Source organism: Schistocerca piceifrons, chromosome 3, assembly GCF_021461385.2.
Source record: "Schistocerca piceifrons isolate TAMUIC-IGC-003096 chromosome 3, iqSchPice1.1, whole genome shotgun sequence".
NCBI classification, from domain to species: Eukaryota; Metazoa; Arthropoda; class Insecta; order Orthoptera; family Acrididae; genus Schistocerca; species Schistocerca piceifrons.
In genome coordinates, this window is record NC_060140.1 from 205,605,017 (window position 1) to 205,892,273 (window position 287,257).

The 287,257-nt window shown below is 41.1% G+C and overlaps 2 protein-coding genes across 6 annotated transcripts; one reads left to right on the forward strand and one right to left on the reverse strand.

Annotated features, from left to right (window-relative positions):
* Positions 1 to 5,136: 5,136 nt before the first annotated feature.
* Positions 5,137 to 16,655, forward strand: LOC124789930 (AN1-type zinc finger protein 1-like). Its single transcript, XM_047257454.1, has 3 exons — positions 5,137 to 5,276; positions 8,514 to 8,892; positions 16,092 to 16,655. Exons 2-3 carry the CDS (start codon positions 8,530 to 8,532, stop codon positions 16,551 to 16,553), a joined length of 825 nt encoding a protein of 274 aa, XP_047113410.1. The 5' UTR covers positions 5,137 to 5,276; positions 8,514 to 8,529; the 3' UTR covers positions 16,554 to 16,655.
* A 30,577-nt stretch (positions 16,656 to 47,232) lies between these two features.
* LOC124788020 (dynactin subunit 1) lies at positions 47,233 to 209,890 on the reverse strand. 5 transcript variants are annotated; one of them, XM_047255077.1, is made up of 27 exons: positions 209,754 to 209,890; positions 209,384 to 209,562; positions 205,499 to 205,650; positions 173,887 to 173,943; positions 172,231 to 172,254; positions 161,287 to 161,419; positions 141,313 to 141,423; positions 135,494 to 135,677; positions 135,144 to 135,388; positions 131,638 to 131,819; positions 126,164 to 126,323; positions 106,264 to 106,470; positions 105,691 to 105,864; positions 96,334 to 96,466; positions 87,386 to 87,576; positions 87,148 to 87,285; positions 86,729 to 86,917; positions 86,287 to 86,530; positions 78,211 to 78,410; positions 78,018 to 78,119; positions 77,753 to 77,878; positions 76,218 to 76,392; positions 74,598 to 74,791; positions 74,358 to 74,474; positions 59,621 to 59,776; positions 59,096 to 59,185; positions 47,233 to 47,807 (listed from the first exon to the last, which is right to left on the reverse strand). In XM_047255077.1, the coding sequence occupies exons 2-27, from the start codon at positions 209,558 to 209,560 to the stop codon at positions 47,649 to 47,651; spliced, it is 4,020 nt and encodes a 1,339-aa protein (XP_047111033.1). In that variant the 5' UTR covers positions 209,561 to 209,562; positions 209,754 to 209,890; the 3' UTR covers positions 47,233 to 47,648. The 5 variants fall into 5 exon arrangements, with proteins under 5 accessions (XP_047111033.1, XP_047111034.1, XP_047111035.1 ...); XM_047255078.1 differs by having other exon boundaries at positions 209,806 to 209,824; XM_047255079.1 differs by lacking the exon at positions 172,231 to 172,254.
* Positions 209,891 to 287,257: the final 77,367 nt, after the last annotated feature.

Sequence of the window (287,257 nt, forward strand, 5' to 3'; positions counted from 1 at the left end):
GCTAAGTGATTTGTTGTTGCAGGGAATGTGACAATAGTTCTCAAGTGCCCTTTTCACATTTTCTCCCACTCAGTAACGAATGTAACCCTTTACAGATGGCTTGTTAGCTTCAGTTTCTTGCCATATATTTGCAGCACTTTTCTCCATATCAGACAGGAACTCTGCAACAAATGGGAGCAGATTTTATCAGTACAGTTCTTGTAAGATTGAATATGTAATCAAATAATCCATCTTAGCATACAAAATTGGACATATATCAGTTTTATGTATGCACTTACCAACTTCCATGTTCTGCAACACTTGGGCAGCCATAGCCACATAGTATTTGTCTCACATGTGCAGATTTTTACAGCAATGGGCCAGACCCTATATAGGAAGTCCATGGGTTTTACTGTGGTTTTCACATACCAGCAAGTTATAGTTGCATCCAGTTTGGTAAAGGAATGGACCACTAAGCACATCGAAAAACTTATAAAATTGTACCACAAAAGACCTTGCTTGAGAATAAAGACCCAGGAATATTACACAAACAAGAATATAAAAAACTGGGCGCACAAAGAAATGGCTGAAACATTTCTAGACTACATTCCAACTGTGGACCAATGTGTAATAAAACCTTAGCTACAAAATTTGAATTCAAGATTCAGAAAAGAGCTCAGAAATGTGGAGGCCTTAGAAAGAAGCAGAGACAGGAAAGAATGAATCGTGTAAACCAATCTATAGTTTCTTGTACTTTGTTCATTGTTTTGTTATGTATTATTGTGTTACATCCACTATTTTCCATTACGAGTTGTTTCTCTTTACAAAAGATCAAAAACGCGCTCTCCTATGATGTCAAACCTTCACGATTCTCAAAGGAGTGCTGACGATTCAGAAAGCAAATTTGCCCTTGTGTTGTCTCTCATTCCTGCCTTCCCAGTGCTGCCTGTTTCCCTGTTGCACCAAACCCTGTTAATGCTCAGGTATGGCCGGATACTCGAATGAGCCATTGGCCTCAGCAGTGCTTTGCAGCTCATGCTCTCAGTACGCAGTACAGTTGAGCTTGACTACCTACAGTGCAGAATGGAGCAGTCGGCTACAGGCAGACTTAGGTGGGTAAATGTGGTGGAATGCACAGTTCTGGTAACGGTACCAAATCTCGAGTTTCATTCTTCTTCAAAGCTGCCATTATTTTCTTCCATTGTTTGCTTCCATTTTGATGATACTTGTAACAGCATTACTTCCAAAAAAGTTGAGGTTGAAAGATAATGTCAGAGTGAGCTCTATCTAGGTGTTGAAAATGTACAGGTGCTTACAGATTAGATCGATCATTCAAGTTCATCCTTGACCTGTTTACCATTATCACACTCTTCAGTTTCCTCTTGAACTTCTACAATGCCCTGATCACCCAAGTAAAAGTCAGTGTATTTATGTTTCAAGTTTAAGGCATGGGTTTCTTCTTCATTGAAAGAAGCATTGAAGGAGATCGTAATTTTGTTTGATTCAGGATTGTACTCATAGAACTGATAATTGTTATTACACAAATCACAGCCAACCATTATTGACTTCTTTAATTTACTATCTCATTTTGATCTAAATTGTCCATGAATGTGTACATATGCTCTTATCCAAACTTCCTCATGTCTTTTAAAGGTGGAGGTATTCCAAATCATTTTTCATACAGTGTAAAATTTTGTGTGTTTTACACAATCGTTCATATATGCAGTACAGTTTGCTGCCTCCGCCCACAATTCATGAGACAAGCCTGTAGTCAACAACATGCTGCATGCATACTCAATAATACACCCATTCTGTCTCTCAGTATGGCCTTTTGCTGTGGTGTATAGGGTTCGTTTTCTCAGGTATTATTCCATTTTACTTGAAATAATCTTCAAATATTTGATTCATGATTATTACTAGTATCAGCAACCTACATTGATCTTTAAATCGTTTTTATTTTATAAATCATTCACGATGACTCCATTTTGTCATATTGCCACTATCATGTGCTCTGTCAACACATAAGTATGTGATGGTTTTAATATAAAGGTTTGTGACTACAATCAAAAATGTTATAACACATCGTTAGGCATTTTTGCCTTGCATGTAATATCTGTCGTTTTTAGTATTATTAGTTTCTTTTTCTTTTGACAGCTTGGATGATAGTGGATCAGCGATATTACATGTTTAAGTAGTTACCATTATAAAAAAGTGATGTGTGGAAATTCGGTTGTTTTTTATTATTTGGTTCTAATTATGTTTTGATCTGGACTTCGTTTTAGTTTTCTTTGAGATTTTTATGTTATAATTTCATTTTCTCGTAATAATTTTGTTATTGTCTATGATTTATGATATTTTCTTGGTGTTACGTCTTTGTTTTATACTCTTCGTGTTTCTATCGCTGTTACTATGGATATGTGTTATGTAGTGTCTCTCATTTATTAAATTACCCATTTTCTTGATTTATAGGGTGAATAAAGTTTTCTATGTATTTTTTGTGCTTTAATTCAGTTTGTTCATTCTCTGCTTTCAGACTTGATCAAAGTATTCGACTTTGTGTCACACAGAGCTATGTTAATAAAATTAGCTTACTATGACATAAGAGATAAATTATTGAGTATATTTAGGACCTGTCTAGTGACAGGCTAGAGGAGGTATATACAAATAATCAGGCATCACAGTTGTTGAAAATAAAATGTGGAATACCACAGAAGGATCAGTTCTCTGACTTTTTCCCTTTGTTGTTTATATAAATGATTTCTCAAGCCATGTACCATATGTGAATGTGCTCTGTGCTGACACCACACTGATAGCAACAGGTGAAAACTTACAAAATGTTCTAAACCTCAACAAAGAAGACATCGAGATGCCCGATCACTGGCGTTTGACCAACCAGTTATCCATTAACAAAATAAAAACAGACGAACTATATTTCAGTCTCAGAGCAATGAAGTCTGAGAGTAGGAATGTGAAATCAATTGGACTCATGAATAATAAAAGACTATCATGGGATGGATGCATAAATTACTTAAGGAGTAAATTAGTAAGAGTATTATTTTTGTTATATAAATTAAGACAAAATGTCAGTAAGAATCTACCACCATACTTTTATTATGCATTCTTCCATTCACGCAAGCAATATGGAATACTGTTGTTGGGAAATTCACAAGAATCGACCTATATTCTTCAATGACAAATGAAAGCCATTAGATATATACTAGCTTTGCCTCTCAGAGAAACTTGTAGAAGTCAATTCACATCACTTAAGATTTACATTTATAGTTCTCTTATTTATGCCAAAGAAAATTCAAACAATCTGAGACTACGAAATAATATTCATTTGCAAAGTACAAGAAAAAGCTGCACGATAAATTTAACATGCTCAAGACTTTCTCACATAAACCATAGCCGTAAACACATGAGCCTGAAATTCTTCAACAAACTACCAAAAACAGCTCATTTAACACCCTTACACAAGTTTAAAGAAGTTTTAGAAGCTTTACTAAAAGAGTGACATTTTTGTACAAAATGGCCGGCCAAAGTGGCCGTGCGGCTCTAGGCGCTGCAGTCTGGAACCGCGTGACCGCTACGGTCGCAGGTTCGAATCCTGCCTCGGGTGTGGATGAGTGTGATGTCCTTAGGTTAGTTAGGTTTAACTAGTTCTAAGTTCTAGGGGACTAATGACCTCAGAAGTTGAGTCCCATAGTGCTCAGAGCCACTTGAACCATTTTTTTTTTTTTTTGTACAAAATGGTTCATATGGCTCTGAGCACTATGGGACTTAACTTCTGAGGTCATCAGTCTCCTAGAACTTAGAACTACTTAAACCTAACTAATCTAAGGACATCACACACACCCATACCCAAGGCAGGATTCGAACCTGCGAGCGTAGCAGTTGCGTGGGTCCAGACTGTAGCACCTACAACCGCTCGGTCACTCCGGCCAGCAGATTTTTGTACAGTTGATGACTTCATGGAAACTGATTTTCAAGAATTGTGCTTTGAGTAAGTGTACTTTTAAAGAAAATTGTATCTAATAAGTATACAATTAGAATCATTCATTTATATACCTGTGGCTGAGCGTACCATTGTCTTTGCTCCAGTAGCCATTGATAATTATAAATTGTAAATGTAGGTAATTAATATGTAAATGTACGTAATTAATATACAAACGTAATTAAGCATTTATATGTGTGAGCAAACAAGTATTTCTGTAACTACACATCGGTGTTAATAAGTGTTCTGTTGTATTAATTATATTAATTGTACCTCGCATATTGACAAGGCCAATTGTATCAAAATGTGTTGAACGGCTGATAATAAAGTTCTAAACGATTCGCTTACTCTTTCGCAAGATCTCGCCAAACTCAACACTATCACTTGCTGGCAGCTTGTAGCACTGCTGTTGCAGTGGGTAACAAAGAGAGGACAGATTGTCGCGACTGTTATTTTAGATTGTGAGAATAACATTCATTACAACAAGCTTATTTTTACAATATGTGTTTCTTTAATGTTATTCAGTGGTGAAAGGAAATTGTTGCAGGCTGGAATGAGATTCCCATTTCAGTGTTTCAGAATATTTACCGCTTTACAAAGTATTTATTTTCACAGCTGAAAACAAAGCTCAATTTCTGCGTTGACGTTAACTATTCCCTTACAAAACAAACGTCTCAAGGCCTGTACTGTTGAACGTACGATTGCAGAGTAAGAGCAGCTGCTTAAGTTCTTGGACGCTGATAGAGGAAAGTGTATCAGACCTGTACGTTAAACAGCGTTTTGGGGATAGGCATATGCTTGTTTTCTTTGTGTGTGGAAACCAAGGAAGTCAGAATCTCCTTGGTGGGTGGAGGTGGGAGTACAGCTTACATGGAAGTGGTAGCTTCACTCAAATCCATGGAGGTTTTACCTCCATGCTCAAATCACTACACTAATGACTAAAGTCACCTTTGATGGCATAGAGAATCTTTGGACAGTATGTTTATTATTTTCCTTCGAAATTGTGGGGTAATAACAGCTGTTAATATTGTGTTCCCGTACATATGATAAAATTACAGTTACATTTGCCGTGTAATTATGGATAGTCAGGTATCAATTGAAGGAAGATTTTTGGATATTGTTGATGATGCATGGCGTGAAGACAAACTTCCATGTGATGACATAGAAGTTCCGCCGTTTGAATTACCTGATCCCGAAGCAGACAACGGTGATTCACATCTTACACTGAAAGAACAAGAACAGAAGTGGACCGACCTCGGACTAACTGTACCAACCGAACATAGCCAAGGATTTCCAAATTAAAGTAAGTTTTGTACAATGTAGTAGTCTTATGCAGATGAGACGTAGCAATAATATTTTGATCATCTTCTGGTCAGTTGAGTGAGTTGTTTTTAATGTATACTGCGATTTCCGTAGCCCATGGATCAATTCGTGACTGGCTGATGTGCACAAATTTCATAAACGTTTACATAAAGCGAATGTCTTTCTGTCTGTTGTTTGCAGAAACGTCTTAGTACCCAGAATACACGTCTTTGTATCTTACTGTTGTTACATACCTGCAGAGTGCTCTCCATTATGCAACAATAGTTTGATTTGTGTCAAATAACTAAATGAAAACCACATAGAACCTGTCACAGCAAGTGCCAACTGCAATAGAAATTAATGTTATGTAACCTTGACTAAAACTTAAGAATGAGGGAAGTTGTGTCAGCACATACAAGACAGGAGTGTAATAAAATGAAGCCTAAACACTCGTTAGAATAATTCCTTTGAAAATAACACCCCTGATTTCCTTGCCCATTCTGATCCTTTGCCCCCCGCTGAATGAAATTGTGCTCAGTAGCATGTTAAATTCTTTATTTGTCATCTTTGGCAGATTGCAATTAAGAGAAATTAAAGAATGTTATGAGCTGCATATCTTGTCCATCATAAAATATCATCCTCAAAAGAGACTATAAGAGCAGCCCTCCAGATAGATTCAGATCAGAACTGAAAACACTTAACAATAACAGGACATGACAGGGTACGTTATTCAGAATGTTTGTTAGCATAAGAAGGGAGGGATGGAATTTAAAAAGTTGTATCTTTATTTACTGAACAAGCAACTGACAGTTTAAAATGTAATAAACTGTGTATAATGCTTATTGAAACATTTTCACCTTATTACTGCTCCATGGATCACTGGAAAATTTAACTGAAGGTAGTGTTAATGGCTAAGCATTTGGCAGTTGTTTCATAAGCACTGTAGCAGGTGTTGGGATGGCTTAGGTGCTAATAATCTTGTTGTAGGTTGCAGTGCTGATGCAGAATGTTTGGTGGGGCAGCAGGTATGTAAAGTTAGGGGAACTGTTGTCATAAAGCCACAAAAACCGTGAGAAGACAATTGCCCAGTTATTCATTACACACAGTGCAGCAGTTGGGATGACACCTTGCACGGTCAGCACCCACCGATGCATTCTGGCTCCAGCCAGTGGTGTGTACTTTGCTCAATACATCGCCTCATGTTTCAGCTGGCTCATGGAGTTTCTATGCTGGATATGCATACTGAAATGAAGTTGTGATGCCAGCACCTTGGCAAGTGTAGATCTGTGTCATGCATGTGCAGACAACAGGCATACAGTGACAAGTCAGTCATGCACAGATGCAGATCAACCTGTGCTGGGCTCAGTGCAGAGAGTACGTGTACATGCTGGGAGCCAAAAATCACAGCATAGGATACAGTTACCTGTGGACACCAATATGTGGTGTAGGCAAGGTAGATAGCAGCAAGGCAGGTTCAGGTGCAAACCCTGGACCCCTGTTTGGCCCCCCATAGTCAGCCGAAGTGAGCTGGCAGATGACCCACAGCTGGAAGGCTCCAGTTTGGCTTCTAGTAGCTGTAGGCTGGATGACCAATATCGGTTCTACAACTGTCATTGTGAACCTCATGGAGCTGGCTGCAAAGAATGACAGGTACTGTTGTGGCTGGAGCGAGTGTTATTTATGGTTGCTCGAACCTGCCCTGTTTTAGCAGAACATCATTTTCGGTCACATAGGGGCCAGAAGTAGTGCAGTGCCAGGCTTGGTCACCACTGTGACAGTCTGGTTCCTGTACAGCACTGTGTCAGCACCAGTTTGGGTTGGACATGTGGTAACTAGCCTTGCTCTAGGGGCAGGGACGTGGCTTCTGTCATGTCAGCATGGCCTGTCTTTAGCTTGTTTCTCAAAACGCAGTGACTACTTTGTTTGCTTGGTCACAGGTTACAGCTGCCAAGTTGAAAGGCAGTGGTGTAACATGATGTTTATCATACCTCCTGGCTAAGAGTGCCAGCCTTCATAGTTAAGTGTATTTTGCAAGTACTCAAATAAAACTGATATAACAACCTATGTAAACAAGAATAGTTGGGAGTCAAGAGGAATGTTCGATATGAGTCATTGGATTTGGTGAGTGGCGTAATTATAATGGCTGCTGTCACATCAACCTCTGATGGGTTTATTTACAGTTTTGTTGTTTCTTGGACAAGCAAACAAATGTAGGAAAAAAGGAAGAACAACTGGTTGTTGTAACACATTGATCTGTAGCTTAGCCCAAGGTGTAGGTTAGGTTGGAAGGTAACAGTTTTGTTGTGAATATGTGTGTGTGTGTGTGGCGGGGGGGGGGGGGGGGGGGGACGGGGGGGGGACAAACTGATAAGTAACCTTAGCTCATGAAAAAATCACCAGTAGTATCACATTATAGTCGCCGTACAGTTTACGCGTTTACCTCAAGTTTCCTATGTCATTGGTCAAAGCAGATAACACATATTGAACATTCCTCTACATCTGAATATTTATAGTCTAAGCTAATTGCAGTCTTTGCCACAGATATATGACTGAGTGAGGTGGCGCAGTGGCTAGCACACTGAACTCGCATTCGGGAGGACGACAGTTCAATCCCACGTCCGGCCATCCTGATTTAGGTTTTCCGTGATTTCCCTAAATCGCTCCAGGCAAATGCTGGGATGGTTCCTGTGAAAGGGCACGGCCGACTTCCTTCCCCGTCCTTCCCTAATCCGATGGGACCTATGACCTAGCTGTCTGGTCTCCTTCCCCACACAACTAAACAACAGATATGTGTCTATGAAACTGTTGATTTTCTGCTACTTCATTCAGTTGTTGAGTAACTAGGGATGCTAAGCAGTGTACTCCAGTGTACATTTTTTGTAGTATCTGTGCGTAGTGTGTCAAAAGAAAGTGTAAGAAATGAACAAAGATAACAATTTGTGAGCTTTTAAGATCCAAGAATGCCCTTTTTATGACAGCTGAAAAGTTTAAAATACGGTGTGAGTTCGTTTGAAAATTCTCAGTTTTTAGTGACTTACAATTTTCCCTAGGACTGGTGCAGAGCAAATAAAGGCCCTCAGTGTTTGAGGTGGCAATTTGAAACTCTTCAAAATTCAGTTATAATCGTATATGTATGTAAATATTGTCATTGGGAAAACATGTGAAATGGACCTCGGAATAGTGTCTACACTATTCTGGGATGTAGTAATTTTACTTATGCAGACTTTGTTTGTTTTAGGTAACTGCTGTACACTATGGAGTTGCCACACGTAGGGAAGCAATGTGCTCATACAGACTGCAAACAGCTTGATTTTCTTCCATTCCAGTGTGAGCACTGCAAGCAGATATTTTGCAATGATCATTACCTGCCAGATAGACACAACTGCACTGAGCAGCGTGGCACTGAAATTTCAGCAGTGCCTGTTATCTCATACAAGTGCTCTATATGTGGCAATTCCAGTGCTGTCCAGATGAACTGCCCAGTGTGTTGCCAACATTTCTGCCTGCAGCATCGTCATCACGGTTGTTTGGATGATGATGATGGAAAGTTAAGACAGAGGGATGTAAACATATGCAAAAAACAATATGAAATGGCAAAACAAGAAGCAGACATACAGGTACTGCAAGATTTCATGTATTATATATGTTTTTAGTTTTTACTGTGAAAAGTACTTGTGTTTCTCATTTTTCTTCCTCTGTTTTTTCATGTGTTACTCCTTAATTTCAGCATTACATGAAACTGTATGAATAACACAGAAACCTGTATCAGAATAATAAAGTGATTGGCAGATAATTGTTTACAGGACAGCTAAAACCACAACTCAAAGAATGAACTTGATCACATCCTTGGTTCTTTTCAACTTGGTTGTATTGTTTGCTGTTGCCACTGCGAGTTGCAAATGACAGTTGCAGCCACCAGTGTACCTATTGAGATTCATTTACATTTTTCCTTTGTTTATATGTCGAACATGATATCTGTGAAAGCAAACAAACAAAAGGTTATTTCAATCCTGCAAATCATACTCTATACTGCACTTTCCAGGATAATTGTTTTAACATATTCAGCATGATGTCACATATCTCTTATTAGTACACTGGTACTGTGCCTATGGCTCTTCGTGAATGTCCTTCAGTCACTTTATTATTGTGATCAGTCAAAAATGAAGTTTAAAAGTAACAGTAAACAATCAGCGATACTTACTGAAAACTTTGCTCTTCGTTTCATTTAGCATCAAACCTCTAGCGTAAAAGAGCAGAGGCTCCTTCACTGAGAGTAGAAGGGGAAAGGGAGAGAGAAAGACTCTCTTTCATAGAGAATGTAAGGAAAAGGAAAGAAGGTGTAACAAAAGACAAGGTGTCTCTGACAGCACTGAATCTGGAAAAGTGTTAGGCACAGTAAGAGAGGATGGAAGAAAGGAAGACATACAGGTTAGAGGTCAATATCCTGCTGATCTGAGTTCATGTATAGAGCTGTTCGCTCAGTTGGATAAGAGAATGAAAGTACTGTGGTCTTCAAAATTAGTCATCATAACATTTAATTGAAATGATTCATGAAGTCTTAATCTGCATAGCTCAGCAGGGATCAGAATTACACTGCCCTCAGTTATTATTAATTTCTGTTCCACTTCATTAGGCTCACCACAGAGAGAAATTCAGTTCAGATAGTGCATTGCAACAGAGGAGATTAAAACCCACATATTCCACAACGGAAAACAGTTGATTGGTTGAGAGATGGGAAGGAACACATCTATTCATTAGAGTGTTCGTTACAGTCATAAGAAGAAATGGTGCTCTGCAGAGACAAGAAATTTGGATCAAGGAGGAAGTGGAGGGAGGAAAAAGCAGAGTAAACAAAGAGTAAAGTGAGGTGTAGGGAATTAAATAGTAATTGAATATTTTGATGAGAGGGCATGAAAACAGTTGTAAAGGGATATGTATCCCAAAGTGAGAAAGTCACGTTCTGTCCAGATTCTGAATAATTAAAAACCTAGTGCAGACCAAGGGCCAGTAAAGTCTTTCCAGTTTTGTGAGGAAGCATTACTAACTGGTTGTATCTGTGTGTTGTATTGTTGGTGATGCAGGTAGCAGAGTTTAATTAGTAAGTATAGTGTAATGTAGGCCTTCACTAATTGTGTGTTCATTCCATTTGAGTATATTGTAGTTATCATGGCAAATCAGAATGATTTTGTCTTGTTGGTCTCATGTTTTCCTGTATCTATAGAGATTACATGTTCGCAGCAGTGTTTCTTCTTTGGGTCATATTGAAGGGTATTGAACTATTTAAGCAAATCCAAAGAGTGTAGTACTACACTTCAGCTTTGACCTGTAACATCATCAAGTTGGCGACTACCCAAATTAAAATGTGTACAGTATGGCAACCGTGACATCACACATTAAGCACGCACACCAGCACAAGCAACATGAAAAATATTTAATTGCAGAAATAACATTAAACTCACAGGACAAGTGCATGGAATTAGGGGTTATGAATGGAGACAAACTCAATGCTCGACAACTCTAATAATGACGACACATCAAAACAAATATTAATGTAAAAATCAATCATACTAAACCTTGGCAATCAAAAAAACGACAATAACAAAAAGTGGGTATTGGAAATTTTGCGTGACCTAAACAATTCAAATGATGCCACTATAAATTTTAAATATGAATTTCAACAACCGAGCCAAACTACAAAATCATAAAAAAAATTACTCCAACACAACTTTCGATTGCTTTTGATGAAAATCGTATACATTATAAACAAACCCAATACACTTGGTACATTAGAAAAGCAAATAAATAAATAAATAAAAATGTACTAACCACCCAAAGTCAGCTGACAGATAAATCTGCACTGACACACGCCTGATTGCCCCCCCCCCCCCCCACCCACACACGCGCACACACACACACTAGAAAACAAATCACACAGGCTATGTAACTGGAGACAGCCTGGGGGATGTTTCCAGAATGAGATTTTCACTCTGCAGCGGAGTGTGCGCTGATATGAAACTTCCTGGCAGCTTAGCTCTGCAGACACAAGAAATTTGGATCAAGGAGGAAGTGGAGGGAGGAAAAAGCAGAGTAAACAAAGAGTAAAGTGAGGTGTAGGGAATTAAATAGTAATTGAATATTTTGACGAGAGGGCATGAAAACAGTTGTAAAGGGATATGTATCCCAAAGTGAGAAAGTCACATTCTGTCGAGACAAAACTGCCAGGAAGTTTCATATCAGCGCACACTCCGCTGCAGAGTGAAAATCTCATTCTGGAAACATCCCCCAGGCTGTGGCTAAGCCATGTCTCCGCAATATCCTTTCTTTCAGGAGTGCTAGTTCTGCAAGGTTCGCAGGAGAGCTTCTGTAAAGTTTGGAAGGTAGGAGACGAGGTACTGGCAGAAGTAAAGCTGTGAGTACCGGGCGTGAGCCGTGCTTCGGTAGCTCCGTTGGTAGAGCACTTGCCCGCGAAAGGTAAAGGTCCCGAGTTCGAGTCTCGGTCAGGCACACAGTTTTAATCTGCCAGGAAGTTTCATATCAGCGCACACTCCGCTGCAGAGTGAAAATCTCATTCTGAGAAGAGGTTATGTTTGCAATTCTTTGTTTCAAACAAATGACTCTGTATGTCCCTAACATTGCCGATTTGACCCATAAAAAGTTTTACCTAATAATATTCAGTAATTTTCTGCTAACACAGTCTGTCTCCTAAAAGTATTAAATTTGTTCACAATCCACTTTGGTATACTTGAATTTAGTTGTTAATCTACGGGGCACAGGATTGCAGAGAGCACTTAATAGTATGGAAAAAATTAGCCTGGTTTACATGACATGATCATTTGTTTGTAAATATTTCCACATCTTTTCTTGAAGGACACTGAATAACATGGATACAAAATTCTTACTGGCCATTGTTTCTATTAAAGTGAGAGTATTTTAATACTTTCCTAAGACAGAAAAACACTCATTCCTTATTTTCACCACCTACTGAAAAGTGGCAAAGCGTTGATTGGGTTTTGTCATGTAATATTGCCAACCATCCCTTTTCAAGGAAGACAATATGAACTTCAGCAGAGAGAGAAACTATTACTTTTAAACTATCTTTTGGCTGAGAGGGTTACTTTCCTGGTGGATGATTACTGATGTGGCTTCTTTGTAGATTTTGGTGTCGTTGGCAGTTACTAGAGGGTGTGTGAGCAACTGTATGTCAGTGTCTACTGTAGCAGAAGGATAATTCTCTCCATGCTGTGGTATTTGGTGAGCCACACGTCTGTTCGATCATGGTGTATGGTGATTTCCAGGGGAACTGGGCCAGTCTTGAGTAGATATGAGTTTGATGAACCTTAGATTGCCTGAACTGAAGGCTGATTTACACCAAGATTACTGGACAGAAGATTGGGCCAGTGTGTTTAGTAGCGGGCAAGCATTTTTACATATCGTCAGTGTCAGGAAGCAATGATAGTGCAAGACATATTATCTCCTTGGTGTATTACACTACTGTACTTAAAAAGTCATTAATTTATGAGGTCTGTAGGTCAGTATAATAAATTATGACTACAACATAAATGTACGTATATTGGGATAGAATGTTACTACTTACCCGATGTACTTGAAACTCACTCCCCAGTAATGACATGATTGAAACTAAACTTTACAAGCCTTCTTAGCACATATGATGCATTATGTAGTATATGACACATCCTCTGGCTGCAGCATAACTCTTTCCAATTATTTTTGTGATTGTATGTAATGTTTTTGTCTTTTATTTTTCTTATCAGGTATTCTTTATTGGCAATTAGATGCTCTCTTGAACAATTTTATTGATGCCACCATCTCAATTTCCAGCTGTACTGATATGTGTTGTTGAAATAAGTAAATAATGTAAAGATTGAGTATGAAAACTCTAGGTTTGATGTTTGGTGACAAATCCTCTGAATCTTTCCAATGCCAGAGATTCATACCCACCACTATGGCTTGTAATGGTATACCCACCAACGGCAAATATCAGTCAGCATCACATGAAACAGGACTCTATGTAAATTGTCTTCAAAATGCGTTAACTTTCAGTGTGTACATCCCGGTTGGAGCAGAGAAGGACTGTGTATATGCTGAGAAGTAGAAGATTCAGCAGCTTAAAGTAACTTACAGCGAAGGAAATCATTGTTCAAGACTATGCAGCCACCAAGTTTTATGATTTTCTTTGCTACAGCTCTGAAGCAACCTGTAATTAAACTAATTCTGTTACTAAACATAGTACTGAGGATGCCATAAATATCCATCCCTGAGAATTCATATGCAAGTACTTAAATGTTACGCTGCCCATACTTGTTTCCATACTACGGCATGTGCAACATATTCTAAGCAAGATGATATGACAGGATTATAGGTAAGTAGTGGAAAAACATCCAGTTCAACTCACACAGCAACTCATAGGAGTACAGTGAAACACACAGAAAAAATCAAGGAAAAGTAAAGATAGAAAGTTTAAAACTGCCATACTGCTGAGTGCTCTTGTTTCCCAAAGTGAAGATAACTTTGTAGAGATCAGTGATATAATGGACAGCTCCTTCTTCTCCCTCTAGTAGCTGCTGTACTTCATTTAGGCAATGAGAAAGAGGGGAAAGAAAATGCTCATCAAAAATTATATCTAATTCTTCAGTTGAACACAAATAAATACAGAACGCAAATGGAAGAACAATCAATTCCTATTTCAGGAAATACATTTCAAATGTTCTGATACTCCTGTGATAAGAGTCTATGCCCTCTACAGAAATCATGTACTTAGTAGTGAGAGATCACAAGTTGATGTGGCTGTGTTCATTACCAAACATACCATTGTATCCCACTGTCACTCTATTCACCAACTTACAAGCAGTGGTGTTGCTATTCATGTGTCATTGAAGTTTTTGTGTATCATCCACCCATGGCTCGCGTGACAATCTCTCAGTATGTTAATTTAGGCACATCTTAGGCAGTTTCTATTTTAATGCCTAATATATTCTTTGGGTGGCCACAAACACGTACTCCAAGGACCGAGAACTCAAAGGGCTCATTTTGTCAGAGGGAATTTTGAATGAAGATCAAGTGAAGCACCAAAATAGACAATGCTGTGATAAGAAAGTAGATTTGTGTTTTGGAGAACAGCAGTTCAAATTCGGATTTAGGTTTTTTTGTGCTAAATTGCCTAGGGTAAATGCCAGCTTGGTTCCTTTTGGAAAAGCCCAGCCCTTTCCCTTCCCCAGTCTAAGTACATCTAATGACCTTGCTGATGAGACATTAAGCTCTCTGAGATTCCTTTTGCCAAATGACACACTTTGGTTCAGTAACATGGCCTTTCTCTGCCTTTTTGAAATGGTATGCCTCATCTGGCATGCATGAGGGTGTGTTAGGGATCTGGTGAAATGAAGTTAAGTTTCAGAAAGTAAATGCATTGATGACTCCTGCATGAAGGTGAGGTATGATTTGGATTCAGAAAACAGAGCAGAGCGATATTGTGGATGAACTGAAATGTGGATAAGAATTAAGAATAATCATGGACAAAAAATCCTAACTTTGAAAAAAAAGAAAAAAAAAACTATGGAAAGGGTTTGTATTGTTTTGCTGCAGATGGCCTTGACATGAACCTCAGTTTTTTTTTCCATAAGGAGAGGATCTGCATAGTAGAATTTTCGTTTGCTCTAGATCACTCATTGTCAAAAGTGCACTTTTAATAAACACTAACTCCTACAGATAAATACTGTAAAGAGCTCTCATTAAGGTAGATACTGGGCATTGACTGTCTGTGTCAAGTGACTATTGTTGTCTATGATGTGACACGGGGAGTCCATCAACATCTGATTAAGAAGCTTTCAGACTACAATAACAGAAGTAATGGTATGGGTAGCAATTTTACTGCTCATTACATCTACATACACACTCCGCAAGTCACCATACAGTGCATGGAAAAAGGTACACTGTGCCACTACTAGTCATTCCCCTTCATATTCCACTCACATAGAAAGAGAAAAGCAACAGTCTATATGCCTCTGTACGATCCCTAATTTATCATATCTTTGTGTTTCCTACATGAAATGTATGTTGGTGGCATTAGAATCGTTATGCAGTTAGCTTCAAATGCCATTTCTCTAAATTTTCTCAGAAGCATTCCTTGAAAAAGAATGTCACCTTTGCCCATTTAGGTTCCCAAAGCATCTCTATAATACTTGATGAGAAGTTATACAGTGAAATCATTCCAGAGAACTTAGATTAAGACTCTGAAAGCATTACAGGAAATATTAGGAACTGGTGCAGTTGGATGGGAAAGTGACCACATATAAGGGCAGGAGACATATAACATCTGTGAGCTTATGAGATCATATCTCAAACTGGAGAATCAGCACCCACCCTATGGCACCAGTAATGAGTACTGAGTAAGTCGGTCAGTACTGAAAATTTGAGTTACATGTCTAAAGCACCAAAAATCTGTATATTATGTACCTACCAACCTCATGGAACACACATTTGATACTGCTGTGATATTTCAGTTTGTTGTAGCCATTTCTCTCAGATGTATTGAAGTATCATTGTGTGGGATATTTTGATGCATGCTGCTTATTCATGAGCTGTGTTATGACAACTATCAAAATACTGTCACATCAGAACTTAACTATAACTAGCTGAAACCAGTTAATGTGCATATTGCACTGTTTGGTGGTGACAAAATAAAAATATTTGTAACTGTACAGACTTGTCCATGTGCTTGAATTTTGATGAGTTCATCTTTTCACATTGCTTAGTAAATTCTTTATGATGTACAACAGTTACATGTTATCTTTATTTGCAGGTTGAGCGGAGACTTTCACTTGCAAAGAAAAAGAACAACAAGACAGCATTTAAAGTTCAGCTAATGAAATTGAAGAATAAAGCAGCGGGCAACAAAGGGATTCCATCTGCAGACAGAGTTTATTTCATGATATTTCCACCACTGACTCTCTCAAAACAATCTGTTCCTGTTTTTGTTTCCAGACATTGGACTGTTGGAAGAGCTATTGACTCCATTTCTGATTTGTGTGGTGTTCTTAATCGAAATAATGATGCTACAGCACCAAAGTTGAGGTTGTTTCATTATGAGGGTGGACAGCTGCTTTGCATGCAGGTGGATAAGAAACTTAATGATTTAATACAAGAAAATGATCTAGTGGATGGTGAATCTTTAATTTTGGAATATGTGGACGATGTGAGTGATCCACATAAACATTTGGAAAATACAAAACATTATAAAGTTTCATATGCTCTCGAAAAGTAATACTGTTATATTTTACACAGATGTATGAAGAAATGCATTCGCCATTTTCTAGCATTGTAAAAGTCCTGTACTCATTAGTAATAAATTTATAATTGCTTGCAGGATGATGTCTAGTGCTTTTGTGCCACACCCAAGACTGTTAAATTACTTACCACAGACACTTGAAAGAAAATTTGATCAAGACTTTCCCAGAGTATTGAGTAAAATGATACTCTCTGTAGAAGGCACTTCATCTAGTGCTATACTGCTCTTAGAATTCGGATCTATTATTATATTTACTGTACAGAATATCTTAGTGGTGTATGTATAAGCACATTGTAGGATGGTGTGTTTAACTTAGCAGTAATATGTGCATCATGGAATTGGGATATGGCCTGGCACAGCAGAGAATTCTCTCTCTCTTTGTCTAATCAGGAATAATAATCGTATTTCCAGGGCTCTCATGATCAAATATCATGGCAAGGGAATTTCCAGACTCATACCCTTGTTAACAATATATCCGACAAGTATTAACGACAGTTTCAGAGAGTGAGAGATCTAGATATCTAAATGAATTGTACGCCCAAAGCATTTAGGCCTCAGTTATAAATTGTTCTCAACTGCAAGTGAATTTTTGGGGAGCTGTAATGTATATATTAGCCATTTTACATCACTGCTTGATGGACGAATCTTTTTTTGAGATACATGATGTTTTTTGCGATGCTTATCCCTCTGCTTTTCTTAAAAAATGTCAGATATCCACTTTCCAAAAGAATGACATTACTTGGTCCATCTACTACCTGTTTGAATGGATGAATGTCTAATCTACCTCCATTTCATTCCATCACATTCATAATTGTCTCCTGCTCCAGTGTATTTATTTTGTTTTCCTGTCTCTCGTAATAATTGCCAACAGGCATGTTACCATTGCTAGCTGAGAAGCACTTCAGTTTTTAAAAAATTTTTTTCACATTAAACATCCACCTCTCCCTTCTGTTATGTTGTAAATGGTAATACAGCCTGACTGTAAACTGGCTGTTCTAGACACACTGGAAACTTAGTTTTGGAAGCCTTAATTAGTTCAACAAAAGTGCTCTATCTTTACTCTTATGTGTATGTCTTGTGTTGTCCATCCTATTCTTTCCATCAACTGCTCCATACACAAAAATCTATCAACTTAATTCTTTGACTACATTATTGCTAATTTCTTTTTGATCTGTTGATTATACATTTTTTTGTCAGTTTATGATTGATTTTCAGGTCTGTGTGATATGTCAGTTGTTAAATGTATATTATTCAGCATATCAACATCAGTAGAATCAAGGGCCACTACTTAGTTGGTATGTGTGATCTGCTACTGCACAGTGTGCTACAGCAGTCAGACAAAATGTGTTATGTTTTTGGTGATTTTAGTATTTGGCATTAGGCTATGGTTCAAGGTATATTTCTCTGCCAAATGTTTCATCTTCCAGTACTAGAGGTATCATTTAAACATTGTCTAACATTAACTTATTTTCAGTGGGCCACAATTCATGAGTGAACTGATGGCTAGGCTATGGCAAACCTACTCGTGCAGTTGTAGCGAATTTTTAGTAGAAAAAATTTGAAGATGGGAAAGAAGAAACTCTCTTGTTGGTTTTGGTATGTTGCTGATACAAGGTTCACTATGAAAAAAGAGATAGGAGGTCGAATTTCATTTCTGAGCATACAGGTAATTATAAAACATGGCCCAACTTTAGGGCATGAAGTCTACAGAAAGCTCACTCACACAGATAGATAACTTTACAGAAATTATAATCAATGTCCCAAGCAGAAAAGAGGAGTGATCAAAATGCTGGTGCACAGTACTAGAAGGATGAGCTCAGTCATTTAAAAACTGCCTTCAGAAGAAATTGCTACTCTAGAAGGAGATTAACAGGACACTATACCATAAAAGATCAGGAGCTTCTAACAAAAAAGAACCAAACACAAAGGGAAGTTTTCCTCTCATTCATAAAAACTGTCAGAAATCACAGCAGCAGGGTATTTGGAAGACACAGTATTGATACAGTGTTTAAACAAGAAAGGTGCACAAATTTTTGAACAGTGCAAAGACATATGATCACTGCGTGCCACAGCAGGAGCACGTAAAATCATTTGCATGTGCTGTCGAGTGTACATAGGAACTAAATCGGCAGTAGCAGATCATCCATTTGGACCACAAGACAACCAAATTTGTTTCTTAAACACTATGGTTTTGTGAAGATCTATCATCTAGGATATTGAAAGGCCATAGAAATTCAAAAGCACAAAAATAACTTTTACAGGAAAGGAGGAGGACTGAGAGTAGACAAGTTGTTGGTCTTGCTGCTAAATAACACAAACAGTGCCAACTGTTACTTACTACAAGCTCCTTAACATGTAGGTGTGACTCTGCAATTTTAGGGAGCGGTTTGATGATGTCACAAACTTACTGTTGCTTAGATACATATAAACACTTTGGCTTGCTGACCTTGTTTCACATTGTAACTGTTTTATGAGCCCGTATAGCCTCTGATGGTGCCTCCAGCATTGGAAAGATGAAATGGTAAGCAGAGAAATATGTGATGGCCTAATGCCCACAAAATTGAAATCACTAAATATGTAAATTCCAGCCATGAAAGCCTGCATTGTAAAACATGCTACATGTGGTACATAATGGTTAATAGAACACTGCAACAGATTTAAATTACATTTACTTCACTGAATAGTTCATGTGTTGCACTTCAATCATAACCAGCACATTTACTGTCCAAGGTATTCTTTTACAGAGAAAATAAGATATCATGGCTTCACAAAACTGTGTATTGTCTTCAACAGACTTTATTCTTTTAAGGTGCTTGTGAACAACTGAACACCCATGTGGAATGCTACCATTCTACAAAGTTCTGTATTAGCATGTAACACGTACTGCTTAAATTTTTTCTAGTGTAACATTTGTGACTTTCACTTTTTGTCTGCATTCGGTTGGCACTATCTTATTTTTTAAGAATTTCACAGTCCCAAGAATATATAATGCAGGCAGTATTGGGATGTGGAGCTTTCTGAAAATGGGTTCGCAAGACTCAAATTTAGCTTCCATTAATGATCCTCATGGCTCTCTTCTGGGTTCTAAAAGTGCTAAGAGCAGCTGGAGAATCACCAGAGAATGTAACACCCTATCTTAGGTGAGCTTGTATGTATACTTGATATGCACTTTTTAACGGTTTTCTGCTTAGTGTGTGCTTGCAACTTTCGTAAGGCATAGCAACCAGTACTTACCATATGTAGGTGAATAATAGGTGCAGCCTACTTTTAAGACAGGAAAGACAATATTGGCTTTATTTTGCGTTTTATTTACAAAATAAATAAATAAAAATATTCTAATGTAATGATTCAATTCATCATCTCTATTTTTTGTCGTCACTAGCGGAAAAACCATTGTTGTTGTTGTCATCTTCCAAAGAGCATTGGCCTCGGTCCTGTCCAATGAATTTGTAATACCGCATATTTTGAAAAATTTTTCCATCAGTGGTAGGGGAATGGAGTCCTAGGCACATTTCACTCACTCACAAATCTAGCCACTTGATTTCTCCACTCCGAGTAAACTTAAATGCTTTCGTCAGCCATTCATTGCGTATATCACTGTTTAAGTGCAGCTTTGAATGTTTTTCTGGGAAATGAAGAAACTGCATGACAGTTCCTTAATCCACAATTTTTTATTGTGTATACGATGCTTGCAGCAAACTCGAGGTATTGTGTATACAATAAAAAACAGTGGATTAAGCAACTGCCCTGTGGTATCTTTGTTTTTCAAAATAGACTTGTACAGTTGCAGCTGCCCTGTTAGAAGTCTTTGTCCAGCTTCAAATGGCAGATTTATACACATGTCTAGTGGGTGCAGGATGGATGTTAGGTCTCCAGGGATAATGATCAAGTCAGTTTTTCCTTTTTAACTTGTCTCACACTTCCTCAGTTGAATGCCCACAGAACCCGTCCAGGACCAGCATGTCAGGTAAATTCAGTGCTGCCACTTTGCATCACGACACTTGATTCCCCTTTCCAGTTCACGGTATTGTCGAGTGGCCTCTCACAATAGACTTGTATTTGATCCCTGTTACCAATTTGCGATAATATGCAGGAATGCTCATGGAGCAAATTTATCATGTAGCGACGAAAATTCACTACTTTTTCCTTGTAGCTGCCTGGAAGTCGTTGAGCAGTGATAATTTTCCTCCTGGAAGCCTAAACCACTTTCATTGAAAAATCATGATAGTCAGCCCTGGCTAGCTTTGAAACTGGTGATGCCTAGTTCTTTGGCTAAAGCCAATGCTTTGAGTCAGCACATTTAATTCATCACTGTGAATTCATAATGTTGCTTCTCATCCACATAATCACAGAGCTTTTTTCTGAGGTCTGGATGCTTCGTTTTTGGACCGTAAAATGCCTTGTGTTTACCATTCGTTTCTTAAAGCCGCATTTTTGTTTTTTCGCTAGTCATGAATTCAACCCTCACTCACATTTTATTGCACGATTTTCTGTGTTCTCTGCTTCTTCAGTAATTTTAAGTTTTTCTTTAGCTGTGTACAAATGATAATGAGAACTTGTGGCTCTAATTAAGAAGTTAAGACGTGGTTAATTCTTCAATTTTGATATGCTGCTGACGCATCACAGACTGAGGTTGCAATGATGCTACAGTACAATGGAATTTATAATTGAAGGTATAGCAGTACCAACCTTATTACAACTAATCCGTGTATCCCAGTTGTTTGTTCTTAAATTCGAGATAATATATGTGCAGATTTTCCCATATACGAGGTTGTTTAGCGTTTACCTGATCAATATGTTTATTCCATTTCAGGTTATCTTGTGCTGTAAGCACAGACACAGGAATTTAAATTCATTGTTTATTTCAATTCGTTGCTTGTTTACTATTATAAGTGGTTGAGAGGGATTAGTGTTCTGTGTTGTGTGAGAGTTCATGGAAAAAGTCTGAAAGTACTGATTAGTCTGTTTGTAGCCCAGTTGCTGAGTTGTTCAGAAGCCATGTTCATAGCTTGGTATGACAGCTCTGGGAGCATCTACATTCAGATTAAAGTCATTGGAGAAATAGCAGAGGTCTGAGTTCTGATGCACACCTTTTTTGACTGTTTTGCTTCCAGGTAGAAATTAAGTTACTGGACTGAGTTGCTTGTCTGTGTACAGCATGCTGACCCTCTGTAAGCAGTAATTTAGAAATGATGCAAGCCATTTCTTTCCCAGTCTTCTTATACCATATTTTTCTATTCTTGTCAACAATATTTTGAGATTCACTCTACAAAGCCTTTTAACAGATGTAGAAATATGCCTGTAGTAGGTTGCTTTGTACCCAAAAGATATAGTCTCGAACGAATGCACTCATACACAGCTACTGTTGATATTGAGTCAAAAGCTTTTAGAGAATTAGTGAAGATAGTGTACATTATGGAGAGGAGGACTGTGAGCTATATTTTGTAAGGTTGTATCTGCCTACTTCCTTGTGAACTACAACAGATACAATGTTTGGAGAGTTTTCTTCTGCAGACATTCTGTGATTTTCTTTTCTGTCATTTTGCATCCAGCTACAACCATTTCTATTGAAGTACCATCACTTGCAGATCACTCACATTACTTCTGAAATGTCATCTCTTCACGATGGGAAAGTCAGCTAATTCTTTCAGAGGTATTTGTAACAAGATTATACTTCATTTTCTGGCTCATCCTTCAAACTACTGTTGTTTTTATTTACTAGCAAACCCCGGAGTTGCATTTGCCAGATACTATGGGAACTGGATGTACACTCATGTTCAGAAGAAACAGAAGATCTTGAACGACTAGAGAGAGGACATTCAGCTTCACAGGGCATGTACATTAGTATGTTCTGCAGATATGGTTAGCATTTGAACTATATTTTTCCTCAGCTTCAAGGTTTACATTGATATCACAGTGCAACACCACCTACCAATAAAATGTACCTGTTGCTCTCATCACTATAAACTGAGGATAATGGATCATTGTCACTGGAGGAGACGTGCAGGATGCCTCACAGATGTATCTGCGAACCGTACCGTCAAATTAGCGAGTTTGAAAGAGGCAGCATTATTGGCATGCGATTAGTGTTCTGTGGAAGGAACTTGCCCCCCTTCTTGCAGCGGTGTACCGTAGGTCTCTAGAAGAGCGTAGCATTCCAAAGGATTGGAAAATGGCACAGGTCATCCCCGTTTTCAAGAAGGGACGTCAAACAGATGTGCAGAACTATAGACCTATATCCCTAACGTCGATCAGTTGTAGAACTTTGGAACACGTATTATGTTCGAGTATAATGACTTTTCTGGAGACTAGAAATCTACTCTGTGGGAATCAGCATGGGTTTCGAAAAAGACGGTTGTGTGAAACCCAGCTCGCGCTATTCGTCCACGAGACTCAGAGGGCCATAGACACGGGTTCACAGGTAGATGCCATGTTTCTTGACTTCCACAAGGCGTTCGATACAGTTCCTCACAGTCGTTTAATGAACAAAGGAAGAGCATATGGACTATCAGACCAATTGTGTGATTGGATTGAGGAGTTCCTAGATAACAGAACGCAGCATGTCATTCTCAATGGAGAGAAGTCTTCCGAAGTAAGAGTGATTTCAGGTGTGCCGCAGGGGAGTGTCATAGGACCTATGCTATTCACAATATACATAAATGACCTGGTGGATGACATCGGAAGTTCACTGAGGCTTTTTGCAGACGATTCTGTGGTGTGTCGAGAGGTTGTAACAATGGAAAATTGTACTGAAATGCAGGAGGATCTGCAGCGAATTGACACATGGTGCAGGGAATGGCAATTGAATCTCAATGTAGACAAGTGTAATGCGCTGCGAATACATAGAAAGGTAGATCCCTTATCATTTAGCTACAAAATAGCAGGTCAGCAACTGGAAGCAGTTAATTCCATAAATTATCTGGGAGTACGCATTAGGAATGATTTAAAATGGAATGATCATATTAAGTTGATCGTCGGTAATGCAGATGCCAGACTGTGAGATTCATTGGGAGAATCCTAAGGAAATGCAATCCGAAAACAAAGGAAGTAGGTTACAGTACGCTTGTTCGCCCACTGCTTGAATACTGCTCAGCAGTGTGGGATCCGTACCAGATAGGGTTGATAGAAGAGATAGAGAAGATCCAACGGAGAGCAGTGCGCTTCGTTACAGGATCATTTAGTAATCGTGAAAGCGTTACGGAGATGATAGATAAACTCCAGTGGAAGATTCTGCAGGAGAGACGCTCGGTACGGGCTTTTGTTAAAGTTTCGAGAACATACCTTCACCGAAGAGTCAAGCAGTATATTGCTCCCTCCTACGTATATCTCGCAAAGAGACCATGAGGATAAAATCAGAGAGATTAGAGCCCACACAGAAGCATACCGACAATCCTCCTTTCCACGAACAATACGAGACTGGAATAGAAGGGAGAACCGATAGAGGTACTCAGGGTACCCTCCGCCACACACCGTCAGGTGGCTTGCGGAGTATGGATGTAGATGTAGATGTGATGCAGCCATCTGGGAAATTGCTGCTCGTGAGGGACGAAGTTCAAATGGCTCTGAGCACTATGGGACTCAACTGCTGTGGTTATCAGTCCCCTAGAACTTAGAACTACTTAAACCTAACTAACCTAAGGACATCACACACATCCATGCCCGAGGCAGGATTCGAACCTGCGACAGTAGCAGTCCCACGGTTCCGGACTGCGCGCCTAGAACCGCGAGACCACCGCGGCCGGCGAGGGACGAAGTGCAATGGGTTTGTGCAGAATGGTTCACGGCAACATGGGTCAGGTCGCACCATCCAATGACCCCCTGAGAAGACTGTCACCTCATCTGAATGGCATTACTCAACAGATCTGCGTCCTCCTGTGGCGCAACAGTGTAACACAGCACACACTATCAGGGTGAGAGTCTGTCACTGTTTATTACAGTACGAGGTAAGTGCGCTTCGTCCACTTCTCCGTCTACTTTTGACAAATGTTCAGAAACAGCTAGACGGCAATGGTGTATGGAACATCATCACTGGGGACAGTAATGGTATTTAATAGCGTTTTTGGATGTATCCATGTTCTGTTTGAAAACGATGGCCACATTTTGGTTTGCCGCAGACAAGGGGAGCAGCATCACAGTGACTGCATTTGCATAAGACACAGTGCCAGCTCAAGGCCTTATGGTGTGGGGTGCTATTGAGTATCACAATTGGTGTGTGTCCAGGGCGTTGTGAGCAGTATGACATATGTGAATGATATCCTGTGACCTGTAGCTGTACTCTTTCTGCACAATACCCCAATGCCATTTTTCAGCAAGACAATGCACGATCACATGCCACGGCATTAACACATGCCTTCTTAGTTTCACAGGACGTCAGCCTTTTGCCCTCGCCTGCCAGATCACCAGACTTGTTGCCAATTGAAAATGTGTGGAATATGGTAAAATGACGGGCGCAGCGTTGTGACCCTATGCCAACCACCACAGATGGACTTTGGTACCAAGTGAATGCAGCATGGATGGCTATACAACAGGATGGAATTTGCACCTTATACCTGTTGATGCCATGAAGCACGGAACAAGTTATCAGGGTCCATGGCAAACCCTGTGCTTACTAGGCAACAGGACACATGCTGAACTGAGATGACTGCAATGCTAATCATTTTTGTGAGAAAATACTAATGACCCTGTCCTGTGAATATGAACATCTTATCTCTAGACATTCAAGGTGTTCTGGTTTTTTTATTTTTTTAACATTATATTACATCCTAAAAATCTCCCCCTGCCTCCCTCCCTCTGACCATGAAATTTGTTTATTGTTACTCCCTAGTAAACCTTAAAAGGGAATTGAAGTCACTGAAAATGAATAGGTAAATGTGTTGGGATCTTTCATTGGTAGTGGGATGAGAGACAGACACCTCCAGCTTCTGGATCTGTGACGATGGTAGTATACTTTTCATCTGCGAACAGGTAGCATTAAAAAGTTTTGGATGATTCAGATTCTGTAGTAGTATTCTAATCATAAGCCAGTAAGTCATAAACACGCCATTCCTGTTTTCTGTAAAACTGACAGCAAGGAAGGAAATGAAATAGCACATTTTCTATGTAAAATTTTTGTTTAGAATTATATGTAAGGAGAAAGAACATAAATGCGAGGAACAGCTTGTCTAATGATTTACATGCTTTGCTATCGTAGTTCAAACTGATAGCAAGAAAGAAATCGAAACCACACATCTTCACAGATCAGCGCAGAACAGCATTTTCTTCCTTGTAGTCAGTTTTAACAGAATACCTGTACATTGTCATGTGAAAAACTATGTAGCTTCTTTCAGTCTGAATGTGTATTACTGTCAATGTAAAAATTTGAAGTACAGCAGGGTCCCGCCGCTCCGGTTCGCTTAATCCAAACATGAAAAATGTTAGTCTAAGTATGGAAAACTGTGCAGTTAACTGCTGTACATACACACTATTTTAATTTACACAATACAGTAAACATGTATTAGAAAAATTGGCAAGGAAATATTAGGTTTAAACAATACATAACAATGAAAGAAAAGCTGTCAGTCTTTCTAAAATACAGCGGACATTTTATCCCTACTTTTTAGATGACAAAAACTAAGTCATTGTTTTTTGGCATATTGAAGACAGTCTGTTATATGATGCATAGTTGTGCCATCGTCTCATAAACATCAAATCAGCAGGTGTAGCAAAGAGCTGTTGCTCCAAATAACATAGCGCAAGGTCAAGGGCTTCTGGTGTGTCACTGTGTGGCACCATCTCTCCTTTGTCACTTTCAGACTCATTGTCACTTCCATCACAGCCATCCACTTCTTCCTGGTCCTGAGTCACAGTAGCAACTAAATCAACATCAGTAAGGTTCTCCACACATGCCCCATCCACTGCCATCCACTCATCTACGTCTCCTCCACTAACTTCTTCACATCCAGGGATTGCCTGTATCATCTGTAATAGATTTTCCTCTTCAGTTTCAACTAGGTTGTCCTGAAATTCAAGAGATGTTCACAGTTTTCTCCATGATTTTCTCAGAGTATTTTCTGAAGTATTCTGCCATGCCTCAGCAGCCCAATAAACAACATCCTTCACATTGGTCTTTTTTATTTTGTCCACTAAAGGTATGCTATCATCTTGGATCAGCATTCTTAAAAATTGTTTTCTGTAAATCAGTTTTAATGTTTGCAGTACGTCCTGGTCCATCGGCTGTATAAGTGGTGTAACATTCGGCTGCAAAAAGTTTGCCACAATTTCTCCAACACATAATTCCTCCACCACATAATTCATCAGTGCTGGGATGAGATGGTGCTTTATCAATCCAAAGGTTTGCACAGGGAGACAAGTTATTTTTCTTAGAAAATTGTCAAACAGGGGGACAAACTGGCCAGGAAACAGCTTACCATCTATCCATCCACACCTTTTCCTGGTTCCGATAATGTGTGGGCAGGGACTTCATGTTGCAGTTTTTAAAAGCTCTGGGCCTAGCAGATTTGTCGATCAGCATTAAAGGCAGCTTGTGATTACCAGCAGCATTGCTGCACGCGAATAAAGTCACACGATCTTTGCACATTCTGCTTTTGATGCCAGGCTTTGTGTTGGCCATGCCCTAAAATTAAGGCCAGTCTCACCAGTGTTATAAATTTGTTGGGGAGAATACTTTCCCTCTCTTATTGTTTTTTCAAACTCATCCAAGTATTCCTTTGCTGCATCATGGACAGAAGAAAGCTTCTCTCCAGTAATTGTTAGCTGACAGATTCCATGATGTTTTTTGAATCTGTCCAACCAACCCGCACTCGCACTAAAAGACTTGTCACCATTCATTAACTTGTTCAGGTAAACAACCTTCTCCTGAACCACTGCTCCACTCAAAGGAGTTCACCTTTCTCTATCCTGTGTAAACCAAAGAAAAAGAGCTCCATCCACTTTATCGTACTGGGACTGTTTCAAAGTCTGCTGAATTTCAAGTGTTTTTCCCGAAGACATTGCACAGGACTATTCAAATTCACTCAGTTCTTCTTCCAATCACAAATGGTTGCTTTACCAACACCCAGTTCCATTGCCAGTTTGGATACATTCTCACCATTGTCTATCTGCTTCAAAGCATTCAGTTTTTCTTTGAGAGTTATATGTTGCCGTTTACTCATGACGAAAATACGAACATCACTACACCTGAATGAATACAATACAACTGTTACGTATGCCAGCGATTGATAACATAACCAAATGCTTTGACCCAACTGGCAGTACACTGACCTCAGACCCTACATAGGTCTCAACAAGGGCAGGGAGTGAGAGTGAGTCATTGTTCCCACACTTGTTCCCTTGGTGTACCTACTCATCTGCTTGGTATACTTTATCCTAGAAACTCGTCACCGTAATTCCGACTAATTTGACTAATCCGAACAAATCGGTAATCCGAACAAGGTCCAGTCCCAATTAGTTCGATTTAACGGGACTCTGCTGTAAATCGGTTAACAACTTTTCCAGGTTTTTGGTAACACTTAACAAATACCTGTAATGTAAATGTAGATGAACTGTATTCACTTTTCCTATTGAGAATGTACTCTGAAAGTTCCACATGTAATAGATGTACAGTTGTAATATTTGAAGGTACACTACTGGCCATTAAAATTGCTACACCACGAAGATGATGTGCTACAGACGCGAAATTTAACACACAGGAAGAAGATGCTGTGATATGCAAATGATTAGCTTTTCAGAGCATTCACACAAGGTTGGTGCCAGTGGCGACACCTACAACGTGCTGACATGAGGAAAGTTTCCAACCAATTTCTCAGACACAAACAGCAGTTGCCCGGCGTTGCTTGGTGAAATGTTGTGATGCCTTGTGTAAGGAGGAGAAATGTGTACCATCACGTTTCCGACTTTAATAAAGGTCAGATTGTAGCCTATCGCGACTGCGGTTTATCGTATCGCGACATTGCTGCTTGCGTTCGTCGAGATCCAATGACTGTTAGCAGAATATGGAATCGGTGGGTTCAGGAGGGTAATACGGAACGCCGTGCTGGATCCCAACGGCCTCGTATCACTAGCAGTCGAGATGACATGCATCTTATCCGCATTGCTGTAATGGATCGTACAGCCACGTCTCAATCCCCGAGTCAACAGATGGGGACATTTGCAAGACAACAACCATCTGCACGAACAGTTCGACGATGTTTGCAGCAGCATGGACTATCAACTTAGAGACCATGGCTGTGGTTACCCTTGAAGCTGCGTCACAGACAGGAGCACCTGCGATGGTGTACTCGACAACAAACCTGGGTGGACGAATGGCAAAACATTTTTTTGGATGAATCCAGGTTCTGTTTACAGCATCATGATGGTCGCACCTGTGTTTGGCGACATCGCGGTGAACGCACATTGGAAGCGTGTATTCTTCATTGCCATACTGGCGTATCACCCGGCGTGATGGTATTGGGTGCCATTGGTTACACGTCTCAGTCACCTCTTGTTCACATTGATGGCACTTTGAACAGTGGACGTTACATTTCAGATGTGTTACGACCCATGGCTCTACCCTTCATTCGATCCCTGCGAAACCCTACATTTCAGCAGGATAATGCACGACTGCATGTTGCATGTCCTGTACGGGCCTTCCTGGATACAGAAAATGTGCTACTGCTGCCATGGCCAGCACATTCTCCAGATCTCTCACCAATTGAAAACATCTGGTCAATGGTGGCCGAGCAACTGGCTCGTCACAATATGCCAGTCACTACTCTTGATAAACTGTGGTATTGTGTTGAATCTGCATGGGCAGCTGTACCTGTACACGCCATCCAAGGTCTGTTTGACTCAATGCCCAGGCGTATCAAGGCCGTTATTACGGCCAGAGGTGGTTTTTCTGGGTACTGATTTCTCAGGATCTATGCACCCAAATTGCATGAAAATGTAATCACATGTCAGTTCTAGTATAATATATTTGTCCAATGAATACCCATTTATCATCTGCATTTCTTCTTGGTGTAGCAATTTTAGTGGCCAGTGGTGTAATATTTGAAGTCAAGAAGCTGAACTATGCTGTTGGCTGGAAACTGACCTACCTTCCTGAGTTTTTTCTTGTTTCATGTTTTAGAAATGCCTGGAATGGTAGAGGAATGTAATTTTGAACTTTTTTTTTTTTTTTGTTTTCTTGTCTGGATAACGTGCTAGACTGCACAGAAGAAAAATTTTATACACCTGATTACTTGACATTTGTAACAGCAACAGCAAAATATCATTAGTGAAATGTTTATCAGAATCTAATTAAGAAGACACAATGACTTAAATGAATTAAGACAGATTACTATTTTTACTGATTCCATTATAGAAAACATTTGTGGCCTAACAAATGTCTGTATCACACAAAGACACAAAATGATGGATCACAATGAGAGAGAATCATTGCTGGTCACAACTTGATGGTAACACCTGTTTTACCTGATCCAAGATAAACTAGTCCCTTTTTATGTGTTAGTGCTGTAATAAGAGTTCATATCAAAGACATGATTCATTTGCATTACAGCAATAATACAGAATCTGTCTCAAGAAGCACAGTTAACTTACAGACACACCTAATGGATTTGCTGATTATGTGAATTGAAAGTGGAGGGGGAGAAAGGAAAGGAAATGGAAGAAACTGATGATATCAGCTGCATTGAGATTTTTATGCAGAATTGGTGGCGATGAGTGAAAATGTCTGCAAGACCGGGAATCTAACCCAGGGTCTCCTGCTTACTAGGCAGTTGGATTAACCACTGTGCCATCCAGTCACAGCGTTAATCGCAAATGCAAGTGCTATCTTGGCATGCTCCCCACCTGACGCCATGTATGCTAATTCCCATCCATGTCCTGCAAGCTTGCTAATTTTAGATTCCGAAAAGGTCGAATGATGTTGAATACCCGCACTGAAGGTGGTAGTTTCATTGCCCATTGAGATGAATCAATTATCTGAATGTGTGGTGTCTGTTCTTTCAGACATGTCCAAAACAACAGACACCATGCATTCATATAACAGATGAGTTGATTATTAGTCGGACTGTTAACAAGCCAGTGAAGTAGCCTGTTCCAGCTCCATGCCCAGCACCAGGCAAGCGGGTGCCCGAAGGCACAGGTAGGCAGGGGTGGAAAAATGGCTAGTGTTTTCACAGGCAGGCAGGCAGGAACCAATGTGATGATTCTGCAGTGGCTGAGCATATGCAGGCAGGGTTGGCCACAAGGTTGGTGCTTGTGCAGAGTGCGTGTAATAGGGCCACTGGGCGAGTAGCCTTTCCTAGCTGTGCATGTCCACGAGCGAGCTGAGGGACACTCGGCAGTGCCCACACCCTATGGGACAGTGTTTAAACAGCCTGTGGTGAAGGGCACCTACATGTAAAATTTTGTTTCTCATTTTGATATTCACACCAGGAAAATTAGAGAACAATATGATAACTTACTTTATATATATTGATCAGAGTGTTTGCTAAGATTCTGGGGGACGTAAGTGAAGTCACGCCACCTTGTTGCCCGTGACAGTTTCCTCAATTTTTGCCAGCCAGTGCTGTCTTCTGTAAGAATTTGGGTTTTACACAGTGTGCAGTCAGGCTGAATAAAATGTGACTATTTATACTACTATATAAAGAAAGGATGTTGTTTAACTTTGTTACCAAAAATCCCTAAGTTCTTGTCCAGTTTAATTCAGACATTTACATAATGCTGTAATAAATATTTAGGCAGACATAAGCTGTATATTCTTTAATACATATTATCTACACATTTATACAGGGTATTCCAAAAATATTTGTTCAAATTAATACAGCAACGGAGGACATGAAAACAAATACGTATTTAGTTATGGTACATATGGTCGCTGACCGCAATGTCTGATGCTAGGGATGATTTACACAGAAAATAGTTAACATGCTAATTACAGCAGTGGCATTCACATGAACTGCTCAAATGTGTGATCATTGGCCTGTATGCACACATTACATCATTGGCCCACCGTGGCGATAACATATTAGACCTTCTGGTGACAAACAGTCCCGAACTATTTGAAACAGTTAACGCAGAACAGGAAATCAGCGATCATAAAGCGGTTACGGCATCGATGACTTCAGCTGTAAATAGAAATATTAAAAAAGGTAGGAAGATTTTTCTGTTTAGCAAAAGTGACAAAAAGCAGATTACAGAGTACCTGACGGCTCAACACAAAAGTTTTGTCTCAAGTACAGATAGTGTTGAGGATCAGTGGACAAAGTTCAAAACCATCGTACAATATGCGTTAGATGAGTATGTGCCAAGCAAGATCGTAAGAGATGGAAAAGAGCGACCGTGGTACAACAACCGAGTTAGAAAACTGCTGCGGAAGCAAAGGGAACTTCACAGCAAACATAAACATAGCCAATACGCGAGACGAAATGTAGTGTGAGGAGGGCTATGCGAGAGGCATTCAATGAATTCGAAAGTAAAGTTCTATGTACTGACTTGGCAGAAAATCCTAACAAATTTTGGTCCTATGTCAAAGCGGTAGGTGGATCAAAACAAAATGTCCAGACACTCTGTGACCAAAATGGTACTGAAACAGAGGATGACAGACTAAAGGCCGAAATACTAAATGTCTTTTTCCAAAGCTGTTTCACAGAGGAAGACTGCACTGTAGTTCCTTCTCTAGATTGTCACACAGATGACAAAATGGTAGATATCGAAATAGACGACAGAGGGATAGAGAAACAATTAAAATCGCTCAAAAGAGGAAAGGCCGCTGGACCTGATGGGATACCAGTTCGATTTTACACAGAGTACGCGAAGGAACTTGTCCCCCTTCTTGCAGCGGTGTACCGTAGGTCCCTAGAAGAGCATAGCATTCCAAAGGATTGGAAAAAGGCACAGGTCATCCCCGTTTTCAAGAAGGGACGTCGAACAGATGTGCAGAACTATAGACCTATACCTCTAACGTCGATCAGTTGTAGAATTTTGGAACACGTATTATGTTCGAGTATAATGACTTTTCTGGAGACTAAAAATCTACTCTGTAGGAATCAGCATGGGTTTCGAAAAAGACGGTCATGTGAAACCCAGCTCGCGCTATTCGTCCACGAGACTCAGAGGGCCATAGACACCGGTTCACAGGTAGATGCCATGTTTCTTGACTTCCGCAAGGCGTTCGATACAGTTCTCCACAAACGTTTAATGAACAAAGTAAGAGCATATGGACTATCAGACCAATTGTGTGATTGGATTGAGGAGTTCCTAGATAACAGAACACAGCATGTCATTCTCAATGGAGAGAAATCTTCCGAAGTAAGAGTGATTTCAGGTGTGCCGCAGGGGAGTGTCATAGGACCGTTGCTATTCACAATATACATAAATGACTTGGTGGATGACATCGGAAGTTCACTGAGGCTTTTTGCAGATGATGCTGTGGTGTATCGAGAGGTTGTAACAATGGAAAATTGTACTGAAATGCAGGAGGATCTGCGGCGAATTGACCCATGCTGCGAATACATGGAAAGATAGATCCATTATCATTTAGCTACAAAATAGCAGGTCAGGAACTGGAAGCAGTTAATTCCATAAATTATCTGGGAGTACGCATAAAGTTGATCGTCGGTAAAGCAGATGCCAGACTGAGATTCATTGGAAGAATCCTAAGGAAATGCAATCCGAAAACAAAGGAAGTAGGTTACAGTACGCTCATTCGCCCACTGCTTGAATACTGCTCAGCAGTGTGGGATCCGTACCAGATAGGGTTGATAGAAGAGATAGAGAAGATCCAACGGAGAGCAGCGCGCTTCGTTACAGGATCATTTAGTAATCGCGAAAGCGTTACGGAGATGATAGATAAACTCCAGTGGAAGACTCTGCAGGAGAGACGCTCAGTAGCTCGGTACGGGCTTTTGTTAAAGTTTCGAGAACATACCTTCACTGAAGAGTCAAGCAGTATATTGCTCCCTCCTACGTATATCTCGCGAAGAGACCGTGAGGATAAAATCAGAGAGATTAGAGCCTACACAGAAGCATACCGACAATCCTTCTTTCCACGAACAATACGAGACTGGAATAGAAGGGAGAACCGATAGAGGTACTCAGGGTACCCTCCGCCACGCACCGTCAGGTGGCTTGCGGAGTATGGATGTAGATGTAGATGTAGAACTGTCATGTCCATTCGAAGATTCCTGGCACGTTCTCAATGGTACCAACAGCAACAGCAATTCTAGTAACGAGGTCTTCTTGCGTTTCCACAACAGTTTCATAAACCACCTGCTTCATATTCCCTTACAGGTAGAAATCCATACACGTTAAGTCAGGTGACCTTTATAACCAGGCCACAGGGCCATCTAGGCTGATCAATCAATTACTTCAGGTGGCTCACAATCATTCTTCACAGCAATGCTGAAATGGGCTGGTGCCCCATTGTGCTGCAAGTACCCGTACATCCTTTGTCTAACATTCAGGGATACATTCTCCATCAGTTCTGGCCACACTTTCGACAAAGATGTGATAAATCTGTCCGTTGAGGCAGAATGGAATCATGTATGGTTCAAGCAGTCTATCACTGAGCATGCAGGACTACACCAAACTGCTGTTCATGAGCATGAGGTTGAATATCTTGTGGATTAACATGTGCCCAAACATGTGAATTGTGGGTATTAAAAACAACCTTCACAGGAAAAAAAGAAGGGTTGGTGTACAGGACCTTGGCCTGAAATAAGGGGTGCAGGGCATCTGTCTGCAATGGCCTGAAGATGCAAATGAAGAAGTTTTTGTGCTTGTAAATGGAGTGCCTTCAAAGTCTCACAGAATGTTGTCTTTCATTTCAGGAGTCCACACTGTTTGATTCTGACCTACAACACACATACTTGCAAGGTAAGTGCCCATTTCACATAGCAGACAACACACAAATCTGAATGTTGGGTGTTGTGAAACCTGTTGGTTGGAAAAGCTCTGTAGATACTCTGTCACTGCACTTTGTCCATTTCCGTTCACAGAACCGCATGACAGGTGCATGTAAGCCATTTCAGCATAACTAAACTAAATAAACTGCTCCATGTTCACTGTTGCTGTCACAAGGCAGTAACGATTGTGACTGAATCGGTGTGTTTACAAGGAAGTCGCCATTGTTGTCACAGGGCGGTGATGCTTGTAATGAATCAGTGCATTTCCAAGAAGACCTCCGAGCCAACCATCTGTACACAGAGCAGTTTTGAAAGTCAGTACACATTGTCAGTCAGTGACACCAATAATAGCTATGTCGGAACCACTAACGAAATGTTCCCCAGCATTACAAGATGACTACGGAGATCCAATGTTCCTTACTGAGATATATTTGTTTTGGTGTTCTCTACCTCCTGTATTAATTTGAACAAATAGTTCTGTAACACCTTGCATATAAAGCAGAAATGTTGTTAGTAAAAATCTTGGAGAGTTCTTAACGTGTTTATTAGATTACTGTGTAAAAATCTAAAGTTAACATTCAGATGAAAGTAGGTTACACAATGTAGACGTTTTTTCTTAAAATCAACTGTGAGACAGATAAATGTATGCTCTGCTGTGTGTTTCCATTTTCTTTCTCACAGTCAGTTTTAACTGTGATAGTAGGGCATAAACCATTAGACAAATTCTTTCTCCGATATATATTCTTTCTTTTTTTAAAATGAAAAATTGTATACGCAACTTTGCTGTTTTGTTTTATTCCCCGCATTCAGTTTTAATAGAAAACTGGAAAGTTGTATTTTTGGCTTATCAACAGACGATTAGAGTACAACAGTGGAATCTGAACCATGTGAAATTTGGTAATACTATCTGTTTGCAGATTAAAACTATGCAAAGTACTGTCATTGAAGCTACTATGCTCACAGATCCAGGAGCTGGAGAGGTCTCCCATATCCCGTGTGCCAATGAGCCCAACTGATTTACCAATTTGTTTTAATGGACTTTCTGTTCCCTGTGAATGTTTCATAAGAGAGAGAGAGGGGTGGCAGAGAAGGATCTGTTAGTCTTCTTACAAATGCCATGTGTACCATTTTATGAGAAGCTAAAAAAAACCATTGATAGGGAGAAGGAAAAATGAGTATTTTGTAGCCAAATTCAGAGTTATTTTCTACCGATTTTGAAATTATTTACTGCAGAGTTTGGTACTGTATTCGTTTCTGAGGGATTATTTTTAACGCACTGTGTGTTGCTATTTTTTTGGCTTGCTGTATTATGGTGAAAATCTATCTAGCAATTACTTTATAGCATGGCTATCCCCGTTGTAGGTTCGAGTCCTCCCTCAGACACGTGTGTGTGTGTGTGTGTGTGGGGGGGGGGGGGGGGGGGGGGTCATTAGCATAAGTTAGGTTAAGTAGTGTGTAAGCCTAGGGACCGATGACCTTAGCAGTTTGGTCCCATAGGAACTTAGCACAAATTTCCAAAAATTACTTTATATTTATTTACATCACAGATCAGATTTACATTAATAACAAAATCATTTATATTGAACCCATTAAACCTAATTAAAGCAAAATAACTTTACAACTGTACACTGCTGAAAGTTTTTCAAAGGAAAGTATTATCGTGACTCCAAAATTGTCTTCTGGGACTTTGTGCCACTCATCTTTCAATACTTCACTGTAGTGCAGTAGGGCCCAGAGACTAAATTTGAATACCAAACTGCCTTCAGCACACCTCCATACATTTAATGTCCTCATATCCTCCTGAGAGGGAAAGTTGCATTTCAACTAAATTATCAAAGGATTTGCATCCCTTCAGAATAATTTTGTATACCTGAAGATGAGATTTTAAAATCTTGAAAGCATTCAAGGTTTGAATAAGTATTAATACAACTGAAGTGGATCCCTCCAAATTAATTTTTCATGTCTCTCAGTTGTGGATATCCTACATACCAAATCTTGCAGTATAGGCCAGACCTGTGTTGGTTTATGGATCTGTCACTTGTCGCATCTTTTGCCTTTTGTCAATGGTTTTATAATATGAAGGAAAACAAATACCAAGTTTCTTAATGATTCAGAGTCCATGTTAAGCTGTAGGTTCCCTCAGGACTGGCCAAGGAGCCCCCTTGGCAATATGATGTGTGTGTATGTGTCACTCTACTGAAGCATATCACTGTAGCTTTCAAAAGTTCTTGAGGAAAATCACTTAAGTTTATCAGGATCTTTAATACTCTAAAGCATGTTCTATTTTTTGGACAGGCAGTGTGGATCTGTGGAAAAATGCTCGCCTGCAATGTTGGGAGCCTGGATTTGATTCTTGGGTGACAAATTTCTTAAACAAAGGTGCCTATTCTACAAACATTTCCATGAAATGGAAAATACAGGTGGGAGAGGGAGTAGGAAATCCGTGGCTGTAAATTTGTAACCAAAGGACTGCTGATTTGAGTCTCCATTTGGTTTCTTTTTTCATATTTTTCTATTCATGTATTTCATTTAAAGGAATGTACACAGTCCACCTAATAAATGCAAGAGACACCGAGACGCGATGTTGTGTGGCCCCTCATGGGAACAAAAGTTACATCATTTAAATTTAAAATTCATTAAATATGTGCTAATTAACACATACTAAGTTGTCATTTTTAAGAAAAATGCTCGACCTCTTATTTATGATTAAATATTGCACACAAAAATCCAGTTTTCATTGGAAATATAAATTTGATTTCACTGATCTTAAAAGATTATTAACAAAGATCAATTGTTTTCATTTTTATGTTTTACCATCCATGGAAATGCCCATTCAACATGCACCTTCATTTAAAAATTTACCATGGATGGAAATCGAACTTGGGCAACTCGTGTAGAAGGTGATCATCTACCACAAAGTCACACTTATTTTAGTGTATTAAAAATGTGTGGAAAACTACAAAGTTAATTTTCTCAGAATGTTTTTAGTTTGATGAAACTGCTTCAAGAGCTCTGAATTGGAGTTCTGAACTTCACGCGGCATAAATATATAAAAATATACAAAATTCTGATTTCTGTGTGACGATCTTAAATTCAGTCAGGTCAAAACAGTGAGGAAGGCAAAAGTACATACAACCTCCAATAGGACCAAGCCTAGTAAAGCTCTCTAGTGTTCAAACCAACCTTTGTGTTGAAGGCAACTTTACTTAAAGTATGGAACAAACAGAACACAAAATATTGTTTCTCTCCATTTGAAGTTGAAAATGCTGACACCTATGGCAATATTCCAATTTTTTTCTCTTTCTGTTCCACAAAAGACTTTCTGAATGTGCAATGTGTGTGTTGCATAGAGTGAATATAAAATATGAATCACCATTTGGAATATATTTAACTGATGCAAATGATCAGCATATTGTTGTATTTTTCACTGATTAAGTATATTATAACTCTAAAATAAAAGTCTCGTTCTACATCAAAGCTCTAGAAATTGTAATTCAGATCCATGGAACAAGCAAATAACCCATTAACTGAACACACTTGAAATGTCACATTAGTTTAATTACACACCATGCATTAATATTTTTTGTGTCACATGTAATTTGGTTGCTATTCAAGTCTTGAACCTTCTAAACCACACCTTAGTTTATTAAGACACTAAAGACATCCGTTAAAGCCACCTTTAAAAACCTGTAATAGTAATTCACTACTACTACTACTACTACTACTGCAATATTAAGGGCTTAATATGTCCTTTTTCAAAATGGACTCTTAAATCTTTGTGTGGTCAAAACCTGTTCACAATAGCTGAAAACTAACAGCATGTAGTACCTTACACCGATAACAAAGATTTACCTCACTCCATGCATAGGAGTGCGTTTCTTCTGCTTTTATGCACAGACTTGAATAACCTTTTGAAGTTCACCAGCATTAAGTAAAGCAGTCTTGGGAAGAGGGGGTGGGGGATATCTTCATTAGGATAGCAGCACCTTGTATACCTTTTTTTCTCACAGAACTAAAAAAAACTTTGATACATACAATTTTTACTTGTTACAAGTCACATCAACAAAAGCAAAACGAGGATAATGGAATGTAGTCAAATTAAATCGGGGGATGCTGAGGGAATTAGATTAGGAAATGAGACACTTAAAGTAGTAAAGGAGTTTTGCTATTTGGGGAGCAAAATAACTGATGATGGTCGAAGTACAGAGGATATAAAATGTAGACTGGCAATGGCAAGGAAATCGTTTCTGAAGAAGAGAAATTTGTTAGCATCGAGTGTAGATTTAAGTGTCAGGAAGTCGTTTCTGAAAGTATTTGTATGGAGTGTAGCCATGTATGGAAGTGAAACATGGACGATAACTAGTTTGGACAAGAAGAGAATAGAAGCTTTCGAAATGTGGTGCTACAGAAGAATGCTGAAGATAAGGTGGGTAGATCACGTAACTAATGAGGAGGTATTGAATAGGATTGGGGAGAAGAGAAGTTTGTGGCACATCTTGACTAGAAGAAGGGATCGGTTGGTAGGACATGTTTTGAGGCATCAAGGGATCACAAATTTAGCATTGAGGGGCAGCGTGGAGGGTAAAAATTGTAGAGGGAGACCAAGAGATGAATACACTAAGCAGATTCAGAAGGATGTAGGTTGTAGTAGGTACTGGGAGATGAAGAAGCTTGCACAGGATAGAGTAGCATGGAGAGCTGCATCAAACCAGTCTCAGGACTGAAGACCACAACAACAACAAGTCATATTACTGTGAAGATATGTTGACTCATAATCTAAAGTAACAGTATCTGCTGCACATTATCTTCAAATTTTATGTTAATTATTACATTAATAAAATACAAGGTTCTACTTTTGTCACAATCTTATTTGTCTAAAAAATCTGTAATGAAAGATGCAAACACATTCGCACCTAGATCTCCTTTTCCTTCTCACCAAAAAATATATCACTAAATAGTGAAATTGTAACGTTCCAGAATCTGTTTAAAATGAGGAAAACTGGCCTAGGTTGCAGTCACTAACTGCACTTCTTGCATACCCACGGTAAATAAACAATACTTTTCCTGCATCAGTTGCCACTGCATAATTTGACATGGTGCATTGTCATCCACAAAAATTCTATCATTGTTTGGGAAGATGATGTTCATTAATGGCTGCGAATGATCTCCAAGTAGCAGATCATAAACAAGCCCGTCCCATGCTAAAATAGCGCACACCATTCAGAAGCTTGCATGGCGTCTTTGGTCCACAGTTTTGTGGTTTTAGCATTCACAAAATTTTCAGTGGTGCTAACAGAACGGAGCATACAAATACACAAACGAATTTAACTTGAATTTAAAGCCTTTTCACACAAAAATAAAAGTCATAAAGAGTTCTGTGTTCTTCTGTAATTTGTTTGACATTCTTTATAAAGAAAACTCCATAAAAAGGATGATAATCTCTTGGAATAACTGATTTTACAGGCAGTAAATCATATTCTTTTGTGCAGAAATTGCAACTGGTCCAGTGTACAGATATTTTTATAATCCTTACGACTGCATTGGGGCACCATCAAAGTCACATTTGTCTTTCTTTGGACAGACTAAAGCAATGTTACACTCTTACTTCTTTTACATGTGAGTCTTTTCCAGCTATTTGTTCAGTATTATGGCTAATGCAGTCGGTTTTTAAAAAACTGTACAGTCTATTAAATTGTGAAAAATTTGGTTTGGACTAAAGCTTGGAAGCAGATGCTTGGCAAAAATGGGATGGAAACTTGGGAGTTTGATCTAAACATTTCATGAACATTTTCTCGCAGTTCATTACTTTCTTCTCTCCATTCGCTTCCTGCTTTGAAATATTATTGGCCTCTTCACTCTGTTTAATCCAACTGCTGTTTAACCAGTCGCCTAAAGTTGAAAGGAAATGTCTTTACACATGTGTAACACACGGATTGTACTTTTAAATTGTACTAAAGACTACATTTTTTCCTCGATTCTCCTACTTCCCCCCTCCCCCTCCCCCTCCCCTTTCCAGTGAACTAGAGTAACAGCATACATTTTCTGTTCCTAATTCTTATTTGTCTATAGTTCTTCTCAGATACTGATGAACAAATTCTCCTGTTCCTTGATTTGCAACAGAATTTCAGGGAGCATTGTGGACCCACTTTCCTAGGTTCTCTTTATACTTCAATTTGTTCTCCTCTTCTCATACCCACAGTATTGTTATATTCTTTGCCTTTCATTCTAGAAAATTTGGCTCCATTTCTTTTCCATATGGAAGGATCTGCCGTACCTTTCTTAGCTTGTTATTTAGTTCTCTTCATTCATAGGTTCTGGCTCCCCAACATTATTCGAGATGTTTACTTGTACAGCTTGCCTTTTCCTTTGATTCTGATTATTTAATACCACTTTATTTTCAACAGCTGCAGCTGACTGTAAATTTTCATTTTTTCTATTTTCTAGTTTCTTATGTATTTCTTCCCTTCCCCTGTTTTCTTGTTGGTTTTGGATCACCTACTTCTGTCTCTTCATATTTCTGTGCTGTAGTACATTCGTAACTTTCCTAAAATTCTCCCAAGAAACCAAAGTCTACCATTCGCCTTCCCTATGAGAATCCTTATATGCTCATTCCATTTCATATCGCTTTGTAATGTTATACTCAGATATTTAAATGGTGTGACTGTTCCATTCTGAACATTACAAGTTTGTTTTTGCTACTCATCCTCATTAACTTTTATTTTTCTACATTTATAGCCAGCCACCATTCATGACAACAAGAAGTTTTGTCCAATTCATCTTGTACCATCCTGCAGTAAATCATCTGCAACTTCTTCCCATGCATGACAGCATCAACAGCAAAGAACTGCATGTTGCTGCCCACCTTTTCTGCCAGATCATATATGTATACAGGAAACAGCAATGGTCCTATCACACTTTCCTGGAGCCATCCTGTTGTTACCCTGTCTCCAATGAACACTTGCCGACGAGGACAACATACTGGTTTCTGTTAATTAAAGAAGTCTTTGAGCCACACTCGTATCTGGGAACTCGCAATGTTACCAGTCTACATTGGGGTAACATGTCAAACGCTTTCCAGCAATCTAGAAATATGGAATCTGCCTGTTGCCCTTCACATACAATTCGCAATATATCATGTGTGAACAGGACAAGCTGAGTTTCACATGAGCGATGCTTTCTGCCAGATTTGTGAACATAAACTTTTTGGTCTCTAGGAAATTTATTATGTTTAAACTCAGAATATGTTACAGAATTTTGCAGCAAACCAATGGTAGGGATTTTGTTCTGTACATTAGCAAGTCTGTTGTTTTACCTTTCTTATATACAAGAGTCACATGCACTTTTTTCCAGTCATTTGGGACTTTGTACTGGGCCCCTATTCAGACCTGGTGACTTATTTATTTTCAACTCTTTCATTTGTTTCTCTATGCCAGGGACACTTATTACTATGTCATCCATATGGGACTCTGTGCAATGGTCAAATGACAGCATGTTTGTACAATTCATCTGCATGAAAATTTTCTCAAACACAAAATTTAAATCTTCACCTTTCATTTTGATATCTTCAACTGCTACACCATACTGGTCAACAAGTGCGTGGACAGAAGCTATAGACCCACTTAGTGGTTTTACATGTTGTTGTTGTGGTCTTCAGTCCAGAGACTGGTTTGATGCAGTATTTTCATAGGACCAGAATTTTCTCAGGTTCTTTGCCAAGGTATGACAGTGGTAGTTATTTTATGCTTCGCACAGGGATATTGTCACAGGCGCACTAATCTCTAGTAGCTTTTGCCTGTCATTGCTATGAAATTAGAGTGCAACTGCCTTTCCTTCCTCAGCATTTTCCAGATTTCATTGCTAAACCACAATGGTACTTATCCAGCCTTAGTCCACTTGCTTGGTACATAATTGTCCACAGCATGACTTTCAACCTGTTTAAATTTTGCCCAAAATTTCTACATGTCCATCACAATGCAACTAAGTGATTGCAATTCATTGTCTAAGTGAGATGCTGACGACTGCTTATATGGTCTTTGCTGTAAATACACTCCTACCCATCCTGACTGATTATTAACTTTCATAACCACAGCCACTATGATACCATGATCACTATTCAATGTTTGAAGCTACAAAGTTTGAGATACTTTCATTGAGTGTGGGCTGTGAAACTACCTGCTCAAGACAGTTTTCATAAAATGTGTTCAAAACAACTTCACAAGACTTTCTGTCTGTAGCTCCTGCAATGAATCCATAAACATCCCAGTCTGTATTCAGTAGATTGAAGTAAGTAGTATTGCATCACCTGGGTATCGTCCGCCCCCGGTAGCTGAGTGGCCAGCGCGACAGAATGTCACTACTAAGGGCCCAGGTTCGATTCCCGGCTGGGTCGGAGATTTTCTCTGGTCAGGGACTGGGTGTTGTGTTGTCCTAATCATCATCATCATCATCATCCCCATCATCATCATCATCATCCCCATCATCCCCATCATCATCATCATCATCATCATCATCCCCATCATCATCATCATCCCCATCATCATCATCATCATCCCCATCATCATCATCATCCCCATCATCATCATCATCCCCATCATCATCATCATCCCCATCATCATCATCATCCCCATCAACGTGCAAGTCCCTGAAGCGGCATCAAATCGAAAGACTTGCACCAGGCGAACGGTCTACCTGACGGGAGGCCCTAGTCACACAACATTTTATTTTTATCTGTGTGTTTATGCAATACTGACTGCAAACTTACTTTAAATGACTTTAGTACTGTCACAGTGGAATCAGGCAGTCAGTGAAAACATCCAAAAATTAACATGGTTTGATCTAGATCTGTCATATGTGACCAGACAACTTCACTGACACACAGTCTCAACCTCAATAGACAAAACTGTAATGAACACACTCCCTCCAATGGCATCTAACTGTGTTTCTGATAAACATTCCATAACTCGCTAAACATTTCAAAGCTTTCTACTTTGTGTTTTAGCCAGCTCTCACTTCCAAAAATAATCTGACTGTCAGAACTTTCCTGGAGAGCAGTAAATTTGGGAACTTTGTTACGAATACTTCGACAATTTACTGATAAAATTTTGTCAGTTGAAGTGTTCTTACTCTTAAAGCATTCTCGTTCCCCTAACTGTGTATGAACTGTCGAGTGTTCATCAGTGCACTTCAAACTACCACCTGGCCTAAAAAACCCAATGTGTACCCCAGGAAATACTCTGCTACCTGAGTAGCTGGGCCGATGACCTACCAAGGTGAGTTCTATATCTCCCCACCTGAAAACGCAGGTCCACAAATCTGCAACCAAGACCATAGTCCTATAGTAGTATCATGCTGTCTTCATACACAGGTACGCTAGTGTCTGCAAAACTGAAGTTAAGCTTTGTTGCAGAAACAATACCACAAATGGAATCTAAGCTAAGCTTACTTTTGTTGGTGAATTTTGCTTTACAATAGGCCTACACTTGATTGTTCTCTTACTGAAAATAACATACTTCATTTTTGTGTACTTACCATTTTTTGGATAGTGTTTTTAATCTTCTCCACACATTAACTAATCTCTAAAACACTTAATAACTTGTTGGATATAAATGCCTACACTATTCCACAGTTAAATTACACAAAGAGTGTTACCTATGTCACCAAAAAAACTAAATAATTGTTACATTGCAAAACTCTATGCATGTCACACAGTCAAACAGAAAGGTTTTCACCAGGCAGCCAAACAACCTCAATGGGATCTCCCAGCCAATAATGCCATACAATCTTTTTCAAAAGCACAACAATGAAAAAGTGCAGTTAATTTCCAAACGGAAACATTCTTTTGAGATACTAGATTTTACTCCTTAAGATTTGAATGCTACAAGGTTGTGACACTTTTCTGTACAAGAACTAAGCACACCTGTATTGAGATATGGAGGTTTTACATCTTATGTGGGACATGCTTTTTAACATGTGCACACATATAACTCAAAACTCACAATTTTTGAGTTACAAGATTTTGCTTTCTTAACAACGATATGCAGAAACTAAGTGCAGCAATGAACTGCTGAGGGGTGTGAGTGTAGTGTGCTGATTATATAATGATAAAATTGTGTTGCAAAATATTTGTTTTATTATTTGACTACAGCTTAAAGCTTTTTATACAATTGTCATGATATCCATTTAATAATAAACAATCATTAGTCACGCATATATTTATTTGACTGTATTAATACTGTGGGAAAAATCATATAAGCACATGTATACATCTAACAGTCTGAGGCACCTTTTCTTATTTTACAGAATTTACAACAGCTCTATCAGTTCCATATGACTGAAGAGAGAGGTGAATTATTGTTCAATAAATAACCAGTTTTCCCAAAGCTGGGAATAATCAAAATATTATAAGAGGAAGCTTTAAATGTTAGTGGTCGGCACAAAAGTTCTAAATAAATTCTCTGTTACCAACCACATTTTTTATATAAAATCTTCTATTATACAAGCAATACTGCAGAATATAAAAATATAACAGAAACACATGTTATCACATACCAGTAGAGTTTTCTTTTCTGTCCAACCTATACCTTAAACAATCAGTGTTTTGTATAATTATGAAATCTAGTCAACTGATTCTTGTTGGTACAGTTTCAGTGAGCCTCCTACGTTACTCATAGAGCACTCATGTGACCAGTTGCCCAAGTTCCAATTTATCACTGTCACACAGTGCCCATCAAGTAACTTCCACAACCAAGGAAACTACATGTAAAATTATGTGGCCTGTTTCCTGCAAAAGACTGTTACAAATAGCTATCTTATTTATCCCATGCATCAAGTTGTCAATATTATTGTGTGTAAAAATGTGGTGAACATTGCAGAAGCTCACCTCCACCTGCAAGAATTGCATTCCATTCTGGAATTATTTGAGATACAATATGAGCAGTGTGACAAAATGAAAATATGAGAGAAAAGAGAACAAGTAAGAATACTGACTGACTGGTCCTACTTTGTATTACCCTCTGAAGCACCAAATATCACATTTCTAAGCAAAAACTTACTGTGAGCTATAGTATATTGATGGTGGTCTGCAAACAACTGTGTACCACCAATGTTGCTCAAATATCATTTACAATTTTCTTTCTACTGGCATTAACATAAGTACCCAAAAATGCTACTTCTCCTCTTACATGCATTTCACAAAAATCTAGTGTTGACAAATACCAAATTCTATACTTGCACTGTAGAGATTGTTCTACACCAGAAAAAAAATTATGAAACCTATTTACCAATTTGCATTCAGTTCTTTATTTATTTCACTAGTCTTTCCTTCATGATTTATCAGTTTTTAGCATGAAACAGGTATCTGATTTATACACAAATATGTACTTGAACAGAGTAATTAATAATAATAAAAATAATATCACCTGTTGCATCTTAAATGCAACTGTTTAGAAATTCTAAGTTTCTAGTTATGATCACACACAAAATTCTTCATAGTTTGACCTCTGTTTTTCATGAGGAACCAGAAGTACTTCATGTCTGACGAAAACAAACCAAATAAATTAATTTCTCAATGAGTCAAAGACAGATACCCCCCCTCCTGAAAAATCAAGTCAACTATTGAAATATACATTAAATGTGAAATCCATCCTGGATTTTCCATTGTTTGATTAAATGTGAAACATTAATATTGCTCAATACTGACATATTTCACTTCTCAAAATTTCTCTATAAAAGTGGAAAACAGTTTAAAATATTTACACTTCTGTTGATCAATGTGTTTTTTTGCAGTTTTCCTCCAATGTGCTTCCCTTGGTGAAAAACACTATTTTATAAAGACATCTTTAAAAATATTCATATATAGATTTTGACACAGAAGATTAGGTATTACGTTCTTAAATTCTGAAACCATAAATATTCATAGTCTGCAGTTCAATTAAACAACAAGTAATACAAATTTGTAAAAATATTTTACTAATTTTTCTGCCTGTGAAAGACTTCAGTTACGAGCAGAGGTAATGATCTTCACAAAATATGTAGCATAGTAAGCAAATAAAAGATGTAATAAAATTAATTTTTTGCTATGTACTATAATCTTTACCATCACAGTAATTGCTAAGTGGAATCAATTCCTGAAATTCTCTTCCCATCCTCAGCCCTGAATGAAAATATCTCCAATTAATTCTTTGTACACTACTACATAATCTTCAAACATTTGATTTCACTTATAAAAACAACAGACAAAAATTAATGTGTCACATCCAAATAATGTTAAAAACCTACAGTTAAAAATACAGTTTACACAGTCCTGAGTTTTCACAATGAAAAATAGGAATATAAGGAGTTAAGTAAATGAAACCACTCAGAACAACAATACGTAAAGGACAGATTACTACTCACCATATAGAGGAGTCATTCACTCACAGACAGGCACAATGAAAGAGACTGCTAAGTATCTAAGCTTTCAAACAAAAAAGTCATTCTTTCAAAATAGGACACACACACACACACACACACACACACACACACACACACACACACACACACTCACACACACCCTTGGCACTTGTGCCCGGAGACAGTGGCCATGTGTGTGTGAGTTGTGGCCGTATGTCTGTGTCCTTTTTCAGAAGGAGGACTTCTCACTCCAAAAGCTTAAATATTAACAGGATTTTCATTATGTCCATATGCGACTCAATAGCTTCTCCATATGGTGAGCAGCAATCTGTCCTCCTCATAGTGTTGTTATTGCTTTCTGGACTTCATATTTTTTTTTAAACCATTCTGAACAGTTTCACGAAGAGAAGAAAAAATTGTAGTCATTGAAACACAAAGTAGAAAGATACTGTACCACAGGCAACAGTGTTAAATATGTATTCTAGCTGACCTTTTCTCCCACTACAACCTTTCCACCTGCCAACTTCCCGCAACATGTTCTCTCATTCTACTACTGAAATGCAGTACTCTTGAGTTTTCTGGTATCCTTGTCACAACTCACTTTAGTAGATTAATCTATTTTCAATAAAGTTTCATACTTTATGCTTCCACTTGTTGAACTTTTGCAATAAATGCTATTTTAAATAAATAAGTTAAGTTATTAAATTGATAGAGGCCACAATCAATTTAAAAATCTTATTTACAGAAAGCAATAAAGCTCAGTTTACTTCCATGTAAGTACTTTTTGCTTATTGCGCTAACAAACACCTAATGGAATTAGCAACTTCTTGTGCAGAAGCTTCAATTGATCATCACTTAAGAAAAGTGAGATCTTATCTGGGACATCTTTATCAAGCTGTTTGTCTCTGGGTAGTTTCAGTTTTCCAATTACTACTGGCTGCGTCTCCTCGAGAGCCTAAGGAAAAAAATTAAAAGATAGTTACATAGTGACAACAATGAGTTGAACAGAAAAAGCTTTTATTTGTACTATAAGTGTTATAATGGTTGTAAATAATGTAAATAACCTTCCTTATTTACTGAAAAAGCTGATGCTTGACAAGCAAAAAAAGAGAGATATTATTTGGCCATTATTTAACAACCATCATAGTCTTCACAATCACATCACTGTACTGACTGGATGGACCACAGTTACCCTACTTGGAAAGTTTGGATGCTAATTTTACCGTGTACATTATACCTTATAGTAACAACATTAATTTATAGGCTCATAATTCAGGCACTCAAACAGTTTATGAAATAAGAAATTTTTCATTTATTTCCACTTTACAAGAATTTTCCCATTCATCTCTCCATGATTGTGAGAAAGAAGAACGCATTAAAACCCCACTTTTAACAGTGGGCAATGATGCAAAATTAATGCAAAAATAATGTGTGTATTTTTGCTAGGTATATAACAGTTCATCTGAAACCACTACTTTATTATAATCATATTTACAGTCTACGCTGCTCTCTGCTTCTAGCAGGTTACACCTACTTTGCATGGCATCTGAAACTGACTATAATACTGGCAATAAATATAAAGAACAAATACACCTGAATGTGAGAGTAAGAACTCCAGGGCTCTCAAAGAAGCCAACTGAAGTAACAAAGTTATCAAATTTATGCATTATGCTTATGAATATAAAATAAACTACCACACTTACAGTTAACCTCCTTAACAATTTTTTTTCCAAATCAAGTTCCAAAAAAATTTTTTATCAATTAATTTCCTGCAATTAATGACATTTCATATAGACATATAAAGGTAGCTTTTAAAGCTCAAAATTATGAGTTACAAAAATTTTTAAGATCACCAACAATAAAATCCTGCGTATACTCCTGCACCATCTTTGACTTAAATATCTTGGAACTGAAAGTCATTTTTTAGTTTCTGTGTAGCTATGAAGTCTAACATGTATTTCACAACGGTTTCCTTTGAACATACATCTTGGAGGATCTGGCTGGAGCACAGTATGTACTTATCTCGTACCACTGGCGAACACTGGTCGCTCAAATGATGAACTGTTGGTACTTTCAGTCTCTAAAGAGGCAACATCACATTCCTCTGCACTTTGTGAGCTGCTAAATTCAATGTCAAATTCAGGATCACTATAGTATTACTTTTTTGAAAGCACTGCCTAAACAACAGTATAGGAGATAGTCTAAAAGTGTGCATTTTGTTTTCAAGTATTCAAAGCTGCACACAGTAAAGACAATATTTAGTGACAACAATCTCAACCAAAACACAACAGCAAGGCTACCAGATGCTCTCTAGCGGCCAAATGTGCACTGATCAGCCAAACATTAGGACCACCGACCTATTGACATAAAAACCGTCCAGGAGGTAGCAGCCTCACCGGGTGAGGAATGACTGCTAGTCTCCCTCTCCCTCTCCCTCTCCCTCTCTCTCTCTCACAACACACACACACACACACACACACACACACACACACACACACACACACACACACAGCTTGCTGTCCACATGTAGAATGGGGAAGACCCACGATCTATCCAAGTTTAAACGAGGGTAGATTGTGATGGCCCAGAAGCTTGGTGTGAGCATTTCAGAAACTGTACAAACTGTCGGGTGTTGAAGGAGTGCTGTGGTAGTGTCTTCAACATGTGGCGAAACCAAGGCAAAACCACATCCAGACGACATGGGGTTGGGTGGACACCCCTCATTAACGATGACAAATATCATAGGCTGAGCGGACAGGTAAAACAGTTTAGTCAGCAAACTGTGGCCAAACTAACATCATACGAACACATGGTGCACCGAACACTCCCAACAACGGGCCTCAGCAGCTGTCAACCCATGTATGTGCCAATGTTAATGCCATGACATCGACAACTACAACTGATATGGGCATGTGACCGTCAGCACTGGATGTTGGCACAGTGGCAGAGTGTTGCATGGTCTGATGAATCCTGATACCATCTTCATCATGCAGATGGGAAGGTGCGAATCCATGGCCTTCCAGGGGAACAAATCCTTGGTACACGTACTGGGGGATGGAGACAAGCTGGTGGCGTCTTCCATTATATTCTGGGCAACATTCACCTTGGCATCCATGGGTCCAGTGTAGCTCGTGCAAGGCACAATGATGACCAACGAATATCGTACACTGCCTGCAGGTCATGTATACCCCTTCACGACAATCATGTTTCCTGATGGCAATAACATGTTTTTCAACAAGATAATGCACAATGTCACACGACCAGGAGTGTGGCGGTGTGGTTCAAGAAACACAGTGACGAGTTCCAGTTGATGTGCTGGCCTCCCACTTCACCAGATCTGAACCTGATCGAATTCATCTGGGATGTGATCAAATGTGGCATCAGAGCTTATTCGCTGTGTGTAACTGTCAGTGCTGAAATGGATATAAACGGAGGTTTTTTTTTTTTTAAAAAGGTCTCTCCTTATGTCACCCAAGTATAATCAGGAGTATTAGTTTCTGTCAGAATAATAAAAATGAGATAACTCATTCAGTAACTTTATGAAAATATTCAAGCAGCTTGCAGAAACACAGAATGTGCCATAAAATGCTTATATACTTCAGCCTATTCACTGACAAGGGCATCCATACCTGGTGTCACGCAACCCCAGTCCCACCAGCTTTCAGGGAAAGGGAAAAAAATTTAGTATAGTCCAGTGTTCCCCTTTCAAGAAAATTATTTAAAAGTCTATACTACACAGGTTTTAACAGGGTCAGAACTGACACGTTTTTATGGCTACTTAGAAGTTGCCATTTGTATATAGTGGAAGACTAAACTCCATGCCGTCAACAAAGCACTGTCTGTTGATTACCTACTAGTGGATGGGAGCATAATAAATACCTCCATACACGTGATATAACCAGGTCTTGACAGTTCTTAGAAACTGCACCACTTACAGCAGTCACTTGTCACTAGTACACCATGTGGCATGGCAGGACGGGACATTCCGAATACATGTATATCATGATCATTTTGTGTTAACTGAAGTTTATCACCCCCATATCATATTGTATTTGCTGATAGTAGAAGACTCTCCTTCATAAACATAGGTATTTGTTACAGTACTACCAATCTTGATAACTCTTATTGAACTATTTTTCAGTGAAAATGTTAAAATATTCATGAAATGACACAACTGCAAGACATTTCATATTAGTTGGTAAAAAAATAAAAAAAAACACAGTATCAAGTTCTGTAAAAAGTGCTCTGCGTAAAATTACTAAAACATATTATCATGTTAATTAACTGTAAAGTTATATTAACTCTTTTTATAGATGTCATTATTAACAAAATTAACTTTACTTTCTACTGTTATTACCTAGTGCAAACCTTTGCAACACATCAGTAAATGAATATTTCCTAAACTGCTAACAAAATTTTTAATCTCATTTCACAAAAAAAACATATAATGAGAGGATGTGCTACACATTATTGCGAATCTATTCACGGCATGTAGCTGAAGCCATGTCACGGCACTCTTGAGTGAAGAGAAACCAATGCCCATCTGATTTACATCTTTTAACTCTTGTGAGTATATGAAAAAGTCTTATAAAATCATTGTGCTGCATATATTATTTTAGGCAGAGTGCCAATACATTGTTTTCAGCCTATTCCAGCTCAAGTTCAAGCTGAAATTGTCAGCAGGTGTAAAGCAGTTGATGGGAGTCCATATTTTTTAAAACTTTTCCTGAAGGTTGTTCAGCATTTTCAATACAAAGAATCAACAGTAACTAAAATACACAACACAGTGATTTTATAAAACTTTTTCATACATTCATAGAAGTTGTATATATCAGGCTGACATAAGCTTCTCACAGCAAAAGTATGCTTCAGCCAATTACATTAAATGTATTCACAATAATATATGTATTTTCTCAATGCCAATTACATGCCTTTTACGCAGAGTACTTTTTACAGAAGTAATGGTTCTTATTCTAAAAATTTGCACAGTCTTACTACTGGGATTGTATATAAACTGACAATGACTAAGTGTTTTGTAGTTTTATAATTTTGTGAATATTCGAACAGTTCAGCCAAAAAAAAATAGTTAAATATGAGTTATCAAGAATATAGGTTTGAGTACTGTAACAAATATTTAGGCACATAAAGCTGAAAGTCATCTATGATGAGCGAATAGAATACATAGTATAGGTACTGTAAACTTCTGTTGACCTGAAATATTGTGATATTGATATATCCAGAATGTGTAGTCTCATTCTTCCATGCAACAAAGACATGAAAATTCACTGATCGCAGTTTGTTCAATGTCAAGTTAAACCAGTGTAAAGTGTAATCTGAGCCAGGAGATACAGATGAAATGAATACAACTCGGCAAGCCAAACCGTAATATTTCACAATTCATTGTCTTATTTTAATATTCATATTCATGATAGTTCTAGATCCACTACTGTTACATTTGTTCTTCGTAAGTAAAAATGGTGAAAAATCTTACAGAAATTATGTCCAAGTTGAAAGACAGTGGATGGTGCCACCTGTCTGACACTACTGTAATGCAGGAGGTTAAGACAGCACGTATCTCGGCAGATCAAGACGTTTTAGATTTTCCTTCATCACTTTAATGACAGACACAGTAGAAGTGACCATTTAAAAAATTTTATATGTCTAGAACTATATTTTTTTTTATAAAACTTTTGAATTTTGTGGCTTCTATTTCCTTTTAACATTGTTGACTGGAACACTCTCTCAAATCCTAAAGGTGGCAGAGGTAAAATACAGAGAATAAAAGGCTATTTACAATTTGTACAGAAACCAGATGGCAGTTATAAGAATTGAGGGGGCATGAAAGGGAAGCAGTGGTTGAGAAGGGACTGAGACAGGGTTGTAGCCTATGTTATTCAATCTGTATACTGAGCAAGCAGCAAAGGAAACAAAACAAAAATTTGGAGTAGCTGTAATGTCTCTTGCAGCGGTCTCTCCACGATATTTTCAGAAATTTTATAAATTATATAACTCAGTACATATCTCGAAATATCTCTTCCTATCTTACCGATTATCAATGCAAAGTAGTTTCAAGCCCAATTATTCCTTGGAGCATTCATTTATTCCATGAAATAGCTTCTCTGCTATCTATGTTTTTTCTTAGGAAAAAGAATAGGGGACTTCTTGCCGATTAGTCGTGAAAGAAGGATGTATATGTATGTACTGTTGAGCTAGTCGCCATCTTGATGAGATTCTGTATGAGAAGGAATTTAATACATGAACTAAACTAAAGTAAGTGTGTTCGCGTATTATTTAACTGATTATTATTGACAGTGTCTGCTTACTACGCTGTGTTGTACGGGATCAGTGGGGAACGTCTGATTTACACTGGATGAACCTGCCGTTTTGTATGCTCAAGATATGCATTTACTTCAAATAAATAGGCTAACATGGTCTTACCAGCAGATCTCCAGTCTTCCCCATGTGATCACCGAAAGTTAATAATTATTACAAATGTTTTCAGGAGATCAACTGACAATTTTCGTCGCACCGAGACTTCGAAATGGCTTCACTGCCTTATGGAATTTAAGTTAAGCTCAATTTAATCAGGATAGAACAGTATTGAACTGTGTGAATGTGATAAGCCTGCCTTGTGAATGAAAATTCCCTTAACATACGCATGTTTTTATTATCCTGATCAGTGAAGCTAAATCAGGCAGGTGTGAGAGAGGTTTTAAAATTTTAGATCCCACACAAAATATATTAAATAGCAATTAAAGTCCAGGGAGAAGAAATAAGAGCTTTGAGGTTTGCCGACAACACTGTAATTCAATCAGATAGAGCAAAGGACTCTGAAGAACAGTTGAACAGAATGGCCAGTATTTTTAATGGAGGCTATAAGACTAACACGAGCAAAGCAAAAAGAGGATAAAGGAATGAAGTTGAATTAAATCAGGTGACTGAGGGGATCAGATTAGGAAATGAGACACTTAAAGTAGTAGATGAGTTTTGTTATTTGGGAAGTAAAATAGCTGATGATGGTTGAAGTAGGAAGAATATAAAACGTAGACTGACAATGGCACAAAAATCATTTCCGAAGAAATAGATTTAAGTGTCAGGAAGTACTCTCTGAAAGTGTTTGTATGGAGTGTAGCCATGTATGGAAGTGAAACATAGAAGAGAATGGAAGCTTTTCAGACGTGGTGCTACAGAAGAATGCTGAAGATTAGATGGGTAGATCACATAACTAATGAGGAGGTACTGAAAAGAATTGGGGAGACGAGAAATTTATGGTACAACCTGACTAGAAGAAGGGATTGGTTGGCAGTACACATTCTGAGGCATCAAGGGAACTGGAGGGAAGCATGGGCGGTAAAAAATCAGAGGGCGACGAAGAGATGAATACAGTTACACAGATTCAGAAGGATGTAGGTTGCAGTTGTTACTCAGAGATGAAGAGGCCTGCACAGGATAGAGTACCACGGAGAGCTGCATCAAACCAGTCTGCACTGAAGACCACCACCACCACCACCACATTATTTCTCACTGCACACCTAGCACAAAGCAGTGGTCATTTTGACTGCTCAATGTTTCTTTATGCATCTATGTCACCTAAGAAATGGCAAATGAGCTGCACCCGATTGTGAAAATGTTGGAGAGTATGCTGAAGCCTTACTAGACCTAAAAAGATTGGTTGGGTATAAGTCGTGAAACAAATATTGAAAATGACTTAAGTTATCAGATCAGGAAGTGATAGAATATTTAGAATATCTGCAGCAAGTTTCAGAGCATGAGTCCAAAGGCACTGAAACAAAGACAAGAAGAAATAAGAGGTGATGATTATACTCTTATTCCCGACATTGCTGAATCAAGTAAAAGTTATGTTAATTAATGAGGTTACCCCCACAGGATAAACTCTTCTATCAAAACTAGTATTTCATTCACAAACAGATGACATTCGATATAGAGGAAGAGGCAGGTGTGGGTTATCTTCTTCATTTTATGTGAGACATTCACAATTTGAAAAATACATGAAATAATGGGAAATTTCAGATCATATCTTGAAGGGAGATGGATGACTACACAAGCAAAATGTTTCACACAAGACAGGACCATCAACGCTATCTGTAAAGAGAAACACAAATATTCGTAGCACTGTCTGTGGATGATGCAATGCTAATTAATGCTGTGCAAAGAGGCAGAAGCACACTGACAACTTTGAAACAACAGTTCCGAGTTACTGTTGATATTTGTTTTAGGGGCTTTAGACTGTGGGCCAAGGCATAATTGTATGCCTAACATTTCACATTCCAAAGCTGGAGACACTGCAGAGACTTTAGTGACTCCAAGTTACAATCTGAAACAAGATCAGCAACCTGAATTATTTATACACGTCCATGCAACCGTCAGTACATGACTTCATCACACCAATGCCTAAGATCGCAGAGTCACGCTGACGTATATTACGGAGCTCATCATGGGGAAGAGTTGGCGAAGTTTGTTTTACTTCTCTCCTGCTACAAGCTCCAAAACATCCATTGGTGCGACTCAGCAATCTTAGGCAGCGGTCTGATGACGTCACAAACCTACTGTTGCAAAAAATTTCATAGTTTGCCTGAGTCTTGGAGAGGGAAAAAAAATCATACAAAACTGCATTGAATGCATCTAGTTCAGAAAGATAAGCACTGAAAACTGTTCATCTAATGCTGGCATTTATGGCTAATATTTATATTACTGCTGGTACTTGTTTTGCGTGGTTTGGCTTGTTGATACTGTTTAAGACACCAGCTGCTTTCTGTGTCATTAAAGCCTCTGACGAGGTTTCCAGCACTGAAAGATGAAATGTTAGGTGGAGAATTATACCTTTGATCATGGGCCAATGCCATAAAACAAGTACCAGCAGTAACACAAATATTAGCCGTAAATGCCCGTATTAGATGAACAGTTTTCAGTGCTTATCTTTCTGAATTAGATGCATTCAATGCAGTTTTGTATGATTTTTTCCCTCTCCAAGACTCCGACAAACTATGAAATTTTTTGCACTTTGATATCAGGTGATGTAGGTCAATAACAGATAAATCTGATTTAGTGTCAGAATTTCTTGAATGGTTGACTGAAAATTGTTCCTTGCTTTACAAGCTGGGATAAGTAATCATAAGTGATTGATAGCTCTTTCCCACTACATCCAGATGGAGATTTACACAATACATGGCTGGTAAGGTAGATAAATTCTGAATCAAATTTGGGTTAAAAGTAGGTACATCAAATATTCATTCAGCATACCATAAAAAGGTTAAGCATCCACCAGAGAATCAAAACTTCTCCACATATGTTGTCCTGAAGCTTTTGGCATCATTTCTTAGAAGCAGAAGAATGTAGTATGTTAAGAGGGGTGTTCAATATGTAATGCAACACTTTTTTTGGCCAATTTCAGTTAAAAAATGTAGAACCTGTTGTGGGGCATTGTGGATTCAGCCCTACAGTTTCATGAAGTTCTGATAGCCTTTGAAATGGCATCTGTAGTGAAGATGTGTTCCAAGCAGAGAGCTGTCATTTGAGTTTCTTTTGGCAGAAAACCAGAGCATCATAGGTGCTTGAAAATGTCTATGAAGACCTGGCAGTGAACAAAAGCACAGTGAGTCAAGGGTGAGGCATCTGTCATTGTCACAACAAAGTTGTGCAAACCCATCTGATCTCCTGCATGCTGGTCAGCTGCGCACAGTTGCCATTCCTGCAATGTTGCCACAAAAATGCAAACGAGCTTCTCCTTCCCCATGACAATGTAGAGCCTCACATAAGTATGGTCATCTGAGATGAACTCACAAAGCTCCTTATTCACACTACAGTCCAGGTCTCACACCTTCCAACTTCCATCTGTTTGGTCCAATGAAGGATGCACTCTGCGGGAAGCAGTACATGAATAAGGGGAGGTTATTGATGCAGCAAGATGTTGGGTCCAATGTCAACCACAATAGTGGTACCATGCAGGTGCCTTTCACTTGCGGAGTCCTAATAGAAAAGAATGAACCACTAACATAACTGGAAACATGAATGCTGCAGATAGATGTCCCATCAGTGTCAAGGCCAAGAGAAATGCAGCAGAAGCTCTGACAACCAAGATTACACATATTAACAATAACTTTGTTAAAGAATCAATAGGACATCCTGGATGAAAGCAGGCCTTTCACATAAATATGATCCCTGTAGCAAGAATAGTTGCTTCCTTAACTTCTCCAACAGAAAGTGCAGTTCAACCATTCTAGTCCAGAGTGTTTAGTAAGAGTATAATAATGGAGAGACAAGCACTTACCTATAGTCAACTTGTGATTGGAGTATAGAAACACACAACAGGAAACACTATTCATACTAAATTTTGGGTTATTTTTCTTTTTCTAGAGAAAGTACACACACAACTACACAGACACCCAAATGCACACTCCCATAGCCACAGTGAGACTTTATTGATTATCAGTTACTGAAAGCAATTTTCTGGGCTCAAGAATGTGGGGGGAGGGTAGGAAAGGCTCCCAGGAGGGGGTACAGGAAAGAGACGAATTTCAGCAGAAGACTCTGCAGCTCTACAAGACAAAAGGAGTACGGAGGGTACACCATAAAAGAAATATAGAAAGAGGGAGGTTAGTGGAAAAGGGAGAGAGAGAGAGAGAGAAGGAATCAAGATTTTGTTTTTTTTTTTTGGGGGGGGGGGGGGGGGGAGCAGAGAGAAAGCAGTACATGACGTGGATGGGGCAAGAGTGGTGTGGACGGAAGAGAGAAAGTACAATGAGGCACTGTGAAACAGGTTGATGGATGTTTAGACCAGGAAAATTGCAAGAGAGCAGGATATGCCGAAAAGAGTTCCCACTTGCACAGTTCAGAGAAACTTGTGCTTGAAGGAAGTATCCATATGGCCCATGTAGTGAAGCAACAACATTTTCTTATCTTCCCTCTAACTTCCTACGTAGCTCTTTATATAGTACCTACAACTTTGATCATAAGTTTTCTCCTTCCATTTCACAACACAAATGAGTTCAACAGTTGCTTCACTATGCAGCCCATTTCGATGCTTTTCCAGTACAAGTTTCTCTGAACCACACAGGGGGGAATTGTCTTTCCAGCACACCCTGTGCTCACGCACTCACCCTCTCCCAAACCTCCATGAACCTGTCTGCCACCGCCTCACTTACCTTTTCCCATCTCTCTTCTGTCCACATCACTCCTTGCCTGCCCCCCATATCATGTATTGCCTTTTCCAACCAGTCCTCCCCCCCCCCCCCTCCCCAACCACATCATTTTGGCACTCTCCCCCCCCCCCTCCCTCCAACTCTTTTTATAGTTTTTTATACTCTACCCATTCTACCCCTTTCGTCTTGTTGATAATCAATTATCAATCTCACCATGGCCATGGGAGTATGCATTTGGGTACCTGTCTGGTTGTGTGCATAAATGTTTGAAAGACAAAGTGAACAGTTTAATGTTTAATGTGAACAGTGTTTCCTGTTACATGTTTCTCAGACCTACACATCAGTCTGCTACAGATGAGTGGTTTTCTTTCACTTATTTTATGTATTGCTCCAACCAAGAAATTCCATCATTGTGTAATAAGAGTACTGTTTTGTGGTTGTTTATCAAGCATGGTTTCACTACCAAGAGGATATGATGGTCTTTATTTTTGAGGGTAGTAAGAGGCCTTCTGTAGGTTAGGATGCACTTTGGTTGGCAAGACTGACGACTCTCCCATGCACAATGGGGTGACAACTGCATAAGATGATGTATTATTGACATATAGTAGGCTAACTATGCATAGGGGATCTTAAGGAGCCATCAGAAGGGTAGATGTCAAGGTCTACGAAGGTGACTTGCTGGGGACAGAATATGCCACAGTTATTGACAAACGACTTCTATGCAGGATTGAGATAAATCTGAAAACACATGAAAAACTTAACTACATATAATCCGCACACTTTTTATTTGTGCCTTTCAGAGATACGTGACTGAATGTATTAAAAAAGAAGAAGAAGAAGAAGGAAAGAAAGAAAGAAAGAAAGAAAGAAAGAAAAAAACAAAACAATATGCAGTGCTACAAGCAAAATTAGTCATTTAATAGCAACACTGCACTGTCTGATTACAGATTCTGGCAATTAAAGCATTTATGTAAGTCATTTGATTTTTGCCATTTGAGGATTAGAGAGCTAGGAGGTAAAGAAAGTCCAAGGACAGTAATTCAGAATTGTGCAATGATAAATATGTAGGAAAACAGTAACTCACTTTCTTCATTTCAACTGTTGGAAACACCGCGAAATCTGCTTCTATTTTGCCACCTGTCTTACGCTTCACAAGGAACTTTGCAGCTTCAGACTGCAAAATAAATAAATACATGTATTTAAAAAGTGTAGGATAATGATTATCACTTAAATTATGATGAAATGATGAAGAATGTAACTAACAATAGAACAAATCATTTGTTTTACTGTGTGTAAATTTAATACTGTTACTTTGATTGCTCTTTAACAACACAGGTATATTTTTGTGGAATATTTACTTGGCTAATACCACAAGAACTGAAAGAAAAGGTTTATTGCATTAAAAATAGTGTTTAACACTTAACAGTATGCCATCATTATGTACAAACAATTTTCTAATGTTGCATTGTCCCTCCCGCAAGCATTATGCAAGCTTCAGTCATAGGTTTGATTATTTTAAACATGTTTTTACATACTTAATGTAACGGTCTATCCAGTAACTTTTGACACTTTCTTACCATATTTTACAAATAGAATTATTAATATGTACCTCCAACTGTGCGACTTTTTCACGAAGATGTTTCAAACGGGCAGCTTCGTTTGCCAAATGTTTAGCAGGAGCATTATGATCCAACCATTCTTTGCTGCCTGGAAATCTTTTACTGATATCCACTACTTTTGGTGTCGCTAAAGCAGTATATATCTCCTGCAAAAAATAAATTAAGTAAAATGCACAATGAGCAGTACAATAAATTACAACAAATATGTATTTCAATTGAATACACATTTTTTATCTTTTGTGGTATGTAAACTAAAATAATTATCTTGCCGAAAAGTTTATCACCTCTGAATGGCATTATCTGAAGAATTATTAACAGTGGCAACACTGTGACAAATCGAGCAACCTGGTAATGAACGAGGTCTGTAGGGAAAAGAGAAATGAAATCTGCCTCTGCACCACATCCATAAGATCCTTATCTGCATCTACATATATTAAAATTTTGTAAAGAACCATTTTAACTTATTTGTTATGCCAGAGTTATAACAATATGATTGTCCCTAGCCTAGATTTTCGTTTCCTGAATTCTGATCTCACAATTTACATTCCACTGATTAAGAACAAAGAAGCCAATTGTGAGCATATTTCAGTACAACATAGCCTTTAAAATTCGTGATATGTTTTCTCAGCTAAAACTTTGTCATTAATTAATGAAATGGATTTTGTGAAATTTTATATGGAATATTTCTGATGTTGGGAAGTCTCATTAAAACTGTCATACTGTTTGAAGTTAGTTATGTAGTTCATTTATCAAATGTATATTAGGTCACCATAATGTTCCATCATACTGAACATTATCTGTGAGGCGTGTAATGCATAGACCATAAAGTGAGGATTCCAGTGAACTGCCCTAGAAAAACCTTCAAGTCGCATTGTGGTAGCTTTCAGTAATTGCACAAGTGACCTCTATTATTGTCAACTAAACAGAAATGACTGACGTAAGGCAGCTGTTGGTATGATTGAAACAAGATGCACATTTAATTGTATGGAAAACCAGGAAGATATGTCTTGTAGATGTCAACTATGCATGTATCCAACATTGTGCATTCGAGCCAATACAGTGCAGGTCCATCCCCAATGAGTACAAATAGCAACTTAAAATAGATACCAATACTAATACTAATACTATTTTCATTACTACAATACTATTTTCATTACTACAATACTATTTTCATTACTATTTTCAATAATATTTTCATTACTATTTTCAATAATATTTTCATTACTATTTTCAATAATATTTTCATTACTATTTTCAATAATATTTTCATTACTATTTTCAATAATATTTTCATTACTATTTTCAATAATATTTTCATTACTATTTTCAATACTATTTTCATTACTATTTCAATACTAATACTATTTTCATTTTGATTTCAGCCTCATGTTACACTTTCCAACTTCTAATACCATGTCACCCTCGCAACACCCCCACAACGACCCCATTAAGTTTTATTTACATTCCCTCCGCAAACATGCCTTCGCCCTAGCCAGATTACGCTCCCATATTCTATTTTCTCAGGCTTGTCTGACATTTGGCATTACCCCCAAAGGCCTCACACTTAAAGTTCCCATCTCTGGCTGCAACCCTTCTTTCCATCAGTCCCTATACCAATTCCAAACTGAACAATCCATTGCCCTCACCCACCTAATCCTTCACCTACACATCAACTCAGCCAATGAACACACCCATCAACTCCTATCCTTAATAAAAGTCCTTAATCTTTCCTCTCCCACATCCACACAGGCTGTTCAGAGCATCCTCCTACAGGCCAACCGTAAATTAGAACAGCATGCCACCCTCCACCTCAAAAAACTATCCAATCTCCTGGTTTCCCACCTCCGGAAAGGCAACTCACTCACCCTTCACAACCTTTCCAGCAAACCTCAACCTCCTCTCATTGCACACAAACCCAGTCTCTCCCATCTGCTCAATCTCCCACTTCCAGCTCCACTCCCTCCAAAACCTCAAAATTCCAATCAACACAATCTGGAACCACAACACCCTAATTCAGTAGTTAACCTTTCCTCAAAACCTTCAGCCCCACTCCCAGATTCAACCAAACAGCCCTCGTCAAAGATTTACTGTCCTACACTCTTACTCTCTGCTGGAAATATCACTTTGCCACGAAGAAAAATGATCCTAATCCTACTCCTAATGATCCAACTCCCCAAGACATTATCCAAATTGAACCCTGCCTGGAACAGTTCCGTCCTCCGTCGCAACGGGACCCACCCCCTCTTCCTCAAAATCACCCTCTCCAAACCTTCCAGGAATTTCTGACTTCCAGCCTTGCATCTCAGTCCTTCTTAAAAAACCTTAATCCTACTCCCAACATCACAACTGCTGAAGCCCAGGCTATCCGTGATCTGAAGGCTGACCGATCCATCGTCATTCTTCCGGCGGACAAGGGTTCCACGACCGTGGTGCTTGATCGTCGAGAGTATGTGGCTGAGGGACTGCGTCAGCTTTCAGACAACACCACATACAAAGTTTGCCAAGGTAACCCCATTCCCGATGTCCAGGCGGAGCTTCAAGGAATCCTCAGAACCTTAGGCCCCCTGCCCTTTCACCTGACTCCATCAACCTCCTGACCCCACCGACACCCCGCACCCCTACCTTCTACCTAAAATCCACAAACCCAATCATCCCGGCCGCCCCATTGTAGCTGGTTACCAAGCCCCCACAGAACGTATCTCTGCCTACGTAGATCAACACCTTCAACCCATTACATGCAGTCTCCCATCCTTCATCAAAGAGACCAACCACTTTCTCGAATGCCTGGAATCCTTACCCAATGTGTTACTCCTGGAAACCATCCTTGTAACCATTGATGCCACTTCCTTATACACAAATATTCCGCACGTTCAGGGCCTCGCTGCGATGGAGCATTTCCCTTCACGCCGATCACCTGCCACCCTACCTAAAACCTCTTTCCTCATCACCTTAGCCAGCTTCATCCTGACCCCCAACTTCTTCACTTTTGAAGGCCACATACCAACAATTAAAGGGAACAGCCATGGGTACCAGGATGGCCCCCTCGTACGCCAACCTATTCATGGGTCGCTTAGAGGAAGCCTTCTTGGTTACCCAGGCCTGCCAACCCAAAGTTTGGTACAGATTTATTGATGACATCTTCATGATCTGGACTCACAGTGAAGAAGAACTCCAGAATTTCCTCTCCAACCTCAACTCCTTTGGTTCCATCAGATTCACCTGGTCCTACTCCAAATCCCATGCGACTTTCCTTGACGTTGACCTCCACCTGTCCAATGGCCAGCTTCACACGTCCGTCCACATCGAACCCACCAACAAGCAACAGTACCTCCATTATGACAGCTGCCACCCATTCCACATCAAACGGTCCCTTCCCTACAGCCTAGGTCTTCGTGGCAAACGAATCTGCTCCAGTCCGGAATTCCTGAACCATTACACCAACAACCTGACAACAGCTTTCGCATCCCGCAACTACCCTCCCGACCTGGTACAGAAGCAAATAACCAGAGCCACTTCCTTATCCCCTCAAACCCAGAATCCCCCACAGAAGAACCACAAGAGTGTCCCAGGATACTTTCCAGGACTGGACCAGACTCTGAATGTGGCTCTCCAGCAGGGATACGACTTCCTCAAATCCTGCCCTGAAATGAGATCCATCCTTCATGAAATCCTCCCCACTCCACCAAGAGTATCTTTCCGCCGTCCACCTAACCTTCGTAACCTGTTAGTTCACCCATATGAAATCCCCAAACCACCTTTTCTACCCTCTGGCTCCTATCCTTGTAACCGCCCCCGGTGTAAAACCTGTCCCATGCACCCTCCTACCACCACCTACTCCAGTCCTGTAACCCGGAAGGTGTACACGATCAAAGGCAGAGCCACATGTGGAAGCACCCGCGTGATTTACCAACTGACCTGCCTACACTGTGATCATTCTATGTGGGAATGACCAGCAACAAACTGTCCATTCGCATGAATGGAAACAGGCAGACAGTGTTTGTTGGTAATGAGGATCACCCTGTGGCTAAACATGCCTTGGTGCACGGCCAGCACATCTTGGCACAGTGTTACGCCGTCCGGGTTATCTGGATACTTCCCACCAACACCAACCTATCCCAACTCCGGAGATGGGAACTTGCTCTTCAATATATCCTCTCTTCCCGTTACCCACCAGGCCTCAATCTCCGCTAATTTCAAGTTGCCGCCACTCATACCTCACCTGTCATTCAACATCATCTTTGCCTCTGCACTTCCGCCTCGACTGACATCTCTGCCCAAACTCTTTGTCTTTAAATATGTCTGCTTGTGTCTGTATATGTGTGGATGGATGTGTGTGTGTGTGCGCGAGTGTATACCCATCCTTTTTTCCCCCAAGGTAAGTCTTTCCGCTACCGGGATTGGAATGACTCCTTACCCTCTCCCTTAAAACCCACTTCCTTTCGTCTTTACCTCTCCTTCCCTCTTTCCTGATGAGGCAACAGTTTGTTGCGAAAGCTTGAATTTTGTGTGTATGTATGTGTCTGTTTGTGTTTCTATCGACCTGCCAGCGCTTTCGTATGGTAAGTCACATCATCTTTGTTTTTAAATATATAATGCTAATAGTGACTAAATTTTTTCTTTGCTATAGATGAGCTCTTTGCATTCCATGCTGATGCTCCATTTGTTATAGCTGTGTTGCTGACCAAATGCTGGTGCCTATGCTGAGTTCCGGCTGACATGAAATACTTGTCATCCAATTTTTAGAAAACTATTAGATGAAAATATTTAATTTTTGCGTATCTTACAGTCTGATATCTTCACTCGATAAAGAATTGAATTTGTTTTCATTATTCATCATACTTAACTGTAACTGCATCAAATTAAGTAAAACATAACACGAAACTTTAGAGTTGGAAAAGTTAAAAATGCACTGCATATACTTTGGATACAGTTGATTTTAGCTCATACATTACAGTGAAAGAAATGCAGGTAAGATATCAAAATTTTATTTAAAATTGAGAGCAGATAGATATCTTATTTCATTCTTGAGTTATTGGGTTTTATATACGAAGGATAGTCGTGTGTGACACTCCAGTTCACATCCTTGCACACGAATCATGTTGTCATAATGATAGTCATATACCACAAATGATTTAAGATAATGAAACAAGGTTTTCTGTAAACAACAGCACACAATGAGCCACATGTTGTATGATAAATACTAAAACTCTTTTATTCATCAAGATATGGAAGTAACTCATCTGTAGCACAGAGGTCAGTCACTCAGGAAGCATTCAGACATCCATAGTACCATAGGAAAACCCAAGCAGCATGCATGTACATGTCCACAACACCTGGGGAATGGGGTAGCAGGTCAAGTCTACACACCCACAGCAGATAAAGTGTTAATACTGATACTGTCCTCCAATTGTTAATCACACATAAGTTATTACTGTGGATATCCACAGATATACTTGTAGATATCCGCATCAACACAGGCTTTTATCCGCAAAGTAGTTATTGCTGTCGATATCCACAGATATATTCACAAATACAATAAAACTCACTCAAAATGGAATCACATGGGACTAGAATAATTTTCCAAATTGGGCAAGTTTTCGGATTATGCAAAACTCAATAGGCTACATAAAATTTGAGGTATCATGCACAAAATATAAATTTGTAACTATGCACTTGTTTACATACCTTCACTCCCATACTGTAGCAGTTAATTTACTGTATACTGTACAACAGAACAGACTATTACACTAACTGATAAATAATACAGCATTTCTGTATTTTTACTCTAACTTTAAATTCATTTATTTTTGCATGTACATACAATAATTCCCATGTTTATTTGCTTTACATTTCACATTTTTCCGCCACATATCAAAGAGGGTTACCCGTTTGAATTTCCTGTTCAAAATGGTTTAACCTATGCAATTTTTTACACTATACAATAGTTCCAACACCTTGGGGAATTTGTGTATGCTGAAAATTGCATAACGTCTATTATGCACGCAATGGCTTCTTCAGGCATATTAATTTTTCTACAGACATCATTTTGCACCTTTTTGTCTTCCTTTATTTCTTCCTAATTATCATCTGTGTTGCAGATTCCTATTACATCTATTGCTGAAGTAACAGTGGACCAAGTTGACAAAGTCATCACTTTGAATATGGTCATCTGCACAACATAAAATGTTTCTGCATTTTAATTAATTCAGCAATTGCTGCTACATTTTCTTGAGCTTTGATTGCCACAGAAGCGTTTTATTATTGAGCTCCAAATCCTACTTCAACAAAGCAGGATTTCAAGGTCAAGAGTGCTTTGCAAAGAGAAAGCTTTATTGAAGCAACCCTTATTGCCAAGCCAATCCAAATTAATGCACCCAGGAAGAAACTGAACATGGAAGAGCAAATGCTTCTTCTGCACTAATACATGCCTATAATGGGACTTAAAAGTGTACATAACCTCCTGATCCATGTGTAGTGTGAGGCTGGCTGAACCTGGCAGGAGCCAAGCCAGTTTCACATTTTATAACTTGACATTTGGATGGCAAGTTTCATAGTCTAGGAAATAGAGAACTTGGGGATTTCATTTTTTTCATTCTGACATTGAAAGGGGCCAGCTATTCTTTCCTCAGACCAATCATCACCCACACCTCTTTACTGCTTCACCCTGGAACTGGAAGCTTACTAACATTATGTTTTTGGAACAATACAGTCTTGCAACCTTTACAGTCATGAGTGGCTTCCCCATTTCACCTAACATTTTTCTACACAGCACTAAAGCGAGTCCTTCCTTGGACATTTTTCCTCCTGTTCACTTTCCACCTCTAATTCCTACAGATTTTAAAGGCTGTGCATGATAAAACAGTCCTGTTTCATTGGCACTGAATTTGTCTTATCGGTCAAAACTGATAATCGAGTTTTGTAGCACAGTCTTCAATTCTGTTGCTAAACTTCCCTCCACATTCTTAGCTTCCCCACACCCCTTTTTCCACATGATGTTGTGATTATCTTGAAACTGTCAAGTCATCCTGTGGATGTCTTAATCACTGTATTTCCAAGCTCTTTAGAGACTTTCTGAGCTTCACTCTACAACATGGATCCAGACAAGGTAAGTTTTTTTCTCATGCACTTACAGATCACTCAGACAACATCTCGTTAGTTTCTTCATTTCCCATCTTCTTCATCTTTCTTTTCATTTGCCCGTTTCCCTTTCACCCGTCCACCCTTTATCATAACCTTGTTTCTTAAAGTATCATAAATTTGTGTTTTACCGCATTTAAAAAGCAACATTATTTCCCACACAGAGTTTGCTTTCTCACTCACCTTGATTACCTTAATCTTTTCGTTAAGCGTTAGCGATGCACACTTTTTGTTCAACAGCATGTTATTACTTAAAGTGGTTCTAGTAAACAAACTGGCAGAAAATAATGCAGGTAGTGCATTTCATTGGAAAGCTTGACATTGCTGGGTAAAACCACTGTTTAACGAAACAATGCCCACCTCTTTCACTGCAGAGGGTTCATATGTGCGCAACAATGTTCCAGAGTGCATTGTGTGCATCAGTAATAATGGAAAATGAGAAACACCAACAAACAGAGCATTCATGAAGGTGCCATTTCCTCTGATGTACTGACACTGTAGATTTCTTATTCATTGTCGCATAGAGCAGCGTGGTTTGATGTCCACATATGCCGACCGAACCTTTTTTCTTGGTTTTATGCCCTTAACAGCATTTTCTGGGCTGTAAAGTCTTTTAGAGTTATGAATAATTTACTACGGCAATGCAGCAGTACTCTGTTTCTAGTTCACAAACAGTTCCTTTCACCTATTAAACAACCATTTCAGCTAGTTCTAATAACTTTTGCTTTATTTCCATTTCCGTTTTTTTACACATCACTGATCATTTTTAGTCGCTTCCCACAGGTTTTAACGTCATTATTTCTTCGTCAGACAATTGTTAGCCTCATTCTCATAATCTGCCACCACAAAACCACTCCTTTTAATACATTTACACGTAATTTTTTCGAAATTTTCCCGAATTTCTCCACCCTTTAACGTGTTTTGGCGGCAACACAACCACCTAACCTTTATGCACATCGTTGTCTACTAACCCAAGTTCACCACAGGATCAACACAGCCCAGCTTTAACCAACACTTTTTTGCCTTTTTTCACACCAGATCTCCAGTTGCTTTCTAGTTCACCTTTATCTCTCCCCATATATATATATATATTTTTTTTTCATTTTCATTTCAGCCTCATGTTACACTTTCCACCTTCTAATACCATGTCACCCTCATAACACCCCCACAATGACCCCATTAAGTTTTGTTTGTTTTCTATCGACCTGCCAGCGCTTTCGTATGGTAAGCTGCCAGCGCTTTCGTATGGTAAGTCACATCATCTTTGTTTTTAAATATATTTTTCCCGTGTGGAATGTTTCCCTCTATTATATTCATACTTTATAGTAACATAGAATTTATATTCCTAAGTCCAAATCTTCTGATAAGTTGTACGAGTAGCTAAAGAGCTAATCCTTTACTTCATTTTCGAATCTGTTGGAGTTATCAATTTGTTGCGTGATGTGTACCAGCAACCTATTACTGACTTTTGCATCAAACGATAAAATTACATTCTGAGTCATTGTTTATAAATGATTCATTAACAAACTTCTGGGACTGGTGTTATTCCTAGCATATAAGCAATGTCAGTGCAATAACTACAATGATAGCTTGAACTACAACTGTAAACAACAGAATAAAACTACAATGAAATCCAGACCTTTAGCTGCTTACAGGCACTGATAAATATCAATGGGGACAGTTGAAAATGTGTGCCTCAATCAGGACTCGAACCCGGGATCTCCCGCTTACATGAGGGACACTATCCGTCTGAGCCACCGAGGACACAGAGGATAGTGCGACTGCGGGAACTTATCTCTGGCACGTTCCCCGTGAGACCCACATTCTTCGAGAGCTGCAAAATCGCCAAGGGTATCTGTTCTTTCAGATATGTCCGAAAGAACAGATATCATCTTCATATATGTAAACAACAGATGTGCATTCTACCAGCAGGTAGTAGTATGCAGTGATCGTGTAAGCACAGTATTCAGTTTTGTGACACAAATCACAATGGAGCAACACCTCAGATGTTCAAGACACTCTCCAGAATGTTTTGAGGAAGAGAGAGGTATGTGCAGAGTTTGCCCTGCAGACCTCAACCCCAGACAAAAATAACACACAGACAATACTCTTCTGGAAAAAGACATGTTGGTAACAAGACTTGGTCTTATCTACATGAACCTACCACAAAATGACAAAGTGCAGAATGGTTTGTCAAGCCCATAGAAAGTATGAATATGACATGTACGGTCAACACGATTCCAAAGAGAGATTTTTCTGGCAGATTCACATGGTTGTACGTGTGTTCTGTGTGTTGTACTCAAGCATAGGGCAGGGGGGAGAGGGGAGGGGAGGGGGGAGACTAAGTATAACACATCGACCATTAAAATCACCACCTTAAACTTATATCTATTTTTTTTTTTTTTTTTAATCTGGCCTGGAAAAGTTTTAGACTTGTGGGGCATGTAAAGAATTTTTACTTCTTGTATTGTAGTTGTGAAGTGCAGTGTTCATTTTCATTTCATTCTTGCTATTAACCACAAATACCATTAGGGGATATACATATTGGCATGTAAGTGTAAGAATCTCCAGGCTCCCAAAGTGGGTTATGCAACATGTCTGGTCATCAACTCTGCACATTGTACTTAATGCTTGCTTCTGTAGAATAAGTATTTTTTTCACTCTAGTTGCACTGACCTGGAAGATTACGTCAAATGACAACACTGATGGAAAGTATGCTAACAATCCTGTCAACACAATGGGAAAGCTTTATGTGATGTGGAAAACAGGCAGAACTGAGCTTTTTGGTTAACTTGATCATGTGAGGATGACCCTCAGTTTATTATCTATCTGGATGTCTAGCAACTTTACACACATTGCCTCATAAAGAGTATGCCTGGACGAGCTCTACTGCTGGTACTTTTAAGTAATTATTTTTGTTTAGAATTTCATGATGCGAGTTTGTGAGTTTACGTATGATTACGAGTTAAGCTGTTGGTTGTGGATCCGTTGTAATCTGTCCCACTATTCTCCTCATTGTATCTGATATGGGCATGTTTGCACAATTCATCCATATCTGTGTCATAAGAACACACAATTTTTGATTTCATGTACTTGATACTAAGTATATAAGCCTTTTTATATATAACCCAAGGTTATTCTTAGATATGTAATAATTGATGCTAATGACTTACAAACAAATGATATGTATGCCCATTACTTACCTATTGTCAACATGAATTCAAATCCCCCAACCTCTCCAACTGCGACATCATTCCTATTTTAATAGGCAACAGTTCTTTCACTCTTTGGTAGTAAAAATCTTACATAACTAGTTACAAGTTTACAAAGTCTGTTTGCATATGCTTCTGTTTGTGTATCTACAAATTAACACCTATCACATCACAGGTCTAACAACATTATCTCTGCAATAAAGAATAATGTAAGTAACCATCTTCTATCTCACAGAATTTTTTCTGCAAAACAACAATTTGATATAAACATGTAAAACAGATTGCCGGACTGAGACTTTAATATGAGACCTTTGTCTTTCATGATTGAGTGGTCTACTATTCAAGCACTACTCATGACCCACCCACACAGCTTCGGTCCCATCTGTATGTCCCTCATAAATTCCAAATTTTAAGCTGCAATGTATTTCAAAATGGATACTACCACATTTTTGCACTGTCGCACTGGCCTAGTGCTCCTGGTATCTGGCAGACCTTAACTAGGCTGTAGCCTCCAAATCTCCTAAGTCCAATGCTTCCTTCAAAATTATTGACTGATCTGCAATATTTTACACTTATTTTACAGTTTATGGCACTGAAGCTGCCTGTATAACTGCGGGAAGAATGAACAGTGAGTAACCAGTCTTCTTCTTGTGTCCTTTGGTTGGCATGTCAAGAGAAAAACTTGGGAATCCACAGAAGATGTAAATCCTGGTACTTCTCAATGTCTATCACTCACCCAAATGTAAATCAATGCGTGTCTGTTATGCGATCTTCACTTATGCTTGTTTATATAATTCTTTATGGTGATTCACTAATTCTCATTTTTTTCTTTGTAGGGAATCTCCAGTTCTCTTGTGGATATCTTCTCTGCTACTTTTTTATTTAACTTGCGCTACAGTGATTTCTCCTGTACGTACGATGTATACTGTTCCATTCCATATTTCAGCTCTTCAAAATATGTAATATGTCTGAAATGAATACAGCAATGAACAAGAAAAATGTGGTCTGGCATTCCAATTTCTGCGGAATCACAGATACCAGTAGGCTGCCAAACTATTCTGTTCAAATGAATTGGGTGAAGTTGACTGGGAAATAATAATAATAATAATAATAATAATAATAAAAAGTGATCATATCCCTCAAGGCTAGAACACACGATGGAATGCAGAATAGTACTGCCCCCAAATTTTTTATGTGAAACTCTTAAAGCTTTTTTAATAAAACAATGGTTACTGACATTCTGCATATTTGTTCTTCTTGTCTACATATTTGCAAACCTCTGCCACTAGAGGGATGTGGATTATAGCATGTAACACGCCAGTGCTTAACGTAACTATGGCAGCATGTGAGTAACAGCATGTTGTAATCAAATTTTGAATTTCAAGGTTTGTCCACACGCGGAGCACTCTCTCCTTCAGCATGACAATGCCAGACTGCACATGCTGCAACATCGACAACAATCCAACACCTTGGGTGCACTGTCATTGATCACCCTCCATACAGTTCCAACCTAACGTCATCCAATCTTCAATCTGCTCCAAAATTTCAAGAACACCTTTGAGGACTTCACTTTGATACTGATGAAACAGCGCAAGCAGGCCTGAAGTGGCTCCATCAACAAAGTTAAACACTTTACAGAGATGGTATCAACAAACCAGTCTCTCGTTGGAAGAAATGTGTTCACTGCCAGGGTGACAAAGTTAAGGAATAAATATGTTAGTATGGAGAATAAAGATGTAGAATGTTGATAAAAACACAGGCACTGCATTAGCAAATTAGTAACACTTCTTTTATTTAAAAAGCTTTATGAGTTTTCATATTAAAAATTTGAAGGCATTAATTTTCAGAACACCTCTATATCTTATTTGAAGTTTTTCCTTCACAGTGGGAAAAAATTCCTTAACACATTGTCCTCCTGTACCTCCTGTCCAGTTGTCCTGCCGTTCTTGCATTGTGCAGATAATGTTTTCTTCTTTAGAGTTTGTTTTTTCCTCTAACACCTGTACCACACTTTTTCTATGTCTTTATTTCATAACTAGTATTTAGTTCTCTTCTTTCTAATTATCAGGTCTTAAGGATAATTTTCTTATGTTGTGAGATCTTCTGCAGACGTGCTCTCTGTAGTATGCTCCCCTCCAACTCTGTGAATGACTTGTTTAGTTTTAACCTGTCTCGCCCCATGTGTTCACACACTTTCTGTGTAATGTATTATGGAGGCAAATATAACATTGTTATACAATATGATGGTACCTAGAAGTAGGGGGAACTTATTTTGACTATTCACTGCAATTTTGTTCATGAGACTAAAAGCTCACTGGTAGATAATTTCAATATGTTCATGAAAATTTTACTTCTTTTCAATATAAAACCTAAAGTATCTTGTTACTCGCCGTCTCTTGGTCGTATTCTCATTTTTCCTTATAGCGGATTTCTTGTCCATGACAATTTCCCCTTAAGCACCAAACATAATGTTTTCTTTGTAGTTATTACATGTTTCTTTTCTGAACCCTGATGTCTGCAAGGTCTGTTACTATTATCATCAAATTACTGCTGCATGTTTCCTTTTGATTAGGGTAGTTCACCTATTTTCTGTATGAGACATTCCAGGAGGGCTTCTCAGAACTGTAGTTACGTTATTTTATCACTGTTTTTGACAAATCAATTGTCTTCCTTTCTCTACATTATTCTTAGCGACTTAACTACGGGTTTCTTGGGCATCTTATTTGTCTCAGTCATGAAACAGGCCACCATAGCTGGTCAAAAGCTCAGCCAATATTTATTGTAATGCCAAATGTATAGTTCTCCTCTAATGTGTTAATAATTTTTCAAACTTTATTTGCAATATCACCTGTGGATTCCCCTTTCCTGAATCCAGGCTTAGAGTAATTCACACTGGCTAAGTTACTATCTTATTTCAGCTTACTAAACAGTAGTTTCTCTCTTATTCTCTTTGAAGCATTGAAGAAATAAATCAGCCTTTAAGAGAGTGTTTCCTTGGTGATCTCTGTCTTCTGCTTTGAGGGTAACTACCTCTGCTGTTGCCTCGCAGTGGGCATTCATTTAGCACCACCATAAAGTAAGGAACACTACTTGCTCAGTACTAGCAGTATCTCTGCATTTACTGAATCTAGATAAGCTGCATTCTGGTTTATTTATTTATTTTATTAGAGCTGAACTATTTCAGCAAAGTGGATTACCGATCTGTTGTTTCTGTAGACAACTTTTGTTTCTTTATGTAGCTGGCACTACTTCCCTCTATCTCCTGCTTTGCTGTTATTGGGGAGATATGCATTTTGCAACTCAGTCTCAGATTTCACTCACCAAAGTACCACGCACAGCGCTCTATGATTTCCCATAGCAAACACAGACCTACTATCTTAACAGGTGGGAATGTCTGTATCTATTGTTTGATCACATCCTATGTGAATGGACCAGGAAGAAACCCTACTAACTGATACACTGGAATGTACACTCACAGTGGTTTGCAGAGTATAGATGTAGATGCAGATATATATGTAGAACTATGATGGGCACCTGTTCTCTTGATATTCAATCGTAATTTGATATCGCTTTTGGTTTGCGGGTTTTTTGCATTCCTGGAAACTGATACAAGGTATTTAGCAAAGTCATTCAAATTAAACGAGTTTTTGAGTTTTGGTTGCAGGATTTGGTAACTCTAGTTTCCTAATGATAGAGAAGGCTTTCCTTCTAGGGTGGGTATAATCTAAGGATTATACCATTCCATGCTAGATCTGTGTTTGACACTCGTCCAATGACTGGAAAAATCTGTTGCACTGTCGAGAGTTAGGATGTTCCTCACATTCCCTTAAAAATTTCTCATTCCTTTTCTCTCCAACCAGGAATGTACTCTTTATGATACTCTATAATGAAAGCAGAACTTTGGTTTACAAACCTATACTTCTAATTCGCTCAGCAATTTTCAGTGGCTAATAGAGTGCATTAGTGGTGATATCACTGAACAGGTCAGATAACATCTCTGGCAGACAACAAATCCTAAAGTCCAGGGTTCACCACACACTTAGTGCAGTGATTTTTTTCTGTCATTGCTTCTGGAAATAATGTCAAGCTCCATGACGGTTTGGAGTTTATGACAAAACGTAGTGATGGGGTAGAACTGCTGAAAGTCTGGAAGGAAGCAAGAGCACACTACTTCCCGCCATGCCTACTAAAGTACTGTGGTATTCAAACCAATCTTCAAGTTCAGGGCACCTTTACCTTTTCACATTTACAGTACAGCTCTGGAAAAATTGAGACACAATGATGAAGTAAATGATGAATAACTGTTACAGTAATGTAAATGTGGAACCAATTTGTTGCCACCTTTGAATAATCAATTTAACAAAATTGTCACTATTACCTTTTGCAGCTCAACTGCCTTTTTAAGTATTGATTCTGCTGTCTTCAGTGACCAATTATCTGCTTCTTTCTCCCTCACCTTCTCCATAAGACTAGCTGTTGTTACCCTCTTAGGCACCTACAAAAAGAAAACATTCAACTATCATATAACGAAAGTAGCTTGTAACAGATATCTATATCTACAGCTGTACTCCAAAACCAAGAAAACTCATGGAAGTATAAAACTTGAATAACTCAGAACCTTGAGAGGCTTCATGTCCAAAAAGCGCTTATATTTAATGGCTGCTTCTAGCTTCCACTTCTCTTCTAAGGCAACTGACAGGGCACGGCGAAGACTCTGAATCTGTTCCTGAAGAAGCAACTCATTTCCACCAGCTCCAGCACTTGATATGATGCTAATAGGACCCATGAGTGAGTGTTCCTGAGTTGCAACTGCTGTAAGTCATATAACACAACTAGAATTAATGCCCACAAATAAAGACTGTGAGTCAGATAGAACCTTACAAATTCAACAACCTATTAACTTTGCAGTCTTCACAGACTGAGCAGTGACAACTAATTAATAGTCCAACTCAAGTGAAATTCAAAACAAAAACTTCACAGTCAGTCATTCTTAAAAGATGCAAAATTCTACCCTGCATTGCATTTAACAGATTCAATTACTTACATGTAACTCAGAGCACCAACTTTACTATCTTTGGACTGAGCATTTTATATTGCAGCTATTTTACTGCTAATTTCCGATCCTAGCTACGCTTCTCATGGAAAATATGAATAGATAATTTTGGTCTTTTTTTCTGAAAGGCTGAAGCATCAAAAGCTTTCTGAGCTTATCCACGTATCTAAGCACAAGAATTTAAGCTCTGTTATATTACATGGCTGAGGAACCCGTTAAGTGCTGATTCTATTCCAACGAAATCTATGCATTATTACTAAACAGTATAAAAGTTGTTGAACATTTATGATATATCATATGAGCTTAAGAATCTAAAACTGTTGCAACTCTATGAAGTTATTTTGAAGATCCAATTTGCACACAATGATGTACAACATATACATTTAAAAACGCTACATCACTGCTGTCTTGATGGGGGCTAGAGAGAGGAGGGAGGGAGGGCGGGGGTGGGGGGGTGGGGGGTGGGGGGTGCTGACACCTTCTACGTTGCCTTATAAAGTGTTAGTGTGAGTAACATTGAATAAAATAACATTGCCACCGAAGTACAGCTGTGTAGTGGGCTGTAGAAGAGCATTTATTACTGCCCAGAGCTATTCACGGCATGGCATTCAGAATAGTTAATTCTGCCATCTTCCGACATGACACTTGTCTAAAGCTTCATTTTTCAACTGGGTATATTTTTTAATTAAATTAAATTCAGATGTATATAGGAAAAGATTTTGTTGACTAAATTGGCAGCAGAGAATACAATAGGAAGTCCCACAAACAATATCCTAAAAACCAATGGTTATTTCATCTAATAAGAGACAGAAAAGAAAGGTGGGAATGAGATTCAACAGTGATTAGATACAGAATTCATCCATAAGTGTAAGACAAGTGAAAGATAGTAGGTCAGGATAAAAAATTACCAACAATGAAATGATAGCAACAAAGAAAACAGTAGAATGATTACCAAACTAATAATGCTATTTCATGTATCATAGCTGCTGCTGCATATGTGACACCCAATGCAGTAGCTGCTTCCAGGAAAGGATAATGAATCGTCATGTGTTAGGAACATTTTCATAAACAACTATCAGTGCTCAATAATCTCGCTAAACATAAGTACGTAACCTAGAATTAGCAAGCAACAAAAGAGGAATCGAGATACAATATTACAATATTAACAGTGACAATAGATCAAACCTGTTTTCCTTGGAAATCCCTCATTAATAGCTTTCTTGTTCAAGCTCTTCAATTTGTCTTTTAATTCACGCCGTTCAGTCTCTAGTGAATCTATATCTGCTTGTAAATGGTCCATTGATGCTTCATGTTCCTTCTCCTTTCGTTTCAGAAGTTGTTGAAAATCATCTAATTTTCTCTGTGGAAAAGTTAATCATTGCTATTAATATAACTGGTAAAATACAAAATTTTAAAGTATAGTAATACCTTCTATACGAGAGTACAGCTTGCTTGGAAAAATTTCACAAAAAAGAAAAATTTGCTATAGGTCACTTGCAAAACACATGGTGGCTGATAATCAGGCCTCTAATGGCAACGTGCTAGTTATGGTGTATGTTTTAATTCTCTCTCTCCCACACTAATGTACTACTAACTTGAAAGACAAACACTGAACCATGCATAATACATCAATTTTTCTCTTAGTAAGCCCAAATATTTACCACGTCATCCTGGCATCTCATATATTCTTCTTTATTCTATGTTTACTCGGTGCAATAAATTCTTGTGAAAATATTTTTTCCTCCTTAATCAAAAAACAAAAAAATCTTGGCCTCAGGTGCAATGATGTTCACTAAAACCATTTCTCTCCTGCCAGTTTTTAATGAGGATGTCCATGGTTTGTATTTTCCGCTGTTTCCAGGGTCCAGGGAAACTTGTGTTAGTAATCCAGATTTGGACTAACAGACTAAAGTAACTATAGACATGCATCCAGTGTTCCAAATCTCAATCATTTGATAATTATGGCTCACTGAATCATCTCCAGACACAAGATGGCCAATGTTTGCATATTTGTTGTTAAATTGCCTACCTGTCAGAACTAATATCTGTAAATAACACCTTATGCAGAGATTTTCAAGTACCAGTACGTACCACTGCATTATCAAAAATGTTAATTACTTCTTTTACACATAAAAATTTAGGGCTTATCCTTGCTCAACCAGTTTGTTCATGAACTTCTCCTAGAATGTCTTGTTACTACAGACATTTATTTGGTATATTTTGCTTTCCTATTCAGTCCTTCCATCTGTTTTACATGCATTTCTCTAACACATGAAGAGTTTCATGAAACAAAATAACATAGTAATTACACTGGAGCACACATCATATGGAAGCAGGTATCAAGTTTTTCTTTCTAACCAAACACCATACATTACTCTTTCAGAGCACTGTATGGTAAAATTGCATTCACATCTAAAACACCTCAATTATCCAAAACATCAGCAACATCTGGTGACTTTGTAAACCCTTCATAGATATCTCGGCCCAGAGTTTTTACAGCTCACATAACTGTCTCATTTATTTCCATACTGACTTCATAGTTAGGAACAACTCTCAATACTTCGACTCCATCCTCTTAGCCATCTATTTTTTCCTCTCATGGAAATTACTTATTAAAAATGCTTTACTGGAGCATTAAGTAGTCAGTTACAAAGAAACAATATTTTGTCAATGCCACAATACACAGGACACATGACACAACGGTCTAGAATTACACTCACCTGCAGCTTTTCAATTGTCATTTCATATTCTTTGGAAGAATTTCCTAATTTCTTCTCTGCAAATTCTTTTCGAACACTCATTTCACTAAATTCCTCTTGTTTCAGTTTTAGTGCTTTCTTCAGTTCCTGTTCAAATTAGTAAGAACTATCAGAGCTCAATTTTTTGTGAAGGATGATATAAACTATCTTTTAGACATTGTATTTCAAATAATGAAAATTCTATATTGATTAAAAAACTACCTAGATAAATAAAACTATTACATACTTTTATATCTGCTTCTCTAGCCTCTAGTTTTTGCTTGAGATTTTTAGTTTCCTCTAGTTCTTTTTTTATTGCTTGTGCCCTCAGTGCAATAGGTGGGACAGGCTAAAATAAAATACACAAAAAGCAGTTATAAATTGGTATATCAATTTAATATTCGAATTTTACATTAGTTGTCATACTGTACTTAATATACCTTTTCTTCTGCCCCAGAACTTACTGCAAGCTCATACTCATTGTCCTGTAGAACTTTATTCAGTTTTGCTACTTCTCCTGATATTAGTCCCATAGATGCCTTCATACTCTCAATTGGCCCCCGATCATCTTCATAAATGGAATCAATTGCAACATATGCAAACTCTCTTATTTTTTCATGTGGGACACCAGAATCAGGTTCTGCAAGAGGACAAGAGAATAATTAAATAGCAATACACCATAACTTCAGGGCTCATTTTCATCCAGAAAGCAAGTTCCTTGTAGGTTATTCAACAGAGACCAGAGAAGGTGAAAAATCTGAGGGCTCCAGTTCAGCTGAATAAGGTGGGTGCAGAATGACTTCCCAACGAAACTACTGTATAAGGTGTTTTGACAGTCTAGCAGAATGCAGGTGGGCATTATCACGGACTAGCATCACTTCAAGCAATCCTCCTGGTCCTTGTTCATTGACTGTGTCTGCACGATGCCTCAGTTGTTGACAATATGACAATAAATGTCAGTAGTGATGGCTACACCTCAGGGAAGCAATTCATAGTACTCCACACCATTGGTCTTCCGCCAGAAGCATAATGTTATTGTTTGGGATGCAAGCAGGTCTTTGTACAGGGAGTTGCTGCTTTGTTTGGGTTCAGCCATTCCTATCTTCTCTTGATGTTAGCATAAAGACACCATTTTTCCATCACCAGGAACGATACAGAATAGGAATGGTTGATATTGTTCACAAGCCAATTGATGATGAGCAAGCACAGATGCACATTTGGCTACCCACTGATTCTTGTGATTTTTGTTCAGAACCTGCAGTACCATACACCCGATTTTTTGCACCTTCCCCATTGCATGCAAACATTGTACGATGGTGGAATGATCACAGTTCACCACATTTGAAGTTCTTGAGTACTCTAATATGGATAATCATGGATTAATGCATTTAAACGACCTTCATCAAACCCCAAAGACCTTTCTGAACGTGGGGAGTCACTAATATCAAAACGAGCCTCCTTAAAATGAGAAAATCATTTTCTTGCCATGTTCTGTTCAGTGGCATTATCCCCATTCGGATGCAAATGTTTCTAATTGCCTCCACTACTGGCACCCCTCCACTGAACTACAACAGAAGAAAATGTAGGAAATAATCTGATTTCTCGGCTTGGCACACAATTTTTTAGCATTCACAGCTCCACTCATTATCTCCAAATGACAATATGTGAACTGAAACAGCAGCAGTGAACTAAAAAAAAAATAATAATAATTTACAATCAATAAATAAACCAATAGCAACCAGAATACCAACATGCAAAACAAAAACACTATGAACTTTTAACCCAACTTAATACAACTAATTTCAGAACTACAGGGTGAGTCACTAACTATTGCCAGCTAGAATAACACCGAAAGTATGATAGTAGCTGAAAGGTTTGTGGGACAAAAGTTGCAGGGGACAATGGGGGCCACAATATGGCGTTGGTTTTTTGATGCTAGGTCTGGTCGCATCTGAGATATGAAGGTCAACCTTTTTTTTTTTTTTTTTTTTTTGAAATGAGATGCTATAGTTTGGAACTTATTTTCTGATAGTGGCTTTCAACATGAATCCAATGTGATGTTTAACAGTAAGGTCTTTGAAGGTCACGAAGGTGTCATGAACATCCATTTACAGAAGGTGTTCGAAGTGATGACCATTGGTATCAATGCAGTGCTGTAATCTTCTTATCACGGATTGAGTGGTGTTCCTTACCACATCGGCACTTATCGAAGCACATGCTCTGACAATTCTCTCTTGCATATCTTCAGGTGTAGTTGGAATGTCTTTATAAACAATGTTTTTTATGAATCTCCACGAGCCGTGCGTGGCTCATGTTCCTTCCATCATGTATTTTACACCCTGTTTTTAACGTAATTCCACCTCACTACGTTAATTTGAATTACTACTGTCAGTGAGTTGCTGCTTTGCCTGACCCAGGACGTCAAAGTTGAAGTAGTGGATTCAAGTACCCAAGCCACTTCCGTTCATGTTGTGTGGTTCGTTTCGGTGGTTTGCTGTTGGGGAGGTTTTCCTGTGAGCAACACCGAGTGTTTCTATTGATAAAATTTAGACGCCATGCGGTGGAACTAACTATATTGGTTGACTACAATTCAAGTGCACCAGCGGAATTTTCTGCCTTGTGGCCGTTAGTGTTCCGGATACCTGCCCTGGCCACTAACGTAATTTCAGGCAGTGTCCTTTCCTCACCTGTTGTCGCTGTCCATCATGGTGTTTAGTTTTGACAGCTTAATACATATACATGATTGATTGTGGATATTCATGCCCATAACATTGTGTGTTTGAATTCTTATGTACCAATTGGTGGCAAGTAAGTCGTTTGTCGGTCGGTCGATCCGTGGCTGTCCCTTGGTTGGGTTCCGATGGATCAAGTGTAGTTGGGCTCACCACCTTTCTCATTTAAGTGAACGAGGTCAGACCGACCCCCTGGAGGCTTCTGAGTGCTGTTGTCTCTACTGTCTTTCTCATCAGTGATTGTCTGTTTATAATCTATCATAGCCAACGATAAAAAAATTCTTGGTTTTACTGTGTTTTATGTAAGTAAGTTTGAATTCTGGCAAGTGGATATTTGCTGAAAGGTTATTGCCGTTGTGTTGTCTTTTCCTTTAGTCCGGTTTCAGCCACTTAAAACTTAAGGCTTATGGTTATATTTTTTTAAAATTTTCGAAAATTAATTGCGGGCCTTCAGCCTTGGAACCTCCTTATTCTTAAAATTACCTTTCAAGCTTAAACATTGCAGCCTTCTGCCCTTGAAAGGTTATGGTAATTTATTTTAAAATCTCGAAAATTTTCTTGTTGATTTTTAAGATTTCTTGACTGGAGGCCTTCGGCCGTGAAAGAATTGAAACTCATAGTTGTAAAGGTTCGGCTATGTGCCGCTTTAGTTGTAAATGTGTTATCAGATTACAATAAATTACAATTTTAAGATGAAACTGACCCCAACCTTATTTGTGTAGGGTGAGTACATTGAGGATATCTTTCAGCATATAAGTCTCTATCTCTCACTGAATTTCGTTGGCATTCTCCATAAATGAGGAGCATATTGACTTGTTCTTGAAAGGGATACATCATTCACATTCGCTTGATTCAATGATACAGGTGTTACCATTCCTATTGGTATTTTATTGCCAAACCGTCAAATGGTGTTTACATGTCAATGGCACATTAGAGGGATACACCGTATTTGGCAAATATTTACTATTCACATGATATACGAGAGAGAATTGTCAGAGCATATGTTTCAATAAGTGACGAAGTGATAAGGAATACCATTCAATCCATGATAAGAAGATTGCAGCACTGCATTGATACCAATGGTCATCACTTCGAACACCTTCTGTAAATGTTCATGCCACCTTTCTGACCTACGTTGATATTCAAAGACCCTACCTGATTTACTTCATTGGATTCATCTCGATAGCTGCTATCAGAAAATAAGTACCACACTATAGCATCCCATTTAAAAAACAAAGTTGACGTTCACATCATGGCCTCCGCTGTCCCACAACCTTTTCAGCTACTATCATACTTCCAAAGTATGTGGCAAGTTAGTGACTCATCCTGTATAAGCAATCAAATCTCCGATACACAAAATTGAGTAGAAGTATCATAACTAAACAGAAGAATTACTGAAATTGCTAATGATCCAAATACTGTAACTAATTTGGAGAAGCATCTATGGGTGCAATAGAAAGTAGCAACTACTAGTGCTGCTATTAATCCTGTGGACAATACGGTTGATCACGAGAGTGAACTTCAGAAATTGTGCCAAGAATTAGAAGATACTATGCAGGGACTTAGAAAAAATACAGCTGTATCTAGCCCTGGGTTATTTACTAAGCTGTTAGAAGGAAATTCAAAAGGGATTGAATTGGTCCATAAGGTTTCCGAAATTTAAGCCTGATGGTGAATGCATTCAATGTATTTTTTAAGAATACTTTCTAGATCTATGCCCAAGAAATGGGAGGATTCTAAGAAAATAAATTTTGCACTGGCTCATTTAGTAGTTGATGCTGCAGGATGGGGAACAGCCCATTCTGAAGAATTTAAATCATGGGAACATTTCCGGAAAAAATTTAAGAGAAAATATTGGTCAGCTAGTACTCAAGAAAAATTACGATGAGAATTATTAATACTGAATGGCACTAACTACATCTAAATATTTGGAAAACCCACTAGATAAAAAAGATTTTGTTCAGGTTCTTGATAGGTGATTATTTTGTGCGAAAAGAAATGCTGTACAGTGGGCAGTCTAGTGTAGATCAGTTAGCAATTTTTACAGGTGGTTTAGTTACATTAAATAAAGAAAGAGGAGATTTCAATCCTGAAGACAATCAGAACCTAGGAAATAAACATACAGAGAACACTGAAGGGTATCACTATAGAACAAAGTGTTGTAAGAAGAAAGAATATACTACTGTTATGTAGATAGGAGAACCGATAGTGGATGCTGTAAGAAGAAAAGTAATAGGGATAAGAATATCTCACAAGTATTTGTATCTAGCAATATTCCAATGAGCATACAACAAAGCACAACGTATCTTGTTCTAAATGAAGTTCACATACTAGTAATTATCCTATAACAGTGACTGAAAATGGATCCAGGAGGTAACAACTCTGTCATAGGCCCATGTACTGAAAGATTAATTTCTTTCATTCAATTTATACCTAAATGAGAAGAGGATAAAGTAGCAGAGGAAAAACAAACAAAACCAATATAATAGCAAACACATGGGGAAAAAGTGGTAGATATTTATATAGATTTGGGAAGCAAAATTTCATTTGTGTACCAAGAATTCCTATAGACCATCAGAAATAAGAATGCTTGCCCTATATTACCTGTGACAGGAGTACACATTGTAGGAACAACAGCAAAGAAAGGAACTCAAATTCGAGAAAAGACACAGAAATGTGTAATTTTAAGTTTACGCAGACCGTGTTGGTAGTGCCAAATGTAAATTTACGTATGTTATTAGGCACTGATTGGTTTAGAAAGTATAAAGTCAGATTTTGATATGGGAGTATTGCACTGGAATAATGGAGGTACTAATTATGGTGCACCATTTACGGTAAACTGCCTAGTAGATAATAATGGCTACTGCATAAGTATTAAGTAAAGAGGAAGCAGTAGTAAAGCTTGAATTCAGTGAGCAAATAAGGATCAAAGCCAAGGAATCTAGTATACTAACTAAACAACAACACTATTTATATAAGATTTTATTGAACTATATAGATGTATTTTCTGATAAATCAGGAATAATTGGTGAACACATTTGTCAGTTCAAGATAAAAGATAATGAACCATTCTTTTGCAAACCATTGCAATTCCAATAAGTATAACACCAGTCATAAGTGAGGAAATAAACAAAATGGTAGAAAATAAGGTAATAAAAAGGAGTGTAAGTGTATATAATGAACTTTTACTAGTATTAAGGAAACAATAGGAGGGAGGCACTTTGAGATACAAGGACGTTAAACTGATACACAGAAACAGGAAGAGAGAAACACCTATGTGTATTGATGACTCATTAGCCATGTTTGAGGAAGGGAAGTATTTTATCTCAATGGATCTGATGGACAGATACTGGCAGGTAAGATTATTCATGAAAAAACACTGCATGTGCATTTGATGGGAAATCTTATCAGTTTAGAGACTTTTCCTTTGGACAAGAATTAATTATTCATGTGAATGATATCTTACTTGTATCCAAAACACGGGACAGAAATCTGTTTTAGGGGTTTATCGTCTACATTTCTTCAATCCTAAAACACCTATTCTTGTTCTTTATTATCTTTCTTCTACAATAGAAATAGCGATTCCAGCCCCCTCGTTCCACATGCAAATGTTACTATTACCTGTACTACTGTTTCCACAGGAAAAAGCCACAGGGCCCCATCATAAGAAACAGGTAAAACAGGCGACACAAGGGCACAGATACTGCCACCCACTCCAGTCCAGTCACAACCATCATCTATCCCATCAAATGCAAGGCTACCTGTGAAAGCAGTCATGTGATCTACAAACTAAGCTGCAATAACTGTGCTGCATTCTACATGGCCCTGACAAGCAACAAGCTGTCAGTCTGCATGAATGGCCACTGAGAAACTGTAGCCAATACACAGCTGGACTATCCAGTTGCTGAGCACGCTGCCCAACACAGCAATCTTCACTTCAATGGCAGTTTCACAGCCTGCACGATCTGGATCCTACCTACACCACCAACTTTTCTGAATTGTGCAGTTGTGAATTCTCCCTGTAATAGATCCTACTTTCTTGTAACCCTCCTGGCCTCAACTTTCGTTAGTCCCTGCCTTCACCCACCTACCTCTTTCCCTGCTTCTATTCAAGCACTACACAGCCTTCCATTCCACCAATATACCCACAGTTTTCCTTCCCCTCCTCTACTTCTCTCCCTTACTGCTCCCTTTCCCCTCCACCTCCTCCCTTTGCCTAACCTCAACTGCACCTAGCTGCCCTTTCCTCTCTCCACCATGGCCCTGCATGCTACTACAAGAAGGGCTTTACTGCCCCACTCTTACCTTGCCAACCCTCTCCCTTCCCACACCAGCCTCCTGCTTACCTCCACCACCCTGATTGTTTCTCCCATCTTGCTGGTTTCGAAGAAGGCATTTCGGCCCAACATTCACATGTTTAGCTGTCTTTTAGTTGCACCTGTCTGTGACTCAGTATTATCTGTATAGGGTGAATAGCAAAATAGCAATCTATCATGCTCATAATACTGTCAGTGAACAATATAAATATACCGAAAAGGAAATAACATGGTTTAAATAATGGAAAATCCAGGATGGTATGTAACAATATCATGAAAAGGATAGCTGCTACTCACCATACAGTGGAGATGGTGGGTCACAGATAGGCCCAACAAAAAGACTGTCACAAAATGAACTTTCAGCCAACAAGGCCTCATGCACACACACACACACACACACACACACACACACACACACACACACACACAGTCTCTGTCGGCTGAAGCCAGACTATGAGCAGCTGCGCATGATGAGAGAGGCAGCAGTGTGGGGGTAAGGAGAAGGCTGGGGTGGGGAGGGAGAGGGATAGCAGGATGGTGGTGGGGGACAGTGAAGTGCTGCTAGTGAAAGTGTGCAGGGACGAGGTGGAGAGAGTGCAGGGCAGCTTGGTGCAATTGGGAGATTAGATGGAGAGAGAGAGGATGGGAGGAGGGGGGGGGGGGGGATGGGAAAGGAGAGAAGTAAAAGACTGGGTACGATGGTGGGATAGAGGGATATGTAATGTTGGTATCAGAACAGGGGAGGGGCTAGATGATTAAAGACAATGACTAATGAAGATTGAGGCCAGGAGGGTTATGAGAACCTAGAATATATTGCAAGGAGAGTTCCCACTTGTGCAGTTTCTGTCAAAGTTGTCAGAACTTCTGCAGTTTACGTCAAGAATCAATATTTTAAAACATTTGGCATGTTTATCTTTGCTTGGTTCTCATCTCTGGGATCAGTTATGCACTAAAAATGGGTTTAAAATTCAAAACCTAGATCGTACAGCAATAACAAAGTTTGTGAAACAAGGCAGGTGTTTCATTTCCATTAATATAATATACAATGTTTATCCAAGAATCCACAGGTGAATCAATAACAAAGTTCTGTCATTTAATTCAGGGAAAAATCTATTAATGAATACTTGCCAAAACACTGCTATTCACAGAGTTAAATCACTTCATTGTAATTTATGGTATCAACATCAACTTTATTACTATAGTCACATACTTATATTGTAAAGAAAATATAAATAAGCAAGAGAAAGTTTTTTCAATACTACATATTTTTTTAGATTATATTCAAACAAGTGGCTGTACTATAAGTGACTGGACAGCTGAGTCGTCATTCACTGAACATAGTGTTAATGAAGTTAATAGTCATTGTAAACTATTGTGACTATGAAATAAGCTTTCCTGATATGTCTGCAGTATGCATCAAAATTTTAAAACACACACAGTATAATGTTAGTTTGGAACAGAGCATTACCTCCACTGATGGCTATTTGCTGAATTGCACCCTTCAGCACCTGCTGCAAAACCTTGCAGATACGCGTTGCGTGCTGACAACAGTGCATGAGAGTAACAGCAATTTCATCTGAGAAGCCTAGTTTTGACAAAGCATGATCCTGTGGTAAGCGTCGTCTAATCTGTTTCAAAAGTTGCAGCACATTCTCAGATGTTGAAATCAGGTGTTGCAACAAGAGATTCATTTCTCCTGTTTCTTGTCCACTCTATATAAAAAAAACAATTAAAAACATTTAAGAAATAAGGAATTATTCTGAAGTCCTATATTGGCAGTCTTACCTGCATCAACACTGCTTATTACTCAACATTTCATTTGACTAGATCCAATCTACTTAATAAAGATAAGATAAAAAGAAACCTATATTACTGATAAATGCCAACATGAAAGTTTAAGGGCATTTTACCTCCATAAGAGTTTTTATTGAAGTGGCATCTGTCAGAATTGCATCACAGGCACTTGATAAGGCTTTGCCAGCATCGGCTAGGAGATTTGTCTGGTTACTTTTCATCTCATCCCCCAAGAGCACAGGGAACATTGTGCTGAAGAATGTTACACATTTCTCAAGAGCATCAAGCATGACATTTTCATCTAACTGTATAAGAACAGACATTCAAAGATTAATGGGCTTACACATACATTCACACTCCAAAACCAAGCACTATTTACAAATACAAAATAAATATTTTTTTGTTATCAAGTTGGCAATGCATTAAGTATAAGCTAACTATGATCTGGTACTATAACTGGAAGAATTGCCATAATTACGTATGTAGACTGAAAACTACACTTTAAAGTGCTTTTTTTCTCTCTTATCAACATTACCTGATCTCGACGTAAGAGATCAACAAATGCATCTACTGCTTTTTCTTGTGCAGCCATTTCAGGATATGCTGTTCCTACTTTCAGGAATGTTTCTGGAGAGCAAGCATTGAGACTGTATGTGAACTGATGAAGTATCATCTGCAAAAATTATTAGATCTTAAACTTAAATAAAAGTGATCAACATTTAGGAAATGTAATGTAATTACAGAATTTTGTAACTGCATGTGGAAAGAAATACCTGGAGTGAATGCACGAAGTGGCTGAATCTTGATTTGAAGGAAAACTGTTCAACAGTGTGACCTTTTAGGATAGCTGCTCGATCAATCTTTTCCACATTTGGAAATTTGTCACGAACTTGAGATAGTAATATATCTGCCTTCCAAAGCATACGTGGGACAAGCAGTAGCACTAAAACTGCATCATGATCACCTATGGGGGAAACATCACATCAATGTTTTGAAGCAACAGTTATTCTGCTTTCCACACTATGATTTAATTACTTCAGTATGTGTGTACAGGAGTCAACAGCAATTTACACTGATGAGCCAAAACGTTGTGACCACCTACTTAATAGCTTGTTTGTCCATCTTTGGAAAGAAATACATCATTGATTCTGCATATCATGGTCCTGACAGTTTGATAGTGGGTTTGTAGAGGTACGTGGCATTAGATGTCTATGCACAGGTCATGTAAATAATGGGCTGCTGATTTGCATACGCAGTTATGGCACCTGATAGCAACACAGATAGGTTCCATACGATTTACATCAGGCAAATTTGGTCGCCGAGATATTAATGTGTGTTCACTATAATGCTCCTCAAGTCACTGCAGCATAGTTCCAGCTCTGAGACATGGACAATTATACTGCTGAAAGATAACATCACTGTCGGTGAAGACGACAAACGTGAAAGGACACAGGTGGTTCGTGGCTGTCAGTTTTTCTTCTCTTACTACCACAGGTCCCATGCAACCACAGGAGGTCTCCAGTAGCATAATACTTCTCCGTCCAACCTGCATCTATGGTGCACTGCATGTCTCCAGCCATTGTTCACTTCAATAACAGCTTTTGTGGAGACGAACATTGACCTACTGTAGCAAATATGTGATTAATCTGAAGAGTCTACACATTTCCATTGATCGACGGTCGAATCCTGATGGTCCCATGCCCATTGCACCTTAATTGACGATGTTGGGTCAGCAAGTGAACATGTAGGGGTCTGCTTGGAGCTCCATATTCAACAATGTGCAACGAACACTGTGCTCCAAAACACTTGTGCATGCACCACCATTGTGCTTTTCTGGCAGCAATGCCACATATCACCATCTATCCTACTTTACAGAGCAGACACACCTCCAAACCCCATGTCCTGTGAAATGTCATGGATGCCCAACCATTTGGCGCCTAGTGGTAGTTTCACTGTACTCATACTTCTTTCTGTAGATGTTCTTAACAGTAGTATGTGAACATTCAACCAGCTTTGCCATTTTTGAAATGCTTGTTCACAGGCTTTGTGTAATAATAATCTGCCCTCTGACAAAATTGCTTATCTCAGTGGATTTCCCTACTTATAGCCTGTATCTTTGCCCTTATCTGTATCTCTGTTATGCTGACATACTTTTCATAGTGTGTCACATGCCCGAAATGTCAGCAGGCGGCATCCAACCTCACAGTAGGCAGTGGTCATAATGCTTTGGATTATCAGTGTATTTTTAGTAACTACAACTCTGAGTGCTGGGAGCATACAACTAAAGAGCTTTGGTGTAAAGAATAGTTACATATTTCTTAATACTCTTCAGTGTATCAGCAAAAGAAGATAACTAACTTTGTATGTGGAGAAGGGATGTAATTTCATTTATCCCTTGGTATCACAAGTTGCTCTGCATAACAACATGATATTTATTCACTAAATGAATTCTAAGATATAATCAAAACAATTCAGCTGTCCACATTAGTCGCCTGCTACATTAACTACATGGTAACAAGTGTCTTTTTAACACATGGTGTTAATATCTTTTTCACGTCCTGCTGTGTCCACAATTGAATGAGGCAATATTCACTTTTCAAACCCGTGTTCATCATGCAAGTGTATGTCACATGGGCCAAAATAAGTTGTGAGAACAAGACATGAGTAAAAAAAACTATTTATTTCATATCTTTTAATTAACACTTAGTTGCACTTCACATCAAACTTTTAAAATCTGATATGATAATATTAGTATGCGCAGTCAGTCGACTGAGTAGTTGTTAAGACAGCAAGACGGTTCTCAATGAAGCACATTTGGATGCAAAGGCAGTTCAGTGATAGAAATACTGCCAAGATATTCTCTACAGAGTATTTAACAAAGTAGTGTGCAGGACCTAAGTGAGTAATTTGTGGAAAATGCTATCAAGAATTGTAAATATTTATCAATTTAAAAATGGAGAATACTCTCACATCGCAATTAAGAGTGCCTCATATTAACTGTATGGTTCGACAAGATGTCCGTTCTCAAATATTAGCATTCCTTGCTAACCCAAGATGGTTTGATGACTGTTCGGTTAAATGACAAAGTCCACCAACTATCTTTCAACAGTGTATTTTACTTGTTAATATTCATTCACCTTCTTGACTTAAGACGACAACTGAAAAGCCTACATTTTGATATGTGCAAGAAATCCATGTGAATGGTGTGCTGCTTCATTTAATATGAAATCAAAACATATTACCTACACAGGCGATACTCTGTCCACAAAACGTAACAATAAAATAACTACTGTCACTGTTATCTGTTGTTTACAGGCACACTGATGGAACAATGACGCAAGCCAAGTCATGATTAAACATTCAATGATCCTTAGTGAAATATTTTGGTAATATGAACAATAATGAGGCAACAGAACCACAGCAAGAATAAAAACAATCATTGATGCAAACCTGCAAAAACATGAATAATTATGCTGGATACCAAAATTCTCCAATTAAAAATAGCAAAGGTGATGGAGTGTGTTATTCTGGAGTGTATCTAAGAGTGCTAAGAAGAAAAGGCTGGTTGGGCACCAAAATTCATTCTGAATTCAGGCATGTTTCAGCCAAATAGCAAGTGATGGTGCACTAGTTCCAGCACAAAGATTTCAGTGATGTAGCTTCTGGCCAGATCTAATACAATAAAAATGAAGCATCCAAAATATTAACACTCCCATCAGTCTGCACAAAATAAAACTATAGTAAAGCTCCAAACAAACAGCCTCAATTTGCAATCTTCAGCCCAGTTCCTTCATCACACTGAGTACCATCAGAACAGAAGTTCTCTCTCTAAATTTACATCATCTCCTTTGCCCGCAATCCCCATCCCTCACCTAACTTCACATTATGTTAAACAATGGAAATGCCATGTTTATTAACCACATTATGGAAAGGATAGACTTCTCACTGTAAAGCCTTCTTCAGATAGCAAAGACACACACACACACACACACACACACACACACACACACACACACACAAAGCAAGCAAGCAAGCATACCTCATGTACACATGACCACTACCTCCAGCCACTCCTGGCCAGTGTACATGAGGAATGCTCTCTCTCTCTCTCTCTCTCTCTCTCTCTCTCTCTCTCTCTCCCTCTCCCTCTCCCTCTCCCCTCCCCCCCCCCCCCCCTCTCCCAAAGAGAAAAATGATATACAGAAGCGAGTTAGTAATTCCTACCCACCACCTTTTACATATTACAGCAATAGAAATTCTTCTATAGAATAGAGGGAGTTGTCAAGGATAAAAATTTCTCAGTTTATCAAATTTTATTTTGCTGTCTGTCAGACAAGTTACATCACTGGCTAAATTATCAAAAATTTTTGTTGCAACAATGTGCACAACATTTTGTACTAAAGACAACCTTAATTTGGAGCAATAAATTTCATTTTTCCTTCTGGTATTGTAATTGCACATGTACCTCATTGCTCCTTTTAACTGTAGTGGATTATTTACAACAAACTTCATGAGGAAATAAATATACTGGGCAGCAGTAGTCAGTATTCCTTAAACAGATGCCCACAAGATGACCGGGAGTAAGCACCACATATTATTCCCGCAACACAATTTTGCACAATGAAGACTTTCTAAAAGATAGGTTACACCAGAACATTATTCCATATGACATTATTGAATGAAAATATTCAAAATATGTCAACTTACTGATTTGTCTCTCCCCAAGATTTGCAATTATCCTAAGTGCAAATGTGGCTGAACTAAGTTGTTTTAGGACTTCCAAAATGTGTTTTTCCAACTTAAATTCTCATCAATATGGACCTCTAAGAATTTTTAAGTTTCCACCTTCTTTATTATTTCTTCACCATACATTACACTGTCAGAACTGAATATGTTGTCTCTTTTGAAATAGAGGATGACACCATTTGCAGAAAACCAGTCAATGATACTTTTCTGAACTTCGGTTACCATTCCTTCTGTTTCCATAAGTTTGCTTGAATTGATTACAATACAAGTGTCCTCTGCAAAAAGAACTATTCTACTATTCTGCTTGTTGTATACTAGACGGAAGATCATTTACATACGTGAGGAACAGTACTGGACCTAAGACAGAACCTTGGGGAACCTCATACATGATTTCTCCCCAACAATTTTCTGCATTCTTTTGGTTTTTTTATATATATATATATATATATATATATATATATATATATATATATATATATATATATATAGAGAGAGAGAGAGAGAGAGAGAGAGAGAGAGAGAGATGGAAACATTCCACGTGGGAAAAATATATCTAAAAACAATAGAGAATTTTGTTTGTGTATCTATCGACGTGCCAGCGCTTTCGTTTGGTAAGTCACATCATCTTTGTTTATATATATTAATAGAGGGAAACATTCCACATGGGAAAAATACACCTAAAAACAAAGATGATGTGACTTACCAAACGAAAGCGCTGGCACGTCGATAGACACAGAAACATACACACAAAATTCAAGATTTCGCAACAAACTGTTGCCTCATCAGGAAAGAGGGAAGGAGAGGGAAAGACGAAAGGATGTGGGTTTTAAGGGAGAGGGTAAGGAGTCATTCCAATTCCGGGATCGGAAAGACTTACCTTAGGGGGAAAAAAGGACAGGTATACACTCGCACACACACTCGTATCCATCCGCACATACGTGTATGTGCGGATGGATACGAGTGTGTGTGCGAGTATATACCTGTCCTTTTTTTTTTTTTTTTTTTTTTTTTTTTGAATATGTCTGCTTGTGTCTGTATATGTGTGGATGGATATGTGTGTGTGTGTGTGTGTGTGTGTGTGTGTGTGTGTGTGTGTGTGTGCGCGAGTGTATACCCGTCCTTTTTTCCCCCTAAGGTAAGTCTTTCCGCTCCCGGGATTGGAATGACTCCTTACCCTCTCCCTTAAAACCCACATCCTTTCGTCTTTCCCTCTCCTTCCCTCTTTCCTGATGAGGCAACAGTTTGTTGCGAAAGCTTGAATTTTGTGTGTATGTTTGTGTGTCTGTCGACCTGCCAGCACTTTCATTTGGTAAGTCACATCATCTTTGTTTATATATATATATATATATATATATATATATAATGGAAGGAAACATTCCACGTGGGAAAAATTATATATAAAAACAAAGATGAGGTGACTTACCGAACAAAAGCGCTGGCAGGTCGATAGACACACAAACAAACACAAACATACACACAAAATTCAAGCTTTCGCAACAAACTGTTGCCTCATCAGGAAAGAGGGAAGGAGAGGGGAAGACGAAAGGAAGTGGGTTTTAAAGGAGAGGGTAAGGAGTCATTCCAATCCCGGGAGCGGAAAGACTTACCTTAGGGGGAAAAAAGGACAGGTATACACTCGCACACACGCACATATCCATCCACACATACAGACGCAAGCATACATATGTGTGGATGGATATGTGCGTGTGTGCGAGTGTATACCTGTCCTTTTTTCCCCCCTAAGGTAAGTCTTTCCGCTCCCGGGATTGGAATGACTCCTTACCCTCTCCTTTAAAACCCACTTCCTTTCGTCTTCCCCTCTCCTTCCCTCTTTCCTGATGAGGCAACAGTTTGTTGCGAAAGCTTGAATTTTGTGTGTATGTTTGTGTGTCTATCGACCTGCCAGCGCTTTTGTTCGGTAAGTCACCTCATCTTTGTTTATATATATATATATATATATATATATATATATATATATATATATATATATATATATATATATATATATATATATAAAACATTATCCACTGTTTGGCTATGCCATCAGTCCCATAAAACATTAAAACATCAATTTACCTAGGAGAATACTATGGTTCACACAGTCAATGCTTTAGAAAGGTTGCAGAAAATACGAATTGGCGCTAATTTATTATTTAATGCTTGTAAAATCTGGTGAGTGAATGTGTAAATGGCATTCTCAGTGGAGCAACCATTCTGAAACCCACATTGTGATTTGATAAGGATACTATTATTTCTAAGGTGAGAGACTATTCTAGAATAAATCATCATCTCAAAAATTTTGGAGAATGATGTCAGCAGTGAAACAGATCAGTAGTTCTTGATATCTCTCTCATTGTCTTTCCTATAGAGGGGTTAACAGCAGCATATTTAAGTCTCTCTGGAAAAATGCCTTGAGTTAATGACGCGTAACATATTTAAGATAAGACTGGACTTCTTATATTGGAACACATTTTAGTACTGTATTGGCAACACCATCAAAACTAGATGAGCTTTTATTTTTAAGAGAACGTATAATTTTCTTCATTTCAGAAGGAGAAGTTGGTGATATATTCACAATGACAGAGTTTTATGAAAGTTACATTTGCAACACACTGCTGTGATTTTGTTCTTTAACTGTCTGTCCCTATGCTTTCTACTACATTTAAGAAAAGATTATTAAATGCATTTGCTATCAGTAACTCATTGTTTATAGACCTTCCATACAATTCAATAGTGATTAAGTCTCATTCTGTGGCTGGCTGCCCCATCTCTTGTTTCACTACATTCCATATAGCCTTAAGTATCATGTCTGAAACACTGATTTCTGACATTATGTGCACATTCTTTGACTTTTTAATACCCTTTCTTAGTAATTTTGAGTACTTTTTGCAGTGTGCAACTACTGGAGGATCCCTACTTTTTCTTGCCAAAAGATACATCTCCATTTTCTTTACTGATGCTTTAATCCCTCTACTGATCCATGGGACTTTCTTTTTTTACATGGCTGCTTAGTGTCATTTCTGATGAGCTTACGCAGAAAGCTATTTTCAAATCATGATATGAATTTATCATGGGCTAGATTAACTTTTATGTTAGCATTTGGTTCATCATAAATTACACCCTATGTCATCCCCCATAAACTATTCTTAGAAACATTTGTCCTGGAGTCATTAATTTTTCCAACTGATTTCCACTTAGGAGTATCTATACTGTAAGGTGCTGCATTATTTACCTAACTGTGTATCATGACCAGAGAGAGCATTTGTTACTGGGTACACAGTTATTTTCTAGGTTTGAGCTCCAGCAAAGAAAATATTATCAATTAGGGCCCTACTATCTTTATCCACCCATGTTGGAAAGATAATTACTGAGATCAAATTGTAGGATCCATATAAGATTTCCAGATCATTTTTCCTATCAGAATCCCTTAGAATATCTACACTGATGTCACAGTAAACTGCTTGCTGCTGCGTGACAGATAGCACAGTAAGGAATCCAGATTCCTCATAAATAGCTGAAAGTTTCCCAGTGCGGATCTGTATGCAGTTTCTATTAAGAGTGGACTATTTTTGAGCATTTATTCACAAGCACATACTTCTGTGCGCTGATCACAACAAAATCTGCTTGTCTCAATGTTTTTGAATTTGTGTTCTGTCTTAATATATGTAACTACTACTACTACTACTCCTCCTCCTCCCATGTTGTTTCTGCATGAGTTAACTGCAATAGTGCAATCTTTTACATAATAACAAAAAAATCTGTTTGACAATATAATGTAATTTGATAGATAAAAAAATCTACTCACCAAGTGGCAGCAGAACACAGACATAAAAGAAGGTTATAATTAGGCAAGCTTTCAGAGCCAGTGGCTTCTTCTTCAGGCAGGAGGGCTGAAGAGAAAGGAAGACGGTAAAGCACTGGAGAGGTCTCAGAAATAGGGTAGATTTTGGAAAAGTCACCCAGAACTGCAGGTTAGAGGACACTTACTGGATGGGATGAGAAGGAAAGACTGATTGTTGTGGACTGCACCAGATGAGATTTGAAAATCTGAGAGCTTAAAGGTGGAAGAGGTAATATGCACCTTTACACTCTCAGGTTTTCAAATCTTGTCTGTCACAGTCCCCAACAATCAGTCTTTCCTTCTCATCCCACTAGGTAAGTCTCCCCTAACCTTTGTTTCTTGGCAACCTTTCCGAAATCTATCCCCTTTTCTAGACCTCTCCAGTCCTTTTCCTTCAGCCCTCTTCCTTTCCCTGCACCCCTTCTGCCTGAAGGAGGAGCCACTGACTCCAAAAGCTTGCCTAATTATAACCTTTTCTTTGTGTGTGTGTGTGTGTGTGTGTGTGTGTGTGTGTGTGTGTGTGTGTGTGTGTGTTTTCTGCTGTTGCTGCTTGGTGAGTGAGTGTTTTATCCATCCAATCACACTGTAATCTTATTCATGTTGTTTATCTAACCCTGGGGTTACATGGTGTTCAGACAGGCACAAGATGTTTTCAGAGCTCTATAAATTTTCCAAACAGACAAGAAGCTCTTCTACTTTATTACTCAAAATGTAAAACATACAAATTACACTCTATTTCCTTGTATAAAATTCTGAATTGTGTGAGAAAAATCTTATCCTGCATTACATTAAATACAATAATGCAGAACAGACCCTAGCTCTTAGATTCTAAATAGAAAGTGGAATGCTGGGAAGAGGTGACTTACTGAACCACTAAGTACATGTACATCTGTACTCTACAACTTATTGTCCCATATTTGGCTGTATTTTGGTACGATACATTAATATTTCTTTCCATTCTATTCATAGTAGGAGCAGGAGTTAAAATATATAGCTTATATTTCTCTGGGTGAAATGTTGTTAGTATATGTAAATGCTGTAACAGCAAATGGCAATGTTTTCATTTAATTTTTCTTCTTATGTATCTAACATTTTTAGTTGTATAAATATGTATAGACCCTTTACTCATATTACCTCCTCGATTCATGAATGTATCGGGCATGTATGCAGCGAGATATTTGACATGCTGACTTGACTGTTGAACATCCATCTGACGAAGTTCCAGATCAATTGCTTTCGTATGAGCTTTTGTCTCTGTAAACATTTTCTGTGAACAAAACCATCAGAAAATAACAAAAAAATAAATGATGCAAATGTAATTGTCTTTCCTGGTATAAATTAAAACATCCTAGTGACATAAAACTTTAATGACTTGGCAGGACTATACATTTCACAAAACTTAATGGAAAAAGATATATGGTTTCCTCTCTTTGTAACCAATACCTGTCAGTGTCTGGAATTCGATAATTACTCTGTAATTAAAGGGAAGAACATTCTCATATTAAATAATGAGTAAAAAATGAACTGCAAATGTTTGTTTTGATGTTTATCACTTTTGGCTAACAAGGTTATTAGACTCTACAGTCTAGCAATTAGCACCAGTGACTACTGACACGGAGGTCCCAGATTTGTTTCCCAAAGACCACCTCAAGTATTTTTTTCTTTCCTTTTTATGAGAATGTCAAGAACAGGGACCCACCCACCTCGAAGTTAAATGAGAAGCCAATTAATATCATATGTAGCACAACTGACAATCAGACTGTCAAAGGAGCATCAAATCAAAAGGCTTGTGGCAGGCTGGGAGGAACGTGACTTTTTTTAATCATACAATAAATGATTGTTGTCAAAAAAATAGTGCACAGGTAAACCATTCCAGCGAATATAAACTATAATTGATAACGGAAAACCTTCTCAGTGGCATTAACCTTGGAAACAAACTATAATTAAACAGTAAACAAAAAATTGTAAGTTAAACATTATACAAAACTGACAGATAGAACTAATCAGACTGCATATTAGAAACAGTGCTGGAACTAAAGTGAACTTTTAGCTACCATCATGTTACCAATTTCACAACAGATTTGAATGTCGGGAATAAGATAATTACAAACAATTAACACACATGAACTGCTGAGAGCCAAAGTGGTATAACTCCATTTTTACCACTTATGAGGAATGAAAGGTTTTGCATCTTGTTTAATGTAAATTCATGCTTTACAATAATTCATGATTCATTTGATGAAATGTACAAATGAAATATTATAATTATATTTGCTACAGACATCTTAGTTATTTGTACCTTAAATTCCTTTTTATAGTCCCTAAAAGTTGGAGTACCACTTTTCCCTTCAGAAATTTACCCATAGTGAAAGGCACAGTGGTATAAATTAAGAGTTTTACCACCTTTCTTATAGAGGTTTTGCTGAAGTTGAATACTTGAGAAGGAATATGCTGTCTTTTAATCTCCATAATTGCAACTTATTTATAAACCATAAACATAAAGTTATACAGTAAATGTGAGTCAATGCTTATTGCTCCCATTATGCACTTTTCTCTCACAAATGGGGTTGTTGTTGTTGTTGTGGTCTTCAGTCCTGAGACTGGTTTGATGCAGCTCTCCATGCTACTCTATCCTGTGCAAGCTTCTTCATCTCCCAGTACCTACTGCAACCTACATCCTTCTGAATCTGCTTAGTGTATTCATCTCTTGGTCTCCCCCTACGATTTTTACCCTCCACACTGCCCTCCAATACTAAATTGGTGATCCCTTGATGCCTCAGAACATGTCCGACCAACCGATCCCTTCTACTGGTCAAGTTGTGCCACAAGCTTCTCTTCTCCCCAATCCTATTCAATACCTCCTCATTAGTTACGTGATCTACCCACCTTATCTTCAGCATTCTTCTGTAGCACCACATTTCGAAAGCTTCTATTCTCTTCTTGTCCAAACTATTTACCGTCCATGTTTCACTTCCATACATGGCTACACTCCATACAAATACTTTCAGAAATGACTTCCTGACACTTAAATCTATACTCGAAGTTAACAAATTTCTCTTCTTCAGAAACGCTTTCCTTGCCATTGCCAGTCTACATTTTATATCCTCTCTACTTCGACCATCATCAGTTATTTTGCTCCCCAAATAGCAAAACTCCTTTACTATTTTAAGTGTCTTATTTCCTAATCTAATACTCTCAATATCACCCGACTTAATTCGACTACATTCCATTATACTCGTTTTGCTTTTGTTGATGTTCATCTTATATCCTCCCTTCAAAACACTGTCCATTCCGTTCAACTGCTCTTCCAAGTCCTTTGCTGTCTCTGACAGAATAACAACGTCATCGGCGAACCTCAAAGTTTTTATTTCTTCTCCATGGATTTTAATACCTACTCCAAATTTTTCTTTTGTTTCCTTTACTGCTTGCTCAATATACAGATTGAATAACACCGGGGAGAGGCTACAACCCTGTCTTACTCCCTTCCCAACCATTGCTTCCCTTTCATGTCCCTCGACTCTTATAACTGCCATCTGGTTTCTGTACAAATTGTAAATAGCCTTTTGCTCCCTGTATTTTACCCCTGCCACCTTCAGAATTTGAAAGAGAGTATTCCAATCAACATTGTCAAAAGCTTTCTCTAAGTCTACAAATGCTAGAAACGTAGGTTTGCCTTTCCTTAATCTTTCTTCTAAGATAAGTCGTAAGGTCAGTATTGCCTCACGTGTTCCAGTATTTCTACGGAATCCAAACTGATCTTCCCCGAGGTCGGCTTCTACTAGTTTTTCCATTCGTCTGTAAAGAATTCGTGTTAGTATTTTGCAGCTGTGGCTTATTAAACTGATTGTTCGGTAATTTTCACATCTGTCAACACCTGCTTTCTTTGGGATTGGTATTATTATATTCTTCTTGAAGTCTGAGGGTATTTCGCCTGTCTCATACATCTTGCTCACCAGATGGTAGAGTTTTGTCAGGACTGGCTCTCCCAAGACTGTCAGTAGTTCTAATGGAATGTTGTCTACTCCCGGGGCCTTGATTCGACTCAGGTCTTTCAGTGCTCTGTCAAACTCTTCAAGCAGTATCTTATCTCCCATTTCATCTTCATCTACATCCTCTTCCATTTCCATAATATTGTCCTCAAGTACATCTCCCTTGTGTAGACGCTCTATATACTCCTTCCACCTTTCTGCCTTCCCTTCTTTGCTTAGAACTGGGTTGCCATCTGAGCTCTTGATATTCATACAAGTGGTTCTCTTCTCTCCAAAGGTCAAATGGGGTTAAAATAATTCATTATTGTTGTTAATTACTAGAATGCTACCTAATGAAACTGTCTAATAGTACAGCAGTGCATTCATGTATGGATTATTACTAACTTGTTGTTTCTAAATGTCTAAATTTCTCAAAATGTAATTATTGTCATTCTGTTATTTCAAGAGGCTTTATAATGGAGCATGCCTGTTTACTGATTTCACTGTCCACATCATCTTCCTCTGCCAAAGGATCACCATGTCCAGGTCAAATTCCTGAGCCGAACTTGCAGTTGTCAACTGGTTGAAGAAAGTGTGGTACACCAGAGGGATGTACAGGAGGAATGTCATCATGTCTTTCCTTTCTGCCTGAGTGACAGGTTCCACAGCATTGTTGAGAGGGGTGAGTTTTGTGGTTTATGTATTTAATGTGGGACATCACTGTTTGATTCGCGCACACTTTAACCTAGACTTTGACACTGAGTGCAAACTTCCCTATAAAGATAATTTCTGCTTTAATAACATCTGGATATTAGAAATCTAAAGAAAGGAAACAATGCTAATACATACTAGTGCTGTTAAGATGCCTTTTTGACTTGAGTGTAAATAAAAACACAAAACAAGACCACGTGGCCTTGACACTTGTCTTATACCACTATTCCCACACATGAGCTTCACTCTGGCATGAAAGGAAGAATGCATTTGGAGCTCCCAAGTGGCTCCAGTGGCAGTTACTGCCATACCACTTCTCCACAACAATTTTCTGTGCACTGTGAGTAAACAGAGTTTTACAGCTCAAAAGCTAAAATGTTTTTTACTTACACCACTTTGGTCCTCAGCAGCTCATAGATTTCACGAAAACTTATAGACTTCTAATATGTACACATGTTAAACACAGCAGTTACTTATACAAGAATATTATACTAAGAGACCTAGACAGAAGGGTGTGTAGGGTTAAGCTTTGCAGTGGGGACACAGTGACACAAAACGTATACTGAAAGAAACAGTACACAACCAACAAATTGCAAATCATACAGGGATGGTGCATACTAATCAATCAATTATGAATATAAAGCAGTGTGGAACAAACAGTATGAGAAGGTAAGATAAGCAGCTGAGGAGACTGGGCAAATCTCAGGAGAAAGCAGCTGCTAAATCACGACTGATCAGATAAAACCAAATGAGTGTGCACCAGATGATTTGGAATTTCAACACACTCAATTAGCAGTCTTGGTTAACCAAGACTGCATTGACTAACAGTAGCTTTCAATCTGCACATGTTCAGCAAATTTGAAGTTAGACTACAGGCATCTCAGATTCACCCAGTCTGACCACCACAGCACTGCACAATCAACCAATCTTATCACTGGACAGGAAAGTAACTCAGCACACTATAATGTTGTCCATTGGCCTCGTCATCATCAAAATAGCAACAGGCTATTGCGTCATTCATATAAAATGAAAATTAACTGCAGCAGACTCTGAAGGTTTGTCAAAATGTGGCAATATCCCAAGTGCAGTGCCTGTCAGTATTTGAAGATAGCAGAGATAGCATAGGGGAGGGCGAAATAGTCACATTTTATTAAGGTATTGTCACTTAAGAAGCAGTAGCTACCATTGAGAACATAAATTCTAATATTTCTACTCTGAAAATCATTTTTAGACACAGCAACATATGTGTGAGTGTAAGCTTCTACATACAGTCTCATCTTCATTACAAATTTTCCAGCTTTGTGGCCACATCATCATGTTTTGTACACAATGTTTCACCCACTTGAAACAGTGGCCAAAATTTGTATACTAAACTGCTATCCCAGAACCCAGTACCAGTTGCAGGTTGTCTATATATTAGCTTCCAGAGGTAACCTAAATGTGGTATTCATTATCTCACATGATTAATGACCAAATTTGAAAATTTAAAATGTCATCATAATCTACTCAACAAACAAGTGTAATCTGACGTTACTGTTAGAAACTTACTTTGTTTCAAGGCAGTGTAACTGATGGTGCACAAACACCTGGACTACATTCCAATAAATTTCATATTTAATTTCTAAACTTTACAAATCTTTTTATCCCTGACACCCTCCACAAAATGATCAAAGGAAAGAAGTTAACTGCCTACTACATTTTTGCTGTTCATACAGTCAAATGTCAGCATCATGCATGATGTTTTAAATTATTACTTCTTTATTACCCACTCTATTTGTAACAGTTTCCAGACAGTATCAACATATACCACTGGCAAACGGTATCGACATATATCACTGAGTATACCTGTAAAATTACATCATTGTGAGACAGCAGTTCAGGAGATATGATGTCAGACACCGAGATGTGTGAACAACGATAAGTAGTGCCGTTTACAATGCCCATGTTGCTAGGCGGAAACCATATGTCAATCGTGTGAATCAGGTTTAATAATGATTATGATACATTAACTATAAATTATTTATAAATCAACCCAAATTGAGACAGGTAATATAAATACTAAAATTTTGAGAAACCCTGATACAAAAAGGTACAATAAAGCTTCAGCTCTCTGTGACTGCAGACGTGTGTGCAAGTCGCATTTTGTGTGTGTGTGTGTGTGTGTGTGTGTGTGTGTGTGTGTGTGTGTGTGTGTGCGTGCGTGCGTGCGTGCGTGCGTGCGCGCGCCCCTGTGTATGTGTGTCTACTGCTGACAAAGGCCTTAATGGCCGAAAGCTATGATAGTGTGAATCTTTTTTTGTGCCTTTCACGACTCAGCATTTCTGCTATATGATGAGTAGCAACTTTTCTTCTCTGGTATTGATACATTCCATCCTGGATCTTCCTTCTTTCATATATTTTAATTCTTTCTTCATCTTAGATCACACTTCCTGTAGTCCTTTTATTGATATCTGTTTTCAGTCTGGTTTGTGTGTCTTGCAGTTTTCTGGTTTTGTCTGTTTTGTTTTCAGTCATCTACCATAATTAAGAGTTCTCTTATATCTTCCTTAATTTCTCTGATTCATTTACTGTTGCTCTACACTACTCCACAATTTTTCTGTGATTTTCTAATCAGTTCTGTTTTCTGGTGTGTTCATCTCATGTCCAAAAAATAAGATGTGTTTCTTCCTGATCATGCTCATTACTGGTTCCATTTTTAAAATACAGTTTCATTTGAAGCTATTCTGTAATGCCCATTTATTTGTTACTGTTTATTTACGTGTGACCTAATAATTCTTCTTCCTGACTTTAGTATTATGTCAATTTCTGCTGTATTAGTTGTTCTGAAGATGGTTTCCACTGTATGTGTCATTTCTGGTTGTGTAACTGTTTTATAATGTTTTAATTTTGCAGGTACAGATATGCTTTATTGTTGTATATGGTTTGGTAACTTAATTCTCCTTGTTAAGTTTTGTTTCCTATTTTGCCATGTTGGTTTCTCATTTTGATTTTATGTAATGATTTCACCTAACTGTTTAAGTTTATCAACAGGTTTTTTTAACTGTGATTTTGTTTGCAAGTGATGGATCAGTTGGCATGATCTCTTTTTTCATATGTTATTCTATGGCCAATTTTCTGTGCTATTTCTTTTAGTCTGTGTCTTCTTGTCCTATTTGTGGAATGTTGCTGGCTAGGAGAGCAAGATCAGCAAATCGCAATCAATTTAAACTTACATCATTTTTCACACTTCCAATTCTTACATCCTTTGGGTTATCCATCCGTTATTCTCTCATTATGTATCCCAATGTACAGTTAAACAGTAATGGGGATAGGAAGTCACTTTGTCTTAAGCCTGTGAGCAGAAGTGGTTCAGAAATTTCACCTCGAAACTTTACTTTCAATTTGATGTTCGTTAGAGTAAGTGCCATTAGTTTATTAAGTTTTGGATAGAGCCCTGGATTCCTTAAAATTTTTAATAGTTAACATCTATGGTAGCAGTCATATCTCTTCTTAAACTCTACAAATGTTATTGCCAGAGGTTTGTTCTGTTTCCTATAGTATGTCATAATCAATTTTAAACTAATGATCTGCTCTGCACAGGCTCTCTGTCATCTGAAACCTCCCTGATATTCCCCTCACTCCTCATCTACAGGGTTATTACAAATGATTGAAGCGATTTCACAGCTCTACAATAACTTTATTATTTGAGATATTTTCACAATGCTTTGCACACACATACAAAAACTCAAAGTTTTTTTAGGCATTCACAAATGTTCGATATGTGCCCCTTTAGCGATTCGGCAGACATCAAGCCGATAATCAAGTTCCTCCCACACTCGGCGCAGCATGTCCCCATCAATGAGTTCGAAAGCATCGTTGATGCAAGCTCGCAGTTCTGGCACGTTTCTTGGTAGAGGAGGTTTAAACACTGAATCTTTCACATAACCCCACAGAAAGAAATTGCATGGGGTTAAGTCGGGAGAGCGTGGAGGCCATGACATGAATTGCTGATCATGATCTCCACCGCGCCGAAAATTCAAAGCGTTTGACTTTGTCATCGGGTGTCAGGGCTTGTAGCAATTGTAAACGGTGAGGCTTCTGCTTTAGCCTTTTCCGTAAGATTTTCCAAACCGTCGGCTGTGGTACGTTTAGCTCCCTGCTTGCTTTATTCGTCTACTTCCGCGGGCTACACATCAAACTTGCCCGCACGCGTTCAACGGTTTCTTCGCACACTGCAGGCCGACCCGTTGATTTCCCCTTACAGAGGCATCCAGAAGCTTTAAACTGCACATACCATCGCCGAATGGAGTTAGCAGTTGGTGGATCTTTGTTGAACTTCGTCCTGAAGTGTCGTTGAACTGTTATGACTGACTGATGTGAGTGCATTTCAAGCACGACATACGCTTTCTCGGCTCCTGTCGCCATTTTGTCTCACTGCGCTCTCGAGCGCTCTGGCGGCAGAAACATGAAGTGCGGTTTCAGCGGAACAAAACTTTATGAGTTTTTCTACGTATCTGTAGTGTGTTGTGACCATATGTCAATGAATGGAGCTACAGTGAATTTATGAAATCGTTTCAATCATTTGTAATAGCCCTGTAGTTGTTCGTCAATTCTTCCCAGTAGGATCTTGGAAAAAGTCTTGTACGTAAGTCTAACAGAAAGATTCTCCTGTAGTTGTCCAGACTGCTTGTCCCCCTTCTTGTGTAATGGATGATGATGACTGTGATCCAATGTTTGGAGAAGTTTTGTTAGAGCCATGTGTAAGGTCTTGACTGTGTCACTTGAACATTTCGACACTTCAACAAAAACCAAATCTTCTCTAAATGTATTATAACTTTTTTGTTCTTCAAGTGCTTTTTCTACTTCTTGGAAAATTGGAAGATCTAATTTGTTAGGTTTTGTCTCTATTGGTGTATTCATTACGATTGATGAGAGTCCTTCTGGTTCTTTGCAATTCAGAAGTTTATTACATGCTTTTGCCACATTTTCAGCATTTTCCTTGTTAGTGTGTGCCATTCTTCCATCTTCATTTTTCAGTATCAGATTAAAAGGCTCATACTACCGTTGTTGTTGTTGTCATTGCTGCTGCTGTTGCCACTGCCGCTGTTGTTTCCCCAAGATTTTGCAGTAGTTCCTGGAACTGGTTTTGTGGTGATTATCTTTTAAAGAGTTTATTCTGTCGCCATGAGGAAGATTAGTACCAGCACTGATATCTCCTCCTCACACATTAAATTATCATGATACTCAATTATTTTAAACTCATTAGCACTGTCCTTTCTGATAAGTTAAACAAAATGACTGTCATGTGTATACTGTAGACTGCCTTATATTCATTTAGGTTCTTGTTTTCATTTGTAAGTGTGGAAAAGCAAACACATTTAAAAGTTTCCACAAGAATTTTGGACTACTTTCAATAGTCCATGACTGGCAGCATGTCTACCTGCCCTAGAACTGAATAGGTTCAGAAATGGCTTTCATCAGCACTGCTATTCTAAGTATGCATTTCAAAGAGCAAGATGTAAAAAAAAAAAAAAAAAAAAAAAAAAAAAAAAAAAAAAAAAAAAAAAAAAAAAAAAAATATTAAGTCTCTGGAAAATTGTTCACAGCAGCAGTTAAACACTGCACATGCATTTCACATAGAAATTCCTACATTTCCCTCACTTTTCCAAAGCAGTCCTGACAGACAGTATGAAGTGGTACAGTTCTACAAACATGTGGCAGAAGATGCAGATCAGAAATTTATTATTTTTTATAGAAAGAAAACAGAAATTGGAGAACCATTATGAAGTGCTTACAGGAGGCTTTTGAAATAGAATAAAATTAGTTTCCATACCTTAAAGTCAAGAATTTCAGGCATTGCTGTTACAGGTTTGCTGGATTCACGTTCCAGTCTTTGTTGTAATTCCACGCACTGTTCATGCTGTCGTTTTACAAGTTCCCTGAATTTAATTATCGTTTGTTCACGATCAGCAATTGTTTCAAATGCAGCCTCTTTTTCTCGAATGGCCTGAAATTCAAAGAAGTAATACTATTATAATGATACTTTTACTGGTATACAGAATGCGAGTACCTAGCTTGTAAGAATGAATAACAGTGATTTCAAAAATGAAATTATGTAATAGTACATATTAATTCCAGATCTTATCTTCTAAACATTCAGAGGATTTCAAGACAATCAATAATCTATGTTTACATATGGTGACACCAAGTATAGAGCAACAGTTTAAACCATCTTAAGTATTATAAGACACACATTAATAGCAATATTTTGTGTTTACTCGCCAGTAAAAATACTGCATTGTTTCTGTGCTTGACAAATCTGCAAATTTTAGACAAACAGCATTTGTTCCGGCTTAAATTTTCATGTTTGAAATTAAATGTTTAATTTCTGTTAATATGAACAAACCTCTCGAGTTGCAGCACGAGCTAAGTCCAGTTCTTCTCTCAGTTCTACTTCCACTTCCCTGCTGTTTTCTTGCAATTGTTCATTCATGTCCTGTAACTCTTCCAAGTCAGCAACTGCTTCCTGTAGTTCCTTTACCTTTTCTTCGAGATTCATCTTTGCATCTACAAGCTGTTGCACCATTTCCTCTGCCCCCAGTGCTGCATCCACCTGACAATACAAAAAGAACAATAAAAAATTAAGTTCTGCCTCTTCCATATAAGACATGACATATACTCAATAACACAAAAATAAATATTTTAAAGTGCTAAGAGAAACAAATACCAACAATATTTTTCAGAAGCAGAAAGCCTTCAGAATCACAGAGAGGGAGAGAGGAAAAAGTTAGAGGAAATCATACCAATGATGACAAATTCATCAGTAAATTTGGATAGATCTCAGTTCCAGAACAACACAGTGGGGTAATACAAAAGGGAGCTCCGTAATGAAATGACAGCACCAGAAGAAATTTATACAAAGAAGTAAAAAGTGACACAAAGATAGCGAAAACATCAAAACGTGACAAGAAAAGAATAAAATAATCACAGTTATAGCACACAGTAACAGGCAGAGGAATACAGCTCATAGTACTGACATGGTCTATGGCAGAGACAGCTGTTGTCATTCATATTCTCTCTCTCTCTCTCTCTCTCTCTCTCTCTCTCTCTGTGTGTGTGTGTGTGTGTGTGTGTGTGTGTCTGTGTCTGTTTTCACCCATTTCATTTGCACAAGTGGCCCAGGGTTTTCCAATATTAGTGTTCAGATTTCACAAATATCCATAGCCAAGTGATTCTTGGAAGTTTTCCCAGCATACTGAATGTTCTATGAGATTTTGGGATTGTTGCCAGATCATATTGACTTCTTGCCACAATATTTCAGCTGGCAACTGTCCAGCCATCTTCAGGTGAGTGTCTGTCAATGGAGGCTGATGGTTCACGATGTTGGGCATTACAGCAAAAATTGGCACAGAAATGCATGCAAATTGGCGCCTGTTACATGTGCGTCCTCTATCGAAATCCGCGCCCATTGCAAATACTGTTCCATCTGTCATGTGCAGGCGCATGCGTAAAGGTGAAACTACATGTCTACCCTCTGTCTGAATGCACGTTCGTGTTGCCAAAAACAAACATAAGGTATTGCCTACTTTAGACAAGAGGTTGCCGACGTCTGAAAGGAACACTCTGGACTTTAACAGCTGCTTATCTTCTTGATGTTGGTGGTGGTCACGTTTCTTCCTCCTTAGTGCTGTACTAATCTGATGTGGAGAGTAACCATTACCTTTGAACACCAACTGTAGTGTTCTAGCTCCTTTGTAATGCTCCCTCCATCAGAAACAACATGAACCAGTAGTTAGCGAAAGGTGATGGCAGGTCTATGCTTGCAGATAGAGGTCCATATGTGTGTGCTTATGGTAGACAGAATGCTCTAGTGACCTACCCACTCTCCAAGAACCAGAATGTCCAAAAACAGTAAGCAACCATCCTCCTCTATTTGCATCAAAACTGGGTGTCCTTGTGGTTTGAATACAGGTGTCGCAAGAAGTGTGAGAGTTTTTCTTCACCATGGGGTCACACCTCGAAAGTGTCACCTACATATCGCCAGAAGACTCTTGGTTTAAGTTCTGCTGAATTAAGTGCTGATTCCTCAAAGTTTTCCATAAAGTTTCTTACCAGAGGGGTGAGAGGACAGCCCACGGCAACATCATCAGTTGGCTCAAAATATTCTTTGCTAAATAAAAAGTATGTCGAGGAAAGGACATGATGAAAGTGTTGTTACATCGGCCGTGAACTTCTTGCTGAAGAGTGACAAAGTCAATAAGATGAACCTTATTGAAAATGAGAAGACACTGAAGCTCACTTTTAAGTCAGTTTCACTGAGTTGGAGTGACTTCAGTCTGTTGATAAAGTCTGCAGAGCTGTAAACACAATGTGCGCACTTCTCCACAAAAGATCTCAGTAGAGACGTGAATTGTATCGGCAAATTATACATGGGGGCATCGATATTAATGATGATCAGCCGTAATGGAACCTCTTTTCTATGAATCTTCAGAAGACCGTATAACCTGGGTAGCACAGAACTATGAGGTATTAAATATTTTGGTCACTTCTTATGGAACAGAAGAAGAATTGAGTAGAGCTGATGTTTTCCTTTCCACTTTCCCTGTGGGGTCTATGTCAATCTTCCAATACATTGTTTCATTCACCAAGTTACAAATCTTCCGTTCATAGACCTCACATGGCAACAGCACGGAGGCATTTCCCTTATCCACTGGTAAGACCTCCGTGTAAGGATCTTATCATAGTTTTCGTAGTGCGGCTCTTTCCATGGCAGAAATGTAGCTCTTTTGAGGTGGAGCTTTCATGAGTGCACAACAAGTTTCATGTCTTATTTCTCATGCAGCATCACTAGGAAGAGGTCTAACAGCTTCCTCAACTGCACTAATAAAATCAGTCAGAGGTGGGGCTCTCGGCATAGGGGTGAAGTTCAAGCCTTTGCTTTGCACTGAATATGAGCGCCTCGCTCGCCTTTCACAGCCCATGAAGTCAGCCATAACTAAGCATTGTATTATCACAGGACACTCCAGGGATTATGGTGCCACAAAAACTTGGCCCCAGAGAGGTCTTTTTGGGATTCAGTAATTAAAGAATCTGTAGAAGTATGACTAGCACAAAATCTTATAAATCATGACTATGGCTTTGAACTGGACAAGGCTTGGGACTCGGTGATCTCTCTAATTTCTTCTGAGAGAAAACACTTGATTCATAATGACACATCTGGCAACACCTGATGTTTGCTTTTAGTGATGCGAGCGTGCATTCTGACAGAGGGCAGGCATATAGTTCACGTAGTTTTGCCTTCACACACATGCCTGCGCATCACACATGGAATGGTATTTACAGAGGGTGTGGACTTTGATAGAGGATGCTCCTGTGACGGCTGCCAATGTGCATGCGTTTCTTCGCCAATTTTTGCTGTACAGCCAACACCATGAACCAGCAGTCTCCAGGGGTGGACACTCAGCTGAGGAATGCTGGGTGGTTGCTAGCTCAAATATTGTGGCAAGATGTCAGCATGATCTGGTTGCAATCCCAAAATCTCTTAGAACACTCGTAGACAAAGTCTGATGATAATGCAAGTGTCTCTCAGCTTCATGACATATTGAGGATATGAGAAACAGCATCTTTGCTTTGAAATAAGGTATCCAAAACAATGTCACAGATTAGGAGTCAGTCTCCACCTAGTCCAGGTAATGATATTGTACAGAACTCTATGCAACAGTGTAAGATCCAAAGACCACAGAGCGGCCACAACAAGCAAGAGTATGGAGGGACTCCTGGATAGCCATCACCAAATGAGAGTGAGGGAAACACTGGTCGATAGCTCGTAACCTGCTCAGCGAGTCACTACAGATAACGAAGGACTCACCTCAACAGCAGCAGATATACTCTAGGGCGCGAGAGATGGCGACCATCTTGGCAGTGAAAACACTGCAGCCAGCCGGCAACGAGTGTTGTTCATAATGATCCCCTAGAGTAAGAGCATAACCGACACGGCCAGCAGCCATCAAACCACCAGTATAGACAATGTCAGAGACTTGAAATGTGGCAAGGATTGAAAGAAAGCGGCGGCGGAGGGCCTCAGGAGGGACTGAGTCCTTCAGGCCCTGTCCCAAATTGAGCCGAAGGCATGGGCGTTGCACACACCATGGGGGTATACGCAGAGGGGCCCAGAAAAGAGGTGGAAGAGGGAAAACCTCAAGCCCAGATAGAAGAGCTCTGACATGAACTGCGATCGTACACCCTGACCGGGGCTGCCGTGCCGGAAGACGGACGACCGACTAAGGGAACAGGAGATCATAATTGGGATGCCCGGGCAAGCTACAAATGTGTGTAGCATAAGCGGCCAGTAATCGTTGGCACCGGAACCACAATGGAGGGACACCTGCCTCCACAAGTATGCTGTTGACAGGGCTTGTCCAGAAAGCTCCGGTGGCGAGTTGGATCCCACTGTGAAGGATGGGGTCCAGCAACCGCAATGCGGAAGGGGATCCCGAACTGTAAGCCAGGCTCCCATAATCTAGACGGGACTGAATTAACACTAGGTACAGCCATAGAGGGGTAGACCGATTGGCACCCCAGCTGGTGTGACCCAAGCAATGAAGAACGTTAAGATGCTGCCAGCATGTTTGTTTAAGCTGCTGAATATGAGGCACCCAAGTCAACCGAGTATCGAAAACCAATTCCAAAAACTGATGCGTCTCCACCACAGCAAGAGGTTCGCCATCAAGATAAAGCCGTGGCTCAGGGTGAACAGTGCATCATTGCCAGAAATGCGTAACGCAAGTCTTGGCAGCTGAAAACTGGAAGCCATGCGCTACAGCCCAAGACTGCGCCTTTCAGATAGCGCCCTGCAGCTGCCATTCAGCAGCTGCAATGCCAGTGGAGCTATAGTATAGGCAGACGTCGTCAGCATACAAGGAAGATGAGGCAGACGTTCCCATCACTGCAGTGAGCCCATTAATTGCAATCAAAAAGAGGCAGACACTTAAGACAGATCCTTGCGGTACCCCATTCTCCTGAACTCGGGAGGAACTATGGGAGGCCGCAACTTGCACATGGAAGGAATGAAGCGACAGAAAATTTTCTATGAAAATCGGGAGCAGGCCCCGAAGACCCCAACCATGAAGCATAGAGAGGATGTGATGTCATCGTGTCGTATCGTATGCCTTCCGCATGTGAAAAAAGACGGTGACCAGATGCTGACAGCGGGCAAAGGCCGTACGGATGGCAGACTCCAGGCACACCAGATTATTGGCGGCACAGCAGCCCTTATGGAACCCACCCTGAGGCGGAGCCAGAAGGCCCCGAGACTCAAGTAGCCAACTCAACCTCCGGCTCACAATGCGTTCAGGCAACTTGCAAAGAACGTTGGTGAGGCTAATGGGGCAGTAGTTGTCCACCTCCAGTGGGTTCTTTCCAGGTTTCAACACGGGGATAAGGACGCTTTCCTGCTATTGTGACAGGAACTCACCCTCAACCCACATACAGTTGAAAAGGTCTAGGAGGCGTCGCTGGCAGTCCAATGAGAGGTGTTTGAGCATCTGACAGTGGATGCAATCTGGCCCAGGAGCTGTATCAGGGCAAGTGGCTAGGGCACTTTGGAATTCCCACTCACTGAACGGAGCATTGTACGATTCAGGGTGGCGTGTGTGACATGAAAGGCTCTGACATTCCAACCGCTCTTTCAGGGAGCAGAAGGCCAGTGGGTAATTCGCAGAAGTGGAACTCTGAGCAAAATGCTCCACTAAGCGGTTTGCAATTGTGTCGAGTCAGTACAGATTGCTCCATTCAGTGAAAGCGCAGGTACGCTGACGGGGTCTGATAGCCATAGAGTCGCCTAATCTTGGCCCAAACCTGCAAAGGAGAGGTAGGGAGGCCAGTGGTGGAGAAACACCTTTCCCAGCACTCCTGCTTGCATTGGTGAATGAGGCAGCGGGCTCACGCACAGAGCCGTTTAAAGGTGATGAGGTGTTCCAATGAGGGATGCTGCTTGTGACGCTCGAGTGCCCGTCTGCGATCTTTAATCGCCTCAGAGATCTCGGTCGACCACCAAGGCACAGTCCTCCGCCGAGGGGACCCAGAAGAACAGGGAATGGCAGATTCTGCAGCAGTAACTATGCCAGTGGTAACCGAGTGAACCACCGCATCAACAGCATCATTGGGAAGAGGCTCCATAGTGGCAATGGAGGTGAACAAGTCCCAGTCAGCCTTATTCACAGCCCATCTGCAGGGGCGCCCAGAAGAGATCGGAAATTGGTCACTACCACCCAAGTCATCATTCACACTCCATTGGACAGATGGTAATAGGCTAGGACTGCAGATCGAAAGGTTGATGGCTGAGTACATGCCATGCGCCACACTGACATGTGTGACGCCACCATTAGTTAAAAGAGAAAGGTCAAGCTGTGCCAAGACTTGCTCAACGATGCTGCCTCTGCCTGTTGCCACCGATCCATGTCACAGAGGGTTATGGGTGTTGAAGTGGCCCAGTAACAGAGAAGGTGGTGGCAATTGGGCTATCAGCACAGCTAGGGCATGCTGCAGGACATCACCATCCAGTGGAAGATAGAGACTGCAGACAGTAACAGTCTGAGGCGTCCACACTCTAGCAGCGGCAGCCTCTAAAGGTGTTTGTTGAGGGACAGACTCGTTGTAAAGGGAGTGAAGGACACAGATGCAGACGCCACCAGATACCCTCTCATAAGCTGCCCGGTTCCTATAATAACCACGATAGCCACGGAGGGCGGGGGGTTCACATCGCCAGAAAGCAAGTTTCCTGAAGAGCAATGCAGAGGAAAGGGTGAAGGCTGAGAAGTTGTCGAAGCTCGGCAAGATGGTGGAAGAAACAGCTGCAGTTCCACTGGAGGATGACATTGTCCATGGCCGAGAAAGGCATGAATGGACTGAGGAGGCAGATTACGCCGCTGAGTCATCTGCTGCCACCGACTGAGTACCTGTGCGAGTGACATCCATTGTGTCTGAGAGTCCAGCGAGATCTAGGTCCTCAGAGTACACCAGAATGTCCACCTCGCCCTCAGATGGAGAGCTTGTAGGTTATGGCGGGGTGGGTGCCACCTCAAGTTCCTTCGTCTTAGAGGCCTTCTTCTTGGACTTTTCTCACTGCTCCTTGGGTTTCACTGGCTGGGAGGGCTTTACTGATTCAGTCTCCGGGACGGAGGAGGATCATGAAGCCCTACGACCAGCTGCTTGTGGGCACTTATGCCACTGCCGGGCGTCATCCTTCCCACTTGTGGAAACCTGGGAAGGGGGGGACCCATGGGAGTCCTTGCGAGCGAGAGGAGCCGAAGAAGTTGGACGCTTCTCTGGCTTAGAAGCGGGGACGGACGTCCCCGATGGGTGTGGGTGGAGGTTGCTCTCGAGGTAGGTGGTGCAGGAGCAACAGGGTGAGCAGTGCCCCCCATGGCCAAGGGGGCATGTGGTGTTGTACGGTTTGGTGAGCCAACTGGAATTCGCTGAACTGATGGGGCTATCACGGTTGGCATAGCGGTGGCATATGAGGAAGTCATTCGCACAGGATGGAGTCGTTCATGTTTCCTCTTAGCCTCAGTATAGGTCAGACGGTCCAGTGTTTTACATTCCATGATTTTCCGCTCTTTCTGTAAAATCCTGCAATCTGGCGAGCAAGATGAATGATGTTCTCCGCAGTTGACACAGATGGGAGGTGGGGCACATGGAGTATTGGGATGTGATGGGCGTCTGCAATCTCAACATGTGAGGCTGGAAGTACAGTGGGAAGACATATGGCTGAACTTCTGCAACTTAAAGCACCGCATCGGGGGAGGGATTTAGGGCTTGACATCACAGAGGTAGACCATCACCTTGACCTTCTCTGGTAATGTATCACCCTTGAAGGCCAAGATGAAGGCACAGATAGCAATCTGATTATCCTTCGGAACCCGATGAACGCACCAGACGAAATGAACACCTCGATGCTCTAAATTAGCATGCAGCTCCTCATCAGGCTGCAAAAGAAGGTCCCTATGGAAAATAATACCCTGGAACATATTTAAACTCTTATGGGGCGTGATGGTAACTGAAACATCCCCCAACTTGGCACAAGCAAGTAACCTTTGTGACTGGGCAGAGGATGCCATTTTTATCAATACTGACCCAGCACACATTTTGGACAAGCCCCCCACCTCCCCAAACTTGTCCCCTAAACGCTCTACAAAGAATTGAGGCTTTATTGACATGAAAGACTCCCCATCAGCTGTTGCATCAACTAGGAACTGGGGCAAATAAGTGTCACTGCCATCCTGAGCCTTACGCTCCTCCCACGGTGTGGCCAGGGAGGGGAACAATTTGGGATCGTATTTCTGAGTGTTGAATTGAGCCCGAGAATGCTTAGAGACTGCTGGCGACTGGCTACCAGCAAGAGATGATGTACCACACTTCATTGCGGGTCATCCGCCTTTATTCCACCCACTCCAACCAAGTACCCTCCCCACGTGCACCACCCAGTCACAGCAAGGGCCACCTGGCAGGATGGCCATTGCCAGGAGTCCCGTTGCCCCAGGGAGATAGGCATCTACTCCTTGGCATATGTGAGGAGTTAACAGCACAGGCATCAGCAGTCAGGGGGCTACAACCAACAGGGTACATAGCGGCCCCACCACAAAAGACTGGCAACAGTGTTGGATATTATGTGCAAGGAAGTCCATGGTCGTCGTCTCCACAAAAAGCAACATTGCACAGTGCATGGTGAAAATCGCACCCAGGAATGTATCCTCACCCAAGAGATGGAGAACGAGCGGGATGGCAATGCGACGATGAGACAGCTGGCTAAAGGTCTTAATGCACGATGGACACAATGCACCATGTAAGGCGCCCTTCCCCAACTGGCTCGCTCGTTGAAAGAATTTGGAAATATGGAGGTCAAACCGGAGAGGGGACCATCACATATAGGCTGAAACGTTTGAGACTCCTTTTAGTCACCGCTCACAACAGACAGGAATACCGCGGGCCTATTCTAACCCCAGAACCCACATGGGGGACTGAACCAGTAATTTGGGATGGCTTGCCAATGTTATTTGAATGCACTTAACTATATTTATAATTAGCCATCAACATAATGTTAAATTTAAATTATACCCAATTTAAACCATTATACATGTCATAATTCTGATGTAGGTCTGCCTGACACCATGGGAATGTCATCACTAGCCACCCAAATGAAAGCAGCAGCCTCAGCTGAGGGAAGGCACTTTTTGGGTGGGACATGTGTGGGCAGTAGGTGTGGTGAGAGACTTTGCACACACTTTAGCAGATTTTACCACATAGCATTTGCTTAGGGTAAAGGTAGTAACACTGAGGAAGCATGATACCAGTCCTCAGTTCTCTTATTATTGTTTATGTATACAACAATAATAAACAAACATTATTCAAAGTTTGTGTTTGTCATTTATGAAGTTAAAAGATCACCTCACACATAAGTGAAGTTGTGGACCTGCAAACCCGGATAAAAAATGAATACAAGATAAGTATATCAATGAGAGTTGTTGATTATAAGCTGGGGCTTGAATTAACACTATTAAAAATAGAACAATACATAGAGCTCAATGTGAAACCTAATGTGTGCATTTCTCACATTAAATCCTGGAAGCGATGGATGGAGACAATCACATGAAGCTGTATTTCTTGAATTCTGATAAAAGCATTTGATTTGGTACCACACCAAAACTTATTAATGACAGTACAAACATATAGAGTATCAAATGAAATTTCTGACTTATCAAAATTTTCTTGGTAGGGGGGACAGTGGATTATCTTGGATGCAGGATCATCAACAGATGTAGAAGTAACTTCATCAGGCATGGGTCAAGGAATTGTGCCAGGACTCTTGCTGTTTATGGTGTGTGTGTGTGTGTGTGTGTGTGTGTGTGTGTGTGTGTGTGTGTGTGTAATCTGGCAGATATTAATAGTAACCTCAGACTTTTTGCACATGATGCAGTAATCATAACAATGTACAATTCAAAATTGTTGCACAAATGCAATGACTGCCAATTTGTATTACATGTTCAGAGATGTAAAATTATGTCCTTCACAAAGTGTAAAATTGTAATATACAGGGTGACCATTCCTTAATGCAACCATCTGGTAAGGATTTTGTTACCTGCCCCACAGCCAGCTGGCTGTGGCACTGGCAGTGAGGTCTTTGTTTGCACAGGTAGCACGTGTTTCTTAGGTGATGCAATACGGTGTATTAAATGAAATTGTTTCAAGTCAAATGGTGAAAAACAAGAGTATCCATGTATGATTCATACGTGCCTACAGAATCAGTGTGTACTGTTAGAAGATTATTTAAAGAGGAATTTCCTAATGTTCAGATTCCTAATCGGAGTATGATTCATAGATTGATAAATATACTTTGCTAAACGGGAAGTGTTCTTGACAGGAAATATAGACAACCACATACAGCACTCACAGAAGAAACTCTGGATAACAGTGGGCTTGCTATCGAAGTGTCTCCTGGAAAATCAGTTCAACATCTTTCAAGGCAAATGGGAATTTCCTATGGCTCTGTTCAAATGGGTATGAAGTTAAAGAAGTTATGACCCTATAAAATAACTGCAGTGGAAGAACTTTAACCAGGTGACCCTGAACAATATTTGCAGTTTTGTGAATGGCTTTGAATAGGGTAAATATCAGAAAAACTGACCCTCTTTCTTTTCAGATTAATCATGGTTCCACTTAAGTGGACATGTTAATTCACAAAAAAACATAACTGCTGTTCAGGAAAGCCTAACATACTACATTAGGCACACTTGGCTGATCAAAATGTAGGAGTCAGATTGTAGTGATACATCCCATTCCTTGAATGAGAGGTATCACGTTTTTAAATATGTATATCAGAAGAAAGATGTTCATGACAGAGTAGCCGATAAGTGGTGAGCACCCGACAGTTGGAAGGCATTTTAAATAGTAGGTGCTGATACCTGAGCTAACGATCCAGTGACTGCATGGAAGTGGGTAGCAGTCAGATGACCCTATCTGCTGGTGCGGAGACAAGAGTTCCATGGAGCAGGCGATATAGAAGAAAGAGCTCCTAAAATCTACGAATGCAAAATGTCAAAGATAATAAATTTATTGTAAATGTTAATTATCAAGTTAAATATCAGATCAGTTATGTACGTAGTACAGAGAGCCAGTATACGAGTTGGTAGCTATTCTCATTTATCATATATTGAGTTGTAATTTTGAAGATAATATAAGAGGATGAAATGCAATTCACTTCTTATTTATGTGGTGGGGTGAATGAGAATTTAATTTTCAGCAGTTTTGTTTGCAGCCCGTAAGGAGACCAAGTCTGAGCCAAGTTGGAGGAAGAAGGCACACGGATACAGGGCACAGACTAGCTGGACCTTGATTAATAATACTTAACAGTGGCCAAATATTCAGTAAGCAACATCCATTGTATATAAAAGAAGTGTTCAGGTGGAAACTTATTTGAGTGTTTGGTGCCTGTGGTTAAGTATAACAAACCATCATGCAGCCCAAGCCAACCTGTAACACTTAAAGATGTGCTATTTGCGATGAGAGATTAAGAGGCCCCATTCTGTTTCCAGGAAACAGTTAACAGTGAGAAATATGTGGAAAACATTTTGAGGCCTTTTTCTGGCTGATTAACAAAGAGAACATGCTTTCATAACCTTTCAGCAGGACTCTGTGATGGAACATACAGCCAACTTCCCTTTAATGGAAATTCATGACGTTTCAAGATAGAGTTATCACTAACAATATATGGCTTCCTTTGGTCCCCTGATTTAACCCCCTGCGATTATATCTGAGGTGGTATTAAAAGAGAAAATGTAAAATCAAATCCACAAACTTTAGATGAACTTGACACTAACATTTGTCAAGAAATTGCTGCCATTTCTCAGAGGGAACTGCACAGTATAATGAGCAATTTCCAAAGCACGAGACAGAAATGCTCTGGGAGGCAATTCCAGCATCTCCTTGCTCAACATAAGTGAGTAATTTAATTTTCTTTTTCAGTGTTTATGTTATGTATGTTAGAAATAAATGACACAGCAAAGAGTACTATATTTACTGGCAACAACCTATCACCCACACTGCAAGCATAGCAACCTGTCTCGTCAGCTGGTCGCACACTGTGAAAGCCGTTGTGTTAACCATCATTCAGTCTGGACAGTATCAAATAGTTATAAGTGGAATCAGTCAACTTGTACAAATACCTGATTGTAGCAATTTCTGGCGATGTGCAATGGAAGATCAAAAAGGCTCAGTCATAGATACAAAAGGTGAAACACTTCATGTTGGTAATGTCTCTGGGAAAATTCACTCTAGGAGCAGGTATTAAAAAAACTGAATTGTTTCTTAAAAGCTATATATTTTCAAACTGTTTACAGAACAATCCATTATGACTAATACATATGTACCACTGGTGCTTCCACTGTTCGAAACATTTTTGTAGTTATCCTTAGAAATGGCTGACAGTTCCTCCCTGGTTTTTTTCTTGACTTCTTCAATGTTGTCAAATCTGTGTCTTTTCATGCCCCTTTTTCATGCATGGAAATAAGAAAAAGTCACCCTGAGCCAGGTCAGGCGAGTAAGGTGCGTGGGGCAGTGGAACCATGCCATTTTTAGCCAAAAACTGTTAACAGAAATGGCTGTGTGTACAGGTGCATTGTTATGGTGGAAGAACCAATCTTCTGTCTGTCACAAATTGGGTCTTTTTTGATGAACACTGTTGTGCAATCTTTTTAAAACAGTCTGTGAGCACAAGCTCTCAATTTTTTTCAATATTTCCATCAATTTGTGCATTTGATGGACATCTGAAACTAGGTTTGTTGTCAATCAACATGTCGCCATTTTTAAATCGAACAAACTACTCTTACACTTCAGTTCTGCCATAGTGTCATCTTGGTAAGATGTTTACAACATTAAAACAGTTTCAGCAAAATTTTTACTAAGTAGAAAAGAAAATTTCACAGCTGCATGTTGTTTACTTAAACTTGCCATCATAAAAAACGAAACAAGAATAAAACAGCACTAACAAAACCAATCACTGCAGATGAACAGAACAAGACAGGTCAACGTTACAGGTGGCACTGAACTGGCAACAAGTTGTGGTAGAAATGCATACATACAAGCTCTGCCCACAGCAATGTTATACTGTTTTTTTTTCCACCCTGGAGCATTGGTCCACTGAATGGTACCTGTACCCAATACGAGTAATTGGGGATATTAAATCCATACAAAGAAGGGTAGGAAAAATGGTCATAGGTTTATCTGACACATGGGATAGCATCATGGAAATGATGAAAAAGTGGCTGAAGAAAGAAGTAAACACTCATGAAAATCTACTTTCAAAATTTCAATAATCAAAATTAAAAGGAGGCATCTAGGAATATAATAAAGTCTCATATGCATCATTCCCTCTGGGACAGCAAAAACATTAGACCAATTACAATGTCCACAGAGCACTTCATATGCAAACGGAACAGGAAGAAAGCCTTAAATTTGGTACGATGGGAGATACCCTCTGCCAATGCACTTCAGTGATTCACAGAACAGAGATGCAGATGTAATAAAAATGTGTGGGTTGAAAAGCTCTTTATTTTAAGATTTATATTTCAAACAGTACTGGCTAGTGACCTGCCCTGGCTGCACATGGGTAGCACCAAGTATTTATGGCTGGACAATTTGACTGGCACAGTGGTAATTATGTTTGTGGGCCAGTGCATAAAGTTAGGATTAAAATTCAGAAACCAGCATTAGGTGAATATTAACTTCAGAAGGCAATACAGAAAATGACTTAAGCGGTACAGGCCAGGGAAGTTTTCAGGAGGCATGACTTATCATCATCATTATCATTATCATCTTCATCATCATCATCATCTTCATCGTCCAGCCAATTTGCATAAAATTACATAAACACACATTCCTCCCAGATCAGTCCATCTATTAGTGAAATCATATCAAAATTCTTACAGTAGTTCCTGAAATTTTTATACTTCACACACACACATTTTTTTTTTTTTTTTTTTGTGGTTTTAGGGCACACAACTTCAATGGTCATTAGCGCCCTGACTACGTTAAGAATGCACCGCAAGGCACAAGTTTAAAACACAACCAAAAGGGAAAACACGATAAAAGACAGACTGACAGGCATAGGATTAAAAAACAGCATCATCAAATGTCCTTAGAGAGGTTTGTCAAACTGATAAAACGAAGAACACGAGCAGCTGCTCGTGGGTCATCCGCTAAAATGGCATCTAAAGTACATGGCAGGTTAAGATCTAGACGCAGTGTGTTAAAATCCGGACAGGACATTAAAATGTGGCGGATCGTCAGCAATTGCCCACATGGGCAGAACGGCGCCGGCGCAGCCGTCAGTAGATGGCGATGGCTGAACCGGCAGTGTCCAATGCGTAACCGGGCCAAAACGACCTCCTCCCGCCGAGAAGGGCGGGAGGAGGACGTCCAAGCCACAGGAAGAGGTTTCAAGGCCCGAAGCGTGTTGTCTGTAAGTGCAGCCCAATCGGCATGCCACAGCGATAAAATGCGCCGACAAATAACCCTGCTACAATCTAATGAAGGGACACAACAAGAAGCTGTCCGAGGCTGGAGGACCGCAGCCTTGGACGCGGCATCTGCAGCTTCGTTCCCAGGGATACCGACATGGCCAGAGACCCACATAAAGCTAACCGGAGAACCGACGTCCACCAGCTGCTGAAGAGAGCGTTGGATCCGGTGCACGAAAGGGTGAACCGGATACGGATCACTGAGGCTCTGGATGGCACTCAGGGAATCGGAGCAGATGACATAAGCAGAATGTCGGTGGCGGCAGATGTAAAGAACAGCCTGGTAGAGGGCAAAGAGCTCAGCTGTGAAGACCGAACAATGGCCATAGAGCCGGTATTTGAAACTTTGTGCCCCGACAATAAAAGAACACCCGACCCCGTCATTGGTCTTGGAGCCATCTGTATAAATGAAGGTCATATTGATGAACTTCGAACGAAGTTCAACAAAATGGGAGTGGTAGACCGAACCGGGGGTAACCTCTTTTGGGAGCGAGCTGAGGTCAAGGTGAACGCGGACCTGAGCCTGGAGCCAAGGTGGCGTGTGGCTCTCGCCCACTCAAAAGGTTGCAGGGAGTGAAAAATTAAGGTGTTGAAGGAGGCGACGAAAGCGAACTCCAGGGGGTAGCAGGGCAGAGACATACAACCCGTATTGACGGTCGAGAGAGTCGTCAAAAAAGGAACGATAAGACGGGTGGTCGGGCATTGACAGTAGCCGACAGGCATACCGACAAAGCAGTATATCGCGCCGGTAGGTGAGTGGCAATTCGCCAGCGTCAGCATGAAGACTCTCTACCGGACTAGTATAAAACGCTCCGATCGCAAGTCGTAAACCCCGATGTTGTATGGAGTTGAGGCGGCGTAAGATGGATGGCCGTGCAGAGGAGTTTATGAAGCTCCCATAATCCAGCTTGGAGCGGACGATCGACCGATATAGACGAAGCAGGACGGTTCGATCCGCTCCCCACGACATACCACTGAGAACACGGAGGACATTTATAGAACGGGTACAACGGGCAGCCAAATATGACACATGTGGAGACCAGCTAAGTTTCCTGTCAAATGTAAGACCTAAAAATTTTGTTGTCTCCACAATTGGGAGAGCAATGGGACCGAGTCGTAAGGACGGTGGGAGAAACTCTTTGTAGCGCCAGAAGTTAATACAGACCGTCTTCTCGGCAGAAAAACGGAAGCCATTGGCGACACTCCAGGAGTAAAGACGGTCAAGAGAACGCTGAAGACAGCGCTCCAGGACACGTGTACACTGCGCGCAGCAATAGATGGTAAAATCGTCCACGAAAAGGGAGCCTGATACATCAGCTGGGAGGCAATCCATTATTGGATTGATCGCGATGGCGAAGAGAGCGACGCTCAAAACTGAGCCCTGTGGCACCCCATTCTCCTGGCGAAAGGTGTCTGACAGGACAGAACCCACACGTACCCTGAACTGTTGATCCATTAAAAAGGAACGAATAAAAAGAGGGAGGCGACCGCGAAGGCCCCATGTATGCATGGTGCGGAGAATGCCCGCCCTCCAACAGGTGTCGTAAGCCTTCTCCAAATCAAAGAACACAGCCGCAGTCGGGCGCTTCCGCAAGAAGTTATTCATAATGAAGGTCGACAATGTAACCAGATGGTCAACAGCAGAGCGGCACCTACGAAATCCACATTGTACATTGGTAAGTAGGCGTCGAGACACGAGCAGCCAAACCAATCGAGAGTTAACCATTCGCTCCATCACTTTACAGACACAGCTGGTAAGCGAGATGGGTCGATAACTGGAAGGCAAATGTTTGTCCTTCCCCGGCTTAGGAATCGGGACAACAATAGACTCGCGCCAGCATGCGGGAACATGTTCCTCAATCCAGATGCGATTATAAGTACGAAGAAGAAAACCTTTACCCGCAGGAGAAAGGTTCTTCAGCATCTGAATATGAATAGAATCAGGCCCTGGAGCGGAGGACCGTGATTGGCCAAGCGCGTTTTCGAGTTCCCGCATGGTGAATGGGGCATTATAACTTTCACGATTCGAAGAGCGGAAGTTAGGTGGCCTAGCCTCCTCTGCCTGTCTGCGGGGGAGGAAGGCAGGGTGGTAATGAGCGGAGCTCGAAACCTCGGCGAAAAAGCGGCCGAAGGCATTGGAGACATCCTCAGGGGCCACAAGGACGTCATTCGCGACCGTCAAGCCAGAAACTGGTGAGTGGACCTTAGTGCCAGATAGCCGGCGCAGGCTACCCCAGACAACAGAAGAAGGAGTAAAACTGTTGAAGGTGCTTGTGAAAGCAGCCCAGCTGGCTTTCTTGCTTTCTTTAATAATACGACGACACTGAGCACGTAATCGTTTATAATTGATACAATTCGCCACTGTAGGGTGGCGTTTAAAGGTGCGTAAAGCACGTCGACGAGCACGTAAAGCGTCTCTACATGCTGCAGTCCACCAGGGGACCGGTACACGACGTGGAGAAGAAGTAGGGTGAGGGATGGAATATTCAGCAGCAGCGAGAATGACTTCCGTGAGGTGTGCGACCTGACGATCGCAGCTTGTGAAGGTTTGATCCTGAAAGGTCGCCCTGGAAGAGAAGAGGCCCCAGTCTGCCTTGGAGATGGTCCAACTAGAGGAGCATGGAGAGGGGATATGCTGCAGGACATGGATAACACACGGGAAGTGGTCGCTCGAATATGTATCAGAAAGTGCATACCACTCAAACCGGCGTGCAAGTTGGGGAGTACATATAGAGAGGTCTAAATGGGAATAGGTGCGAGATGTGTCCGAAAGAAAAGTAGGGGCGCCAGTATTGAGGCAGACAAGATTGAGCTGGTTGAAAAGGTCTGCTAACAGGGAGCCCCTCGGGCAGGATGCTGGAGAGCCCCAAAGGGGATGGTGGGCATTGAAGTCTCCAGTTAACAAAAATGGTGCAGGTAGCTGAGCAATAAGTTGCATCATGTCTGCCCTGGTAACGGCAGACGACGATGGAGTGTAAACGGTACAAATGGAAAATGTAAAAGTGGGGAGAGTAATGCGGATGGCAACTGCCTGCAGGCCGGTGTGCAACGTGATGGGATCGTAGTAAATATCATCCCGGACCAGCAACGTAACCCCTCCATGAGCCGGGATACCTACCACAGGGGGTAGGTCAAAACGCACAGAGGTGTAGTGTGCCAAGGCAATTTGATCGCATGGGCGTAGCTTCGTTTCCTGGAGGGCTACGACGAGCGGACGGTGCAAGCGGAGCAGCAACTTCAAGTCCTCTCGGTTGGAGCGAATGCTGCGAATATTCCAGTGAATAAGTGCCATCGTAAGAAGAAAAGGAAGATGAAAGAAGGGGTCACCTCGAAGGCCGCTGAGGGCCTGGCTTCGAGCGAGCACTGCCGCCGCTATCAGTAGGCGGACAGTCATCGTCTATTGGGTCTATAGGTTCATCGGCCATCTTGGGAAGATGGCCGGGAGGGGGAGCTTCCTCCGCCGGTGAACGGCCAGATGTTCGGCTACCAGCGGTGCGGCCAGGCGAAACGGATGACGGCCTGGGGCGGCAACCGCTGGGTGGCGCAGGAGAAGAAATGCGCCGTGGCGGAGAAGGAGAACTGTGCTTCCTATGAGCCTTCTTGGAAGGACGTTTGGTGGAAGTACCGGTCGAAGGCTGGGAGGTCGAGGTACGTAGGAAGTCTGCACGGGACGGTTCCTTCTTGAAGGCCCGTGCATCTGACTTCTGGGTCTTCGTCTTAGCAGAAGCTGATGAAGGGGCTGGTGTCTGTGGGGTGATGGGAGGAAGAGGAGACGTCGACCGCGCGATCTTAGCACTGGCCGAACGGACGACCGTGGTGCTGAAGGTCAGACCGCATGTCTGGGTTGCCACCTCCCTGGTAGCCCGAGGAGAGGCGAGGACAGTACTGTATTTCCCCGCTGGAAGCAGCGTGGGCTTCCTACTAGCCAATAGCTTGCGAGCAGCCGAGGTGGACACTTTCTCTTTGACCCGAATTTCTTGGATACAGCGTTCTTCCTTATAGACAGGACAGTCACGGGAGGATGCGGCATGGTCACCCTGACAGTTCACACAACGAGGAGACAGAGGTGGACAGTCACCCTCATCGGCATCCCTGCCACAAGTGACACATTTAGCCGCATTGGAACAAGACTGTCGAGTGTGATTGAAACGCTGACACTGGTAGCAGCGCGTAGCTGTCGGGACATAGGGGCGAACAGAAATAACCTCGTAGCCCGCCTTGATGCGCGATGGCAGCTTAACACTATCAAAGGTCAAGAAAAGTGTCCGGGTCGGTACAAGGTCATTGTTGACCTTTTTCATGACCCTATGGACAGCCGTCACGCCCTGCTCAGCGAGGAAAGATTGAATCTCCTCGTCAGTCAATCCGTCAAGGGAGCTAGTATAGACTACACCACGAGACGAATTCAAAGTTCGGTGAGCTTCCACCCGGAAAGGGAACGTGTATAGGAGTGTGGCCCGAAGCAGTTTTTGTGCCTGAAAGGCGCTCTCAGTTTCTAGTAATAAGGTACCGTTACAACAACCTGGTACAAGATTTGACAGATCCGGCTATGGCATCTACGCCCTTCTGGATAACGAAAGGGTTGACAGAGGAAAAATCCTTTCCGTCCTCAGACCGAGAAACGACGAGGAACTGTGGGGCAGGCGGTAGTACTTTTGTCACTGGTGGCTGGTCATGTTTCCGTTTTTGGGCAGAAGTCGAGAGAGATGGAGTGAAATCCATTGCGGAGGAATCCCCCATGATTGCCAGCGTCTCCGATGGCGCGCTCCTTCCTTGTGGGGACCCTCTCAGAGGGCACTCCCGCCTTAGGTGAATGTTTACACCTCAGGTCACACCTCCCGAGAAACAGACGGAGGGACCAATCGGCATGGTCAGAAGGTATCAGCTCAGGCAATCACCCCTCCCCGGGCCGGGCCTGGCCTGGCCTTTACCAGGGGGTACGCGCGTGCCTTACATGTCTACCCAGGGCGGGGAATTACGCGTTACCCCGTCACCGGCTACGCGTGCGAACGCGTGGGTCGGCCTTCAGGCGCGCACAGGGAGGAAGGAAGAAGAGGAAAAAGGAGAGAGAGAGAGAGAGAGAGGGAGAGAGAGAGAGAGAGAGAGAGAGAGAGAGAGAGAGAGAGAGAGAGAGAGAGAGAGGACAGACTGTCTCAAACGCCGAGGCGGAGACCAGAGAAGGCAAGGAGAAGAAGGCAAGGAGAAGAAGGCAATGAGAAGGCAAGGAGAAGAAGGCAATGAGAAGGCAAGGAGAAGAAGGCAATGAGAAGGCAAGGAGAAGAAGGCAATGAGAAGGCAAGGAGAAGAAGGCAATGAGAAGGCAAGGAGAAGAAGGCAATAAGAAGGCAAGGAGATTTTGCAGGGGAAAGAGTAAGGAAGACAGTGAGGTGGAGAAGAGCAAAGAAAGGAACCAACCAAAGGTAGGAAGAAACGAGAAGTGAAAAAGCAAAATGACCGCAAATAGAGGTCGTGGAACCGTCCGTCTCCGAACGCAGGCGCTAACTACCCCCGTGAGGGGGAGGGACTCCTTTTAGTCGCCTCTTACGACAGGTGGGAATACCTCGGGCCTATTCTAATCCCCGGACCCGCAGGGGGGACACACAGACATAAAAACATGTCGGGGGACTTAATAATATGTAGTGATAACAGTGTTTTTAATCATCCCAAACATAGAAATATTAATTGAAATTCCAGTTTCATAACTATCTTGATGACTTAAAATTACAGTAAGTTTACCTGCTCTTGAAGATCTGCAACTTGATTTTCCATTTCTTCTATTCTGGAACTCAACTTTTCTTTGGTACGAGCTAATTCTGCGACTTCTGATTTCTTTTGCTCAAATTCTTTCTGCAGCTTTTGAAATTCATGTTTTTCATGGGCAGATAGATCACGCATCCTGTGAATGAAACAACTAAGTGCATGAATCAATTTAAAAAAAAAACAATATGTGGAATAAAGACAATAATGGAATTTTCAACTTAATGTAAGAATAAATGTAATAATTAAATCTCACTTTGAGAAAAAATTGTGACACAGTCCACACATGTAATCTTGCATTAAGTAAACAAGTGCAATACTATAACTCTGTCTGAATATATTAGCTGAAAGCCACATCATGGATGACACACATTATCCTTACCCTGTAAGCTTGAAAGATTGATAACTGACCAAAAAAGGCTAAAATTGTCCATGATTTCTACTAAGAAATAATTGAATCACTTCAGAAAGCGAACCATACAAAAAATGAAGTGAGAGAATTGATGCATGGGAAGCCTCCCAGGCCAATGGAAAAGGAGAAAATAGAATTAAATAGTGTGACTAAAGGAGACACTATACATATAGCACTTACATCAACACTGATGTAAGGGAAAGAACAGGACGTCAATTAAAAATGATCATATCTGAAAGTCAGATTCAAATGAACTGAACTTTAAAAAAGAAACTCTGTTTCCAGAAAATACAGAGGAACATGAGCAGATTTAGATGATTTTATTGTTGCTAAATACAGAGGAGAATATCTTTGTCAGTTCCTTTATGGTAAAAGGTAAGTTACCCCACAACCTTAGATCACTATTGATAAAACACAGCGGCTCAAGTTGTAAACTTAAACAGGATCTGTTGCATTACACCATGAATCCACTGTCTCGCAATAAGAAAAGATGTCTCTGATGTTGTCTAAAGAGTGAGGTCCCATGGTAAAGTTGGTACCTCAAGACAGAATTGCAAGCTAAAGACAGTCACTGCCATGAATGAAAGACAATGATGAAGATGTGTCCTCAAGAAGCTCTGTACACTGCTGTTGCATGGAAGTCTACTTACATCAGAGCATAGTGCCACTAAACCACTCTGATAGCAGCCTCGTCATAATTCAGATCCAGCAGTGAGCTAGTGTGATTAGTCAGGAAGTGTAACAAGTGATATTTAACTCTTATGTTGAACTAAGAAAATTTTTGTTTAGAACAACTGCCCAGTACAAGAACTATAAACAGTTCAGACAACTGCAGTATTATTATCCAAAGTAAAGCACAGTTTGTCATTGAATGTGTTCTAAGGTTGTATTATGTATTATAGTTTCACATGTGGACATGCTTGTTTTCTGAATGTAAGAATTTGTTATTAAAGTGTTTTACTGAAACTGATCAAATATATTTAAATGCTGAAGCTTCTTGACCTCCTCTATAAGTTCAAACCGTAGAACCATCATTTAGGCTTGCTACAACATAAAAAAATGCCAAAATGGATTAAAATCATTGTTGTTTTGTTTTAGGGCACAAAAACAACTGAGTCATACGCACCCAAGTCAAAACTACAGAACACGAAGACAGAGAGGAGTTGAAAAACGACTACACATCAATGGCAATCGATGTAAGAGGAGACAGCTAAAAACAGGGACATGGAGAAAGGGCTATAAAATACACCATAGAGAAAAGGAGGTAGAGAACTAAAAATTAAATGGCCTTTGCCTTATTGCTACGACAGATAAAAAAATAAAACACGGTTGACAGCCCATGCGATGTTCGCTAAAACGATAACTCGGACGGCAAACACAAACATGAACGTAAACAGTTAAAGAAATAAGCATTCTGTTACGAAATGGTGGACAGTTAAAACTTGGGTGCAATGTACACAAAGTGGTGGGGGAGTGTCACTGAACAAATGGCAGCTAGAAAGCCCGATGCAAACAGGAACCCACATAAACATCACAGTGGCTCCATCAACAGTGAGTGACAGTTCTCCTGGATCCATTGCACTAAGGGATGGGCTGCGTACAGCGCACAAAGACAGTGAAGGGCACTGAGAGAGTCAGAGCAGAGGACACAACTAAAAAGCCTGTGTCGCTGGATGTACTCCGTGTCCTGATACAGGGCAAAGAGCTGTGCTGTAAATATTGAGCAGTGTGCCAGAAGTCGATACCAAAAAATGCCAATGTCTACGACTAAGGCACACCCAACACAACGGTCAGTCGGAGAGCCATCACTGTACACACAGGTACCACCGCGATGTTCCATGCGAAAGTCATGAAACTGAAGGTGATAGAGCAAGGCTGGAGTAGTGTACTTAGGAAGCGAATGAAGGACAAGGTGAACACAGGCCGCCGCATGAAACCAAGGTGGTGAAGGGTTCACACCCACCAGGAAAGCTGCACGTAGTATGAAGTTAAGCCGGCAGAGCAAGGGCCGAAAGAGGACTCCGGGAGGTAACAGAGAAGAGGGACGCACCCCATACTGGTGATTAAAGGAGTCATCAAAGAAGGAGGCATAGGATGGGTGGCCACACATGGCAGACAAGTGGCATGCTTACCTGCTGAGGAGAAAGTCACGGCAGTAGGACAGTGATAGTCAGCAGCTTCAGCATATAGACTCTCAACCAGGCTAGTGTAAAAGGCACAAGTGGCCAAACGGATGCCACGATGGTGGGTAGTATTGAGACAGTGTAAGAGGGATGGACGTGCAGATGCATAAACAAAGCACCCATAGTCTACTTCCAAACAGACAAAAGACTAGTACAAACAGAGGAGGGTGGTTCGATCTGCATCCCATGAAGTACCATTGAGCACATGTAGGACATCGAGGAATTGCATAGTTTCAATGAACGGAAGAGCAACAGGCCCAAGATGTATAAAGATGGTAGGAGAAACCAACTGCGCCACCACAAATTCATACAAATTGTTTTGTCAGTGGAAAAATGAATGCCATTGTCGATACTCCATGAGTAAAGACAATTGAGACATTGATGAAGACACCATTAAGTGAGTGAGTTTTGTGGAGAATTGCAATAGATGGCAAAATCGTCAACAAAAAGGGAGCTGAACATGCCCAGTGGAAGACAGGCTATTATATGGTTAATGGCAATAAAGAGGATAACACTTAGGATGGAACCCAGAGGCACACTTTTTTCCTGGATGAAGGTGTCAGACAAGGCAGAACCCACACATATCTTAAAAACTCTGTCTTTTAAAAATCTCTCAAGGAAACAGGGCAGGCAGCCATGGAAGCCCCATGTGTAGAGTGTACAGAGAATACCAGTTCTCCAGCAGGTGTAGTAGGCCTTCTCCAAATCGAGAAACATGGCCACAGTCTGGGATTTCTGCAGAAAACCATTCATGACATGGGTGGACAAAGTGACGAGACAGTCAACTGCACGCTCAAAATCCACACTGTGCAGTGGTCAGAAAATTGTTAGACTTGAGCCACCATATCAGACGGATATGAATCATAAGTTCCATCACCTTGCAAACACAGCTGGTGAGAGAGTTCGGGCGTTAGCTAGAAGGAAGGTGTTTATCCTTACTGGGCTTTGGTATTGGTATGACGATGGCCTCACACCAGCATCCAGGAAACGTGCCCACTGCCCATATGTGGTGGTACATGTTAAGCAGAAAGTGCTTGCCTGCAAGAGAAAGGTGCTGCAACATCTGAATGTGGACAGCACCTGGTCCTGGGGCGGAAGATCGAGATGAACTAAGAGCTTAATCTAGCTCCTTCATAGTAAAGGCGGTGTTGTAGCACTCATCATTCTGAGAAGAGGAGTATTGCCCGAGCCTCCTCCACTTGTTTCCTAAGGAGGAAGCCAGGGTGATAGTGAGAAGAGTTCGAAATTTCTACAAAATGGTGGCCCAAGGTGTTGGAGATAGCAATAGGGTCCACAATGACGTTGTCTGCTACTGTTAGACCGGAAACTGGTAAAGGGATCTTGGTCCCAGAGAACTGTTGGAGGTTGGCCCACATGACAGAGGAAGGGATGGAACTGTTAAAAGAACTATTGAATGAAATCCAGCTAGCATTTTTGCTATCCCAACAAACTCCATGACACTGTGCATGCATTTGTTTATAATGAATGCAGTTTGCCCTTGTAGGATGCTGGTAAAAAGTTCAGAGAGCACGTCTCCGCGCACTAATTGCATCGCGGCATGCCTCAGTCCATCAAGGGACTGGGACACGGCACGGTCAAGGGGAAGTGTGAGGAATGGAACGTTCTGTAGCGGTAAAGACAACGATTTTAAGATATTCCACCTGGTCATCACAACTGGGGAAATCTTGTTTGTCAAAGGTCAGCAGGGAGGAGTAAAGCCTTAGTAAGCTGCCATTTGGGTGGGTGCACAGGTGGGGTAGGAGGCAGCAAACGAACAACACATGGGGAATGGTCGCTCGAGTATGTGTCAGGAAGAACAGACCACTCAAGACGATCAGCAAGCTGGGCAGTGCAGAAGGATAAGTAAAAACGGGAATAGGTGTGTGAGGAGTCTGAAAGGAATGTAGCTGCTCCTGTGTTAGGGCAGAAGAGGTTATGTCAATTAAGAAGATCAGCCAAGAAGGCATCTCTCTGACATCCCCCAAAGGGGATTGTGTGCATTAAAGTCACCAAGCAGCAGAAATGAGTGAGGTAGCTGCCCAATAAGATGGAGCAAGTCTGCCCTGGTGACATCGAATGACGGAGGGATATAAATGGTACAAAGGAAAGAGTCAGGTGAGGGAGGAAAGGGGCAAACTGCAACAGCTTGAAGGAAAGTCACGCTGAGGAAAAAATGAAGGGGTGCCACCTGGCAACTACCGAGTGCCAGCCTGCAGAGACTTGCTGCTACATGGCACGGAGGCAGGAGGATCCTGCTCCATGAGATCCACAGGAGCATCGGCTTTCTTGTGATGTCTGTCTGTGGAGTCCAATGCAGAAAAACAGTTGGTGGTGCACACCGGCAACATTCAGACCAGCTGGGCAAAAGTATCACGCATCGACAACGTCAACGAGGATCTTCAAGTCGGTGAAGGAGAAGACTGTTCGCCTTTGTTGGACTTCTTTGAGTCTTTTTCGGTTAGCAGAGGAAGACTCAGGTGTTGGGACATAGGAAGTCTTTATGGGAGTACTCCTATTCTTTCCGGTCTGCGGGTTGTGTAGGTGGTGGCTTCGCCTCTTGAGGCTAGAGCTGGAGGAGGGGACGATGATGCTACCATAACACTGGGTGATTTCACATCAGAGGTGAGGTAAAATCATTGACAGACTTTCAATGAACATGAAGCAGCAGTTCTATTTGTTGTACTGCCTGTCATCATATGCACCATGTGACAGTGAGCAGCTAGAGATATATACCCAAGAACTACTGAAGTACTTATAGCATCAATAACAAGAAATAGATGTTTCCAAGCAAGTTTGCCTCTTGAAGTTTGTGAGTAGGTATCTATCCTTTACCACAATTTACTGTATGAAATATTCACCTGACAAGTGTTTCCCTAAGCCTCAGATTCTGCTGTTCCAGCTGTTTCACTTCATAAGAGGACTTGCCACCCTCTTCACCACCAGATCTCTCTGACATCTCAGCCTTTAGGATTTCCAGATCCAGTGTCATTTCTTCTATCTTTTCTTTTGCCTGTTCCAGTTCCAACTGTAGAGTTTCAGCCTGTAAGCAAGTAATGCTTGTATCAAACATGAAAAGCCTTTGATGTTTTCTCTCAGATGGTACAGAATGGAAAACTTACATTTTCCAAAACAAGCATACTAATGAAAAACAAAATACCACATAATTAGGACTCATTTAAGTACTAGGAGTACTAAAACAACCATTTAATTAAACACTGATACTTCTGTAATCCTGAATGAACAGACTACGCAGCAACAGCATTCAAAATTTATAGAATTCTCATCCCTCACCTCCACAACGTAAATTATGCACAAACAATATGGAACACGCTGTCTTCAAAACTGGCGTGAGAAAGGGTGGCAAATTACAAATCCGTTCATGTAATGTATTTAAGTAACTGCCGTAACCGTTAGTACATTTATCTCTCCCTGCGAGACAAGATGGTCAATACCTCCATGGAAATATGCTTGCATTTGCCTATGGAACCGTCACTGAACCCAGTTGTATATCTCTTCATCCAAAGCAAATTGACAGCCATGAATGTCTTACTTCAGAGCTCCAAAAATACAGTTGCATGGGGAGAGATTGGGACCATATGAAGGTTGTGCAAGGGCTTCCCAGTGAAATTTCTGCAGCACAGTCAAAACGACCTCAGCAACATGTGGGCATGCATTATTCTGTAACAGAATGATGTCATTTACCAATATTCCAGGGCATTTGGACTTTATGGCAAGCTTCAGTTAATATACGGCAGTACATGGACACTTTACAAAAACTGGAGCAGACCTTCAAGTCCAAACGTCCAGGAATATTGATAGACAGCATCATTCTGTTACAAGATAATGCCCACCCACATGTTGTCAAAGTTGTTTTGACTATACTGAAAAGTTTCACTGGAAAGCCTTTATACATTTTCCATACAGTTCTGATCTCCCCCATAAGATATCTTATTTTTGGAGTGCGAAGGAAAGACATTTGTTGCTGTCACTTTGATTCGGACACAAAGAGATGCAAACCTAGGTACAATCATGTTTCCATATGCAAGTGCAAGCAGTTTCCCATGAAAGCGTTGACTGTCTTTTCTCACAGTGGGAAAACATATATTAACCATTATGTAGATTATATCTGGAATAATAAACTGTTTACTTACTTTTTGCCATCTCGCTTCATTTCATCTGACTGGCCCTTATATGTTCGTCCAGTATCTCTTTCCATAGCCCTAAATCAATTTCAATGAAATGTGGCAAACAAACAGCAAAAACTTCACACATAACTTCTCAAGTATTCACGGTGTGGTGTTTATAACCTTCTAATTCTAACAGGCGCAGAGATACACAGGAAAAACCCCTACCATAATACAGGCTGCCCCGTATGACAGGTGTGTTGTGGGTGCAACAATGCCCTGTTTCATTGATCTGTTTTGCAGGGTTATAGATGCAGATGGGCACAGCTGTGGGGAGACTGAGATGAACAGAGAAGGTGATGGACAGAGAGATGTGGTGAGGAAGAGCTGGATAAGGGGAGAGGGGCAGAAGGAGGTGGCGAGAGAGAGAGAGAGAGAGAGAGAGAGAGAGAGAGAGAGAGAGAGAGAGAGAGAGAGAGAGATGGTGGCACCTGGCAGCACATCAGCACATGCAGAGGGAGGGAGAAGGGGGATATGGACAGAGGGAGGGGAAGAAGATATGGAAAAAGAGAAGAGTAAGGAATAAATAAAGAGGCAGAGACAGTGTGCGTGTGCATGTGTCAACATAATGAACACACTTCTGGTATGCCAATTTCAATTATGTTCTCACTGCTACAGGCATCAGTGACTCCTCCTATCTGTTTTTCTCTTATAAATATGAGTTGTTTTTGTGTTAAGTTATGGCAGCAGGAAGAAGATACCTTATCCTTCGTAAGGCACAGTAATTATGAAATCCACTGTCATCAAAATTACATGACATGAACCTTTCCTGTAAGTACACAAAACAGTCTGTATTCCTTGTGCAAACGATAAATTATGTAATTACCAATGTTGCATATTCATTAATACAGCAGCATCTCCTGGAAGCTTATTTCTCCCCCCAGCTGCCATCACCATCCAGTTACCTCCTCACCCCCACATTACAAGTACAACCAGTAAAATATGAAATTGCACCAATCATAGCAACAAAACAACATTTTCAACACTGGTTTCTTATAATAGATTGAAAAAACTACTGGGAAAAGAGATGCTGTCAAAATGAAAGAATGTAACTACAGCATATTAGTGATCCTCTTTTTTATTAATTTTCTTTGCAGCACATTTCACAATGAAGTAAATCAATACATAAACTTGTCTAAAACTCATTTCCATCAGCACAAATAAAAAATATTTGTTTTTATACTGCATATATCTCTACCCTGGCTGCCAAATATTCTGATTTATCAAAAATGGACATTTAAATGTTGTTATTCAATACTGACAGTTGTTTGACACATATCTCAAGAGACAATATTCCTTCCAGCTGAAAACTGAACACGATGATATGTTAATAATTTTGTTAAATGGATTATTGTACATCTATTTAATGAAATTCATCTAGTTTAAAGCCTTTGAGGTATTTTAAAGCACTTCAATAATATTTTCGTGTCTGCACAATATTTCTCAGTTTGTTTTCAATAATATTCTTGAAGAATATGAAACACACCTATGTTTGTGACTCTCGCATTCTTAACAGAACAAAATATAAGATTGTTAATAAACTACATGACACTATCCTAGCTTTCGGTACAATTAGTTCCTTCCTCAGGGAGGTGAGGTTGTTTGTTTACTGCTTTCACTTCTACATCTTTGTTTTCCTCTCTCCCCATTTCCCCACTTGTTTTCCCCTTACATCTTAATTACACTAATAATTTTCCTTCCTCTTAATCTACATTTACTTCTAACTATGTCTCCATCTCTAGACTTGACTTGGTACAGTGCTTACCAGTGTACTATCTCTGAATCCCTTCTCTCTCTCTCTCTCTCTCTCTCTCTCTCTCTCTCTCTCTCTCTCTCTCTCTCTCTCTCTCTCTCACACACACACACACACACACCCCCAAGTGGATCTTTCTCATTCTGGGACCTTAATGACCTACCCTTTCTTTCTAACTTTCCCAACCCATTCCTCTCTCCTCCCCAAAGAATGCGCAAATAGTTACAAGAAGTTATGAAAGCTAAGATAGTGTCATGTATTTTAAATGTTGTATGTGTATCTGCAGTACTAACTATTTCACATCCTAAAGGTAACACTAACCAGGAATTCTGTTTAATAGGTCTCATAGTTGAAATTTATTTCTCACAAAATATGAGATTCAAATTTTCATTTCTCTTCCTGAATGAACTATCATAAGAAGTCTGACCTTTTCCTCAGCCATCTCTTTGTCAAGAGTAGCCATTTCAACAGTTTCAGCAAGATCAGCCATCTCTTCTGCATGAGCTTCTCTGGCCTCAATAGCTTCTCGAGCTTCCTGTTTGGCTCTTTGCAAGTCCCTCTGCAGCATTGCCTGGGATTCCATGATACGAGCCTTGAATTCCAGTAATTGCTCTAACTGAAGTTTTACTTTCTCATGTTCCTTCAATTTCTCTGCATCTTGCAGACGTTTAACTGAAAATTACAAACAATATGCAGCATCAATACATAAACAAATTAATTAATGAAAGCAATAATTATTAGTTCAAGGAATTAATCTCATAAATTAAGCATAATTACGTTTCAAAGTCTCCAGCTTCTCCTGCAGATCACGTACTTCTGTTTGCAAATTGTCAATTTCCTGCTGCTGTTGCAAATTTGTTAAACGTTCCTCAACCGTTCCAATGGATGAGCTCATTGCCCCAGGTGAAATCATTGCTGGACCTGGCGTGTATTGCGGTTTTAAAGTCTCTACAAAACCAGTCTGTAAACACACAAAAATTTACCATTTCAATTTACACAGCACATTGTTCCACACACTTCCAAAATGGAGATCTTCCATTAAAAAATCATTTATTATCTACATGATTATCTGTGAGAAAACTCTGAACTATTCAATCATGAAATGAGTGACTTTGCAATGATATTAATATTGAGTACAGCCATTTGTCATGCGTAGTATTTTTTAACTTCATGGATACCTAAAAAGAATTGTCAAGGATTTTGAAATACATTTTTTTAATAAACACGAAGTTGGAATTTCACAAATAACTTTTTTTCCTAACACACTGAAACCAAGGAGGAGATAGCATTCAACTAAGTAGTATTTAAAACACGTGAACAGCTAGGAGTATTTTTCAGGGTCAATAAATAAATTTAAACAATGACAAGTCAGTAAGCAGATACCAACTACACACCATATGAACACAAACAAATGTACACATTCCTGCAACATTCATAATCCATGCAGGAAATGTTCATCAAAAAACAAATGTAATGAGCTCTACAGGAATGAACGAATGTCAAAATTAAGATGCTCCGAAGTGTGGCCTCAAGCATACACGTATTTAGCCACTTCTAGCATTTACGCTACTGGTTCTATTACAGACTGTGTAAACAGGTAGCCCTGTAGGAGATCTATGTAACAGCTGGAGTACTCTTGTAATGTAGTAGGAGAGTCCCTTGGATTTGTGGAATAGCAAGCAAATGAATATTTAACTATCAATAATTGGCTTACTTAACAAGCAAGTATATCAATTACTCATACAAACAGGCAACATTACAAGAGTGTTTATATATGATGAAAACAATTATTGGTTTTAAGAATTTCAAGGCCCTCCAATAGCTGCAGCAATCCTCTACATTTTACACCACCAGTTTAATTTATGCAGAGAGAGAATACCTTCTGTTCTCCTCTAAGAAACTATCTGGAATAATTTAACAAAAGTGTTGTTACACTGACATTTTTTGTTTGTTTTCCCTTCACTTTATTCATGAAATTCAAGTAAATAATAATTACATGCAACACTGTCTGCATATAATCTGCAACAAATAAATAATAGCGAGATACACTATCTGATCAAAAATGTCAGGACACCACTAACCAGAACTGGCCACTAGATATCAAGAGATGCAGATCTACCAGTATAAAAGGAGACAGGGAGTATCGATTCATCAGCAGAGAAGCAGTAACAGCAGAATGGGTCAGTCAGGAGACATCAGTAGTTTCAAACAGACTAGTCATTGGGTCTCGCCTGAATAGTAAGTTTATCAGAAACATTTCAATCCTTCTAAAACTTCCCAAAAGTCTACTGTTGGTGATGAGCTTGTGAAGTGGAAACATGAAGGCACAAACACAGCTAAACCAATACCAGACAGACCTCGTGCACTGATGGACAGAGACTGTGAACATTGTGGAGGGTGGTTGTAAAAAGACTGCATGTAATCAATGGAAGGACTTGCACATTTCTGTAATCACTACTAAGTGATGCTTGTGTGAACAGCTATAGCATTGGACACTGAATGACTATTAATGAGTAACTAGGAGTGATGAATCACATTGTACCTTATAGAAAACTAATGGAAGGGTTTTGGTATGGTGAATGCCTACAAAAGGTTACCTGCTGTCAGGTGTAGTGTCAACAGTGAAGTATGGAAGACGTGTTATGGTTATACCATGGTATGGAATAGTATGGTATAGGGGTGTTTTGTGTGGTTAGGGTGTAATCCTCTTATTGCAGTATAAAAACTGAATCCAAGATATGGACACATTTTACAACATTGTGTACTGTGAACATTAGAGGAACAATTCAGAGACAATAATTGATTGCATCAGCACGAAAGGCACTGTCATTAAGCAGCATCTGTGAGGCAACGGTATGTAGGCAATAACATTCCAGAATTGGACCGGTCTGCCCCGAGTCTTGATCTGCACCCTATGGATCATCTTCGGAATGAGTTAGAACATTGGCTACACTCCAGACCCCATCGTCCAACATCACTACTACTCTGGTTTCAACCCTTGAGAAAGACTGAGCTGCCATTCCTTCAGACAGTCAGACACCTCATTCAAATAGTCCCTAGCTGAGGTGAAGCCATCATAGAGGGTAAGGATACACATACTCCATATTAATGTCCATTAACAGGTGTCCAGACACTTTTGATCAGATAATATATGCTTTTAATAGAAGTTAGTTTTGCTTTTGATGCATCACAACTGACATACACCAAATCCATAAAAGTACAACCTCCACAAACTATAAAATAAAAATTAATTTTCCATTCTCAGTATCATGAAGGAAGAAAACTGAAGGTTATAAAGCCATTCCAAGCAAAATTAGAAGTTAGAAACAGTCACCCCAAAAGCAGTGTGTTTAAAAAAATTGTGTTTATTCTACACATTTGGTACTTATATCATAAATAATGGCAGCTTCCTAATTGCATTTAAATCTAATTAAATACATTTTCATTAATGACACTTCCAAATGAGCCCCCAAAGGCAATGTATTAATTTGAGTTATTGAGTTGTGAGAGTGACAACAAGAAATCTTTACTAGAAGCAAAAAACAAAACACATGTATGGCGAAAATGTAGTAAAACTAGAAAGCTAAAATGTGGGGTCAGCCACACACAACGCAAAAGCACTAATTTAATGCATGTCAAAGGTACATGCTTTTAAAACCTATTAAATTGGTGCTTTTGCATTGTGTGTGGGGCTGAGCCTACATTTTAGCTTGGAAGTACAGCCATGATCCCATATCCAGTGATGGATAAATTCACAGCAAAATTTGTTGCTATACACACATTAACTGATGAACAGAGGATGCTCTAATCTTCAGCATTTTTCACTGAGTGACAAACTACAAGTAGCATACACACTGTACAATGTGAGAGATTCAACAACATAAATGCTATTAAACAAATCAATTTGCAGTGTTTGTGACATTTCTGAAAACACATTATTCCTCCCTTCATCTAGCCCTTTATCAGAATATGAGACTGGACAATAAGTCATTCTGTACAGTGATACAGTTATCAACCTGAGAAACTTTTTTAGCACTGACTCCTGCAAAAAATGTTGACCTGAACAAATTATAACATGTTCAGATAGGATTATGATATACATAAAACAAATGCCCATCATATTAGGAACTGAAGGAACAAATGTGTACAGAGTATTGAGCAAGCTGGGGTTAGAACCTATCTGGCACAGATGTGTTTTAGGTATGTTGACACACTGCCACAAAGAAACATCCGAATATAATGAGACATTTCTAGCCACAGTATGTCATGGTTATAAGTTCCTTTCACCAGTGAATTTGAAAAAAAAAAGAAATGTAGCTATGCCATTTCAAACATGGAAGTGACAGACATTCACTGAAATGTTAGAGAGAGAAAGTGAGCAGAAATTCTGGGTTTTCGGCAGCCAAGATTCCACTTATGGAGTGTCAACATATCACATAAAGAATGAAGTATGTAGACAAAACACTTCATTGGATAACAATGCCAAACTCTTCTTACCATTTTGGCCTTGTACCAAGTAGCTCATACCCCCTTAGAAAACTAATAGAGCCCTTTCGTTCAATGTGATTAGAAGATGATACTTTAGTGACACCTGCTCAACTGTGGTCAGTGCACAACAGGACCGAGTCTTAAACCTCTCTGATCCTAGTCGCAATACAACATAAGGTAACCAAGAACGGGAAAATTGTGTTGAGAACACATTTCATTTCTAAAGTATTCACATTATGACTAAAGCACTGTTCTTTTTAGTGAGAGTGGCCCTCATACAATGAAGCATCGTCTTATTAAATACTAGGTTTCAAATCAATCATGCAAACACCAATTGCTTTTTGTAAATATTGTCATAAAACCAATTCTATGTACAGCAAGCACCATACATAGTATTCATTTCAGCTATAATAAAAAATAAAATTTTACATTTTATGTAAAATTTACACACTAAATGATAGATATTATGCATGTCATTGTAATGATACAGTAAAGAAACTTTGATCTTCCATAAATGTAAGGCAACTACTGGTAGTTACCATTACATATACTACCTGTGTGAAGGTTTTTATTTGAAATAACACATATCTCTGGCCACGTGCATGAAACTCTTATTTTTCTTCCTACAAAGTGGTGAAATAATTTAACATTACAACAAACACAATGAAATCAGTGGCATGAAATCCATGTAATAATTCCTTACGTAATGACTGAAGATCTATCTGCATCCCTGCAATAGCCTAAATAGAATTCAGACTGGTTATGAAACTGACACTATGCAGATGCATCACACAGACGTTAGATGTATTTTACAAAACAACACAAAACCAGTAATAATTCAAAGGCAACTTACCACTCACTGTTAAAAATATCTGCACATTGTTTTTAAAATAAGCTTTAACTTAAGATTGAAAAGCAGCCAAGACCTCGAAGCAAGTACAGAGCACACACATGGGGGGGGGCAGGGGCGAGGGAGGTGAAAGGTCAAATATTTTGTAATGAAAGCCTTTACTATTTTAATGTACAGAAACTAGACAGACTAGTTATATCAGAAAGCACTAGTACATCTGCTTTATTCTGATTTAACTTCTGATGTTTTAGTTTTTGTGTTAGCTAAAAAGCAGTTCTTTTAGAATTATCTGGCACACCCTAACAACCTATCTAATCTACAGAATAGTGGTTTGAACAATTCCATTTCATTGACTCATTGGCATAGAAAGTAACATTTAAGAAGCAGTTTAAAAATCATAGTTATTTACTGCTGAGAAAGAAGCTATTTACTTTACTGAATGTAAAGTTCCTAAAAAAATGTCAGTTGCAAGTAACTCCTGTCTTAATGATATTACTTAATGTAACATTAATCCCATCTTAAAGAATTTATAATAATCATTACTATGCTGGACTGTTGAGAATTCAGACAGCATCATGTAATAAGTGTGAGCAGCAACAATGCATTTTTTTCACCATTGCAGTATCTCATTTTAATTGCTCTATGCCTAAAAAATGCATCTCGTTATGTATAATAATCACATAATGTGAAGTCGCAAAAAGCTGAATATCATCCGCAGAATGACAAGGGAAGTAAACATGAATAGAAAACATTTAGTAAATTACACTGACTATTAAACATGTTTAAAAAATCCTGAGTATCAATGGTGACATGTTTAACAAATTTTTTGATGTCCACACTTACTCATTTCTCTGTGAGTGCATAAAGGTAATTTGTGATTAACTTACAGGGGAGTACAGAAAAGATAATAGAGCTGAAAATATAAGTGAACAATGTTCTTCACTCACAAATACTGACTGCCAGTGGTGTGGTTACACTGTACAACCACATGAAATTTGCTGCAAACATTTCACATGTTTACACATTAAGGTAAAAAAATTCATTTCCTTTCAACATATGAATATGTCACATATATTCTATGCCAATGAGCTCTACAGCTATGAAGCTAATAATCATCAACTACAATGCATTCAGAGAGTGAGTGTTCCAACAGTATAAATGACCAAGACAAATGATGGATAATCAAAACACAATATCCTCATGTGTAACACAGATTTAGAACACAATTAGAGTTGAAGAAAAGATCTATAAAAATTACTTGATCCTCCCCAATGCTACTCCCTGCCAAGCTTCGAGGTCTTTGAGAACTCTGCTTCAAAGGTACAGATTCTGGGCTTGTGACGCCCTGTTTGGAAGACGCAGTAGGTTTCTGAAACATAAGACATGATTCATCTGTTCTTAGAATACTAAAGAATGAGTTGCACCAAAAATCTACAAATACAACTTAGAAAGAATCAGAAGAACATTCATAAATATCGAGGCTTTTGCTGTCTCAGTTTACTGCTTACAGCTTACTCAAACAGATATCATTACTTTTGGCACTATCATCAAAAGTACCAGATTAATTATGGCAGTCTCATGAGCACTACCATTACATAAATCATTACAGTCTCATATTGAACATTTAGTAGAAATACAATTAAATTTTAGCTAACTTAAAATTCTACAAATGTTTGCTTTAAAACAGTTTTTTCATACCAATTAAACAACATACTTCATAAACAAATTTTGCAAATGTTCCATATAGCACAGCTAATGTTCTACTCTTTATTTAGAATGTGTATGAGAGGTCTGTTTTAGAGATTCTCAACGTACAATCACTCATTATTCAACAGCGAGTAAACGCAAATTCACATGCATGGTCTGCTAGCTCGTTCATGCTACAAGTAGTTATGTATGCAAAAATATTATAAGAATTCAGATGTTTAACATAAGCTCTAACATTTCCACAATCTACTTTTCCAATAGCAACAGGAGAGGGTAGAAAAACTCCACAATAACTGTTTCATTCATTTTGCATAGTGCTGAGCAAGAGCATCCCATTAAATGAGATCTTTCTTCTGCACACATTCTGCCTGCGAAAGGTACACAAAAACCAGCACTTGTGTTTGGGTCACACTCTTCAAGCAATGAAAACAATAATATACAACAACAACATCATAATATTTCTTTAAAGCTGTGTGTCCCTCAAGGAAACAACTACTAATAATTCAGAACATATAGGAAAAAAATTTCACTAATTAGTACAAACGAAACTGGAAGAGGAAGTGACATCGGGATGATAAAATAAATAGTGCTAAAATTTATCCACAGGAATTGTTTGGTGTTTAAATGCAGTGCTAGAGGGCAGTTATATACTATTAACAAGAATATACACTGAACATTCTATAGAGTAGAGGTTTAGAGTAGTTAGATCTTTGACAGAATAAAACTGCCCAATGCTCATTTCTAAGCCTAATACCTGTTTTTTGTAGATAATACTCCACTGACAGAGCTACCTGAAATAACATTTAGATAACCACAGATTGTGAATGGGTGAGGCTACATAAACAGCTTATTATTCCCTGTTATTTATAAACATGTGCAACTACCATAGTGCAGGCACTTTTACTTGCCAGTTGGCTATGACAGCAAACTACCACAAACATCTGCTGCTGTGGGGAGAGGAGACATACAGGAGAACAAGCCCCCATCTCGCTCTCAGAGGACTGGCCATCTACAACTACGTCTTGTGCTTCTGTGAAAGCACAACTGATATATGGCCATAGGGATCATCAATCCTGTATTTTCTTGTGAATTTGTATTCTAACCTCCTAATGGACAAGGATTAGTTTCTTCACTCTTTTCAAAGTAAGGAAAGACAACAAGCAATGCTCAACACAAAGCACAGCAAAGCAGACAAAGCATCTGGTAATGGCTACTGTGCAATTGCTTTCCCAAGTTGGCAGTGTTGTCGACTGACTAGTTCAGGCTTGACCTCTGCCTGTATCTTCACAATTTTAACATGGAAGACATGGCAGCTGCAGCTGCAGCCGCCAACGGCCCTTATCATGACGTCAACGTCCGGTCTGCGCCAGCACGCCTTATCAGAGTGTTGCGCAACCGACCGGACGTGAATTATTCTGCAACACGGGCCTAGTAATACTAGGGCCCGTGTTGCCAGGATTTGAATGCGCGCCACTCAAATCGTGGCGCGCCACAGGCTACCCAGCCAATCACAAGCCGCGCAGCAGCGAGCGCGGCGGCTAAATAGCCTGTGGCGCGCGACTCAAATCGTGGCGCACATTCAAATCCGGGCAACACGGGCCCTAGTATTACTAGGCCCGTGTTGCAGAATAATTCATGTCCGGTCGGTTGCGCAACACTCTGATAAGGCGCGCTGGCGCTGACCAGACGTTGACGTCATGAGAAGGGCTGTTGGCGGCTGCAGCTGCGCCGCAGCACAGAGCGTCATTCGCTCTGCGAACGTCGAGGAGTGCGGACGCATAGCTGTGGGTGTCTCGCTGGGCGTTGGCTTGCTATGTTCACTTGTTTTAACGTGCCACAGCAATGCCTCGGCGACGTGCATGGCGACGTCGCTGGCGGCGCAGCTTTCCTGTGTATCGCAGTTTGAAAGCTATTGACATTGATTTGGCTGGACAGTTCAATAAACAACAGTTGATTGGAGGTCCAAATGTCTTTCGTACGTACGTACGTGTACGTACGTGTGTGTGTGTGTGTGTGTGTGTGTGTGTGTGTGTGTGTGTGTGTGTGTGTGTGTGTGTGTGTGTGTTCAAACGGCTCTGAGCACTATGCAACTTAACTTCTGAGGTCAGTTGCCTAGGACTTAGAACTAATTAAACCTAACTAACCTAAGGACATCACACACATCCATGCCCGAGGCAGGATTCCAACCTGCAACCGTAGCGGTTGCTCGGCTCCAGATTGTAGCGCCTAGAACCGCACAGCCACTCCGGCCAGCTGTGTGTGTGCGCGTGCACGTGTTTATGCTGCTGGTTGCAAACTGGTGTACTGCAGAAAATTCCAATCAAACTGATCTCATGTATAAAAACCTATCTTTACTCAAATCTTGTTCCTGATCTTCCCCTATCCACTATCTGCTTATGAAATTCAACATTACTTGAACAATTGAAAGCTGGAGTGATCCCACAATGATTTCTGTAACTATCTGTTAATTTTAAGCTATTAATCATACAAATTGTGTGTTTCTATTAAAGGTCATAGGCTTACATGTGTATCCATGACAAATATACATTTGCTTTTAATGAATTCGTTGCTAAGAAACAACAGTGTTAATAGCAAAAGTAGCAACAGACAGATATACTGAAGTTAAGATCACAAAAAATATTTTAAATATGCTTATATGTGTGTCCTAATTTCTACAGTTTTAACACTATATACGAGAGAGAATAATATATTCTTTGAACATTTTTGAAGGTAACTTTATCATCTCATGCTAAGCACTGTGGCTTTTCTGATTTATACAGCTCGTTAAATTCCCCCACAACTAAGAATCTTTTCAATCCTTATTTGTTGTAATAAGGACTGTTGGCAGATTAACATCATTCAAGACAAGGTTGTATAACAGTTTTGTAAGGTCTCCTTTGGTTCACCGGATTCCCCAAAGATACACTTGCTTTTCTCTATTGAAACTGTCAGACTGTCCTAAAGGAACATCCTTACAAAGGGATCACCAGCCACATCTGCAAATCACGCTTAAATGCCTTGCAGAGGGTTCATTGAACCACCTCCACAATAATTCTCTATTATTCCACTCTCTAACAGTGTGTGGGAAAAAACACCTATTCTTTCTGTGTGGGCTGCTATTTCCCCCATTTTATTATGATGATCATTTCTCTTCATGTAGGACGGTATCAACAAAATATTTTCACTTATGGAGGAGGAAGTTGGTGACTGAAATTTTGTGAGAAGATACCACTGCAATGGGTAGCACTTTTGTTTTGATGATTTTCACCCAAATCTTTTACAATGTCTGTGGCACTCTCTCCCATATTCCTCAATAATATAAAACTTGCTGCTCTTCTGTGAATTTTCTCGATGTACTCCATTAATCCTATCTGGTAAGGATCTCAAGCCACACAGCAGTACTCCAATTCAAGTTTTTTTATTATTGTAATTCCTAGGTATTTACTTCCATTTACAGCCTTTAGATTTGACTTATCTATCATGTCACCAAAGATTAAAAGGTTCCTTTCAGCATTCATGTGGACGACCTCACACTTCATTATTTAGGATCAACTGCCAGTTTTTGCACCATACAGACATCTTATCTAAATCTTTTTGCAATTTGTTTTGATATTCTGATGACTTTACTAGTAAACGACAGCATTATTTGCAAACAACTGCTCAGACTGTCTCCTAAATTGTTTATATAGATATGGAGCAGCATAGGTCCTGTGCTGACTGTGTCAATAGGCCACCATCTTCACAATATTTCATAATGTTCAAACACAATATATGTTCTAAACTCGCACTGCATATCGATGTTAACAACCTGGACCTGTAATGTAGAGGGTTACTCATACTACCTTTCTTGAATACTGGTGTGACTTGGGTCTTGGCGCTAGCATACTTGACACGTGGAAGAGCGGCTATGTGGATAATCATTTTATACATACAGTGAACTCGTGACCAATATATGATGAACAAATTCAGCTGTCTGGTAGTAAGGGGAAGAAAAGGGAAGATTAGGGTTCAGTATCTTGATGATGAGGTAGTTATCACTCAGTGTTCATCTCATAGACAGCTGCCTTCACCTGTAGCATGGATACATTCTGTGGAATCTCAGAAGTTATAACTTGTCTGTAGAAATCTGTAGCTAGAATTTTAAAACATTTTTATTCATTTCGTACTTTCTACTAGAAAAACACCAGTTATGATACAGATAGTGTTGGAACTGGATACAGAGATGCAACTTCAGTTCAGCAGTATTTATTGAAGAAAAGAAATTGGGAAAAAATATATTCAAATACATAGGAAATTGGATAATATTTTTATTTGAATTCCTTTCACAGTCAATTTGTGTCACAAACATTAAACACAAGATCATATTGAAATTTGGCATTCATAGTGCAGTGAAGTGGATGCACATGCCAGTTAACATGTACAAATGCCAACAAATTTTTCACTAATAACAAATTTTTCAATAATAACAATTTTTTACACTGCTGTCCATCATCTTAAAAACTATTCCAACTCACACAATGACAGGAATGACTCTTATTTGGACTGTCTCCCCACACCCAGCACATAGGACTAACATCAGTTCTGGATACAGCACTGTAGGTCCAACTTCATGTAACTGCATCATAAGCACCGGCAAAAACCCTACTCGAGACATCTTACAATTTATCGGGGCACATGTGTGTCCCAGCAAGTGGAAGAGACATGGGACCTTCAAAACACAAACTGCCTGCCTGCCTGCATTGCTTTATCTTCCTTTATCAGCTTCCTCGGCCTCATGTTTGTGCTAGTTTAATTGACTGGTTGTCTCAGTCCTAGCTACATCACCACCTTCCCTGTGAGAGGGCAGCAGGTTTCAGACAAATACTACACTCATCAATGGAGAGAATTTCAAGACACTGATATAAAGTCCATTCCAGATGTTCCCTTGCCTGCCTTTTTGTGCATCATGGTACAAGGGAATTAGTAATGGACACCCAGAGGAGAAATTCAGTGTGTGGAGGCAGTTAACATACTGTAATGGACAACATAACCTTCCTATGTGCCTCCGAAAAGGTGAAGAACAGTTCTATTGCTTTCTTCTTGGGGTAACAATGGGCTATAATCTATAGGAAGCAGTTATCAGCTTGTGTTGTTGACCACAAGCGACAATTATGAGGAGGATCTTCAGTGTTTTCTCTCTCATGATAGCAACTGAATGTTCATATGTTGTCGCTTTGATGTATGCCAATTCAGTGGACAACCTCACCTTGCTGACAATAATTCTTACCTTCAGTGACAGTGATGCACGATTTACACTTCAAATGACACTTCAACTTCTGCTGACACACTGAAAAGTGTATGCAAGCTGTGCTGTCTCATTCACACAATTGGAGACCCAACACTGAATGTCACTGACAATTATGTTAATTTTTACCCTCCTTAAGTAACTGTGTTTAGTGATTTCCTATGGTAGAAAAAGTAGAAGAAAAGCTGTTTACCTATGAAAATAACAAAGAGAATATAAAATGTGTTTAATCAGATTCTAGACAAACATTTTATATGATTTTGTTGTTACTTAATTTAATTTGCCATTTTTCTAAAAAAATTGTGAACACACAGTTTTGCCTTCTACTTTGAGTCAATGACCAATTATATCAGACTGAAAAACTTTGAAAAGATAAAGAAAATATCATGGAAGGCTTTTGTATGCTTGATTACATTCCTGTTTGCCATAAGAAATCTGATTTTCCATCACTGTAGTGGGGTACTGACTTCCAAGACATCACAATAACATAATTTTTCACAAATTTTAAATTAAAAGCAGGCTTCTACTAGAAGCAAACAGTAAGCTGCAACAACAGAAACACTATTAAACAGGGATTTTTTTCACTTTCACACGTTACAGCCCACATCACGTAGGAAGGCACTCTCGACCATAGAGGCGGAAGAGAAGTGAAGCATGCAGGCGTGTGGCGGCTGAGAGCAGGTAAACACTCCGTGTTGCCATGTGTCGAAGCAGACAACAATCAGATTCATTTATCTATGGTACATCATATTACACGTTCAAATCTATGGTGGGAATAATAGATTTTAAAACAAATTTCAATCAATTGTCTGTGAGAAAGAACTCTTACTTCACATCTCAACATTGGGTCCACTGCTGAGCAGCTTTAGTCAGCCTGACACTGGAATGTGAGAACAGCTGATGGAGCTCTGTGAAGCCGTTGAGTACAATGTTTCTCAAAATGAGGACTATCTAAGAACAGAGTCATCAAAAACTGCCTGCAATAATTGCCACTTATTGCGATTTGGACTGTATTATAAGAAAAAATTAATATAAACAAAATTAACTTCAAACTCAAACCATTATACAGGATGTTTCAAAAATGACCGGTATATTTGAAACGGCAATAAAAACTAAACGAGCAGCGATAGAAATACACCGTTTGTTGCAATATGCTTGGGACAACAGTACATTTTCAGGCGGACAAACTTTCGAAATTGCAGTAGTTACAATTTTCAACAACAGATGGCGCTGCAAGTGATGTGAAAGATATAGAAGACAACGCAGTCTGTGGGTGCGCCATTCTGTACGTCGTCTTTCTGCTGTAAGCGTGTGCTGTTCACAACGTGCAAGTGTGCTGTGGACAACATGGTTTATTCCTTAGAACAGAGGATTTTTCTGGTGTTGGAATTCCACCGCCTAGAACACAGTGTTGTTGCAACAAGATGAAGTTTTCAACGGAGTTTTAATGTAACCAAAGGACCGAAAAGCGATACAATAAAGGATCTGTTTGAAAAATTTCAACGGACTGGGAACGTGACGGATGAACGTGCTGGAAAGGTAGGGCGACCGCGTACGGCAACCACAGAGGGCAACGTGCAGCTAGTGCAGCAGGTGATCCAACAGCGGCCTCGGGTTGCCGTTCGCCGTGTTGCAGCTGCGGTCCAAATGACGCCAACGTCCACGTATCATCTCATGCCCCAGAGTTTACACCTCTATCCATACAAAATTCAAACGCGGCAACCCCTCAGCGCCGCTACCATTGCTGCACGAGAGACATTCGCTAACGATATAGTGCACAGGATTGATGACGGCGATATGCATGTGGGCAGCATTTGGTTTACTGACGAAGCTTATTTTTACCTGGACGGCTTCGTCAATAAACAGAACTGGCGCATATGGGGATCCGAAAAGCCCCATGTTGCAGTCCCATCGTCCCTGCATCCTCAAAAAGTACTGGTCTGGGCCGCCATTTCTTCCAAAGGAATCATTGGCCCATTTTTCAGATCCGAAACGATTACTGCATCACGCTATCTGGACATTCTTCGTGAATTTGTGGGGGTACAAACTGCCTTAGACGACACTGCGAACACCTCGTGGTTTATGCAAGATGGCGCCCGGCCACATCGCACGGCCGACGTCTTTAATTTCCTGAATGAATATTTCGATGATCGTGTGATTGCTTTGGGCTATCCGAAACATACAGGAGGCGGCGTGGATTGGCCTCCCTATTCGCCAGACATGAACCCCTGTGACTTCTTTCTGTGGGGACACTTGAAAGACCAGGTGTACCGCCAGAATCCAGAAACAATTGAACAGCTGAAGCAGTACATCTCATGTGCATGTGAAGCCATTCCGCCAGACACGTTGTAAAGGTTTCGGGCAATTTCATTCAGAGACTACGCCATATTATTGCTACGCATGGTGGATATGTGGAAAATATCGGTACTATAGAGTTTCCCAGACCGCAGCGCCATCTGTTGTTGAAAATTGTAACTACTGTAATTTCGAAAGTTTGTCTGCCTGAAAATGCACTGTTGTCCCAAGCATATTGCAACAAACGGTGTATTTCTATCGCTGCTCGTTTAGCTTTCATTGCCGTTTCAAATATACCAGTCATTTTTGAAACACCCTGTATTTGGTCAACACAACTTCTACTCCACACAATTTTTAAATATGTATAATGCATGTTTGTTGGTGTGTGTGAGTTTTAGTTAAATGTAAATCACTGTGTATGAAAAGAGTTACTGATAGCGGAAACTAGTGTTGTCAGTATGTTATTGTATCTTTCATTGCCAACAGGCATTGTTAGTGTAAACTAGCTCGTTTGATATTACAGTGAGAGACTGTATTTATGATCCACTGAACACACAAACAAACATCTCCTGTGAATAAATCAAGAGAATATCGATTGATAATGTCGAAAACTAACAATATTTTGACAGGTAACCCTCTCTGTCATTTTAAGGTATTTTGCAATTCATGCCTTGAAAATGACAGATGTTTACTTGTTGAAATATCAAGAGTTTTTGACGAACTTATTGGGCTGCATTCTCATGAAAAATTAGAGCAGACAATGTGCTGGGAAAAGCTTACTTTCTCCTTTGACAATATGTTTAATATGGGGTGTACCATTTATCTGATGACCGCCTGTGAGGTGCAGTAGATGCTGGGCAGTGAGTGCTCCGTTGCCCAGCGATCAGATTCCGTGTTGCCATCTACTGCTGTGGCATAGCATGACTACATTTAAAATATAAGCACATAAATTTTGTACTCACCCATGTCACACAAGGAGATGCTGGAACTGCGTGCCATTATTTTCCATGCATTTCTTACACATACTCAAGAAATTATTAATCACACAATGTAATAACCTCCGAGATATTGAATTAATTGATTCACAGATATTATCCTTGAGTTCCTCTATCGTGTGAGGATTTGTCGTTTTCACTTTGTCATTCAGTGCACCCCACAAATAAAAATTGCACGGAGTTAAATCAGGACTTCTAGCAGGCAAGATATTGTTACTAATCACTCTCACTTTCATCGAACACATCGTGAATTGCGTTCAAGGAATCATTTGCCATATGAGCCCTTGCCAAATCATGTTTAAAAAACGCAAAGCTTTGCTCTCTTTCACTCTGTCGGTCACAAAATGTTTTGCACATATCTTTCACTTTTAACTGTGTGACTAAAAAAATTGGGCCTACTATTCTGTCGCCACTAACTGCATACCACACCCCTATTTTCTGATCATGAAGGGGTTCCTCATGAAGCAAAACAGGTCTATTGGGAATTAAGATACCTTTGTAAATGGAACCAAGCCTCACCTGAAAACAAAATAAGGTAAGGATCCATTTCATCTTCATGCACTGGTTTGAAACCCATTAAAGCTTAACCCTGTGCACAGGATCACCAGTCAAAGTTCTTGTACTACTGATACTTTACAAGGCTTTAGCTCACGCAGCTTAGCACCTCTTTGTAAAGAGCTGCACAATATTTGTGTTTACTGCTAAAGACATCTAAGAGACATGTTAGGGGAATTTTCCAGGCTGTATGAAATGTCATCAAGACAAGCTTCTGTGAGCACTGTACGTCATCGTTTACACTTCCTGACTTTAACACTTGCCATTTCACGAAATTTATCCACTAATTTGTGAACTTCATCATGATTCTGAACTTGAATACCTGGAAACTTCTGTTCAAACAGTCTCTGAACAGTATGAGCGGACTCTTAGTGGAATGCGAGCATCATTCATCATGCATCGAATCGATAGGAAAGTTCTTTGCAAGCCCTGATTAGTGTGTCTGGAGTAATTGTTGTAACAATGCTGTTTTTGAAGTCGGGTAGATCACCTGGTAGTGGAGACACATGCCCATGATGGTTTATGAATCTCCAGAGATAAAAATCGCATGGCACCACATAGGGTGTGAACGTGGAGGTCATGCAAAACAATTTCTGTCATCTGCCCCTTGCAGCCAATCCAGCAGTCGGGCAGAACATCTTTTAACCAATTGGGTACTGGTTTATGCCAGTCAGACGGCACACCATCTTTCTGCTACAGTTGTGCGTTTCAACTTCTTCCAGTTGAGAAAAGAGCTATAGTTCATGAAGATATGAAACACCAGTTACAGTTGCTTGACTGTTAACCTTTCCGCCAGGGTATGACAGTTAAAATATCCCCTGGTGATTTGCTGACCCCCAGATGCGCACATTATGTGTGGTGATATTTCCACTTAGGTGAAATGTTAATTCATCACTGAAGACTACAATATTCAGAAAATCTTCATCATGCAGTAGCATTTAGTTTTCAAAGTTGGCACATGAACCGTGGTCTGTAGGCTTTTGAGTCTGTAAGAACTGCAAACAATCAGGACATAGTTGAAAGTATCTCCTTAAGAGCCTCCATAAATACCTCACTGGAACTGCTCGTTCATGACTAGCCTGGCAAACTGATATCTTGGCACTACTTGTGAAAGTCTCTCACTTGCTCAACGTGTTCTCCACTCTCATGGTAGCTCCATGCTCTTCCATTTGTGCAGTGGTATACAAACAGAACTATTTGAGCTTCTTTTATTTGTAATTGTAAACTGAATGTAATAAATGCTACAAAGATTTTAAACCCATATATTCATTTTGAACCAACCCGTACTGACAGTGGTGTGTAAGTGAATGCAAAACTGTGTCATCACATTCATATGCAAGAAAGTCAAATTACAGTCTGCAGGAGTTCTGCACAAGTCTAACTTAAACTGTGCGGAATATTTTCATTTTTAAGTAAGAGCACAAAATCGGCTTTCCTGGTGTTTGTGCTTGGTGTTTTCTCTGTAACAGCTGAAAGATAACTGGCAGGGTAATTATAATCACTAACTTCGAAGCAAGGTATGGTAAACATTGTTCAGTGAACCACTTCTTGAAACTGACAGCACTCTTTTCCAAATTGAAGTCACTGCTATTTTTCTTACACCTAAATACAAACTTACTCTCATGAACGAAACCAGAAGGTGAGAAAGCATCTGAGAAACTTTTCATATGAGAACTTTAAAACTCCTGTACCATCATACACTTTCCAGCATGTATTCATGGAATGATTTCAAATCACCCACATTTCATCAAAGCCATAAACTGTTGAACTACCTCCTCCTCTTGTATCATGCATCTTTATAACTGATGTGGTTCGTGCCGCACCTGTGTCACTTCTTTTAATCAAAAACTCTCTTCTTAACATATCTGAAACCAAGTCTTATAATCCTTTGCCTGGCATAGAGCTACCTCTGAAGCCAATTTTCTTATGCATAACTGTAACAAGTTCTTGTAATGTTGGGTATTCACTGCTTACATACATTTCAAACATGGGGCATTTTAAAATATCATTGTCAAAACCATCCATTTGTGTTACAAGGTTTCTTATGATTTAGATTTGCTTTCCAGGTGACAGGAAATAAAATTTTCCTGAAGTTTCTACAGCTGACACTTTTTTTACTATTCTCTGTTCTGTTGCACATACATGCTTCTGTAGTTTGTTCTTGTGTTTTCAAAATGTCAAAAATGAGAGTCCCACTTTCAGATTCACATTCCAAAAAGTTATAAATGCAGTAAATAAACCTACTCACTTGCTTGTGAAGCACTTCACATTAACTGCCATCACCTGATGTATTTATTTGGAAATCCCACTCAAACATTCACATATACACATTCACAGCTACACTGCTACAAGAAAAGAACATCGATATATGATTGAATAATTCAGTTGCTCTGAATTAAGCTACATTGTCAGGATGTACAACAACAGTGCAGCATGCACGAGAGAGAATCTCTCCGTCTAGTAACAACTCACAGCTAGCTGCTTGGAGAAAGAATGAATGTTATTGGCTGCTAACAGTTAACTGAAGGGGATGTGCTGAATGGCTGAAAACTGGGCTGCCTCCCTACAGGACATGAACTATAACACACTGACCACAGGATACACCATAGCAATGATGTTACAAAAGGCAGCCCAAAAGTCAGTGAGTAGAACTGCACAACAAAAATTTTACTGTTGCTTTAATTTTGCACAGTGTAAAATTCATTACGTGACAAATGTATCACCACCACCACCCAAAAAGATACTACGACTGAGTGAAACAGCAATATCAAAAATAATTCCCAGTATAGTACATTCTGAATCGCGCATATCTTGAAAACAGTGAGTGCAAGTGCAAACGTAATATTAAATCTATTATAGCCTATCTGCAGACTGTCTCAATGATAAAACTTATCTTATGTTCATACACAGACTTTTCAAAGTTGTAGAAGTGGACTACCTATTCAACAGACTGTAGATCTATCCCAGCATCAATAATGCTGGAATTAATTCAGAAGCTTTTAAATTAATTTTTACACACACACACACACACACACACACACACACACTGCACAACAGGCATGTTGTGTGGAAATGGTATCAGCCTGCCTTATTGACCTGCTTAACAGAGCAGCCAACACACCAGGAACAAGAAACGGTTTTTTTCGACCCCTGACGTGTAGGCTGCCCCACACAGCAAGCGTGTGCTGGAGTAGCAACAGCCTCCTTTTTAACCTGTTTTGGAGGGGCTTCAAATACAGATGGGTATGTCTCAGTTTAGGTTGACATGAAGACAAAAGGAGATGGAAAGAGAGGGGGAGGGCCAGGGGCTGATGGGCAGGGGTGGGAAGGAAGGGGGGCAGAGGCGGGGGAGCATGAGTTGGACAGAGAGATAGAGATAGAGAAAGGAAGAGATGGACACAGAGAGGGTGGAGGAGGCGTTTGTGCAATGAGTCCAATGCATATGTGGGCAAAGCTGCAGGGAAAAAGCTAGTTACTAAACAAACTCTCGTAATCTACATTTCTGACTTTGAAGTTAAAGAAAGTTTCTTTCTAGTTGCCTACTATCCTGCATCTCATGTGTCGATGATCACTCACAATTTGGAAAAGATGTAGGACTGTCACATCATGCACAATTTCTTTACTTCTTATAAAATTAGTCTTTTTTTTTTACCTAGGACAAAGCTTTCAAATCCTTTAAGTGAGGAAACAAAATAAAAATATGGGTTACGAATAATAGCTGAATCACATTCATTTTACTTACAACGTTGTAGTGTTTGCTTCTAATGTATGTAATTATGCTAATTAATGACTTAATACATCAAGTTTGAAAGAATGCCAGGAAAATAATCACCAAAAAATTAAAATAATTTCCAATCAATACAAAACGAACATACATACTACAAAGCATTATGTTGTCAAGACTTTCTACTGCTGCGCTACGGCTTGGTTATTGGCAGTACGAATACATTGTCTAGTTTATGTTCATTGTTGCTTGGTTTGTTTTTCTTCTATTTGGTTGGTTACCATCACAAATGACAAAATGGCTACTCCACAGCAGAAATCATTTTGTGTTCTGGTGTTTACAAAATATTATTCTGTGATTACAATGCAAAGAGGTTTCAAGTTGAGGTACCAAACTGATCCTGCACATGGGTGAACATTTGCAGATGGTATTGACAGTTTGTAAACACAGGATGTGTATGTAAAGGAGAGTCCTTGCCACACTTGTTTCTGATGAAAAACGCCCAAATGTAAACCGCTTTTTGAAGAAGTCAAACATAATCAACTTGTTGTGCCACTTAGGAGTTACAACTGCTTACAACAACAACTTGGTGCATTCTGAGACAGTTTGGTTATGAAGCTGTATAAGTTACATCTGTTGCAGGCTCTGCATCATGATGACAAATGCAAATGTGTGGAATTTTCTGATGAGCTTTGAATGTTATTGACAATGACAATACTTTCACACAACACATTGTGTTCAATGATGAAGTGACTTTTCACTTCAGTGGGAAAGTAAATAAACACAATGTTTGAATGAGGCATACAGAACCCACCTCCACAGACTGAACTTGTACAAGATTCACCCACTCAATGGGTTTTGTGTGATATCCCATTCATATGTTTGCAGCCCATTCTTCTTTGATGGAAACACAGAAATGGTCTGCAGTATACTGTTAAATTACAAAACTGGTTGTTTCTGAGGCTGAGTGTGGACACCATTTTTCAAGACAGGGCACCCCCTTACTTATAAAGTGCGTGAATATCTGAGAAACTCTACCAAGCCGTTGGATTGGTCGTCAGCCGGCCAGCCTTAGCACTTCTAAGCTGAACTTCATGGCCACCAGATTTGGTGCCCTGTGACTTCTTTCTATGGGGTTTCATTAATAACAATGTCTATGCACCATCACTACCACAGAACCTAGAAGAGTTGAAAGACCGCATCCCTAATGTCAGTGACACTGGACTTACTTACACAAGTATGAGAGGGATTCAAGCATTGATGTAATATTGTTTGTGTCATTGGTGGAGGACATATTGAACATACATACTCTAAACTTGACAGGTTCATAAATGTGTGACCCAAGTTTCAAAGCTGAGTCTTACAGTTTGATAAACAAATGCATTTGAATTGCATATATTCTTTTTGAAAACCCTGTATTTAGAGCAGTTGAAGATGGGGAGGCGGACTTGAAAAGAAATGGAAGAGTAACAATGAAATGAGGAATGTCTGGAAAAATTAATTTTTTTTTTTTTCAAATCAGAGATAGCAATCAGTCTCGAACACAAAGTCTATGATGAATGTGTATTATCAGTTCTAATTTATGGCAATGAGGCATGAGCTTCTAATTCAAAAACCATTAAAAGTTAAGGGTTGCTAAACAAGCAATGGAGAGATGCATATTGAGAATTAGCTGGATAAACATAAGACAAATAAATGGCTCAAGGAACAGACTAAAGTGTGAAACATAATTATGATTAATGAAAATGAAATTTTCTCAGGTAGTGGATGTAGCCAGATGCTAGACAGACCAAGGCAGTGCTGTGGCAGATTCCAAGAGATAAGAAGATATTCAGATGGTGACCAACTGGAAGGTGAATTGTGGCAACTGTCAACTGCAAGGTGGGTAGACAGTCTAGAAAACATTCGGATGCTACTTGGATGCATATACCCAAAGACTGTTATGCATGGGAAAGTAGAGAATGTTTCAAATCTATCACTGGATGGCTGTTGAACATACAAGCTACAAATTGTACTATTTACCAAATAGATATATGGTAGTCCTACAGACATATTAAAAAAGAAACCCTTAGAAGCTTTTATAATCACTGGTACCTCCGCCTGCTGCTAAAGTAGAAAAATGAGGTAAATATGTGAAGGGAACAAAAAGGAATGCGTAAATGTACAGATCATTTGAGACTATCAATTTTGGGAAATAAAATATCTAAAATAAGTCACATTAATAACAGTAGGTATGTGATGTTGGGTCACTTTACACCAAATAGAAGAGGCACTGAGCAATGCACAGGTATGCAGACAGCAAAAAAAGATTTTTAGCTTTCAAGCATAATATTTCTTCTGCAGTAGGAAAGATAGCACAGATTTACAGTTATACTTTTCTTTGACTGCTAACTGGTTCTTCCTGTCATGTCTCCTTGATGATTATGTCTACCAATAGATTTACAAATATTCTGTACAATCATTTTGGTACATATTAATTTTAATTCCTTACATTTGACACTTACACTCAAGGAGATGTTTCCAAGCAGCCAAGATGCTTTTTATTAACCACTACGTTCAAAATTTATTTTAGATTTGTTCAAATTATTGGACTCGGCAGTCAGTGCTCCCCAAACAAAATTCTAAATGTTTTCCAATTCTTCAATATTCTTTCTATACGTTATTCAGATTATGTGCAACACAACCAAATAGAAGTGAGAATGCAATATACATGTGTCAAAAAAAAAATAAATAAATAAATAAATAATATATAAAAACAAAGATGGGGTGACTTACCGAACAAAAGCGCTGGCAGGTCGATAGACACACAAACAAACACAAACATACACACAAAATTCAAGCTTTCGCAACAAACTGTTGCCTCATCAGGAAAGAGGGAAGGAGAGGGGAAGACGAAAGGAAGTGGGTTTTAAGGGAGAGGGTAAGGAGTCATTCCAATCCCGGGAGCGGAAAGACTTACCTTAGGGGGAAAAAAGGACAGGTATACACTCGCACACACGCACATATCCATCCACACATACAGACACAAGCAGACATATTTAAAGACAAAGAGTTTGGGCAGAGATGTCAGTCGAGATAGAAGTGTTGAGGCAAAGAAGTTGTTGAAAGACAGGTGAGGTATGAGTGGCGGCAACTTGAAATTAGCGGAGATTGAGGCCTGGCGGATGACGAGAAGAGAGGATATACTGAAGGGCAAGTTCCCATCTCCGGAGTTCGGATAGGTTGGTGTTGGTGGGAAGTATCCAGATAACCCGGACGGTGTAACACTGTGCCAAGATGTGCTGGCTGTGCACCAAGGCATGTTTAGCCACAGGGTGATCCTCATTACCAACAAACACTGTCTGCCTGTGTCCATTCATGCGAATGGACAGTTTGTTGCTGGTCATTCCCACATAGAATGCATCACAGTGTAGGCAGGTCAGTTGGTAAATCACGTGGGTGCTTTCACACGTGGCTCTGCCTCTGATCGTGTACACCTTCCGGGTTACAGGACTGGAGTAGGTGGTGGTGGGAGGGTGCATGGGGCAGGTTTTGCATCGGGGGCGGTTACAAGGATAGGAGCCAGAGGGTAGGGAAGGTGGTTTGGGGATTTCGTAGGGATGAACTAACAGGTTACGAAGGTTAGGTGGACGGCGGAAAGACACTCTTGGCGGAGTGGGGAGGATTTCATGAAGGATGGATCTCATTTCAGGGCAGGATTTGAGGAAGTCGTATCCCTGCTGGAGAGCCACATTCAGAGTCTGGTCCAGTCCTGGAAAGTATCCTGTCACAAGTGGGGCACTTTTGTGGTTCTTCTGTGGGGGATTCTGGGTTTGAGGGGACGAGGAAGTGGCTCTGGTTATTTGCTTTTGTACCAGGTCGGGAGGGTAGTTGCGGGATGTGAAAGCTGTTTTCAGCCACTTCCTCGTCCCCTCAAACCCAGAATCCCCCACAGAAGAACCACAAAAGTGCCCCACTTGTGACAGGATACTTTCCAGGACTGGACCAGACTCTGAATGTGGCTCTCCAGCAGGGATACGACTTCCTCAAATCCTGCCCTGAAATGAGATCCATCCTTCATGAAATCCTCCCCACTCCGCCAAGAGTGTCTTTCCGCCGTCCACCTAACCTTCGTAACCTGTTAGTTCATCCCTACGAAATCCCCAAACCACCTTCCCTACCCTCTGGCTCCTATCCTTGTAACCGCCCCCGATGCAAAACCTGTCCCATGCACCCTCCCACCACCACCTACTCCAGTCCTGTAACCCGGAAGGTGTACACGATCAGAGGCAGAGCCACGTGTGAAAGCACCCACGTGATTTACCAACTGACCTGCCTACACTGTGATGCATTCTATGTGGGAATGACCAGCAACAAACTGTCCATTCGCATGAATGGACACAGGCAGACAGTGTTTGTTGGTAATGAGGATCACCCTGTGGCTAAACATGCCTTGGTGCACAGCCAGCACATCTTGGCACAGTGTTACACCGTCCGGGTTATCTGGATACTTCCCACCAACACCAACCTATCCGAACTCCGGAGATGGGAACTTGCCCTTCAGTATATCCTCTCTTCTCGTCATCCGCCAGGCCTCAATCTCCGCTAATTTCAAGTTGCCGCCACTCATACCTCACCTGTCTTTCAACAACTTCTTTGCCTCAACACTTCTATCTCGACTGACATCTCTGCCCAAACTCTTTGTCTTTAAATATGTCTGCTTGTGTCTGTATGTGTGGATGGATATGTGCGTGTGTGCGAGTGTATACCTGTCCTTTTTTCCCCCTAAGGTAAGTCTTTCCGCTCCCGGGATTGGAATGACTCCTTACCCTCTCCCTTAAAACCCACTTCCTTTCGTCTTCCCCTCTCCTTCCCTCTTTCCTGATGAGGCAACAGTTTGTTGCGAAAGCTTGAATTTTGTGTGTATGTTTGTGTTTGTTTGTGTGTCTATCGACCTGCCAGCGCTTTTGTTCGGTAAGTCACCCCATCTTTGTTTTTATATATAATTTTTCCCACGTGGAATGTTTCCTTCCATTATATTAAATAAATAAATAAATAAATAAATATTTAAATCCATAAATATATGGATCTTTGACATCCATAACAACATATTGCTACTGTAAGGACTGCAGTGTTTTGGGATACCACAAGCATGTGAAGTACTTTTTACAGAGCCTGCAAATGGTCTGTGTGGGCAGTTTACCAAGCCTGCAACAGTCCATGTGGGAAGAAGACTTGAGTATAATGATTGAGAGTAGGGAAAAACAGTAGTAGGGGCACAGTCAACCATGGGTTAAGCCTTAGCTTCTGAATGGGACCTATTGCAGCACCAGTGTTCTTATCCCAGGTGGAATCACCTAGGAAGAATGCATGCCACTGCATTAGTTATTGGCGTTACTGAGAATGACACAGGGTACACAGAGGATGTTATATAGGTGATGCTAGGTGGTCTTTGTTCATGGTGCACATGGAGCTGCATCTTTATTGTGGGGAGTGGTGCAGGTGTCAATACACTTTTGGCTGGTTTGATGTGACCAACAGTGATAACTTCTACCAAGCCTACCTCTTCATCTTGGAGCAGAACCTACACCAATATCATTAATTATTTGATGTACGTATTATAATCTCTATTTCCCCCTACAGTTTTTGCCCTCATGGTAATCATAACCTGATGTCGTAATACATATCCTGTCATCCTATCCCTTCTTCTAGCTTGTGTTTTCTCTGTGTTCCATTCCTCCCCTATTCTATGGAGATCATCATATGAGTCCACCAAATTTACTTCATCCTTCTGTAGCACCACATCTCAAACACTTCAATCCTTTTCTTGGTTTACCCCTGCGTGAGTCAATTCCATACAATGTCTAAAATTAAGGCCCACATTTGATAGTTATAAGACTTCTTTTGGTAAAAAATTCTCTGTAAGCTTGTCTGCTTCACAATGCCACCTCTGTTCATCCACATTGCATGATTTAGGTTTCAAGGTAGCAACATTCCTTCAACTACTACATGATCCCTAGTTCTGGTGCAATTTTTGTGACCAATCTCATCCCTGCTACTCCTCATTACTTTTTTGGCTTTCATTCATTTTCAGTGTATATTCTGTGTAGACAGTTCATCCCATTTAAAAAGTCCTGCAATTCTTGGTCAGTGCCACAGAAGAGAGCAACATCACCAGTGAATCTTATCATTGCTATTCTTTCACCATAAATTTGAAACCCTCTCGCAAAGCTTTATTTACATAACTGCTTCTTCAATAAATATGTTGACCAGTAGACGAGAAAGACTGCATGCATGCTAACAGCCTTTTAAATCTGAACACTTTTATTATAAACTTACTTTGTTGTAGTTCCTCTTGATTCTTGGGTTATATGTAATGGATAATGGTCAGAAACAGCTTGGCTGGTGGACGACAACTTTTAACAAGAGAACACTCATTTGGAAAGCCCAGTTCACTCCCCAAAGTGAAATCTGATTGAAGATGAGAAAGAAAGGGGGGTGGGGGGGAGGAAGGGACCAGGTGGTGGTGGGGGATGGGGGGAGGGGGGGAGGGAGGGGGGGGGAGGAGAGAGAGAGAGAGAGAGAGAGAGAGAGAGAGAGAGAGAGAGAGAGAGAGACCAATCGATCAACCATGGAAGTAAAGCCATCTGCACAACTATAAGACAAAGTTTAGATTTTGTTCATAATACTGACCTCAATAAATGATGCCCTCTTTGAAGTAGGTTCTGATGCAGATGGCGTCCCTGTGTCCTTGCCAGAGCTCGATGGAGAGTCTTCTTTAGCAAATTCACTCTGACTGCGAGAACTCGCCAAGGACAGACGAGAACTGTGAAAAATATATATGACTGTCAGCAGGTATGTGCATTCTTAATGGAAAATGTAACTTAATTCCGATAAAACATTACACGGCATGTATTATTTTGGCTAATGGTTGCAAAAGGTTAAAATAGAGCTTTACTGTCTCCATTAGAAAGATAAGTTGGAAGTGATATCTAGAGGCTGTAGGCTAATAGCTAAAGAAAAAGAGCATCTATAAACATTGATTAAATTTTCAACTGCCAAGATTGCTAGAATCGTTTATTCATATGGATTACCACTTTGGCAATTCTCTGTTGCCATCTTTGGGTCTGTGTTTACATCATTAGAAAATCTTCTCCTTCAATAGATCCAAAGACGACAACAGAGAAATGCAGAAACTGGTAATCTATACGAACAAATGATTTTAGCTATATTGCCAGTTGAAAATTTATTCAGTGTTCATAATACTACACTTCACCTCCATGCTGACAGCATCAGAAGTGTGTAAGCACCTATAAGATCACCAACAAAAGATTCAATTTTCTTCCAAATGGTGTTATACTTTTAAGATAAGTGAGAATGATACCAATTTCCAGCTGAGTGTAAGTAAGTTACTGACACAGTCTTTATTTCACCTGCCACACATCCTGAATTACCAGCAGCATGAATTTTGAACTGAATAAAACCTGACAAATCTGATTGGAAGGCTGTCTGATAAATGCGACATCTTTTCAAAGACTATATGGTGTGTGTGTGTGTGTGTGTGTGTGTGTGTGTGTGTGTGTACACACACACACACACACACACACACACACACACACACACACACACACACACAAAGTACAGTGATAGTACTTACACCACAAATGACAGAAATTTCAGTAGTGGTGTAATGACACTGGGATCAAGATAGTATATATCAACACCTGAAAATTTGTGTTACAGGCAACACACCAATGCAAGGAAAGTATCAAAATAGGTGCTGCTTCTTTGTAGATGCAAATATCTATAGAACATGAACAGTTGGTGGACAGGACAAGACATTGCGAGGATCAAGTCAGTTGTTATGACCACATTCATTTGAGATATTTACAGAATTCTTTAATCTTTACATCACTCCAGAATTAAAAGATCAGCAGTGTACAATCATAATTCTTGCATTTATTTCATAATTAGTCTGAGACGGGAAGGATGCTTCACTCATTTTACAGTAGATCGTTTCTTCACACATTTCACACCAAAATGCCAGACAAAAAGCTCAGTGAGTTTTAGATACAGCGATCTTTACCAAGGTGGCAAACAGTTTCAGACCAGTCTAACAACATGGTACAGCATCCAACAGCTGGTAAGTACTGCCACCAAGCATGAATAGCTAGTTTTTGTCTTCTGTAGGGCTCAACAAGCAGTAAGTTAAGTTATAACAAGACATGCTAGAAAAGAAAGAGACTCAAACTTCTCATCACTGATATTAACTTCTAAACTGGTGACTGCTGCCCACATCAGTGCATTTTATGGCACACTATTCTTCTTGGTTTCCTTAGTATTGCTAGACCATATTCAGCACTCAAAGTGCCTTCTGTCAACAACAGCTCAGCCATATATAATTCTGATAGTACAAAAAGATAACTGGACTCAGTACTCTACTTGTGGCATTAGTTCAAGAACAGCCTCAAAGCTCTTTAGCTTCAGAGATTTATCTCCCATAGAACAGTAAGTGTCTGCCTATACTCTTCTTAGATTTTTTTTCCTTTGTCAATGAACATACCAACGAGTCCTTACCGAGCAAGGTGATGCGGTGGTTAGCGCACTGGATGTGCATTCGGGATGACAACAGTTCAAAACCCACGTCTGGCCATCCTGATTTATGTTTTCTGCAATTTCCCTAAATCACTTCAGGCAAATGCTGGGACGGTTCCTTTGAAAGGGCACTGCTGACATCCTTCCCCAATCTGACGGGACTGGCAATATGGGTGCTCTAGACCAGTACCAAGATTGACAATACCCAGAAGGTAAAGTAAGTTACCATACATCTTATTCATTCTTTTTATTTCTCCAGTCCTACTCCCTTTAAAAGGATTTTAAAACATTCTGACAGCTAGAGATACAGTTTGCTTTTTTGTGTTAAATTGTCATCAGTGCTACTCCAACAAAGCATTTACGTTATAACTTATTTTCAAGACTGTACGCAGTTGAAATTGAAAACTGGATAATATGCCATTTTTGGCACTTATACATTCTATTTATATTCCAAACCCATCTTCATCACAGTCTCAGCCTTTATCTGTTTACAAATAGGCAGTTTTAGGCTTGCCTGTCAGCTTTTCCATGGCATGCCATGTCAGCACCAATAGAAGAGTAATAATTGCTGAATGTCTATTCAGGCTGGTCATGCGCAATTAAAAAAGTAATTTATAGTGTAAATGTTACAGATGAGCATTACTTATCATATTTTGTATACTATAACACAACACAGCTAATGTTAATGAAGGAAACTGCATAGCAGTTACCTGCAAACTTGATTTTCCCCAGTAGCATTCTTAGAGACATTTAGAAAGATAATCCTAAGTAAATGCAGATACAATTTCCACAGAAATGTAATAACAGTAAATATTTTTAAACAAATCCACAAACCTATTAGGATATCACAATTTTACTATCATATATGTATAGTGCGCGTGTGTGTGTGTGTGTGTGTGTGTGTGTGTGTGTGTGTGTGTGTGTGTGTGTGTGAGAGAGAGAGAGAGAGAGAGAGAGAGAGAGAGAGAGAGGGAGGGAGAGGGAGGGAGGGGGGGGGGGGGTGGCAAGAAGTGAAGTGGAAAATGAATACAACAGGAAACAAAGGACTACAACAGGAAATAAAAAAAGACAAGTGCCACAATATGCCACACAGGAAATACGAAAAAAAAATAAAAATAAAAATAAAAAAATAAAAAATAAATTAATCAAGCAGAATGAAGAATATCCGTTTGTGCATGTAGGGGGGAGGAGGCCTGGTGGTAAAGAGACATGCTACAACATGAATACAACCCTACTCTTCTATTTTCCCACTTTCACCAACCTTCTGTTAGTCAAGTTCCATCTTCATCTATTTGATTACGAAACAGTTCATGATATGTTGTTTCATGCACAGTCTCACCACTATCTGCTCGAGTTTCATTGCTGACACAGTTAACTCCATCAAAGAGAAAGAACAACATGTGAAATGAGTAATACAATATACCAGATGACATGCTATTATTCTTCTGCTTTCCGTACTGCTATGGTAAGCAGATGGTCGGGATGAATTAGCACATGAAAAGTCTCCTCTCTGGTAGCCCTGTTGAGAATCTTATGTGCTTAATACCACCTACCAGGTATATCTTCAACACCAGTACTGTAGAACTAAAATTTTGGAAATTACTCAGCAGCACACACATATCTGAAATGTCCATTTACCATCAATATACTGTAATCTCTTCAGTTGTCAACTACTTTTGTGCTTTTGTTCTCTTCCACCGTCATTTTTGCATTCCAGAGTCAGATGTGCCTCTCATTCCACACTCCCAAATTCTTCTTCTGAATGCTTCCTATTTATTCATTTACCTCCTGTTTTCTCTCTTCTGTGTTGTACTTTATCTGCATTATTTGTTCCAAATGTATTACTCTTGAAATGAACCTTTTGCCTCCAAACTTCAGTTTTCTTACCTCATCATCTGCTAGCATTTCTGTGTTTATTTGCCTCTCCTTTAGTACTATTTCATTCTACCTCCCCCACAGCACTTGTGCCACAGTTCCACAAATTCACACTAATCTCTCTGGTTCATTGTCTTTCCATTGATACCATAACAGCTGGATTGTGTTGTGATTACATTTGTTAGTGATTTTTCAAAATGTTTAAGACAATCTCTGAGCACACACACTGTGAAAAGCATTTTGCAATACAGTTTTTCAATGCAAAGAATGTTATTAAGCCTACCAAAATTCATCGTCAACTTTTGGAGATTTATGGTGAAAATATAATAATGGATGGACTGGTAAGAAAACGGGCAGGACAATTCAGTGTTTGACGAACCAATGGAGTGGGCAGCCTTCTGTTGTCAGTGATGGTTTGGTTGAGAAAGTGAATGAGAAAATTCATGAAAACAGTTGGTCCACAATATGAATATTTTGTATTGAGTTTCCATAAATTTCAAAAACTGTTTTGCATGAGGTTTCACAAGTAGCTTAAATTTTCACAAACTGGGTTCCCGATGGATTCCAAACATGTTTACACATGTCCACAAAACAAAGCAACTCGCTTTGACATTTCTTACAAATACAGTAATGAGTTAGATGAATTCCTAAACAGACCTGTGACCAGTGATTATCCTCCACCTCCGCAAAAAATTCAAAACCATGTTGTCAGTACAAAAAAATCATGTGCACTGTGTAACAGTGAGGAAAGTTTGGCGCAATTCGAAACAGAAAGGTGTGGAATGTTCATACTAGGTACTGTGTTGCTTCTTGACAACTCAAATCCTCAACGTACTGGTAATTCAATAATTTAGTTCGGAGCAGTTCCATCACCTACCATACAGCCCTGATCTCACACCTTTTAACTAACACTTGCTCTTTAAATTTAAGCACGATTCTGAAAGGAGGCACTTTAACTGTGACAATGATGCAAAAAACAGGGTTCATCAGTGGCTGTCTTCACTGGCCACATCTTTCTATGAAGAGGGCATAGGAAAGTTGGTTTCCCCACTACGACAAATATCTGTACGATGGTAGACCTACATAGAAAAATAGTTTAAGAAATGCTCTTCCTTGTGAAAATAAATTTTGGTTTGAAAAAATGTTTTTATGAGTTTTTTCCCAATATGATATATATTTTCCAGACATGTCTCATATACCTATCTATGTAACCAAATGTCTAAAGAGTGTGTGCTGCCATCTTGTGTAACATCTATGTGACTGACATGCACCTTTTTTTAAAAAGATTATGAAGGAAAAATACACAGAACTCTGGAAATACTCTATATCCTTTGCAGAATACAATGAACAGTTTGTACATCTGAACTGTTAATTTTTCATCACCTAAAAAGAAGTATTTTGTGAATGAAAGTGGAAAGCAATCTTCCAGTAGCAATAGCAATGGGAAAGTACCTCACTGCTTCTAGTCACATTTGGGGAAGTACTCAGTATATACAAAAGTAAGTACACTTACAGGACATTAATTTTTCTGTCAAAATGCACTTCTACAAAATCAGAGAAATCATTCAAAATGTCAGACTGGTACCACATTACATGCAAGTAGGTATACTGACTTATCACAAATACCTCACTTCCTCAAACAACATTACTACTCCATACATCATTAGGATTATTAAAATGCCAAAGAATTGCACTGTAACAGTTTCTTGCATTTTTATCACCTTGAGACTATAAACTTAATCAGAAGATGACACTTTACACATTCTTGTGTATAATTAATTAATATAGGAAAGGATTAGATCTAAATTGGAATGAAACCATAGTAAATAATATGGCTCTATCCCCTAAAAGCAAAATCACTTTAACAAATGATGTTCATGATACCAGTGATATTTATGAGGGGTATAATAAAACATGCCACATTCCTTATGAGTATACATCAAAGCTAAAATAAGTAAACAGAATTATGTCAGTATTGTAATTTACTGTTTAGTTAGAGATTCAATCATGAAAACAGAACATAGTGTTTCCAGTAACAAACAGAAAGTATTATTCATAACTTGAAAGGCAGTGGAAACATGCATAACAAGATTTTAAATTAAGGGTACAATTACATATTATCCAACTGCAAAGTTAAATGTACAACATACATACAGTTTCTGTAGATGTGAATAAAAACCAGCAAAACAAAGAAAATTTTATATGACATTAGGAGGAAATCTCATTAATAAAGAGAGGAAAACCAGAAAAAAGGAAGAAGGACTAAATGCTGCTGCAATGTCTTCACAGCCCCCCCCCCCCCCCTCCCAAAAAATCAAACACACACGCATTCTGTTGTGTGGCCAAAGTGAAACTGACTCAAAGTGTTTTTGGTATTTTTGCAACAATGTAATCTAAACAGGAAAGAGATCATTAGATATGAGGAAAAATTAGAAATTGTAACGGACAATAATTTTTTTACAGTGCAAGCCAAACACATGCCTATGTATAAAAATAATCGAAATTCCTGCAACGAATGATATGCAAAATAAAGGAAAGGCAACCATCCCCACATGTAGGAACACTAGCTTTCGAGCTGATGCTCATTCTATAGCAGAAGTACACACATTCCCACACACACAACCACACAGACACCCAAATGCACACACCTGCAGCCATGGTTTTACTGACTGTTCATTAGCTATTATTGAGAGCAGTTGCCTGGATAGATGGTCATCTCTAAGTTTATGAGGTGCTGAGAGAAGAAAGGAGTCAACAACAGGGGTAACACACAGAAAATGCTATTGCTACCATCTCTCAGGTAGAGCTGCTAGATGTATCTCTTGGTTTGCTTAATCGCGCGCTTTAACACCCCACACTTCAGTGAAACAGAGAGAGACAGACTGGTAATAATACGAGGGTTATTCCAAAAGTAAGGTCCGATTGATTGCCAAATTGAAACCACAGTGATCATCAGAAATGTTTTACTTGTAACAATTAGCTACACCTTTCAGCTACTTCTCTACGTAGTCGCCGTTCTGACTTAGACTTTTGTCATAGCGTTGTACCAACTTTTCAATAGCCTCATCATAGAAGGCAGCCGCCAGTGCTTTCCGCCAATTCTCCACGCTGGCCTACACCTCGTTGTCTGTGTCAAAATGTTGTCTTCAAAGACAGCGGTTCATGTGACCAGAGATGAAACTCAGGGGGAGACAATTGCGGACTGTATTGTGGGTAATCTAACATTTCCATTTGAAAGCGATGCAGGAGCATCTTCATTGCCCCTGCAGAATGCGGCTGAGAATTGTCGTGAAGACGAAACAGCACGACAGTTATGTAATGTTGGCTGCATAGCTTCAGGCGAAATTTCTCACCAGGCCCTCGTACTTGGCGGCAGACACTATTTTCTAGACATCTTTACGCACTCACTGCGAGCTCAGAAATGAGAAGAGCGACGTGATGCTAACTGGGGTTATACTAGAGACACTACCCAACACATCTGTGCAAAGCTTTATCGGATTTTCATAGTCGTTTCCATTTCGCGACCGATCGGACCTTACTTTTGGAATAACCCTCGTATTATTCATGTGGCACACAGTTCCATTTCGGCTGCTGCAACTCCATGGTGTGGAAAAAAGCTGTTAGCCCTCTACATTAAATACATGAATACAACAGTAACCTTGCTTCTGAGACCTCGACTTTGAATTGTATGTTACTGTTCAGGACAGTTCTGGCTTTGTTTATTGGTAATGGTTTGAGCTCACATTACTTGTAGCTGTAACACTTGCCCTCTGAGTCTTTGGGCATGGCCTTAATTTTGATCTTTGTTTCCACAAACTACATGGCTCCTAGCAATAACTGGACTAGGTTTTGTCAGCTAAGGTATGAAATGCACACTGTCACTTTGACATCAGAAACAGCCATGTCCAGCAAATGCTTTTAAAGGTCAGTTCATCTATTAATTAACAACAGAAATTTGTGTGTGTCACCTTATAAAAATTTTCTGGGCTAGTTTTATTTAGGTCACTAGCTGGTGCATGTATGCCTGTGCTCTCCTGCATCTGCAATTGCACCCTCACATGCAGACGCATAATGTTATTGGAAGCTTTTAACTGTATTAAAAATTCAGCCAAAAGTGGCATACACAAAATTATAGGTTCTATGAACCAGAGATTCTGCCCTAAGGGACGACCGACGAAAAGTATGAAAGAAGAGGAGAGTGTAAATAACAGATGACTGCAAGGAAAAAAAGATGAAGGGCAATTTCAGTTTTTTTTATCAATGTTATCAAGATAGGCAAAGAAGGCAGCTGGATTTAATGCACCAAAATAATGCAGTGCATGAGCTTTCAGTTCAAAGTAGTCAGTCATACTCTCACCATTAAATGTAGTCACCACCTACTAACAGATATCAAAAATTAAACATTTAACAGTAATTATGAGTAAAACCACATCAATCAGCATGAAACACATAATGAAAGCTAAAATAGTAATGGAAAGGAGTACAAATGTCAGAAGTTATTTCTTCGGGTGAATCGACACAATGTGTTTTTCTGTTCAGCTTTGCATACAAGTTTGGCACTTTCAACAGCACAGATAAAGCATTCAATTCACACATGGCTCTAGGCACAGAATGGAAGACATGTATTGAAGTGAATAGTCTCCAGTCCTTAGCTGGAATCTCTTACAAAATGGTTCAAATGGCTCTGAGCACTATGGGACTCAACTGCTGAGGTCATTAGTCCCCTAGAACTTAGAACTAGTTAAACCTAACTAACCTACGGACATCACAAACATCCATGCCCGAGGCAGGATTCGAACCTGCGACCGTAGCGGTCTTGCGGTTCCAGACTGCAGCGCCTTTAACCGCACGGCCACTTCGGCCGGCCAATCTCTTACAGTAAGCATGAACTGCCTGTTTACAAAATGTGTATTATTTAGAAGTGTTCTGACAAATGCTTTTGACCAGGGCATTTATCAACAATTAATAACACATGTTGAAATTAATACAGCATTAAACACTTATTCTGCAAGATCATTTCAAAAAATTATACTAAAGATATGAGAAGGATAAATGAACAGCTCACAAACAAATATAAGTCTAAAAAAAAAAGCTAACATATTGTGATTTCTGAAATAAATTATTTACACGAAAAAGTGTATAAGTGATAATTAAATTTATTGATCATTTGTGTAAACGGAGTCAGAATATTTATGATTTCAGTACAATTCTCAATAGCATATAAGTTATTAACTGAAATTATTTTATTATTTTTCACATCTAAAAATACCAATATAAAATTTTTTTGTTACAAAAGAAATGTAATAAAATACAATGGAACTTCATTGTCACTTAGAACACACCTGTCACAAGTGTAACAAGAATCACTGAAATCTTTTGTTTCCAAACCTAAAATTATTGGGTTAAACTCTGACACGACTACTATGTTTCCAGGCAATAAGTAAGTGTCAGCCTTCCTCCACACAAATTTGATTAAGCATGGCATTACCTAGCCTAGATATGCATTATCAGTTGTACAAGCAGAAGACTGAAATATTGCAGCAACATTTGATAGCAAGCTGATTAAAGCAACTCTGGGACACTTTCGAGCACGTGTGTTAATACCATGACTTCAACCAATTCTGCCGCATGCACTGATGTTTCTGTGCATCTGAACTGATCTATGGGAAATGAGGCATCACGTGGATGTACCTTTGTGACTACTCTCATCTCATCTCACACACACAACCCAAAACACAAAATGATCTCTCTTTTTCTTTTACTCTGACTTGTGCCTACTTGCAGCTCTTAGCACTTCAGGGGGTAATAATTATCTTACTGACTTCCATCTCTTACATCATGTCATCAAATTCTCTAATTCTGAATCTTATCAGTGTATGCCACAGCCAATCAGTTCCTCTGCCGGATATGACTTCCTGACACAAGGTTCTCCAGTGACCTTTTTTAAATCTATGCATGGCTTTGACATCAATTACAAATACGTAAATTAAAAATTACAAGCTTATAAATTATGACAACATATGCAGAAAGATAATAGGTAACAAAAAACCAGAACAAAAAACATTAGAATTCAATTTTACAAATCAAAAGTGATACATGGAAATGACTTATGCATTCCAAAAATTGACAAGCGAACAATAGTCAATTATCTGAAATGAGAGTTATTAGAACAATGACCGTATGGAAAGGGTCAAAGACTCGGGAAGAGTAATTTAGAGGAGAGTGAACATTCATAGACCCAGAAATAATTTCAAAACATCATCTGAAACTTGAGAAGGCAGAATTTAGGAATGAGTAGCAAAAGATCACTGTCGAAAATGAAAAGGTATAAACCAGAAAACTTAAGTGTCTCAGCAAAACTAGGTTGGGCTCCACAAGGCAACAGATATTTGCCTATATGCTGAAGTAGTATAACAGATCCCCTGTCATAAGCCCTAATACATGTTCACTATCTGCATTCAAAAATAAAGCTTCAAATATCAACAGAATTCATGGTCAGTTCAATCATATGTGGAATATCAAGTATTAACAGTGGTTTCTTCCTTTTTTCTGAATAATGGTGAGAGAGAAGATGCATATAGGAAACATTATGCAATTGGTTCCTCTATTCTTTGTCAGTTCATTTCAGAGATCGGCTAACTAGGTGCATATCCCATAGCCAAGTAAGACATTCCTAGCCTCCTCCTTCAACTTTACATATAAATGAAACTAGTCTTCTATTAACTGTACTACTAAAAATGCAGAATTAAGATAATGCAGAGAAGGACACTGTTTGCATCAATGAGAAAAAGTCTACACAGTTAAAGAACTACAGATTTGATAAACCAGGGCTGCTAGATCACAATTAAGAGAAATATGCAAGCTGAAGCATCATGTATAGCTAGCTCATACTCAAACTCCCCTAATTACCTGAAGAGGCAATTTACGAACAGCAAAGCTGGTTACAGCATTTTCTGGGAATTTGGCTTGGCTGGCATGTAGCAAAACCCCATGTACAAAGAAAATAATTATTATTGCTATGTGTAAGCATATATCCTTTGCTTGAAGCATAAAGTATGAAATGCTTCTCTCTCAGTGTGTATAATGAGTGCAATGGTTTTCTAGATTTTACTCTAACAACAAATTGCAACCCTGGTTTAACACATTTCTACAATGATGTCTTCCTACCTGGGTTTCCGACCAGGTACATTTCTGCCGAAGTTTACCACAGAAAATAAACAACATGAGTCAAAATGGAGAAACTGCACAACAAGAATTAGTAATACACAATTTTTACAGAACATCTGAATAACTATTAGCAAGCAATACTCTACATATACTTTATATTTTAAAATATGCACAAATCTGTTTACAATTCATATCAAGTCTTAAATAGAAACCAATGATGTTGCAGATATATGTTATTTCTAAGTGGCCTCAACTTCTAGGCAGTAACTGGTCATCAGCATGCCGCCGCTGAACCTACCATTCCAAAATTTGATCCAAATTCATAAACAAGCTATTTCGAAACAACATACTACAAGTATGACCATTTACTTTATTTCTCTCACCATTTTCCTCTGGTGAATCCTTCCCGGGTTAATGAAATAACATATATACAAGTGCTTTTTATATATTTTTTTTACTGCTCTTCTATAAATTGTTGGTAACCTGTTTTTGCGTCATTGTATTCAGGAAAATACATGAAAATTACCTGCCATGATTATCACTTGCTCTACAGGGCACATACTTTATTTGTTATGTTTGCACCAAGCGCAGTGAAACAGGGGTTACGAAGCTGAACACACATTTCTGAACATGGGGTGGAAATAACCATCCTGTTATCCTAATTTAGGTTTTCTACAGTTTCTCTAACCTAATTATGTAAATGCTAGGATGATTCCTTTGATAAAAGCACAGTCTATTACTTTCCCCATCCTTGTCCAACTGAGCTACTGATCTATTGCTAAAGAGACTGTTAATGAGATGGTCAAATCTTTCAGTATTTTTTAGATTTTCACACTCCTTTTGATGTGCATTTTGTGTGTGATTGATGTAATTTTTCTGATTTTCAATGTATGTACATTCAAACATACATACATATCTGAGATGAGCACTGAAATTCTAAAACAATTAATTTGATGTAACAAAGACATTTCTGATCTTTTCCATGAATAATAGAAATAAGTCATATTTATAAAAGCTTTTAAATGAGTATCACAATGTGATAGAATCAAGTAATGTACCCAAACACCAATAATTATCATTTACTATTAATGATACCTCCACTAACTGATTCACATTATAAATTTATTAATTTACGCACATACTGATTACCAGCGAGATGTCATTTTGTGAGGAACCAAAATCTGAGAAGAATCATTTCATTTTGTGAAGACCTTATTTTTAATCATCTCTGAGAACTCACTGAAAACGTACCACGTTAAAAATTGATCACTAGTAAGCATACCTCATATTTTTTAACTGAAACTAATAAGCTTATTAACTGACCATTATTCTGATAATTAGTTCTGAACTGCATATGAAATGTGCTTCAACTCAAAAAGAAGATACAAACTACTTGTAAAAGACAACTCTTGTAATAGTTATTTTATGAGAAATAACCCACTAAGTTATAAATTTACCTACATTAAGAAGCCAAGCAAACTAAGAAATGAAGTCTGTTTTAACTGGTATTACATTTCACACAAAAGAGATAATAAGTTAATCAACACTAAAAAGTTGCAGTCAATTTTTTCCTCACACATGCATTAATGTTTTTTACATGATTATCACACAAACTAGCATCTTCTGTGCTTTCAATTAAATGATGGAATAATTTACCTCGACTTATCAGAACGAGCTCGAGGAGCCTGAGCAGGAGAAGATTTTCGCCGAACACTTCAAAGAAAGCAGCAGAAACAGAGACAAACCATTACAGATGCATGGAGAAATCACAAATTGATAAAAAAAGATTAGAAAGTCAACAATTTGGAGTACTTACGCAGTAGGTTCTGTTTTCCTTTTGACACTGTTCCAAGCAAGCCAAACAAAAAGAATTTAGAGTTGCTTAATAACAGTATAGAATATTTCAGTAACCTCTACATCAACAAGATAAAACTTCTCAATTTAAAAATGGTTCTTGCAACAAAAGAATATTATGGAATAGTGTGATTATTGTCGCAAGAAAGTTTTTTTCCATGGCTATGATGTTTGCCTTGCCAATTGCACATTAAGTCAGTACATAATATAATTAATAAGAACGTTGGATGGCCTGTACATGTCTAACCACCATGTAACTACAGGAACTGAGTAGATGAAAAATTTTATGAATTTCATATGAAATTTGTGTCACAGTATGAAAATAATTTCAATGAGCTAATTAAAAATTTGATTAAAAAGGAATGGATAAACCCATGGATCACTGAAGAAAAAATATTTGCACATGGAAAAGGGAACGTTATTTAACACTTCGGAGACTGAGCCTGTTTGCAGTTCGAGCCACATCACTGTGTTCAAAAGACCACGCCGAAGTATTGCTCGGGCCACAATTTTCTCGACACGAGGCACCTGTTGCTTGAAAACTGGACTCATTTCACATGAGAATAATGTACAGAGGTCTCGTTACCTGTCCCTTGACAGGTGCTGCCTTCTGCTGGCAATTTCTATAATTATTTCGAAACAAACATTAGTGAATGGAACAGCTGGTGTCATGAATGACTGAGCCAATATATGATCACATTGACACAATTTCGTGCATGCAACTGCTAGGTTTTGCAGCAGTCACATGTCAGTAATACTTTAAAAAAATGGCATAAATGGCTGGTGTTCTTAAACCAATATTCCTCTTTGGGCAGTCCTCAAATTGTTAAGAGCTATCCCAAATTAAACTGTTAAAAACTACTCTAGTACATTTAAAAAAAGCTACACAGCAGTCCAGAAATTCACACACTAAATCATAAGAAATAAATCAGATCACAAATTACATCATGAATGATAATAAATAATTCTTTTGAAACTTTCTTGCAGTGTGTGTCTGACAAACTTAAACTCAGGACCTTCGTCTTTCGCGAGCAAGTTCTCTACCGACTGAACTACCCAAGCTCAACTCACTATCTGTCCTAACAGATTTCTTTCTGCCAGTACCTAATTTCCTACCTCATTATGGAAACATTTTTTTTTTCTTATTGTGTGTATACAGTGCAGTAGGGAGAATACGTGATTAATCTTGAAGGATACACAGGATTCAAAATTTAGTTCACACTGCTGCCACCTCTGGCTGCACTAATGGTTCTAATCTGGATTGGCATTTAGTCAATCAGATTGTGAGCTGAGATGATATATAGGTGCTTCAATTCTATCTTAGAGTTAATCAATCTTAGTGCCTAGCGATGGCAGGCTACCAGTCTCTCAGCAACCCATCAGCAGACATTTTCAACAGACGACTGATCTGGAGAACATGCTGGCCAGCGTTACAGACCCTCTATACTAAGGTAGGCCAGGACAGCACGAGTAACATGTGATCTTGTGTTATCTTGTTAAAATGTAATGTCACAGAGGCTTCAAAGATCACGAACAACCACTGGTCTTAATTCATCAGAAATACAGGGTGGCACAGGCAGTATCCCTAACTCTGAAGGTTTATTTTTAAAAAAGATTGTAGAACAAAACTATACAAGGGGTGTTCAATATGTAATGCAACACTTTTTTTCTGAAAGTGGGTTGGTTTTATTGAGGATTGCAATACATCATATTATTCCCCACTGTTTTGGCTACAAAGCCCTATTTTTCAATGTAATATCTGTTCAATGCAATGGCCTTATGCCACCTTACCGGAAGGGCTTGTACGCCTGCACAGTACCACTCTACTGGTCAACATCTGAGCCAACATATTGCTGCATCAATAACATCCCAATCATCCATGTACTGCTTCCTGCAGAGAGCATCCTTCATTGGACCAAGCAGACAAGAGACTGAAGGTGCAAGATCTGGGCTGTAGGGTGGATGAGGAAGAACACTCAAATAAAGTTGTGTGTGCTCCTCTGTGGCGCACAGACTTGTGTGAGGTCTTGCAATGTCATGGTGAAGGAAGTTAGTTTGCGTTTTTGTAGCAACAAACATGTTGAAGTAGTTTCTTCAATTTCCTGAGGATACTACGATACACTTCAAATTTGATGATGCACAATGAGAGAGGACATCAAACAGAATAACCCACTCAGAGTCCCAGAAGACTACTGCTATGACTTTACCAGTTGAGGGTGCGGTTTTGAACTTTTCCTTCAGAGGAGAGCACTGCAAGGATTGTCATTTTGTTTTGGGTTTGAAATGATGAACTCATGTTTCACTGCTTGTGATTATGTTCAACAGAAAATTGTCATGATCAGACTCTTAACACGCAAGCAATTCACACAAATGGTCCTTCATTGCTCTCTATGATCTTCTGTTAGGCAACGAGCACATATCTTCAGCTATCCCAACCGGTGGACGGCACCACTAACAGATGTCCAGTTGAACAACAAGATGTTTTAGTGTGGTCTGTTGATCACCTCGAATGAGTGTGTCAACACATTCCAACACTGCAAGAGTCACAGCCGTACATGGACAGCCTGCGCACAGGAGATCGACAGGTTGGGGCAATCTTGTTGCTATGACGACAGATGCCTTGTCAAATGCTTTTGTTCACTGCCAGGTCTCCCTAGACGTTCTGCACGTGCATATGAATATCTTTGATGTTATGGTTTCCCACCAAAAGAAACTGAATGACAACTTTGCTTCGACTGCACCTCCATTACAGATGCCATTTTGAAGGCCACATATAGTACCGCCATCGACTGGAACTTCATGAAACTACAGGGGCTTGAACAGGAATATTCCACTAAGTTAATTTCAAGAGGTTTTAAACAACAGTTCTTGCATGTCTTGTTCCTCTCGGTTAATGCACTGCTGCAGCCATTCTGCCTAACTTTGAGAAGCATCTGCTGCAGAATGCAGTCTACTTCTAGGTTTGTAGAGTCCTTGGTCGACTTTTATACACCTCACTCTGAACGTATCCCCATGAAAAGTAGTCACACAGAGTTAAATCCAGTGAGTGCCCAGGACATGGAATGTCACCAAACCAGGAGATCAAGCACTGGGGGAAGATTTCCCTCAAAACAGTAACTGAATTTCTAGCACCGCACTGCTAAAACCATGCTAGTGCCAAATTGATTTGCTGAAGCTGTGGTTCAAAACAAATCTTGAATCATGTCGACATATGCTCAGAACTGATGGTACCGAACTGTCACTATCATTGTGCAGAGGTTTCTTGTGAATTGCTCCATTGTTCTCACCTCTCCAATAATGCATATTCTAAGTACACATCTACAGCTATACTCTGGAAACCACTGTGAAGTGCATGGCAGAGGGTACATATCATATGAGTTATCAGGTTTTCTACCCATTCCATTCATGTAGTAATCACACTTTTCCTACATGTTGAGATTCCTATCTGGAGTTTCCATTGTTTGATTTTGCCGAACAGCTTTTCTTCCATCCTACAACCCTATGACTTTTCCTTTGTTGCTATTCTCTATCACATTACTCTTCTCAGTGTCTGTTTTCTCTCTCTTCTTTCCTGTGTTTTTTCACCACCCTCCAAAACCGCACCTACTTCTGAGCCACACTGTATCAATGATCGACTGCATACAACACAGGCTTTGTGACCAGGTGAGTTGTTGATGCAGCATCTGATGCCCAGATTCTTGCCTCAGATAGTTGTAATAACTTGGATCCTCGACATAACCCAGCCCCCTTTCCTCTCTTCCCTTATCGCTTTTAAAAAAAAAAACACCCAACACACACACACACACACACACACACACACAAGCCCAATTCATTCCTTTTCCTACACGTTTCTGTAAATTTTTAATGTATTTGTGTGTATTTTTACGTGGTTTCACTCATTTTTGTGTATCTGAGTTTTTTATGCATCTTTTCTCTTACTCAGCTCCTCTCTCACCCATGACGACCTATTTTGCCCATTTCCATGTCATTCCAGTTTCTTTACACCATTCATGCCACAAGAGACCCCTGCTCCATCTTTCTGCACCAGTTCAGAAAAGAATCCATTTTCCTGGGTAAAGCCCAGTCCCACATCCTATTTCTTGAATGCTACCTAAACTATAGAATCCTCCCAAATGCCCCAACCATAAGAATTCCTTTCTCTGGACCCTACCCCTCCTTTCACCTCCTTCACCTTTTCAGATTCCACCAGTCCTCGACTCTTGTAAACCTGGTACTGCAAAAACACATCTCCATAACACAGGAATTCCAGAAACACCTCTGCTCCCTCTGCATTATACTGCTACTGTAAAGTCCCTGCTTCATACATGTTTCTGAAATTGGGTCCTTTGTTCTCCAACATCTGGAGGAGCATTCCAGACACCACCTCCATAAGTTATGCAACCTGCTGACATCCAACTGCCACCTGAGGGCATCACTTTCCCATCCCTATCCTATCACAGTGTTCCTCCTTGTCCACCCCTCACAGCACCTAATCCCTGTCTAACTGAACTTTTCAACATGACACACCTCCCAAAACTCCCTACCAACACTCTACCAAATTCAGACCCAAAACATTCCTGTAACAATGTTGTTCTTAACCTTCCACTCAAATCCCTCAGCTCCACAGAAGTTTCAGTACTATCCAAAGGTCTCATCTTTAGCCCTACACCCAAATATAACCATGCTGGAATTGTCAAAGGCTTATTGTCCTCCTCCCAAACCCTGCAATGGAAGCACTTCTTTGCTGTCAATCACTTTGCCTAATTCCAGCAATGAACCTTGCCTCTCCCACTTCATACCACTACCCAACCACCCACTCATCACCTTCCAGGAATTCCCTCTTCCAACTTAGCCTCATCATCCTTCCCCAGGTCCCTTCCTCAGAACACCAACCCTTCAACAGAAGAAAGATTAGCCATACACAACCTCAACAATAATCCACACCTAATCATCCTACCAGCAGACTAAGGTTCCATCACTGTTATGAAGTGTAGCGACTACATGGTGGAAAGTTTCCACCAATTATCTGACTCCTCCAACTATAAACTCTGTCAGAGTGATCCCATCATACAAGTCCTACACAACCTACAATCCCTGCTTAAAGCCTTAGGCCCTTCCCAGAACCTCTCCCCTAAATCCATTTCCCTCTTCACCACTATGACAGCCTGCAATCCCACCTTCTACATGCTCCCCAAAATCCACAAACCCAACAATACCGGACACCTCCTTGTGGCTGGTTATCGTGCCCCCACTAAAAGAATTTTGGCCCTCATTGATCAACACCTCCAACCAATTGCTTGTAATTTAGCCTCCTACATCAAAGATGCAAACCACTTCCTTCACCAACTATCCACCATCCTCAGCCCTTTACCTCCCGGATCCCTACTTGTCACTGCTGATGCCCCCCTCCCTATACACCAACATCCCTCATGCCCATGGTCTTATTGCTATTGAACACTAACTTTCCCAATGTCCTTCAGACTCCAAACCACTACCTCATTCCTTATAAACCTTACTAATTTTATTCTAACACACAACTACTTCTCCTTTGAAGGGAAGCTATACAAACAAGTCTGTGGCACACTTGTGGCTCTTAGGAGCCAATCTAGAGGAGACCTACCTTGTCTCTCAAAGTGCCAACCCCTAGCCTGGTTCTGGTTCATTAATGATATCTTCATGATCTGGACTCTTGGCCAAGACACCCTATCTTCATTCCTGCACACCTCTCCCACCTGCTTCACCTAGTCCTCTCAACCCAGTGTGCCACCTTCCTAGACATTGACCCCCTTCTCTCTGATGGCTCGATCCGCACCTCTGTCCACATTAAACCCACCAACCATAAACAGTACCTGCATTTTGACAGCTGTCGTCCCTTCCACACCAAAAAGTCTCTCCTATACAACCTGACCACCTGGGGATGGTGTATCTGCAGTGGCAAGAACTCCCTTGCCCAGTATGCTGAGGTTCTCACCAAGATCTTCACAGGCAGGCACCATCCCCCGCACAAACCGATCTCCCGTGCCATTTCCCCTCACACCCGCTATCCCAACACCCCTGAAAACCCACCACAAAGGACTGCCTCCTTTATCACCCAATACCAGCCCAGACTGGAGTAACTGAACCACATCATTCACCTGGCTTTGATTACCTATCATCATGTCCTGAAATGAAGGACATCCTACTCAAGATCATTCCCATCCCTTCTAAAGTGGCATTCCACCATCCAACCAACCTCCACAACATCTTAGTTCACCTCTATGCCACTACCAAACCCAACCCCTTGCCATAATGATCATATTGCTGTGGAAGACCCAGGTGCAAGACCTGCCAAATCCACCCACCCAGCACTTCCTATTCCGGTCCTATCATGAGTTTATCCTACCCAATCAGGAGCTTGCCCACCTGCAAAAGCAGCTGTGTCATTTACCAACTCTGCTACAATCATTGCATAACTTTTTATACTGGTATGACTGCCATCCAGCTGTCCACCAGGATGAATGGCCACCACCAAACTGTGGCCAAGAGCATAGTAGACCACCCTGTGACACAACATGCAGCTTAACATAACATGTTTGAATTCAATGGGGATCCTCCCTTCCAACAGCAGCTTCTCTGAACTGCACAGGTGGGAGATACCCTTACAATACATTCTCCACTCCCATTATCCTGTCCTCAGCCTATCACCTCCCCCCCCCCCCCCCCCCCCATTCTCATACCCTACTCTCTGTCACCCTCTGCCAATGGATCTGCCCATCTCCTTTTTTGCTCTGTTTTCCCCACCTCCCTGACCCATAACCTCCTGACTGCAGCTGTTGGTATTCTAGTCCATGCACACTCGCCAGACAGTGCTCCTCCACCAGTACACTTGTTATCCCTTCTCCACCCCCTCCCACTGCTGCTTCCATCCAACGTAATAGCTGCCTTCGGGCCCAAGCTGCCAGAGGTGGCAGTCATGTGTACGTGAGGTGTGCTTGCTTGTGTGAATGATTGGTGTGTGTTTCTCTTTTTTCCACTAAGGCTGAGGCCGAAGGCTTATGCATAAGTGTCTTAATTGTGTCTGTCCGCAACTTAGCATGATATGTTTACGGCAAGTAGTTATCTATCTTTTCCTATGTTACTTCTTGACACTACATTTTTTCGTTTTGTGAAGTGCACAATTTTACATCTCTGAACAATTAAAGAAAGTTGCCCAACTTTGCAATATTATCAAGATCTGACTTAATATTTATGCTGCTTCTTTCAGTCAGTACTTCATTATAGATAAAGGCATCATCTGCAAAAAGTCTGACTTTACTATTAATATTGTCCTTAAGGTCATTAATATACAACATGAACATCAAGGGTTGCAACACACTTCCCTGGGCCACACCTGGCATTACTTCTACATCTGATGATGACTCTCCATCCAAGATAACATGCTGCATCCTTCCCACCAAAAATTCCTCAATCAAGTCACAAATTTCACTTGATACTCCATATGATCATACTTGGGACAATAAGCGTAGATGTAGTACTAAGTCAAATGCTTTCTGGAAATCGAAAAAAACTCCATCTACTTGACTGCATTGAACCAGAGCTTTCAGTATGTCATGTGGGAAAAGTACGAGTTGGGTTTCACATGATCTGCTTTTTAACACATCCAGAAAAGTGGAACTGAGAACAAAACAAATATATCTTTAGTCAAGTTCTGAACCAATATTTCACATGCCTGTAGCAGATACTGCCAGTCCCAGTGGACAGTTCTTAAACAATGACCATCTCGTATAGATGGAAATGAAGGTCTTCCTAGAGAATCTAACACACAATACAGTTGGGAAGTGCTAGGGCAGAAATGCTTGTAAGCAGAATGCTTAGGAGACTGCATAATAGGGACCTAGGGACCGATGACCTCAGCAGTTTCGTCCTACAAGGGGGCGGGGGGGGGGGGGGGGGGGGGGCAAAAGTGACGTCCTTAACTGCTCTATGTTTCCTTTAGTTTGACCAATCCTCTGTGTTCCAACTCTCTTGCACAACAGCACCATAAACACAGAGGTTCCCCACCCATAAAAAAATCTATTTCAGTTAGGATGATGATGATGATAGTGATTATATGTTCACAGGGACTGAACTACTGGATCATCAGTCCCTCCTTATCATACGATAAACACACAAAAATAGGGGCCTTGGATGCTCAAACTGTATTAGTAAGTCAAAGAGTTTAAAAGGGTGTGACTGGTAAAAGAAAATAGAGATAACCCAAAAGCATCTTACAAACTAGGGTCTAAAGGCACAACAAGGTGAGAGGGGAAGAAAGTAACCTGCAGTTGCTTGCTGAGTACCCGCTACAAGGGGAGGCTCTCACCCCAAAACCACTCCTAACACTGGAAGTGGAGAGTATTATAGGTTAGAGTAAAATCTGCTCTTGCTCAGGAAATGCAAAACTACACTCCTGGAAATTGAAATAAGAACACCGTGAATTCATTGTCCCAGGAAGGGGAAACTTTATTGACACATTCCTGGGGTCAGATACATCACATGATCACACTGACAGAACCACAGGCACATAGACACAGGCAACAGAGCATGCACAATGTCGGCACTAGTACAGTGTATATCCACCTTTCGCAGCAATGCAGGCTGCTATTCTCCCATGGAGACGATCGTAGAGATGCTGGATGTAGTCCTGTGGAACGGCTTGCCATGCCATTTCCACCTGGCGCCTCAGTTGGACCAGCGTTCGTGCTGGACGTGCAGACCGCGTGAGACGACGCTTCATCCAGTCCCAAACATGCTCAATGGGGGACAGATCCGGAGATCTTGCTGGCCAGGGTAGTTGACTTACACCTTCTAGAGCACGTTGGGTGGCACGGGATACATGCGGACGTGCATTGTCCTGTTGGAACAGCAAGTGTCCTTGCCGGTCTAGGAATGGTAGAACGATGGGTTCGATGACGGTTTGGATGTACCGTGCACTATTCAGTGTCCCCTCGACGATCACCAGTGGTGTACGGCCAGTGTAGGAGATCGCTCCCCACACCATGATGCCGGGTGTTGGCCCTGTGTGCCTCGGTCGTATGCAGTCCTGATTGTGGCGCTCACCTGCACGGCGCCAAACACGCATACGACCATCATTGGCACCAAGGCAGAAGCGACTCTCATCGCTGAAGACGACACGTCTCCATTCGTTCCTCCATTCACGCCTGTCGCGACACCACTAGAGGCGGGCTGCACGATGTTGGGGCGTGAGCGGAAGACGGCCTAACGGTGTGCGGGACCGTAGCCCAGCTTCATGGAGACAGTTGCGAATGGTCCTCGCCGATACTCCAGGAGCAACAGTGTCCCTAATTTGCTGGGAAGTGGCGGTGCGGTCCCCGACGGCACTGCGTAGGATCCTACGGTCTTGGCGTGCATCCGTGCATCGCTGCGGTCCGGTCCCAGGTCGACGGGCACGTGCACCTTCCGCCGACCACTGGCGACAACATCGATGTACTGTGGAGACCTCACGCCCCACGTGTTGAGCAATTCGGCGGTACGTCCACCCGGCCTCCCGCATGCCCACTATGCGCCCTCGCTCAAAGTCCGTCAACTGCACATACGGTTCACGTCCACGCTGTCGCGGCATGCTACCAGTGTTAAAGACTGCGATGGAGCTCCGTATGCCACGGCAAACTGGCTGACACTGACGGCGGCGGTGCACAAATGCTGCGCAGCTAGCGCCATTCGACGGCCAACACCGCGGTTCCTGGTGTGTCCGCTGTGCCGTGCGTGTGATCATTGCTTGTACAGCCCTCTCGCAGTGTCCGGAGCAAGTATGGTGGGTCTGACACACCGGTGTCAATGTGTTCTTTTTTCCATTTCCAGGAGTGTATGTTAGTGGCTGTCACGTCATCTGCAAGCACCTGAGGTAGTGAGATAGGCTAACCAAGACCTTGCCGCAGATTGGCCAGCAGGGCACTTTCAAGAAGAACATGCACTATTGTCAAAAGATTACTGCAGCTGCAGTGAGGGGGATCCTCCTGACGCAGAAGGAACTCATGGGTGAGTCTCGTGTGGTTGCTGCGTAGTCAGCACAACACAATGGCATCTTTTGGAAAGGCCTGTAAAGATGTCTGCCATATCTTAGTGGACCCTTTAATCACTCTCAACTTGTTTTGGGTTGTAGTAGCCTGCCATTCCAGTTCCCAGAGCCTCAAAATATTGTGTTCAAGTTGTAATCTTAAATCTGAGCATGGCATCCCAACATTAAGTTGATCTCCTGTAGTTGCGACTTTAGCTAAGGGTTTGGCGAGTTTATTTCTTGGAATGCGTATGTGGCTCGGTATCCACATGAAGGTCACAGTCTTTCTAGAGCTGCAGAGGTCAGCCAGTACGTCCTGGACATTGGCAGCCAAAATATTTTTGGGATAGCACAGTGTTATGCCTTTTAAGTAACTGATGTCCGCCCCGATAGCCGAGTGGTCAGCGCGACAGAATGCCATGCTAAGGGGCCCGGGTTCAATTCCCGGCTGGGTCAGAGAATTTTCTCCGCTCAGGGACAGAGTGTTGTGTTGTCTTCATTACCATCTCGTCCCCGTTAACACACAAGTCGCCGAAGTGGCGTCAAATCGAAAGACTTCCACCAGGCGACCGGTCTACCCGATGGGAGGCCCTAGCCACACAACATTTCATTCATTTCAGTAACTGATGGAATCGCTACAGATCAGAAACTTTGTCAGGGCCTGGGATTTGATGCACCACAAAGCCTGAGAGATGGCAACCAATTCTGCAATGTATACAATGTAGGTACTTGGCAGAGAGTGCTTCTCATGCAAAAGTGTAATGGACCCTGTCATTGACTTTCAGTCCATCTGTGTAGATGCATACAGAATGTAGAATAATCATGGAGGATTGAAAGATACATGTGTCGGAGAAGGGTAGAATCAGCATCCTTCTTGTGGCCACAAAAGAAGTCCATTATTATCAAAGGACATGGTAAAGCTCACAGGGGATGTTGAGAGGGATGTCTAGCAACTAACAGAGGCTGTTGGGGGTCCTTCAGTATAATGTCGAGTCAGATCCCAGCTGGTCTTCCCAGTTTTGGATGATGCGCAAACAGTCTGAACTGCTGGTTGTGAAACAGAGTTGAGTGACATGGGTGGGTAGGCATCTGACATTGTGATCGTGTAACTTGCCAGAAGCTGCTGCTATCCAACCTGCAGGGATGGGACACTGGCTTCCATCAAGAGGCTGCCAACAGAGCTCATATGGAAAGCCCCCATAGCGAATTGCACACCAGTGTGGTGAACAGGGTCCAGCAAGCTCAGTACAGACCTTGCTGCCAACCCATGGGCAACACATCCATAGCCCAAGCAGGATAAAATAAGCACTTCACAAAATCCCAGAACGATGCAATCTGTGCCCCATGCAGAGTGATTACAAAAAGGAGAGCATTCAACTTCTTCACACAAGTTGCCTTGAGCCGGCAGACATGCAGCTTGCTTGTGGTCAAATAAAATACCTAAGAATTGGAGAGTTTCAATGACCAAGATAAATTTCCGGGTGCGGGTGCACAGTCCGGATTAGCTTTGGTTTTGTTTTGCTTTAGGGTGCAAAAAACAACTGGGGGTCATACGCGCCCAAGTCTATAGAACATGGAGACAGAGAGGAGTTAAAAAACTGACTGTACATCAGCCCCAATCGACATAAGAGAAGACGGCTAAAAACAGGGATGTGGAGAAAACACTAGAAAAGACACCACACAGAAACAGACTTTGAAAACTAAAAATTAAATGACCTTCACCATGTTGCTTTGGCAGATAAAAAGCAAAACACAGTCGAGAGCCCACATGGCATTTGCTAAAATGGACGATAACTCAGACAGCAAACCCAAGCAGGAACGTAAATGGTTAAAAAAAATGGGCATTCTGTCAGGAAGTGGAGGACCGTTAAAACTTGGGCGCAAAGTGTGCAAAGTGGTGGGATAGCATCACTTATCAAATGGCGATGGCTAAAAAGGCAGTGCCCAATACGCAGTTGTTGGGAGAGGCTTAAAAGGCTGGAGCTTATTCTCGTGAAGGGAGGACCATTGGCGACACCAAAGGGACACCACCACCTGACAAGACAACAACATAGAGATCATCGGAGGGAATATAGGAACTAACGGACTGAGGTACGAAGACTGCAGCCTCGGCAGCAGCAACAGCAGCCTCGTTACATGGCAGACAGACATGACCAGGAACCCACAATCATCACAGTGGCTCCACAAACAGTGAGAAAGTGACAGTTTTTCTGGCTCCACTGCACTAAGGAATGGGTGCTGTACAGCATACATAGAGTTTGAAGGGCACTGATTGAGTCTGAGCAGAGGACACAACTGAAAAGTCTGTGTCGCCATACATACTCTGTGGCCTGATACAGTGCAATGAGCTCTGCTGTAAATAATGAGCAGAGTGCCAGAAGCTGATATCGATAGACATGGGTGCCAATGATAAAGGCACACCCGACTCCACATTCAGTTCCAGAGCCATCAGTGTATACATAGGTATTATCGCGAAGTTCCATGCGAAAGTCATAGCAATTTCGTAGTTTCAACGAATGGAATGGCAACAGGCCCAAGATGTAAAGATGGTGGGAGAAACCAACTGCACCACCAGAAATTCATACAGACAGTTTTTTCAGTGGAAAAACTGTAAGCCATTGTTGATGCTCCATGAGTGAAGACGATCAAGGCATCGCTGAAGATGCCACTCAGTGGGACAGGTCCATGGAGAACTGCAATAGATGGCAAAATCGACAACAAGAAGTGAGCCGGGGATGCCCAGGGGGAGGGGGGGTTGAGGGTGGGAGGGAGACAGACAGACCATTATACGGTTAATGGCAATAGCAAATAGGACGGAACCCTGTGGCACACCATTTACGTGGATGAAGGTGTACGACAAGGCAGAACCAACACGTACCTTGAAAACTCTGCCATTTAAAAATTCGTGAAGGAAACAGAGCAGGCGGTCATGGAAGCCCCACGTGTAAAGAGTTCGGAGGATACGAGTTCTCCCACATATGTCTTCTGACTTCTCCAAATTGAAAAACATGGCCACAGTCTGAGATTTCCACAGAAAACCATTTATGACATGGGTGGACAAAGTTACGAGATGGTCAACTGCAGAACGCCGTGCTCGAAACCCACACTGTGCATTCATTAGCACATTGCAAGACTTCACAAGGTGGCGCGCCTGCCTTAGGTGACTGTTCACACCCCCCAAACACCTCACAGAGGGACCAATCAGCAATTTGGGAAGGTTGCAGCTCAAGCAATCACCCCTCCCTGGGCCTGGCCTGTACCAGGGGGTACGTGCGAACCCTACCTGTCGACCTGGGGCTGGGAATTACGCCTTAACCAGTCACCTGTTATGGGTCAGACATGTGGGCCGGCCTTCAAGAGTGCACAGGGAGGAAAAAGATCAAGAGGAACCTCAAGTGCTGAAGCAGAGGAATAAGAGGAGAAGGGAAACAAAGAAAGGAAAAGGGAGTGAAAAAACAGTGGTGAGACTGTTCTTACGTCAGCGACTTACAACGCAGAACATTCCCAATGACACCCCAGACACATTCCCCAAGGGAGGGGAAGAAGAATAGCAAAAGGATAGACATGCAGCATGGAAGGGAAAATATGCTCGGAAGGGAGAAGATGCTGCAAAGGCTGGAGCCCCATGGTAGCCAAAGAGTGGTGAGCCCCCAGGGGGAGTTTGGGGGGGGGGGGGGGGTGTCACATTTCGGAGCTGATAAAAATGCTTAACTCATGATTTTGTAGGAGAAAACTGATATCAGTGATTCAGGACCCAGTCATGGACTCCCCAGACAGCCTCCTGAAGTTGGCGCTCACTGGTGTGCAATGATGCAGAGGGAAAGTTCAGGCAATGACCATCCACAAACAGTGACAAAGAAACTGTCAGGCCCACTGCATTTACAATTACATTGATGGCAATAGCAAAAAGTGTTATGCTCAGAACCCATCCCTGAGAGACTCCAGTTTCCCGTACACATTGGTTGTTGAGAGTCAAACCGATGCAAACCTGAAAAAAATTGGATAGATAGGAAATTCTGGATAAAAATGGGTAAACTGCTGTGGACACTCCTCTCATGGAGTGTAAATAGGATGTGATGTTGACATTTGGTATCATATGCCTTCATTATGTCGAAAAACAGTGCAATCAGATGTTGACAATGTGCATAAGCGCTGCGAATTCCAAACAAACCAGATGATATGTGGCGAACCGGAAAGCCCAAAAGCTACTTTGGAATTTTGATATATGCCCTCTGGCTTCAAGGCACCAGCAAAGCCAGCAGTCAACCACCCGTTCGAATAGCTTACATAGCCAATTCATCAGGGAGCTTGGCCATAGTTAGTTAAGGTATGTGGTTTTTTTTCCCAGTTTCAGGACAGGAATAGTAATACTTTCCTGCCACTGAGAAGGAAATACTCCCTCCCACCAAATGTAGTATGTTTCATATTGTTGGCATGAAGATGTTCGAGCATTTGGTTGTGAATTTTGTTGGGTGCAGAGGATGTATACTGACTCACTGCTAAAGCTCTGCAAAGCTCCCATTCTCTAAAAGGGACACTATTTGATAGATGTGTGCATGGAAAGATAGCAGGTAGCACTCAATAAGGTGTTTCCAGCTCAGGAAACAAGGTGGTAATAACTGAAAGTGGACACTTCAGCGAAGTGTGCTGCAAAACGTTTGGAAAGAACCATGGGATGAGTGCAGATGTTACCACTGACAAGGATTCCAAGAACTGCCTTGACTGTTGGATGAATGCAAATGCAGCAGAGTTTAGTCCATACATGGGACAGGGGGTGTGGGTCCATGTGGTTGAGACACATTGCTCCCAACACTCCTGCTTCTACTTCTTTATTAAAAACTGTGCTTTCGCATGGAGTACCTTGAAAGCCATTAACTTATCCATAGAGGGATGATGCTTGTGCCATCAAAGTGCCCTGCGGCATTCCCCGACAGCTGTGGCTACATCTTCAGACCATCACGGCACCGGCAGTCGTCAGGATGAGCCAGAGGAGTAGGGTATCATTGCTGCTGCAGCATGAGTAATAGTATCAATAGAATCCTGTACCAATTTGTTGATATGTCACATGACGATGCAACAGTGGCTGCAGAGGAGAAAGCCTGCCAATCAGCTTTCTGAAGCGACCAAGGTGAAGCATGTTCTAGATGTCTGCGAATGGATAGGCATAGAACAATAGGGAAATGGTCGCTGACACAAAGATTGTCATGGACACACAACTGAATCACGGTAAGATACTCGGGCTGCAAACTGTGAGATCAATAGCTGAAAATGTTCCATGGACCCCAGTGAAAATAGGTTGCAGCTCCGGTGTTGAGTAGGCAGAGGTCCAATTCTGAAAGGAGATGTTCTAGTACTCAGCCTCTGCGAGACATAGTGTCACCACCCCATAGAGGATTATGGGCATTAAAGTTCCCCAATAAGAGAAAGGGGGCAGGGAGCTGCCACTAACTCAAACAGCTCATGATCACAGAACGGTCCATATAGGGCTAAACAAACATTACATATTGTCATTCGAACTGACAGGTAGACACTAACAGCCACGGCCTTTAGTGCAATGGTAAGGAGCACCTGCTCACTGAAAATATGGAGCATGTTAGAGTACAGACTCCACAGGACGCTTTTTTGACGCTAATGCAACTGGTGTAGTGGGGTTGGTAGTTTTTCAGAGCAGGGAGGAGTTCACCATAAACAGTGTTTCCTGAAGCACTATGCCAATTACCGAGTAAGTAGAAATTAAATGACTGAGTTTGGTCGTATGGTGATAGTAGCCATTATAGATTCTTTGGAGGTGCATTGGAATCAGGTCTGAGAAAGTGGCAAATGGGAAAGATGGATGTGATTACTTCGCTACCAGATCATGGTACACCTGATTGTGTGATCCCTTGTGCATAGGCTCAACCACTGCAGGGTCGGGGAGCAGAACATTTGAAGCCTTAAAGTAGCTTATCATTCTGCTTCTCCTTCTTACCCTTCCGAGACTTCAATTTCTGTGAAGATTTCTGCAGTGAATTTTCTGGAAGAGAAGAGGACTGAACTTTTCTTCAGCCCGCAGCCTGTGGCTGCTGGTTTGTCTTGAGAGGGTGGCACCTTGACATGTGTCCTCAATTCCTGACACCAGAGGATGACTAGGTATCTCTGGCTGCAGAGATGGTGTGGGAACAACTGGTGCTATAGGTGTGCAGGATGAGGGAGCTGATGTTTCCTCCTCCAACTGTGGGGCAGGCCCTGGGGTGCAACCAAGGCTAGGAAGTGTCACGCGAGACCCTGTTATCATGTGAAGTGTGGACTGTGATGACACAAAACTGGAGACCATATTATTCGGATGAAATCTTTCGAACTTTCCTCGCATTTTGGTAAGACAGGGCAGTCAAGCATTTTATACTATTGAATTTTCTGCTTCCTATCGAATACTGTGCATTGCGGTGAATGAGAAGGGTGCAGTCCTGGTGAGCTGACACATTTAGGGGATTCATCACAAGGATTGTCCTCATGGGACCTATCCATGTGCCCAACAGACAGCCTCATTAGAACAGTGGGAATACATGTGTCAGAACCTTTGGCACTTTAAACATCTCATTGGAGGAGGTAAGTAAAGCGTGACATCACAGCTATAAACCACGACCTTAACCTTCTCAGGTAAAATGTTGCCATCGAAGACTAGGATAAAAACTCCAGTGTCTGTTCTATTATCCTTAGGTCCCTTCTGGATGCGGCAAACAAAATGGACTCCACGCCACACCAGATTAGTATGCAGCACTTCATCAGTTTGTATCATTAGGTCCCAAAGGAAGATAACACCTTCAATTCTACTGAGCTTGTTATGAGGAGAAATGGTAACTGGTGTTTCTATGCAAGACTGAAGTGCCCATGATTGGTTGATGTGCAAAGTTTAGATGAGCAAAGATACACTTTGCATTTCCTCTATTGCCACAACCTCCCCAAACTGAATTTCAATATTCTCAGCAAAGAAACATTTGGCTTTGTTAAGGTGAAAGAGCCGCTGTCAGTGCGGGAACACACCAAGAATCGGCAAACTGTCCACTTCCATTTCTCCTTGTCCGGCTCTAGTCTTAAGGCAAGGTCAATGACGGAAATGCCATAGGATTGTAAAGTTCTGCATTAAAATCACTGTTCCCAACTGATGAGACGGCCATGTTGGCATGGCAACCATGAAGTTTGATCTGTTTTATTGCAGATCATCTGCCACTCACTCTGATTGGAGGCCCTCCCCATGGGTGCCACCCCACCATTCAGAGGCCACCTGGTACGGTAGCCATTGCCCAGAGTCCTGGTACCCTGAAGTGGACAGGCACCTACTCCTTGGCTGACAAAGGGAGGTCACATCTCGGGCATCGGTAGTGCAATCCCTGTGTTGTCAGGGGGAGCCACCGAGAGGGTACATAACCCCACCAAGATGCACTGGCTACTGCACTGGATTTCGTGTGCAAAGGTAGATTCACTTGATTGGTACATGCAAAAGATAACAGGGCACAATGGAAATGTAATGCACCACAGTAAGGCATCCTTCCGCAAATAGCCCACACTTCAGTAAAATTTAGGAAATGGAGGACAAACCCAAAAATGGAACCAGAATAAAAAGCTAAAAAATGTGAGGGAAAAAAAATGTTAAAAAATAAGGGAAAAGAGCAAAAATGTCCAGAAGTCCAAAGAACAATCAAGACCAAAGTAAAAAATTTGATCCAATAAAAAAGACTCCTGTTAGTCGCAACAAGCAAGGAAGGGCTGCAGGTCTATTCCAGTCCCCAACACTGCAGTTAGGAACAGTGTTTGATAATGAATATGCATCGCAAACTGTAGTAGAACAATAGACCAGTTTTGGAAAAAGTACATTTTGATAGCACAAATGGAAACTTTCACTGCTATTGAACCATTAGAGCACATTCCCACACTTCAAACACCTCCTTTCTACAACGTCATCTTGAAAGTATGGATACTTCTCTGAACCTCCCTGTATAACAGACGCTGTCTATATTACCACACGTGTACATCATAAGTTGTTTGTTTGTTTGTTTATTTTGTTTTAGGGTGCAAAAACAACTACACTCATGCACGCCCATATCAAAACTGTAGAACATGAAGACAAACAGAGGAGTTAAAAACATCACCACGTCAATCCCAATCAATGGAAGATAAGACAGCAAAAAACAGGGATGTGGAGAAAGGTCTATAAAATACAAAGTAGAGAAATGAAGATCCACAACTAAAAATTACATGGACTTTGCCATACTACTATGTGGCATAAAAAAAATTTAAAAAAAAAATAAATAAAAGAGAAGAAAAAACACGGTTGACAGCCCATGTGTCATTCTTTAAAATGGCCAATAACACAGACAGCAAACCTGAATGAAGACAAACGGTTACAAAAAGGGCTTCGATCAGAAACTGGTGGACATTTAAAAGTTGGGCACAATTTGCACAAAGTGGTAGGGGAGCACTACTTAAATGACAATGGCTGAAAAGGCATTGCCCAACATGCAACTCAGTTAAAATGACCACCTCATGGCAGAAAGGCCAAGAGGAGGTCGTCCAAGTCACTGGGAGAGGCTTAATAACCCAGAGCTTATTCCTGTGGAGACAGGACCAGCGGCGATGACAAAGTGACACCATCTCCAGACAGATATCATCAGGGGGGATATAAGAACTACTGGGTTGAGGTACGAGGAATGCAGCCTTGGCAGCAGCATCAGCAGCTGCATTTCCTGTCAGACCGACATGACCATAAACCCACATAAACATGACAGTGGCTCCGTCAAGAGTCACCAAGTGCAAGTCCTCCTGGACCCGTTGCACTATGGGATGGATAGTGTACAGCACAGACAGATTTTGAAGGGCACTGAAAGAGTCTGAGCACATGACGCAACTGAAAAGCCCGTATCACCAGATGTACATAGTGGCCTGATACAGAGCGAAGAGCTGTGCTCTAAATACTGAGCAGTGTGCCAGAAGGCAATATTGAAAACACCGGCGTCAATGGCAAGGCACTCCCGGCACCATGGTGGCTCCAAGAGGCATCAGTATACACAAAAGTACTATTGCGAAGTTCATGTGAAGGTCATGAAACTGAAAGTGATAGAGCGAGGCCAGAATAGCGTCCTTAGACAGAGTATGAAGGACAATGTGAACATGGGCCACCACATGAAGACAAGGTGATGAAGGGTGCACTTAAGCCGCTAGAACAAGGGCCAAAAGTAGACTCCGGGAGGTAACAGAGAAGAGGGATGCACACCATACTGATGATTAAAAAGAGTCATCAAAGAAGAAGGCATAGGATGGATGGCCACGCATGATAGACAAATGGTATGCATAACTGCTGAGGAAAAAGTCACGGCGGTAGGACAGTGATAGTTAGCACCTTCTGCATACAGACACTCAACCGGGCTAGTTTACAAGGCGCCAGTGGCCAAACGGATGCCAGGACGGTGGATAGTATTGAGACGGCATAAGAGGGATGGACATGCAGATGCATAAACAAAGCACCCACTCTACTTCCAAACAGACAAGGGACCAGTACAAGCAGAGGAGGGTGGTTCGATTGGCACCCCATGAAGTAGCATTGTGGACATTGAGGGACCACATACAGCGAGCTGCCAGGTAAGACATGTGGGAGGACCAAGATAGTTTCCTATTGAGCAGGAGCCCCAGGAGTTTCTTAGTTTCATCGAATGGATGAGCAACATGCCCAAGATGGAAAGGTGGTAGGAGAAACCAACTGCACCACCAAAAATTCATACAAACTGTTTTGTCAGTGGAAAAATGAAAGTCATTGTCAATGCTCCATGAGTAAAGACGATTGAAACATCGCTGAAGACACCGCTCAGTAAGACAGATCCGTAGAGAATTGCAATAGATGGCAAAATTGTCAACAAAAAGGGAGACTGATATTACCGAAGGGAGACAGGCCGTTATAGGGTTAATGGCAACATCAAAGAGGACAATGCTCAGGATGGAAGCATGAGGTATACCGTTTTCCTGGATAAAGGTCTCCAACAAGGAGGAACCCACATGTACCTCAATAACTCTGTCTTTTAAAAATTCCTTAATGAAACACAGCAGGTGACCACGGAAGCCCCGTGTGTAGAGATCACAGAGGATACCAGTCCTCTAGCAGGTATCATAAGCTTTCTCTAATCCAAAAAACATGGCTACAGTCTGGGATTTCCGCAGAAAACCAGTCATGACATGGATGGACAAAGTGACGAGATGGTCAACTGCAGAATGGCATACTCGAAGTCCACAGCGTGCAGTGGTTAGTAAATTGTGAGACTCAAGCCACCATACCAGCCAGGCATGAATCATACGTGCCATCACCCTGCAAACCAGCTCGTGAGAGATGGGGCGATAGCTAGAAGGAAGGTGTTTGTCCTTATTGGGCTTAGGTATGGGTATGACAGTAGCTTCACACCAGCGTCTGGGAAACATACCGTCTGCCCAGATGCAGTTGTACATATTAATGTCCTTATTGGGCTTAGGTATGGGTATGACAATAGCTTCACACTAGCGTCTGGGAAACACACCATCTGCCCAGATGCAGTTGTACATATTAAGCAGAAAGTGCTTGCCTGCAAGAGAAAGGTGCTGCAACTTCTGAACATGAACAGCTTCTGGCCCTGGGGCAGAGGATTAGGATAAAGTGTAAGCATGGTCTAGCTCCCTTATAGTAAAGGTGGCATTGTAACACTCAGGATTCTAAGAGAAGGATATCGTCTGAGTCTCCTCCACTCATTTTCGGTGGAGGAAGACAGGGTGATAGTGGGAGGGGCTCGAAACTTGCGAAAAATGGTGGCCCAAGGTGTTTGAGATAGCATTAGCATCCATGACGACATCGTCTGCTACTGTCAGGCTAGAAAATGGGGAATGGATCTTGGTCCAGAAGGCTATAAGAGATTGGCCCACATGACGGAAGGAGGAGTGGAACTGTTAAAAGAACTAATGAATGAAATCCAGCTAGCTTTTCTGCCATCCCGAAGAACACAACGATTCAGAGCACGCATTTGTTTATAATTGCAGTAGCCACGAGAAAGATCGCGGGAGGCGCACATTGGCACGGTGTGTCATGGACAGTAGTTGCCGCAAGTGAAGTCCCGTCCACCAGAGGGCATGAGAGAATTCGGCCGTGCCCTCTGCCGGCAGAACAACAACTTAGACAGCACGGGCTGTGCCCAGTCAGTTTACATTGGGCATGCCTAGTAGACAGTTCACGGTCTACAAAATTTGAAGTGCGACAGACATCGTCAATCGTGTTACTACACAACTGGTGATGAGTAGGGTTGTTCTTTCAGGTGTTGCGTTGTCGTTCCGGTTTCGCAGCTTATCCACGGCATGGAGGATTTAGTGCAGGTTTTGGCTGAGCAGCAGAAGGAGCTCATGGCAACCATGAAACAAGCGCTTCCGACGTAGTTCTCCACGCAGTCTGCTCCAGCGCCGTTCCCTCCTCCCTTTCCCCCGTATGACGAGACAGCGGAGGATTGGGACGCATATGAACATCGCCTTCGGCAGCATTTCCAGGCATCTCATGTTGCCGATGCAGAGGTATGTCATGCTCTTTTCTTGTCTTGGATATCTCCCTCGCCGTGTCAAGTTTTGCGGCAGCTAGCGCCGTTGCAGGAACCCTCGTCCTTGTCTTTTGACACATTGTGTTCATTGCTGTCTTCACATTATCGCTGCCGCATGCATGTTGTGGCGGCTAGGGTCAAGTTCTATCAATGCAAGAAACAGCCCCATCAGTCTTACCAGGCGTGGGCCGCTACCCTGCATGGTCTTAGTCGCAAGTGTCATTTTGTCATGGAGCAGTCGCGAGAGTCGTATGCCCACGTTATGGTGCGCGATGTCATTGTTCGTTTGGCCCCTGATAGGGAGGTCCGGCAACGGGCCCTGCAGTTGGAAGACCCTTCCCTTGAGGAAGTCATGTCCATTGCTCAATCGTATGAAGTTTCTCACGCCGCAGGTCAACAGTTGGAAGTGTGGTGTGACGTCACGGCAGTTCAGGGCGGCGCGGCCGTGACCACTGCCTCTGGGGTGGACAACGTGCGAGCGGTTCAATCCGGCCGTTACAGTCGCTCCCGCACAGCGCGTAAACAGAGTTCCGGCCACCGGCCCCTGTTACCGTCCTGTGCGTCGTGCTGTATACATCATGATCTGTCAGAGTGTCCCCAGCGTTGGGCCGTTTGTCGCAAATGTAATAAAAAAGGACACATTGATGAAGTTTGCCGCTCAGCCTCAAAAGAATCGAAGGAATCAGGTACAGAGGACATGTATGTTGACATTCAGGAAGTTTCATCGGGCCAGGCTCCCGCCGCATCGGCACACAAACTCTTTATCGAGGTGTCAGTTCGGTCGCGCCGATTACAACTGCAAGTAGATACGGTCACAGCAGTTTCCCTGTTGAATGCACAAACTTACTCCAACCTTGGGTCACCCCTGTTGGCACCCATTTACCGGCGTCCACATGGTTATGGTAAACAGTTCATTCCACTACTGGGTCAACTCACTACTGACATTACTTACAAATCAGTCACTCGGCCTCTTACCTTTATTGTTGTTAGTGATGCGAGCTCCGTTAACCTTTTTGGATTGGATGCCTTTCAAGCTTTCGGTTTTTCTATCACCGTACAGTTGGTCTCCGAAGATGTTCCCTATCAATCATTGGAATCTTTGACCTCCAACTTTCAGGGTGTCTTTGAGGAGGGCCTGGGGCATGTTTTCGACTTTGAAGCTCACTTAACGTTGAAGGCGTCGGCTCACCCGCATTTTCTACGCGTGAGGCAGATCCCCTTGGCTCTCCACCCTCAGGTAAAAGCAGAGATAGACCGGCTGACAGCCCCCGGGGTCGTTCTTCCCATTTCTTCTAGTGCGTCGGCTTCGCCCCTTGTTATTGTCAGGAAACCCTCGGGAAATTTACGTCTTTGTGGCGATTTCAAGGCCACCATTAATTCCCAATTGGTGGTAGACACCTATCCCTTGCCTCGTTCTGATGAATTGTTCTCCACCGTGGCGTGAGGCCAATATTTTTCGAAAATCGATCTTTCAGAGGCTTATCGTCAGATACCACTTGATGAGAACTCCAAACAGCTGGCGGTCGTCAAAACCCCATTTGGCCTTTACCAATACCAGCGGTTGGCCTTCAGAATATCGAGTGCCCCGGCGATATTTCAGCATTATCTTGAGCACGTCACATCAACAATCCCTCATTGTATTAATTACCTGGACGGCATAATTGTCACAGGCCGCAGCACGAAGGAACACTTGCACAACCTTTGAACCCTCTTTCTCAAATTCAGGTCCGTGGGCCTGCGTTGCAACCTGCTTAAGTCGAACTTCTTCCAACCGTCCATCGAGTATGTGGGCTACACCATCTCTCAGCAAGGCGTCCAGCCGCTAGGAAGTTTGGTCCAAGGTATCGTCGACCTTCCGCGGCCCGCTTCGCTGAAGGAGCTGCAAGCTTTGTTAGGCATGATTGCCTATTACCACCGGTTCATTCCCAGGGCTTCCACCATAGCCTGCCCCCTGTACTGCCTTCTGCGCAAGGGTGTTCCTTTTGACTGGTTGCTGGCATGCAAGCGCACGTTCACCTTGATGAAGGGGCTCCTAACGTCAGCGCCTTGTTTGGCTACTTTTGACCCCAATAAGCCGTTGGTCCTGGCTACGGATGCTTCGCAATATGGGGTGGGTGCGGTCCTGGCCCATCGCAAAGCGGATGGCTCCGAGCAGCCGCTGGCGTTTGCGTCAAAAACTCTTAGTCCCACGCAAGCCCATTACTCACAGGTGGAAAAAGAGGCTTTGGCCATTGTCTACGCTGTTACCAAGTTTCACCCTTTCTTGTATGGCACAAAGTTTCAGTTAATCACTGACCATAAGCCATTAATATTGTTATTTGACCCCGCCTCTCAGATTCCCGATAGGGCGGCCCACAGACTGCAGCGCTGGGCCTTGTTCCTCTCTAAGTACCGTTATGACATTCCTTTTCGCCCTACCGGACAGCATGCCAATGCCAACGCTCTTTCCCGTCTTCCGATGGGCCCGGATCCTAAGTTCGATCGGGAGGAGATTACGTGTTTTCATTTGGATATGGCATCCCGCCAAGCGGTTGATGGCTTCCCAATCACTAGTTCTAGAGTCGCCAGGGAAACGGCAGCTGACCCAGTTCTCCGGCAAGTAGTTCGCTTCGCTCAGCAGGGGTGGTCGTCCCGACCTCCAGGACGGGCCTCGGACACTCTTCGTAATTATTTTATTCTACGAGACCGCCTCTCGGTCTTGGAAGGAGTTCTCCTTCTGGCTACTGATGATGCAGCTCCTCCCGTGGTTGTTCCTGCCAGTTTGTGAAGGGAGGTCCTCACGTTATTACATGAGGGGCACTGGGGTGTTTCCTGTACTAAAATCTTGGCTCGCAGACATGTGTATTGGCCCAGTATTGACAGATAAATTGAGCACTTGGTGGCCGTCTGTTCCCAGTGTGCGGGTAAACAGGCATCTCCCAGGTCAGCGGTCTCTTCATGGCCGCCTGCAACCCAGGCATGGGAATGTGTTCACATAGATTTTGCGAGCCCGTTTCTCAATGGCTTTTGGCTCATTGTCATTGATGCTTATTCCCGATTCCCATATGTGGTTTGCTGCTCCCCAACCACTTCAGAAGTTGCAATCCAGGCACTCACGAAAATCTTTTCTGTGGAAGGTCTGCCAGTCACCCTGGTATCGGACAATGGACCTCAGTTTAATACGCAGACCTTCCAGGATTTTTGTAGGCACTTTGTTATTCGGCATGTTTGCTCTCCCCTCTTTCATCCACAATCGAATGGGGAAGCTGAGCGCATGGTGTGCACGTTTAAGACGCAGATGAAAAAGTATGTGCACGAATTTCCTGCGGAGGAGGTGTTGACGTTTTTCCTGACGGCATACCGGACCACACCGATGGGAGAACGCAGCCCCACAGAGCTCCTCCACGGGCGCCAAAGGACTCTGCTGCACCTCCTCCGGCCTGGTCCTCAGTCTTCGTAAAACAGGGTACCCGGCTTTCCACCAGGTATGTCGGTCTGGGCACGTGGGTTTGGTTGCAATCCACATTGGATACCGGCTGTGGTCCTGCGCCGCCATGGCCGCCGGCTCTATACCTTGCAGGCGGGGGACTAGGAGGTATGTCGTCACCAAAATCAGCTACATCCACGTTTGGGCACCCACCCTCCAACCCCTCGGGCGCCGGCTTCCCCATTGCCGGCACCCGTGTTGTTTTCTCAGGGGACGCCACCGTCCCTCCCACCTGTGCCTCCGCCACACTGTGATGGTTCTCATCCTTGGCGGCGTCCGGTAGCTCCCGCACCGGCATCGCCATCATTCGAGATGCCCTGGCGAGAGCCAGCCCCCCTCGCAGGCCCAGTTTCTCAGGAGGCTGGTTCACCTGTGGTTGTGCCTTCCCCGTCGTCCCCGCCACTGGGTCTTGCCCCTCCCGAGGTGGAACGGGATCGGGAGTTCAACAGCTTGTTGCCCATTCTGTCCCGGGCTCCGGTGGTGGGACGATGGGAGCCTCTTCGTGTGGGTCACTTCCAACCGTATTCGAAGGTTGTGGCTCAAGGGTTGGCAGATCCCCCCCGACTCCAGCATTCCAATGGACGTGGAGGTCATCGCTACTGCACGACGCTCCACCTTCCGACGCAGTGGATCACAATGGCTTCATCCCCCAAAGGAGGAGGAGTGCAGTAGCCACCAGAAAGATCGGGGGAGGTGCACATCGGCAATGAGCGTCACGGACAGTAGTTGCCGCAAGTAAAGTTCTGTCCACCGGAGGGCACGCGAGAATTCGGCCGCGCCCTCTGCCGGTGGAACAACAACAACTTAGACAGTACGGGCCATGCCTAGCAGACAGTTCCCGGTCTACAAAATGTGAAGTGCGACGGACATCATGAATCGTGTTACTACAATAATAAATGAAGTTTGCCATTGTAGATGACAGTTAGAAAAACAGAGAGCACATCTTCGCACACAATTTGCATCACGGCATACCTCAGTCCATCAAGGGACTGGGACACAGTGTAGTAAAGAGGAAGTGCTGGGAATGGAACATTGTGCAACAGTGAGGATAACTTTTGTAAAATAGTCCACTTGGTCATCACAAGAGGGGAAATCTTGTTTGTTGAACGTCACCAGAAGGAGTAAAGCTGCCAGTCGGCCTTAGTAAGCTGCCATTTGGGTGTGCACGCAGGTGGGGTAGGAGTCAGCAAACGAATAGCACACGGGAAATGGTTGCTTGAGTAGGTGTCGGAAAGAGCAGACCACACAAGACAATGGGCAATCTGGGCAATGCAGAAGGATGAGTAAAAATGGGAATAGGTGTGCGAGGAGTCTGAAAGGAATGCAGGTGCTGCTGTGTTAAGGCAGAAGAGGTTAAGTTGGTTAAGGTCAGCCAAGTGGGCACCTCTCTGACAGGTTCTGGGAGAACCCCAAAGGGGATTGTGCACATTAAAGTCACCAAGTAGCAGAAATGGGTGAGGTAACCGCCCAGTAAGCTGGAGGAAGTCTCCCTAATGACATCGAATGACAGAGGAATGTAAACGGTACCAAGATAAAAGGTCAAGTGAGGAATGAAAAGGCAAAATGCAACTGCTTGAAGACAGGTAGGCAGGGAGATGAGTTGATTATGAACATCTTCCCATATGAGCTGCATGACTCCTTCTTGAGATAGAATGCTGACCTCGGGGAGAAGGTCAATACAGAACATGAAGAAATGCAAAAGCTCAAAGTGGTCGTGAGGACGCAATTCTGTTTCTTGAAGGCAGAGTACAAGGGAATGATGCAATTCTAAAAGCAGCCATAAATTCTCTTTGCAACATCAAAGGCTGCGAACGTTCCATTGGAGGAGAGTCATGATGAGGAAAGAATGAAGGGGTGTCACCTTGGTGACAAAGACTCACTTCTACATGACACAGAGGCACGAGGATCCTGCTCCATGAGGTCCACAGATGCATCGCCTTTCTTTTGCTGTCAGCCTGCAGAGTCCAACACAGAAAAATGGTTGGTGGTGCGCACCGTCAACACACAGGCTGGCCGGATGATGGTATCACGTGTTGACACTATCAAAGAGGATCTTCGAGTAGGTGAAGGAGAAGACTGTTCGCCTCTGTTAAGACTTCTTTGAGCCTTTCCCGTCAGCAGAGGAAGACTCAAGTGTTTGGCTGGAGGGACGTATGAAATCTGCACGAGAGAATTCCTTCTGTCCTTTCCAGCCTGCCTGTTATGTAGCTGCTGACTTCGTCCCATGCAGCGAGAGTTTGATGGCTTGTTGCACATATGGACGAGGGGCTACCATGTGACTGGGTTATAACCTAAGAGGTGAATTTGAAGTCACATGTATGCATGGACACATCCTTCATGGAGCAAGATGTCGCAAACAGAACTGTAAGTGCCAGATGGTAGAATGCAGGGTTTGTCACTAGCCAGTAACTTGCAAGTGTCTGGGTAAGGTACTTTTTCCTTTACCCGAATCTCCTAAACAGCCCGCTCATCGAGATACACAGGGCGATCTGAAGAGGAAGTGGCATGGTCGCCATTGCAGTTGATGCAGCAGGGAGGAGGAGGCAGACAATTGCCCTCATAAGCATCCCTACCACAAGTTACACATTTGGCCGGGTGTCGACAAGATGTTAGAGCGTGGTTGAAATGACGATACTGGTAGAAGCGCATTGGGTTCGGAATGTGTGGTCAGACTGTCATAACTTCATACGCTGCTTTGATCTTGCACGGAAGTACCACTCTATCAAAGGTGAGAGAAAGAGTGTGTGTGGGTACTAAGGAGGCATATAACTTTTCTTACCCGAAGGATGGAAATGCACCCTGATCAGAGAGGTATGTTTGGATTTTGGCCTCTGTCTGGTAGTCAAGCAGCCTAGTGTAAATAACACTACGGGAAGAATTCAGAGTCCTATGGGCCTTGACACAAACAGGATAGCCGTGGAGAAGCGAAGCAGCAAGCTGTTGTTGTGCTTGAGAATCAGAAGTAGTCTCAAAAAGCAAAGTGACATTCCATAAACGAGAGCAGGATTTCACAGGGTCGGCAATTGCATCAACACCTTTCTGAATAATAAATGGATTTACCCTTGCACAGGACTGACCGTCTTCAGTAAGTGAAACTATAAGGAAGTGTGGTGCAGCTGGGAGGGTGTTCTGATCTGGAGCTCCAATCCGTTTATGTTTGGTAGACGGGGACTGCAAAGATAATGATTCGCTCATTGTGAGGAAATACGCCATGATTGCCAGCATCTCTGATGGCACGCTCCTTTCAACTTTGGGGGGGGGGGGGGGGGCCTTCACAAGGGGGCACACCTACCTTAGGTGACTGTTCGCACCTCAGGTCACAACTGCCGAACACCTGACAGAGGGACCAATCGACAAATTGGTACCAGGGGGTACGTATTAACCGTACCTGCCGATCCGAGGCTGGGAATTACGCATTACCCAGTCACCTGTTACGCATCAAGACACGTGGGCCAGGAGGAAGTAGAAAAAAGAGGAGCCTCAACAGCCAAAGCAGGAGGATGATAGGATAAGGTGAATGAAGAAAGAAAAAAAGGAATGAAAAACAGTGGTGAGACCGTTCTTATGTCAGCTATGGACAGTGACGAACATTCCCCAAGACACTGTAGACTTGTTACCCAAGGGAGGGGGAAAAAGAATAGCAAGAGGACAGACATACAGCACTAAAGGGAAAAGATACTGCAAAGGCTGGGGCCTCATGGTAGCCAAGCATGAATGTGCAAAAGGCTGGCAAGTCCCCTGGGGGCACATCAGAAGTGATTGTAGAGCTTTTTATATGTGATTATCTACGGCTGTTGAGTAACTTGGAAAAAACATATTCATGCCATCAGCTGTACAATTTTGTTCATTCTCGACTGGTTTCGATTGGTACAGTCACTATTGCAATTGTGCCAAGGTGCAGCATGTTTATATGGACTTTATTAAGACAGACTATTATGACAATTAGTGTGTTTTACATTTGTATTGAAAATACCCCAGCCTCCGTCTAACCTCCCGACTGCTCCTAGCTACCCTACCCTCTTTCCACCTCATACATTTATGTTCCCACAAGTAGCACTTTTACTGTCCCCTACCCCTACCCTGCTATTCCTTCCCCTACCTGCCCCAAACCTCCTACTTACACCCACCACCCGGTTACATCTCTCATCACGTGCAGCTGCTCGCAGTGTGGCCTCAGCAGCCAGAGACCGTGGTCACATGTGTGTGAGTTGTGTTTGCATGAGTGTGTGCATGTTCTATCTCCGACAAAGGTCTTGTTGGCCGAAAACTCATTTTCTGACAGTGTTTTTGTTGTGCCTATCTGTGATTCAGCATTTCCGCTATATAGTAAGTAGCAACCACACTTTTCACAATAAGGTTACATTTGTATGATTCATATATGACAAACGTATGGTTAATCCACTGATGTGCAGTGCTTTTCTTCTTTAAGATGGTTGTAAAAATTGAAATCAGTAGAGAATAAACATAAAATTGTGCAGCTGGTGGCAGGAATATGCTTTTTCCAAAAGAAGCAATCGTGTTGCACACCCAATGGCACCCAACAGCATCACTTCAGATGCTGGGCGCACATAACAATGACGAATGCAACCTGTCAAAGATTATTTTCCTTGGAGCCTTTATGCAATGATAAGTTCATTGTGATGCTGGCCTTTATGCAATGATAGGTTCATTGTGATACTGTAGGCAGAAGTGGGATTCATTTGGAAGGACTATGTGGTGCTACTTGAGTGCCGAGTGTTGTCAATGGGTGCAACATGGTCAGTTTGTCTCTCTCTTCTGCCACATCACGAGAAGCTCCAACAAAGGCGATCATGCTGACAGTCCACAGTGGCAATGTCACACTGTCTGTGTGGATACTTGCAAAGAAGCTCAATTCCTGACTAAAGGTATGTGATGTGGCTGTACGATCCTGCAAGGCCAAGAGAAATGTCTGTTCCCTGAAACATTAGACACTAGTGCTAGTAGCTGAGATGCTACACAGTGTGAAGTATGGCCTTTCTGAACCCAATAATTCCAGATTCATATGACAATTGTGGTATACTGACAAATGCGAGCACCAGTATTGTGGAATTGTAAATGTCTTGATAGGTCATGGTCATGCTGCTGTCACTTTCCAATGTGCTGGTTGACATTTCTCTCTCTTAGACAGTGCATAACACAATCATCTCACAAATTACCAAATTCAAAGGTGATTTCTGAGTGAGAAACCTGCAGTATAATATTTCCTCATATTTAAAATGTCTATGGCATTACTCCTGCCTACTTGCTGCATTATTGTTGTTAAAAAAAAGTGGCATAAAACACTATGTTCTGAGAAGAGGTACAATGAAGTACAGAATAAAGGAAAAATGATTTCAACAGAAGTAAAGCTAGTACAACAGATGTTTCAAATAAGAGTAATTGCAGGTTAAAGAATGGTGTAGGGAAGGGTTTAAGCTCAATGGCAATGATGTTTAGTGTCTGAGATACAATGAAAGAATTAAAATAAAAACTCATAATGAGAATGTAAATGGTAAAATGTATGCCTAAAGTAAGAATGTCACAGAAGAATGTAATATACAAGCTACTTAGCAGGAATATGGCATAATAACAAGGAAAGGATACATACTAAAAACAAATGCAGAGTACTGGAAAATGGATAACTATCTGCTACACACCACAGCTGTCAGCCTCTTCTCAAATTCATGTGTACTGCCATACTGTGAACACTACAGGTTGTCTTTAGCTACCCCCCTTTTTAGATGTTACCTACCAGCTCCACCAAGTGACATTTTCATAATTACAAACATGCAAGTGTCACTTAACAAACATACTAGCAGATACTACGGTAAACTCTCACTCCTCACACTCTACTTACTCGGACAAACTTCTCTTTCAATGTGTTATGAATGAGATAATGGTTGTAACACTGAATTCACAACACACAAAATCTCCATTTATCTACACACAAATTATTTGCACTGTTTCAATCACATGCAAGATCATAAACAACCTAAAACTATCAACTGTTATATGCCTCTTATGATCAGACATTTGTCAGCTAGTTCTTCTGTCACTCATGATGAACCCCGATAAATCTTCTGTTACTGATCTACTTAAAAAGTAATTTTGTTCCAAGACAAACAACTGTTTATCAGTTTCACAAAAAGCTCTTCCGCAGTAAAAGTCTGCAAAAAAACTGTATATTAACAATTTCTTACCTCTCAAACAAAATTTTTTACTGTTGTAGCTACAAAAGGAAGTCCACCCATTTAAAATAAATTTTTTCTGACTATAATTTTATATTTTTTGTACATTTCACAAACTGCAGTTATTGATTTCCAATGTGGCTCTAATTACCTGCTGAGTCTCGGACGTGACTTTGCATTATCATCTGGTGTTGTTGCAGTAGATGTACTTGATGTACTCCCATAATCTTTGACTGGTGCGCCACTTTCATCCAGAAGTGTAAGCTGCGACTGCCGCACAAACATGCCATGGTTGTCCTTGCACTAAAATTAACAGTTGAAGCAGTTAGTCTTTAAGGAAACTTTTTTCAGTAATCTATTTATACAAATGATTTTTTTTTTTTAACTGCAGCATACATTAACTAAAATCTTTAGCATCAGTACTTTGGAATGAAAATCAACAACTAGAATGACAGTTACATGCAAGAGGGCATATTTAATTTTTTTTATCCATAATGGATCAATGAAGATTAAGATATTTAATATTAGTTTTAGACTATCTCAGCGTATACTGCAAATGAAAAGCTATCACATTTACAGAAAGAGAGCACTGTTAGAAAATGCTCTGTGTTTCAGTGAGTATCATACACTTAATCTTTCGGGGAAGTTAAACACAGGGTAAAATAGGCTCATGTGTAAGTAATATGTATGAGCCTCAATCACTTGACATCCACCGCAGGCAAATGGCCTCCTCTAGAATTTTCCATGTTGTTGGCTACACATATAATGGTGCTCCTATTTGTTGCAAATGTTGTCTACCTGTCTTCTACTAGCCCACTGTCAAATTGAGGTTCATTTTGCAATACATAGAAGATTTCAAAAAATTGACTCATATGATGATCATTTTAAAAAGGCTGGCATCAAAGGGATGCCTTTCAAATTCTAGGGTGTCATTTCACAACATGTTCAGAATGTGTACACCATGTACTTGAGGAATGTTTGTGTAGAGGTAAAAAGGAAGGTCACATTTTATTGACCTAAAGATCACTGTCATTAGAAAGTAGAGAGAGCACTAGCTCAATTAAACAATTATGGGGAAGGAGAATGGTTTTTCTGAAAGAACTAACTTAGCATTTACCTTAAATAATGCAGTCCCTCTCATAGCCATTCTACTACCTGGGAAAGGAACAGATGCCCCCTAGCAGCTACAGTCAACTATTACTATGCCATCTTCATAAAATTCTCAGGAGGTTCAAACAAGCAATGGAGTCTCTTCTGGCCCCACAACAACCTGGCTTAAGAACAGGCAAATGTTGCACATTGCAGTCACTAACACTGATAACACACTGAGGATGGATTCAGGGAAAGAAAGATCAGGGGGCTGTGTTCATACATTTATCAGCTTCTTATGACACAGTCAACCATGAACTGCTATTATGGAAAGTGTACACAATAAATAAAGATTATGGCAAGTCATAAATGATTAGAAATCTCCTCAGAAACAGAAGATCTTTTGTCAGCTTTTAAGGGCAAGGAAGTTGGCACAGAACACATAACAATGACTTACTGCACAGTAGCATGCAGCTTACTGCACAGTAGCATACAGGTTCCGTTGATTTTCAATATGTATAAAAATGACGCACTGTTCCCAGAAGGCACTTGGATGTCACATTACATACCGTGCCCACTCACAGGACACACTGCATGAACTAAGCACAAAACAACTGTTAGAAACAACATAGTACACAACCCAGAACAGTAAGGACTACAGCTTTAACCTTGTGCTACTCAGCTACAGAGCACACGTCCGGACTGGAGGAACTCCAGCCATGCCAAACAAGTGGGCATACCACACAAAGCATGCAGCATCATAGCAGGTTGTCTGAGACCAACATCAACTGAAAAGCTGTACTGCCAAACCCATGTCGCACCCCCTTTGTATCAGATGCAAAGTTGCAGCCAGGAAGGAAAAACTAAATTACTGACACCTACAGCACAGCCCCATTTTGGATACCAACCACCCAGCTACTGACAATTAAAATCAAGTAGTGGTTTCCTGTACACAACAGAAAACCACACTAATACACCTCAACAAAGCAGAGTACAATAAAATAAGTCCATCTCCAAGACTGCTCTGCACCCCCTCCCCCCTTCTTTGCCCTGTGACACATATGATAATCTTTAGGCAGGCTATGTTCTGGAGTTGCAAGAACCAAACGCAATGTGAATACATGCGACCATCAGCCAAACCAGTACTGTGTGATTATGGACTAGAGTTGACTACTATTCATCTTATGCAGAGTGAACTACGTGCACACTCCTGTGATATTAAGCTGGTCATGAAGGAAACTCCCAAATGCACTACATGTGGAGAGCTTTTGGTCTAAAATTGCTCATCCCTATAATATTAAATGTTACTTGTATGTTTACACACAGTTTTCAGCTTTACAAGTTTTATCCTTACAGATTTCATCCATTGTTCATTGTTATATAGGATATTTAATAACTTTATTTCTTTCAGAAAGAAGTTGTACATAACTTATATCCATCTAGATCTTGATAAGATTTTCAAGTAACGCAAAGATTGACAACTTACTTTAAATGTTCAAGAATGTACATGTGAGCACTTCATAAAATGCAAATGAGCAGTATCCTATGACTACAACTTCAATGACTCAGTCAGAACCAGTTACTCTGACAAACACATCGGCATAAAAATTTGTAGCAATATGAAATGGAATGATCGCATCATCACAGTCATAGGTTAAGCAGGTGGGTTCGCTGGTAGGATTCAGTATGGAGGGGGGGGAGGGGGGGGGGAAGCATCCCACCCAAAACCACTGATCGGGCATGTGGTACCCATACAAATAGCAGTAACAACAGATATTGAATAGCCACAAAGGTCTCACAAATGGTTACAGATTAGGTAAAAAATACAGCCTTACGATAAAAACTTAACACTAAACCCTTAGCAGTTAACATGGTAAGTTTGCAGATTACCTAACTGACAGAGTACTCTCTGTAAAACCAAACTGGGATCCCCACCTTTCCCGGTGGCTTATTTCTTTACAGTCTTTCAGTTGTTGACACGCAATAACAAAAAACATGGAAAAGCAGCGAACTGTATGTAATGTTTCTTTAATACCATACTACCGCAAAAGACGTGTATTACTGGGGAGCATTCGCTTTAGAAGAGACTCTTGACACCTTTGTTGTTCCTCCATCCCCATGTACCTCAAAAGGGTATATTTATCTGCTTATACAAATTTCTACTTTAATGAGCAATAATTATGAATATGGGTAACTCTTCATGCTTAGCCTCACTGCCTGGTTAGATCACTTAGCCCTAGAACATTCAAGAGGGGGTGAGGGATGTTACATTGCTACTCAACCATCATAAGATTTATTATTCTACATTCTACTCATAGGAAATCTTAATTTTTAGGTTACACATCAGTTAATTACAATGTTTGTTCTCCAATGGTATGTTACATACCAAATTAAGTGCAAAATATCCTGTTTTATATCCTACTGTAATCTTAAATTTTACGAGGTTTTAGTAATCTAAGGTGAAATACACTGTAGTAATTCTGTATGTACTGACAGCCAACACAATGACACATCTCAAACTATTAACAGGTTTTGGAATGTTTCGTAACTAGCTGGTTGTTTCTTGGAGGGCCGAGAGCTACAAGCACATGAAAAATTTCATCTGTCACATCATCAATCATGCTAGTTTGTATTAAGTGAAGTAGTCTTTTTGAGTCACTCTATTATACTTTGGCCTCGTTACATCCTTATGCACAAACCCAAGTGTGGAGTAAGGTTGTCACACATATTTCTGTATCACAGAACATAGGACCTTGGACCTACAGTAACAGCTGATACCACAATGAGCTCATTGTTGCACGACGTTCTGTACAACTAGAATTCAACACAATTCATACAATAATACAAACTGACGGAGGGCCACAGATCAAACTTTCGGAAGCATTCATAAAAAGAACTTACTCTGGTGCAAATTTGAAAAAGGAGTAGGCTGCAGAAAGTAAGTCACCTGGAAATACGTTCTTCCTTGCACAGTACCATTGTTCTTTCCTTTGGGTTCATCCAGTATTACACCAATCCACTTTCCACTAGAAAAAAGGGTTGTTCCGACGTATGCAACTACACCTTTCACATCTTTACCCGTTACCTCCACACGCTGCCCTTCCTTTAGAGGTCTTTCTGTCATTGCTGCAAATAAGACAGACCGCTTTTATTTTCGTTTGCTTACGACATAAAAATATTTTGGAAAAATAATTTACACTGCACATGGTGGTTAATTGTTCCATTTGAAGGTAAGTAAGTTTATTAGCACAAATGTTAAAAAACTATCAATGCAGTCAACCGGTAACCATAAATATGTTTACTACAGTGGATTGTACCTTCTTAGTTTATGGAAAATGGAAAGAAATATTTAATTATTAAAAAAATTACAGTTTTTCTCATCGAATAACGAGTTTAATCATTGAATAAAAATCAATTCCCCTGTTTTTCAGAGCTTGACGTAAGCCTCTGTCATTTCCCAAACAACACTGACAGCGATGTTCAGTACCACAGAAATACCACACTACCGCTAGTCGGACAATTATTTTATCACACTGATAATCAATTTTTAAGAAAATTTACCATTTTCTAAACTGTTGAAAAATGACAACTGAGGAAGTTTCGAAGATCTGGGTGTTAGGTACATATTTATAACTCATATGACGCGTCACAAGCACTGTCCCAATGAGAACTGCTAATAAGCACCTGTCACAGCCCGCCGGCAAAAGCAGACTGCGGAGAAGTTGTCATTTGTCAACGAATGAAATAACCAACGGTACTAAATCTATTGTTTCTGTTGCTTTTCGTAATGCAGCACATCCTAGGGAAAGGCTGGTGAGTTCTTCACTTGTATTTACATTAGGAGGTCTGCATCAAAAGATAGCTGTATTTTCGCTTTACATTGAATTAAATTCCAGCCTGCAATTTCTCATGCAGCTCAAATTCATTTTCCTCGTTACAACATTTGCATCTACTTCCCTACAGTGATTTGTGTGCTACAGCTCTGCAGTACTCAGTCCTTTGCGTAAAAGAAGTAGACACTGAAATAAGATGAAATTTTTACCCCTAAAAACCTTGTTACGTCATTAATAAAAACGACAAACTGCAGGGACGTATTCCTGACAGGAAAAGGAGGGAAGATCCTATGAACTTGTGTCTAGAAATGTACGGTATCATTGCCAGGGTAGATGACGCTGACGAATGACAGTTCCTCTGACCATCTGCCGTGTATTCATTGTGTGTTGCAGGGTGTATGACTGACGCAACGAACCGTAAACAGCAGAATGGTGCGGTATTCACATCGGGAACAAGCCGAGATGATGTTTGTATACGACCAAGCGGATGCAGACAGTCGAGAGGCAGCACGGTTACATCAAAACAAGTACCCTGACATAAACCAACTACCTCACACAACATTTCAAGCCCTTTTTGGGCGTTTGTGTGATTGTGGGTCCTTTTGAGAACGGACGAACGTGCAAGGAGGCGTACATCAGATTTGGAGGACCATGTTCTACAGGATATTGAGGTGACCCTAGTACAAGCTCCATATCTGATGTACACACAGTCCGCCGCTTCCCTGCATGTGTCTGAAAGGACCAATCGCCAAAAAAGCTTGAAATGTTGTGTGATGTGGTTGGTGTCTGTGAGGGTACTTGTTTTGCTATGACCACACTGTTCCTCGACCATTCCCATCGGCTTGGTCATACACAAACACCATCTCAGCTTGTTCCAGGCATGAATAACGGATTATTCTGGTGCTTACAGTATGCTGCATCAGTCACTCAGCACACAAGGAACACACGGTACACGGTAAGAGTAACTGTGATTCTGTTGGGGATATGCGAACAAACATTTTCCAGCGTGCATAATGGCACACAAGATATGATTTGCAGAGTGCATTAGACCTTATGGAATATACATGTTCCGTGTTTGTTGATGGGGCAACATGATATAATTTGGTATTTATATGTGTTGTGCGAATAAAGCATAAGTTTATTTTGTCCCTTAAATAGTTGTTACCGTCATTTAGCTGCGTTAATCTGCATAAACTACAACAGGTTATGGGCCCAGCTACTGCATTAAAGCGAAGTAATGAGCTTTAAGGTGATGTGTATTTGCGCAAAAGGCACGCGGAAGTTCGTATAAACTTGGATTGTGTACGCTATACGAAAAAAAAGCTGTAAAATGAGTACAATACAGATACCGCAAATAGAGCGGCTTGTAGGGCACGAAAGTTACGCGACCTGGAAATTTTCCGTTGAGGCGTATTTACATTTGGATGATTTATGGCACGTCGTAAACGGTGAATTGGCACCTACGGAATCAAGTTTTGCCACTAAGGATTGGAAGGCAAAATCAAAACTAATTCTTTTGATTAATCCAGTGAATTATGTTCACATAGAAAAGGCTACGTCAGCAAAGGAGGAATCGGACAAACTGAGAAACGCATTTTAAGAGAGACAGAAAAAGAAGAAGGCAGAATAATAAGGTATTAATTTTTCCTACATTATATTAAAATTTCAACATTTAAATTTATTTCAGATATTCAGTACCACATTAAATTACTCTTCTTCAATCTGTAGAATGCGAAGAGTACAGAAATGTTTCGAAAAGAATGTGCTTGTGTCTTATGAAATGTCCAAGATAGTAAGGTACACTCTTATAACATCCACAGCATGCATATGTCGTTAGATATTGGACAACTACTGCTCTATAAAGATGTCCTCTAGACATTTTCACTCATTTCGTTCTTAAACCATGTTCCTACCTGTTTTATAACCCTGTTAATATACCTCTGAGTAGATCGTCATCTTGGCCTTTTCTTATTTATTGGAATCTGGCAAGGTAATTCTTTGCTGTTTATACCATCCATTCACCAGGTAACATGTCTTGCCCCCCTATTTCATTTCCATAAGTCATAATTACATCAACTGCTTCAATCTGCTTCCTGATGCTACGCTTTGCTTGTCTGTTGCTTTCCAACATGCGTACATTCAGTGGTAAAAGAACACTCCTTAACTTTTGAATGTGTTTCACATTAAATGTGAACATCTCACTGCCATAAGTGAAAACCGGTAATATACATCAATTGTAAACTATCAGTTCTTCTTTTTAAAAACTGTTTTGTTCCACATTACTTATACATATTGACTCGATTCAAATTACATATTATGCAACACACAACTTTGTTTTTCTAAACAGTTCAACATATTCTCAAACTTTATAATGCCCTGTACTTTTAATTCAACATAGACACTGTATAAGTATTTTGTTCGAGTTTACCAGTGAGGATATCGTTACTGTTATCCCAATATCAACTCAGACAGCCAAATCTATGGCCTGCAACACTACTGTTGGTGCTGCTCATGGCAGACCCTAAGATCCTAAGTAACAATCACAGAGACTACTCAACAAGCAGTCCCTTTGGATAAAATTGCTGTCGCCTCCGTCCTCTGGCAGAGACTTGTGTGTACCTGAATGTGCTACATGTCAGCTCTACATGGAGGATCCCTCATTATGGTTGTAGCTATGAACTTGGAATTGATTTGGTGTTGCAATATGGCCTGTGGTAAATCCAATGTACTATGAAAACTTCACAGTAATTTTTGAATGAACTTCTTCTTGAGATTATAGTTGTCGTTTCACAACAGATGCATCTACTTGTTTCATTTGTGTGGTTCTGTCACATGAAAATAAAAATGGAGCAGAGTATACTTCAGAGAAATTAAACTCTACTCTAGTTACTACTTACAAACTGAGAAGAAGACATTAGAAATTTAAACACAGTCCACAATTTACATATATGGGTCAAATTATGTCTGGTAGGCCCAAACAGACCACAACCCACTAAATGTACTTTTTGACTCTGCGTCTTCCTTACCATATCGAACAGCTCAACATCTGTAGAGGTGGGCACTGTTTCTCAGTTCTTGTCAACGTGATGCCATCTGAACTCTGATGCATTGTCTCATCTCGTGCAGGGCCCTGACCCCTAATTTGATATGGAAGAGGTAAAGTGTTTCTGCTTCGATAAAATGATATGTCACACACTTCAAGAATTTCCAGTAAAAGCATCATAAGTTGCTTCAGAGTCTTCAAAAGATTTGATATTACTAAAGGTCCTCTGTTAGGTGCAAAATGTTTGGGTACAGCACATAAATTCTTGTACAAATTCCATGTGGAAAACTTATTTTTCATTTAAGCAGGGGTTGACAGTTATATGGGGAACAGGGGGAGGGGAGGTTATCCACCTAGCTAAACAGAATGATACACACTTCAAGCATTAATATTGTAAAATTATTCTAGGCAATTAAATTTAATTTGGTTTGTAATATGTTTCATTTAAATTTCTTGATATTTGTGGCTGCACTTCTTTGTCCAACAGAAAAACTAGGTTCTTTTTATTTAGAGATTAGCCCAGTTTAATAACCTTACTATCAGGAAGATCCAATTTATTCCTATAAAATTACCTTCTATTTGGCTTAATATGAGGTAATATGTAAATTAATATAAAGTCACTCTGCTGGTTTTGCCATTTATGTAACAGGAACTGAACAGTCTTGATGCATAAAGTAAATAGTTTACAAATCTACTCTTAACTTCCTGTCTGTGTTTATGCCATTAAATATTACTGTATTTACGTGAATCTAATGCACACTTTTTCTTACCATATGCAGTATTCAAGGTTGGGATGCATGTGAGATTCGATGGCACATTACATTCGAGTACAAACTTGAATCTGTTGTCACTGGAACACCATTAAAATTTAGGTGTTGTTCCTTACACCGCAGTGCATTATTGTTATTTCTCAACTTCGTTACTTCATTGCCATCCTATTATTGCGTAGTGTGTTTGCATGAGATAGGCACAAAATGGAAGGCAAGCAGAAAAGAACATCATATGATGATACTTTCAAAAGTAAAGTAATTATTTATGCTGAAAAATATGGTAACAGGAGAGCAGGACGAGAGTATAGTGTAGCTGAGAGTAGCAATCGCTTATGGAACAAAAGAAATCATATTATTCGCAACTACCACTACCAGATATAAATTTACTGGCCCTGGCAAAGGAAGATACCCTGAAACTGAAGCAAAATTCGTCTGCGAAAGGAGAAAGAATGGGCAACCTGTGACTAGCGACATCATAAGACCCAAACCAAAACCCATTACTGGCCAAAATTCTATCGGATCGTTTTTTGCAAACTTTTATACATAAATAGGTTATATTGAGTGATTAATTGAATAAAAAGTTGTTTTGAAAATTTTCAGTTTATTAGAAGAAAAACTACAGACCGTCCCATTTTTGGGACATTGGCCAAATGCGCTATCCAAATTCACAACCTTATTCTCCATGCATAATATTGTAAGAGACAACACAAACAATAAATAAAGAATGTTTTAATATTATTGAATGTCTATTCAGTATGAAATGAAGCAAAACACTTGTCGTGTACACAAACATTGCACCTATCACAAATTTTTGTTGTTTTTTTCTTGCAGTAAGCACATCTCTTCTGTGTTTTACTCTCTTCTGTGTTTTATTTAACAGAATCAAATGATTTCCTGGATCTAGTCGTACATCTGTGCTCACCCGCCCTCCCATCAATTTGATTCCTTGTGGTCCTCTGTGTTTTGCTACTGATCCTGTTTTCTTTGATAGGTAAAGCATCACTATTCTCTGCCGGACATCCAAAAGTGAGAGCTTTTCTCTAAAGTACCGGCTACATCTTGTACAACAGACTCATTGTTCAATACATTTTTGTCAATGTCTTCTTCATCTGTTATTACCTCTGCATCGGGTGGAATAATCGCCAATTCTACGTCATCATCTTCATCGTCACTCTCTTGATGGTTCACTAGTTCTGCTAGAATTTCTTCAAGTGTAAGTCCACGTGGCATGTTTTTATCCTGTTGGAATCTTAAAATTCGAATAGAACATGAGAAAAAGCAGATATAAAGAACGTAAAATGCAATTCTTCTCTGTATAATACGTGTATATAAGAATAGGGCACATCAACAATAAATGATAGTGTAACATGCCATTGTCCCATTATTGGGACACTTAAAATATATCGATATTGCACTCACTTGAAAAAATCTGAAGTATACTCAATCTTACATGGTCATCCATATGTTCATAACAAACACGCCCAGACAACTAAATCACAGCTCATTGTCGTCCAGGAACTACCAGCAGACATACAGTGCTGCCAAGTGCGAGAACAAAAAATCGGCAAGTTTATAATTTTCCTGACGTGAAGTACTCAGAAAAAAGTTATTCATTTTACATTTACAGGCATTGTAGCAGTTAGTTGAACTTACAGGTGCAACAATAAAGGCTAAAAGCTCCATTGCTTACGTAGAAATAAGTAAAATATACGCATCCCAAAAAAGGGACAATGGCCAGTAATGGGTTAATATACCGAGGCAAGACCTAACGGCTAGCTGTGGATATTTCTGCGACGCCGTACAGCAATATGCCAAAAGCTTCCTTAGGATTTTGAGAAAAAAACTTTAAGAATTTACGTGGTATATCTTCACATTTCGGAAAGAGAAGAATTTTTTGATGGGCCAAATCGACAACGCTATTGAGACGCCAGTTTGGTTTAATATGCCACCCAATCATATGACTGTTGAAAAGGGGATAAAATAAGCTTCCATCAGAATGTCAGGGTGTGAGAAACGGTGCATAACTGTAATGCTGACAATCACAGCAGATGGACACAAACTTCTCTTAACTTTGTTAAACTTCAAGTGAAAAATATGCCCCAAGACCCCCTAGAGATGAAGAGCTGTTCCCTGATGATGTCATTGTTCTAAATAAGGAGAAGGAATGGATGACTGAAATTTTAATGCTTGACTGGTTCCAAAACGTTTGGAAACTCTGTCCTGATGGGCTTTCCAAACTACCATCAATACTTTGTCTTGATGCATTTCGTGATCGTCTCACTGACAATGTGAAGATGATGATCCACAACCTTGCCAGTGACTTTGTTATTATTCCTGGAGGGATGACTTATTATGTTACAATTACTAGAAATTAGTGTAAATAAACATTTCGAATGTTATGTTCAGGAACAACACGAAAAATGGTTTTGCGAACCACACCGTGAACTGAATCTGACAGAAAAATTAAGCATGCTGCACCCCACATTACTGCACACTGGATTTTGGCTGCCTGCAAAAGCATTAAAGCACCAACGATCGTAAAATGGTTCAAGAAATCTCTTATTTCAAATACTCTGCACAGCAATGAAGATGATACGCTCTGTAACGACACTGAGGATGATTGGGAAAGAGGAAATGAATCTGTTTCTGATGTAGACTCCCCCAAAGATACCAATAATGATGACATTGGTCAATAATAATGAGTAACGCCTGCAACATACAGTATGCTTGTTTATATATCATGTAGGTAATCAAGAAAGATGTTCTTTTTTAATAATGAATGTGTCACTTAACATTGGATTGCTTACAAATTATTGTTGTTTTGATGATTCATGTATACACTAATTGTTGTGTAAAATAAATTTAGAGTACCACTGATGTGTCAACAAATACTTTTTTATGATTTTAATTTTTAAAACTGGGATGTGCATTACATTCAACTGCGCATTACATTCATGTAGATAAGTTAATATTCCATCACTTTCATTGCTGAGGTGCAGGCCTATAAGCTTCTCGGTCAAGATTTCATTTTGTTTAGGAGAGTGATCTTACAACTTTGCCGTCAATGGTTGAAGACTTATGGACGACAGGGACCATGGACATCATAATAGAGGAGAAGTATAAATTCCTTAAATCGATAGGCAATGATGTCACTTGATGTAACAACTCCAGATCAGTATAATGCATGAATAACAAATCAGGAATGTTTCTCCCACAAACCTTCTCCATTGCCGACATTTGGTATAATGTTGAGATCAGGGTTCTTACTGAGCACCACGAAGCCTTAACAATTCCAACCAACTGCTTCCTACACTTTGAAGGAAAATTTGTGAAGAAAGGATGGTAACGTTGCAACTTACACGTAATGCTTTTGTCTCCCTTTATCTTGAAAGAAGATACGAACTGAACTGTGTTGAAATTGACATACAAGGAAGGCTAGAATCACACCAGTCCTTAAAACATACGTTTCCCCATTATCTTTCGACCTGAATGGTTTAGAAAATGCAGAATTTATCATAACAGGATCAAGAAGTTACTACATGTGCTTTAGCACTTGCATACCACTCAAGATACTGATGGGATACTTTGAGGATATGAAACATGGTACAAAGTACAACAAATAATAACTCTTACATTCAGGGACAGTAAGGTAATCCAAAAGAGAATAAAACCGTTCTTTAGAGATTAGCATGAAAAATTCGTCATGTCTGGATCAGAGCATTTGTAATTTTTAAGCATATTGTTGGTGGCATTCAACTGCCATTAACTTCCTGTTCATAGAAACTATTTCAATATCCTGTACTACAAACCACATCGAGACAGACGTGGTCTATAAAATTAGCTGCTCAATTAGAAATGCCTTTATCATTATACAAGTGCTGCAGATTAACAGAAAAGGAAGCCTGAAGAGTGGTTCAATTCAGTTCAACAGTCGTAAACTGACTTATACTAAAGCTTACCCTAATTCACAGTTCTGTCCACATGATAAATTACAGATGGACTAAGGTAACAAAGTTTGCAAGGTATTGTTTGACGTGTCTGAAAGGTTTCATTCTTCTGACTATGAGGTTGATGGTGAATTCTGATGCATCCTGGGACTACATAAATTTGAAAAAATTAGCACCCATTGTACTGATAGATTGCTAAAAGCTAAAAGAAGCTCTGAAATAATGATCGATATATGTCTGTACATGATCAGAAAATTTCCCCATAGACATTTCAGCATTTGCATTAATACTACATAACCACATGTTTAATTAGCCACCACTCACAGAAATTGTACAATGAGTAGTATAGGTGAACAGGTGCTTCACCACATCTAACGCATTCATGATGACACCTCAGAGTGCAAACATGATTATAGATACAGGGGACTCCTACAATAAATGTGGGCAATTTATGTTTCAGGTTATTGCTTTCATACATTGAAGCGCCAAAGAAACTGGCATAGGCATAGTTATTCAAGTACAGAGATATATAAACAGGCAGAGTATGGTGCTGCAGTCGGCAATGCCCGTATAAACAACAAGTGTCTGGCGCAGTTGTTAGATCGGGTACTGCTTCTACAATGACAGATTATCAAGATTTAAGTAGGTTTGAATGTGGTGTTATATTCGGTGTATGAGCGATGGTACACAGTATCTCCAATGTAACGATGAAGTGGATATTTTCCCGTATGACCATGTCATGAGCATACCATATCAGGAATCTGGTAAAACATCAAATATCCGATATCACTGCGGCCGGAAATAGATCCTGCAAGAACAGGACCATCGACGACTGAAGATAATCGTTCAATGTGACAGAACTGCAACCCTTCCGCAAATTGCTGAAGAGTTCAGTGCTGGGCTATAAACATGTGTCAGCATGTGAATCATTCAACGAAACATCATTGATATGGGCTTTCGGAGCCGAAGGCCACTCGTGTTACTTCATGATGCAAAACACAAAGCTTTACACTTCGCCTGGGTCTGTCAACACTGACAGTGGGCTGTTGATGACTGGTAGCATGTTGCCTGGTCGGTCGAGTCTGTTTTCAAATTGTATCAAGCAGATGGAAATGTGCAGACAACCTCACAAATCCATAGACCATGCATGTCAGCAGGGGACTGTTTTAGCTGGTGGAGGTTCTGTTATGGCGCGGCAGATGTGCAGTTGCAGTGATATGGGACCCCTCATACTTCAAGATACGACTCTGACAGGTGACACATATGTAAGCATCCTGTCTGATCACCTGTATCCATTCATGCCCATTGTGCATTCCGATGGACATGGACAATTCAGGTAGGACAATGCGACACCCCACACGTCCGGAATTGCTACAGAGTGGCTCCAAGAACACTCTTCTGAGTTTAAACTCTTCTGCTAACCACCAAACTCCTTAGACATATCTGGATACATTGCAACGTGCTGTTCATAAGAGATCCCCTCCCCCTTGTATTCCCTCCAGCACTACTTCAGACACTAGACGAGCCCATGCCACATCGTGTTGCAGCACTTATGCATGCTCTTGGGTATCCTACACGATATTAAGTAGGTGTACCAGTTTATTTGGCCCTTGAGCGTAGTATTCGGAGAGATTGGAAATGTTATCACAATGTTTTCTACAAATGTTGCATCGCTGAAACCATTCAAAGATGTAAAGTGTCCCAATACACAAACAACTGCACCATGATTAATGTGTTACTACCATTAGCTAATGTATATATGCTGACATCACTTCAAATATTAGATCATACGGAAAGGAGTGTGTTTGTGGCGGCACTGAGAAGCTTGTGGATATGTAATATTTACAGTCGTGCTGCAGTTTGCAATCTGTAATCGTACAGAAGTATGAAGAGAAAAAACAAGAAGAAAATAGTGATTCAACCTTTTTTATGTGTTGAAAGCTGTGCGCGTGTTTCACACTCTTTTGATAATTGATATCTTTTGTAATATTATGACGGCGTGAATGTTGTTGCTCTTAATTTTCTGCATAAAAATCACACTAATACTTACAGGAGGTTGGGAGCAAGGAATTTACTTTATTTTTCCTTAAATGCAGCCGTCCCTCTCATTTAGTCATTACAGTTTCCTTTATATTCTTGGCCGTTTAGTTTGAAAGCTTCGGTGAGTGATTCGACTGCTTTGTAAAATCCAAAGAAGTTCCTTTACTTATTTTTCCAAGTAGCAGCACCAAGCTTTAGAATATCGCTTCCCACGTATTTTTGGTGTCACAGGGAGGTTTCCCTGAACTAACATCAGTTAATAATAGGCTTTCCCACCTCGTTCGAAGCATCTGCTAAAACAGCAATACGGCAAGTAGCTCTAGTGACTTTGTGTTCATTCTCATTGGCTAGTGGAATGGGTGCCACCTCTTACTGCTAAAAAGTTGAACCTCCACTTTGAACAAAGGACAGAGGTTGACTTTGTGCTAAGAAGTAGTATTCCATCCCTTGATCAGCAAGCATGTCTGTCCCTATTGGGCACAAAATTAGGTTAAGTCACGATATGTTTCAGCTAGGAAATCAATAAACCTGAAAACATCAGCACTTACTTGTTTCTCTGTAAATTATTTGCGTATTTTTCTACTTATTGCATGTAAAATTCACTTCGTTTTGAGGAGCTTTGGGCTTTCTGCTTGTGCTTCCTGCTTGCACCTTCCCGTTTGTTTGGTTTTCACACAAGTGGACCCACTGGGGATCTATGCTAAGTAACACTTTTTGAGCTTTTTTTGATCAGTTTAGTCTCTAGGGATCCCCCCACCCCTTTTAATTCGTGTGTTAAATGAATTTTTCCGAGTGAGTAACTTTTTTGGAAGACAGAATCGTATTGTTTTGTGCATGACCTTGAAACCATATGGAAAGCAGATAATTCGTTGGTATAGTGGAGGTAACTGACAAATAATAGTGTTCACAATAATAGTAATAACATTGCTATCAAATAATCCGAGAATCGCGTGAAGAATTTGCGCTAAAGTTATGTAATGACGTGGACCAGAGGCTACTTTATTCTTTTAACTGTCCTGATGCAAGTTCTCCTATCGATATAGTTTGCATGCTTATTATTCCCAGTTCTTTGCAAGCACTATCATAATTTGCTTTCCGAAATTGTTAAACTCACCCACCCACTCACCTTTTCCCATGTAATCATTTTACCTTATTCCTTATTGAGAAAGACGCCAGTTCTGAATTGTGTGTCAACCTAATTAGCTCAGATTTAATTGTTAGAGGATAAAGGGAATTTCAATAATTTGTTATTGTCTTTTATATGCAAATGTAAGATTGTTTGTGTAACACATTTTGAAGTTTGCCTATGAAATCTCCCTTTTAATTGTCTTGCTCCTTCTCCTGCCTCCACCCTCAAGATGTAGTTAACATACAATAATCCACAAAGCACTTGTTAAGAATTTTATAATACTTGTAAAGAAAATGATGAAAACAGAATCATGTCGTCGTATGGTCAGTTGTATCTTGTGGTGCCATTGCATATTGTCTGATGAATTAGATTCATGATAGTGCTTGATTTCTTCTTCGATTTGGCATGACCATTCCACATGTGACAGACATTTATAGATGAATTACTTGTCATTCTCACCCACAGAAAATTAATGTGTCTCCTTAGCTGGCTCTAAACAAAATCCATTTGATATGGCGAAAGAAAATGTGTTATTTGGAATGTTACAGTGAGAGAGATTAATTGTAGTCATCTTAGGCAGATATTCTGTCTTTCCATAAAATTCCATATCCCTTTTCGCTTAGTTTGATTTATGGTGCGCTTTTCCTGTCTGGTTTGAGAATATTAGAGAACAGACAAATAATAATAGGTAATGAAACTAGTATGTGATCAGTTTATACAAATTTCGGGCACTTGTCAATGGCTTCTTGTGTAAGGTCTTTTCATTGTAAGTTTCACTGTCAGTGATCTTTCTGAAAATATTTCTTTATTGGGCTTTGTAGATTGAATAATTCCAAAGTTTTGGTTCGAGCTGGGCCATTGATAATATTTGTAACACAGAATCTTTAGTCATGCCAAGACTCTCTTTAATTGGAACAATAGCTTGCAAGATAAATGAAACACAAGATTAAATGATATCACTGTATTCACAAAATATTATACTAACTTAAATTACATAGACACATTAATTCTGTTGCTGTGTGCAACTATGACTACTCATAGTGAGACTGCATCTCAATAAAACAGAATAATGGCAGTGTGCCAAATAATTATCTGCAGTGATGGCAGATATGCATATGATCAGAATGGCTTCAAGAACAAAAAACGTGCCATCTTCTCAACAAGACACCTGAACTGCATGTTGTTGTTGTTGTGGTCTTCAGTCCTGAGACTGGTTTGATGCAGCTCTCCATGCTACTCTATCCTGTGCAAGCTTTTTCATCTCCCAGTACCTACTGCAACCTACATCCTTCTGAATCTGCTTAGTGTATTCATCTCTTGGTCTCCCTCTACGATTTTTACCCTCCACGCTGCCCTCCAATACTAAATTGGTGATCCCTTGATGCCTCAGAACATGTCCTACCAACCGATCCCTTCTTCTGGTCAAGTTGTGCCACAAACTTCTCTTCTCCCCAATCCTATTCAATACTTCCTCATTAGTTATGTGATCTACCCATCTAATCTTCAGCATTCTTCTGTAGCACCACATTTCAAAAGCTTCTATTCTCTTCTTGTCCAAACTATTTATCGTCCATGTTTCACTTCCATACATGGCTACACTCCATACAAATACTTTCAGAAATGACTTCCTGACACTTAAATCAATACTGGATGTTAACAAATTTCTCTTCTTCAGAAACGCTTTCCTTGCCATTGCCAGTCTACATTTTATATCCTCTCTACTTCGACCATTATCAGTTATTTTGCTCCCCAAATAGCAAAACTCCTTTACTACTTTAAGTGCCTCATTTCCTAATCTAATTCCCTCAGCATCACCCGACTTAATTAGGCTACATTCCATTATCCTTGTTTTGCTTTTGTTGATGTTCATCTTATACCCTCCTTTCAAGACACTGTCCATTCCATTCAACTGCTCTTCCAAGTCCTTTGCTGTCTCGGACAGAATTACAATGTCATCGGCGAACCTCAAAGTTTTTATTTCTTCTCCATGAATTTTAATACCTACTCCGAATTTTTCTTTTGTTTCCTTTACTGCTTGCTCAATATACAGATTGAACAACATCGGGGAGAGGCTACAACCCTGTCTTACTCCCTTCCCAACCACTGCTTCCCTTTCATGTCCCTCGACTCTTATAACTGCCATCTGGTTTCTGTACAAATTGTAAATAGCCTTTCGCTCCCTGAACTGCATAACCATTCTAATTTTTCAGCCGTTGCACGCCACAATCGATGCAACCACTTGTGCTATCTTAAGTAATTCTTTATTTATTTTCTGCACATATATCTACGTTTTTGCAATATATTCACGCCTATCCTGCAAATGTGCCTTTAAATAGGGCAGCACCACCCTCAATGAACTTAACCTGTCTTAAAAATCCCATAATACTACTTTTCGCCACGAGGCACCTTTTTTGGTGTGCTAGAGATTGTTTAAAATCACTGTCAAATCGGGTGAGAAGTAAATTATTGTTTCAAATATGTTATTTTTAGTATTATTGGAACATTCTTTCTTTTCTTATCAGCAGGTTTGAGGAAGCTCAGCTACGTGTGCTGGTAAGGTATGAACAAATGACTTTTATGGTAACAAATGTATTCATGGTTTGTATACATTTTTTTCATGAAGTTTCATCTACAAATGTTGTCTGTGGCATACAAGTAGCACACGAGTAGCATTTTACACATGTTCTCTACATGTCTTTGGAATCGCCTACAATCTGTGCCACCTGCTTCTATAGACCAATATGTGTGGTGTGATATGCAAGTTCGTATGCATTGTTTTGCGAAGAGAGCTACAGTTATTATCTGAAAACTGCATTTTCTTCTGCTAAGTAACAAGTGTACACATGTCAAAGTTGATATTGAAGGGTTACAGCTGCTTAGATATCTGTTGATACTGTGTGGTTTCAAATTGGAGGTTGTAGAAACTGATTGGGCATGGGAATCAAGTATAGTTTTTGTAAATAAGAACAACAGTGATATATGGTAACAAATTAATTTTTGTTATATATATATATATATATATATATATATATATATATATATATATATATATATCTGTGTGTGTGTGTGTATGTGGAAAAATGGGCTAACCCTAAAATGTAAAAGTTTAGCAGTATGTGTTGCCATCTGTTGCTGGGTACAGGAACTATCAAAACTAACATTGGCCTCACCCTTAAGTGATATTTAGGGCTGAGACCAATATAAATTTTGATAGTCCCTGTACCCAGAAATACATGACAATACTCATCTCTTAAGTTTTTACAATTGAGGGTTAGCCCATTTTTCTGTGCAGGTTTATATATATGAAATGTGTGTGTGTGTGTGTGTGTGTGTGTGTGTGTGTGATGCGAGCGCGCGCGCCATGTCCCCACGGCAAAATTTCCTAAGGGAAGGTTACAATCAAATTCTATTGCTGTTGTGTTAGAGAGAGAGAGAGAGAGAATGACATTACGATTTCTTTCTTTGATACAGCTGTTGCAATGTTAGAGAGACTGTTACATGGGAAATTAAAAAAAATGTTACACTATAAAACTTATAATAATACTGATTTGGGTGCATAGCAAGAGTGGGGAAAGACAAAAACTAATGAAGCTGCACATTACATACATTTCGCACACACAAATATAGTATATACATTTCACACTCACATAGTGTGGACTCAACTCAGACACATACATAGTATGCAGTTCAAGCACACTCATATACATCTGTACATGCTCCTATTTACATTATGATTAACATGTCATACTGTTCCTTATATACTCACATGTTTATTTAAGAATAAATACATCTGCTTTCTCTCTATCACCGAATTGAATAATGCGAGTGCGGCCATTTCCATCCTCACAAATGTCCTGCTTATTATCATGATGTAACAGGCTGATTTTCAGCTGTAATACAATATGTATGGCTCAATGGCTGAATATTAACTTGGCATACTGCATGGAGAGGACATGGCCGAACGGTTCTAGGCGCTTCAATCTGGAACCATGCGACCACTAGGGTCACAGGTTCGAATCCTGCCTTGGGCATGGATGTGTGATGTCCTTAGTTTAGTTAGGTTTAAGTATTTCTAAGTTCTAGGGGACTGATGACCTCAGATGTTAAGTCCCATAGTGTTCAGAGCCATTTGAACCATTTTTGCATGGAGAGGAGGAGGCAGAGCACATCCAACACCACTGGGCAGGCTTCCAAGTAATAATCCACTGTTAGAGCCACCGAGCCTGCACATTGCACGCCCTTCACTTGACTGTGTGTGGCATCTTTCACTATATAGTTTGCGTACATTTTCGATCTAAGACCCACAAAACTCCTCAATATGGAATCCATTCGACTTTTGTTAGGCAGATAACTTTGTTGTTTGCAGATGTTATGCCATTAGGATTATTGTCCACATAGTCAGACATATTGAATGAATCGAGGTGGCTGCTTATTAATCCATATAGACTGCAAGCCTTTTTCCATTTGATGAAGCTGTCCATATCCATATAAAGTCTACAAAATGAGTATTTGCAAATTCATAAAGAGTGTTGTACATGTGGAGTTTCGATAGTTCCAATGTGTACATAACAACATAAACAGGTTTCATGAACTGTACCAAAACCTTAGCCATCTCCAATGTGACGAATTCTTTCTTTAAAACTTAGCATGATGATAACATTTTGTTCCTATATCACACATCCTATCTCATTATTAAGTGTATTTTGCAGTGATTTCTAACATTCTCCATTGTTTTACCAAAAAATGCATTATTCATAATTTTGTAAAAATATTTCTCAAAATCACATGCAGCAGAAGCCTATTTAGCATTCTTAATGTTGATGTATTTCTCTAATCAACGTGACTGATCGAATTTAACAGTATGGGTGACTCTAATCAGTTATATTCCCAAACTGCAATATTGCTGGAGGTTTCTGTAACGCATTACGTATCTATTTTTACCTCTGGAATCGTAATCAGCTTGAGGAGTGAACTGTTTTGGGACCTCAGGTGTAGTGGCGAGTCACTGTGATTGTCATGCAAACTATTAGGATTTGCCATGTCCACCTGCATGACATAACATATATCAAATACTGGTGCCGTATCTGAAAAACCACCTAATCTGACAATTTCATCATCGAACAACTATTGAAACGCTTCAATAGGCAGACTTTGTTGACATACATATAAATCATTTACATTGAAGTACAGGATGTATCTCATATCACCGGATATTTTTTTAACTTTCCAACCGTTCTTGGGTTCTTTACCTTGCTGTGCCTGTGGACACATTGGCAAAGTCCCTTGTGAATCCTGCACTCGAAAAACAATAGCAAGGCAATATCGGTTAACAGTTTGATGTAGATTTCTGTGCTTTTGAGTACTGGATCGTACAAAAGCCCTGGCACAGTGTAGTAGAATGCAGGATACAGTATGTATGTTTCCATGTGCATACGCTGGAATTTCTCGAAAATGTCTGCAAATAAGTGTACATCCTTGTGTGTGTAAAGTTTTGCATAATCTCCTAAATCAGAGATATTGCACTTCTGCCACTCACTCACCACATGTCCATATTCTGCATTCGTTACATCATCACCTGTTGTATTACTGCAAAATGTGGTTTCATTGAGTTTCTCTACTGAATCCAGATACTCATATGGGAAGACAGACCCCCTTTCTTTGTCAACAGCTGAAACTTCGCATTTTCATGATGTGTGACTCAAGTGAGGTTCATGTCCTCCTGATGCATTGTTTTAGGAAGTTTCTGAAGTGCTACATGCATAAATCATAGTGAGTCCAGTGAGTGCAGCGTAATGTTCTTGGTGATTCACTTGGAAATGAAATATATTTTTCAATGCTCTCAGATAAGACACTAATCCAATCGTGGCTCAAGCCAAAATCACCCAAGTGCTCAACAAGGAAATGTGAATCATACTCGCTCAAAATGTGAAAAAAAGGGTTTGTGTTGTGGTAGTTTAGGCTGCATGCATTAAGTGCTGCACCACAGAATTTGTTTATTTGATGACCATGGCTCCTACATGTAGTTTCAGTTTCTTTGTCCTATGGCAGCCTAAAATCGTAGCATTTAACTGTTTTCTCGTATGATGAGTTACTTTCCTGTGATTTCGTCATTGGAGTGTTAGCACAATAAATCATGTCAATTTCCTTTGCAAGCAGTTCAAGCTCAGGGAGCAGCCATCTCACAGGATTTGGCCTGGCATATGATTCAAAATGATTAAGACTCGAATTGTATATACATTCTACCTGATGTGCTGCCGCATATGGTACATGTTATTCTTGGAAGGTAATATATGAGGCAGTGGGGCTACCATCAGAGCGTGCTGCAGAAGAGAGAAGGCACTCAGAGTCAGCATACAAAGAAAGGGGACATGCTACTACTGCTGAAATTTCTTAAAATTTAAGAACCTGCTCACCTCAGTAGCATAACCACATGCACTGCGACCTGTTTAATGCAGTCAAGTAGATGCTGTGTCAATCACTCACTAGTAGTGATAGAGTTCATACTTATAGGATGGAAATGTCATTTATGAACGTTTTTACCCAATGGGAGAAGGGATGCTTTTAATCCAGTAGTAGTGATGTTTTTGTTCCTGAGATAATAACAGTAAATTTACGTGTTTCTAGTGCCAACTGGCGAAACTGGAGAAGTGAAAGGGTCAGATAAATTTATACCCCCTGGCTTGCTTTCTCCCATATTGTAAACTTGAATAGGTATGTCGGAATTCTGCCTCTCAGATTTAGGGATGTCCTGGAATTTTATGGGGAAATCAGTACCATCAGAGTTATAATAACCACAAATATTATCCGTTTGGTATCAAATCATACAAAGAGCATGTTTCTTGCAATTTATTTCACAAACCAAAATTGACCGTGCAGTACAAAAGTCATTATCATTTTGGACACCAATAATGCCCTGTTTGTTTTAACTATGTCCTCTGAATAAGAAACATAGAAGAACCCCTCATACGACTGATCAGAGACATGTGAATGCATCTCCAAATGAAGGACTTTATTCAGAGCTTTCCCACGTCCTCTTTATTGTATTTCAGAGAATTGGGCTTGCAAGACATTCACGGCGAAATCCTCTAACCACTGAGTAGTTGAGGTGACCCACAATATTGCTCTATTTTCACCTTATACATGGACAACAGTTTGTTCTTCAATATCACCATGGTGTTTTTGGGGGTGCTCGAGTTTGCAGCATAACACTTCACTGTGCGTAATGGTGGGATTCAGCAGACCAGTTACGATTTTAGGAGGCTCCCTTTCCAAAATGAGTAGATATCTGTTTAGGGAATGGGTCGGATACGACCACAGAATTGTCGATGTAGGAAAACAAGATCCAATACCCAGATGCACCTCCAATCACTGATTAAGGCAAAACGGCGGTGCGGCATACCTGACGCTTTTCAAAGCTAATAAGTTCAGCCAAGAAGCTACTAGCTGGTGGATTTGTGTAATTAGCAGACGTCGATGGTCCAGGAAGTGGTTAGTTAGTTAGGTAGTTACATGTGTCATAGGCCATTTGAACGATTATCTTATGATGTGGAATGAGTCAGTTGACAAGATATACAAGGATGAGTTTTTTATTTCCTTAGTTACTCATGGTTTACTTGTTTTCCTTTTTTTTAATGAATTTTCTGGAAAACTGTTTAATGAAGGTATTTTCAAATACTGACACAAATTTAATGTGGAATAAATTAAATTTACCATTAGCATCTCTTTCTGTATGTGTCTTATCCCATACCCTCTCTTTTAACTTACACTTGAAATATTGTATACTGTTCTCATTAATAGCAGATAGCAGCAATGGACAGAATACAGTTGAGGAGGAAATTTGTAGATGCGTGCAGTCCATTGGGCCTGATCATGTAGTAGTAGTAGTAGTAGTAGTTCTTATTAATAAGCCTCACTGTTTTGTGTGAACCTGCCTCAGGGCTGTTTGGTGCTATGTCGTTTATTTCCATTACTTGTGCATTTTGATCAGGTAGCCCATTAACAATTAGGCAGATATTAATTGTATCAGCCTATAAAAACGTTATCTGTCAGTGTCCTACTATCTTGTTGTGCACAGGTTGGAAAATTGACTACTGACCTTAGATTGAAACACCCAAATAATGCTTCCAGTTCATTTCTCTTGTCTGCATCTTTTAAGAAATCCACATTGAAATCTCCACAAACTAGTAACTATTTCTTCTTGTCTGACAGGTAGCTCAATAATGCATCTATATTTTTCATCAATATCTGATGGTTACCTCGATGGGATCTGCAGACTATTACAATTACCAGCGAATTCTTCTGCACTAACAACTCACAAGCACACAAAAAACTATTTGCTTCAATATTTTGGCTTTCTCTCCACCTTTTACATATGTCTCAACTTCTCATCTGCCTCGTTTCCAACTCCCTAATGTTGTGATGAAGCGAATTAATGTTATTGCTCTGGAAACTGTTACATATATTATAGTCCTGTTATGCTCTAATTTCTTTCAATACTATCTGCATATAACATGACTTTAATAAAAAAATTGGGTTCCTCTGAGTCCAGTAATCACAGGAATGTCTTTTGTACCTGTAGGCCCCCTTACAAATTCCGCAAGCTGCTCAGCCTATCTTTTCTTCCCCCTCCTATTCGGGAGCAGGCCATGACTTGTGTATCTCTACCACCAAACTGCAGAAAAAGGCATGGCACAGGCATGAGGCTCTGTTTCAGGCAAAAGTAATCCACTCAGCTCTCTTTTTAACGCCTAACAGCCATGTTAACCCTGCACAGTAAAACATTCACAAACCTCCACACGAATGTCTACTGTTGCTGCTCCTGTTTCCTCCAGGTCAGCTTTAATACTACACTCCTGGAAATTGAAATAAGAACACCGTGAATTCATTGTCCCAGGAAGGGGAAACTTTATTGACACATTCCTGGGGTCAGATACATCACATGACCACACTGACAGAACCACAGGAACATAGACACAGGCAACAGAGCATGCACAATGTCGGCACTGGTACAGTGTATATCCACCTTTCGCAGCAATGCAGGCTGCTATTCTCCCATGGAGACGATCGTAGAGATGCTGGATGTAGTCCTGTGGAATGGCTTGCCATGCCATTTCCACCTGGCGCCTCAGTTGGACCAGCGTTCGTGCTGGACGTGCAGACCGCGTGAGACGACGCTTCATCCAGTCCCAAACATGCTCAATGGGGGACAGATCCGGAGATCTTGCTGGCCAGGGTAGTTGACTTACACCTTCTAGAGCACGTTGGGTGGCACGGGATACATGCGGACGTGCATTGTCCTGTTGGAACAGCAAGTTCCCTTGCCGGTCTAGGAATGGTAGAACGATGGGTTCGATGACGGTTTGGATGTACTGTGCACTATTCAGTGTCCCCTCGACGATCACCAGTGGTGTACGGCCAGTGTAGGAGATCGCTCCGCACACCATGATGCCGGGTGTTGGCCCTGTGTGCCTCGGTCGTATGCAGTCCTGATTGTGGCGCTCACCTGCACGGCGCCAAACACGCATACGACCATCATTGGCACCAAGGCAGAAGCGATTCTCATCGCTGAAGACGACACGTCTCCATTCGTCCCTCCATTCACGCCTGTCGCGACACCACTGGAGGCGGGCTGCACGATGTTGGGGCGTAAGCGGAAGACGGCCTAACGGTGTGCGGGACCGTAGCCCAGCTTCATGGAGACGGTTGCGAATGGTCCTCGCCGATACCCCAGGAGCAACAGTGTCCCTAATTTGCTGGGAAGTGGCGGTGTGGTCCCCCACGGGACTGCGTAGGATCCTACGGTCTTGGCGTGCATCCGTGCATCGCTGCGGTCCGGTCCCAGGTCGACGGGCACGTGCACCTTCCGCCGACCACTGGCGACAACATCGATGTACTGTGGAGACCTCACGCCCCACGTGTTGAACAATTCGGCGGTACGTCCACCCGGCCTCCCGCATGCCCACTATACGCCCTCGCTCAAAGTCCGTCAACTGCACATACGGTTCACGTCCACGCTGTCGCGGCATGCTACCAGTGTTAAAGACTGCGATGGAGCTCCGTATGCCACGGCAAACTGGCTGACACTGACGGCGGCGGTGCACAAATGCTGCGCAGCTAGCGCCATTCGACGGCCAACACCGCGGTTCCTGGTGTGTCCGCTGTGCCGTGCGTGTGATCATTGCTTGTACAGCCCTCTCGCAGTGTCCGGAGCAAGTATGGTGGGTCTGACACACCGGTGTCAATGTGTTCTTTTTTCCATTTCCAGGAGTGTATATATTGCTAACCAGGCTGTTTCCTGCTCCTCCTAATATACCTAGCTAATCCTCTCTATCAAAAGCTCTGTACAAAACGCCTATGTTCTCTGTCACCTGAGTAAGCTTGGCATTATGTTCCTAAACCTAACTTTTAGTGTAGCATTTGGTCTACACCCCTCCTGTGACTGTCACTTTGCAACAGTACTCTTTCCTTTCTACCTGACTTTTCCACTGGCGTAGCCTTAAAGTTGTTCCTACGAGTCTCTTGAACTGTACTTTGTCCAAAAACTGGTCCAGACTCTTCTCCTCTGTCAGGTAGTAAGTCAAACTGATTGCTAACCGACATGTGAAACTTAATTTCTTAAGCTTGAATTTTTTGTCACCTGTCCCAGCTCTCATTGTCTCCTTCCTCCTCTGACTTACCTAATTCAGGATATGCCATTTCTAATTCTGCCAGAAGGGAACAAATCTTTGTTCCTTGTTCCACGATTTTCTTGTCTCGACTACATGCTCTACAACTTCATGAAAGAACTTCATCTGACACTTTACTGGCTTCCCCGCTACAATCACCCCAGTGAACGTCAACCCATAGCCTTGATATGTTCCCCCCAATTTTGATTAACCTACGGTAACATCCACATTTTTCAGTCATGGATCTGTTTTTACAATAAACTAGAAAGTACTACAGCACACTTAACCTGTAATAAAGTAACAATTAGTAAAAACTTAGGCTGTGGTGTGTTGTGCAGCTAATTTCTGCCTGGCAATCGGACATAAAAACACTAGAATGTAAACAACACACTGCATGTAAGTTTTAAGCAGTAGCAGCAGACATGAAATAAATGAAAACTACAAATCACGATATTCTCCAACAGCAGTTTTAAACAGACACTGCAGGAAATTATGTAAAGCACTGAAATTGATTCAGAACACACCACAGATACTCACTGGACATAAGTTTTAAATCACACAAGACACTAAACGAATGAAAACTAGAAAAAGCACGATATTTTCAACAACTGTATTAATCAGACACTATCTGGAAATTAAGAAAAGCAAATCAACATGTAGTATTCTGCAACTGCTGGTGTTTGTGCCAGAGCGCATGGAATGCAACCGTCCACCACGACTGCCAACTTGTGATGGTGATGTCAATGGCTTGGACTGAGGTGATCGTCATTTCAACCATCCAGGTTGGGGTGATTTGTGACACCGAGAATCCAGGTCCAGGTGATCGTGATGGTGTCGACGGTCTCAGCTGGGCTGTTGGTGTAAGACCCCATCCTGACACTTCGAGCATTCCTGCAGAAAAAAACGAAATAGATAAGTATCATGTGTGATGACTGAAACAGAAAAAAACAAATAGATAAGAAGCACACACAGTCATAAATAATTTTTGGTACTGATGTAGACAATCGTTCATATCAGAATGGCTTCATAGAGATTTCACCTCCTCATTGTTAGGCTCTAATTCAAGCACATTTCTCACGAAGGAGAACACCCCCTTATCACCACCAGCTTTTACTTTGGCAATGTCATTTGCTGTACCATCGACTCATTCCAACATACCTGTGTCATTATCCGAGATTCCTAGAACAAGAAAAACATCTGATAAGCGCTATATGCAAGTGTAAATTATTGTTGTAGAAATAATTTTATGAATTATCACTTACATATTCGTTCGCTCATAATTAAGTATTTGTTTATCCACAGTCTGGTTCCAGCTCTGGGAACTTATGGCTGAGAATTGTGTCAAACATGATATAGACAAATACTCATCTACACGATACCTGGGTGCCTCATCGTCGTCATTGGGGACCTGGCTAGCCCTCATACGTCTCCCCATTTCGTCCCACCAGCCTTGCAGTGTTTGTGAAGATTGGACTGGTATTTCCAAAAACCCAAAGATCATGATATAGAAGTATTAGATGTAAATACATACACACGCATACAAAGAGAGATCCATAGTATATCATGACTGGTGGCTCACACAGCAGACTGGTCTCTGATGGTTTACCGTAAGTGTAGTCCTTACACTCTGTGGGGATGAGGGTGATCTTGATCTTGGAGCATATCTAACAACAATGCATACTGGGCTTGGACTGACTCTGTACATCAGCAAAAGCAAATACAACAGCAACAGATGCAATTTATGGAGCAGCTATTTTCTCTCTCTGAGGTGACTCCAACTTCTAGTAATGGGACAGAACCACTCTGAGCCCACTCTGCATTGTTGCAAGTGTTTCCTAAGGTCAAGGTCAAGTCAGCTCCCCCCACTCGATATCCTCTCCACTCCTCCAGCCCTCTAGGCCAGTTACTTACTAATAACATGGCGGACTGTTATCCTTCCCCATTCTTCTCATTACAGACCACATTGGATTCACTCCCTTCATTCAGCAACATAAGTAAGGAATGGAGTTCATATACAGCATGCCTGCATCATCATCTTGCAGCAGAACACGTTACTAACTGCAGTCACGGGAGACTGTGAAAGTGCATGGGCACACAGAATTCTAATCCTAACACCAGCACAGGTAGTTATCAGGGTGCAATGCAGAATACGTTTTTGGTTAATGGAAACTTTTAGTACTGTGTCAGTTGAAGCATTGCAGGTTGTACTTGGAATATGGTCTCCCTTTACGAAAAATAGCGGCAATGTTTTGGCTGAAGAAAGAACATCATCATGAAGTGCAGAATTTAGTAGGAATATGGGCCACAAGCAAGAAGCAAATTCATAATCTGGCCCTCCAGCTGTGACAGAAGCACTGCGATGATGCCCAAACAGTGAGGTGAACCCACGGTGTTCTCCCAAATTTAAAACAGGTACTCGAAATGAGGCACCTTAATTTTCCAAGAGGGCTAACACACTGCTTGATGAATCATGGGCCTTAAGTATCTATTGGTCAAAGACAGACCTTCAAATGTGCCTGTGGTGTATAAGGCACGTTAGAACATCGTATCTGGTGATGTCTACTGTACACCAGTGTTGCTTTATACTGATGGCGCCAAATGAACTGGCATGGAGGCCTTTGTGTCAAGGAGATACTGCATTGTGAGACAGTGCAGCAGGTGTTGTACAATATTGTCGTTTCTGTTTCAAGAAAGGCTTGGGCAGCACTTTATCTTATAAATCAAGCTTCATATATTGCACTATGGGGGGCTGCTAAAGAAGATCGAGAAGAACATAGTGAAGATAACTGAGGTCAACAGTTGCAGAAGACGAACGTGCAGCAGCATACACATGGCGATTGTTACATCAACAACACCAAGTGCAACTGTGGGCTTTGACTCGCCACCCAAAAAACTAGAACCAGGGTGTTGTGGATCGGCATGTGGCTGCGAGCTCACCACCAGCAATGATGAACTGTCAGAGCTGGGAAATAGTTCCATGCAAATAGGGAGGTGACAGATTGTGGAATAGGCAGATGAATCCACAACACCCTCCACAGTGCTGAAGGAACTGGCAGGGTGTGTGTACGGCTCAGGGAGCAATGGAGTGTGTTGTGGAATGTGACAGACAAGAACTGGTCCTATTACTGTTTCTAGTCTGTTTCATTTAATTGTAGTGTATACTAGTGACAGAGACGAGTGAAACAAATTGTAGGAGAGTGACAGTTGTAGACACATATTTGGAAATAGATGTACTTTTATCAAGAATAGAAACAGTTATGACAATGGGAAGTAGTACTGTGCTTGACATAATAAAGTAGACTGTTTCATTAGTTGCTGATGTATAGGAAAAAGCTTGCTGTTACCAGTAATAATTTGTGTAATAATGACGATAGCTTTTGGTTAAGTTATAAGTAACAGGCTATGATGAAATAAATATATAAATGATCATGATATTAGAAACATATTTGGAATGGAATTTTCCAAGTATTATTCCACACACAATTACAGACGCTGTTCATGTGTTATCAGAAGTCATTCTAATAAGTTTTTGGATAGGCAAAAGGGTTTTCAGCACATATCACTCTTCCTGTCGATGCCATTCCACTATTCAAACACTGTCGTCCCATACCTTATGCCATCAGGGAGACGACACAGAATGAACTCGATTACACTGTGGCCTTGGGCATTCACCACTGATTTCCTTCAAGCCTCTGGTCATCCCCCACCATAATGATCCCTAACTCAGATGGGACTCTTCGTACCTGCAGTGGTTTCACAACTACAGCATTTTTCCAAGCTGTAACACTACAGCAGCTCGAAGAATTATTTTCTCACCTTGCAGAAGGGCATTGCTACTCAAAGACTGAATTCTGTGAAGTATCCTTCCTGCTTCTTCTTGATGCAAATCTCAAACTTTTATGGTTGTCAGTACACTATTTATATAATGTCAAGATTATAGGATGCTGATTGGAATAGCAAGCGCCTCAGCAGTATTTATCTACTTAGGGCCTTACAAATATTATAAGAAAAGACAAAGCGAGATCAATAGAAACCCACCTAAAGGCCATGCTGCAACTATATGAACTGGAGAGTCTGAAAGACCTAAATCAGTACTTCGCAAAATAGCTATAGACGTTTCATTCGAAATATTGCCACGATAGCCACATCACAGAACAGACTCCAGAAAGCTGACCTCCGGTTTGAATTTACTTTGTAATGGAAGGAAACGTTCTCTGCTCTGAAGTGCTGTCTAATTTAAGCTCCATGCTTCTCCCAATTTTTCTCAGAATACTCTCCCATCCTGATGACAGATGTCTTTCACTATAGGGTTTAAGCAGTATTGTCACACCATACATCTCAGTGACCAATCACATATACATCCAAATCACTGTCACCATCCCAACAAAATTACTCACAGACTGAAAATCAGGCTCGCTCTATCATCTATGACATACACAAATTCCATAACAATCCGTTCAGAAGAATAAACGGCGACTAGCCACTGCTGGGAAATTTGGACCTGATCAACACATTCTAGAATGCACAACCTGACGTCTACATTGTCGATGGCTGTTTCTCAGTAATTACCAGTATAAGATCACAAATAGTAGTACAACTAGCCATACAAATGCAGACTCGTTATCCCTGTTACCACTGAGTTCAGGTAAGACATTTGATCCCCACCCTCCACACTGTGCTAGAAAATAGACTACCAATCACTAGCAGCTCTAATAGATCTGCCCCTAACAGCCCGGAAGGTATCAGATACAATGGCTGAACCACCTTTTTTGCATTCGGAATAACACATGCGATTGATGGCCATCTTGGTTTCCTCCACACATCAGGTAGCCAAAAGCATGTCTCACACTGCCATAGGATTAGAGTGTGCCAAAGAGTACTCCAAGTGTCAGTAGCCACAGAAGGTAACCAGGCGATTATTTGAAATGCCTCAAAGTCAGGGGTATTAGCACTCCTCCATCAACACATTGGGTTATATCAGAGTGAAAAAGCTTGTACATTGGTATGTATACTAGAATGATATAAATGAATGTACCACCAAATCAATCGAGCTCTGCCAGATGTGCATCACATTCCAGCCAGCACCACTGTAGGGGACAAGGGGTTATTTTTAGGAAATACGGTGAGAAATTGTGATTTAGTGTGTTTCAGAGCGCGATACGCCAGCCTCACAGTAAACGGCGGACGGAGACCGGCCAGCGCGTTATGCCGGTGACACAGTTTTGCAACGAGCGTCGGGATGTGTTTATGTGCGCGGCAGCCATCAGAACGCAGCATTAGCAGAATTACGCATGCGCAGGCCACGTGTGGCGGGGTTGCGTAAGACAACTCATCGAGAACCTTCTAATAAACACGCCGCCGCGTAACCGGCGGCTTCAGCAGCGGCCTGCACTATTTGAGGGCCTCAGAGGTGGGTGTCGGCATTCGGTCCGACCGACTGGGCGTTCGGTCGCTGTCACGTCGTCGTCATCGGTGACGCCGTCTCTGAGGACCGGTCGGCGGGGGGCGTTGCCCGCTGCTGCACCGGCGACTCCCGGCGTCGTCACGTGTCGCCGCGTCTGCGAGCTGGGCCGCGCCTCCTGCCGCTAACCTGCTACCGCCTGCACAGCTGCTGACCGAGCGAGGCATTGCGTTCCCCGGACTGCGCGCATCAGCTTGTCTCCACCACGACACGAGCGGTGGGGCTGAGCTACCGGAAAATGTACTGGGAGAACCAACAATAAAGAGGAAGATTGCTAAAAACAGCCACCTTCTTCTACCCAGCCACACCTTACAACCCCGACCACGTCACCCGCTCCGGTCATCCCATTACACCACATAAACAGTTCTATTCCTGGCTACCAATTCAGGGTCTCTGGGACTGCTTTATATAATCTTTGTGGAACCATTTCTACAATATGTGTGAATGGTAGTAACTGGTGTGTATTCATATTTTTCTTATGTGGTGCAAATGCCCTTCACCACAGCACATACCACTACTCAGGTTTTAGCACATACACTGAAGCATCAAAGAAACTTGTATAGGCATGTGTATTTAAATACAGAGATATGTAAACAGGCAGAATACGGCGCTGCGGTCGGCAACGCCTATACAAGACGACAAGTATTTGCCGCAGTTGTTAGATCGGTACAATGGGAGGTTATCAAGATTTATGTGAGTTTCAGCGTGGTGTTACAGCCGGCGCACGAGCGACAGGACGCAAAATCTACAGGGTAGTGATGAAATGGTGGTATTCCCATACAACCATTTCATGAGTACACCGTGAATATCAGGACTCCGATAAAACATCAAATCTCTGACATCGCTGCGACCAGAAAAATATCCCGCAAAAACAGGACCAGTGACGACTGAAGAGAATCGTTCAAGGTGACAGAAGTGCAACCCTTCCGCAAATTGCTGCAGATTTCAGTACTGAGCCATCAACAAGTGTCAGTGTGCGAACCATTCAACGAAACATGATCGATATGAGCTTTCAGAGCCGAAGGCCCACTCGGGTACCCTTGAGGACTGCACGACACAAGGCTTTACGCCTCTCCTGGGCTCATCAACATCGACAATGACCTGTTGATGACTTGAAATATGTTGCCTGGATGGACGAGTCTTATTTCAAATTGTGTCGAGTGGATGGACGTGTACAGGTATGGAGACAACCTCCTGAATCCATGAATCCAGCATGCCAGTAGGGGACTGTTCAAGATGGAGGAGGCTCTGTAATGGTGTGGGGCGTGATATGGGACCCCTGGCGTCTCTAGGTATGACTCTGAAAAGTGATATGTACGTAAGCATCCTGTCTGATTACCTGCATTCATTCATGTTCCTTGTGCATTCCAGTTGACTTGGGCAATTCTAGCATGGACAATGCGACACCCCACAGGGCCAGAATTGCTACAGTGTGGCTCCAGGAACACTCTTCTGAGTTTAAACACTTCCGCTGGCCACCAAACTCCCAGAAGCGAATATTGTTGAGCATATCTGGGATGCTTTGCCACGTGCTGTTCAGAAGAGATCTCCACCCCCTCATATTCTTACGGATTTATGGGCAGCCCTAAAGGATTCATGGTGTCAATTCCCTCCAGCACTGTGTCAGACATTAGTCGAGTCCATGCCACGTCGTGTTGCGGGTCTTCTACATGCTCTCGGGGCCCCTACACGATATTAGGCAGGTATACCAGTTTCTTTGGCTCTTCAGTGTATATTTAGAACAGAAAACATCACTAAAGCCATTGTTTGTGACATGGACTCCAATCCTGGCACTAAACCGTTTCAAGCTTGTGTACCCTCAATCGAATACATCACCCTTCATCTGCCCCATTCGACTCCTCTACCGATGGTCAACAGACATCCAGTGTGTATGTCCACGGCACTCATGGCCTGGAAAGTACACAAGAAGAATTCGGGGACAACATTGACCACCATTTTAACTATGTACCAAACCACACCCATCTACAGAAGAAGCATATAAGAAATTATTTCATGGTAGACACCCTAGGACAGCACCTCACCTTGAACAACTGAATGAACACCAGCCATCACCATAAGCCCAGAATACCATTAGAGAACAAAATCCAGCCCATATTCATGGGTATTGGTGTCAACCTTGTAGACTGTGGAGCACCATCATTACCCTCCAGAGTACAGCAAAGGTTACTGTATAGTATCATATGGGAATGGTTCACCGACACATCACCCAAATGTTCCATCAAAGAGTTTCCAAGCCTGATGAATCAATTTTGCTGGCAGCAACAATAAGAGAACCGCTGCCACCTGTAACATTATATTCAGAAGCCAGCCCATTAATTCTAGGACCATGAAATTTTTTACATCCCTAGACTTGGAAATGGCAGAAGCTATCGCACTAAATCCATCACCATGCCTGGCAGAAGATGAATCAACACTAGCACCAACTAAAACCTGCAGTAACCTGCAATTATCATTCAGACCACGTGCCACATCGTCCACATGCAAGACAATGAGGAATGTTCCACTCTTAGAGGGCGTCTTTGTGGAAAAGGGAGCTTAGATCATTGCCATCAGTGTTCCAAAATTCATAATTGGCAAGGACCATAGGCACTGTAGCTTTAGTGGTTCCACCACAAACAGCAATAACTATGCCATGCGATCACTGGAAACGCAAGGTGGCCACCTGGAGAACTACAAAGATTAAAACATAACTGAGCCCAGAACAGGTGGAAGTCAGTTCTCTTCGAGTAGCTAACTCAAGATCACAGACAGCTACGGCAAGGCACCATTTTCTCACCTCCACCGGTGCTGGACTCTGTTTCCTGAGACTTTGCCGAATTCGTCGTCTCGTTCTGCTGTACTGTCGCAAGACTAGCTGTGTTAGCAGTGTTCGACTACAAGTGGCAGACTTGGAAACATATCCTCTGCATATCTGTGCTGCTGCGGCGTAGGTCATGGGGAATACCGATGAAACTTGCTCAAATTGTTATCAAATGTCAATGATTCTATCCTATCTTAGACACTGATCTACTGGAACGCCAAGTGTCAGTTCATTCTATTTCAATTACTTTTTCGGGAACTTCTAATTTTTTCAGATACATTGATTGGCTAGTTAAGTTTTATTAGTGTTTGATGACCCATAAATATTGCTTCAGTGAAAGTATTTATCAACTACTGTAGGTCCCGACAAGTTATAGTTTCTAGTCTTGGTGTCACTATATGTGCATCCTCAAAATTTGTTTTGACAAATTTCTCACTTACATCTACAATTTCATGGGTCAGATTTTTTCTAGAAAGGGGTTAAACATTGTTTTATAAAAAGGATTTTAAATCTGGAGGGATTTTTCAGCTACAATGATTTTGGGTGGCTGCAATAGCAAATGAGGAGCAATATGTCTTCTCTCTCCTGCATCTCTAAGCACATCAACCCACTTCATGAACTAAAGTAGTGACTATTCCCTTTCCTCCACTACTTCCTATGCTTAATGAAAAGTGAGGTGACTTTCTGGAAAACTCTTATACACATCCTCGCAAAAAAAAAAAAAAAAAAATTAAGAAATCGGAAGGGAAAGACGAAATGAAATGAAACTTTATGGTCTGCGATGGTATGTGATGTTATTTCAATGATTACAAAATCATGTGAAATTTACAAAGAATTTTTTTTACAGTATGAACCTAATTATAACTATGACTTTGCAACCCCTCTTTGCTGGATGCTTGCGCTGATTTGGTTGAGAAGGGTGTCATTAAGCCATTGTATCCTCTTCTGAGGCAACCTGGCCCACAACTGTTATAAACAGTCCTTGATATCCTAGTATGAAGTTGTCATCCAAGATGGAACCACACATGTTCTATCAAGGACAGCTCTAAGCATAACACAGTCATTTCGCAGAGACATGTGCCGTGTGTAGACAAGTATTATTCTGTTAAAAAATGGCAACACAATACTGTTCTATGAGAGTAACACATGATGATGCACAATGTCTGTGACATGCTATTGTCCCATTAGAGTTTCTTTAATCACTACCAATCGTTATCTCAAGTCTTACCCTACGGCTTCCTACACCATGACAGCAGGAGAACACTGATGTGTCTATCCAAAACATTAGAAGAATGAAGCCTTGGCATACTCCCCAACAATGCTCATCCAGAGTAGTGCAGAACCACATTTTATCACTGAAAACAATGCAGTGCCATCCATCAGTAGCCCATGCTTCCTGGTCATGGCACCACTACAAAGGCATCCATTTGATTTGTGGTGTTAACGGCCACCTACACATGGGAAGACAACTCCCTAGTCTGCTTGCTGCTAGTTTCTGACCAGTAGTGTGGAATGCCACAGAATGCTGTAGGGAGTGCATTACTTGTTCTCGGATGTCAGGCGTGGATGTGAAGAGGTTACAATGTGCCTGGTGCACAATACAGCGATTCTCCATTGTGGTGGTTAGCCGTGACCATAAGGAACATTGACAACGAGTATGCCTGCCCTCACATTTCAATGCAGCCCCACATGAGGCTTCTGTCACATCTCAATGCCCCACCAATCTAGAAATGGCATGATTCGACCAGTCTGCCAAATGGGGACCTACAATGAGGCCCTTTCCAAGCTCAGAGAGGTGCTGGTAACGCTCTCACACAAGTATGCTGCACCTCCATGTCCTCCACAGTGAACTCTCAAAATCTAACGCTGTTCACAATCCTTACACAACCCACCATTCCTGGTAACAACACCAAACATGAATATTAGTAATGCACTCTGATAGCCAATCTACTCCTCACAGAGAACTGCCACTCTAATAGCATGTATACCCACCAATGGTGTTTATGGGTACAAAGTTACTTGACATCTGACTCTGTATTCTGTGTGTTTAATTTTTTTTGTTCAGCAGGAAATATTAGAATGGATTTGTTTCTGCATGTTCCAACATAGCCCTGGGACAACTGTAGCAACATCAATTACACTCACTTAGAATCAATAGTTACCTGCCATATGTGTAGAACAACCCTAGCACCCCTGTCTGGGAAGATTGGTAAATGGCGACATGTAGGTGTAACCCCAAAGTGACCTTACGAAACTTGGAAGGTTTAGACTCACTATCTAAAAAAAAAACTCTTTATGTAAGCAAGCCACCAGCCTTAGGGGTGGGGTGTGGCTGTGAAGACTATGATATGTACAAGTAATAAAACATTTCATGATGTTGCTGTCGAATCTGTAGTTATCAGTGGTGACAGGCTGATTATTGTCAGTCCTGACGTTTTAACTCGTGCTGCTGGGTGAGGGAGTGGCAAAAATTACATGTTAGGGATAGAACTGGATTGCTTGAAGCAATTTCAATCAAATTTTGCACACTATCTGGAAAAAATACTGTGGGACCGCAATAATAGTTACACTCGCAGGGATGGTAGTGGCGGCAAATGTGAATCAAACTTAGTATACATATGCCTTGTTATCTACAACACACTATTATACAGATGATACTGTAACAGGTCCTGATCAGATCAGTAGTTTTCAGCAGAGTTTCTAAGCTTGCTTGATGCAGTTCAACTGCCAACACATCATCCTTTGACTTAAAATGGGCTATCAATTTATTTTGCTACTAAACTTCAGTCTGATAAAACTTCTTCAATGCTACAAGACAGTATGTAAAGAAGATCCAGCTCAGGTAAATAGGAATGACTATCTTAATAGGAAAGGGAAAAGTCGAAACAGTCTCTGTCCTATGAATAACACTCATTCAAACGGATCTCCCTATTAACTTTAAGAGATTACAATTTTTAGTGAGATTTACATCCTCAATGATTATCAACAAACTATGGGGATAGTCTAGTAAGTACTGTGCAAATGAGAGTACACTGTTTCCCTCCTGGCAAGCTTTGTGTAGCTGGCTGAGGAGAAGATTTATCCAGGAGTTAATTTATTCTTGGATCTGGAGGAAACACTAAAAATTACTCACTGTAACGAACATATTCTCCCAAGAGAATAAAAAACTGTATTGATATTTAAAACTATTTGCAAAGGAGACTGAAGAATAAATGAGAATAGTTTTAAACTAAAAGTAGTTATTATTGATTAAGTTTTGTGTTTAATTAATATTCCAATGAATTTATACAACAAATTAATTAGTAAGATGTGAACTATATATATGTATTTTTTGTTTTAAAAATATAAAACTACAGTATTATTGTTTTTATTGTATTGGCAGTTTTAATTTAGTTTCATATCTAACATAAGATTGGGATAAAAGAAGTTAACCAAGCAGCGCCTAGGTATGCAGACTAGTCATGAAGTTTTAATTATCATTTCGAAAAAATAGAGTTAAATAATTAACTTTTCGATTGCACATGTCGGCAGTCCTGGGTACACTTCGAAATCCCCACACCACAGTACCGTATCACGCCACTATAGGAGCCAAAACAAAACTGCGCATCCTATTGATAAAGTGGTATATCAAGCAGTAATTCGTTTTCTTCATTTGAAAGTAAACAACGCTGCAACGATACATGCTGAACTACTGAAGTATGCGGCAACAATGCACCATCATATGAAAGAGAGGTTGGGTGGTGTAGACTCTTTCAGTGTGGTCAGAGAAGTCTGAATGACGACGAACGAAGAGGCACATCAGCTCTCTATGAAGAACCACAAAACGCAAGAGAACTGGAAGCCCTGGTGCTCGAATACTGTCGTATCACAATAGATGCGATAGCGAAAAAAGTGAAAATCAGTCATGGATCACCTTTCAGTTCTCGCACGAAATCTGAACACACTAAGGGTCATGATCCACTAGTCAGTGGCTGCTTACGTCCATTCATAAAGCCTACGGAACCGAAACAGCTGCGGTACGGCTGCTTGAGGGCGATCTAGATAACTTCTCTAGTCACCTAGTCACGGTGGAAAAGTGCCGAGTGCATCATTATAATCCCACAACAAAGCAGCTAAGCAAGCAGTGGAACATATGGATTTGCCACCACCGAGAAATGTAAAGACCCAACGATCGTCGGAGGAGATGATAATTGGTGTTTTTTAGGACTCCGATGGGATTGTGCTCACAGATTATACTCATAAGGGGCACTTCACAAGAGCATACTACTGTAACCCCCTGACGAGGCCACAGTAGGACGTAGATATAGTCGCTGAACAGTTCAAAGAAAACTCATTTCAAATAGGTACCACACTCATACAATTATAGTCGGTGGCGACTTCAATCTACCCTCGATACGCTGAAAAAATGTACGTATAAAGTCGGCGGCAGGCATAAAACGCCATCCGAAATGGTACTGAATGCTTTCTCAGAAAATTATTTTGAACAATTAGTTCAGGAGCCTACTCGAAGCGTAAATGGTTGCGAAGGCATACTTGACTTCTTAGCAACAAATAATCCTGGACAACTAGGGAATATCATGACGAATACAGGGATTAGCGACCACAAGGCAGTTGCTGCTAGGCTGAATACCGTAACACCCACACCCATCCAAAAGAAAAGCAAAGTACATCAATTTTAAAAAAGCTGATAAAAATGCTCATAACGCCTTTTTAAGGGACAGTCTCCACTCCTTCCGATCTGATCACGCAAGCGTAGAAAAGATGTGGAATGATTTCAAAGAGATAGAACGGCAACTGAGAGATATATACCAAATACATTAATAAGTGATGGTACTGATCCGCCATGGTACACAAAACGGGTCAGATCGCTGTTGCAGAAGCAACCAAAAAAGCATGCCAAAATTAAAAGAACGCAAAATCCCGAAGATTGGCGAAGTTTTGCCGAAGTTCAAAATATAGAGCGTGCTTCAATGCGAGATGCTTTTAATAATTTTCACAACGAAACTCTGTCTCGGAATCTGGCAGAAAACCCAAAGAGATTCTGGTCATATATGAAGTACATCAGTGGCAAGACGCAATCAACATCACTGCGAGATAACAACGGTGAAGTCACGGATGACAGTGCCAACAAAGCAGACTTATTAAACACGGTTTTCCAAAACTTCTTCACCAAAGAAGACGAAGTAAATATTCCCGAATTCCAATCAAGAACAACTGCGAAGATGAGAAACATAGAAGTAGATATCCTCGGTGTAGCAAAGCAGCTTAAATCACTTAATAAAGGCAAGGCTTCCGGTCCAGATGGTATACCAGTCAGGTTCCTTTCAGAGTATGCAGACGCAATAGCTCCATATTTACCAATTATATACAACCGCTCACTCATAGAAAGTTCCGTACCCAAAGACTAGAAAGTTGCGCAAGTCGCACCAATACCCAAAAAGGGAAATACTAGTAATCCGCTGAATTACAGGCCCATATCACTAAAGTCGATTTGCAGTACGGTTTTGGAACATGTACTGTATTCGTACATTATGAAGTACCTCGAAGGAAACGATTTACGGACACATAGCACGAATTCAGAAAATATCGTTCTTCGAAACACAACTAACTCTTTATACTCATGAAGTAGTGATTGCTACGACAGGGGATGTCAAATTGACTCCATAGTTTTAGACTTTCAGAAGGCTTTCGACACCGTTAGTCGCAAGCGTCTTCTAACCGAACTGTGTGCCTGTGGAATATCGCCTCAGTTATGCGACTAGATTGTGATTTCCTGTCAGAAAAGTCACAGTTCGTAGTAACGGACGGAAAGTCATCGAGTAAAACAGAAGTAATATCCGACGTTCCCCAAGGAAGTGTTATAGGCCCTCTATTGTTCCTGATCTATAGTAGCGACATAGGAGACAATCTGAGTAGCTCTCTTAGATTATTTGCAGATTATGCTGTCATTTACCGTCCTGTTAAGTGATCGTATGACCAAAACATATTGCAAAATGATTTAAATAAGATATCTGTGTGGCACGAAAAGTGGCAATTGACCATGAATCAAGAAAAGTGTGAAGTTATTCACGTGAGTACTAAAAGAAATCCGCTAAATTTCGATTACGCGATAAGTCACACAAATATGAAGGCTGTAAATTCAACTAAATACTTAGGGATTACATTTACAAATAACCTAAACTGGAACGATCACATAGATAATGTTGTGGGTAGAGCAAACCAAAGACTGCGATTCATTGGCAGAACACTTACAAGGTGCAAGAGATCTACTAAAGAGACTGCTTACACTGCACTTGTCCACCTATTCTGGAGTATTGCCATGCGGTGTGGGATCCGCATCAGGTGGGACTGACGGATGGTATTGAAAAAGTTCAAAGAAGGGCGGCTCGTTTTGCATCATCGCGAAATAGGGGAAATAGTGGCACAGACATGACACGTGAATTGGAGTGGCAATCATTAAAACAAAGGCGATTCTCGTTGCGACGGGATCTCATGAAATTTCAATCACCAGTTATCTCCTCGGATTGCGAAAACATTCTGTTGGCACCCACCTACATAAGGAGAAATGCTCATCACGATAAAATAAGAGAAATCAGGGTTCGCACAGAAAAATTTAAGTGCTCGTTTCTCCCGCGGGCCGTTCGAGACTGGAACGGTAGAGAGACAACATGAAGGTGGTTCATTGAACCCTCTGCCAGGCACTTAATTGTGAATAGCAGATTAATCACGTAGATGTAGATGAAGACGAAATGTCGTGGAAAACTGCCCTGGTGCCGAGCAGCAATGCCCTAGCTCACTCTTCATAAGACACTGCCAAACATGCTGCTTCTTTAGGCTACGAAATTTTACTTATCCCCCTCCTTCTCTCCACCGCATTATCTTGACATGGCACTCTCTGATGTCATCCTCTTTCCTCAGATTAGATGAAGAAACCATTGCGTGACAGTCATTTCCTCAATGACAAGGAGATGATTTTCAAGAGGAATGTTTCAAGAACCGTCAAAATACAAACTGCTACAACCAAAGTCATCCATTGTTGGGAAAAATGTGTCATACTGAAGGCCACAAGCTTGGTCCAAGTGCAACCTCCGCGCTGCCGACTTCCGTGTTGTGATGAGCGCCCGGCCACAGGCAGCAACGGTTGCTGTTTGGCGTTGGCGTACGACATTTCTAGTGCAGAGTTCCAGGATTGCAGTTCGTAGCTACAGTTTGTAGTGTAAATCAGCCTGCGAGATTTACACAAGTGCAGTTGCCAATAGCCCTTGCACAGCGACAAGTGTTTACTGCGGTGATTGACAGTGTGGCTCCCAGGATGGACATAGTCTTGTTGACACTGCATTCAGAACACATACCTTGACACGCCACTGCTAGTTGTATTTGTCTATCGGCACATCCAATGAATTGCTGTACAACTTAAGTATCACAGTGCAGTAAAGCGTATATTTGTGTGTCACTAGTTTCTTTGCATTAACACAGTTGCTCCATCCATCTGGGAGCATCTAAACCTAATACAAAATATGCGAGTTGTTCTACCCAGACGACCCGTACACATAATATGGGGATGAAAATTCCGAACTGACTACACTGTATTTTCTGTGTTACTTTGCTGTTCCTTGCTTGCTTGTTCGTCAACTTTTCGTGCTTGCGGGAATTTTCATTTACAGACTGGTGCTCTTTGTATTTGTTATTTAATTGCTGTGCTGCCATAGTTCATAAGTTATCTGTTACGATGACGACGAACGAGTCGTCGCCAATGTTGACTGGTCTCCAATGCTAAATAGAAACATATAAATCACAGCTGGTTTGTCAGTAACGTCGATAAGTTGCTGGAGGCATGCTCTGGATCTGCAACGACTAAAATAATTAGAAGTCGTCAGTAAAAAATAATATATATTGTATTTAACTAGTTGTACAGGATTCTTCTTGGGTGCATACATATAATTATAAACAGATAGCTATTGAGGCCTCACCTAGGCCATATGTTACGGTGCCTTGTTCGAGGTTGCTGCCTGTCAGCTGAAGGCTATGCTACTTTACTACTTGACGTCCCGAGCAAGAGTGGACGAGAGCTCGCTAGAAACTTGATACAAGCAGCGGAGCTGGTCGCGACTCGCGGGTCCAACGATACTAATACAGTTAGCGGTCGATAACTGCAACCCCTAACAAGTGTGGTATCGAACGTTGATTCCACATTATCTTTAGAATTTCTTTAGTGCTTGTGTTAGCATTTGTTTACCATTTGAAACCCACCGTTCCAAACCCCTGATACGTCTGCCTCATAATCAGCGGCTCCACAAATGCAAAAGTCTGCGGCACCACCGCTTGATATAAATCAGTTTCTTCAGTTACAGATCCTTAGGACTTAGGGCTTAGCTAAAGCTACCAGTTTTGTTGATCGTGTGACGATGAAAGACAGTGCGCAGCCCCACTTCTACAGAGCTCGCGCAGTACCACATGCCCTCCGTAAACATGTTGCAAAGGAATTTGCACAGTGGTAGGAAACAGGCGTCATTGCGCCCATCACAGTCAGTTTGTGGGCATCCCCATTAGTTTTTGTGAAGAAACATCCATGGAAATTGAGAATTTGCACAGACTTTAAGGCGACAGTGAATCCTCAGACGGTAGATTCATTCTCATTGCCGCGACTTGATGAGCTTATGGATCGCTTAGGAGCGGGACGGTGCTTCTCCAAAATTGATTTGCGCAATGCCTACCTATAGATTCCATTAGATGAACAGTTACAGGGATTGTGGTTAATACACGAACCCTACAAATTTCTTCGCTTGCCTTCCGGTAGCGCAACTATATCAGTGATCTTTCAACGCTATCTGGAACAATTAACTGCATGTTTGCCTGAGCACTACTCAGATGAAATTATGGTATCAGACCGCACAGCAGAAGAGCACCTCAGTAATTTGCATACTCTGTTCAAGGTGTTGTCAGAGGCAGGCCTCAAATGTAACAAAAACAAGTGTTTTCTTCCAGACCGAAATTGAGTATTTAGGTCTTGTGATCAATTCCCCTGACGCAGTCGCACTTGCAGGCTATTCGTCGCCTCAAACCTCCGAGAACTCTCTCTTGAATTGCGTTCAGTACTAGGTAATCTGACCTACTACGTCAGCTTCATTCCTTATGCAGCTCAAATCGCAGAGCCCTTACATCATCTTCGACGTAAGAATGTACCTTTCACGTCGTCCCAAGAATGTGACATTGAATTTCAGAAACTGAAAGACGCTTTGCTTAGAGATGGTTGTCTGGTCCATCTCGATCCTGGCAAACCAATTGTCTTGGCCACAGGTACATCCTCATACGGCATTGGCGTGGTACTTTCGCACAGAAGTGGTTCTGCAGACAGACCAGTAGCTTTTATCTCCAAACTTCTGAATAAGGCTCAGACCAATTACCCGCACATAGAGAAGGAGGCACTTGCATTCATTTATGGACTGAACTTCACCAAAACTTACATGGAAGGAAATTTCACTTAGTCACTGACCACAAACCGGTGCAGTCACTTTTCATTCTGGCCGCATCTATTCCAAACTGTGCTCCAAAAAAATTGCAACGATGGGTTGTTATTCTCTCGCATTATCAATGTGAGGTAATCTACAGCCCCACATACAAGGATGCCAATACGGATACGCTCTTGTGTCTTCCCATGGGACTGGATGCGGTTTTTGACATATCGGAATCATTATATTGTCACATTGATGCACAGGAGTTAGAAGGTGTGGACCAATTCGCCTTAGATCACAGAAACGTCGTCCAGGCAACGGCAGTGGACCTGGACTTGCAGATTTTGTTGCGCTATATCCGCACAGATTGGCCTTGCTCAGTGAAACAAATCTGCCGGTGCTTTGTACGACGGCAAGACTTGTCAGCGCTTCAAGATGTAATTTTGCTATGCACTGAATCAGAACAATCGCGCGTCATGACCCCAAAGGTTCTCCAGAGACGTGTACTGAGCTTGCTCCACCAGGATTACTGGGGAACAGTCCGCACGAAATAATTAACTTGCATACATTGCACTTGGTTCGGCAAGGATGCTCAAATAGAACAGATAACCGCACAGTGCCATGCTTTTGTGGGACAGCAGGCAGCGTCTCCTCAACGTTTCCGTGATTGGCCAAAACCAGAAACACCTTGGCAACTCGTTCATTTGGACTTTCCTGGAGCCTATTGGAACATTCGTTGGCTGATTGGCGTCGACGCATACAACAAGTTTCCTTTTGTTACGCCCATGAATTCAACATCGACCCATTGCTACTCCCATCTTTGTAATCCATATTTTACATTGAAGGTCTTTCAAAGTTACTAGTGACTGATAATGGACCTCAGTTTGTCGACATAATTTGAGGAATTTTCTACAACCAATGGCATTCCTCACATCACCAGTGGGCCTTTTCACCCTCAATCAAATGGAGAAGTGCAGCGCTTTGTGCACACTTCCAAACAGCATACAGCATACAGATAATCTACATGCCCACCACATGTTGTAGAATTTTAGAACATGTTTTTTGCTCGCGTATCATGCCATTTCTGGAAACTCGGAATCTACTCTGTAGGAATCAACATGGATTCCGGAAACAGCGATCGTGTGAGACCCAACTCGCTTTATTTGTTCATGAGACCCAGAAAATATTAGATACAGGCTCCCAGGTAGATGCTATTTTTCTTGACTTCCGGAAGGCGTTCGATACAGTTCCGCACTGTCGCCTGATAAACAAAGTAAGAGCCTACGGAATATCAGACCAGCTGTGTGGCTGGATTGAAGAGTTTTTGGCAAACAGAACACAGCATGTTGTTATCAATGGAGAGACGTCTACAGACGTTAAAGTAACCTCTGGCGTGCCACAGGGGAGTGTTATGGGACAACTGCTTTTCACAATATATATAAATGACCTAGTAGATAGTGTCGGAAGTTCCATGCGGCTTTTCGCGGATGATGCTGTAGTATACAGAGAAGTTGCAGCATTAGAAAATTGTAGCGAAATGCAGGAAGATCTGCAGCGGATAGGCACTTGGTGCAGGGAGTGGCAACTGTCCCTTAACATAGACAAATGTAATGTATTGCGAATACATAGAAAGAAGGATCCTTTATTGTATGATTATATGATAGCGGAACAAACACTGGTAGCAGTTACTTCTGTAAAATATCTGGGAGTATGCGTGCGGAACTATTTGAAGTGGAATGATCATATAAAATTAATTGTTGGTAAGACGGGTACCAGGTTGAGATTCATTGGGAGAGTGCTTAGAAAATGTAGTCCATCAACAAAGGAGGTGGCTTACAAAACACTCGTTCGACCTATACTTGAGTATTGCTCATCAGTGTGGGATCCGTACCAGATCGGTTTGACGGAGGAGATAGAGAAGATCCAAAGAAGAGCGGCGCGTTTCATCACAGGGTTATTTGGTAACCGTGATAGCGTTACGGAGATGTTTAATAAACTCAAGTGGCAGACTCTCCAAGAGAGGCGCTCTGCATCGCGGTGTAGCTTGCTCGCCAGGTTTCGAGAGGGTGCGTTTCTGGATGAGGTATCGAATATATTGCTTCCTCCTACTTATACCTCCCGAGGAGATCACGAATGTAAAATTAGAGAGATTAGAGCGCGCACGGAGGCTTTCAGACAGTCGTTCTTCCCGCGAACCATACGCGACTGGAACAGGAAAGGGAGGTAATGACAGTGGCACGTAAAGTGCCCTCCGCCACACACCGTTGGGTGGCTTGCGGAGTATAAATGTAGATGTAGATGTAGATGTGGGAAGAAGCTTTGCTGCTCTTCCTCTCGTCTTACCATACTCAGCACGCTCAACAGCCCTTTACCAGTGGAGTTGCTCCATGGACAGTGCCACCGTGGATGCTTCAGCCGTTGCACCCACCACGGCGGCTGGCGCCTATTCTTCCCACTACATCTACATGTCTACATCTACATGATTACTCTGCAATTCACATTTCTTCAGCCGTTGCACCCACCACGGCGGCTGGCGCCTATTCTTCCCACTACATCTACATGTCTACATCTACATGATTACTCTGCAATTCACATTTAAGTGCTTGGCAGAGGGTTCATCGAACCACAATCATACTATCTCTCTACCATTCCACTCCCGAACAGCGTGCGGGAAAACGAACACCTCTGATTTCTCTTATTTTATTTTGATGATCATTCCTACCTATGTAGGTTGGGCTCAACAAAATATTTTCGCATTCGGAAGAGAAAGTTGGCGACTGAAATTTCGTAAATAGATCTCGCCGCGACGAAAAACGTCTTTGCTTTAATGACTTCCATCCCAACTCGCGTATCATATCTGCCACACTCTCTCCCCTATTACGTGATAATACAAAACGAGCTGCCCTTTTTTGCACCCTTTCGATGTCCTTCGTCAATCCCACCTGGTAAGGATCCCACACCGCGCAGCAATATTCTAACAGAAGGCGAACGAGTGTAGTGTAAGCTGTCTCTTTAGTGGACTTATTGCATCTTCTAAGTGTCCTTCCAATGAAACGCAACCTTTGGTTCGCCTTCCCCACAATATTGTCTATGTGGTCTTTCCAACTGAAGTTGTTCGTAATTTTTACACCCAGGTATATAGTTGAATTGACAGCCTTGAGAATTGTACTATTTATCGAGTAATCGAATTCCAACGGATTTCTTTTGGAACTCATGTGGATCACCTCACATTTTTCGTTATTTAGCGTCAACTGCCACCTGCCACACCATACAGCAATCCTTTCTAAATCGCTTTGCAACTGATACTGGTCTTCGGATGACCTTACTAGGCGGTAAATTACAGCATCATCTGCGAACAACCTAAGAGAACTGCTCAGATTGTCATCCAGGTCATTTATATAGATCAGGAACAGCAGAGGTCCCAGGACAATGACAATGTATAATGCTAATCAACAATCTTTTTTCAGATTGTGCGGCAGATGGAAAAATGGGACTGCGGTAGTATTGTTAAATCATTAGATGCATCCATATTTGTCATACAGGTACAGGAGATTTTCAGTAGCGGCACCAGAACCAACTTCATCTTTGTAGTTTGCATGATCTTGACACCAAGTCTTTGTTTACAGATTCGTTGCCTGTCCGGATGATGCAGCCTGCACTCTCTCCAGTGATCTGGGGTACTGTGTCGCCACTTTCAGGCTCTGGACCCATAGACCTAGACTGGACGCCTCAGCCAGCACTGAGTGGACATCACACGTCTTCCAGGTACTTCACTCCATGCCATGGCCTACCAAAGAACCGCCATCCCACATCACGACACCATTATGGGTCAACTTCATGAAGACTGTTCTCCACTATCAGATGCTGGTGTGTGTCCTCCACATCGTTTTCCGGCTGGCGTTCTGCGACCGTCACAAAGCGAATGCCAGGGCTTGAGCAGAGCCTTGGCACGAGCTACAGATTCTGCTCCCATTCTCTCATCGCTTGCTACATCCACACCTCCCAGTGCCATCGTAGCAGCAACTGACACTAGATGTTGATGGTGAGCAGATTCGAGGGAAGCAGGGGGGGAAGGAGTGTTCTGTCCTCGCCAATGGATGCAACTGCTGGAGCTGGCCGCTGAGACGGTTTCCGATTGACACCATGGGCGGCGCTTTGAAGTCCACCACCAACCACAAACGCAGCCCAATCAGCAACCTCCTCGCTGCCGCCAATGAGATGCACTTCCACTTTGTGATAAGTGGTGGCGGTTCTTGGCGCTTCAGTCTGGAACCGCGCGACCGCTACGGTCGCAGGTTCGAATCCTGCCTCGGGCATGGATGTGTGTGATGTCCTTAGATTAGTTAGGTTTAAGTAGTTCTAAGTTTTAGGGGACTGATGACCTCAGATGTTAAGTTCCATAGTGCTCAGAGCCATTTGAACCGTAAGTGGTGGCCATAGGCAGCAACAGTTCATGTTTGGCGTTGGCATACTCAGTTCTAGTACAGAGTTCCAGGATTGCAGTTCGTAGAGGCAGTTAGTTGTGGAGCTCAGCCTGCGAGAATTAGTCTACATGTGGAGTCATCTACACTCCTGGAAATGGAAAAAAGAACACATTGACACCGGTGTGTCAGACCCACCATACTTGCTCCGGACACTGCGAGAGGGCTGTACAAGCAATGATCACACGCACGGCACAGCGGACACACCAGGAACCGCGGTGTTGGCCGTCGAATGGCGCTAGCTGCGCAGCATTTGTGCACCGCCGCCGTCAGTGTCAGCCAGTTTGCCGTGGCATACGGAGCTCCATCGCAGTCTTTTAACACTGGTAGCATGCCGCGACAGCGTGGACGTGAACCGTATGTGCAGTTGACGGACTTTGAGCGAGGGCGTATAGTGGGCATGCGGGAAGCCGGGTGGACGTACCGCCTAATTGCTCAACACGCGGGGCGTGAGGTCTCCACAGTACATCGATGTTGTCGCCAGTGGTCGGCGGAAGGTGCACGTGCCCGTCGACCTGGGACCGGACCGCAGCGACGCACGGATGCACGCCAAGACCGTAGGATCCTACGCAGTGCCGTAGGGGACAGCACCGCCACTTCCCAGCAAATTAGGGACACTGTTGCTCCTGGGGTATCGGCGAGGACCATTCGCAACCGTCTCCATGAAGCTGGGCTACGGTCCCGCACACCGTTAGGCCGTCTTCCGCTCACGCCCCAACATCGTGCAGCCCGCCTCCAGTGGTGTCGCGACAGGCGTGAATGGAGGGACGAATGGAGACGTGTCGTCTTCAGCGATGAGAGTCGCTTCTGCCTTGGTGCCAATGATGGTCTTATGCGTGTTTGGCGCCGTGCAGGTGAGCGCCACAATCAGGACTGCATACGACCGAGGCACACAGGGCCAACACCCGGCATCATGGTGTGGGGAGCGATCTCCTACACTGGCCGTACACCACTGGTGATCGTCGAGGGGACACTGAATAGTGCACGGTACATCCAAACCGTCATCGAACCCATCGTTCTACCATTCCTAGACCGGCAAGGGAACTTGCTGTTCCAACAGGACAATGCACGTCCGCATGTATCCCGGGCCACCCAACGTGCTCTAGAAGGTGTAAGTCAACTACCCTGGCCAGCAAGATCTCCGGATCTGTCCCCCATTGAGCATGTTTGGGACTGGATGAAGCGTCGTCTCACGCGGTCTGCACGTCCAGCACGAACGCTGGTCCAACTGAGGCGCCAGATGGGAATGGCATGGTAAGCCGTTCCACAGGACTACATCCAGCATCTCTACGATCGTCTCCATGGGAGAATAGCAGCCTGCATTGCTGCGAAAGGTGGATATACACTGTACTAGTGCCGACATTGTGCATGCTCTGTTGTCTGTGTCTATGTGCCTGTGGTTCTGTCAGTGTGATCATGTGATCTATCTGACCCCAGGAATGTGTCAATAAAGTTTCCCCTTCCTGGGACAATGAATTCACGGTGTTCTTATTTCAATTTCCAGAAGTGTATAACCTTCGCACAGGGACAAGTGTTTACTACAGTGATTGACAGTGTGGCTGGCGCCCAGGACGGACATAGTCTTGTTGACATTTTATTCTGAACACACGCCTTCACAGGCCACTGCTAATTGTATCTATCTATCGGCACATCCAACGAGTTGCTGTACAGCTTAAGTATCGCAGTGCAGTAAAGTGTGTATTTGTGTGTGACTAATTTCTTTGCACTGACACAGTTCCTCCGTCTACCTAGGAACATCTAAACCCATCACGACCTGTGCAAGTTGTTCTACACAAACGACCCACACACGTAAGTTCATACATGTGCACATGATTCCACATTTTTTCAAGTTGAGAGATTGTCTTTTGGCATTGCCACTTCTACAGCGTATTTGAGCCGTTCGGAGTAGATGGTGACAGTACTGTTCCGGAAATTGCGAGTGATAATTTATTTCGATTTTCTAACAATTATTTATGTTACTTTAAATCCGTCTTGATTGCAAAATTTTTTTTTTTTTATTATTCATATGACCGGTTTCGGTTCATTCAGAACCATCTTCAGATCTGATATTTAAGTTACAGGAGTAACCCGTCCAATTCAGCAACTTTCACATGCTACGTCACACATGTGACGTAGCATGTGAAAGTTGCTGAATTGGACGGGTTACTCCTGTAACTTAAATATCAGATCTGAAGATGGTTCTGAATGAACCGAAACCGGTCATATGAATAATAAAAAAAAAAAAAATTTGCAATCAAGACGGATTTAAAGTAACATAAAATCACTGATTGCTGTTATCCCAATAGACATTATGTCTGTTTTTGCAAAATAACAATTATTTCGTTAGCCACTACTGCCGATTGTGTGAAGGGTCGAGTTTATTCAGGTGACATAGCGTGAAAGCAGGCTCTGTCACCCCGCAGAAACTGAAAAGTCAGCTGGGATGGGGTGTGGAGACATGGAGAATACATAAAACACCGACTGGTCGAACAGCCGGTAGGCATCAGACGGAAACGGAATCCGTATAAACTGGTGGCCTTTAGAGGCCGAAACTACGGGTGTAGACGATTCAAAATGGGTCATACATAAACGCGAAATTGAATAAACATTTGAACCCAAATCCATGATAGAATCTATAGCGCTCAGACAATTCGCCAATTACGTCTCCACACATCCTATAACTACTTGCTTGACTAGGTGGAAAGTGTGCTGGATCTTGGCTGATTTGCACCATTGTGCCTAGTCAATGACGAACTAGTTGCAAGGCATCTACCAGTTGTTTATTAAGACAAAGATCATAAATCGATTAACTTTTCGTCAAATGAATTCGAGAGAGTCGTCAAATAGAACAGAAGGGATGATACACTATGTGATCAAAAGTATCCGGACACCTGGGTGAAAATTACTTACAAGTTCGCGGCACCCCCCATCGGTAATGCTGGAATTCAATACTGTGTTGGTCCACCCTTAGCCTTGATGACAGCTCCCACTCTCGCAGGCATACGTTCAGTCAGGTGCGGGAAGGTTTCTTGGCGAATGGCAGCCCATTCAGCCCATTCTTCACGGAGTGCTGCACTGAGGAGAGGTATCCATGTCGGTCGGTGAGGCCTGGCACGAAGTCGGCATTCCGAAACATCCCAAAGGTGTTCTGTAGGATTGAGATCAGTACTGTGTGCAGGCCAGTGCATTACAGGAATGTTATTGTCGTGTAACCACTCCGCCACAGGTCGTGCATTATGAACAGGTGCTCGATCGTACTGATAGATACAGTCGCTATCCCCTAATTGCTCTTCAACAATAGGAAGCAAGGAGGAGCTTAAAACATGAATGTAGGGCTGTGCTCTGATAGTGTGATAGTGCCACGCGAAAGGGGTGCAAGCCCCCTACATGAAAAACATGACCACACCACAACACCACCGCCTCCGAATTTTACTGTTGGCACTACACACGCTAGCTGATGACGTTCACCGGGCATTCGCCATACCCACACCCTGCCATCGGATAGCGAAATTGAGTTCCGTGATTCGTCACTCTATACAACGATTTTTCCACTGTTCAATCGTCCAATGTTTACGCTCCTTACAGCAAGCGAGGCATCGTTTGGCATTTACCGGCGTTCAAAGTGGTTGAAATGGCTCTGAGCACTATGGGACTTAACATCTGAGGTCATCAGTCCCCTAGAACTTAGAACTACTTAAATCTAACTAACATAAGGACATCACACACATCCATGACCGAGGCAGGATTCGAACTTGCGACCGTAATTGTCACGCGGTTCCAGACTGAAGCGCCTAGAACCGCTCGGCCACATCTGCCGGCTTTACCGGCATGATGTGTGGCTTATGAGCAGCCGCTCGACCATGAAATCCAAGTTTTCTCACCTCCCGCCTAATTGTCACAGTACTTGCAGTGGATCCTGATGCAGTTTGGGATTATTGTGTGGTGGTCTAGATAGCTGTCTGCCTATTACACATTACAACCCTCTTTAACTGTCGGCGGTCTCTGTCAGTCAACAGACGACCTCGGCCTCTGCGCTTTTGTACTGCACGTGTCCCTTCACGTACAGACGTATGACGCAAGTGACACCCAATCACCTGACCACGATCGAAGTCCGTGAGATCCGCGGAGCGCCCCATCCTGCTCTCTCACGATGTCTAATGACAACTGAAGTCGCTGATAATGGAGTACCTGGCAGTAGGTAGCGGTACAAAATATATATATATATATATATATATATATATATATATATATATATATATATTTTGTGGAACTGTACGGCCGGCCGGAGAGACCGAGCGGTTCTGGGCGCTACAGTCTGGAGCCGAGCGACCGCTACGGTCGCAGGTTCGAATCCTGCCTCGGGGATGGATGTGTGTGATGTCCTTAGGTTAGTTAGGTTTAATTAGTTCTAAGTTCTAGGCGACTGATGACCTCAGAAGTCGCATAGTGCTCAGAGCCATTTGAAGCATTTTTTTGGAACTGCTCGTTAAAGGTTTGTGAATGAGAATATACTTATTACATGAGTGAAATTTGAACTAGAGACAGAAATAGCTTTTGGGGACAAGCAACAAAAATCTTCATAGCAAAAGAAGAATTGAAGCATAGATGGGAGTATCAGCACATGACAAAAAAAAAAAAGGTTCAAATGGTTCTGACAAGGGAACCTCCCCATCGCACACCCCTCAGATTTAGTTAGAAGTTGGCACAGTGGATAGGCCTTGAAAAACTAAACACAGATCAATCGAGAAAACAGGAAGAAGTTGTGTGTAACTATGAAAAAAATTAGTAAAATATACAAACTGAGTAGTCCATGCGAAGATATGCAACATCAATGAGTATAGGACTCAAGTAGCGCCGTGGTCCCGTGGTTAGCGTGAGTAGCTGCTAATTGAGAGGTCCTAGGTTCAAGTCTTCCCTCGACTGAAAATTTCAGTATCTTTATTTTCGCAAAGTTATGGTCTGTCCGTTCGTTCATTGACGTCTCTGTTCACTGTAATAAGTTTAGTGTCTGTGTTTTGCGACCGTACCGGAAAACCGTGCGATTAGTAGACGAAAGGACGTGCCTCTCCAATGGGAACCGAAAACATTTGATCGCAAGGTTATAGGTCAACCGATTCCTCCACAGGAAAACACGTCTGATATATTTTATACGACACTGGTGACGGCATGTGTGTCACATGACAGGAATATGTTGTCTACCCACCTAACTTGTACACTTGGCGAATGGGTAAAAAGATTCTTCTACCTTGCCCGATTTAGATTTTCTTGTGGATGTGATAATCACTCCCAAAAATTGATGAAAATATAAGCGTTTGTTACATAAACTGAAAATAAAAAATTAAACTTTTCACCTGAGGGTAGGTTTGAACCAAGGTCCTCTCATTCCGCAGCTGCTCACGCTAACCACGGGACCACGGCGCTCCTGAACTCGCGGGAACCTTGATGTTGCATATCATAACTATGGACTACTCAGTTGGTATATTTTGTTTATTTTTTCATAGTTCCACACAACTTCTTCCTGTTTTCTCGATTGATCTGTGTTCAGTTTTTCAAGGCCTATCCACTGTGCCAACTTATAACTAAATCTGAGGGGGGTGCGATGGGGAGGTTCCCTTGTGAGCACTATGGGACTTAACATCTGTGGTCATCAGTCCCCTAGAACTTAGAACTACTTAAACCTAACTAACCTAAGTACATCACACACATCCATGCCCGAGGCAGGATTCGAACATGCGACCGTAGCAGTCCCGCGGTTCCGGACTGAGCGCCTAGAATACATGACAAAAGATGGCAGTAATTATTCAGTAAGAGAGTCATCAATATTTGGCACCAGTGACAGTGCACCATGTCACCAGGTCACAATTGGTCGTGACTGGCCTGAAGAACATTCTGGACAATTCGAGAGAATGATATGAATCCTATCGAACATTTGTGGCATACAATCGAGAGGTCAGTGTGTGCACAAAATCCTCCACCAGCAATACTTTCACAACTGTAGACGGCTATAGAGGCAGCATGGTTCAATATTTCTGCAGTGGACTTCCAACGACTTGTTCAGACCAAGTCACGTCGTGTTGCTGCATTGCACCGGGCGAAAGGAGGTTTGTCACGGTGTTACGAGGTATCCTGTAACTTTTGTCATTACAGTATAATCCTAACATCCAAACTGGGCTGCAGTAGCGCTAATTATGGCTCTGTGGGCCTACAGGGAATTTACATGTAATCAAACAGTACTGGAAACGGCTTGAGGACCTCAAAAGCTTTAATAAATCGATAATTAATAAATACTGTGGCGACAAAACATTAAAATTCCTTGGCCCCTTTGGCCTTAACAAATAGTTTATTAATTTACCAAACAATTACAGTATGACCCTGCGCACTATGCCCCTTACGAGAGCTTCTAATTGTAAACCACTTACGTGAATGCCGTACAAATGATGGGTCTGTGGTCTCAAAACAATTTACATCAAATTAAGCACTAAGGTTCTTAGGCCTGTAAATATGACTTTATCTAAGTTATGTGCCAATATGAGTTGGGATCCATTACCCAAAAAATTCTGTTATAAGTTCAGATTCCTGGAAGTAAATCCTGAAAGATTAAAATCCATTAAAATTTATGTTGTTGTTCAGTGGGAGAGGAAGTCATCAGTAGGGATGGCTCACAGTTACTAGACACGCTAACAGTGGTGACAAGCATGCAATTTCATTCAGTTGTTATTGGCGCACCCTACGGTCAACTACTGTGATAATGTTGAGTGCTTATATTCCCTGATTTCTTGGTGGGTCGACATCTCGCTCTTTCTTTGTCTTTTCGCCTTGTTACCCAGCTCAAAACACTCCTTTTTAATTTATAAATAATTTTCGACATCAGTCCTGAAACATACAATGATCACGAACGTAATATACGTTTAATTACTGTACAAAGAACAGATTTTCCTAGTTGTACACTACAAGATCCAAGAGTTTAATACATATACTTCCTTGTCATACCTGTATTGGACTCAATACTACCTTTGTTCCTGCTATTAAGAACTTTTCGCTTGTGGACGGTATTATTACTGTAAGAATTTTTAATCATTGTGGGGCAAACTTCCATCGGACGGACATCGCAAACACTGCGAACAGTATATTCAAATAACAAACAGACAGCCACCCATTTTCTTATTTCTTGGACATCCGTACTTTTACGTGTGCTGGCGCGTTACATAACTATTTTTCCTGAAAAATGTTGCTCAATGCATTTCGCTGCTGAAGTACAAAAGCTTGGCGCTTTTCCTCGCTCGACGACAAAACTGCGGCGCTCTCTGGCTACCATCAATGCATCCCACTAATCAGCAGAATCACACAAGGCCTCGTTGTCGGGCAAATAAATCCAACTTCTCGTGCAATGTCCTCATTACTGCGATCCTTTCAATACTGTCTAAAGCGGCTTAAATCTCCCGGAAACCCGCCCACATCATTATTCCTCACTTCTGCCTTCGCCCACGGCTATAAATATGGTTATATATTGAACAAATCTCCTAAAGTGCAAAATGTGTCGTCTACCTTAAGATTTTCGACTTCTGGTTGTCTCAGTTGCCACAACGTTAGTGTGCGTAATTTTCCCGACTCGGTAAGGCCCAGATCGTGCACAGAAAAATTTGTGGCTGATAAATTCGTTTTCTCGTGACCTCCTTCTTGTTTACAGTAACATTTTATCGTTCAGAAACGCTCTCCATTTCGTCGCTCTCTTCGGTTATTTCATGACGGCTCATCATCTCAAACAAATATTTATATTATGCATACACAAACATGTCCTCCTAATAATGATTCGCATCTCGTCATCTCCTTTACAGCGCTTCCAGCAAACATTATATTTTTAGATTTTTCTGGCGTCTCATCAAATCAAACAAATCTCCATTTTCTGCACCCGCTCAGGTGTTCAAATACTAATTTTTCATTGATCACGACTTCTTCTATTGCACATCCAGTATTCAAAATACCTTTTATCTTCTCTTATCGCACTTCCAGTGCTCACAAAATATTTCCAACCTGCTTAATTTCTGAACTTACGTTAGCCAAAACTTATCAATTTACAAAGAAAATTCCTGCGACAGAATTTCGTGTAACGGCAAAGTCGAGCAATCGGCTGTCGGCCAGTTTCGCTTTATCACACTATAGTTACATGCTGAGACTCGCAGCGATCTCAGTGTAAGTATTACCATCTTTGTGTCAAATTTTCTTGAGGTTGTAGCCTGCTGCACTTCACTGGCTGATTTCGACAAATGAAACAACAGGGAGGCGCGTGGAAACACTTGTCAGTAATTCGCTAACCTTCCTGTACACTAAAACGCTACTGTTCTTCGTATTTTCATTACCAAATAATCCGTTCACTTCCACAGTCACCCGATGTTATGTCTTACTTCTTGCGGCAGGCTACCAATCCGTTTGCAACATTTATATGAAACACTAATATTGGTTCTAACCGACGTATAAGCGCTACAGGTCCATCTGCTATTCCTGGTAACGGAATTGGGTTTGCAACAGGCACAACCTCTACGATTTCGTTAACTCTTTCTGTATCATTACTGTCCCGATCCTCTCTTAATACAACCAGCTGATTCAGATCTGCAGTAGGTGTAATCTTGTCTGCTTCATTAACCGTTTCTCTATCATTATTTTCCTGGCCTGCTTCTAACACAACGACGTTTGGTAAATTTGATTCAGCATTAATTACTTTAAATGGAATTAGTCATCTATTTCGTGGCTAACTCGCACCGTATATTCATCACGTACATCAACAGTCTCCTCTTAAACAACTTGAACCTCCTGCGTTTCAGTGTGCTCTTTAATTTGATTTGCAGGCTCCTGAACAACTGTGACCTTATGTTCTGCTTCAATCTGTTCTCTTCTATTATCATTAGTTTCCTGTTCCTTCGCTACATCTGAACTCTTTTCCAGCAATTCTAATTCCACATTTGCATTTTTAACTTCTTGCGTTGCTCTACCTGACTTAGCTTTGCCGTTAATGATCCAGTCCTGAATGATTAATTCCGTTCGCTCCTAAGAATTCTTTACTTCTTCCCCGTTATTTTTGTCTAGTTTTTCCATTCATTCGTCACACGCTTGTGCAAGACCGGTGACCTGTTGTTCTAGTCTCTTAAGACGATCGTTCTGTTCTTTAAATTCATCTGCAATACTCATGAAACGCGACTCGTTTTACTCTTCTGCCTTCTTAAAATGTTCACCTGTCCTTTTAATTCCTTCTTCCATCTTTTTGTCCGGCTCATTCGCCTTTTTGTCTCTTTCCTCCTCCTTTTTTGACTGTTGTTCCACCCATTTGGACTGTTGTTGGATAGTTGGCAACACTTGATATGGTGACAGTGTAGCATCATTTGAAACTGTAGAACACGTAGCGGTATCAGCAACACACCGTGTAACGTTTTCTCGGCCAGCGGTTGCTGAATCATCCGTTGCTTGTGAAACTGTCACATTCTCTTTCACGTAATCGCTCTGTTTCTGCTTGTTCTACGTTATTGTGTAATTTAACGGATTCACGATTAGTCAATAATGACTCGTTAATATTACATCCCATTACCTTAGAACTTGGTGAACTGTCTTGTTAGATCTCTATATTAAGTTCGCGATTTACATAATAAGTCGTTTCCTGCACTCTACCGTCGTCACCATCTCTAAACTACATGCATGCACACGGGTTAGCCTTGGCTGTACCAAATACTGACATTAAAATCACGCATTTCCCCCCAAATAACTAAACTTCTTTTCTACACGCCACGAAACCCAATGAAGTTCCTAACCATATACATAAACATATAAAAATTATTTCCCCAAAAATTACAATGACGAAAATTCAGGACAATGACTTCGTGGTTGACCCATCAGCTTCATGGTGGGTAATGCTTTCGGTATGGTTCTTCCATTCTGTCTCCATGGCCAAACACAGCCAGTTGGCTGTGTAGTGTCCAGTTCACTCTGCTGAGCCTAAATTTTGAGACTCTTCTGCCTTCTTTCTGACACTGCCCTATGTGAAAGGTGAATCCATTTGCAAAAATTGTCATTAAATTGTAATTCATCAACCACTTCTCACTGAGTAGTGTCTGCAATGTTAGAACGTGACACGTATCTTTATTTACATATACCAGTACATTAGGAGAGGTACTGCAGCTGTGCTCCTTTCAAAGATACACTTCAGCTGAAGCATTTGGGTGAGGCCATATTTTATCTCATCAAGCTCGTATTTGGTGTGTTTTATATTATGACCACATTATAACTCAAGTCATGCACATGCGTAAATGCTGTTCCAAAACACTAGCACATTGAGGATCTGTCAGATAATGAGTTACCAGCGTTAAAGTTTTCACGAGGCATATAGCACAGGCAAAATTATTTGTTGCACGTCGTCACTGTGGTGTAGTGGATAATGTCCTCAGTAGTGGATGAAAATGTGGATTTGCAAATGTGGAAGTTTTGGTTCACATCTTGCCATCTTATTATTCACCTTCAGTTCCTGAGAGCTTCTGAAACTTGTCATTGACAACAATTTATAAATTAAGCATGAAACACTGACATGTGAGTGAATGTTCAAAACACGTTGATTATCTGGTAAAAAAATTCCACTCATCCTCAGAACAAAAAGCATGCAGACTGATACGTGTGGCAAAGAATTTAAAGATGACTTAGTCTCACTGTGAGCTACCTATAAAGTACATGTAAAATAAGACTTACAACCCAGTTGCTTCATGAGGATTCTGTTCCACACAAGAACATCTTCAAATTAAGCAGACAAAATATATTCTGGTACTGGTGCAGGCATATTTCTAGTGGCATTTTTTTCTAGTTCTTTCGGTTACGCGGCACCCCCGTCAGAGGTCCGAGTCCTCGCTTGGGCATGGGTGTCTGTGTTGTCCTTAGCGTAAGTTAGTTTAAGCTGGATAAAGTAGTGCGTAAGCTAAGGGACCAATGACCTCATCAGTTTGGTCCCATAAGAACCCACCACAAATTTCCAAAAAGAGCTGAAATCGCTGGGCGTGGTGGCCGAGCGGTTCTAGGCGCTTCTGTCTGGAACAGCGCGACTGCTACGGTCAGAGGTTCGAATCCTGCCTCGGGCATGGGTGTGTGTGTTGTCGTTAGGTTTAAGTAGTTATAAGTTATAGAGAACTGATGACCTCAGGTGTTAAGTCCTAAAGTGCTCAGAGCCATTTTTAGAGCTGAAATTTCTAATTTTTCGCGCAAGTTAGAACATACTTCACACAATAGCACATTTATTTAGCAATGAGGGAACTTCTCCTTAAGTATATCTGCGATATACTCCACTGTGTAAATTAATGGTATGTAGTCGACAGGTTCTCACTTTCAAAGAAAGAAAATAGTTGTAATTTTTCACACAAATTGGAGAACAAGCTTCACACAACAGCACCCTTATTTAACGTTGGAGCTTCTTAAGTAGGCTACTTTTCGTGCTATGTGCTGCTATGTAAATAACAGAAATAGGGAGATGGGGGATGGTACGACACTTTTGATATCAAACTGATATGCAAATTAACTAAATTGATCAATTGACTACCCCCAAATACGCCCATCCCCATCATGTGTTCTTCTCAGTCTGCACGTGGGTCCCAGACCTGTCCCTCTCCCTCCCCGTCTCCCCGTCTCCCCCCTGCTCCACCGACCCTACTGGCACGAATATCGAATTTTGGTGGGAATTTCCTTGTCCCAGGGCCGTGCTGACGTCCCACCCCATCCCACTGCTCGGGAGTTGGCGAGAAGTGAAAAATGGCGGTCCCCCTCCCTCAACTTGAACCATTGTCCTCCTCGATGGAAAGCCCAAGTGCACCCCCTAACACAATTAAAGCACTAGAGGTGACTGGAATTTGCGGGACGGAAAGCCTAAGTGCGCCCCACAACACATGGGAAACTGCTCAGATACAGGGGAGGTTAGTGTGCTTTATTTATTTCGGTTGGGATACTGAAGTAAAAATCGGTTGTAATTAAGTAATTGATCATAAAGATTGGTTCTAATTATACAGCTATATTCATAACGCTACATAAGGAATGCCTAAAATCGCAATATAGTTCAAAAATTGACGACGCCATACAACTGATGCAATACTGCTAGGAGAAAATTTCATAATACCACTCAAAACAAGTGACAGATGCACTCAAACTCTACCCTTCACGTTCAAGCGGGCGGGAAAAAAGCTGGGGTGTAAAGAAGTATCTTTATTCTTTTTGGTGGGAAATATGTTCAACTGACGAGATGCTAGTGTTGGACAGAGTGGAGTTTAATATGTGTCTTACCTGTAGGCATACAGCTGAGGACTGTATCTATCGCTGTTTGACGTGAGAGTTCGCTACAGACACTTGCTCGACAATCACCGTGCAGCCCAGGCTATCGAAGCTAATACATGCAACCACAACTGGTGCAAACAATGCATCACTGTTTTAATTACACTTCGAAATTGTCATGAAAAAACCGGCACTCGAAATGAATGGGTCATAATTAAAGACATACTGGGGAAAATCGTGGTTCTAAAAGACTGCAGAGAGGGCAGTAGTTGAAATTTGCCTAGATGGGCGCCCACGAACTAACCAACTTGGAGGCAGTGTTACCCCGTTTTAACCCCTCATTCGTACCCCCCCCCCCCCACCCCCCACCTCTCCTCACTGTAAATCTACATCTACATCTATACTCCGCGAGCCACCTTACGGTGTGTGGCGGAGGGTACTTATTGTACCACTATCTGATCCCCCCTTCCCTGTTCCATTCACGAATTGTGCGTGGGAAGAACGACTGCTTGTAAGTCTCCGTATTTGCTCCAATTTCTCGGATCTTTTCGTTGTGATCATTACGCGAGATATATGTGGGCGGTAGTAATATGTTGCCCATCTCTTCCCGGAATGTGCTCTCTCGTAATTTCGATAATAAACCTCTCCGTATTGCGTAACGCCTTTCTTGAAGTGTCCGCCACTGGAGCTTGTTCAGCATCTCCGTAACGCTCTCGCGCTGACTAAATGTCCCCATGACGAATCGCGCTGCTTTTCGCTGGATCATGTCTATCTCTTCTATTAATCCAACCTGGTAAGGGTCCCATACTGATGAGCAATACTCAAGAATCGGACGAACAAGCGTTTTGTAAGCTACTTCTTTCGTCGATGAGTCACATTTTCTTAGAATTCTTCCTATGAATCTCAACCTGGCGCCTGCTTTTCCCACTATTTGTTTTATGTGATCATTCCACTTCAGATCGCTCCGGATAGTAACTCCTAAGTATTTTACGGTCGTTACCGCTTCCAATGATTTACCACCTATGGCATAATCGTACTGGAATGGATTTCTGCCCCTATGTATGCGCATTATATTACATTTATCTACGTTTAGGGAAAGCTGCCAGCTGTCGCACCATGCATTAATCCTCTGCAGGTCCTCCTGGAGTACGTACGAGTCTTCTGATGTTGCTACTTTCTTGTAGACAACCGTGTCATCTGCAAATAGCCTCACGGAGCTACCGATGTTGTCAACTAAGTCATTTATGTATATTGTAAACAATAAAGGTCCTATCACGCTTCCCTGCGGTACTCCCGAAATTACCTCTACATCTGCAGATTTTGAACCGTTAAGAATGACATGTTGTGTTCTTTCTTCTAGGAAATCCTGAATCCAATCACAAACCTGGTCCGATATTCCGTAAGCTCGTATTTTTTTCAGTAAACGTAAGTGCGGAACCGTATCAAATGCCTTCCTGAAGTCCAGGAATACGGCATCAATCTGCTCGCCAGTGTCTACGGCACTGTGAATTTCTTGGGCAAATAGGGCGAGCTGAGTTTCACATGATCTCTGTTTGCGGAATCCATGTTGGTTATGATGAAGGAGATTTGTATTATCTAAGAACGTCATAATACGAGAACACAAAACATGTTCCATTATTCTACAACAGATTGACGTAAGCGAAATAGGCCTATAATTATTCGCATCTGATTTATGACCCTTCTTGAAAATGGGAACGACCTGCGCTTTCTTCCAGTCGCTAGGTACTTTACGTTCTTCCAGCGATCTACGATAAATTGCTGGTAGAAAGGGGGCAAGTTCTTTAGCATAATCACTGTAGAATCTTAAGGGTATCTCGTCTGGTCCGGATGCTTTTCCGCTACTAAGTGATAGCAGTTGTTTTTCAATTCCGATATCGTTTATTTCAATATTTTCCATTTTGGCGTCCGTGCGACGGCTGAAGTCAGGGACCGTGTTACGATTTTCCGCAGTGAAACAGTTTCGGAACACTGAATTCAGTATTTCTGCCTTTCTTCGGTCGTCCTCTGTTTCGGTGCCATCGTGGTCAACGAGTGACTGAATAGGGGATTTAGATCCGCTTACCGATTTTACATATGACCAAAACTTTTTAGGGTTCTTGTTTAGATTGTTTGCCAATGTTTTATGTTCGAATTCGTTGAATGCTTCTCTCATTGCTCTCTTTACGCTCTTTTTCGCTTCGTTCAGCTTTTCCTTATCAGCTATGATTCGACTACTCTTAAACCTATGATGAAGCTTTCTTTGTTTCCGTAGTACCTTTCGTACATGATTGTTATACCACGGTGGATCTTTCCCCTCGCTTTGGACCTTAGTCGGTACGAACTTATCTAAGGCGTACTGGACGATGTTTCTGAATTTTTTCCATTTTTGTTCCACATCCTCTTCCTCAGAAATGAACGTTTGATGGTGGTCACTCAGATATTCTGCGATTTGTGCCCTATCACTCTTGTTAAGCAAATATATTTTCCTTCCTTTCTTGGCATTTCTTATTACACTTGTAGTCATTGATGCAACCACTGACTTATGATCACTGATACCCTCTTCTACATTCACGGAGTCGAAAAGTTCCGGTCTATTTGTTGCTATGAGGTCTAAAACGTTAGCTTCACGAGTTGGTTCTCTAACTATCTGCTCGAAGTAATTCTCGGACAAGGCAGTCAGGATAATGTCACAAGAGTCTCTGTCCCTGGCTCCAGTTCTGATTGTGTGACTATCCCATTCTATACCTGGTAGATTGAAGTCTCCCCCTATTACAATAGTATGATCACGAAACTTCTTCACGACGTTCTGCAGGTTCTCTCTGAGGCGCTCAACTACTACGGTTGCTGATGCAGGTGGTCTATAGAAGCATCCGACTATCATATCTGACCCACCTTTGATACTTAACTTAACCCAGATTATTTCACATTCGCATTCGCTAATAACTTCACTGGATATTATTGAATTCTTTACTGCTATAAATACTCCTCCACCATTGGCGTTTATCCTATCCTTGCGGTATATATTCCATTCTGTGTCTAGGATTTCGTTACTGTTCACTTCCGGTTTTAACCAACTTTCCGTTCCTAATACTATATGCGCACTATTTCCTTCAATAAGAGATACTAATTCAGGAACCTTGCCCTGGATACTCCTGCAGTTTACCAATATTACGTTAACTTTTCCTGTTTTTGGTCTCTGAGGACGGACGTTCTTTATCAACGATGATACTGTCCTCTCTGGTAAGCCGTCAGGTATTTTATCGTTTCGCCCAAGGGGGGGTCCCTCTAACCTAAAAAACCCCCGTGTGCACGCCACACGTACTCTGCTACCCTAGTAGCTGCTTCCGGTGTGTAGTGCACGCCTGACCTGTCTAGGGGGGCCCTACAGTTCTCCACCCAATAACGGAGGTCGATGAATTTGCAACCATTATAGTCGCAGAGTCGTCTGAGCCTCTGGTTTAGACCCTCCACACGGCTCCAAACCAGAGGACCGCGATCGACTCTGGGCACTATGCTGCAGATATTAAGCTCAGCTTGCACTCCGCGTGCGATGCTGGTTGTCTTCACCAAATCAGCCAGCCGCCGGAAGGAACCAAGGATGGCCTCAGAACCCAAGCGGCAGGCGTCATTCGTTCCGACATGTGCTACTATCTGCAGCCGGTCACACCCAGTGCGTTCAATAGCTGCCTGAAGGGCCTCCTCCACATTACGGACGAGACCCCCCGGCAAGCACACCGAGTGCACACTGGCATTCTTCCCCGACCTACCTGCTATTTTCCTGAGGGGCTCCATAACCCGCCTAACGTTGGAGCTCCCTATAACTAATAGGCCCGCCCTCTGTGACTGTCGGGACCTTGCCGGAGAATCGGCCACTGGCCCAACAGGCGAGGCATCCTGTGGTGGCTCGCAAACGATGTCATCACCACTAGGAAGCACCCCGTACCTGTTGGAAAGGGTTAAGGCAGCTGCCACGCGGCCAGATCCCACCTTCGCCTTTCGGCCAGGCACGCGCGAGCCCACCACTGTCCGCCATTCACCCTGGAGTGATGGCTGACCGGTAAGATGCTCACTGCAGGAAGACGCAGCGACATCAGGGGTTCCATGTGATTCCAAGGCCACCGAAGTAGGCATAGGTCTCACCACAGTTGCCCCAACGCCACTACGAGCCGACGCCTGCGCCTCGAGCTCGATGAGCCTAACAGACAAAGCCTCCACCTGCCCCCGAAGAGTGGCCAATTCTCCTTGCGTCCGCTCACAACAACCACAGTCCCTACACATGACTATGTTTACCCTACTCTATACGGTGACAAATTCCCAAGATAATCTTCTGATGAGCTACTCTGATAATCAAGAAACACTCACTGAAATACGAGACGCGAAAACTACGCTAGGTTTTCCCAGAAAAACTATTTAAAAGCTAAGCGCAGCAAATAAGTACAAAAACGCTTTATACAAACAGTACTCGCTGCTGCTGGTGCTCTCGCTCTGGCTGTCACAAGACAACTGCTGATTCAAGTGACTAGTGGCTAACGGCCGCGAAACAAACAAAAGACGGTTTTAGGGCGCTTTCTGTTCTAAACGATCAAGAAAACACTAAGAAATCTAACACGAAAACTACGTAAAGTTTTATCAAGAACTGTTAGTTACTATGCAGAGCAGATAAACACAAATAGAATCCCTTCCTTAGTGGAAGGTCGTAAACAAAATGCAAAATAAACGCTTTATACAAACAGTACTCGCTGCTGCTGGTGCTCTCGCTCTGGCTGTCACAAGACAACTGCTGATTCAAGTGACTAGTGGCTAACGGCCGCGAAACAAACAAAAGACGGTTTTAGGGCGCCTATTCTCTCTTGCCACTGGTGGTTCACAGAGTTCCTTCATGTGACATTGAAACACTTTTGTGCAATCTGTTAAATGTATTTCTCGGAAAGACTACACCTCTCTGAAATAACAACGTAATTTCGGAGAACGCTCCAGATCGCGTTTTCAAACGGTCAGCAGTTCTGCCAATTGCCTCGCGGCTTTTCTGCGGCCCGAGTTTGCCGCAGTCTCTGACCGCCTTGAGCCGACAGTCCTTCGCCAACATAAAAGCATGTGTAGTCAACTAAACAATAGGAGATAAAAGGACCGCCACCCAGAGTGCAACTTGTTCGCCTAAAATATAGCGACACAGCCCCATCCCCACAAATCACACCCATGGTCAGGGGACGCAACTGTGTAGGCAACCGCACACAGACTAGGCCTGCCCCCAATGCCCCCTATACGTCTGTCATTCTGCAATGGAGAACACTTTTATTTAACGTCAACTAAGTCTTTCTTGCAATCTGCTAAAGGTATTTCTCGGAAAAAGTGGACCCCTCTGGAATCACAACGAAATTCCAGAGAACGCTCCAGATGGCTTTTTCAAAAGTCGGCTGCTTGGAAAACAGGAAGCCCTCCACCTAAAGCGACCGCAGACCCCAGAACAGAATCACACTGCAGTGTCTTCAGTACAATGCATCCCCGCGAGCATGTGGCTCGGCGGTCAGCGTTATAGACGCCGACAAAAGCTACTCATACAGTATAGAGCACGCCGGCATCCCTCACAACAAAACCGTGATAATGAGGGCTATCCTGACTGCAGGTTGTTCGTCTAAAAGGACATCCGCGAGCTCCTAAGGAACTCGTCTAAAAGGACAGCCGCGAACTCCTAAGGAACTCGGCCATCACGCCCTTCTGAGCACTGCTCTGTAGCATTTGTATTTAACATTAACGCATCTCCTGTAATCAATCATGTATTAAAAAAGGAAAACACAACTTTAGAATCGGTATAGTGTTTACATTCAACTGCAGGGTGCAATTCGTATCTAATTATTTTGCGACATTCAGCGAAGTGCACCGCCGCCGATTACAGATGATCAAGAGAGACACGTCCACCCAGCAAAATCTTCCACTATTTTGCTGCGAAAATTACCGATCACCGCAGAAGGTCCTCGTTATTTCGAAACCATCGTCGGAGCAAAGAAAAAGGGAGAATTTGAACTCTGTAGAGAAAACGTCTATGTTAAGCAATTTCTTTCACCTTCATGGACAAATTACACGACCTGAGAGCGTCTCTCAAGTGCAAATCAGTGCCTGTAAAGGAACTGCCATGCCCGTGTGTTTTATAAACATTTCAGGCACGTGAAATAACATTAGAGAATACAGTCGTTCACGCCATTGGCTCACATGTCGGAAAAACCTCAATCAGTTTACTTTCGACAACAAGAAGCTATAATTCAAGAGAACGTAGCTGTTTTGTACACAATGGCAGGTCCCATTTTACCAATGGGACATCATACTAGCATTTGCGAAACAAATCGTGAGAGTCTGTCTCGCCCGGTGTAGGTGGGAGACTGAAATTTTGTTAAAAGGTGTCGACGCAACGAAAAAAAACCGCCTGTCAAGAATCATTCTGTGGTGCCCTAGCCATCTCTTCCACCCACCAGGCAGTTAGTCATTGACGTCAAATTGATAGTCTAATCAATTAAAGTGATAATGAGAGTCACTTTGCATGCCGAGTAATTTTGTTTTCAGCAGTCGTATTACACTCACCGGGTAGGTCAAATGGAGATCATTGGAGGGAAGACGATATTCTTTCCGAGAAACGCTATTGGGAACCGACATTTGAAGCTGATGACAGAGGGATTGTACAGCCCACAACATACATTTCGTGTAAGGACCGCGCTAATGAAAACACACGATCATAGCGGCTATGTTACCGTCACCCCACATAAAAAGCAGTCTTGGGTCTACAGGCACACACAAGAGTCACTGACAGTGTTACTCTTCCTGGTAGAAATGCTGCCTGTGATTTGGAATCAAGTCTATCCAAGACCCAGAGTAGACCCAAGTTAGTGTTCGAGTGTGGATCCGCCATGAGTTATATATGAAGCGATGTTCGGATGTGGATGCACAATATGCCACATCTGGGATAGGGTTAGCAAGTGGATCCACCAAGCATTGTATCCAAAGCGATATTCAGAGATAGATCCACAATGTGTCACATCTGGGACAGGGTTCAAAGGTGAATCTATCATGTGTTACGTCCGCAGTTGTGTCGCACGTCCAAAGTTGGATCCACCAGCTGGAGGAATGGGTCGCTGGATCCATCTGCGACACAGACATCCAGAAAATAGAGCAAACGCACTGCAGCTGAAGAATATGGGTGGCGGTGACTGGATGCAGTCGAGAACAGTGCTATACTATGTTCTCCAATCAGAAAACTAGTGCATTTGCACTAGGTGTTGACAACTGTAACACATTTACAAGCAATTTTAAAATACGTGGCAAGAAGCGATGTCATGATCCTGTGTGCAGAAGGGACAGAAAATCGATAAAATTACGAAAAATAATGAAAAACACGTATAAATTGAGGGAAAATACCCCAAAATGCGCAGGAATTGAGAGGACTGAGTGGGTACTTGCATGTCTTCTACTTGGAGGAGGAAAATTCTTGTCCATGGGAACTAGTACGTGACAGAAAGAGGAATACGAGAAAAAGTTGACATGAAAGCAGCTGAAACAAGGGAAACAGTCATCTTTTCGTCGACCGCGATAAGACGGTGTGGGGTAGAATGTTTAACGTGGATGACCATCAAATGTAGAGTAATAGATTTATGTATGTTGGGTCTCAAGCCCAGATGTGACCCAGAAGTTCTTGGCAACCACCTTACAAATTTTTACGAGGGTAATGCCAAAAGTAAGGTTTCCTATTCTTTTTTTATAAATACAGAACTCCGTTTGTGTGGCAGTTGGTCACACTGTTATGAAGAGTGCTTCACGCGCTGCGTGTAAACATGCGCACGCCGCGCTGAGGCGCTCAGTCTTGGCTTGGCACACGGGAGTGGAAATGCGACCTCCCACTCCTTTATCCACCATGATGAATCTCGAGCTGTGACCCAGAAGTTCTTGGCAACCGCCTTACAAATTTTTACGAGGGTAATGCCAAAAGCAAGGTTTCCTATTCTTTTTTTTATAAATACAGAACTCCGTTTGTGTGGCAGTTGGTCACATTGTTATGAAGAGTGCTTCACGCGCTGCGTGTAAACATGCGCACGCCGCGCTGAGGCGCTCAGTCTTGGCTTGGCACATGAGAGTGGAAATGTGACCTCCCACTCCTTTATCCACCATGATGAATCTCGAGCTGTGACGTCACCTGACAGCTACTGCAGTTTGTTTACAACGGTGTCGCTCAGTGTTTCTATCGAAGGTGTGCATGTGAGTTCGTGTCACACGTTAGTTTGTGTGTAATTCTTGTCCTGCCAAGTGTTCAGTTGGAAAGGAATTGTTCCGTGAGTCTTGTAGCTTAGTTCTTGGAATTATGTCTACAAACACGTCGTATTGTGCAGTTGCTGAATGTAGTCATAGTGGACGTAAGACTGAAGCTGTAATTTATCATCGTTTTCCAAAAAATGTTGAACTACAGCGTAAGTGGATTGCTCGTTGTAAACGAGAAGACAAAATTAATGTTAATAATGCAAGAGTTTGTTCTGAACATTTTTGTGAAAGCGATTCAAACGAGACTTGCAGAATGAATTGTTAGGTCTACCTACACGGAAACTGCTACAGGTTAATGCTGTTACGTCTCTAAAAATACCAAACTGGCACGCAAATGTATTCGAAGTTCCAGGTCCTAGCACCGCAAATGTTACCGGTAGTGTTCTAACAGAGAAAGAACGTCGCTGTGACACTAGAACAGTGAAAAAAAAGAGTTCTCTCAACGTTGAAAACTTTTTCTCCCAAGAAAAGTAAGCTCGACAAATCCAGCAACACAGAAGCTTTTACTGATCCGCTAATTTCACTTAAAGACCATGAAATTCAAGCATCGAAGAAAGAATTGATTAGTTTGAAGATTAAAAATGTTCGACTGGAACAAAGAATTAAGTCCACGAAAGAAGTTATAAAGCAAGCTACATCTATAAAACGTAATATATCTCACACTAAAAAGCACAAATGTGTATGCTTGGATGTGAGAAGTACACTTTCTCAGTGTTTCACACCAGGACAAATTCGTTGTCTGTTAAAAGAAGAGGTAGCAAATAAAGTGGTGCTCAGAGGACATTGCAAATGCTCTCACATTGAGAGCTTTGTCTCCTAAAGCATATGCCTACCTGAGGAGGAAGAATTATCCTTTTCCCTGCAGGTCAACACTCCAGACATGGACGAAACATTTCAAGTGCCAACCAGGTATTTTGAAACCAGTTTTGGAGTTAATTAAAGGTAGGTCAGAAACGTTCACATCATTAGAGGCGATTGGTGTCCTAAGCTTCGACGAGATGAGCATTGACAGTGGTGTGACTTACGATTCGTCCGGCGATGTAGAACTCGGATCACACAACAATGTCCAAGTCGTCATGGTTCGCAGCTTGTTTTCAAAATGGAAGCAGCCAGTGTATTATGACTTTGATGTTGCAATGTCTAGTGATTTGTTGCAGAATGTCATAAAAGAAGTTGAAACACCAGGAATCCGTATCGTAGCTGTTACGTGTGACATTGGACCAAAAAATATGAATGTGTGGAAGCAACTTGGTGTGGCTACATCCAAGACATTCTTTTCAAACCCTGTTGATCATAGCAGAAAAGTCTGGGTTATTTTTGATGTTCCACATCTGTTTAAGTTATTAAGAAATCATTTTCTTGATGACGGAATTACTTTGTGTGATGGTACTGTGATTACAAAAATGGTTATAGAAGATCTTCTTCGACATCAGAAAGGCGATCTTTCGATCAATCACCACATATCGGAGGTTCATCTTAACGTTAGTGGACGTGATCGTCAGAATGTCTGAAGGGCTGCACAGATATTTTCACGTCGCACTGCCCAAGCTGTGAGATATGTTCTGCATAAAGATCGCGAAGGAAGCTTCATTGAGCTCGTGAATAAGGTTTTCGATGTGCTGAATTCGAGATACCCTCAAGATGAGAAAGCTCCCCTTAGAAGTGGTTACGGGCTTAATATCAGAAGTCAGGAAAACTCTCTAAAAAGATTTCTTGAAATGTGTTCTAATATGCGAATAGGAAAATGAAACAGTCTTCTCCCGTTTCCGAAGGGATTCATTATATCAATAAATTCATTTTTTGGACTTCACAATGATATGAAAAATTCCGGAGCTACTTATATATCGGCAGCCAAACTTAATCAAGATTGTCTGGAAAATTTGTTTTCCAGAATCCGTGACCTTGGTGTCTTCTACAACAATCCCACTCCTTTCGAGGTGAAAAACAGAATTCGTTTATTGATACTGACTGGAAGTGCAAGTGAAATACCTTTGTCTTCTGGTGCTTCGACTTCAGAGGACAGAAATGAGAATTCTGCTTCTGAAAACTACCCGACACCAGCTGATGAAACTGAGGAAGATTTTGCACATTTTCTCTCGAGTGATTTATGTATAAGAGTAACTGATAAATCATTTGACGTCGCTACAGATGACGAAAACTTGCTCTTAGATTTCGAGCTCAGTGATTCAGTGTGTACCAGTGAAGACGTGAATGATGATGCTTTAAAATATCTAGCAGGATATATAGCATTCAAGTGCAAAAACGTTGACAGTTCTTTGGGAAATACAGCAGGGCAGTGCGTTGTTGATACAGAATAAAGTCTGAAGCAAGACTGGATTACTATTATTTCAAAAGGGGGCCTCATTTCTCCCTCTCCTGACTGGTTTGCTAAAAAACGTGAATTAGAAATTATATTTGCTGCTTTTAATGGATCAAATATTTCTCATTGTAATAGAGTGATGGCAACCTTGGCAGATCATATAAGTGCGAAATTTCCCGAACTTAATAGCAAAATAGTTCAGTTATATGTCAGAACAAGAACTTTTATACGGATTAGACATTTAAACAAAAGAGCCAAAAGTGATGCAATGAAACGGAACTGGGCAAGGAAGAATCGGCTCTGGTCAGCGTCGCCTTCAGCATCTTCGATGTAGCTTCTGCATCAAATTTGTAAGGTAAGTTCGAAGATTACTATCTTTTCATTTACAAAAACATATGTAAAATATGCAGTACCCAACTGTAAAACATTTACCGTAGTCAGATGCCTAAAACACGAGCATGAATGCGGATGCGAACATCGGCCACTAGAATGAGATTTTCACTCTGCAGCGGAGTGTGCGCTGATATGAAACTTCCTGGCAGATTAAAACTGTGTGCCCGACCGAGACTCGAACTCGGGACCTTTGCCTTTCGCGGGAAAGTGCTCTACCAACTGAGCTACCGAAGCACGACTCACGCCCAGTACTCACAGCTTTACTTCTGCCAGTACCACGTCTCCTACCTTCCAAACTTTACAGAAGCTCTCCTGCGAACCTTGCAGAACTAGCACTCCTGAAAGAAAGGATATTGCGGAGACATGGCTTAGCCACAGCCTGGGGGATGTTTCCAGAATGAGATTTTCACTCTGCAGCGGAGTGTGCGCTGATATGAAACTTCCTGGCAGATTAAAACTGTGTGCCCGACCGAGACTCGAACTCGGGACCTTTGCCTTTCGCGGGCAAGTGCTCTACCAACTGAGCTACCGAAGCACGACTCACGCCCGGTACTCACAGCTTTACTTCTGCCAGTACCTCGTCTCCTACCTTCCAAACTTTACAGAAGCTCTCCTGCGAACCTTGCAGAAACATCCCCCAGGCTGTGGCTAAGCCATGTCTCCGCAATATCCTTTCTTTCAGGAGTGCTAGTTCTGCAAGGTTCGCAGGAGAGCTTCTGTAAAGTTTGGAAGGTAGGAGACGAGGTACTGGCAGAAGTAAAGCTGTGAGTACCGGGCGTGAGTCGTGCTTCGGTAGCTCAGTTGGTAGAGCACTTGCCCGCGAAAGGCAAAGGTCCCGAGTTCGAGTCTCGGTCGGGCACACAGTTTTAATCTGCCAGGAAGTTTCATCGGCCACTAGTTTTGCGTGGCGATATATCATCATTGCTACTAATATTTAACGTATTTCTTTCGGAAACCTTGTATATAATATTAACATGAAGTGTGTTCACCGCTGTGAGCGCGAAACTTTAAGTTATATGAGAAGAGAAGAGACATGAAAACAGTTATTTTGCAATCTCTCATATTGTACAAACGGAGATTGCTGCCGTCTGGCTGCCGGGTGACGTAACAAGTCGCTGGCCAATGAGAGCGCACTAAGCCAATCTGGCATACCTTTTTTATTCTATGTTCCTTGGCTTGGCAGCCGTTGAGGATGGAGCTCCCGTTGGATGTTACCGCCAAATGCGACCTGCACGCAGTTATTCGGTTTTTGAACGCAAAGGGCACTTCGCCAATTGAAATCCACCGCCAATTGACGGAAGTGTATGGTGAGTCGTGCATGGATGTCAAAGATGTTCGTGAGTGGCGTAGAGAGTTTGCACGACGAACAAAGGAGCGGGAGACCATCAATTTCTGGGGAGACAGTGTTGAAGGTTGAGCAAAGCATGCATGAAGATCGGCAGATCACCCTGGATGATCTCTGCACATTGGTTCCTGAGGTTTCCCGAAGCACCGTTCACAGAATTTTAACGGAAACCTTGAACTACCGAAAGGTGTGCGCAAGATGGCTGCCACTTGTGCTGACTAAGGACCACATGCGGCAATCAGTTGATAATTCCCACACATTTCTTCGCCACCTTGCATCCGAACAGGACAACTTTCTGGACTCAATTGTCACGGGTGACGAAACCTGGACATACGACTTTACGCCTGAGACCAAGCAACAGTCACACCAGTGGCGGCATCCTTCTTCGCCAAAGCCGCAGATATTCAAACAAACACAGTCTGCCATTAAAGTCATGACAACTGTTTCTTGGGATCGGAAAGGGGTATTGTTGGTCGACATTATGCCCACTGGGACCACAATTAACGCTGACAGGTACTGTGAGACTCTGAAAAAACTCAAACAGGCATTTCAGAACCGGAGAAGAGGAATGTTGAGCAAGGGCGCATACATTCTCCATGACAATGTTCGCCCACACATCGCTCGGCAAACCGTTGCTCTTCTGCAACAGTTTCAGTGGAACGTAATCACCCACCCACCTTATAGTCCTGACTCCCTAAGTTAAAAGAACATTTGGCCAGAAAGCGATTCAGTTCCAACGACGAGGTGAAAGAAGATGTTCATAACTTTCTGAACAGCATGGCGCCGAGCTGGTATGACATGGGCATACAAAAACTGCCACAGTGTCTACAAAAATGCATCGACAGAAATGGTGATTATGTCGAAAAATAGCTAAATGTTCAAGCTGTACAATGATGTAAACCATTGTAGAAATAAACATGTTATGCACTTATAAAAAATAGGAGACCTTACTTTTGGGATTACCCTCGTATAATGTGTCCTTAGCTAAAGAGCGTTGTATTACCAGCTGGCTTGACTGCAATATACAACTACAGCATGGATCACATGTTTGACCCCGTGCAGGACTGTTTAGGTGTTTTAAACCCTAACAAACAGTATTTGCAATGTGCTTCTCTGTGATCTCCACTAGTCACAGCCCTGTGGTGTAATCAAACAAAAACCATACAAACAATTGCTGTGTGGCTTTTTAACAACATTCTACTGCATGTCTATTGCGGTAATAATGATAAATAGAAGTTAACTGCTATCGTTGATGCTTTCCTGGAAAAAAGAGCCACCTGCCTCTAAACGACATGGATCTGCATCAAAGGATGATACGAAGTGGATGGAGTGATAGGCTGAGAGGGGTTGTAGCGAGGTATGATTTAATGGTAGACTGATGATGCAGTCTAGGGAAAGGGAGATGTTGCTGCATGCCATTTATCACGCATTTAACCATTTTTTTCCATTGTACTCTCGAGGTGTATCAGTTGTGTGGTATATCCTGCGGCTGATTAGTCTGCAATGGCGTGTTATGTGTGAGTGAGTAGAGCACCTGCGATCGTTAACAGCAAGCATCTCCATATCACAGTCATCAGAGGGTTTCCAACGCATGTTTGATGGTGAAACATATCTATCAATGGAAAATATGGTTCGGCATCTAGACAAACGAATAGGTGTGCGAAGTGCTCCATTTCTCTGTCACATCTTGCACATAAATGAATCTTCAGTTTCATATAGGTATGAAGCGGCTGTTACTATACTTTTTGTGTTCGTCCTATCCAAAATGCATTCTCGTGGATCATCAGGGAGGAGGCAGGACGTTTTAGTAGGTCGGTGTATAAAATGCGCAAATTTTATCGTAGAAGATCAAGCAGCACGTGGGTATGTCAGCAATATGACCACAGACATACGGAAAATTGTGGAAGAAATATGGAAATAGAATCGCTAAAAGTCGAGTAAAAGTTGGTATGATCACGAAAAATTGATGTGGTCTACATAAATACTGAGGAAGTCATATGACATATGTAAAATCGCGAAAACCTAGTAAAATCATGGAAACTAACTGAGAATACATAAAATTAGAGACAAGTTCCATGAAAAAAGTACTTAGCAAAATCAATAGAATTGCATGTTCTGGAGGAGGAAAATAGGCTGATATTACATGTACACACCTAAATAGTGGAGAGAGGAGGAATTCTAGAGGCATGGCGTCAAGGCGAAACAGCAATATTATCCTGCTCATGAGCAATACAACTTAACATTGGGCCATGACTCCTGTGTGCAAGAGGAAAGTTACCAGAGGTGGTGGTATCCTATGGTAATACTGTTACATCTCCTCTGGCAACTGATGATGGTGTTTATTTCTTCGTATGGAATTTCTGCTACCGACGATCATTTTATAGGGTTGTTATTAGCGTATCACAGTTTCCGAACCGTAATCGGGCTTGAACTTCGTAAATAAGATGTGGCGTACACCTCTGGAAACCTATGTAGTGTTTGTGTTACAAAGAATCGACGTTTTCTTTGTTGTGCAAGGTAGTAGTTTCGTGCTTTGCTGTTTCTCACCATAGATTACGATAGAGAAACTTGCAGGGAGAATGTACGTGATGCACTGTCAATATATTTTTTATATTGGAATATTTAACAGCATTGCATTCCACATAACTAATTGGCCGGAAGCCACGCCGCTTTAGCATTGCAGTGTGTTTTAAGTGAAGATCCGTGTAGCCTTAGGGGTGTATGTGTTTGTGTTCCACGATCATTTCTCTCTTACTAATACCTTCGCAGTACAGACCTCAGACACTGCAACAATACTTGTGGATTGATAGCGCAGTTAATGTATGTGAAATGCTTCAAACTCCGTCCGTCTGGACTTCCATAATGCATAAACAACTCTTTTCTTCTTATTAACCGCCTGTTATGTCGTCACAACACTCTCATATCTACTATACACCGATAAGGGGTGCTAACCTCCTCGACATGCCGGCATCTGGAGAGATCTTGTACACTTGGGTGGGAGCTATGAGCAAAATTAGTGTGGGACAGTTTTAGCTGAACTTCAGTTACGGATTTGGTTCGCTCTGTTCCTTCATGAGTTGTGGAATGTAGTGCATATAGTAGCCTCCCACTTCTGGTCAGCTGGTCAGTGTCACAGTTACAGGGAGTGTTGGTCAAAGAGAATGCTGGTAGATCTTTCAGTCTCCAGCTTTGTCTTAAGAATTCAAGAGTTCCCTGTGACTCCGATCCGCATACGGAACTATGGGAAATCGTAATCGTAAATAACGCGCTATGGTCGAAGTGTTAGAAATATGTACACTCATGCTCATAAATTAAGGATAATGCTGATACATAGTGAAACAACGCTCTGGTGGGCGGTTTGTGGGTTTAAATCACCTCGGGGTATGACCATGCGGTGGATTTGACCTGTGGTCGTCTCACGGTGCCGCTGGCAGCAGTCCACATATGCAGAGGTGTGTTGCTGCATGTCAGCGTATGGTGCAGCGAGTAAGTATGCAGACGTTTCCAGACGTGCTAATGGTGACTGTGTGTTGAAAATGGCTCAAAGAACACATATTGATGACGTTATGATTGTTAGAATACGAGGGCGACTGGAGGCTGGTCAAACACAGCAGGTCGTAACACGGGCCCTCCATGTGCCACAAAGTGTGATCTCACGATTATGGCAACGATTCCAGCGGACAGGAAATGTGTCCAGGCGCTGCAGTAAGGGATGCCCACAGTGTACAATACCACAAGAAGACCGATATCTCACTATCAGTACCCGCATACGGCCATGGAGTACTGCAGGTAGCCTTCCTCAGGATCTTACCTCAGCCACTGGAACAGTTGTTTCTAGACACGCAGTCTACAGACGACTGAACAGACTTGGTTTATTCGCCCAGAGACCTGCAAGGTTAATTCCACTGGCCCCTGGCCTCAGGAGAGCCCATAAAGCCTGGTGTCAAGAACTACATGGTCATTGGAACAGTGGTCCCAGGTTATGTTCATGGACGAGTCCAGGTATAGTCTGAACAGTGATTCTCACTGGGTTTTCATCTGGAGTGAACCAGGAACCAGATACCAACCCCTTAATGTCCTTGAAAGGAACCTGTATGGAGGTCGTGGTTTGATGGTGTGGGGTGGGATTATGATTGGTGTACATACACCCCTGCATGTCTTTGACAGAGGAACTGTAACAGGTCAGGTGTATTGGGACGTCATTTTGCACCAGTATGTCCGCCTTTTCAGGGGTGCAGTGGGTCCCACCCTCATTCTGATAGATGATAATGCACGGCCCCACCGAGCTGCCATCGTGAAGGAGTACTTTGAAACAGAAGATATCAGGCAAATGGAGTAGCCTGCCTGTTCTCCAGACCCAAAGCCCATCGAGCACGTCTGGGATGCTCTCGGTTGACGTATCACTGCACGTCTTCAAACCCCTGCGACACTGCAGAAGCTCTGACAGGCACTGGTGCAAGAATGGGAGGCTATACCTCAACAGCTTCTCGACCATCCGATCAAGAGTATGCCAACCCGTTGTGTGGCCTGTGTACGTGTGCATGGTGATCATGCACAGGAAACAGTGGTGTTTTGTAGCACATGTGTTTTGGGAGGGTTTTCTCAACTTATCACCAATACTGTGGGCTTACAGATCTGTGTCGTCTGTGTTCCCTATGTGCCTATGCTATTAGCGCCAGTTTTGTGTAGTGCCACGTTGTGTGGCACCACATTCAGCAATTTCCCTTAATTTATGAGCGTGAGTGGAGATCAATATAGGACGCTGTCTGGTATACTTTGGTATATACATGTTCGAGAATTAAAAATGAATGGACATACTGCACAGTCATCTATCTATATTCGCAATCTTGTATATTATACTAACAAAGTAATGGAGGGGTGGTTTAGCGATGACACAGAAATTGGGAAGCACGCTGCCGCCTCATTGGTCAGTGCTGAAATATCGAAAAACTTGTAGAATTGCTAAAATTGTTTGCATTACCAATTGTGGTGCTTATTGCAGTAAATCGACAGCATCTCCTCCATCCCACCTGTCCACTGGTACGCTGTTGACTACCATATGATAATTAACTGATATCACTTGTTTGAGATGGAGAGAGAGTCTTAGTGGGAGCAACACCCTCCTGGGATGGCCTGCACCAAAACAGTGATCGCGTACATGGCTGCAATACGACGGATCAGTCGAAACAGGGCCCGTAGACATCTAATAGCACGCCACTGAGAAAGAAGACTTTAAATGAAGAGGTCATCAGTCACTATTGGACAGCTGTTTGGAAACGCTCCTCAACGTCACAAAACTCTACCAGTTTCCGTGTGTCACGATGTCTTCCACATTTTTTCTGTCAATAAGAAACACCGCCTCTGTCTTTTATTTCAATCATTCTGTGTGTATCATGGAAGTAGCAGCAACATAATTTACACTATGTGATGTTCAGCTTTCGGTGAGATCCAATGGATCGAGACATGCTAATGTTGGTTTAGCATGTCTCAATCCATTGGATCTCACCGAAAGCTGAACATCACATGGTGTAAATTATGTTGCTGCTACTTCAAGTGGAAAAGACAAAATTATGGTGGTGTTTGTAGTTGTATTCATGCACTGCTTGGATTTGTTACAGCAGAAAAAAATGTTTCAAGCAACAACACAGGCACCCTCTCTTCCGATTGATAGTCTGTGGGATATGGTTCTCCTAAAGCACAAGTGACGATACTTTACACTGATCTGTGGAAACGACTTCAATCACGAGCCGCCTACTGCAATAAACCAATACCTGTATATTTAATAGGATTGCTACATATGGTCAATGTCGGCATGCAGACTGTACTTGTTTTCGATATATCAGAAGACAGGGACGCATTAATATGTTATCGAGTTCTCTAACGGATGACAGTAGCAGAGTTTTTATAGCTCGTAGCTTTTCTCTGTTGGATGTTATGAAATAACAAGGTGTGAGAAAAATTTTAAGTGACAGACATGAATGCACAGTGAGAGTCGCAGATCTCCTTCGGGCTGCAGTATCTGTATGTAGTTTGGAGACGTACCACAATGCAGTAGCAAAATCCTCATCCTTCTTCCGTGCCCCGTATGATGTGCAGTCTTCCTCATTTTCCCAACAGGAAACACCACCATAATTGCACATACTACCTTTTCTACTACCCCATGTTGCAGGGAAAAGCTTTGTTTGGCGCCGGCCTTACACACTGTACACAGTTGGCAGAGCTATCAAAACATGTTCCCATTTCCACGAAGTGGTCAAAACGCGGTCCTGTCGCATAAACTCAGCTCGCCCTGTTTCTCCACAGGCTGCCGAAGGTCTTAGATATAACACTTTCTGACTAATGCTCGGGTCTGACTTAAATTCGGACGATCACATGGACAAAGCCACAGAAAGGGTGGGGCAGAGTCTGAGGAGCAGTAAGCAAGACGCAGAGGGACTGTATAAAAAACAGCACTGGAATTTTTGCTGTATGGGATCCTTAGCAGGTAGGTTCGGAAATGGTGACTCGTTTGGGATTACGAGAGTGGCACAGATATGATTCACCAGTGGCTGTTACCATTAAAAGACGTCTTTACAGGATCCAACACAAGTATGTGGTTGAATAGATAGACTTGATTCCAAATTATATACAGGATTTCTACCAGAAAGCGTAACACAATCAGCGAGTCTTGTGGGTGATTCTAGACCCAATACCGCTTTTTACGCAGGATGACGGCAACATAGTCACTAAGATCGTATTTTCAATAGCACGATCCTTACAATAGAAGGTTTTTTTAAAAAAAAAAAAAGCTGATTGGAGTGAAGTGAACAATGAGTCTAATGACAGCTCTAAAATCGACTATTCCTTAATAAGTTTGAAAACAGTTTTTCAAAGTAATAATTAAGTGTAACACAAGGAAATCATCAAAGTAATCACTACAGGTATTAAAGTACCTTCAAGATGGAAAAGGAAAATCTACAAATTACCCAGAACGAGTAAGAAACCTGAAGCATTTTCATGTTATATACAGTACTGTAACATTTAAGAAAATGTTTCACACTAATTCATGAGTATGAATATCTTGCCAGAAATTGGCAGATTAGATGATAATATCAAATCAATACAGAATGCAGTTAAAACAGACACAGGGAAATAAGCCTTGAACATGGGACTATTTCTACTAAAGAGAAAGGCCACATTAAAAAAGACATTTGATCTGCAGTAGATACTTTTAATAATTTCTTATCAGAAGCATATGAGAAAATCTGTTCAAGAAACTCAGAAGTGAAAGCAAAAATATACAACAAAGAATCAGTACTGAGGAGATTTAACAGAATGAGCATTTTTCACACATTCCCATCTGAAATAAACAAGATTATCATAATCTTCAAAACTAAAAGTTCTTAATGAGTTAGGAAATCTCCAATAAGATACTAAAAAGTTATGGTCCTGTAATTTCTTATGTGCCGAGCCACGTGTGTAATAAACAGTTCAGTGTATTTTGGTATACACTTTGAACCACACCATTGTTAGGTCTCTCGATAAGAAAGATGACTTCACTGATCGAGCCTCATATTTTACATCATTGTTCAAAATTAATCAGAAGATAGTGTACTCAAAGATTGTCACACCTGTCCAGAATTGAATACTTGCTCAGTCACAGTTTTGATTTCACAGAGCTACACTACAGATGGAAGCTGTTTAGGTCTTCGCTGAGCACATAACAAAATTTGTAAACAATAAAACATCCTCGGTTGGGATCTTCGGTGATTTATCAAATGCATCTGTCATCCTAATATTCTGTTAGGTAAATGATATTTTTATTGGTTGCATGGTTCAGCACACGCTTGGTTTCGTTGCTGTTTATGGAATGGGGTACAGAAAGTCAATCTAGGATAGATGAATGATACAGCGATGCGATATCGTCTTTATGAGGCAAAATCGCAATGAGAATTCCACAGGATTTGAGCATGGTCCCATTACTGTTCTTCCTCTATGCTCACGATCTATCACTTTATTTGAATGAGGAGGCTGTCAAGCTGATCAATGAAGCATCCACAGAGAAAACATTAAATGATGTTTTCATTAAAACTATTGATCGGTTTATTATAGATAGAAAAGCTTCAAACTTTTAAGAAACCTGGTTTGTCTAGTTTTTTACTGTCAAAAATTTCCCACATACATACAATGTAGCCCATTAAGTTAACTGTAGGCCTACCTATAACAAATAATAAACAGTGCATATAGTTCTAAGCTTTTGGGTGTGCACATTGATAAAACTGTAGATTGAAAAAAACACATACTAGACATGCTAAAACACTTAGGTATGGTTGTTTTTGCCATAAAAGTAAGTATAAACTGTGAGCACAGTAAATTTGCACATTTTTATTCACTGATGTCCTACAGTATAAAATCCATAGACAAAAATATTTATTGCATAAAGGAAAGTACTCCTATATATTTTCACTATTAATTAATGTATTCTCATTTTATTGGATGTACGCTATATTGTTAATTACTTGTATTCTTAATGTTGTATTCTTTCTATTCGCGGCTGCTA

Excerpts from the sequence above, each read along its gene's own strand:
- LOC124789930 (XM_047257454.1), top strand. The coding sequence starts at position 8,530 with ATGGAGTTGCCACACGTAGGGAAGCAATGTGCTCATACAGACTGCAAA. Across the intron at positions 8,893-16,091 it reads AACAAGAAGCAGACATACAG|GTTGAGCGGAGACTTTCACT; the intron begins GTACTGCAAGAT and ends CTTTATTTGCAG.
- LOC124788020 (XM_047255077.1), bottom strand. The coding sequence starts at position 209,560 with ATGACAGAAAGACCTCTAAAGGAAGGGCAGCGTGTGGAGGTAACGGGT. Across the intron at positions 161,420-172,230 it reads GTACCTGGTCGGAAACCCAG|TTCTCGTCTGTCCTTGGCGA; the intron begins GTAGGAAGACAT and ends TATTTTTCACAG. Across the intron at positions 86,918-87,147 it reads ATCTCTTACGTCGAGATCAG|TTAGATGAAAATGTCATGCT; the intron begins GTAATGTTGATA and ends GTTCTTATACAG.